Below are 205,000 nucleotides of genomic sequence, written 5' to 3' on the forward strand. Positions count from 1 at the left end.
GAGAGAGCAGAAATGAGAGGCGTCAATGTAACGATAAAAAGAAGATATTTGGATTTCCTTAGTTCTTGAGACTCAACAAAACAGCTAAAGCTAGGAATGTAGAATTTCGGCCAAAGGCCAAGCGTTGGGACCTATGAGGTCATTCAGCGCTGGAAATTGAAAGTAAAAAGGTTTGAAAGGTGTAACAGGAGGAAGACCTCGCAGTTGCACTATGAAATAACTGTTAGGAGAGGGTGGATAGCAAGATGGGAGAAAGATAATATGGATGGAGGTACAGTAAAAGGAATGAAAGGGGTTGCAACTCGGGGCCGAAGGGACGCTGCAAAGAACCTTTAGTAATGCCTACAGTGCACCCTACGGGGAACTGAATTATTAAACCTATTCTATATATAATGGCGAAAAATTGCAAAATCCTGCAATAAAAAATGGATTAATAGTCTACGAGAGAATTTTATAATGCCCAAGAATTGCAAAACCCTGCAATAAAAATGGATTAATAATTGAGAGAATTTTATAATGCCCAAGAATTGCAAAACCCTGCAATAAAAATGGATTAATAATCTACGAGAGAATTTTATAATGCCCAAGAATTGCAAAACCCTGCAATAAAAATGGATTAATAATCTACGAGAGAATTTTATAATGCCCAAGAATTGCAAAATCCTGCAATAAAAAAAAACAGGTATATAATCTGGAGAGAATTTTATAATGGCGAAGACTTGCAAAATCCTACAATAAAAAAAAAACAAGTAGCCTATATAATCTACAGAGAATTTTATAACGCCGAAGACTTGCAAAATCCTGCAATAATAAAAAACAGGTAGGCTATATAATCTAGAGAGAATTTTATAATGGCGAAGACTTGCAAAATCCTGCAATAAAAAAATATATGTATAACCTACGAGAGAATTTTATAATGAAGAAAAACTGCAAAATCCTGCAATAAAAAAAATGGATTAATAATCTACGAAAGAAAGCGTTCAAGCACTCGAAAGGCCGCTTTGAAGAAATTAACAATGAAGAAGTGATGGCACATCCCATTAAGAGATACGGTAATTTAAAAGCATTTAAATACCCATTACAAAACCCTCCTATCTCCTATTTCTCATCTGGAATGGAATGGAATACAGACCTTTGGCCAAAGGCCAAGCACTGGAACCTATGAGGTCATTCAGCGCTGGAAAGGAAACTGAGAGTAGTAGGTCTGACAGGTGTAACAGGAGGAGAACCTCGCAGTTGCACTGGGAATTGTTGGCTTTGGGTGGATAGGAAGATGGAAGAAAGATATGAACGGAGGTACAGTAAAAGGAATGAAAGGGGTTGCAGTTGGGGACCGAAGGCACGCTGCAAAAAAAAACCTTTAGCAATGCCTACAGTGCACCGGGTATTTCTGATTTTGTATGTGGAAGTAAATCTCTCTGTACCTTTGTGTGACGCTTGCAGGAGAATCTCTATCCATTCGATTCCTCTTCTCCTTTTTCTTTTTAGCTTACGAGGGAATGAAGTGGATAATGTGTTGAAGCCTGGCAAAAAATATCAACGGCAGCCCTCTCTCTCTCTCTCTCTCTCTCTCTCTCTCTCTCTCTCTCTCTCTCTCTGTGAGTGTGTGTTTTCCTTTCTTGAAGATAAGTAAGAAGAAATCTTGCGGTGAGTGTAATCACGTAGACTCGGTTGAAGAAGAAGCAGAAGAAGAAGAAGAAGAAGAAGAAGAAGCTTTTGGTGGTGGCGCTTCCCATGTCCCTCTACCACCTCCTCCTCCTCCTCCCCCTCCTCCACCACCACCACTCTGCTCCGGCACAGACAATGGTACGAGAATCTTTTGATCCTTGTACGACTCTTTGTTGCCGTTAAAGTAATATTCACTCCTGCCACCAACCTGCCCGCTGCGCGATAATTCCTCTTCATCTTGCCCGATGTTCTTACACTAATTAATCCAGGCTTGCTTCGACTTCTCTCGGCCGTTGTTGTTTGGGATCGATCCCCCTCCCCTAACTACCACCCCGACCCCCCAACCCCTATTTTCTTTGTGGCGCGTTTGTCTTGGGCGCCTCAGGATAAGGCTGGATGATGGGTTAGCAGTGTAGCAGAAGCAGAAGGCGCCCTTGCAAACGGCGGGCGACGGCGGCAGGTTATACTGAATTTCGTAAGCCGGAGTTACAGAGAGAGAGAGAGAGAGAGAGAGAGAGAGTTATTCTACCTCAACCTCACAGCTGCAGAAGAAGAAGAAGAAGAAGAAGAAGAAGAAGAAGAAGAAGAAGAAGAAGAAGAAGAAGGAGAAGAAGAAGAGCCTTCATCTGTTGATATTACGTTATACTAGCGTCATTACAGAGAGACGCATCCTGTTCGCGCGCGCGCCGGCGTATAATAGGCCTTGCGCCCTTCGGAATTAAGGGCCGTTTCGGCGGCTTCTGAAGGGCGCCGCCGACGGGCGCTTATGCCGCGGCTTTTGTTGTTGTGAATCCTAGTAATGAATTTTCCCCTTGATTTTATTTTTGTATTTCCGCCGTATATAAACTGACTCGCCGTGAGGAAACGACCCGAAGTCTCTCTCTCTCTCTCTCTCTCTCTCTCTCTCTCTCTCTCTCTCTCCGGTGCAGGTGTCAAGTGGTACTAGAGAAACACTTGAACACTTGCTTTCTGCTCTGCCATACATGCAACATGAAAGTCTTAGGCTTATAGCAACGATAAACTGCCCACTAAAAAATATTTTTGGGTATAATTGTAACCTCAGCACCACCTCTGCAATACATGCATACTTACTTAATTGCTTACTTACTTACTTACTTACTTACTTAATGCTCTGCAATACATGCAACATAAAAGCCTTAACATATATACCAATGAAATACTACCACTAAAAAAAATTTTTTTTTATAATTATAACCTCAGCACCACCTCAAAAGATGAATGGATGTTCGGTAAATGCCGTCACAGCAATTCAATAAATTTTGCAGTCGTTTGAACCAGGACCCACTGGTTCGAACCTATCTGCGTCTCTCACAGCCGTGGAAGGATCATTTGAAATCATGAGTCTTCATGGAAAGTCACGGTGCTTCCGATTTCCTTAAGAAAGTCACAATTTGATCGAGTAGCGACTAAAGTAATTCCGTTCTTCTTAATTTCAATGGGATGATTAAGTCTAAGAAACATATTATATATATATATATATATATATATATATATATATATATATATATATATATATATATATATATATATATATATTATATACATAATATATTTATAAACATTTATGCAAACATACACACACACACACACACATATATATATATATATATATATATATATATATATATATATATATATATATATATATATATATATATATATATATATATATATATTCCATTTTGCAGAAACGTCTGTTTTCTTTCCTTAACCTGAAGCTAAAACTGCAATGGTACAGACAGACATAGCTCCAAAACCACTTTGCAACACTGCACACCAACAGGCAGGACCCCTCTTCTCTGATTCCCGTCATCTACGAAACTCATCGTGCGTCTCAGTTTCGCCCTGAAATGTCCATTCTCGACTTGCCCCTACAATGAAATGGAGCATAAAACTGAGGCCAAATGACCAAGCGCTGGGACCTACGAGGTCATTCAGCGCTGAAAGGGAAGTCGCGAGGAAAGGCGGTTTGAAAGGTGTAACGGGAGGAAAACCTCGCAGCTGCACTATGCAACAATTGTTGGGAGAGGGCTGAGGATAGTAAGATGGACGAAAGAGAATATGAACGGAGGTACAGTCAAAGGAATGAAAGGGTTTGGGACGATGCAGAGTACCTGACGTAATGCCTACAGTGCACCGCGTGAGGTGCATTGACAACACTGACCCCCCTCACGGGAAACGATTTTTTTAATGATAACAAGATTCGTTCTGAAACCAATCCTCCATAAAGTCCCACATTGGTATCCAGTTTTCTCTGTAAACTTTCTCTGAATCTTTTCTTTGCACAGATTATTATTATTATTATTATTATTATTATTATTATTATTATTATTATTATTATTATTATTATTATTATTATTCAGAAGGTGGATACTCTCCATATGAAACAAACCCACCACAGGGGTCACTGCCTTGAAATTCAAGAAGCTTCCAAAGAATATTCTGGTGCTTATTTGAAAGAAATTAAAGAAGGCAACGGGAAATACAGAAAGAAGAGATCACTTACTAAAAAAGAAAAAATAATTTAACAACTTAATCAATACATAAAAATGTAAATAATTATTAAAATGCAAGGAGAACAGTATTATGGTAGTAATGAGTTGCACCCTCGCTTGAACTTCTGAAGTTCCAATTGCACGCCACCTTCTGAGAGGCTGTTCCAGAGTCCAACGGTGTCAGCAATAAAGGACCTCTGGAACCGAGGCACATTTACTCCATATCGGTGTTGCTGTTCAACAAATCTGGTTGCTCAAAAAGAGTATCAGGGATCAATTGTGAATGTGAAAGACCTCATGAAATTCTGACGATTACTGTTTCCAACACCAAACGCATTTCTGAAATGACAAAGACCTCTATATCATTCGTTCGTGATCTGTATTTTCAAATGGTTCGCGCGGGAATTGCATTTCAAAGTATTTAAAAAAAAGTCGAGAAGAAGTTTCTAATTAGTAGTCACTGCAGTTCCATAACTGTGGTGATGTAAACTAGATTTTATATGCGTGTGTATGTATGTACAGTACGTAAGTGTATGTGTGTGTTTGTGTATACATACATGCTGTACATACACAAACACACACACATATAAACATATAAATATATATTAAAATCAAGACGTAGGGAAAGAGGAAAATGTACTTTCCATGAGAGAGAGAGAGAGAGAGAGAGAGAGAGAGAGAGAGAGAGAGAGAGAGAGAGAGAGAGAGAGAGAGAGAGAGAGAGAGAGAGCTAGCTTATTGCGCTGAAGAAATATTATGGAGAAAGCCTCATATAGCTTGAAAGTACAATGCAACATCGTACGTAACAATATGAAATGACAGAACACGCGCTTCAAGAATATTGATGATTTAAAGGCTCACATATCCATTTCCCGGAAAAACGGGAGAGATTTTTAATAGGCAAATCGTTCAATCAGTTCGTCAGAAATCACTCTGGAACACTTCCTGCGAATTCTGACAATGAACTGATCAGTCAACCTACTACAGCAACTGTCGTGAAACCTCAATCTGACAATGACGGAAAGAACACTTAAACTGACACTATTTTCTGTTTTAGGAACTGGAATTGGAATATGGAATTATTCCAAAGGCCAAGCACTGGGACCTATGAGGTCATTCAGTGCTGAAATGGAAATTGAGAGTAGATTACAACGTTGTAACAGGAGGAAAACCTCGCAGCTGCACTATGAATCAATTGTTAGGAGAGGGTGGACAGTAAGATGGAAGAAAGGTAATATGAACGGAGGTACAGTAAAAGGAACGAAAGGGGTTGCAGCTAGGGGCCTAAGGAAAGGACGCTGCAAAGAACCTTAAGCTAATGCCTACAGTGCACCGCGCGAGAGATAGATGTCTACGACAGCAAAAGCTTTAATTCGTCCATAATTTCAAAGCAGATGTTTTCATTAGGTTAATGAGATGCAGGAGAGGAGGGTGATTTGCATAATATGAGCGGTTAAAGACCGTCTCTGAATCTGGGGAACATATTTCAAATGCCAACTTGGCTGGTTTTGATAAGTGCGTATTTATATATAAAATATCAAGTACTTTAACGATAGCGTGTTACAATGATGTCTCAAGTTATAACATAACAACAAGTACTTTAACAATAGCGTGTTACAATGAGCTTACAGTTATAAACAAAAGCATTTTAACAGCTGCGTATTACAATGAGTCTAAAGTTATAAACAAAGCACTTTAACAACAGCGTGTTACAATGTTGTCTAAAGTTAAAAACAAAACAACAAGTACTTTAACAATAGCGTGTTACAATGAGTCTAAAGTTACAAACGAAAGCATTTTACCAGCAGCGTGTTACATTGAGTCTAAAAGTTACAAACAAAACAAGCACTATACCAACAGCGTGTTACAAAGACGTCTAAACTTATAAACAAAACAACAGGCACTTTAACAGCAACGTGTCAGGATAATGTATAAAGTTATAAACATAATTGTACAGAAGCAGAGATACGCGAATGAAATAACTGTTTTACCTTTGCTAAAAGCAAAACAAAGCACCATTAACAACAAGCACTAATAATAAAGGAATAACAAGCAGTCACGGCATTACTAACAAGCACTAATAATGGTGATTGCTTGCGCGGGGAACAAAAACAATCGGAGGGGGTGGATTAGACAGTATAACCCCGTTTCCGACTCGGGCGGGCTTTGTGTAATTATAATAATGTTCTCTCAAGGCAAAGAAAACGTCATTTTGACAAGACGTTAAAGGGGAACTGATGAAGTGTCACAGCCCGTGACATATTCTGGCAGTTAGTGAGACAACCTTTCCGGAAAGGAGTTACTATTTTGTTTGGAGGTGTGAGAGAGAGAGAGGGAGTGAGAGGGAGAGGCACAGAGAGAGAGAGAGAGAGAACGAGAGAAGTAACCAAGGGGGTGGAAGCGTGTGAGAGAGAGAGAGAGAGAGAGAGAGAGATCTGTTCAAAGAAGACGGATGTGGAAAAACACATTTCAAATTAGTATGCGTGGTTATTTGTCATGCCTCGGATATCAAAGTCGACTCTCTTTTTTCTTTCTTTATCATTATTTTTGTTTCCGTAAGAGATAAGGCGAGCTACAACACAACTTGGTGAATTTCAAATTAGGCTTTCATCTTTTCCTCTTACCTGAAACACGTTCCTTCCGTCGTTATGGCTGAGAGAGGAGAAGTCATTCGATATACGACTAATTGTAAAATATCCAAATCTTAACCCCCAAAGAAAGTTTCTCTCGATCTCGTGAAGTTGTGATAATCAAATCCAGGTGACAAACGAGTTTCCCAAACGACTTTTCCTTTCAAGTTTCCAGCAGAAGACGGCTTTTTTTTTTTATGATGTTCGGCGACAAATGCAAATTGCGCCACGATTTTTAATTTCTTAAGAAACTTATTACCTCCGCAAAACTTTAAGTTTACCTGGAATTCATGATAGCCATTCATTTCTCGTGTGTGTACATGCGTGCACACACACACACACACAGATATATATGTATACCTCTGGAATAACTTACACACAAGGGGAATTAAAATATTAAAATTGATAAGTACTTCGTCACTGGCAGGGTTCGAACCACTGGCAGGTTTGGAAACGATGAGAGTCAGTGACTTAACCATTTAGCCATCAAGAGCGGTATAAATTGATGTCTACTATGCTGTACATATGTCTGTCAAATTCAGGTTCTCTTCTAGAATCCAAGTAATACCACCTCCACCATGATAGCTGATTGGTAAGTTTGAAACACCTACGTGACTTTTTGATACCCTTGACAAATATTAAGCAACTAATACTGTTTATATCTAATTAACTATATCTCGATGACGACGTACATCCAAGGGGAATTATAACTGATAAGCGCAATGTTACTGAAATATGGTGAATTGGATATTAAAGAATATTTGTGGCTTAATATTTGTGAATATAAAAAGTCACTTATGAATAAGTGACAAAAATTCATGATTAACCAAGGACTTTAAACTTATCAATAAGCTGCCATAGTGGAGGTAGGTAGGTTCCCATCGATTCAAAATACAGAAGCTGAATAGATATCAACTTAATTTATACCTCTCTTGATGGTTCAATGGTCAAGTCACTGGCTATCACTGTTTCTCAACCAGGCAATGGTTCGAATCCTGCCAGTGACGAAGCATTTATCAATAATAATTCCCCTCGGGTGTAAGTTATTCCAGAGGTATAGTGACTTAGGTAGTAAACAATATTTGTGGCCTCATATAAGAACAACAATGCTGCTTCGTAATCACCGTCCACTGCATTTCTTGATTGCCTTCAGCAACTCCAACGCCCCTGGGAAGGCATTACAGTCAATGTTGCGATTCTCCATAATTTTGATAAATATATCGAAGACCATCCTAAGGTGTTTATACAAAGGTGACTGTGATGCAGTTACATTTTGGTTATCACTGTCATCTTCTAGTGCTTACTCTTTCATCTCACCAGCAGTAACTGAAGCAGCTATCTCACTGTCAAGTGATGTGGTGGTTTTCAGCCAACAGCAGTTGCAAAAGCTCTCAAGAAGTCCCACTTCCCCCCCTCCCCAAAACACTTTCCTGGTTTAACACCCCTACAATAACCCTTTCTCAGCCTGTTTATGGTTGTAAGTAGCGTTACCAACGTTTTGTTCCGCTTGTGCAGTTTTGCCAACAACCTAAATGCATTGTTTTTCATTTTTATGAATTGTATATATACTTTACATATATATTGTGGTCCTGGGGACCCTCCAGATACTGTCGAGGTCCAGATAATGTGAAACCAGATAACTGAAGGACTAAGATATAAATTTTTATTTGAGAGAGAGAGGGAAACTTTAGAACAGTAGTGACTGTAAGCATAGATGTCTAGGGAACAAGAACGAAATGCAAATTTTATAAGACTGGCTACAAATATCTGGGAATCCTTGAGGTTGGCAATATCAAACACCAGAAGATGAAAGTAAACATCAGAGAGAAAAACACTCCCTCAGGATTAGGGCAATGCAAAAGTCCAAGGTCAATGGTGGAAACACTGTGGAGGAACTACATCCCACATAACTGAACAATAAAAATGGGGGAAAGAGAAATACAAAGTGTGGACAACTTTATCAGCATCAAGGAATAGATGCTTGGGAAGTATCATACGATACACACTGCAACTCCTCCTGCGTTGATATGTGCCGCTATGAAAGGGTTAACTTCCATAATCTCACTGCATTAACACTTAACCTATTCACTTTCCTCACTTTTGTAATTAGCTCCAAGCAACCCAAATATCATACACAACCATATTCATACTTCAATTACTATCTACCAGGGCACGACGAAGAAGGAAAGAACTTTACGCCATGCCATGTGTGTTTTAGGGGGCAGGGTCAAGTTCCCCTTCCTACGGGACCCCAAATCCCCCAAAACACACACACAATCTTTCACTGCCAGGCTTAATCTGCTGAATTCATTACAAGCTTCATATTTAAGAATCAGACTAAATTTATCACAACTGGCAATACAAGTACGCATTCTGTCACCTAAAGTTTTTGTATTAAGATGTACACAATGTTGGTATCATGATCATTCAAGTTCCTGGGTGTGCATTTCTACAAACTAACGTTTAGCAGACCATACGAATCCCTTAGCATTAATGATAGTTTCAAAGCATCTCGTTTTTACTAACTGAAACACTTGGTCAGTACGCAAAACCCTCCCAACTGGGCCCAAACATGTTTCCATTTCTAGAAAGCCTCGTGAGATTTCACATGGCACCAGGACAAAGGAAAACACTAACAGGCAACCTAGAAACCTGAAAGTGACTCTACTATAATATTCTGAGAGGAAATAAGTGCACAAATATACAGGAGTCACTTATAGCAGGACATAAGCATAAAAAATGTGTAACTGGATAAGATGAACATATAAATCATCATCTTTAACACTCACCAACTGCAACATCCATTCGCGAAGGTTTTTTCACCGTAGATGAAACCCTGAAGGCTATTTTGAATAGTACATAAGTGTTTGCTTTTCTGTAATTATGGATTCTAATGTTTAAATCTGTCGAATATTGTGAATGTTTTGTTCAAATATTACTTTACACAGAATTTCACAGAAGAACAAGGTCACAGGCACAGGCGTGAAGCTGTGAAAGTGCGCACAAGTTATCTTAGCAAAAATCCTGGGCTACGTAACTTTTACTACTCAAAGAACTTCAAACCATTGAACTCCCTCAGCTATCTTTGCCTTCTGTACACTAAGGGACTAACGTTATGCAAAAATAATCCTATTAATAGAGATGCTAATTCCAGTACACTGTGCCTGAGGACGGGTGGCAGTTCTGGTTAAACTGTTCTTAAAAGGCTAGTTTTTGCTGTCAAACTGAATCTGTTCATAGCTCTGAGCTATTTTACAATCAACCTCTTGCAGTTACAAAATATATCAAAGTATTAATTGAATTACCAATCATTTTTATTCTAGAAAAGCCTTCAAAGTAGCATCTATACAGTGTGCCTTGGCTAGAATGCATATTTTCTACATATAGTCCCATTTTTGACAAAATACAGTTCAAAAAAAAGCATATGATCACCAACATTAAAGAATAACCATGCACATTAAAGCATATCACAAAAACTTGGCAGAATATCAAATCATACATAAAACACAAAACAAAATTCATAACACATAAAATGCCATCAGAATATACAAATTATGCACAGTACAGGCAAGAAATAGTTGAATGGTGTGCACAAGAAAAATTTCCTGGACATTTCCAGTACCACACAAAACGCTCAAATCAACAAACAACACCTTGAACGAAGTCCCAATTGCATGAAATATGGATAACATTTGTTAGCAGTTATGATAAAGAATCCATAGATCATGGACTCACAGTTTCACCCATTCGCGGAATTTTCTGTGGAACGCATATCCACACTGTTCGCGGAAAATTCGCCTATTCGCGGAATTTTTCATAGAGAATTATTCACTAATTACTGTACAGTAAACCCCCCATATTAGCAGAGGATGCGTACCTCACCCCCACCCCCGCGAACAGCTAAACTCCGCGAATACTTAAAACCCCTCTAAAAACACTTAGAACTGTCTATTTTGATAGTTTAAACAGAAGAAAAACCCTCTAAAAATGCTTATACCTGAGTATTTTAATAGTTTTATCACAAAAAGTGCATTTAGTCATGAAAATGATATGAAAATACAGTAATTAGTGAATATTTCTCAGTGAAAAATACAGCAAATGGGTGAATTTTCTGCGAATAATGGGTAGATACATTCCACAGAGAAATCCGCAAATACACGAGTCAGTGAATCGTGAGAACACAAATACGGGAGTTTACCCTATTTTCGTATTATTTGCGTGACTAAATACATTTTTCATGATAAAACTATTAAAATCAGCAGGTACGTATAAGCGTTTATAAGGGTTTTTTGGTGTTTGAACTACAAAAATAGGCAGTTATAAGCATTTTAGAAGGGTGTCAAGCATAGTGCTCATTTTGAAGCACACCATGTTGCAAGAAACTTAAAACTAACCAACAGCATCCCTTGCAACATTATATGTTTGCCTTTACCTTTGCAGTGCTATTGCAGAATCACATTGGAAATTTAAAATCTACAAGCCAAGGCACACGTGTATAATGGTGACCCTACCGTTCTGAAGCAGATGAATCTGTAAAGGAAAACAAACACTATTAGTAAAATTCATTAAAAATTCATTAACAATATCACAGCAAACAGGTACTGATTACCTGTCTATGCAATTTACTGAACTTCAAACATGACATGTTAGTTCATAATCACAGATACAATACAATCTGGAAATTCTTACATTCCCCTGCCTTGTTTTATAGTTGCGACCCTTAAAAATAGCAAATTGTAAAAGTAATTTGTATTTTTCTTAACATACACACCTGAAGTTCTTTACATAGGATGTAGCTTGTTAGGTCGTTAACTAGCTGTGTAGCAAGAAAAGCCTCTTGCTCATAGGAGACGCTGGATAGTCTGCAGGCGTGAACTGCCATCACTTCACAGCCTGGTTACCAGAGCTAGCATGTCTAGATACCACTCAGCATGTGGCCACTTGAGGGTCACCAGAGTAGACCTGAGATTTGGGGTAATAAGGAATGTTGATTACCCAAAGAATCAAGCAAAACAGAAGGACCGCATAGGATACTAGACTGTGCTGGAAGGCGTCCTCCATAGCAGCCCATGGGTCCGGCACTATTGAACAGAATACTGGAAGCTTTCTGTTGTGTCCCTGGTGGCATACAGAGCTATATTGGAGCTCCCCATTGCTCGAAGAGTCTCTCCACAATGCTTGGGTGTAAAGACCATCTTGTCCCTATCACCTGACTCTGGCACCTGAACTTGTCTGCTACTATATTCAGAGTACCTGGAATCCTGGCCAACAGCTCTACCAAGTGAGCTACTGCCCACTCATGCACCTGCACCACCAACCTGTGTCACATCCCTGGCCCTGCTCCTCCGAATGGCTGTCTAGAAATGCCAAGAAAGATGCTAAAAACAGACTATATCTTTTGCAGGTACTCCAGAGACGGCATCATCTTAGTAACCTGAATGGCAAAATCAGATAAATATGAGAGCGAGGTAGCTACTGATGGTGCATTACTGTGTAACAAACCATCCTGCCCTGAGTGTAACATGACTAGAACCTCCCAGCACTTGAAGTGACTCACCATGCAAAGTGTGGATCCAGCATCCTAGGCTAGGTTAGGTCCCAACCGTTTTATTTCATTCAATTTACAGTGACCTAGGTTAGGTTAAGCATGGGGTCCAGGTGAAGACCTGGCGCCTTAGGTTAGATCAGGTCTGAATGCATTGTGTTTTCCCCCATCCCAAAACCCTGGTTTTCCACTGTGGTTCCTAATAATTGTACCATACAAGGGATTTGATATATGGAGGGATTAGACCAAAGGCCAAGCACTGGGACCTATGAGGTCATTCAGCGCTGAAATGGAATTAACAGCAAAAAAGTTTGAAAGGTGAAACGGGAGAAAAACCATGCAGTCGCAGCATGAATCAACTGTTAGGAGAGGGTGGAAAACAAATGAAAGACAGTAGAGTAAAAGGAATGAAAGGGGTTGCAGCTAGGGGCCTAAGGAATGGACGCTGCAAAGAACCTTAAGTAATGCCTACAGTGAACCGCATAAGGTGCACTGATGGCACTAACCCCCTAAAGGGTATGAAAGGGGGTCCACTATCTCTAAAACTACTCAACTGCTATTGCACTGATTGTCAGTTATGTTCAAAACGCGTACTATAAGAGGTTAGGCTTGAGTGGATTTGAGGGTCACTGAAACGTCCCTGTTCATGGTCGGATGTTGTGTCCGAGCGAAACTTAAATTAGGCTATGCCATGGATGAGGTTTAGGTTAAATGTAAGGCTCTTATTTCTCCCTTGTACCCCATAAATATGCCTATAGGAAATATCGCATGAGGAAAAGATTGTTTTGCCGAGACAGTGAAGGAAAATAGGCCAACTTAAAAAAAACTTTAAATTATTATTATGCATTTCAAATGCAAAGGATTTCAATTCAAATTATTTACCTTTATTTTTATATTATTAAAATTCTAAGGATTTTCATGAAAATGATTTACCTTAATGAAGGAGATGAATATAAGGAGAGTAGCCATGGCCATAGTAATGTTGACTTAGGAATAATCTACTCTCTACCAGGGACGTCTATCTATTTTCTCTTGCTCTTTAATACGATGTAAATAAAATTCGAACATGTATATGAATTACACAGCTTAAATACTACATCTGAACGTGCACTTAGATTGGTACTGTATGTATAAAACAATGTTAATAAAGGCTTTATAGAGTTCGTAGCCTTTTACTCAACACATAAACAAACAAATGTCACTCGTCTGTCGTCTCTTATTCCAGTCGGATAAGTATATTCTTAAAAAACAAGAAAAACGGCCATCTACCTTGCTTATATGACCATTTACATCAAATGAGACAGATATACTGACCATACTTTAATATAAAATTAATCAAAATCTCTCACAGAAATAAGAGTGAGGGCTGATGTTTAATTTTTGCCGTTACGAAGAAATTTAGGAACGTAACCAGACTTGATGTTGACATTTATGGCAGTTGTGGTTGAACCTTTGCATCACAGTGACTGTTTGTGACTCAGAAAATTGACGTCGTGCGGATTTGGACATTTCTCCACGGGACCTTTGTCAATAGGCATTTCTGGAAGGTAATTATTATATTTATCTGTTTGTTCCATAATGTTCTCAGTAGGAAACAGTTTCACCCCAAGGCGAGGTCCTGTGCCCTCTCAGAATCCACAATAAAACATGAGAAATTGAAAGCAAGGAAGTCTTGATTTTTCCGCTTGCTTATCTGGTATTCGTAAAGGGGACTGCCGGACGAAGATATCGTTTATTAATGTAATTTTTCGACTAAAGATATAGAAGTGTGTGTGTGTAAAACAGGACAGGTAAGATCATTTGAGAAATTTACCTAATGATAAATTTGCAGTCTCGTTAAGTTTTACGTTCATCCCAGTATGGCTTGTAGACAATGCTCCATTTACCTTCTTAATACTATGCATGGTGTGGAAAGGACCTTACTCCGGTAGTATAGGCTTATATATTAACCTAATGTTCTTTAATTCATCTTTATATAGGGCATGGGGTCCTACTTGGCAGTGGGAGGGTTTGCCTTCCCCAACCCCCCAACCCCTGCCAAGAATAAAGTAAATTAAAAAGAGAGAAAGTACAAAGAGCCCAAACTTTTGTATGTTGCTTCTGTATTTTTACTTTGGTAAAGTGTTTTCTGGTAAATTTTTACTTTAAACCGTAATTGCTTTCCAGAGTTGCAAATGTGAGTTTCCTATGTTTACCCATCCCTCTTTAGACTTAAATTTACATCCAGAAGGTTCAGTTCACTCAGATTCACTTGGTGCATTGGTTCCATTTAATGTAGCCAGGTTTTTACAGATCCCATCGAAGAGATCCCATCGATTTCACCTATAACATTTGAGGTGTTTTTGTTAGGTTAGCTTTGCATCTCCAGAAAGCGTGGTCTCTCTTCCTTGTGACACTCTAATTTGGCATAGTTTTCATATATATGAATGGAGATGTGAATGATATTATGATCAGTGAAGACTGGAAGAATAGTTTGATTTAATAATTCGGAATAAAAGCGCCCTCTAGCTCTGTTTACAATGGTAAACGGAACTTGTCAATTTTCCTGGTAACTTGGGTGGCAGAAGTGACAAGAAATTTTGTGCCTCTTGTTGTCTACCTGAATGCTTGAAGCCAGTGTTGGGGAACAGTTTGGCTGAGGAAAAATCATTGTAAAATATGATTTTCTCATTTGCCATTTCAGTGTTAGCTAAAAATCATCATAGCCTATGTCACCACATGATTGAAGCAGCAGCTTAGACTGATTAAGTTCTGGATAAGGCACAGGTGCAGGTATATTACTCAGTCAAGCACCCCTTACACAAGTAAGTGGGTCAGTAAAGCTATTATATGAACCCTTCATTTTATTATCTAGATTTTAGCTGCTTTCTGACTTGTGTCTCTCACACAGGGTCACCATTGCTCTTTCAGTCTTATGCCAAACTAAAGAGAGGTTACTTTAGTCAGTGCTCCTTTGCCCGCTAGCGTGACCAGGAACATGAACATGTGAGTTGAGGAAAAACCACCCATCTATTTACAAGTCTACAAGTCTGCATCTGTTTACAAGTCTACGGGAAAGACAATGGCTTATTTGATCCTACACAAGTACATACATGGAACAGCTGTTAAAAACATTCTGACAAGGTAGATAACTATCAGTGGGTAGGGGGAACCCCCACTTGTCGTTCTGCACTCCACTTTGCTTTCGGCCACTGTCAGATGCAGACGTCTTTTCTTAGGCTCTTTGCACCCACCTTCTTGGGTGTGGGGGACTCAGAGCATAGACCTTTTTTCCACTAGGCACAAAAGGAAGTTGCTGGTGTTTTGCTCAATAGTAATCAACCTATGAGCAGCCATGGAAGATACTCTCCAACACCCATAGGACCACTTCGACGCATACACATTGCCACTGTTTTGCCTGATTCGGAAAATCATCAGCAGAGTCCTGATAACTCTGAATCTCAGGCCAATGCTGGTAGCACTGAACTGGCCTCATGCTGAGTGGTATCTGGACCTGCTGGCTCTGCTTTCCGAGGTCCCAAGAGAGCTGCCCCTGTGGCACAACCTGTTATGCCAGCCAAATGTAGATAGGTATCACCAGGAAATGGAGTCGTTGGCCCATCACACCTAGAGACTATCCATTGCCTCCTTTGAGCGAGAGGTTTTTCACGCTGAACTGCAAAGGGGATATCTGGATACTTACGTGAATCCTCAGTGGCTGTTTATCAGGAGGAATGGGTCTACTACCATCAAATTGTCCATTATATTCCATAAAAAAAAATGACATAATTGTTACTGTATCATGCATTCTTCAATACTTTTGGATTCTAACAAACAGGTATTAATTCATTATCCATTAATCAAATATTGATTGTACCTTTGGAAATGCAAACCATTATTTTTTATGTAGCAATCCCTCGATTATCTGATTTCACGTTATCCGAAGCTTGACATTATCAGAGCATAACCTGACCCCAGCGACCAAAGATATATAGGCTATGTATATATACAGTATATAGGAAAACTGCTCTCAAATGGTTAGCAACTTTCTGCGGGTCTAAGGAAATGTTGGTAACACTTCCTACACTCATAAAAGGCTGAAAAAGTGTTTTTGGGGTGTAGGAAGCCAGGGAAAGTTTCCAGGATTGGAAGGGGGTGGCGGGGGGAGCCAGATGGCTGGGGTGATAGGATGGTATGATAGTAACACTGTTTACAGGAATAATCTCACCGAGAAAGGGTTGATAGAGAAGGTTGGTGGCCAGGGAAGGAGTTTCCTGGGATGGGAGGTGGGGGAGGTGTTGGCAGTGCAGTGTGGGATGATAGTTTAGAAGGGTAGGCAGACGTTTGACTTCATTAGAGCTTTTTATTTTTTATTTATGTTCTGTTTTGTATGTTTACGCTTTTTCCACATATTATCAAATTTAGGACATTGCAGTACTGTGCTGTAACTAGTAATGAAATAATCAAGCAGTGTATTTCCTTATTTTCATTTCTCTGTATTTAATAATAACTGTATAAATTACTCCACGTTTACTATCACAAAATCGTAAACACAAAAATGAAGAGAATTATGTGGTATTTGATTTATTGCAAATATGGTGCAGTTACCAAATATCTTGGGTATTGCTGTCATGTTTCATAGAACAGTTAGCCTACACTAGTAAGAATATGAAAATTAGAAGTGGTAATGATATATATTTGAAAAATGGAACAATAATTCACACGTACCAAGATGGCAAGTGAAGTCATTCAGTTAACAGAATCACAAACCTTACAATACAACAATCTCCATCTCCACATACAAATATAACATTCACTGAACAATGGTGCCAGATTGACAAATAGCACTGTGGTACTCGGATATAAACATTTGTATTCATAATTGATTGTAATATCATTGTGCAATTAATCTACATCCCAAAATGATTTCTACTTGGGTATAAGGTAAAATATGCTATGTTAATTTTGTAGCTTGTAAGGCTATCCATTGCTTGTTTGTGTCATAATCCAAACTCCTTTGTATCTCTTCCTTGACCATCCCCCACAGGAAGTCAGACATTCAAGGCCCAATATCAACTACAAAGCACAGTTTTCTTTTCTTAATCTGTCCATCAAAGGTATGCCTTGGAGCCATCCTTATTTCTCCAACACTAAACTATCACCTTTTAACTGTGTAATTACATTTCTAGCAACTTCTGACACGTAGAAATTATCAAAAGTACCACGGTATCCCACCCACCATTATCTTCCTTTATTGTCTAATAGTTCAACTTCGAGGTTTTCCCTACTATTACAACTATAACACGTTATTACTCAGTTTCCATTCCAGAGCTGAATGACCTCATAGACCCTAGTACATGATCTTTGGCCTAAATTTTTATATTCCATTCCATTCCACAGATCTTACGCTGTCAGACATTAGATACAGGAATAACTACATCTCACGGTAGAAATCAGCATTAGACTTAGGCTGTCTCTGAGAGCGTGAGAATAAAATTTTAAACTTTTTTTTTTTTTACCGAGGCGCATTTGCGCCGACCCTCAGGGATGCCCTTTTAGCTCGGAAAAGTTTCCTGCTAGCTGATTGGTTGCAAGTATTTTGTCCGAATAGCATCATTGTTTTCAAATAATTACCAAGTAATGTGAATCGAAACTTATTTGCTAACCTAAATTTCTCCCTCAGAGATAAGTTTTGTCGATAAATAATGTTAGCGAATAAAGAGATTATAAAGTATTGTGATGGTAAGTCTAAATTTAATAACATACCCGCCGAAGTCAACGACTGGAGCTTGTTTTCGGCTGCACGCTGCAAAATTTTTTTTATTTTCACATATTTTAACACCAACTGGGATAAATTACACTAAGCATAAGAAAAACATGTTATTATAAACTTTCTTTGAATACCAGAATCTACGAAAAACATGGAATCAATAAAACTCGCTATTAGTGAAAACTTCCGGGGAGGTAAAAGGAATAGCCTGTGGCGGCCTGGCATTTTCCCGATTTATGTAAATGTTGAAATCAGTGTTATATTATTGAGATGACTTTAATAGCTATATCTGCAATTAAATAGTTTCTATGCTTCTTTTTGTAGGTACACGCTAATAAAAATATATTTCCAAGAAATTAACAACTTACTCTTTCATGTAAGTTACAGCAGACAATGCGAGATAAGAAAACACTTTTTTCTTATTTTGCGTTCTGTTCAGGACACGTATAAGGTTAACACGAGTTTCCGCGGATATTTTGAGAAGTAGAAGAATATGTGACTGAGTAGAAAATGTACTATACACATATACGTTTTAAGGATTAGTAGGCTATTTGCATCTACTGTCAAATACCGAGGCGGGGATGGAAGAGAGGGGGGAGGGGTATTGCGGTTGTAACTCGGTGAAATCATGAATTCGTTTAATTATGATTTTTATGCCATTTATGGAACACTACAGTATCCCCAGACCGAAAATAGTGCTATTAATAGAATCTATACCTTTACGACAAAATTAGCAAATCCTTACTATACGGACTTACATCATAGCTTAACTTATATCAAGCATCAGCTACTGTTTACTGTTACTCCTTACCTTAAAGAGTTAAGCAAAATTTATTGCAATTGTCAAAAAATGGCGTAAGACACATAGACATAGGCTACCCTAGTTTGAAATGCGTGCAAGAAGTAAAGCCATAATAAGGGAAGTACATTATTATTATGTAAAAGAAAAAATAGCCTCTTCATATTTATCATATTTATCATAATGATATAACAAAAGGCTTCAGCACAAAAGCCTATGAAAGATGATACGTATCTGAAACGTTTTCTTGCCCATCAACATTTGCTGGCATGTGGATACCATATGAATAAGTAGGCCTACCTATCTAGGTAATTTTATCTCAATTTTATCAAATGCCACAGGCTGCTCCTTTTACCTCCCCGGAAGTTTTCACCAATAGCAAGTTTTATTCATTCCATCTCACGCAAGAAATCAGCATTAGACTTAGGCTGTCTTTGAGAGCGTGAGAATAAAATTTCTAGTTTCCACGCCGCGAAGGAAATCGAAAGTGCCGGGAAATTACAAAACGCGTTTATGTAATTACGAGTGTGTGGTGATTGATTAAAGAATTCGGTTTCCCCTTGAAACATATCGGAATCGCCAGGTGTTATGCGCAGGTGTGATGCGCAGGTGTGTCCGCAGTTGTTTCATAAATATTCAGCGATGTTTTTGACTGGGGAAAAGGAGTTTTATATTTAACGCAAAAACCACGAAAGTTTTACTTAAGCTTTTGACGTATTAAATACATGCGTTGAGAATTAAGGTGCTTGTAAATGATTAAAGCCTGATACTTGATTCTCTCTCTCTCTCTCTCTCTCTCTCTCTCTCTCTCTCTCTCTCTCAGGGGGATAGGGCCGTCAGTGCACCTCATGCGGTGCAATGTAGGCATTACTTAAGGGTCTTTGCAGCGTCCCTTCCTTAGGCCCCTAGCTGCAATTGCTTTCATTCCTTTTACTGTACCTCCGTTCATATTCTCTCTCTTCCATCTCACTGTCCACCCTCTCCTAACAGTTGATTCATAGCGCAACTGCGAGGTTTTCCTCCTGTTACACCTTTCAAACTTTACTGTCAATTTCCGTTTCAGCGCTGAATGGCCTTAGATCCCCCAGTGCTTGGCATGTAGGCCTAAAATTCTCTCTCTCTCTCTCTCTCTCTCTCTCTCTCTCGAATTTACGTCTTCTTAGTTTGATCGCTGTGATGTGAATGGTAGCATTCTTATCAGAACAGCGTTTTAGTCATAGGAAATGGTAACAAGAAGAGTTAATCCAGATACAGTTCCCATTTTCCAAGTCTCAAAACATCACCTACAGAAAGTATTCTTCTCCAGTGAGATTTATAAATGACCTCACAAGCATTTATCATCGTTAGGAACGAAAGATATCAAAAGAGAAGAATGTGATCATTTCATCGACCCATCTGGAAGTTGTTTGCAATAAGCAAATGACAGTTAAATGGTGTAAAGTTTTGGTTATGAAATCTTGCTGACAGAGTCATGAAAGTCAGGTAACAGGCAGTACAGAAATAAATAAAAGGCTATTGTAGTGAAGAGTTATTGATAAATTTGCCAAAGGAATTGACAGATGAATCCAAGGCATAGTGAGAAAGGGGCAGTGGAAAGAGTAGACTCATTTATTGTAGGTAAAAGGCGGGGTCTAATATAGGCGGGGACTTGTAAAGTATAATTTTTACCGAGAGACGAACAGCTGAGGATCATGTAAATCTTCACCCTCAGTACCTAGCGACAAGTGTACTGTGAGCCACAGGAACTCGGAACCTACTGTGAGTTTACTGTGAGATAGATTTTCAGAAGGAGCAGCCTGAGAGGTTTTGAAAATAACATTTTTTTTTCGCCGTTTTTTGAAAGGTGAATCATATCGCGGGTTCCAACCGTACAGAATTCGTGACGTGTCAACAGCAACGTTGTTCAGTCTAAAGTGGGTCAAAGAAATATCTGGTGTCGTGTAGTATGTTTGATAATCGAAACTCTTAAGATTACGCAGTTAGAACAGAAAGAGGTGAGGAGAACAACGGCCAGAAAAAAAAAAAAACTTCTTGAAGGTTATTTGCAATTATGCAATTTATCCTAAAGAGTTTTTGTACTCGAAGAAAGTTATACGTCTATTCCTGGACTCTTATTGCTGTTGCATTATCATCGTCGGTGCTCCGTGATCGCTGGAATGAAGAAAACCTGCAAATAATTCAAAATGACGTTGTGGAAATCGACATTAGGCCTACAGCCCGAGGCATCACTGCCGAGAGAAACCCCCTCTCGGTGGGATTTGGCGGAGGTGGTAATCCAACCGGATTAAAAAGTGGATTAGATCATCTCGACGCGTACTTCGGACATTTGAGCGATTTCATCCGGGATGGCGACGACCTGAAGATTCCTCCTCCGAATACGGAGAAGAAGATCGTCCTTTATTGGACGAACTGGTACAATCCCAAGACGTCTTGGGAGTGGAGGTTAATTTTGTTTTTCCATCTTTCGTCTTAAATGCTTTTATTGCACTTTCATCCCAGAGTTTTTACCGATTGAATTACTCTTTAGTTTCATTCATTTCTTCCAAAAGATTATTGAGATCAGTGTATACATTTCTTCTGTTATGACGTCATTCCTTATCTTTCTATAACAGAACTATTATAAAAATTTCGTGGTAAATTCAAGTTACACATTTTATGGAGGGAACAGAAGTCATTAAACCCATTAGGATAAGTTGTCTTAACCTTAGCAGTATACGTAGTGGCTACTTCAATTCTTTTATGATCATTAACATGAAGTATGATGATTCTGGCCTGATTCAAAATACATAACTTTATTCCTTAGACGTAGATGATTATTTATTCTAGGGTATATTTTGTAGCCAGTTTATATGGCATACTTGAAATTAGACATTTCACAAATTAAGTAAATTCTCCCCTAAAATGGAAGACTGCAGTATCTGCAAAAAATACAAAACTGAGAAAAATGGTAGATACTCCTTTACCTTCCTACTGATTTTGCAGATACTGCAATTTTCCATTTTAGGGCAGAGTTGTTCCATGACCTTTGCATGGTGTACAAATTCTAAGATCTGAAGCATAACCTATATCTGAAATAGATGGACTCGGTGTTTTTTGTATTTCACATTTACTCTTATTGATTAATTAAGGGAGTAACATGAAATTTAAGGTAATATGAGAGACATTGAGAAAATAGAGAATACAGACATAGCAAAGAGAAGTAAGTAGATAAAAAGTTAGGTAAAAGCAAATTAGCATCTGTACAGTGGCCACCCAACGTTAATTTTGAATATTAGGGTAGGTCTGTACTTGAGGGAGTCAACATGGTAAAATGAAGCAGTAGAACAGCATAGCATATGCACAAAGTTATGTTTAAACTCACTGTACAAAAGATACCCAATATCAGACGAAAGAGAGAGTACTGTAAATTGTTTTGATTTGGTGTAAAATAAGGTCTAAAATATAACTCCAAGGATGTTTAATATTTTTATGGGTAGGAGAAGTGAGAATAACGACAAGTGATTAAATGCAATGTTTTGGAATGAGAAAAATTGTCATGAATGGAGTGCAGAGTGACTGATGTTTGCAGATGTTGCAATGCTGATTGGAGACGGTGAAGAGAAATTGCTGACACTAGTGAAAGTGAAATAGCCTAGAAAGGTTAGAAGCCTAATATTCCGAAATCGTCTTTTATAACTGCTACGTACAACTTGCTACATAGCAGTTGCACAGTACTTGAAATGATGTAAGTACAAGGGATATTTCATGTAATATAGCCAAGGTAATGTATAATGCATGCACAATGCCATTTCAATTTCAGGTTTGGAACAGTGAGAGAATTCCAGGAAGAGGGCTGCTCAAAGTGGAAGTGTGAATTCACGTACGACAGAAGCAGATTGAGAGAAGCTCACGCCCTGCTGTTCAAATCTGATGGGTATGTTACTCTTCCTATTTCAGCTGCAAGTAATGCAAAACCTCCTCACCTCAGTACAGACGTATCGTCCCCACCTGTTCCTTCCAAGGTTTTGCTCTCGCATGTCTCCCAACCGTAGTTTACGTCCTAAAGGAAAATTTGCGTGAGCAGTCTTTTCAAGCTTTCCAACTTTTACCTACCTAGGCACTCTTCTGGTCAGCCACTTCTACAGAGCTCCTGCTCTGTATATCTCCCCACATACACCATAGTTAATCTCTTTCTCTGCTCTGCCTTTATCCAAAACATTATCAAATACATTTTATCTTTTCAACATCCAGGATAACATTCAGTAGCTCAACATCCTTTGTTCTTAGTGCCTGCACATAAAAATCTCTATATTAACAATTTAGGCTCCATATGCTTTGTATGATAGCTTCGAGGGCAACATTCAGACAATTTCGATTTTTTTCTCTGGTGAACACTCTTCATCGAGAAAACATTCTTGCTATAGTTTCTGAGGTCTCATTTGGAAGGGCTTTTACTTGCAATAACTTTATCAGCAAACCTTTTATCTTGGAAATATTGCACAGTTTACATAAAGAATTCCAACATTGTGGCTACAAAAGTGAAGAGGCAATTATATCCTTAGCAGTCCCTGGAGTAACATTTTTAAATTTCGTGATAGATTTAGTTCCAACACTTGAAAATTTATGTGCTCTGCTTTGTGTGGTCAACTTATCAGTGGAAAGGTGTAAGAACTTCCATAAAGCAAAATTAAAGTAGTAAAAATATGTTTTGATGCAAAATTTGAAAGTGAACCAAATACAGGACAATTAAGGTACCCCTGTGAGGTCAGTGCTGAACAGGGGATAGAATCTTGAAATGCAGGACATACCCTGGATATAGCCTATTGGACATTTGGTAACCCTGTCCTGAAAGTGTTTAAATGCTTCTAAAAACTTTCACTCACCTTTCTCTGAGTTGCACCCAGTCAGTTAACCACAAGCCGTCTCTGATAACAGTTATGCATTAACCAGATATTTTCCCTTCACTTATAGTTGCTTGGTTCTGTAGACCTGCCTCAAGATGACATTTTTGTTCTACCCCTTCTATTCTCAAGGATGGAAGCCAACGATCTTCCTGAAAGGTTTCCTGACCAGCGATGGGTGTGGGTGGATGTTGAGTCACCTCTGAGTGTCAGAGGAGTCAACGGCTTGATAAATACAGAGGACATAGGCAGTCATCAGTTTAACTGGACGATGAGCTACCACATTTCTTCCGACATTATGGCAATGAACGGGTATCTCCTACCGAAGAATAAAAACTTTATGTAAGACCCGCGTCTGTTTTGATCTTGTGACAACACAGGTGTTGATATGTGCATTGAAATAAGTGTCTGTTTAGTGTTTTGTAATATCGCTGCCCTGCAATTGGTATAGTCCAATCTGATGTGGACCAGTACGTTGCTTCACAAATCTGTGCTTTTTACATTACCACTAAAAATACCAACATGCCACAACCTGATACTATAGGCCCATCCGAGCAAACCTACTGGCGTACCACAAAGAGACCCTGAAATGGTACTTGCAAGCACTGGAGAAGACCCCAAGTCTGGAGGAGACTGAAGAGATGAAATGGAAGGCCTTCGTAAAGCAGCGCTGGCCAGTCGTGTGGATGTCAAGTAACTGCAACACATCTTCCAAGAGAGAGGAGTATGTCTACGAACTCTCCAAATACGTAAGGGTTGACAAGTATGGCGACTGCGGAAACTACAAGTGCGGTGCTAGGTACCAAGCCTTCAATACAAAGTGCTGGATCAAGAGGCTAAGGAAAAAATACCTTTTCTCCTTGGCTTTCGAGAACAGCCTTTGCAATCACTACATATCAGAGAAGCCTTATAATCCACTTGTGCATGGCCTGGTTCCAATAGTATGGGGAGGTAAGTGTAGCATGGTTTCTTTTCTTTTGACCTAAACTTTACAGATATGTTGCCTGTATAGAGCATTTGGCATTGAGAGAAATAGGAAATCCTTAATTTTTTTCAGAAAACTGTGCATTGCCAAGCTGTGGTCAGAAAAGCAGGGGGGACTGTTGAATACACACACACCTGGTATTCATTAACTATGTGTATCAGTGTAAATGGTACTAAAGGTTTTTTGCATCACACTTCTGCGCCATCTGCGTTGCTTTCCTCCATCAGGTTTTCCAACTTTACCTCTTGTCTGGCTCCAATCTGGTTTTGGTTCATTGCTCCAATCAAAAAGATTACTTTCTTGAACTATCAACCTGAAAGACACCTGTTTTCAGGTATCAGTTCACCTGTCCTCAAGGAAATTCCTCCAGTTCTCATGAAAAGCAAACTTTCAGTTCAAAGCCTGTGTTGAGTGACATTCTCACAGGTGTTCACCCACATTTTCACCTCATAGCAATTTGAGCTCACAGGTGAGACATCAGGTTTTTGGAGTAACTCCTGAATCTGCCGGTATCTTGCCCCAGATATCAAATGGGACAAGTGAGGTTTGGATCAACCTAAGAGATTTGTTTATTTGGGGATGGTTCTCGGTATATTCATGACATTAGTTTGACCAACCCTGGACAAAATTCTAAGTTTTTACTCCCTCCTGCAGGAATTATTTTGATATTCAGCTCCTCGTGCTCAGTTGTTACCAAAATTATTGGGTCATCTTAATTCTCTCTAAAGATTAGTATGTTACAGCCAGTTCTGTCCAAGATCCCTGTAGTTACCAAGGTTAGCATCGAGACATCTATGCAGTCTGCCAGTTCTAGTCCCGTGGGAGCAGACCTCAGTGTGGCAGGACTCAGTTATCTTAGAGTGTACTGATGTTTCGAAAGAGGGCTGGGGCATCCATCTATCAGATGTAACTTCGTCAGGAAAGTGGTCCACAGAGGAAGAAGGCTTTCATGTCAAATCTTTTGGAACTGAAAGAAGTGTTTCTGGCCATTTAAGCATCTCACCATCTGTCCAGCAAAGTCGCTGGTATGATGTAGACAACTCCACCATAGCGTCATCTAGCAGTGGACGTATTTTTGCAGGGGCAAAAGCAAAATGCAACACTTAATTCACTAACACTAAGCAGGTAGAATCAAGTCCTCCCTTGAGAGTGGGTTCTCTGTCCAGAGGAATGCAAGATGCACATTCATACAGGTGAAAAAGTCTTAAAACTAATTTTGTTTCCAAGGAACTGTACTTTATGGAATTTTGGGTGTTCAGATATAGTTCCGTTGATCACAGTGGTGTTGTGTAAAAGCTGTCAAATCTCATTCCATTCTTATGAATGACACCAGTGTCATTGCAACTCATGTAGTCCTCAAAATCATCATTGCTGCTACCTGTAACTGTACTAAAATCACTGTAACAAGTCAGTATATTACCCTTAGCAGTACATTACTTACTACATCCTATAGTTATAAAAATAAGCTTCTCTGCTGTCTGGAGCTTCTCTTGCAACATATAGAAATGCCATACTAATGTTGCCCTGAAGGGACTTAAATCAAGCGAAGAGCAGTTTTTCATTTTCAAGTTCAGACTCTTGGTAAATATCACACCTAAACCTTCTTAATGGTTATTGTCCTCCCTGTTAGTAATCGAGTCATTCCATCAGTCAAACTTATTTTTTCATGTTCATTAAGTCTGTTCTCTGTGTAATCACACATCAATTTTTATTGATGTCAAGTTTTAAGAGTTCAATTTCTCACTTTTAAAAACTGTTTAGAATTGTAAATTTACTTTCTGATAGCAGGAAGATTCTTCATACCCTCTGTCCACTAAATGGTTGCACAGGGCCTTACCTAATAGTGATTCCATGAGGTTTCTCTGGCAAAAGAATGTTCTACTCTTGAAGCATTGCTGTCTCTTCACAGAAACTTTTATTTCATACTTGGAGAGACAGAGGCGTGACTGACACCTGCCACAATGCATTTGATATAAAAATGCAGCCTCACGCCTTAGAAGTACACTTTTATTTTAACAGCAACGACTCATCTCCTTGCTGTACGTTGACCCAGCTACCAGAGGCTTTTGCTAATTGCAACTGTCAAAAATGGGTGGTGATGTTACCACATACTTATGCCAACAAGGAGCACCTGCCAACTTCAACTGAGACTCTTATACCATTTTTTTTTTTTTTTTTTCAGCAAAAATAGTACCATTTATAAAGGTACCCATATTCAGCCCCAGACAGTTTTCTTAACCACTGAGCAATCATTAGTTTGACATTCACAAAAGCTCGAGATATTTATAAGATAGCTAAGTATAAATTTAATTTTCAGAAATAAATTAATCTTGTATGACCCTTTCCCTGGGAATCATGAGCAATTTTCTTGTACCTCTTCATGCAACATTCCAGCAATACACTCGGTTGATTGGAGAATATATTAACATCATCAGGAGTGCGGATTTTTCAAATCATGAAGTTTGAGCATAAACATCCAACCTGTTGTAGAGATATTGACCTATGTGGCTTAGTAGTAGTAGATTTTCTTCATGGAAAGTGTACTTTATATCCAACAGGAGGAGGGTACGAACATTTTCTACCACCAGGGTCCTACATCAATGCTCGCATGTATCATCCAAGAGAATTAGCAGAACTGATACAGGATTTGCTGAAGAATCCTGCAGCCTACGGAAGGTAACTTATATATATGGAAATTGAAGAATGATATATTTATAAAAATGTGGAAGTAATTTGTCAGTTACCACAGATTTTTATTAATTGCCATATCATTAAGGTTTCCTGTTTGATGATTTCAGTACTTTTGTCTAGAACTTACAAATCATAATTAGAGATATAGTTTTCTTCATTTTACATGTGCATTACCTTTTTTTTTATTCAGTGAATTTGTGAGACATCAGTTTACCAGTCCTCATTATTTTCAAATAATAACCCATCAATATCATGATTGGCACAATAAAAAATGAGCCATATCTATGTGGAACACCCAAGAGAAAAAAAGTAAGAACACTTCTGAGATGCCCATGAAAATTTTATACTGAAACTTAAGATTCAAGATCTCCCGTTGCCCTGCCAGTGGTGTGTTCCACTAGCATAGAATGTGCAAGCTTTACGTACCATATGTTCCAGTAGTCTAGCTCACTCTCTCAATTTCTTCTTTGCTGCAGCTATTTTCTTTCTTACTGTTCTTTCTTACTCTTACAGCTCTCTCAACTCTTGTTCCACAGTCCATTGTGTCCCCAAGGTAACAGAAATGCTCCCCACGGGGGGGCAGTGCCATCAGTGCACTTCACGCATGGTGCACTGTAGGCATTACTTGAGGTTCTTTGCAATGTCCCTTTGGCCCCTAGCTGCAACCCCTTCCATTTCCTTTACTTCTTTTTTTCTGTGTTACTCTCCACCCTCTTCTAACAATTATTTCTTAGTGTAACTGTGAGGTTTTCCTCCTGATACACTTTTGTAAACTTTCTCTCAATTTTCCTTTCAGCGCTGAGTGACCCCGTAGGTCCCAGCACTTGGCCTTCAGCCTAACTTGTATAGAAGGAATGTTCTCCCTCTTCTAAGACCTTCCTGTCTGTCACAATAGGGCTCTCAGCGCCCTTGTAATGAAGCTCATTAAACTACTTTAATTATAAAAACCATGTTTATTAGTCATGGAAAATATGTAGGGCATTTTTCTGTTCTTATAATTCATGAAATTTTATGGGCCCTCATTTCTTGCCAAACAGGTATCACTTTTGGCGGCAGTTCTGGATAGCGAAGGTGAGAGGAAGTGTTTGCGAGTTGTGCTACCGACTCCACACAGACCCAGTGCGAGGGTATCACCGTAATATTTCGATTTGGAGGCACACTGCAGAACAGTGTCTTGTTCCAGGACCAAACATGTTTGAAAGTAATGAGTGGGAGCGTATTATTACGAAGGAACTCAAAAAAAACTGAAAATGTTGAAGATTCTAGCAGAATTTTCAAGGATTTGTTTATAATCTCTGTTGTTCTCTACCTTGACCATTCTCATTCTTAATTATCAAACTAATTGTGTTTACATTGTACATTAGTAATAGTAGTAAAAAATTAGCATATTCATGTTTAAGAAGCTGAATGGGTCATTAATTTACCAAATTACATTAGCTATCTATTCTACCATCTTATTTTATGACTAGATCAAATGCTCGTATACATGTATATGTCTTGAAAGAACAATGAATTTATTCCTTTGTGTGTACATGTGCATGTTTGATATGTATGAACTCAAGTGTCCACTCTTCATACTTTTCGTTCAAGTGGTAATGAGTAAAATTTATGGTTTACACATGAGCACTGGTTGTTTGGTAAAGAAACAGTGCAGTGAGTATTTAGTTAACAATTTTCAGTTTATTTAGTTACTACATTTTTAAAAACTTGCAGTATATTAAATAAGATCAGATGTATTCATTAAGAAAAAACAAAGCCAACCAGCCCTCTGGTTATGATGATGTTAATCAGTAATGAAAACTTACTTTATTTCATGGTCAATAATCATGTCCTTAGTAAAGGTTTTAAAACAGCTATGGTACCAGAACACTTCCCTGTGGAACAGATGTCAAGTCTAGGGTCACTAATACCTCATCAAAAGAAGCTATCATCAGTCTGTACATGTCCAGACCCTTACCTCTTTTTCAAGGTTCTTTTTGTGTGTAAGTAGTTTGACATAGAAGGGAATCGTAAATATCCAGTTGCCTCCTAAACACTTTCGGGGCTGTCAGGTTTGCGGGTAAGCAATAGATAGGTTGCTATAATTATCGGTAAAGAAGTGGCTATGTGAATCATAATGTTCAGAGCCTAATAAATGGTTTTCTCCAACTCTGCAATATTTCAGTTTCAAAACTGGGCATTCTAGATGGTTAACCTTATAAGGCAAATGTTTAGGATGTTTGAAAACTTTCATAAATGCTCTCATGGGAGGAGATGATTTGACATACACAAAGCTTGGTACCAGGGTCAAGAAAACTGGACATTAAATTCATTGTAATATGTTAACCACCACTGAGCAAGAACATCTCTTGTAGAAGGTAGTAAAAAGGCCACAGCTATAGATACGGATTCACATATCTAGAATGATTGCTGGAGATATGAACCTTTGGTCATATCCCTAACAGCTCTACTGCCAATATGAACCTATACCCAACAGTGAAGTTTTACTGGTAAGGTCAGTAGCGCAGTGGCAGATCCAGGATTTAGGAAACGAGGGGGGCTGTTTGCTGAAGTAAGGGGCAGCGAGCACCGAAGGTGCGAGGCAACAAGCTAGGGGGTCTGGGGTGAGCAGTAGCTCCCCCCCAGCAGGGTCCCATTAAACAAGTCTCAGGGAAATTTTCAGAATCCTGTACTTTCAAAACTTTGTCACTGAAGTCAGCGTGTTATTATTTAAACAAGGTACTGAACATTTTTACTTTTAAGATTACAGCCATATTTGAAACCAATAAGACTAAAGTATATTGGCCCCAAGGTCTGTTTGAAATACCTAGTATCAACGGCACTTTTAAAGGTTTGAATTACAGTAGTTTATATATGAAGAGATCCCAAATTAGGTTTGAGTCAAACATATTTTCAGGTGTGGTAGATAAAAATTTAATAATATGGTTTAATAATCAAGTGTGTGTGTGTGTGTTTCTATATTTAAGTAACTTTGTTATACAGTATTGAAATATAGTGTATGACAGGATATGCATTTGAAGTAGAACATATACACATACATTTATACACAACTTATACTTAACAGGCACAACAGGGTCATTTGAAAGCCACTTTTATACTTAACAAGCACAACAGGGTCATTTGAAAGCCACTTGTATACTTAACAGGCACAACAGGGTCATTTGAAAGCCAGGAATGTGTAGGCTTACTGTCACACTCACTCTTAATATTTAACAAAAAATATAAGGTCCATATATAGTAGTTTCTGTTTATGTATACATGAATGTCCATGGGTTTATATAAATATTTATATATGTATGTGAATAAAGTTCTAAAAATCAAAACAATATATAAAGACCAGCAAGAGGACACTATCTATTATATTATTTACAAAAGGTCTACAAATCCTTTCATCTTCTCCCTTTGCTCTTTATCTGTTTCATTTTCTTGATCTTCATCTTTTTCTCCTCCTCCTCCCTTTTCATATCTTCGAGATCCTCCTGTAATCCAATTTTAGCAGATATTCGTTCTTCCTTCTGCATCTGGCTGAACGATGCTTCCATGTCGTCGCAGTCATCATCATCGTCACTGGAAAATAATATGTAGTCAAACTAAATTCACTTTCTTAAATCAAAGGGCTAAAGTTCAATGATCACCAACATTTCTGACACCAAAATTGAAGGAAATTAACTACAGTAATCCTTCAATTATCCAGATCGCTATTACCAAGAACTTGACATTATCAGACACACCTGGACATACACTGTATAAAAAAAATTGAAAAATTGCTCTCTGATGGTTGGCAATGCTGCGCAGCCTCGTGAAAATGTCGGTAACACTGCTTTCTCTCATAAACAGACTGAGAAAGGATTTTGGAGGGTGAGTGAGGCCTGGAGAAGTTTACAAGGTGGTGGGGAGGTTGGATGGCTTGGCACTAAGGGAGACGAGCAGCAGTATGGCTGTGCAAAGGAACCCAGTCAGAGAAGGGGTTGTTCTGGAAGGTGGATGGAGCTGGGAAGCAGTTTCCCTCACTGGGAGGTGATGGGGATGCATTTTGGATTAGTGAGGAGGGCTAGGTAGACGTCTTAATTTGTTAGAGCATGTTTTGTCTCGTGTTGATACACTACTGATTTTTAAATTATATTTCATGCTATTCTCATTTATATTTTTACTGTATTTTCTGGGTGTAAAAATAAAAAATGAGAAAGATAAGTGCAATCATTTGCATAAGCTATGTACGTATTCACACATTTGCCGCCGTCAGTGAATTTGCCAAAGCTTGTTTTCTTTCGTGTCATTACACTTACTATTCCACACTCTATTAAAGGATATTTACAGTACAGTACTGTGCTGTAACAAAGCGAAAGGAGGAAAAGAAGATATGGTAGAGAGAGAGAGAGAGAGAGAAAAAACAACTGAGATGAAATGTCAACAGTGATAAAACATACTCTTTGTGTACTGGTATATGTGTAATAATCACACTCAGTCAACTGAACTTGTAATGAAATCCTGTGCAGTAAATCAAGCAAAGCAAAACAGAAAAATGGCAAACACGATACTGCGTGGAGAAACACACATGAACGCACACACTACGTGGAGCCAGTGAAGTCAACATTGATGAAATGCCAAACACACACATACAGAGGCGTACAAGTATAGCTTCCGTGGTATTATGAGGTGAAGTGAAAAAACATTTATTCCAATAGGACAGATAATGATTAACTAGTGTTCTAAAAATTAATTTGCTCTGGACAGTCGTCACTGAGAAAGATGTACACACAGGGTGTTTTACACAAACAGTTGCCATGATAGTCTTTATTTACTGAACGAATTTCATTTTCGGTAGATCATATTGTCCGAGGCTACTGCACTACGCTACGCTTTCAAACAAGAGTACCAAACATATGGCTTATGTAACATTTCATAATCATCTCTCATAATTAACAATCACGTCGCTGTTTAACAGACGTAAACAAATGAATCGGGGAAACAGCTATTTTGCAATTTTTAGGGGTTTTACTTTAACAATGTTAATTTACCTTTTAATACCCGGTTTACATTTACTTACAAAAATGAAAATTCCAGTAATACATTCGTTCCTTTTAGCAACTACAAAATTATTCTCCTAATTCTTTCACTAGGTAGGGTCAATCAGTCGATCCTGAGAACATAAACACTGTGTCAATGCAAATGACAGCTGATCACTTACTGAATGGATTCAGTAAGTAAAATATCAGTTACATTACCATTACCTTTATCCAAAATACAGCTGTAATAGCCTACTTGACTTATGCAAATAGATACTGTGAGTGTAACACCCAGCTTAGGTCAATAGTTCACACATACCCATTTTGCATCTCAAGTATAATAATACAATGTGGAAACAACTGATAAGAAAGTTGCTATAAAAAAATACATTAATGGTCATACAACTTTGGTAGGCTGTGGGTAAACACACACAAAAGCCACCTGGTTACTGAATTGTGTCATTTGTGAGATAGAGAAAATATGAGGAAAAAACGTAGGTAATTGTCTGCATAAAGTTTACAGTTAAAATTGTGAGGGTTGTTGTTTACAAGCACACTTGAGTGTACACAGTTATGTGGTATTGACAAGGTTAGGTGAGGAAAGGTACAGAGTTGCCTTTGAACACCCCTAGATTTTTTTTACAGGCCCTTATCTGGATTTTGCCATTATCAGACGAGCCCTTGGCTCTATTAATCTGGATAATTGAAGGATTACTGTATTTGAAACACTGAACTAACAAACTATTGACAGCGGCTGAACATTTCTGTTAGTTTGGGGACATACTTATCTTAACTAACTTACGTTAGTCAAGTAAGGCTTTAAGTACTCTGCACTTGAAAAATATGCACTGACAAGTTAGTTACTCAAGTAAGGCTTTAAGTACTCTGCACTTGAAAATATTCACTGACAAAGATAATTCAGGACCCTGAAACGGTGTGAATACAGAAAGTTTGATAAAAAAGACTGCCTAACGATTGAGGAACTGGTAGATGATGTGGTGCATGGTAGCAGAAAAATAAACTGAGTTCTCAAAGACTGACATGAATTGTACATGACATGAGAAGAGATGAAGAAAGTGGCAGGATTTATGCAAATAAATATGAAGTAGCACGATTTAGACAAATAGAACCTATGAAATTATGAACAAAAATATAGATGACGATCTAGATCTGTGTTCAGGCAGCAATTGCACATAAGGGAGAATGGAGAATTTCACATCTAACCCCAGAAATGGAAAACTTGTCAGATTTTGAATGAAAAATAAAAATGTGAAACAATACACATTCATCCATCCCATTATCAATTATATTTTATGTGCACACTTGGAAATTTATCACTCAACAACTGAATCACTAACAGCACCACTCCAAATAAAAGTAAATATAAACTTAAAAGGAAATTATATACTACAAATGTGATGCTTCATGGCAAAAGAAAACCACCCAATCCAGAGATCTCTAAATATGACAAATTTTTAAAATAATTTGTATTTTTCCAAAGTACACAAACCATAGCTTTTCATGTATGGAGTTGTCCTGCTGCACATGCATACAGACAACCGCGTACTGACTGAGAAACAGAATAATGCAGGTAAGCCTAGATCAGCTCAACTGAGTGTACGTTTACCTATGAGGGCAGTATACAGCGGGGCGGTAGAGGTGGGTTTCCTCCTAAAAGAAAAGCTTCAGTTCAAACACCTAGGAAAAATACAAATTATATTTAAAATATGTTACTTGTTCCTACAGGGATAAAAACTCTCCACCTCTCATATATGGAGTCTCACAAAGGACCTCACTAGTGTGGACAAAAGCACTTATGACACTCGCACACTAATTTTCTGAGATGAAGATGCCACACCAATAACGAAAGCACTATTTGAATGCACAAAGATAACCAGTACAAGCTGTATCACACCCAAAATCACGATACATCCACACTTTAGCCACGACTTAGTCACAATGGCATGGGTAGGCCAGTGAAGAATGGGCATGATGCCTTGGGCCTTCTTGTGTTATTCTTTTGTTTCCTCAGTCAGTATACAGCCATCCATGTGCATGCACAGCAGGACTCTATACACTACAAGGAAAGCGAAGAGCTTGTATTCCCATAGGAACAAATACATATAATTTTAAACCTGAAGCAAAGATGAATTCCATCACATCATCACAAACATTTTTATGGCAGCTTTTCCATTCCTGGAGTTAGCTGTGAAATGAATTATCTCCATTCTCCTATTATTTATGCTTTCTGCCTGAATTTTCACAGGTCTAAGTCTTCACCTATCCCATTTCCATAATTGCTTGGACCTTCCTGCACGTTTTTGTCCTGCCACTTATCATATGCTCAAACCATCTCATTACTAATGCTGTAATTATTTACAGCAACCTTTACCTCACCCCAAGCTGCACTACTTTATTTTTTAATTCTTCAAATTACATCTCTTCCCACCTTTAACCTAGCTTTAACTTTGCCCTGTTCCAATTTTCATCATTAAAACTGAACTCTTTGACAAACTCTAAAGTCTACAAAATGACTCTGGTCTCAAACTCTTGCATTAATAATCCTAGAGCTGTCCATGCAAGCTCTAACACAGTACAGATACTCACATATATCTACTTTTGTCGTAACCAAACATCTTCTTGATTTCGCTGGAATAATCCAACTCTTCTTCGCCGTCATCAATGAAATCATCCATTTCTGAATCGTATTCCTCCTCGGAGTCACTTTCAATGCGTCCCCTCTTGGGGGGTGGTGGGGCATGTTGCGGTCTTCGGCGATCCAGAGGAGGGAAGTCTCGAGATCTGGGCTTCTGTGGCAAGTCTCTGGGTTTAACTGGCTTCAGATCTTTGGGTGGGAAATCTCTGGGTTTTTGGAACTTTTTGTCTGAAATCTGTTCACTGGGAGGAGGAGGTGGTTTGCTTTTAACAGGAACTGAAGGATTTTTCGGTGGTGGCATGGTTGATTTCTCTGGTTTTTTCACAGGTTGCTGACGGGGAGCGCCTGGCACAGCAAAGTATTTGGCCCGATCGGCAACCTTGGGCTCTGGCTTTGGTTTTTCAAGGGCCTGTTGGAGTTTGCTTGTGTTCTCACTCTTGACTTTCACTTTATCCTCAATCTTCTTCCCTTTGTCCGTCTCTCCGTTTTTCCTAGTTTTATCGTGGGCATCTTCCTTCTTCACTTCTGGGGGTAATTTACCTAGTCTTTTCAGCTTGCGCCGTCTTTCGTCTTCGAGTTCCTCCTTTTCCTTTGCCGTTAAAGGGCGGTCGATCTCCTTTTTCTTGTCCTTTTCCTTTTCTTTTATGATATTGTCTGCCGTCAGCTTCTGAACAGGGGTGCTCTGCTTTTGTTTGGCCATCTGCATGAGCTCGACAAAACTCATTGGTGGGGGAGCTGCTGGCTTTGGCTTTTTCTTCTTTTTCTCTCTCTCTTTCTCTCTATCCTTCTCCTCTTTCCTCTTTTCCTTCTCGCCGTCGTATTTAAAGTTATTGTACTTGTCACTCTTGTAATTGGTAAGATTAATATTTACAGTTTTCTGACTCGACGGGACGCTGCTCTTTTTGTCGCTGGCAGGCTCATCGAAGTCGTCGAAAGCGTCCCCGTCGTTTATGAAGTCGTCGTCTGCAAATTTGCTTTTGCGTTTTCGTCTGCGTGGCTCCATCTCTTCCTCCTCTTCTTTCTTCAGACTGTTTATTACGCGGTTCTGAAAGAGAACCAGACGAATGACAACGTCACCATAGTTTCTGCTTTACCTTGACTTTTTTTCAACAATTTAAAAGTACTGGAGATATTACTTCAGTAATTATAACCCACTTTTTTCAAGAATTTAAAAGTACTTCAGATATTACTTAAGAAATTGTAATCCACTTTTTTCAAGAATTTAAAAGTACTGAAGATATTACTTCAGTAATTATAACCCAGGCCATATAAGAAAATGTATTTAAAAAAATATTGTATAACATACTACGTGAATCATTTCAATACAAGAAATATGAAAAACTAATATGCTTAAAACAAATAAGGTAATTTTGCACAATTTCGCTAAATCATAAAAAAAAACTGATTTTTCCTTAAGATTTTACTTGAAGGAATAGCTGAAAAATTACTAGCTTATATTTCAATGCTTTTTGCCTAATACACATATTGTAAAAATTAACTTCAAAACTGCCCTAAACATATAAATCAGGTATAATGGCAACTTTCTCTTACTTTGATATCGTCAATGCTAGCTTTTTTGCTCGACTTCACAAACTTTAGCTTGTCGTCATCAGGCATTTTTGAATATTGATCTGCTAGTTTGCTAAAAATCTGCTGACTCATTGCTGACTCGTAGCCATAGTCATCTTCATCACACTGTTCTTCTCCTCTTGCTGTTGTAAGGTCCTGTAATGCAAAAGTAAACTCTTCAAATTTTTTCAATAAAATTGTAATTACCAATTATCTATAAATAGAACACAATAAAATACAGGCAGCCCGGTTTACGACGGGGCTTCACTTCTTACGCCACGTAGTAGGCTGAAAATCGTAAGAAAACCTTGCTTTTAACCCTTTGGGTGTCTTGAAAATGCCGTAACCTGTATTTTTTTTTTTTTTTAGTTTTTCATAATTAAAAACTTCAAATTTTGACCATTCTGCCATTTTGGAGCCATATTTCTTCCTTTGGATTGGCGTCATAACCCCGGAATATGTTGTAAACCAGGAAATAATTTTTGATGAATATATTTGAAGAGCATTGTAAGCTCGGAATGTCGTAAGGTGAGCCTGTCGCAACCCAGGGACTGCCTGCATAGGATTTTGGCCAAGCGCTGGGACCTACAAGGTCATTTGGCGCTGAAACAGAAATTGACACTAAAAAGGTTTGAAAGGTGTAACAGGAGGAAAACCTCGCAGTTGCACTATGAATCAATTATTAGGAGAGGAAAATGGAAGAAAACATGAATGGAGGTAGAGTAAAAGGAATGAAAGGTGAAAGGGGTTGCAGCTAGGGGCCGCAAAGACGCTGCCAAGAACCTTAAAAAATGCCTACAGTGCACATCGTGACGGCACGAGTTCCGGTCGGTTCAGCCATAAATCACTTAGGCTGAAAGCACGTTCATGTGCAAAATGGGTGTCGTGTTTAGTACCAGCCCCTTGAGCATGTACGTAATACATACAATAATGACGGCAAATACCATAAACATAACGTCTCTCTTTGTTCTGGCTGTTACAGCCTAAATGACTTACGACTGAAATGACCAGGACCGGACAGCGCCACAGTACTACCCTATGGGGGATGACTGACAACTGTATAATACAGTAGTTACTAATAATAAAAACTGGTCAAATGTTTTCTTTCCGAGACAGAACTCACTGCATTCAATTTTACTGTTTGATCATATTAAATTTTTATCTGTGTAATAAGAAATTTAATATTCCAAACTGAAAACAACATAAATTTCACCGCACAGTTCTTAACATTTGTTGGGTCAGACTTTGCTAAGTGTGACCACAGTGGTTTGTGTTTACTGTACATCTAAGGGTTACTTGTCTCTGAAACAAGTTGTTAATAGCCTGTAGGATACACCTGTACACTGACCTTCATCTATGAAATCACCTATAAGATGCAGAATAAATTTCCTTGACCTTAAAAAAAAGTCTTACAGGCCAGCGAATACAGTACAGTATCAATCAGAACAGTGTATTTGCTTATAACATGCCGTACTACTGAAATTGTTGGAATTGGGTCCATTTGCTTATGATATACCAATAAAACTGTTCGAGTTATTTTTTTCACATTGTTTTTCATTTACTCTTAGGGAAAAATACTTCTTAATAGTGATTCATGAAACTTAATTCACTGTGGATACTGAGAGGTGACTGTAGTAATTAAGGACCTGGGAGCCTATGGAACCTCATCCACTTTCAAGCCTGCAGTTTGGAAATGAAGATCAGGATGAATTTGGTGAGGATCCATCAACAGATTCTCAACAGAAGAATATCACTGCACCCATGGCAATTTGGATTCTGATTTACAAAAAACATAAAAGGTGTTAATTCCATGTAGGAACCTCATCCTTTAATCAACTCGGACATCAAACCTGGTTTAAACATAGTAGCTGCATACAATCTACTCCCCAAGTGGTATGGTAGTTACAATCAACTGATCCATAGACTTCATACATTTAAACATCACACATAAGAAGCTAAGACAAGTCTTTTCTAAAATATATACCAAGGGAATCTGTCTGTCACACAATTATTCTCATCAATTCATGAATAAGTCTGGGTAAATGTTTCTCTTATCAAACTGAATATAGAATTTAGGCCAAAGGCCAAACACTGGGACCAGTAAGATCATTCAGCACTGAAACTGAAACTGACAGTAAAAGTTTGAAAGGTATAACAGGAGGAAAACCTCGCAGTTGCACTATGAATCAGTTGTTAGGAGAGGGTGGAAAGTAAGATGGAAGAAAGAGAATATGAAAGGAGGTGCAATAAAAGAAACAAAAGGGCTTGCAGCTAGGGGCCAAAGGCACGCTGCAAAGAACCTTAAGTAATGTTCTTATCGCTAACATAATGCTGTACATTTTAGCCCATTTTGTAATTCAGTCAACAGTGAGGTGGAGTATCCATGAGGCTACGAAGTTACAGGGACCATCAACATATAAAGAACATATTGCACAGTTTCAAGGGTAAATTTTTCATGCCATGGTTATGCAGAGAAGGTACCACTAACAACATTAACCTATAGCACTCCTTCTATGTTGTCTTACTTGACAATATTAATCCTACTTGTACCTCATATCATAAGGTGATTAAAGCTGATAAAAGACTGATATTCTACAATCAACAAAACCAACTGAATGCTAGTTAAAAGTGAGTTACTTTAGTAAACATACTCAAGTTACTTCTGCACCTCATAACATATTTACTCAAAGAACACATTTACTCAAAATTTACTTACTTTAGCATCTTCTAACACAGCTTTATTTGCTCCTTTTGTTCTGTTGATCATGGCACTGACACGTGCATTGGCTTTCCTGTCTTGAGCACGAAGGGCGAGTAGATTCTGAAAACAAAAAACTACTTGATGAGATACTTTATGACAAAATTTAATTCTAATCATCAAATTCAACAGCATATAGTACAGCATTTAAATACCATCCAAATTTAAAGGAACATTATCCTTGAAATTGACACTTTAGTGGTAAACGGTGTTCATGATCCAATGAGCAGTGACTGAAAAGAATAAGAATGGAATAGAATGTAAAATTCGCGCCAAAACGCTGAAGGGGAAACTGCGAGTAAAAAGGTTTCAAAGGAAGACCTCGCAGTTGCACTGCAAAGCAATATTGTCAGGAGAGGGAGGAAAGTAAGACGAAAGAAGGCAAATTTGAACAGAGGTACAGCAAAAGAAATAAAAGGGGTTGCAGCTGGGGGCCAAAAGGGATGCTGCAGAGAACCTTAGGTAATGCCTGATCATCCACCCTCCAGTCATCAAACATACCAAATTACAGCCCTCTAGCCTCAGTAGTTTTCAAGTTCTGAGGGCGGAAGGACAGCAAAAAAGTCATCGAAATCGTTTTCTTTTACCGAAAATTAAAGAACAAACATATCCTACTTTCTTCATTAGGCAACATTACTATTTGTATATGAGTGTTATAGTGTGATGTGCACCAATGAATGAACTCTTAAGAAGTAAAAGATGCACTTTAAACAGAACTTCAAAATGTTATTGACGTAATACAAAGAATGTTAGCAGGAACATTGAAGGTACGGAAAATGAAATGGGCTGGGACAGACTGCAAACAAAAATGGAGTGCAATCTGAGTTATGCTACAAATAATTTTGTAATTGGAGATTCTCTTTTCTTACAAAATGGCATCCAAATACACTTGGACATCTCCACACGGCAGTCAAAGAAATCAACATGGCTCTTAATCAGGAGTGAAAAAGATGGATGATGTCAGAAGCTACAGAAATGTTGGCAGTCACTGCCAACTTGTTCATATAATAAAGCTGAAATTGAAAGTACCCTATACAAAAATTAACAGAATAATTAGCTTCAATTGAATAAAGCTTCTTGAAGACGAACACCAAGAGGCCTCGTTCTGACTGAATGTCAAAGTAGGTTTGGCAGACAATAAATGAAGAATGTACAGTATATGTGATATGGGAAAACAAAACATCAGCCTTGCACACTGGATGAGACTTGGGATAAAATAAAGGACACACAAAAGCAAAAGGTACAGTGCATATAAAGTATATCAGGGAAAGCAGAATGCGCTAAGTTCTGAAATTTAGCTGTGTTAGGAGAGCCCAGAGAATTATTCCTGAAAAATCCATTAATGAAAAGAAAAAGTGGCAAATACCTATATTGGAAGCTGGAGAACACCAGAATGTACTTATGAATGAATTTACAGTTTTTGAAGTGGAATTAATAATAAAGAAACTAAGGAAACCAAAAATACCAGGCTAAGATGGAATCACTTTGGGGTTGGCTTTATCTGAAAACACATGGCATCTTTTATACCACAGTACCTAGACTGGTCTGCAGAATAAGGAATGAGAAAATAAAGCCTGATGATTGGGAATACAAAGTCACAGTAAAGGTACCCAAAACTGGTGACCTGACAATGTGGTATCTACAAAACTGGTGACCTGACAATGTGGTATCTATTGAGAATTGCACTTGTGTTGTTTGTAATAAAAATATTCTGAATGTTTATTCTCAAAAAATTGGAGAAAGAAATTGATAACACACTTAGAGGACAAGGAGCTGATTTTAGAAAAGTCATGAGTGTACAGATCAAATACTTGTGTTACGACATATTGCGCAAGTGACTAGAATTCAAAAATCCCCTTCTGATGACTTTTACTGATTCAAGATGGCATTTGACAAGTCTCCTTAGACCATATCATGGGGGATCTTGCATCAATATGGCATTCCCATTAAATATGTAAGGATAATTGAAATTATCCATGGATGAAATACTGTAGATACAAACTTAATGGGGTTTTGTCAAATGAATTTGCAGTAATTAGTGAGGAGCTACAGGCTCCATACTGAATGGGGAGGGAGGGTGAGATGTGTGGTATTTGCCAAGTTGAGAACAGTCTATTACAGTAGGATTACAAAAATATTTTTAGTACATATTTATGGTCACCCACTAACTACAAACTGAAGAGACACTGCAAGACAACAGATTGCTCTTAAAAATTTGTCGTATCACATCATTTTGATATGGCTTTGTGTAAAATCTATTAACTTAAGAGGCAGTTTCATAAAGACAAAGAGAAAAAGATAATTTGTAACGTGCCTTAAGCTATGCAAAATACACAGTAAAAAAAATGAACCATTACTTTACACATGGTGATCATTAAACGAAAAGCATCAAACATACATCAACCAAACACAAAATGAACTTACTGCTCTTTTTTTCCTAAACTCTTCCTGAGCCTTGGCCTTGTCTTCATCTTTTTGTCTAGCAGGGCTTTAATGGCATTGAGGTTAGGAGCCGACTTCTGCACCTTCTTTGCGCCTGACACTTTTGTGGAAAACTTTGGGACTGAGGCCTGTAATGGAAGAAAAACAAGATTCTCACATAGCCCTGCACGCACAAACACTCCCTTTCTTACATCTTGGCTACATTACTAAACAGTTAACGTACTTTACAACGTGATGGATGCAAATTTGGAAGTGGACATAAAAGCTTCTTTATAAGTGCACTCTGCAGATGGTCCTTTTTATCCAAGAGTATCAAGTTCCCAGCCCCTCCTTATGATAGGTCATTTTCAGGCATTTATGCCACGGGTAAGCTAACCTATGAACTACTAAAAGTTACACCTGGCTATCATTTCATATACTTCTAAAAATTACCCAATTAGCATAAAATACTAATCCCAGAAACTCTTAAATATCAGCTTTCAACTAAGCAGTTAGGGCATTTCTCCACTTCACTGGTTATTAGTCCCCAACTAACAATACTAGCCGAAGTTGGGATAATAGTTCACCCTCAATTTATTTTATCAGTTTTATAAACAAGCGACAAGGAGTTCAACCTAATACTGGCCTCATTATAACAGGGTTAAGTGACAATATTTCCCTGGCCATTCAAAATCAATAGCAAATTAATCATATAAGAACTGCAAACAAACTAGTGCATGTATTTGCAATTCATATACTGTATATATATTAGTACACCTTTATTAAAACAATATCTTTCAAAAAAATTAAATGACTTAATGAAATATAAAAGAAATTGGACAGAAAGAGGAGAAATTACCCCCCAAGCTCCTCTGCTAACTTTGGTATAATTGGCAATAAATAACCATATTTTTCATGCACACAAAAATCACAAATTCTTAACTTGAAACCGAAGGTCCTTTACAAGGACTACCTTTGGCTAAAGCTGATCTAGTCACTGAACCTTGGTGTCATGGTTTGATTTTTGGAAATTTGGGCTATCAAATCCCTCCTTCCCAGATGCCTGAGCCTGATTGCAATACAATGTAGCTCTTCAGAGACCGGGAATGTCTTCTCACAACAGACAGGCTGTGATACCTACTATATCAGATGCTCCATCACAAGGAAGAGAGGTCACCCCACCAGTCGAATCATCTCAATGACCACCTCTGCTCTGATGAATCTCTCCATCTCGGTGACTGGCTCCGTCTTGCCAAGTTTCTTCTCCTACTGCCGGACCTCCCAGCCTCTCCTCCAAAAGGAAGAAGATTCCATCTGACAGTGTCTCACTCTGCCATCTACGAAAGCTTAGATATTGCCGAGACCAAGCTCTCCTGCTCGTCTCCACTCTGAGTGACTGAATATCTCTCTCTCTCTCTCTCTCTCTCTCTCTCTCTCTCTCTCTCTCTCTCTCTCTCTCTCTCTCTCTCTCTCTCTCTCTCTCAACTTGAAATGAGGAGAGGAGGGAAGGACAGTGGGTAAGGAACCTCAACCCCTCTTTACCCTAGGTCTCTACCCGACCTAACCCCAGCACATTAATGCCAACAGTGAGGGGTTGTCCGTGGGAAACTCACGTGGGCCGCCATACTGTATTGGTTTCTAGAACCATCTCAGAGGATGGCAGGCACCTCCATCATTGTCGCCACCATGCCCCTTCCTTAGTGGGGGCAGGAGACAGTTTCTTCGACATCACTGACACTACCGAAGGAGGGCAAAACTGAAGCAGAGGGGAAGTGAATATAAAATTTAGGCCAAAGGCCAAGCACTGGGACCTGTGAGGTCATTCAGCACTGGAAAGGAAATTGAGAGCAGTTAGGTCTGAAAGGTGTAATAGGAGGAAAACCTCGCATTTGCACTATGAAATAAGCGTTATAAGAAGGTGGATAGCAAGATGGAAGAAAGATAATATGAATGAAAGGGGTTGCAGCTAGGGGACGAAGAGATGCTGCAGAGAGCCTTTAGTAATGCCTACAGTGCACCTCGTGAAGTGCACTGACAGCACTACCCCCCTACGGGGAAGCAGAGGGGAGAAGGGCTCAATGTACGAAATGGATGAAAGGTTGCAAAATCTGAGTGAGGGAAGTACTGACTTCAGTAGATTCAGAATGTGTAAACAATTAGAGGACATACAAAGCTGAACAAGTAATTTTGGATGAATGTCGGGTCAAAACTTAAGTGTTAGATAAAATGGAACTGACTAAAAGTCTGTTTTGGAATGAGAGGAATTTGACAGAATGAGAGTGTGCGTGGGTCTGTCAATTTGTTGAACACCTGAACAAAAACTTGAATGGTTACTGTGGAAGGCTATTTGACACAAGAGTAAAAATCAGACAGGATTGCGGAACATTAATATGAGACAAATTTAGCCAGAAGGAATGTGATAGTTTTTATATGCAAACCATAATGATGAGATAAAGGTGCATGATCACACAGAAATGATTCCAGCTAGTGGTGATTAAATGTTTGCCTCCAGTATTGACATTACATCTTCTGAATGACCCATGTGTAACCAATAAGATGCAGCGTATGCATTTTTAGGTTATTTTCCCCAAGGAATGTGTGAAAGTACTTTCTCCTCTGCCACTCCTAGCAATGTACATCTCACACAGTTGTGTTAAGATGCATTTTCATCAACAAAAAACATTATGCCTCCTCTGATTGGATACAGTCTTGAATTTGACAAGCCAGTACATATTCTAACTAGTGAATACACCCTATTGGTCTTAATGTTAAGAGAAGTGTCCTGACACATAAAGAAAAGTGAATACAGATTACAGTGCAATTAACATTTCCTATGTGTGATTTTTTTTATTATTAAACAGAGCAAATTCTAATTGAAAGTGGCATTTTTTCTTTTATTGAGGGTAGCATTTTTATATGCAACAGCATTTGATTCATCATTTGCCAGACTTTGGGGTTGAATTGTTGTTATTACAGTTTAGTATAACTCAGTTTTTAAGTGCGTATGCATGAATGTTGGTAATGTATACATGCACAGTATACAGTATATACATACTGTATGCTTGAAAATAAAGTTAAAGTGTGAAGTGTTTATCCTGCCTCAAAATACAACAACAATCTAGGCAAGCAGATGCACACACTACCAGTCATGTACTGGACTATGGATGTTCCAGGACAGTTTCACTCTATGAACACTGGAGTGCCCAGACTTGCAACAACCTAAGGATTGATCCCATGCACATACTAGGATGTACAGAACCAGCCTTGAGGCACCTATACAGTCTGAGAAAGCACGGGATCTTAATTTTGCACTTGCGGAGAGGTACAAACATGGGAAGTTGGGGTTGATCCTCCTCCTCTCCTGGTGAATTGAGCAACAACTTTTTTAACTTCTCCCACAAACAGTGGCAGTGATCATCGTCGCTCTTAGCAAAACTGACACCTTTGCAACTTCCTAGCACCTTGCAGAAGACTGCCTTCTCAGCCTTTTTCTTCACTTCCAGCAGTCTGGAGACCAGGAAGAATTACAAGGAAGAGGGGGTGGTCAAGTCTCTCCCAGGCCACCCACAAGCAGAACCACGGCAGGCATCCCCGAGGAGACTGGGGTTGCCAAAGCAAGAACATCGACTGGAGATGTTGCTACTGGGAGAAGGAAGAATCTACCGAGACCAAGGCAGGCATCAAGTTACTCCAAGAAGGTAACAAGGAATGGGTTCCCATTAACCTGCAAGGTCACAGAACATGAAAGGACGAAAGGTTGGTGTATGCAGCAGGAACAGCCATTACACCTTCCTACGTCCCATCCCACTATCCGATCTCAGTTCGCCCTCCTCTGACATTAAGCAAAAGGAAGAACAGACAGGTACCATCCAGCAATAGAAGCAAAGATAAACAAAAGGAACTGTAGGAGGAGGCTAGTAGGGGAGAATGGAGGTAGCATACGTCATCACTGGAAGGTGCTGACGGTGCTTTCTTCCTCTCGGACGATTATGTCCCCCAAAAGCGTGTCGACGAAGAAAGGCATTTTACGCAGCTCAAAGACGACATACACTCCTAACCTTTGCAAAAATGTAAAGAGCTCATGCAGATTAAGGAATCAGGACTACTGTCGTCAGGTAGTATAACCCAGAGGGGAATATTACCCAACCAGACTAACCTTTACCTAACCTAACCTAACTTTGGCGGCCGTATCCTAACTTGGCTGAGGGAAGGGGGTTTGGCCCTCCTGGACCCTCGAAAGTAAGCCGTGATCCCTTGCTCTTGTTAACTACCTTGTTGACAATTTCAACAACTGGACCACCTTTCACCAGAGGCGCAAGGCTATCCATAAAAAGGTTCGTATTCTTGTACACAACTCAAGATCTGGGTTAGCCTGGTGGAAAATTGGTCAAAAACAACCCAAGAATGAGTAGGCTAACCAGCAAATATATTTTGGGGGTAATTCTAAGCCAGCTGTCCGCGGTGAGCTAGACTGTGGCAATTGGCGTTTTTCTGTTATTTTACTTCCTTTACAAGAATTTAAAGTAATATTTTGTCGGGCGGTTGTAACTAAACTGTGATTGACCTTTGAAGACTGCACGACCTGAATTACCTAACACAGGGTAGGTCTAAGCCGGCATTCCGCACCAAGCCCGCCCCCCAACCTCCATAGCTAATACGGCAAAATTGTAACCAGTAAACATCTCTAGGGTACGTCATGTTAGTATTTTTAGGGGTGTTTACTGGTTACAATTTTGCCGTATTAGCTATGGAGGGGTGGGGGGGCTTGCCGCGGAATGCTGGCTTAGAACTACCCTGCGTTAGGTAATTCAAGTTGCGTGGTCTTCAAAGGTCAATTAGAGTTTAGTTACAGACGGCCGACAAAATATTACTTACCATATATACAATTAGGGCAGATCATCCAAGGGCCATTGGGCTAGCATAGGCTACGGTGATTTTCCAACAATTGCCGTAGCTGCATCAGATACTACAACCTTAACTTAGCCTCATTTACTGCCACAGGACCTACTGCAGTTCGCTGACCTGCAATGACCCCGACCTGACCTGTCATATGGTACCAAATCACCCCCAAAATAACGACCGATTTATTACGTCAATCAGGCTAACCTACTCTGAGGTGGCATCGCTAATAACCCTATACCCGAAGGGTATAGATTCATAAAAAGCTGAGCATTTCGGTGACCCGACCCGACCTGACCTGACCTGTCGTGAGGCATGAAACCCTCCCGAAATAACGAGCGACAGACCACGCCAATGAGGGTGTCCTACTCTGTGGTGGGACGACTTACAATAAAAATCCATTCCCGAAGGGCGTACCTCGTGCTTATTTTTCTTGTCGTTATCCTTGGCCAGTTCCAAAAGATAGCTGAAATCCATTTTAGCTCGGCGCCAGCGGCGTGCAAAGGCCCATCCAAAATAACCCAGGTAAACCAGTAATGAGAGGAGCAGCCTTCCCGGATGCAGCTTTCTTTCTCCGTCATCAGTTATTACTGGGGTCTGGCGAGTAGTGACGAAGTCCACCGTCCATTGGCCGACGGGCTCCGCCGCCATCGTGCGATCCCCCGAGAAAACTCTCGTACATTTGGGTATCAAATAATATATTCTATGTCATATTTAGGTCGTTTTTCGCGTTATTATCATTATTTTTATTATATTTTTATTAAGAATATGGGCCATGTTCACATGCCACAAGCCCACGTGAGCCATTAACTTGAAATTCAAGCTTCCGAAGAATGTGGTGTTCGTTTGAAAAGTAACAGAAGATAGAGGAGCAGTCTAGATTATTATTATTAATATATATAAAATATATATATTATTGGAAGATGAACCCTATTCATATGAATCAAGCCCACCACAGGAGCCATTAATATGAAATTCAAGAAGCTTCCAATGAATATGGTGTTCATTTGAGGATAGAAGGATCACGGTCTAGATTATTATTATTATTATTATTACTATTTTATTATTATTATTATTACTACTACTACAGAAAATTTTCAGACAGTTATAATGACAGTTCAACAGTCTTGATATATATATATATATATATATATATATATATATATATATATATATATATATATATATATATATATATATATATATATATATATATATATATATATATATATATATATATATATATATGATTGTCTAATCTCTAATGTAAAATGCCTTTTTGGGAAAACCAAAATCCTAATTGGATCTTTCCTAGATAGTGACCACCAATGGCTTTCAAGGGTCGTTATCTAGGACTAATATTTCTTGAGGTCATTATCTTTATGATATTTACAGTCTTTTGTTTATGTTTATATATATATATATATATATATATATATATATATATATATATATATATATATGTGTGTGTGTGTGTGTGTGTGTGTGTGTGTGTGTGTGTGTATGTAATATACTTTTCAAAGAATGTTCACCAGTGGCTTGTTGAACCCCCTATATTCACACAGCACCTTTTCACAATCTCTTCTGCTACTTCTATCCAGCCCTTATTAGGCCTTCCTTTTCTAGTCCCTCTTCATTCTTCCAAATTATTAACGTTTTTTTACTAGCCTATCACTCTACGGACAGACTAAAACCAAGATATTCTGATAAATCTATTCCAGATTTCTCAACAACACCTTTCTTCAACTGTTCTGCCTCACCTTTTTCTTCATATATCCACCTTCATTATATAGTATTTACTCCCAAAATACCTACGCGGAACCACCTTCCATCCACCCTCTATAAAAAATATTCACTATTCCACCTTTTCTTGAAGATACTTTCAAATTCTGCCATTAGTTTCTGCAGTTTTTCCTCACTATGTACCAGTAACGGTGAAGCACCTTCAAACATCAGTTTGCATTATCCATCATTATTATTCCACAACTTTGCCTTTTACTGTCCTTTCCCTGACTTCTCACGTCAGTCCGCCTATACAGATTTAAATAGTCATGGAAACAGAACATCCTCTTAAAGTACGCCCTACTGCTATCATGAAGTCCCAGATTTTCTTGTATATAACACATTGTCAACATCGGTCACATTACCCATATTATCATAAGTTATTTTTCAAGTATATACCACATTCAAACCTCTCACATAACTATTTCTCAACAAACAGCTGATCAACACACTTTCTTGCCTAAACGCACACTCTTCTTCCATTATTAATTTTTCAGTAATCTGCTCCATGTTGCTTAACCAGAACCCCACCAGACGAGTTCTATGAAATACTAGTTGATGTTACACCCCTTTAACTCATATACTTGATGTGGTTGAATATAAATGTTCATGCCTTTACTGTAAATGTCTCCTGTATAAAGATGTTCATTATATTTCACATAGAGAGAGGGGGGAGAATTCTAAGTTCACACAAAATTTGTATGAAATAGGTATTTTAAGTAAGGTTTGCATAAGCAAGATGTGTCTTATCAGATATAATAATAATAATAATAATAATAATAATAATAATAATAATAATAATAATATAATAATAATAATGTTCTAGCAAACGAACAGTGCTAGCAATAGTAGTGATGATGACATTATGAGATGTATTTTGAATATCTCTCTCTCTCTCTCTCTCTCTCTCTCTCTCTCTCTCTCTCTCTCTCTCTCTCTCTCTCTCTCTCTCTCTCTCTCTCTCTCTGACAGTCAGTGTGTCAAAATATTTACCTTTGCTATTATAAGAAACACCAGTTTACCACTGTGCCATCTATAATTCTTTAATAGTTTTGCTATATAATAATTACGATATGTCTCTGGTAGAACATTCTTTTTTTTACGTCTATATTTAACTTCGAAAATTAAATGGGTAGGTGTAGTGTACGATAATCATACAAAACGTGGCTCCTCGGTAATGTTTCTCTGACAGTGACTCTATTCCATCTTATCTTATTTTTTTCTATTTTTTCAGGGAATTGTTGTTTTCTGAATGGATGGCTGCGTAATCTAAGAAGGTATATTGATGCCTGGATATAGTTTATGGTTACAATGTTAATAACATAACCCTCCCGCTCCGTCGAGAATGTAAACAAAGGGATTAGGTAATGTCGCATCCCATGAAATATTCAACTTAACCTTTATATCATTGTGACCAAACTTGAATTCGACAGTGTCCTTTACAGAACCACGGGTCTTTCTAACACATTTTACCGGTCCTTGCTGAGCAGTTGTCACCGGAATATCCGTATTTCTGATAGAATTAATTGATAATTTTTTGTGATTTGAAAAGGCGAATTCGTGACTTATTTACTACACTACAAAGTAATCCACACTAGATCTCAAAGAAAGCCTGACATTTAATTCATTTCGTACCGTGAATCCTGTTTACGATGCATTTTGGATCATTTATCTTTTAATTTCCTATTTTGCTCAGAGAACGCTCTACGGGAACTGTGCCCATATTTCAAATTACTCCTCACAGATCTGGTTCGATGACTAGAGAAAAGTTTAGTGTCTTTACGTATGTTCCCGAGGTAAGATTTGACACTTTCCATTAAAATTCGTTGTGACACTTGAGCCTCTGTTCACCTGAGCAATTAATGATTTACCGGATAGTTAGGTGACAGTAGCAGACCACAGTAAGACCAGGAAAGGCGTGGGCCAAGTTATATCTTCCCGAAATAGTTCTCGTACGCGTGTTACCTTTTATTATTTCCATGTCACATGCAACAGACCAGGTTCTGTGCTACGTAAACACATGCACAATTTTCAGTTTTATGTAGCCATTTTATTACTTTTAGGATAGCATGTAGCCTCCTCGTTACATTCAAGCATATCCGTGTGTGCTGCTAGGCTTCATACGCAGGTTTCGGTAAAGCAGACTTTTGGCTGGGGAAGCAACCACTCTATGTTTATATTTTTCATACATCACCATTCTCATAATTTCATCTCTTATGCAATGTTGTTTTCTTCCCGACAGAGGAGTTGTTCATAATATCTAGAAATGCTTTAAGATACCCGTTGTTATATTTATTGCCTCAAAAGCACATCATTTTCAGATGAAGTCAACTAAATTCACATTCCGAAGACGCTGGCGTTTTTTGCTGGGAGCGGCTGAAAAATGACGATGTGATGCACATTTTGTTTACTGAACGTGAGCTTTAGCTTCGAGTAGTCCTAGTATCTCGTCATTAACATCTATTTGGATTGCTTCTTGTTACTTTGCTTCGATATCCAACTCCCCCTCATCCTCTTGGTGGATGGTATCATATATTGTTAGGATGTCTAAATGTTCAGTGTGTAGAGTAGTACCATGGATATCACTGCTTGAAGCTTATGCAAACCTGTCCCCAGGGAAGTCGTTTCCTTAACTTCGTCTCTAATGTGCCTCGCTGTCAAACTCAATTTATTTTATTCCTTTTTAATAAGTGAGATATCTTTTTTTTTTTGTATTTTCCTTTACCTTCTCTTACTTCCTAATGAACACCATATTCTTTGGAAGCTTGAATTTCAAGTCAGTGGCCCCTTTGGTGGTCTTCTTATACGAATAGGCTTCAGCTTCTGAATAATAATAATAATAATAATAATAATAATAATAATAATAATAATAATAATAATATACATGTTGCCGTCTTGTTATGAAGTGCAACGATCTCCCCTTGAGGCAACTTCCAATGATTCACTCTCCTAAGGTCAAATATTGACGTGACGTCACGGAGCAAATCAGCTGAGTCATCAACTGGGCCTTCTCGCCAATGTACAAGTTCAGCAATCCCGGAGTTATCCCTCGGAGCTCTCGCCTCAGTTTCATTCCTCTCAGCAATTGTTGTCTCCTGCATTTCTTTAAATTCATTCACTGTCGATATCTTTGATAATACCATCACTGATGTCATCGGGAAATAAGCATTTCTTACGGTGCTACGTAACACATTTAAATTTAATTTTTTTCTTCCTTGAGCCATTCATTATATATATATATATATATATATATATATATATATATATATATATATATATATATATATATATATAAATATAATACAATATAAATTGTTATGTAAACAACACAAGTGACATATGTGGAGGGTGATCTCACATACATTAGATTCTGAAATTAACATTACCTTCAAGTATGTATGTAGGGAAAACTCAACAAAATAAGAAACGATTACTAAAATGTATTCAACAAACACACACCAGGCATAGGTTGGGGCGGAAGGCTTGTACTTTGAAGTTACCTTCTACTTTCATGACAACTCCTGAACTCTCTTTCCTCCCTTTCCCAAGATGCGCTTACTTTGATGGGAACAACTCAACCTGCTTATCAGTTTTCTGAAAAGAAAACGATTGTGCCGGCTTTATCTGTCCGTCCGGCTTTATCTGTCCGTCCGGCTTTATCTGTCCTCACTTTTTCTGTCCACCCAGAGATCTTAAAGACTACTGAGGCTAGCAGGCTGCAAACTGGTATGTTGATCATCCACCCACCAATCATCAAACATATCATATTGCAGCCCTTTAGCCTATACTCAACTTTTAGCCTCAGCAGTTTTTATTTTATTTAAGGTTAAAATTAGCCATGATTGTGCTTCTGGTAACACAACAACACAGGCCACCACTGCCGGCTGAGAGTTTCGTGGGCCGCAGCTCATACAGCATTGTACCGAGACCACCGAAAGATAGATCTGTTTTCGGTGGCCTGGATTATAAGCTGTACAGAAAACTCGATTGCGCAGAAGAAACCTCGGCGCATTTTTTACTTGTTTTTCAATGAGATTCATACACTTAGAGATACTCGTTCTCCTACTCCCTGCTTACTCTGTCTCATTAACATTGCAGGGTAAATTATCTGTATCATTTTTCACACTACTGTACTTTCTTTACTTGAGGAACCACCATGTACTTTAAATAATATCACTGAATTTGCACTCCAAACTAGTCACTCACTCGCTCAAACACTTTCCACTTGGTTTAATAGACAGACAGTTGAATTAAGTTATGTTCACTGCAAACAATTATGAATAAAGCCGAACCAAAAAAAAGTTTAAATCACATCAAAAATAAAAAGGAGAAAATAATGAACACGAATACCACGTACAATAATCACTTCAAGAGCAAAAATGACAATAGTAAAAAGTTAAGTATACCTTAGTTTTACCAGACCACTGAGCTGATTAACAGCTCTCCTAGGGCTGTCCCAAAGGATTAGACTTAGTAGAGGTCATAAACACGATGATGCAGTGACGGCAATTAAAATTTGTAAAAATCACATTACTGCAGAATCGCCCTGAAAGAAAACGCTGAGCACTGATTTTCAACAAAAAGGAAACAACAGCCAATCACAACCACGAACATTTTACAACTCTGTCAGGCACTGCTCACAACACCTACCTTTCGTGGGAGTAGTTACATTATCAACAGCCCAGTGGCTTTTCAAACAAAAGCAAAGCACTGCTCCGTGCGTGCAAGAAAACAGTGCAGTTTTGTAATAATTTACTTCTCCAGAGGCTCGTCAGAAAACAAATGAAGGTGATCTAGTTGTGAGTTATATATTACTCCCACACGACAAGGGAGTGTCATATGAAAGCAAGATGGGGACTCAGAAACAAAGGTAAATGGAAAACAATTGTTTATTTTAATTGATTTTACACCCTGAATCACCATTCCCAGCTCAGGACGAATGCAGTCTATCCAGGTGGGGTAATCAAGCATACAACATGCACTTACTCACACAAATATAATAATAATAATAATAATAATAATAATAATAATAATAATAATAATAATAATAATAATAATAATAATAATAATAATTATTATTCCCAGAATGATAATATTTATGACAAACATATATCAGGAACTTGGGGTACAAAGTTCACAAACGATTTCAGCACAGATCACAAATGGAAAGCAGTGTAACAATAAGAGACATCCCAAGTTGTTAGACACTAAATTACACTACTAATAAGAATGGTACTGATAATTCTCCATTCTTACCTTGACATACACTGCCCTAGATTCATACTCAGTCCCCCAGAGAATTTTACAACACTAACTAAAGAACACACACAAGGAGTTTCTGAACTTTTACAACAGAATTAGCAAAATAAGTTAAACAAACAAGATGGCTGTTTGGGTGATTCACAATGCTTTTAACGGTCGTTTGACAAATCTGATATGCAGTAGGAGGACGTAACAGCTGTATCGCACAAGAGCAGAAATATCAAAATTAACGCAGTGACCCCCAAAAGAATTTATCATAATAATACATATGATAGGCGATGGTACAGCGGATTCACGAACTCTTCTCTGCAATTCTTCAGGAAATGGTGCTAAGGGGGAAGTTCCCAAATAAAAATGAAAATCTCAGAGATCGAACTTCGACAGAAAGGGTGTATCACAGATCAGGCGAAGACAAGAAAAACAGCAGGCCATGTGCAAAAGATCTGGAAGAAACTTAAAGTTTTTATAAAAGCCAAAGTGGGAATGTTAGATACAGGTGTGGTGAAATTCATGCTACTGATTGTGTTATTTTTATTTTCAATTGTATTCTTATGTAAATCCGTTTCAGTTCTGTATGATGTGGGAGTTCAGTTGTTTAAGATAAAATCCAAGATCCCTGCAGATGTTTCACAGTGCGTTGTAGGCCATCTCAAGGTAAGCCAAGCTGACAACCGTGGATATATTCCTGCATCCATGCACCCTTGACACTGACCCAGAGTCATCAACAGTACCAGATGAGTGAAATATGCAGAGTTCCAACTTCAAGGCATTTGTTAAAGCAATAGGGTTTAAATCCAGACAACTTTAAATTGCTACAGGCATGTGTCCAGCTGCATCTTCAAGCTTATCAAAGATCCGATCACTTACCAGAAGGTCACTGAAATACTCCCTGAGGATGTCGTGAATTTGGAACTCCAAAGGTTCAAGCGAAGATGCAATGCATTACTAGCCTAATACTATTCTCCTCGTATTTTATTGCATTTTTATCTATTTATTAATTTATTTTTTCTTTTTTAATAAGCGAGATCTCTTCTTTCTGTATTTCCCTCTACCTCTTCTTACTTCTTCCTAATGAACACCATTTTCTTTAGAAGCTTAAAGAATTTCAAGTCAATGGCTCTCCTGTGGTGAACTTGTTCCACATGGATAGAGTTCATCTTCTGAATAATAATAATTATGAACCCAAAGAGCGAGGTGTTTGCACAGCACTGTTTGGCTACCCACCAACAACAACAACAAGCAGGTGACACGGGAGACCAGTTCTTGGAGCAACTGAATAGTTTAGCTCAAGACCACAACTTCAAAGCTGCCATTACTGGAGAAGTTGAAGAGCTGGCTATCTGAGTTGCCTTCATAACAGGTATGACATCCATTTCCATACAACAGAGACTTCTACGGAACCTTGATGTGTCTTGGTGTCCTGAGGCCTGTTGAATCTCCAGCAGACTGGAAAGGAGTTCTGAGTTACTTTCACGTTTGGACAGATTATTATTATTATTATTATTATTATTATTATTATTATTATTATTATTATTATTATTATTATTATTATTATTATTACAGTAGATGAAACCTATTCACATGGAACAAGCACACCAAAGGGGCCACTGACCTGGAATTCAAGCTTCCAAAGAATGTTGGTTTGAACCTCCCACCACAGACCCCACAATTGCATCAGTAACTGACCTTGATGCAGAGCCAGTGATTTTTCATCGCGACATCTGAGTGGCTTGCCACGACACTAACCACTATACCTGCGGACCAGCAACACAGCTGTATAGAGCAATGGAGCCCATATATTTTTTTAATGAAGTGAAATTTTTGTCAGCATAGCTGATAGGCGAATTCCTTCTCAGTGGTTAGATTTTTTGCATTAAAGACAAAGTCTGGATCAGTGATGAGTGCAGATGTGCTTAGTTTGAAAAACAGGAGGCTAACTGCCTTTCAACTGAAAAGGAACACAGTGTCATTCAGTATCCAGAGGAAAATTCAACCCTTTTGACAGAACAATTAGATTTATTTATGCCTCAATCATGGTTTCCTGAAGCTAGACTGACCACCTTAACTTTCGGTCCCATGCAATTGAGAATATTTTACTTAAACTTGATGCTTATGGAGTTAGAGACCCAAATGTATCTATAACGCTGTATGAGTTGATTACCTAGCTCTGAAGTTGTCTGAGATATTCCGTGAACTAGTGTTTTATCTTATTTCTTGTTCTTTGATATTCATCTAATTTGTTATTCTATGTCGTCTCAAATAAATCATTCTTTTCTCTTCTGGGGTCCTTTCCCTGCTGGAATAATAATGATGAGTGTGGACGCTGAATTAGATTAAAGTAGAAGCTATTGAAAGAAACAGTTTATTGTCGTGTAGCCCCTGTGTGGCCTAAGAAGACCTGAAAAGATCAGAAATGTGGAGGAATGTAAAGGAAGTGACGAAAATATTTGCATAGGTCAGAGGACATATCTGATTGCTCTGACATGGTCTAGTCACTTGGAGAGAGGTGTTTGATTCGGTGGTGAAAATAATCTGTGGACGCTGTCAAATAACCTATTGTAATCGACAACTCGATTTAGTGATCCATTTGGTTTTATGAATCCCATCAGATATTCAAGTGTGTTGGAAAAGAGTACCTCCAACCACCTAATTGTTTGATTCTCAAAACTAATATATGGCAGCCCTTGTTTTGTTAGAAGTCTTTCCAAAGGCTTCCTTATGCGTTGTCTCATAACTTTAGCATTCATGTCACCAGCAACAAATTTCATATCTCTTTCTGACATTTCATCTATAATATTTTGCAGCTCTGTATAAATCCATCTTTAAGTTCTACTTTTGTTATGTCTTGGGAGAGTTCACCATTCCTTCGCACCGTGTTTACAAACAACTAAAGTGTCTAGTGGACGTCTCTTGAATGATTTTCTATCCGTTTGATATAATGTCCAGTCTAATGCAGGCTTCTTGCTTTCCAGTTTCCTATACTTACTTTCACCCTAATATTTCAAGACAGCACTTCTCAGTTTGCATGGCAGAGAGAGAGAGAGAGAGAGAGAGAGAGAGAGAGAGAGAGAGAGAGAGAGAGAGAGAGAGAGAGAGAGAGAGAGAGAGAGAGAGTTTTCGAAATAACTGTTCCATAACTTTTCAGTTATAAATATCTGGACTGTACAAATGTCATAGAAAATAAGTAAACCATATTTACAGGAAATAGCTAAACCAATTTTTTTTTGCATTGCCTTGAAAGTTCACATCTCTGATGATGAATACTAATTATTATGACTACAAACGAACCATTGTCTGGTCACTTCAACTAAGAGCTTGCAGAGGACAACGAAAATATATATGTTAAAGCTAGTTTGTCGCTCTGTGCCTACATTTCGACAACTCGGTAGCTTGTTTTTATCTCGGAAATCAGCCCCAAGTCGGCCTCCATACTTTAGTTGGGACCGCAGATTTCAAACCAGAAATTTTGGGCGGGCCTCCATGACCGACACGGTAACAATAGTCACGCACAATATGTTCCCATTTCATAATACACGTTGGAACTTCTTTGAAACCACCTTAAGTATCGCGTAAATATCTACAGTATATTAATCTGTATCGGAAAATGAAGTTACTCCTCCAGGATCACAATAAACGACGATAAACGATCGTTATAACAAAGAAGCTGAATGCGAAACGCCGAGCCGCAAACTCTCCGGAAGTGACTAATGTCGGCGACATGTCGATAAACGCGACACGAATAAATATCATCGGCATTTAAACTGAATGGAAACGTTGACGCCGTGCGAAAAGCGAACCGAAATAAGACGTGACGTGACTATTCTTCCATTTATCTAGTTGTCCTTTGAGGTGTCCTCACAGATGGCGCTAAGGTCTGAAGAAGAAGTCGGCGCGAAAAGGCTCCCCCATAGCAGCGTGGCTTTCATTTACCCTTCGGGAATTAACCCCAAATGAGCGCCGTGCCCGAGACGCCCAAGTTGTCATCGTTGACGCCGACTCCCAAAGTAGGTAAGAGGAAGGAGGGCGAGGCGGTGCAGGGGCGGGAGGAAGGAGCAGACGAAGGCGGAGTTGGGGAGTCGAGGTTCGGTCGTTAGGCCTAGTGAGAGATGCCCCCACGTGTTACATTCCGACCCCCGCATAGTGATCGCGATTCGCCGCCGTTATTCCGCTGCCCTTCCCCGACCGGGGCCTTTTGCCCCCCTCGGACGCTGCGGGGGAACCCGACCTTCGCGTCTGCCAAGGAAATCCGCCCTCGAAGTGCCCCGCAGGGGCGCGAAAAGCGCTTAATGGCGGGCAGGTGGTGGTGGCGGTGATGGTAACAGCTGATGATGGCGAGAGTTTAGGGCCGGCTCCGCCATGCCCCGCTCCTGTGCCCCACAACGTCTCTGCCCCGATTCGGTCACCCGGCTGCCCTCGCCGTCATTTCGCGTGCCTTTCGGCCCGTCCTCGTCCTTTGCCACCCCCGGGTTGTTAATTTGGCGGCCGGGGGGCGCGCTTATAGCGGAGGAGGAGAGCGCACCACCCTGCCAAGTGGTATCATGGAGATGGGGCAACCGTAAGTGTCGGAGGGATGCCCCTCCTCGCTGCCCTCTTGTTTCCCCTGCCTTGTTTCGCCCTTCGGTAATATCCACGTACCCTTGTTTCATACCCCGTGTGACTGACGGCCCCCCCGTGATCGCTCGGCCGGGGTACCCATGCCAGGGTATGTATAAAATTCACATACCCCATAACTTTCCATACATACAGGCATATATTCACGTGCCCCAATGCCATCCCATGCCCTAATTAGAATAATGTAACTCCCTCGATGCCCACGTCGGCATGGCAGGCTGTGCACAGGCCTACAGTACCCCCAGGGTCAATGCCTGTGGGTATTGCTTCAGGGTTAATCTAACTTAATTTAACTTGCCTTAGAAATACTTTTACATTATTAGGAATCTGTTAAATTAAGTCCTAAGAAAGGGGAACGGGGAGCTTTGACCCCAGGGTAAGTCCTGGGGGAGTAAGGGTAGGTAGGCCAACCTTTTATATATATAATATATATATACATATATAAAATGAAGTTCAGCCTTAATTATAGGCATACAGACCAATTGACCAAATTTGATTGAGGTTTGCCACTTCATTAAGGCTATTTCGACCAAAACCTAATATTCTTAAGTATATAATTCCATATAGTATTGATATTAAACTAAATATATTACTAAATTCATTGGTAATGAGGCGAAGAATACGAGGATAGGTCAAGCCGTGGCCTAATTGCGGTTTGTACGACGGCCTCTCCTTCGCAGTTTGGTTCGTGGACGCCTTTGGCTCGTTCGACCTAATTTGCTTATTTGTAGGTTATAAAATTGGCTAGTACTTTTCTTTTTATGGAATTGTGGCTGTTATAATTTGGTTAGCATTTTTTTATCCGTAACTTATTCGTAACTTCTGATATATGGCCCATCCACCATCTTGAACAGTCCCATGTGGACCAAAAGTTGCTTTAACTTTTTTAACTTCATTACCTGAACTTTGTACTGGAATTTTTTCTTAAGGCTTTATAGCCTACTTAATATGACAGGCATATTACAACTTTAAAAGGCATATTACAACTTTAAAAGGCATATTACAACTTTAAAATTCACTGTTAGCCATATACACCCTCTATTTTTAACATTCCTTACAGTGTTAGATTTGTTAGATTTAAAGTTTTTCTTAACATCCTTTCATTTGAGGTTGGTACTTAACATGGCACGCATGGGAATGGTTGTGGTATTTAAATGGAAATTGTCATTTTAGACAACTTTAGGCCCTTTTAAATTAGCTATTGTGTCATTTTAGACAGCTTTAGGCCCTTTTAAAGATTAGCTAAGGCTGTGCATGATAAACTTCATTTTATGGGATGAGTAAGTAAAATAGTTATCCCCTGGATTGCTAAGCCCTTCCTTATATTTAAGGGTGTTTGGTGAAACCATACAAGATTAATATAGTACTTACATACAGTAGGTGTGGATTGCATGTGCCAGTGTTACATAAGATATAATCTGTTTGTGCGTCATTTACACTGTCCCTGAAAATTGAAGAAACTGTTCATGAATGTGAATTGTTCATAAATATGAATTACTTTTAAGTTATGTTCGGTAATCGTAGGAGTTATATCTGTTACAGTACACAGTTCTAAATATATTTAGAAGACCAGCCTCTCTTAGATAGGCTTGTTTGGTTTGAAAAGTATTTTGAATATAAAATATCCTGTCTAGTATGTCAAATACTGTTTTCAAGGATGGCTACCCTTATGTTTTTGCCAGAGGCATGTCATTTACTTCGTTTCCACATTGCTTTCTGTACTGTCCTGTCACAATGGCAGCTTTGAGTGCAGTGGTTCTGCTTGTAGTTGGTTGGTTTAAGGTGAAGACGTTAAAGTTACTGCAGGTCTTAGAAATGCTGTATGCTGAACAGTGTTACGGAAACTGTGGGGATGTGTAAAACATAAAATAAAGACGGTAAATACCACAAACGCAACATCTTACGTTGTTTTGGACGTTACTGCCGAAATGACTAGGACCGAAATTATATGTACCTCGTCTTATGAACAAAATTTAGGTCTCCAGTAGAGATATATTAAATCTGTGGTTTTGATGCCAGTTTTAAATTCATGACTACACTTTGAAAAAACTTTCACACGAGTAGGCTTTGCTAAATCCACATCTTGTTTTAGTGAAAAAATTTTGGTTTCCTTGAAAATATATTAAGCCAAATGTTTGTCAGTTTTAAATTCATGGCTATGCTGAAAAACTGTCACTTGAGTAGGCTCTGCCAAATCCACACACTTTATCATAGGAACAGTTTGTCAGCATGGGAATTCCTGTTCACCTCACCCTAGTGATCTTGGTGTTTGACAGGCCATAGTCTAGTTTTGACAAAAGCACCTGAAAGTATCAGCATTTTCCCACAACCCACTTTGTTCATGGAATAGTTTTATCCAAAAGTTTAATTCCGTGAGCCTGATTTATTCGTGCAAACTAGCTTGTAGCGTAATGAATATTACTGTACCTCATGTCTGCATACTTTTAGTCCAGTTTTTGTTGAGATTTTGAGTTTTCTGTAAAGCAAACTGTTGTGACAGCGCTGTCTGTCTGCACTTTTTCTGTCTGCCCTCAGATATTAAAAACTACATGGGCTTGAGGGCTGCAGATTATGTTGATCGTCCATCCTCCAATCATCAAACATACCAAATTGCTGCTGTCTAGCCTCAGTAGGGTTTATTTTAAGGTTAAAGTTAGCTATAATCATACTTCTGGCATAGATATAGATACCAACTACACAGGCTACCACCAGACTATGGCTGCGTTTCATGGTCCGTGACTACAGAAAACTCATTGTGTTGAAGAAACTTCGACACACTTTTTACTTGTTTCATTTGGTTCTAACTTGTACTCCCATTAATTATGCTTAGTTTTTTCATAAATTGAGATGAAATAGAAAAATTTTGATACCCATATAGGATCTTTTGGACAAGATTTGAGTTGCAGAAAAATTAATGGGTATGTTCAAAATTATGGTGAAATTTGTTTCTGGGACGCTGCCCTATGTTTACAAAATTGGCTTGGGTTTAACCATAATGAATGTGCATAGCCTATATTGGACATTTCAGTCCTCGGTTTCTCCAGTCGACAAACTGGACCGTAGCATATGTATGTAGGTTGATTGCGTAATTTTCCGTTTGAACAGTTGGTGTGGTCTTGGCTGCATCTTCTCGAGAGTGCAGTGAAATCCTAACTATAGTCAAACAGCCTTTTTGGCCACTAAGGCGGTGGCCGCGTTAAGCCAGGAATTTCCGCACAAATGCCACAATTCTCTAAATACGCCACGACAGTGATGACGAAATGTCTCTTAATATTTTTTATACTAATTAAATATAAGGTAATTACTGTTTTATAATAAAACTTCATATGTTTAAGAATGACTAAGTTTTTGCTGGGGAAATTAAAATTATTAAAAATGTTTTCCTGAGATTTGACAACACCGCTGTGCTGGGTCAGTGCGCCATTGCCACCTCAGCCAGACAAGGTCATTCCGTGTCACTAACCCACCATGGAAACATCTACTACTCGCTGCCCCCGCCTGCACAGTCAAGAAGGAAATAAATCTACAATGTCAATCGGTACTTTTTAGATGAAAAGGCCAACGGCGCACCTTTGTTACCAACGACTCAAGCCCTTGCTCGGACAGCCAAAGCCACCAAAGTAAGCGAAAGGACAGTTAGAAGGATTTGCTCCAAAGCAAATCAAGAATGGTGGTCAGAGGCTGAACACAAGAAACCTATCTTCCATTCACCGACAAAATCTCAGCCTACAACAGTTACAAATTTTGATGACTATGATAAGTGTGTCCTGAGAAGAACTGTACTGGAATTTTCGAAAAGAAATGAAATCCCTACACTCTACAAAGTCACGAGAGAGAGAGATAGGTGTGGCGGAAGTACCTACCTGGGGAGACATGGCAACGGTGCGAAAAATCCAGGGTAAACAAAGGCCAACGCCTTAGCGGACTAAAAGGCTGAGTTTGACTATAGTTTCCAGCCCAATTCACTTGCACATACTATATGCATATAACGTATGATTTACAGATTCTCTGTTCTACAAACTTAACAGTTGTGCATGTACGTAAGTTTCAGTTCTTACATTGCCTTCCCATGGCTACTTTCATGTCATGGTAAAGGAGTGCATCCTACAATAACCTTAAACTAGGGTGCTGTCTCCTGACCAGGCCAGAACCCCCCTAAATTAAGTGAAAATATGAAAGTGGACCAATTGGGAAGTTTTCAGTCGAATATAGACTGGCATAAGTCGTCATAGTAGTTTAGTTGAAATCCAGACTTACCACAATGCTAACTTATCAATAGCAAGTGCATTCAAAGTCATCATAAATATTTTAAGGTCCAACCTATTAATTTTTGATGGCCCTGATAATTACACAGAAAAACAGTTCTGATGTTTAGAAAAACAGGTTTCGGCGGCTGCTGCTGTTTAGACAAACAGGTTTAGCTGTTTTTTTTTTAAAAAACAGGGGTTTAGCTGTTGTCTAAAAAACAGGGTTTTGCTGAGAGTATTTTGAAAAACAGGTTTTGGCTGTTGGCAAGAGGGAAAATACCCTACTTGATGCCACAGAGCCTTATTCTGGTCTTTGCTCCATTCTTGCAAATACAGTATTAAACTTGGCTTGAGGTTGGGGGGTGTGTATGCCCAGGAAGGTGTGGCTTCTCTTCTGGTTGTTCCTTGCTCTTTCAAGCAAATACCACTCCTGGGGTGGGGGGGGAGGGGGTGTTACGCACAGAAAGGCGAGTGGCTTAAATGTGCTCTTCCAGTAGTGTTGGGTGTGCGTGCTGGGCTCTTCCCGGGTGAAGATCTTTGAATGTGTATGTGCTTTGCTTCTATCTGGCCTTAAAATGTTGACTGCTTAGTTTGCTGCTTCTGTCAAGCTTACATGAGGTTCCAGTAGTAGTCATCCTTTCTGTGAGAGGTCCTGTGGCATCATTTACAGCTACTCTTCCTGAAAGAGGTGAGTAAGAGACAGACAAGGAGAAGGTGAAGGGTTTTCTTGTCTGCAAGCTCTTAATCTTCCACATCTTCTCAACACACTTCCTCTTGCAGGAGTAGCCGTCAGATATTGCATAGTTAGTCCCATAGGGCTTTGAGGAGTGCTATTTCCTCTAGGAGAGGTGACAGTGTTTGTTCACCTGTTGGTTGGGTCAACACAGTGTTACAAAACATGCTTAGCACTGAATTAGCCCTTTCCTTCTCGGATGAGAGCACTGCTCATAGCTGGCCCATCTTTCTTGTGTGGAGCACTTGGAAGTCAAGGCTACCCTCATGTTTGTTGCTTGGGCAGTACCGTACCATGAGTTCTCCTGTGATTTTCTTGGACTGAACTGCCAGTGGCACAAAAACTTTTGCTTCTTCCAAAGCATGCTTGGTAATCACTGCTGCCTAGATTGTACATTTGCTGGCACCATGTGCTTGGTATCAGAAGTCAAACACTGTTCTTGCAAAGCCTGTGAAACCTCCAGGTGGTGTCTGGTCCACCCAGATCTGAAGAACATATACATGATTCCCGTAATGTGTGCGTGCAAAGTGTTTATTTTATTGTATTACAATACTGCTTAGTATCTTGGCGAGATGTATGAAAGTGAAAAGGCAGACACTGGGTGTTATGTGCAAGCCATTGTGCATATGTTGAACACCTGCTAGTCATATTGAAGTCTACAAGATGTGGACTGTGATTTGGTTTGATAGTTATCCTTGGATTGTAATGAAACGGTCTACAAGATTGCGCATGGCAGATTTGGCAGTTGGTCTACTTTGAATCATTTGGTAATGTGTACCACTAGGTCCAACTGAGTGCTCCTAGGTTACAGGCGTGAAAGCCTCCTAATTTCAGAGAAAATCTGTAACTTGTGGTTTAGGGAACTTGTTTCAACTTTTCCCGTGGAACCTTTTTGTCAGTTGGAACAGAAATAGTGCAGCTCATTTTGAGCTTAGTGATTTCATAAGATAGTCTGTATATGGATCAGAGGGTTCCCTGCTATCCAGCACTCAGATGACCTACTTTCCTACAGTAGACAACTCGAGGAAGTTTTGATTTGCCAGAAGTTGCACAGACTACTAAAGTGCTCTTTCTTGATGAAGTTTCGGCTAAGAAATGGTAACATGCCAGTCATTGGTTTTTATAGAGTAAAGTTAGGTGGTGAAGACGAAGCATCTTGTATGTGATAAGAAAGTATTTTGATTGCCAGGATGGCTTGACTAATTGATGTGTTTAAGTGTCCTTTTGGACAACAACTGGGAACCTTAGCCAGGGTTTGGAGCTTCCCCTCCACAAAGACAAGAAACTTAGATAGGATGCTGAGGGTGGCAGTCTCCTTTTCCAGCTGTCGTGTGTAGGGAATGCCTTGTTACGTTAGGAAAGATTTTCTTTCAGTACAGTTCTAGACAATTTCCCCAGGACCAAAGCCCTCTTAACTTGTTTATTGGGAGTGTTTCTCTCTCTCTCTCTCTCTCTCTGATAGTTAAACAATTTTATTATAATTGCTGCTTCTCTCTCTCTCTCTCTCTCTCTCTCTCTCTCTCTCTCTCTCTCTCTCTCTCTCTCTCTCTCTGATAGTTAAACTCTCTCTCTCTCTCTCTCTCTCTCTCTCTCTCTCTCTCTCTCTCTCTCTCTCTCTCTGATAGTTAAACAATTTTATTATAATCTCTCTCTCTCTCTCTCTCTCTCTCTCTCTCTCTCTCTCTCTCTCTCTCTCTCTCTCTCTCTCTCTCTCTCTCTCTCTCTCTCCAGTCCTCTCTGAGTTAACAATTTTATTATAATTGCTGCAATTCAAGCACAGGCAGGTAGTCTAGTCCGTTGAATTATGTTTTTTGCTGCCCACAGAAGACTATCCTTTTCTAAAATCTGCAAGCCTGTAAACTTTGTTTTAAGTTACAATTTTTAGTTTTGTCTGGTGCCAGTTGGTATGAAATTTTGGGGCCTTGTAGAGAGGTTCTTAAACTTCACTCCAAGGACATTTGGTAAATTTAGTAATTTTTAAAAAGTGCAATAATCTTTATGTAGTTAGATTCACCCAAAGTACTTAGTTTCATTGCCCAGATGAATCGTACAGTAGGTTTTGTAGCAGACAAAAGATTACCTATATTTTAACTAAAATTTTTGAAGTTAAATGGTCCATTCAAATTATGGATTTTTACTTGATAATGAACACTTGGGTTTCATATACAACCAGTCCCTGGTTCTCAGTGGGGGTTCTGTTCCCAACAAGGCAACAATAACTGGAAATCGGCGATAATAGTGCAGATCCTTGGTTATCGGCGCTGATATCTGGTTATCGGCACTGATATCCGGTTATTGGCACTGATAACCAGGGATCAGCGTCGAAAATCTGGTAATCGTTGTCGCTAGACAAGCGCCGTAAAACCGGATCGCTGATAACCGAGGCTGCCAATAACTGGGGACTGCCTGTGCTATTTGTTGTTGGGGGGCGGGGGGGGTTCTCCTGATAAATAAAATGTGGCGTAATTACCTATTGAAGATAAGCAAACCAAACATATGAATGGAGGTGCAGGATAGCTGGGAATTTGGAGCTTATATTTTGAAAGATGAAATTATACATAGAGTAAGTGATTTAGATGCCAAATATGACTTTACAAATTTGGAATAATTTCCCTGATGCGGTAGTTACAAATCTAAAAATACTTCAAAAAGGAGATTATGAAATATTTAAAGTTGAAAGAAGCTGGCACAAGGAAAAGTTCTTACATGAAAGGAAAAGGATAATGTAAAAAGTTTATGATTTAAGACTAAAATACCAGGCTCTTGACAAGGCAAGTTTTAATAACTGCTAATATTTAAGAGGGCTGGAATTAGGAAAGTCTATATAAGACAGATTTAAGTGCCCTGAATGGAAAGTTTCAATTTAAGAAATAGGGGTTCATGACTGTTATACAATTGTTTAATTTTAGAAATGTATCCTGAAGGGCATATGTTACAAAGTAGGCTATTGAAAATACATTATTAGTAAGGGTCCTAGGATTGATATGTTGAGAAGTCAGTCTCATTAAGATTTTTCTTTGACTTGTAAACACCTTCAATTGACTGTATCTGGCAGTAAAGGTTATGGCTAGCTAATCTGATCTACATGGGTCAAACTAGCTTTATTCAAACAGTTTTGAGTGCCATTCACTTCATAGTAGTAGATCTTGGGTTTGCTAGTAAATGTGTTTGACAGTGAACTGCAGTTTTTAACTACTGTCGTTGAAATCTGTTCTCAATGGATTGGATGTTTTCATATTCCGAGTACCAGAGTACACTGTAAAGTTATTAGTAGGATATTAGAAGTGAAAAGCAATTGGTCAGTGATTTAAAAGGTAGTTGAAAACTTGACAGCACTACTGCTTCCATTTTGTGCATAAAGGCACAGAGTGGCAATGAATTGTGCTAGATTAATGCTTATCTGCTTTTGAATTTCTTTAATAATTAGAAATGTGCAGTCTGAGCGACAGATAACTTGTGCATTACTTGATGGTTGGACTGGCAAGTTGATTTTACAGTGGTAAATAATTACTAGCACAATGTTCAGAAAAGGAAGTCAGAAAATTCAGTCTGTACGTAACATGAAAACCATATTTAAATTTGTTGTATAGTTGAAATTTTAATTGAAGATTTGTTTTGAGACAGTTTACTCTTTCCTACAAAGAGACACTATATTTAATATATCAAGATGCCTTTGTTCCCTACAGTCTTTGAAGTTTGGTATCTGTGTAACCAACTGTTAGACTACTGTTACCTAATGTTACTTGCATGTTGTCTTTGGGTCTGCCTTATGACAATGACTTGATTTTGATATTGAACTGTGGCTGTTTCTTGCCCATTTCTTCCGCATACTTGGGTTCTCAGTTAGGTCTTGCTATCCCGAGCACTTGGCTGTACATCTTTTTAAACATTGTGCAGTTCGTTTATAAATCCCTTGATGTCTCTGGGAAATCCAAGTGCTATATTTAAAAAGGTCAAGTTGGAAGTTGTATTGATGTAGTTTTATTGTGATGTAGCCTAGGTGGTAATTTTTGTAGGGGTCTTTATAGATTTAATGTAGGATGAAGATGTTAAAAACTGATTGGGTTAATTGAAGTTGTATTTTAGGGATAAGGTTATTTTTAACAAGTGATCAGCTTATTGTTTTGTATGAATTGTGGATTAAGTTTTACATTGGTTGATGTATGTGATAATTTTATGAAAATGTTGCAATGTAAGTTTTTATATAAAAATATTGGCATTTAGGTGATGGGATTTTTTTGTAGCACTGTATTACAGCATATGTAATGAGCTTCAGTCTTTATGTAGCAGACTAGACAGTAAGTCCACTTTCGTTTCAGGTAATGTTTCGTGATCTTTGGTACAATCACCACCACCACCATGGCAGGGCCTGTTGTGGAGTTTGTCGTCGGGTGGAACGTGGTCCAGACTCTAGGAGAAGGTGCCTTTGGAGAGTGAGTATTATTCAAGTTGTAAAGTAGCTGTACTAAAATCAGGAAATGCTTACAATCCCCCATAGGGATGTAGTGCCACCAGTGCACCATATGTGGTCCACTGTAGGCACTGCTTAGGGTCTTTGCAGTGTCCCTTTGGCCTCTAGCTGCAACCTCTTTCATTCATTTTACTGTACTTCTGTTCATATTCTCTTCCTTCTTAATTTTCCTCAACCCTGTCTAACAGTTTTTTCATAGTGCAGCTGCAAGGTTTCCCTTCTTTTACACACCTGTTTCCCTTCCAGCGCTGAATGACCTCAGGTCCCAGCGCTTGGCCTTTGATCCTAAATTCTATACTCTTGTATTTTTATGCTTATAATCAGTGAAATACTTATATTTACTATAATTGCGACGTCAACAAACATGTTTATTTTCCAGGGTTAAATTACTAATAAACACTGATACAGGGGAGGCAGTGGCCATGAAGATGGTTGATCTTATAAAACACCCAGATGCAGACGCTGCTGTCAGGAAGGAGATTTGCATCCACAGAATGCTGAAGCATACGAACATCATCAAGTTTTATGGTGAGTTTTCGGCTCTTTCCATCGGAGATTCTCCAGGCTCAGAGATGCACCCGCCCCACTTAAGACTCTTAAAATGGTTTTTCAGGAAAAGTGCTAACTTGAAAGTAGTTTTAGACAGCTTTCCCCTATCTTTGCAAGATATATTGTGGATGGCTTTTTGACAAGTAGATCCTGTTAGCTGTATAAAGTGCGTTTTTCAGTAACGGTACATGGATGTGGCAAGTTTACAGGTAGCTACCCACAGTATGGTTGCAGTTTCTCAAGTCAGTGTTTTACCCCCTTTTTTTATCATCATCATCATTGTCGTCGTCATGGACTGGAGTATGTGCATTATAATCAAATAGTAGAATTAAGTGGGTTTAGAATTAAAATCCCACATTTTGAGTTCATAATATTGCCCTGCCTATGTTTTGAGCATTGTGTTGTGTGTTGAAGTGCTGTGACTTTGGCTGTTGCAGCATATTAATGATTATAGTTTAATTTTTATTTTAAAAATACTTCATCTTTTGAGATTCATTGATTTTTATTTTTCCTGAAGTTGACATATCAAGCTGACTGGATAATTTGTACAGGTCAAGAATTATGGTATAAACTGCCAGGTGTGTTTCATTGGGAATTCCCTTGGTCAGCAGTGGCTGTGTATTTATGGATAGGGCTAGAGGTGGTGCAGTGCTTTTAGGGTTTGATAGTATTAGATGCAGGCGCCTTGATTTTTTTTTTTTTTTTATCTTAAAAGAATATATAAAATATTAGAAATACTGAATGTTTTGTTAAAGTACGATTCATTTTTCAACATCGAAAATATTTTGCGCTGGATTACTACATGAACCCAAGCTGGACAAAATAAAAAAAAGCAAATGAAATATAAATACTGCCTGTATATAATGAAGAAAAAAAATTCAGTGCAAAGCATTTTATTTTAACATACCAGGAAACGGTGAAACTATTTTTCTCCCTCAAAAGTGACCTCACAGTAAAAGGTGGTAGTGTTTTGTGAATTCCTTCTACAAATAAAAATTTTTTGTTTTATGGTGTGATAGTTTGTTCAAAAGTGTGGAAACCAATAGTTAACTTTTCTTGGTGTTGGTTTCTGAATGCAACCTATTTCATCTAGACATCTGAAGACAACCAAAATGCTATTGTCTTGCAAGTAAAACCCCTTTCAGCATGCAGCAATTTTATTTTTATTAGCATTTCCAAGTCACTCGTTTGAGTCGAGTGAAAATAAGCTTAATGATATACACATTAATCACTATAACCTGTTGGCTTGTGCCATAATCTGGTGATGTGGAGTGAATTTTTGTGACTGCTACATGTATTTTGGTTTTATGATAACTTTTGTGTAAATGATACTTTTGTGTAAATTACACAGTTCATTCAAGGATCGTATTCAGTAGTTCTGGTTACTGTTTAGCAAGAGATAACCTTTCTCGGTTTAGGATAGGCCTTAAAAACTCCTCCTTCATTCTCTTGGACACTGTAAATTTCCAAGACATTTTGGGAAAAAGAAATAACATCTTCAATGCTGCAAAATACAATAATTTGTTTTTGCCGAAAGCTTGAACTTTGTTTGAATAGAGTTGTGAAGTTTTTAATTCAAAATATTTTTTTGGTTTTAAAGGTAGCAGGCGCGAAAATGCAATGCAGTATATGTTTCTGGAATATGCTGTGGGAGGCGAACTTTTCGATCGCATTGAGCCAGATGTTGGTATGCCTCAGCATGAAGCACAAAAGTACTTCAGGGAGCTCATAAATGGTGTGGTAAGTGTTGCTTTTAGAAACTTCAAACCTTTCGTAATGATTTAAAAATCTCTTGAATTTTTTTTTAAGGTGAAGTTGGACCAGTTGGATGACTTTGTGTTAGATGAGGTCTTTGGTATTACCAGGATGCATGTGGACAGAATCATGCACCAGGTATACCAAGGTTCCTTAACTGCACGCAGTCTGCAGATAGTGCCTTTGCAGCGGTAGAAATTTAGGTTTTTGTAAAGGAGAACTAGTAATTGGGAGCAGCAGTGCAGCTGGGACCTGCAGGCTGACTGGAAATAAATTTTTAGTACTTTCTGCAGTGTTCGTTAGCAGTACGTTCTGCAGGTGTGAACTCTGGCAGTACTGGGGATTGTAAAGTTTTTAGATTTTAGGTTCCGTACCCTGTTTTTCCTGCCATAAGACACGTGTTTTAAGACACCTATAGTTTTGCAAATATATTTGAGAAAAATAACAATCGCATTTCTAGTAAACTTTTGCCCAAGACAGTGGGTTACTTGAGTACACTCTTCCCGAATAACTTGAGAAAATATGAAGCTATACTTATTAATACTAGTAAGTCCGTGCAAGGTCACCGATGTTACAAGCAAAACCATGACTTTCTTGGTACAATTTATGGTTTTTGCTTCAGCATTAAACTTTTCTTTATTTTGACAAATTTACCAACGTTTCTGTTCACAAAATAACTGATTTCAACCGATTTAGCAAGGACTTGTTACTGCTGTACTGAAAATTCTTGCATCAACTAGGATGGAAAAGCTGTTTGTATCAAAACAGCAATGACATATCTCATATTTGCAGCATTAATAGACAATGTAGCAGATTTAGTAGATTTTACAGTAAATTTGTTTTAATATTCAACTGATGACTCGTCCATATTCGGAAGTCAAGACCTAAACGTTACAGTATCTAGATAAGCCAGTGCTGGGAAATGAGTAACTAAAGGCTATTGAAAATGTGCTGCTGAATAATGACAGTTTTTATATATTTCATGTTACAGGTTGTCTAAGAGCCATTGTGTCGAGTGGGGTTTTAGTCTCTATATATACTTCAGTATCATGTGACCTTTGAAACCACCTGATTTTAGGGGATTTGCACTATACACAAGAACGAAGAGTGAGAGAATTGGTGTCCCAGTTAGACTGTCACTGCTATATCCATTTGCAAAAGTCAGATGGTACAGTTCTAAAAAAAATATATATATATATATATATAGTAACGTGATGTACCCAATTGCATAGCATTTTTTACTTTAATCATTATAAAGTATGAACATTACGTTTACATTCTGGTAATGTGTACATTTTTAAATTTAGGAGTTTTACAAACGTCCTCATAGCAGTTGTACAGATGTCCTCATAGCCACTAGTTTTTTTTTTTTAGCTGGATTAAAAATGCATCATACTTTTTTATAAAAGCAGTAAATTGTAAATGAAGTCAAATGTGATTTTGAGTTAACAGATGTTGCTTTCATTTATTCTAAAAGATTTTGCAGCGTCCTGCAGCTGAAGTTGAGTGATAAACTTTTACAGGTTAACATCTATAATGGAACTTTAATGTGCAGGAGTTACAGTAACTAACTGGCAAACTGCCTTCGTGGTTTAGTGGTTTATTTTGGTACATGCTCATTGATGTTAGTGTGTTGCACGAAATAGTAAGTAGTTGTTAATTATAGGAAAATGTATTAGGAGTAATTGGGGACATGTAAGTTTGGTAGGTGGACTAATTGGAGACGTAAGTTTGGTAGGCCATTGAATACGTGACAGTATGGTGTGGTATGCATTTTCAGTGGAATATAGTGAAACAGGCATGCATAGTAAGATTGGCCTAGTGTAATCTACCAAAAGTAAAACTTAAGGTGTTGCTTATTAACCAAAAATGCAACAAGTCATGTTTCAAGGAATATTTTAACTCTTAAGGGATGGGCTAATTATATATGCAACCCAGACTGGGCAGACTTTAAGGGTGGCCAATTTAAGAAAAAACACATCAGTGGAAAGTGGAAGATCTGCAAATGCACATGGTGTAAGGAGAGAAAAAAAAAAATCTGATTTCCCTACCTTCCATGGGAAGTGGAATGTGACTATTTACAACCCTGTGTGGGCCTCTTTCACAAAACACTTGTAAATTTTACCAAGTTAAATGTTTTTTCTAATTTGATTTTATTTTGTAGAATAATTACAGCTCGCACAATATCATAAGATAGTAAAATCGGTAACAAAATCTGAGCATATTTGTTGTAAAATAATCGGTAACAGAATCTGAGCATATTTGTTGTAAAATATTCATGGAAATTTACTAAGATCGGGAAATGCAGTAAATTTTTTTTTTTATTTATACATGTGTTTACTAATATTTCTTTGCAAAATTACATTTATAACTGACAGCAGACAGCATATAGTAAAAGATAAGAACTAAAACTAACAGCAATCCCTGGGTATATTTATGAGCAAATAAATTAAGACGCCATGGGAGAGAGAGGAAAAAAAAGTTAATAAGTATACCTTAGTTTTACTAGACCACTGAGCTGATTAACAGCTCTCCAAAGCAAGACATTCCCCCTTCAAGGCAAGAACAACACTAAATTCCATGAGATGCCCACGACTGAGCTGAGCTGAATTCCTTAGCTGCCACAATTCATTTATGGGCCATTGGAGTATTGGAAACTTTCCTGTCGTTACAGCCAAATCATATAGCGCGTAATATTAACTCCTCGGGGGATCTATCCACCACCCAAAACCGTTTTAGATCCTCTATGGAGACAATCCGTCCATTAAGGGTTAAGGATTGCACGATACACGAAGAAATTATACGTGTGTACAGTAGCACGGGTAATCATAACCCCTAGGCCTACTCAAACCCAACCATCTGAGTATTTTATGGAAATAGTTGCCTCTTCCATGGCAGGAAATATGGTTTAAAAATGCTAAGGGCGGGCAGGAAAAGATCGTAGCAGAAAGGCGAAAGGCAGTAGACCATTGCATGTTAGCAACTTCTGGAGAAGCTGACATTGATAGTAAAAGGTTGCAACCCCTAGGTGAAGGTTGAATAGTTGACTACTGAAGAATGAGAAAATTTTTTGTATGGCTAAGTGTTTATAAGGTTGTTTTGACTTGGTCAGATTATTGAACATGTTAAGTCCCTGAAGTAATGTGGTAAGACATCATGTAACTTAAGTTTCCAAGAATTAGTGTCCAGAGGCTGTTGAATATTGTAGTTTAGGATGGTTTGAGTAGGAAGGTCCAGAATATTTAGGCCAAAGTCCTTTGAAAGAGCAGTCAATGCACAGTGAGAACAATTGGTGGAGGTAAAGTCAGTGAAGGTGGATTTTGTGTAGTTAGTGTTATGACAAAATTAAATCATTGTGCCAAGGAATTTTAAGGCATTTAACCAGTTGTACTATGATCTACAGGAATACCTGCACAGCAGAGGTGTTACTCATAGGGATTTGAAACCAGAGAACTTACTACTAGATGAAAATGACCATTTGAAGATAACTGACTTTGGCATGGCAACACTCTTCAGACATCAGGGGAAGGTTTGTATATGGAAGTTAGTAAATTTTTGAAAATTTCCTAGCCCTGTAGTGTAGTAACTTCGAAGTAAGTCTGCTTTCGGAGGTTGAAAATTGAATTTTTGCCACAGCTACAAAACTGGCTAAAATGAAGCCCTCGTTATGGGCAATGCTCGCAAAGTTTCATCACCATACTCGGTTCTTGCTATTCATTTTTAACCGTTTACGGAATTACGTACCGTCAAGTTTGTGTTTTTGATACCATGACATTGTTACACATGTATTGACTACATATGTGGATGGTAACTCATAATACGGAGCTGAATGTGAAGAACAATGGCTCAGTGCAGATATAGAAGTCAGTGTTGATATCTTTGGCTGATGTCATGCTGTTAGGTAATTCTTGAGGTTATGGTTGTTGTTTTACAAGTATTTTCTGGAACATGCCAAGAAAGGGCAAAATTGATTGGTCTGATAATTGGGAACAGAAAAATTGCGTTATTGAAGGGAAACAAAAATAGACAAATTCCTCTGTGATGTACTGTTTTTTGAGAATGCCATAGTACTTGTGAAAGCCTAATAGTATTCTGTAATAAATAACATACACTGATTAAATATCCTCCTTAACCCTTAAACGCTGAGCCTCTATTTACAAAAGTGTCTGTCGTATGCGGGCGGCGTTCAGGCGTTCACGCTTAGTTTTTTAAGCGCTTCTTTTTTTTTTTTTTTTTTTTTTTTTTGCCATTGCCTGAAGTTTACTATGCAACCATCAGAAATGAAAAAAATATCATATATAAATATTGAAATCTATGACCAAAAAAAAAAAAAAATATATAATTTTATAAAACTTTCAAAAAATCACAGTTTTTTTCTTTAGTTTTTAAGACAAAGTTCTTCTTCTTCTTCTTCTTCTTCGGATGACATTTTTTTTTTCTTCTTCTTCTTCTTCTTCTTCTTCTTCTTCTTCTTCTTCTTCTTCTTCTTCTTCTTCTTCTTCTTCTAGTTATTTTTTGTTGTTTTCTACATGAAACTGATAAAAGCTACAACTATGAGTTATTTTTTGTTGTTTTTATATATAAAAGTTTATGTTTATGTAACGACTAATATAAAACTGAGCAAACATTACAACAACGTGACAAAAGAATTTCTGAGATGTTCGGCCGAGTTACATTGTGGACGTAAGCAAAAAGTTGTTTTTCAAAAATTCACCATAAATCGAAATATTGTGCTAGAGACTTCCAATTTATTGCAAAATGAAGGAAAATGATTGAATATCGCTAGAATGTAAGAGTTTTAGCTTACAATTGCGTTTTTACCATTTCGGTCGAGTTAAAGTTGACCGAAGGTTGAAATTTTGGCACTTATCGTATTTTATATGAAAATATTTCCAAACTGATAAAAGCTACAACCATGGGTTGTTTTTTGTTGTATTTTACATGAAATTGCGCACATCTTCATATATAAAACTTTATGTAACGGCTAATATAAAACGGTGCAAAAATTACGACAAAATGACGAAAGAATTTCTGAAATTTTCGGCAGTTACTGCACCGACGTAAGGAAAAAGTTTTTTTAAAATTCACCATAAATCGAAATATCGTGCTAGAGACTTCCAATTTGTTGCCAAATGAAGGTAAATGATTAAATATTACTAGAATGTAAGAGTTTTAGCTTACAATTGCGTTTTTCGACCATTTCGGTAGAGTCAAAGTTGACCGAAGGTTGAAATTTTTTGTTGTCTACGTACGGTACGTCCACTCGGCACCCAACAGACAATTTTAGTCGACGTACGATACGTCCAGTCAGCGTTTAAGGGTTAATCAGATAGGTTTTCCTTGTAGAACTGATTGCCTACCAATATACCTGCATAACTGCATATCTTGTCTGGAATGCTTACCATTTTTCTTTGGCGAAGGTTCAAAACTTAGGTAAACTTTTAATAAGTGATTTTCACATCTTTTTGGTTAAGTAATTTTACTGTATATCCATATTAGCCTGGCAGTTCGTAACTGAATATCTCTCTCTCTCTCTCTCTCTGAGCTGTATTTCATATCTAAAGAGCTGTATTGCTCGTTAATTTACATATGCAAATTTAGTTTAACTTATTGAAAGTATTTTCAAGTTAAATTTTTCTACCCTTAGGAACGGGAGTTGGATAGAAAGTGTGGCACAAAACCCTACATGGCTCCAGAGGTATTACTTCGTTCTTACAAAGCAGAACCAGCTGATATATGGTCTTGTGGAGTGATTTTGGTAGCACTCTTAGCAGGTGGTGAGTATCTTTTCCTTCTTGTTTGCTACTGTGCCACACATCCCCTATCTTCAGTAGTATGCTTTGTATCACTGAAAGACAATTGACTATTTTTGTGGTTGGCCAAATGTATATGTGATAGTGCAAGACAGATTTGGAAACTTGTTTATACATTTATTGGTAAAATAAGTTATGAAAGGAGCATAGCCTGGCAAATAAAATGCCAGTATAGATGATTTAACTGAATCAGTAAGGGCATACATTTGGAATTTGGTTGTGAGAATTTTCTTTAAATTGTTTATTAAATCTGGGAACATTGTGATAATTTTTAAAGTAGTCTAAAAATTTATTTGCACTTAGCTCATTGGGAAGTGAAAACTTGTACCTTGTTCCATGTAATTTTAATGTAAGTGGATTTAAGCCGTTTCTGCCTCGTCTTTGGTGATCTAGCTGTGTGAGTGATGAAGGACGTCATAAAGCTAGATTACCAAAGTCAGGGCTGAAATTCAATTCTTCTGTCCTTCAAAAGGTAGGTGCGTTAATTTAGTTGCCAGGAACAAGATTGGTGTGACTTGGGAAACTTGTGATTTCACATTGAGAAAATTTGTAAGGATTTAAAGTTTCTGCAGTTAGTTGCTTAGCTTCCAGGAAGCTTGTGATTTCACATTGAGAAAATTTGAAATTACTGCAGTTGGTTGCTTAACTTCCAGAATTTTTGAAGTGATTATGATATTGTGTATTAAGAGTAATTTGTTAGAATATAGTCATGAAATAAAACTTTAGCTTTGCACAACCTTCAGATGTTTCACATGAAACTTGTAAATTTTATACCTTGGCATCGTTAAACTATTTAATATTGATGTACAAACAAGTTAATAACGTGGAACTTGTAGATTTTGTACATAGGCCTGATTAAACTATTTAATACTACAAAATAGTCAGAGATGCGGAAATAACTAAACAGTGAACTGTAAAAGATACTGTTTTATGAGGGCCATTGTTAGTGAGGTAAATACAGTAACTTTTTTTTACCAGATCAGATGTGATAAACTTTCAGAAATGTTTAAAAATTTGATTTAAAATACAGGTTGGTTAAGGTTAATGTGGAACTTGATTCTTACTTATCAAAAAATGCTGGCCACAGCACTACACTGGGGTGCACAGTTGAATAAGAAGCTTGATAAATATATAGTGGTGTAACTTTTAGGTTTGTGATATCGAACAGTTCATTATACACAAGACTTGTAGACCTAATGAAGATGGAAAATGTAACACTTTTTTTATATATATATATATATAATATATATATATATATATAATATATATATATATATATATATATAATATATATATATATATATATATATATATATATATATATATATATATATATATATATATATATATATATATATATAATATATATATATTATATATTATATATTTATATATATTTATATATATTTATATAATGCAAACCCTAAGGATGTAAGAATAGTTAGGAACAGATGTCCATTGGTAGATGGCATCTGATTCAATTTAGGAAAGTACCTAACCACAACAATCTGTCTGTGGTAGGCACTTATGTTGAAAAACTATGGTTAGGGTAATGCCAGAATATCGTGTAAACTTGATGTGTTGAGAGTTCACTCCAGAAGGGTCCTTCAGTTACCCCTCTTACATTTTAATTTGTTTGCAGGTCAGATAATGATAATTGGCTGTAAGGTTTAAGGTTTATTAGCTCTGTATATATATTGTAAACCTCTTTTCAGAGCTGCCGTGGGATGAACCAACTTTTTCATGTAAAGAGTTTATTTCTTGGAAGGACAAAGATTGCTCACTTTTCACGACTACCCCATGGACAAAAATTGATAATTTGGCACTCTCCCTCCTGCGTAAGGTATAGTTTCTCGTGGTTTTAAGTTCTTCTTCTTCTTCTTCTTCTTCTTCTTCTTCTTCTTTCTTCTTTCTTCTTTCTTCTTTCTTCTTTCTTCTTTCTTCTTCTTCTTCTTGGCTGAAAGAAGATAGTTCAATGGAAAAAAGTATTTTTGATCGATTGTGAAATAGTTTAGTTTTAAATGAACCATAGATAAGTATTCATGCATCTTGTCATTTGGCAACATTGGTAGCTTGAGGTTTTGTCTGAGATATATATACACTATATATTGATAAATTACACTTGAATGTTGAGCAATTTAACTTCAGTTCCAGTTTGGACAAAATTTGTTACATGGTTTATAAAATTTCTCTCTCTCTCTCTCTCTCTCTCTCTCTCTAAATAGGTATAGGCTTTTCAACCAAATATTCAAAACCCACTGATCCAATATCATCTTTGTCTTCTACTTTTTTTGTTTTTGTTTTTGTTTTTTGACTACTGTACCATTATACTGGACTGTCACTGCATCCACTACTATGTTTTTTTGGCTACCATTATACTGGACTGTCACTGCATCCACTTGAATGGTGATTGTTAAATGTTTATGGTGGTGTGTAATTGGATTTTGATTTTATATTGACCTTTTTTCTCTTATTCTTAGGTCCTTAATACTGTCCCACGGCATAGGGCATCAATACCTCAAGTCACAGGTCATCAGTGGTTCAACAAAAACTTCATGAAAGCTAGTGGTAAGGGATAAGTGTTTAAAATTTATTAAGTTATACTTACAAAAAGACACTTGCAGGGCTAGGACTGGTATACAATGAAAGAAACTAAAAGAAAAGATGGGATCAAGGTTTCAGGTACTATGTGACTCTGTATTGCTTGAAGGACAGGGTTTCAGAGTGCCTATAGTCTTGATTTTGACCCTACTGGTTTCAGTGCTGAATATTTTGCTTTACACTGATGTAGAAAATCAGAAGAAATAGTTTCTTTGAAATATCAAGAGTACTTTTGAGTTTTTATCAAGGAATTGTAGAACATGAATAACGCTTGATTACGTACACCTGAATGTATGGGATTACCCAAGACGGAGGCAGAGCTTTTATTTCCTGCTTTGCTTTGGTGGTTTGGCATTATGATGGCAGTTTGAAGTCCATAAAGCTAAATTACCAAAGCATAGAAGGAAATGTGGTCTTCAGATGTTCCGGTGACAAGAGATTTGTTGAAAGTTGCATTTTCTTTGGTGATCTAGCTGTATGAGAGATATCAGGTCATATAGCTGGAACACCATGGGACAATGCTTCTTTCTCAAGCAGCGGTTCTGGCGAGTGTTCGTGTGTAACAGAGGGTGAGTAATTTTATTAATTTTTTTTCACAAGGCCGAATGGCTCATTTTATGTAAATTTTGTGACATTACTGTTAGCAGCTGATATGAGATAAAATGCCAAGCAGTAACTTGAAATTGTATGCAGCAGCCTTATGCTGGGAATGGGTTGGCTTGGATAAAGTGAACTTCAGTGTTGTGGGAAGGTCCTGTTGACAAATTTGTGAAATGGAGTAGTGATAGTTCATTAATGTTTAAGAGTAACTTTTGAGTAGTTGGTGATGGTGGAATGAAGTGGTGATAGTTCATTAATGTTTAAGAGTAACTTTTGAGTAGTTGGTGATATTGGTGTATGTTGCAAATTGCTGACTTGATTTGAGCAAGGCGATATTTTTTCTACTATCCAGATTTTTCAATGTATTTTAAATGTTATAGTGTATGATTTCATTTTAAAACTACTTTTACGTAATTGAAAGTGGAAAGTAGTGAACCACCTTGAGCTCTTCATTGTCACCTGTATATGTGAAGCACAATAGAGGCATGTGATTAGCCAACAAAATTTTATAAGTCTCTCCACCTTTCCAAGTTAGTCAGTATGAATATAAAATTGACTTGGTAATAGAATTACCACCTCCTTGGATTATGCATAGGATGTGAACCCCCACACCAAAAATTTAAAAATAAACCCCAGAACAGCCATGTACAATAGAGGTTCCTGAAGTATAAGTTCACACCATGCAATATACACTTATGGTTCCAAATCTTGAACTGGAAATTGTTGAGATCCATTTTTGATTAACCCAATTATGAAAATTTTTTAAAACTGTAGATTAAAACTGAATAAATTGGTCAGGTCTGGTTGTTGAAGATTAATTCCCAAGTGCAGGAGGTTAGCAGTACGTAGTGGTGCCTAAGTGAAGCTCATAATTTCTCTAACCCTTTGTAAATTTTGTGTTGCAATATCTTGTAATCACTTGTGTAATAAGGTTTCTCTGCAAAGTTAACGGTGTCCTGGAAGTACTGTAGATCTTTTGAAATATGCAAGATTTATATATCTAGCCCCCTTAAGTTGTGTAGGCTATTGATCTCGTAATTTAAGCAAGCAGTATCTTTCATAAGTATTGATTTTGTGCTTGTTGCAATTTTGAGTGACATTATCCATTAATTGCTGTTGAATTGACTATGACAGGCGTGAAGCTATATAGATATATCCTTCAACTTTTACATATTTTATATTGTCTAAAGGTTAGTCATTTCCATATTAAAACTTTTGTTTAAAGAAAGTTTTCTTGTATCTTCCATATTAAAACTTGTTTAAAGAAAGTTTTCTTGTATCTTACAACACTAATCTCTGTAACCAGAGTATGAGCTGAGGTTCTTCCAAAGAAGAATTATACCACCTTTCTCGACATTTCAGGCATACGCACTGGAGAAAACCTTACACCAGGAACAAAACGAATGTGTAGCGAGTTGGATAGGGCCAATTCTGCAATGGATGATTTATCCACCAGAATGATCTGTTCTCAACCTGAAGCTCCATCGGTTGTTGGGAGGGATACTGGTGTAAGTTGTGCTTAAATACATGTTAACTATTGCTTACTGTATTTTGAGATACATACTATATTTTAAATAGATACGAGATCATCTAATTCGTGTTTTAATTTTAGGTTGAGGTGAATATAAATGTTGGCATGATCAGCTTCTCTCAACCAGCTCAGCCAGACCAGTTATTGCTATCCCAGATGACTCAAGGGACACAAGCTAGTCAAACTCCACTCCAAAGGCTTGTCAAGAGAATGACCAGAGTTTTGGTGAGGACTAGTTTGGCAGACACAATCACACACCTTGAAGCTCTCTTCACCAAGTTGAAGTATACTCACAGGTGTCACACAGCTAATGTTGTAAGTTTCAGGAGATTTGGCACAATCTCTCTCTCTCTCTGGTTGAATGTAGTTTTGTATGTAATAATACTGAGAGTACAGTGAGGTTAAATTTTTAAAATGTAAAAGCACTTGATTGTTAATATTGGTTGTAAAGCACAGTGAGGCTGTTTTGTTACTATACAGTCTGTAAGGAGAACATCCAGGAAATTTTTTCCTCAAATTTGGCCTTTTAAGCTCTAGTTGTTCATTTACCTCCAGATATGTGTCCTAGGGTTCTTAGCTTGGAAACTCCCAAAAGACTTGTATAAAAACAATATGGATAAGTGATCGTGAAAATCTGAAATATTGAAGATCCACTTAGAAAGAATATGTAAGCATGGACTTCCAGTCACCGGCTCACAAAATTATGAAGTTGATACAGTTTTGCAAGTTTGTTTTTAAATTTTAAACTTGTTTTTGTTGCTCTTTTGTTTTTAAATAATTTTAAACTTATTTTTGTTGGTCTTTAACAGGTAACTGTCACGACATTGGACCGCCGTGGAGCGCAATTAGTGTACAAAGCAACTGTCATTGACATGGGCCAGCATATACTGGTAGACTTCAGGTTATCCAAGGGTTGTGGTTTGGATTTCAAAAGACATTTCATTCGCATCAAAGAAGGCCTTTCTCACATAATCGTCAAAGGTCCTGTCACCTGGAATATGGCCATGGCAACAAATATGCTTCCAGCTTGATGATGTTTTTGAAGATGGTATAAAATTTGTTGGTTTTCTAGAAAGTGGTATATAAACATTTCAACACATCTGGTAACCTTTCCAAACTTTCCTTTTATTTTAGTTTTGCAAAACTTTTGTTTATTTTGTCAAGTCTTATGGGAAAATTTTTTGGTCTAAGTATTTTTAGTGGTTATTTTACAACTGTTTAATATTTTAGGTAAAGATTGTCTGTACCCCTCCCCTACCTTACAGTGTAAAGGTAATTCTTGAGGTTATTTTTAAGTTCCCTCAGTGTTAATTATTTTTGTCCCCTCACTTCTTGAAGACAAAATGATTGTGATTAGAATGAAGAGAATGGTCTTATAACTGATAGTTACAGTTTGTAGTACAAGTTTTTATAGTAATTACTTAAGTTGGATACCAGTTACCTTAAGAATTTGGCTCAGTATTTGGTAGAGGTCAAATTTTCTGAATGCTGAGTGCTGGCTCAGAAACCTTTGTATTTTTATTGGAGTAATAAAAACTTGTACACAATAGGATTTGAATTGTGATGTATTTAATGTGTAATCAAATACTGATAGTGAACAGTAAAACTGTCTCGAGGTTTTCTTACATAACTGTGGCTTTAGTAATGCCATTATTCATAATCTGAACTTTATTTTCTTGTAGGTTTTAAGGTGGTTAGTCATAGGCATGATGCCCATCATTAAGTTGTGCTGCAGTTGTAAGGGTAATCTTGTCTTAATCCAGGTCACCCTCTACTTTTGCAGGCAGTTATCTAGTCTTTCACTGATGGGTGCTGCCTTGCCAACTATCATCAGTACTTGAGTAATATGTAGTGTTCTGAACCATTCCAATTTGGAAGTTAATAGTAAATATTTTATATAAAGCTTCTTTGTATTAATCCACTCGCTGAAAAATGAGAGCATTGTTGAGTGTACGTCTAACAGTGGTATACCCTGCAAGTGAATGTTGAAAAATTTTTAAAGCAAACCTAGGACTGAAAACAGAAAAACAGTCACTAAGCATCTAATGCCAACAAAAATCTTACAGTATTGGGTACAACACAAAAAGTCCAAAATATATGCCATGGACCTCAGACCTCCATAAAAATAGCTGTTCTTAGAAATACTTTGGCTTAGTACGTAACTACTGGGAAATGAAGGTAATATTTAGTTGGACACAAAAGAACTGGGACATAATAGTAAATAATTACTTGGAAATAAAGAATATTTGGCCACTAGGACTGGGATGACATACTGTCAATAAGTACTCTAAACCTGCAAAGTTGCAGCCTATATATATTGCAAACAATTAGGCAACTCGGCCTACTGCAGTGTCGGGAATCTTCTATAGACTAGTCATATGGCACTGCAGATTGTAGACAGGACAGTGACAGCAGCTTGGCTCAATCATTCCATATTCCAGTGATAGCCAAAGAGTGGGTAGCAAATCCACCTTTTAGCAGGAGCTACAGCTGGCATAAAACCTGGTACACTAACAACTAGGATAACCCTTGATATGACTTCTTGGAGTATAAAATAAATTTACTTCAAATTTGAATGACAAAAAAAGAAATTGTATTCTGAAAGAATTTCATTACACCAGGGGAGGAATCCTAATTTTCCTAAAAACATGAAAAGGTAATAAGTATTTGCAACATAATACAACTAGTCCCTATCTTAGAAATTGCTTAACATACTATACTGATACTTTAATTATTACAGCTTGCTTGTTTCTAGTTTTACGCTGCTCGTTGTTTAAAACACTTAACACGATCAACATTATCACCATCTCTAAGGATCTTGTGTTCTCCAGAAGATTTCAAGATTGACCAACTAAAGTGGTAACATTTCTTAAATAGATCCCTAGAGGTACCTTTTAGTACTGCTGGCCCAGTGACTTCTCTAAAAGCATTAACTTGAACTCTGATAAATCATTAACCTGAACATTGAGACGGGAAATAGGAAGGCTTCTTAAAAGGCTCTCTCTAGCACTAATCCACCTACTTGTAGTGCTTTATGATTGACACATTGTATCTGTCCTGTCATTATAAGCTTAATGCATTGATTTTCATTTTTAAATTTCTTTTTTATCCTTAAAGTTTGGACTAAACCTTGAACTCTGAAACCTTCATTAAAGCAGCACTGTACCCTGTCCTGCTAAGAGTTTGACATGAACTTAGAAAAGTAGTTCCATTTCTGGCAACTTGCACAGCTTTTGGTAAACCTGAACTAGCAGATGATTGTGTTGCGTTTCAAATTAGCTTATTCAAGGCAACCATTTGATTCTCTTAACCTGGTTAATTTACTCTTGGCATTTTTATACACAGGACATTTATTTACAGGATGCCCTTTAGTTCACTACATTTAGGAGACAAAGTTCATCTTCAACCATTTTTCAATCCACTTTAAAGCTGACATTTTACCATACAGGAGTAATAATTCTACCTTAAAATCCCCAAGTTTGTTAGTCTAGTTTCTGTAAAGCGGTAAAGCTAGAGAAATTTCCAACGTAACTATAATAACTCATTATTTGTGATCTGTTATGCTTATGGCAAGCCGTCAAATACTTTATATCAAGGTAAATCGACTTATTTCAAAGACTTAATGAAAACACAATGTTTGTTCAACGTACAAAAATAATAGCTCACTGCCTTCGAAATTTACGTGTACCTGATCTCTATAGAAAGCATAATTTTCAAGCCTACCTCTGCCTTGAAACCACAAAATATGATCTCTACTCTTTAAACCTTTAATAAACTTATTGTTTCCGTAGGAAATCAAAAGTAATCTGCTACTGAGTTACCAAATCAGATTTCTGATATGTAAAACCTGCGTTTAATTTATTACAAAAATCACTGTTTGGGGTAACTTTGAATGTAGCAATTGACATACTCCTACATTGATATTTTATTAGAATGGCACTCAGCCTTTAAGTTGTTTCCTCCTAAGACAGTTACTGAGAAATCTGGACACTTGTTTACTGCTGAATCTAACTTACAGATTTCAAGAAATAATGAAAATGTGGCCCCTGGAAAACAGATACCCAACATGGAACACGATACCACAAGACACCTAGTATACAAATCTTACGAATGCCACAAAACAGCTAAATATTGACATAAAAATGCCTAAAAACAACAGCTAAATACTGACAAAAATGCTGAAAAACAACAGCTAAATGCAGACATAATGCCAAAAACAGCTAAATACAGACAGCCTTAAAACAACAGCTAAATACAGACAGCCTTAAAACAACATCTAAATGTTGACATAATGCCAAGATACAATAGCTAAATATTTGAATGAAAGATTCGCCTCTGCTCCCATCACCCATCTCCTCTAAAAGCCTGTTGATAGCCAGAAATCCTGTCATGGTTGCCACTTCAAAAAAAAATTGAATACTTGAAAATGAATTAGCCATTAATAATAAAATCAGAATACAAGAAATTAATGAGAAGGAAAATCCAACATCTAAATTTTATATTCACTTATAAATGCAAAAAATTAACAGCTATGAAAACCAAAATTTGACAGGCATTCCAGACTAATGGTAGTAAATTGTTTATATTCTCAATCAGGACGAAGGGTGTGATGAAAAAAAAAAAAAATTCCCCAAGAACGATATCGAAAGCCAACAGTTCCATGAATGTGAATACCTTCATTCAAAAGCAAGAAGCGAGATATATGAATGAACAGGCATGTGACTAAAGACAGAAGGAACCATTATGCACCTAATGATGCCAACATGTAATTACAGACTTGGTAAAAATATGAAAAATACACCTTATACCTCCATCAAAGCAATTGCAGATATCCTAACAACAATTTACCTTAGTTCTGAACAATCATAATTCTGTTAACCATTTAAAGGTAGTATATATTAACACACTAAGGGACCTGGACATCACTACACCAATAAGAAGTCACTGCACTACGAAATCACAGCCTCTGTCACCCCAAACTTTAAGGGGACTTACTATGCTAATGCAGAGTTGTTCATTAGGAATTTTTGAAGAGTGTGGTTTTGAAAGGCTTGTTGTATCATGGTGAGGAATGCCAGCTTGTTGACTGGAGTGTTGACAGGTGACTGAGAGAAGCCTGGCTAAATTAATTACTCCATGCTCAGGTGAGATCCGAAGAGACTGAAGCAAATCCACCTCTGGATAGAAATGGTAACTGATATAACTGTCTTTGATAAATGAGATACCTATTAACTGGGATAACTTCTCAGAAAATAGAAACTCTAGTTTGTTGTCTTCTTCCCCACACCAAGGAAGCAGAAGCAAAGGCTACAAAACAGAAAATACAGCTGCAAACAGCGCCATCTATTGTTTGGAGTACAACTATTTACAGAAGCAGAGCCATCTGCTGTGCCATAGTGTAAGTGTACCTTAAACTTGTTTGATATACAGTAGGTGTGGAAGTGCTGAACATTTAAATTCAAGTTGAGGAAAATGATTGATTAAATTTACTTCAAAATTGAATCACAAAATTAACATCCAAAGGAATTTAATTCTGGAGGAATTTCTTTACAGGTCATGTACCTTGTTCATGACATTGTTACTGCAAGTTGAATGTATTTCCATCAATTACTCACTGCCTGATCATTCAACCAACGAAGCTGCAGACACAGTGGTCAAATTTAAACCTTACTGCTTTACCTTTTAATTTTTCAAATGACTGTCTTTATATTCTGAAGCTGTTTGTGCCAAATAGGCTGCTGGGTTTTCAGACATAACCGATTAACAAGGGTTTAGAAGAGGATACAAAAGATCAAAATATGCATATTCCTTTTTCGACTAATGAATGTAGAACAGTGATCTCATGAGGAAACCATCAGAACTAGAAGTACATGAAAATTTAATCCAAAAAGCAGCTGGAGGGGTCTAGCAGGGGATAGAAAGAAAGGTCTAACCTAGTCAGTAAGGTAATGATGATTGGAGAGTAACAAAATTTAACTGGTTAATGAAAGGGAAATTTGGGGTGATTTGTATACCAAAATGGGTAAGAAAAGTTGCAGCTAAAACTGGTCCATTGAACATTATGCTAACCAAGTTAGCACAGCTTTCATTTCCTCACTGATCTGATACTTTTCTGACTTTGTCTCAATGACTTCTGTCATGGTTCCTTTCCTCTTAATCATGTGGTTTGCATTGCTAAATTAAAGCTTCTAATGTTATTCAGTGTAAAAATTGCTCATCTTCTTAATCCTTACAGGATGGCTTTTTTTTTTGTCAGTTATCCAGTCATGACAACATAGTTAAATTTTTTGTTATACTGATGCCCAGACAGTTAAGGATAGTCAGGACTTTGCAAAGTTTTTAGTTGATGCTTTGAGCTTTGTTACAAAACTCTTGAAAGCAAATTGATATATGCAAGTCAGTTTGCATGTGCAAAGAAGCCTGACAAGCCAGAGAAAAAGAAGCTTTCTGGCTGTTCTTCCTCTTCATCATCGTTGTCTTTTAGTTTGTTGTCCTTTTCCTCCTTGGCTCTGGACTCCCTTCACTGGCGTAAGGAAAAACTAGAAGGGCAAGTCCAAGGTCAAGCAGAAGTAATCCAGGTGGAATTCTCCTCATGGCAAGAAAGCAGAGGTGCCAGTTCACTGCTAGGTGATCATCGCATCTCAGGCAGGTCTAGCTCTACCTCTCATGCCCATTTGTACTTGACCCCTCACTCCCCACGCCCTATGTCTGCAGACTGGGTGTGGGTTGCCGCTTGTAGCAGTTTCTGCAGTAGCTCAGTTGAGTTGCAAGTGAGTGGCATGTGCAACCTGTACACTCACTGTTCCATGCAGTCCTTGGATTATGCATGGGAGAACAATAAAACAGGCTCTCCTTCTCATTCATCTCTGGGGGACATAGAAAAGTACCCCTTCTCGTTTGGTGTACTCGTGCTTTCCAGCACATTTGAAGTCTGAGCACTCTTGCTCTAGAAAGAGGTCTGTTGATCTCTTCCACCTCTCGCAGGTTTGTCTTGCAGGCATAAAGTGCGAGAGAGATGGTGCAACCTTTCACTTCTCTTGGTGTTCATATTCTGTCGTGACTAAGTTTCAGAGCCGAGGGAGCATCTAGGTCACGGGTACAAGGTCTGCAAACTTGTAGGATCACATCAGTTGTTTCCATCAAGAGGCTCATCTAGTAGTGCTGGATGGGGAGGGAGCATAAGTTTGGTGTAGCCTCCTCTCCTCTAGTTAAGGAGGTAGCTAGGACCTCTGGGGACCCCTCAGGTCCTGCGGGGCCTTCCCCTCCAGAGCCCCTTCAGGTTGAATTGGAGCGGCATTTTCAGGTTATTTCACCTGTTTCCCATCTGCCCATGATTTTGACCACATGCTCTGGAGGTGGAACAGTTAGTCAGGTTGCCTGGTCCCAGTGAGCATATGGAGTTTTGGGAGAAGTGAATGCCCTGGTCTGTGAGTTGGGGAGTTCACTTGTCTCCAGTAGATCAAGCAAACTACTCCCCCTGCTGTTTTCATGCCACTGGAGGTTTTACATACCACAGGATGCAGAGAATACATTTTTTTCTGATATACCAGGTTGGTGCAACTGGAATGGAAATATCTTATAATTAATAAGTTTGCATGAAGAACATTTTTTTGTATATAACAAAAATTTGTTTGCAACACATATTTGGCCATCCAAAAATTACTGGTAATTACAGATTGGAAAAATACATTTTTCTAGTATGTTGATTAACATGACTTATGCCAAACTATTCCCAGCTAACTGAAGGTCTTACAAACAAGATTTTAAAAATTTAAGATGGTTTTTATTTAAATGGCTATAATTCATTCATATGAAGCTTGGCGGAATGAAATGTGTATAAAGAAAACTGTAGGGTTTTCTTTCTTTCAGGTGTATATATATATATTCATGCCTACCTTTTATTAGATAAACTGAGATCTTGAAACCTTTTAGCAACTCAAAATTTTCTCCAAAACTTTATATTATGCAAATTATACACAGTAACTGATGCATAAAATTACCAGATATTTTTAAAGTTTGGTTTGCAATTTTACTTGAGCAAACTGAAAACTTGAACAGCTAAGTGATGTTCAAGTTACAACTTAAGAAGTATTGGTGAATAAAAGACACTTTGAACACTTAAATATATTTATATCACGCTTCTCATACAGTCAGCTGAGAGAAAGACAGTATTTTTTGAGGAGACAAAAATCCCATTGACATAATTGTTACAATAATCAAGAATATTATACAGACGAGCACACTGATGTTTGATGTGAGGGAGACAGTTGATTTTGGCACAGTAGTCCATGGGTAGAAGGGATTAGACCCAAAACTGAGAGAGAGAGAGAGAGAGAGAGAGAGAGAGAGAGAGAGAGAGAGAGAGAATGAGACAGAGAGAGCGAGAGAGAATGAGAATGAGAGAGAGAGAACGAGAATGAGAGAGAGAGAGAGAGAAAATAAAATGTTTTTAGGCCACCTTAATGAGGCAACACAGGCAGCACAAGGAGTCACATACATCAGAAGAAGCTGGGCACTGGCTCTATGCTCCACTTAAGAAGGGAAGATGGGAGGGAAAGGGTTGGGGGCTGAAGGGGGTTACTTTTCCCTTGCAGGTTCAGGTGGACCTTCCTGGATTTTTTACAAATCACATCCAAGTCTTTCCTCATCTCACACTCACTCAAGCTGTGTAACTTACAAAGGAAAGTCCTTTTCATACATTGTATGTGACTGGCTTTTTTTTTTTTTTTAAACTATTGAAGAACTTTTCATCATTCAAATGTGTACAATTCTTGACACTTTTAACACAATTGCCACAAAAACCAACCTGATTTTCTTCTTCTTATTTTTTCAACCCACCATAGCTCACCAGCAAAAATACCTACATAACTGTCACTCATGATTTTATTCTGGTATTTTGTCATACAACCTTTCTCACACTCTGAATCATTCAATCCACTCTTACTCTTCAAACATTTACAAATAGAATAGTTATGGGAACAATTCATTATCTATTAAAATGTCTATCAATCTACAGCTAACATCAATCTCTTTGGCTTAAGATCCAAACTAAAGTTATGAAAAAATGCAATTAAGTACAAGACCAATGACAACATGAATGATTGTATTATAGGGTGGGACTGCACGGACAAAGGGATGAAATAGTGGGCCACATTTAGAAAACAAATATTGACAATCAACAGTTCAAACTTTCACTCATAAATAATGTAATGAAAGTTTGACTTCCATGAAGCATTATTCTACTGCCACAGATTAAGTAACTACTAATGGCCAATGATTGTTCTCAGAATGCTGCCCTGTGATCCAACATAGGCTGGGTGCTCTCAAAAGGAACAGGGAACAGAATGCCTGGTGCTTTGTTCAGCCTTACACAGAGTCTGATGGAGCTAACAGACTAGTTCCTTTGGACACAGGAAAGGGTAAAGAGGGTCGAAGGACACTGCCAGATTGCACATGCATACTGGAAAATAAAATGAACACTTATCCAATGCAAATATTTGTACACAGCATTTGTCTTGTGCACCAGCCCTAGCCTAGAGCACCCAGATAATAACGAAGAAGAAAGGAAGAATACTGATGATCACAGTGAACTGGGGCGTACTAAGCGAGTCTTTCAAGTCCCACAGTAAAAAGGGCCCCACTGTGAGTTAGGCCTGATGTCATACAATCCAGTGTCTTACGCATTAACACCTCAAGCACTAATGTAACTAAGACACTGCATCTTACAACTCATACTATAATTGGGCTTCAATGTAAGGACTCCAAGGGGTGAAAAGGAATCCTAAACTTTAATGCTGTCACTCCTTACAGACCGCTGCTAATAAAAAAGTTATCACTTACAGAAGTCTCATTCTTTTAGAGTAATTTTAGTTTCCCAAACACTACCCCGCTGCCAATTCAAAAATTAAAATCACCTGGCATTTGTAATATACGTGTAGAAAGAAAACTTGCCTATTTTTAAACAGCTAATCTGAGACTCACTTCTATAAGCTTCCAGCCTACAGCAACGGAACAACTGAGCGATAAATAGGGCCCAAGTACCACTAACAGTTCATGTATGTAGGTAGCCCCCAATTGAAGATTATTTGTGCAATAATTTGCATGTGGTACTACAGCAGTTATCCTTAAATCATTTGAAGATAGTCATATCTCACATTGGGGAAAATTGAACTGACAAAATAGGATCACTATGGTCCTAGATATCATAAGAGACTTTGTCAATGAGTGTAGCACTCCTCTAAGATTGAATTCCACTCAGTGAGTGTAATAGCACTCAGTTTAAGATAGAGCTAACACCTTCGGAGTTCAATCCTCCACGTACTAAGGAATAGTCAAGTGGCGTAACCAACATTGACTGGTGGAAATTCCATCCTTGCAGTTAGACCACACTTTGCTATTAGTCATAAGAATAACTCTTATTAGTGAAAGGAAATGGAGAGATCTCATTTCCCACCAGAGAGTATTTCTACCAATTGCAATACTAGTAATGAACACCGTCTCTTCTAGAGAGCATTTACAGGTCAGTGAACTGCTTGTTTTTACTTGTAATCAAGCAGGTCTCTAACATTAGCTGGAAACTAAGCAATAAATGTTGCAAATTCATGTTTTCAGCTGTACAGCTTCAGTAGCCACTTAGTAGACTACAGCAAAAATAGCGCATCTTACTTGACCAGAATGGCATTCAGAGAACCTACAGCATACTGCTTGCTGGCTATCAGGCTCTATGACCTTCCCTGCCACACTGGTTAGCTGGGTATTGCAAACTTTCACAATGTCCAAAACAGGTTATCTTTATATTGGTATGGCATAATAGTGACTGCGAAAGGCCATCTGCCCATGAATGTCAGTTGAACTGCTAACAAGCAAGCGCTCTTGCCTTCTGCCGGATTGTAAGCAGCTCACGAGACAACTATCTACTTAACAACGCAGATTTTGACCACAACACAAACAATGAAGACAGCAAAACTGCACACTACTAATTTGATTCTTTTCTACCGGTACATTATCTACTATCTTTGGCCTTGTTGCAATACCAATGTTTTCTGGGCTATGCTGAATGATAATGAGTCAAGAAGAATGGTTGGAAACACTGCCTTGGTGGTGGGTAAGCGAGGGTGGATGCAACACAGTGCACTATACCAGTGTTGGCCTAAGGGTCAGGTGCAGCAAATGCAATACAATCTGCAAGCCATCTCTGACCCGGGGCCAAGTAACATAGCACACACAGATAGCAGGTATAGGGGTGGGATGCACAGGCACAGAATGGCCTAAGGCAGCCAGTGATCATAGCAGCTTGGAAGCCGCCTTGGGGAGACAGACCACTGCCTGCCCTCCGTCCATCACGTTACACCCACCACTCATTACAAAATTCCTTCTTTGTGCGAAAGACGATAAGGCAGATGACAAAGAATGACTAATTGGCCTGCTGGGGGCCGCACTCATGACTGGACCTGGGCCCCCAGCGGCACAGTGACACATGAGGAGCAGGGACCCTACGCCAAACCCACTACGGGAAGGCTTGAAGGAGGGTCCTTCTTGATGTAGCACTGTGGGCACACAAAGATACAGGGCAATAAAGCACCAGGCAGTGCATGGGGGAGACATGCCCTATATCTTGCTGCTCACATCACAACAATGACACCACACTACAAAAAATAAAATAAACAGGTGTAAACCACTGGAAGATTTTCTAAAAGACACAGTGGTGACGGGCCGCAGAATCATTGGCTGAAATCACTAACCTGAGACCAAAGCCAAAACTAGCTCTTTTGGGTAAGTTCACCAATTCAGAGATTTTCAGGATATCATATACCACTGTAAACAATACGTTGCTACAATATATATATCAAAGTCTCAGAACCGGTGACTTATTAAATCAGAGATCTTTAGGCAAAAAAAATATATACACCAATAATAATAATGTATTACACATTGTAATACTAATAAAACAGCACCGTAATTGACCGACTGACAGGAGTCATCATTGTCAAACCTGCAACTGGATAAAAAACTATAAAAAAAAATATCCGTAAATAGAAAAATGATTTCCCTACGCTTATCTTGGCTCAGGGGTTGCTGTACAACCTTCAAATGAACTGCGACACATACCACTGCCTGGGACTTGGTACACAGATGCGCACATGCACACAAGCATACTCACACACATACCAATACTCAAGGGAATCTGGGGAGTTCCTGGCCCCCTGCTACTACGCAATGAGTCATACACGAATGTATTTTGGTTCCCTAAAACATTTTCAAAATGTCATGTTGATCGAGATTTTTTTTTTTTTACTTTACCTACATGAGAAATGCAATACTGGTCTAAGCTCAACGACAGGCTTTGACTTGATGACATGGACATTATTCACTGGAGGCTCTGTCACTTGAAGAAAATATATGGATTTAATTAGCAGCAAAAAACCTTTTGTAAATCTGCCAAGGAAATACAGAAGACAAACAAATCACTGTATGCCTTTGAGAACTACAAAAGCTGTTACCACACCAGCTAAAATAGTACAGTTTATCGTCTATCTGCAAGTCTTCAGTAGTACAGTGTTGTGACCAGAGCAGCAAGACTGACTCCTGTGGGCACCTAATAAGCACTTTTCCTAACCACAACACAGGGCAAAAAGTCTTATTCGAATACTTCACAAGGCTCACAAAAGCTGGTCTCCTCACAAGCATGTAAAATTGTGCGTAGATAAGTCTCTAAAGTTAAGATTGCCTAAGGGCGAGGAAATGCAAGTGGCACTGGCCGTCACTGTTTTTATTCTGACCCAGCAATGCGCATTATGTTCAACTCAATGAAGCAACAAGTCAAAACTTATTAAATTCATTACCATAATTGAATATTGATTTGAAAGGCCCCATATCTTTCTTCTCTTGATGTGTCAACGACATTATCGTGAATATATTTCAGTGATGAAATAAAATCTTTGGCAACCTGATTTTTCTTTTTGAGATCTCAGAACAATACGTGCATATTTTACGTCACAACTTATATTTTCTCGCCCTTCAATGCACCCTGCTTTCTTGTCAAAGCCAAACATGAAACTAGGAATGACTAATTTCATGCACTTTTTTTTTTTACTAATTACCATAATCACTGGTACTGATTGACTGGACAAGAAACTGATGACTAGTTAATCCTCCACTTTAAAGCTCATTTTCTGTTATGAACAATTGCTGGAGTATTATCTAGAAATCAAAATTTCTTCTTTTAATATAAAGAAACAGCCAATCTTCCACGCCTCCTCACAGTTAGGAGAACTAAAGACTAGCTTTTAAACATATTAATTAATACACTTGAGTTTCAAAATGATTAAAATTCTTATCAAATCTTCCAATTTCCAACTAAATCATTTCATAAAATACAGTTAAAAGACAAAACAATACTGTAACATTAAATACTACTGTATATTCAATAAAAAAAATACATACTGAATAAATTGATAATATATATATATATATATATATATATATATATATATATATATATATATATATATATATATATATATATATATATATATATATATATACATACATACATAAACATATATATACGTATGTATATATAATATAAATATATAATTTCAGAAACACTGCAACCAAGAGGTTCTCGATCTGTAATGCAGTAAGTATAATACCTTTTCAGAATCATTTGATCCAATTGGAAGAAACAGAATCCAATCTCCTTATTTCTTGCACTTCATTAAATGTTACAGTGTAAATAACTTCAAAAATAATTCCTAATTTGATCACCTGCTTGATTATTAATCTCCATCATAATTCAAATGGATTCTCCCAAGTCCAGGGAAACTGTTATGTTTTGGGACACAATATAACTTTGTACCTGAAAAGAAAAGAGAAATCTAATTCATACTGTGTTCACATGAAAGTGTCTTCTTTGCCAATAAAATTTAGGTGTCCTTGCCAATGTTAGATGACCAAGAAGCAAGTGTATGATAAGTGATTCATTCTTACAATGCTAAAAGATTCAGAAATGAAAGTTATCAAATGGAGTTTTCTTTCTGAAAGATTCAAACTTTAAAGTAAATACTGTTCTTTACAATACCATTTAGAAATTACAAGCTTTTCTGACTTTAACATCTAACCATTAATTTGTTTCATCACAAACCTAATAAATTACACAAATGCCTTGTTGCGTATTCTGCTCACTTTTTCATGGATTTGATGATGTTCTCAAGCATGACTATCCACCTTTTCATCTCAGCTGTGGTCATCATTCTCACGACCAAAACGAGGAGAGGTTAACTGTTCACAAACGCACAATCACGAAGGTACAGGCCAACTTTCCTGCATCTTACCACTACCTCTTTGTAGCACCAAAGGAAACGGGTGAAGGAAGACCAACCATCAACCTCTGCCCTCTCAGGAGGTTCAACAAGAAGATAGCTACTATAGCTGCCACTGACAGAGGAAGCCCGTGAAGATGAAAATGACACTGGCAATGACTTGAACACACAAAGAACCCAAACCTACAAGGAGATGTAGAGGATTTCATCAAGCTGTTGGAGAACCCCAACACTGACTGCAGCTCTTTTTCCAGGGCACTGGTGTTTTTTGAAGGGCCTCAAGAAATTTGGCAGCTAGTGATTGTGAGGCAGAATCACCATTCTTTTCACCAGAGTACATTCAACAGCTTCTTCAGACCCTGGAACCCCATGCAATGAGCCCATTTCCATTCACTCCTTTGGTAACTTAGTCAATCAGCTCGGAAACACAAGCAAACTTGACATTTAGCTTCTTCATGCCAGGAATCTGATGTTTCTCTGCCACCTCCTGAGGACCCTCGACAAACATCAACACTGAGCATCACTGTGTGATTTCAGTGCACATTCTTAAGACATGATTGCAAACTAAAGGCTGCATAATGCATAGGTTTTTTTTTAACTCTTGTTCTTTGTTTAGTTATTTACTGATTTAGAGATTCTGCTTTATAAATGTCTATGCAGCTTTAGGTCACATAACTTCATATACCATATGCATGAATAAGGTAAATGTGTTCACTGCTAAAGATGCCATATGGACTGCATGGTACCACTGCCAAGTGTAACTCTCAATAATATGGCATTACAACCTGCATATGGTTCTCAAGTGGCCAAAACTGGCAAATTCACACTTTTACTTCTTTTGAATTTTACTACTTTTATAAATTAAGCAATTTACATTTTTTTAACCCAACTTTCTTAATTTACAAAAAATATTTCTCCACATTATGTTTCTTTTAGCAACTAATGGCAATGAAGATGTCAGTAATATTCAATCAGCTAAAGTTTTGAGAATAAAAACAATACCAAATGCAAATGGCACACGGTCACAATGTTTATTCTCTGTAATAATACGATAACAATATGACAATAATACATGCAACATACTGTAATTGGATACAGTAAATAAAAGAAGTTCTATTAAAGTCATCATTATAAATATCGCTGTACCGCTGGACTTGTGCAAGTGGATACCTCCCTCCACAAAAAATTTCGGTTTTTAGAGCTTTTCAGTTATTGGAATGACAGATAAGAGATCGTAAACCTGTACTACAAAAGTGGGTGGACAAATATTCATTGGAACTGTTAAAAGAAGCTGAGCAAGTTCACCTTAGGAGGTGGACATAACAATCATCATCTTTCTAATTCATACATTCATATACAGGGTCCTGAACATGTTGTCTTCTTGGGTCACTAGCTTCTAAATTTGACATACATGGTGAGCATCGTCAGTTCCTTGAATCAGCTGACACGTAAAATACATGAATTTTACTTTACACCAAAAAGGGGTTTGTCCTTATGACAACTGTTGAGCTTTACACCATAAAGAGGCTTGTCCTTATGACACCTGCCCGAGTTACAAGAGCTTTGTCTCTGGACATAACTTACTCTCTAAGTACTCTCTTGGTTCTTTTAGGTCTTAAATCAGCATTCTGGGACATTCAACACCTTCGTTCGCCCAACTAAAAGGAACTTTCGGAATATGTAAATGATAGGGTTGTGATGAAACTGACTTTTTTTTTTAAACAATTAGTTTTTTCACAAAAACCCGTTCCTCAAAAAGTAAGTCCTCTTGTTAGCACCTTTCACCTTGTGCTCATGTCCAAATCAGTGTGATCTTCTGTCAGTTCAACAAAAAAAATAGTCGTGTCTGGGAACATTCAGAAGTAAAAAGATTTAGGCATACATGAGAGATGGGTTTGTTTTAAAAGTTAATGTGATTTTATAAAATAAATAAGCACTTTTTAAGTAAAATTACAATTATCATGGATACCTTCTTCATTTTTTTTTTATAAACATGGTATTCCATTTGCACTTAAACAAATTTGAAGAGGCTTGAATTTGGAATTGTAAGAAATTTCTGCCAACATTACCACATGCCTTTGGTCTACAGATTTACTAAAAAAGATATTCAATCTTTATGATAGAAACATTCTAAAATAACCCCTTTCTTGAAACACTGGGGTATGTAATCATGAAGCCTAAGAATAAAATAACCTCCTGACCCCAAAAACCAATTTAAGCACATCAGTAAAAATGACAACCAAACTTACTGTCCTGCATTGATTTAGGCTTGAACTGGAGCAGCGACTGAGGCTTTAAAATCTCTGTTCACACATGAAAATCCTCTAAATTCTTCCTGGTTTATAGCACGTACAACCTCAGCATTAATAAATGTTAGAACAGGCTCTTCTTTTGTAAACTCAGCATCAAAATTGACAGCATCTTTGCGTCCCTTCTGCAAAGAAAAAGGAGAATACTTTTAGCACAGACAACTCAAAGTCAACAGTAATGGTATCAATCCTCATATAAGATGGCTTCATTTTAAAACACATTATTTGTGTTTTGTTATGAACACATATCAGTGCTACCACAAAGCAACTCTAACATAAAAGAAATAAAATAACTTTAATTCATTTAACTTTCAGATGTATCACACTATGGTATTTAATCAATATTAAGTGAAAAAAACTCCAACATCACTCCATTACTTACAATCTTGGGTGTAAATGGTGGTTTAACCTTTCGCTGCTCGAGGGCTTCCCAATCGATTTCTCTGAAGAACTTATGATTACGAATGGCTAATTCCCCGCCTCTCTCCATTACACATCCTAAACGTTTTGATGCATCTTTTGTCATAAACTGTAAAGAGAAACGTTGGTCTTACCAGTTTACTGAAAAACAGAATATATTCATGCATGCAAGTTAATAGCCTTTGGAGTTTGTTCCATATAAATATTTGTTCATATTGAATAATAACAATAATAATAATACAACCAAAACCATCATAAAATGGTCACACAACCTACCACCTGACCAGCACAGTTTTTATAATCTATTATTGGAAATAGGCATTTAAGGACTTTAAGAAATAGCATCATTACAGTTTTTAACTTAACTTGATAAATCTTTATTTATCACAGTTTTAAGATATGAGTAGTGATTGCTATATTTTTAAATCATGAAAGGTATACACTAGTTTGAGTCTATTTCTGTTTTATTACACAGGCTACTTGCTTTCCAACAAGAGGCCGAATGGTCAAGTGCCAACAAAATAAAAAAACATTTACAGGCAGTCGCCAGTTATCGGCGTGGTTCCATTTCTGAGGCTGTGATGGTAACCGAAAATGGCCGTTAACCGAAAATCGGCAATTTTCGGGGGTTATCGGCGCCGAAAAGTGCCAATTTTCGGTTATCGGCACCTCTGTTAGGTATGTATCGGCACCAATACCCAATTATTAGCGGCGATAAGCGGAAATCGGCGATTTTTGGCGCCGAAAATTGCCGATTTTCGTCACTAGACAAGCACCATAAAACCAGATTGCTGTTAACCAATCCCGCTATTAACCAGGAACTGCCTGTACACTAGTTTGAGACTATTTCTGTTTTATTACACGGGCTACTTGCTTTCCAACAAGAGGCCGAACAGTCAAGTGCCAACAAAATAAAAAAAGACATTCATCAGAAAGTCAACATACCCCTTTTAATATAGAAACTGCTTCCTTTGATAACCAGACGGGATACAAAACTTCTTCGTGCAGGATGGATTCAAAGAGATCATCTTCATTGTCCGCTTCAAAGGGTGGCTGTCCAGCCATCATTTCATACATGAGCACCCCCAATGCCCACCAATCTACGCTGGCTCCGTAATCTAATTCTTTGAGGATCTGAAAGACACACACACAATGAATGGTCAGTCTTATTATTTAAGTGAACTTCTCACTTTATTAACACACTGGTAAATACAAACTCTCTCTCTCTCTCTCTCTCTCTCTGTAAAGTCATTAGCAGATTACAGATGTACATGTGACGCTACAGAGTGCTTTCTTCTCTCTCTCTCTCTCTGTTACCAAATGCAAAAACAAGCACTTTCCAAACCAATTTGTGTGTTAGCTGGAAAAATGAGAAAAATAAGAGGAAAACAGCATACAATGGCAATATCCTGATGAAAGCAATTTTTTGGAAATATGATGCAGGTATATAAATATGAATACGGTGGCTTACGGGATATTGTACATGTTAAAAAAACACACTGGGCATTCTACAAGTTAAAGCATGAGAGGTCAATTATCCAACAAATATTGATCTAGTATTTAACTCCTTGACAGAAAGCTATTGAACAAGACAGTACATATTACAACTTGAATAAAAACATATCCTAGTTGTCAAAATACACTTATAAAAGTCACATACAAAGTAAAATTTTTTGATGGTGTGCAAAAATGCCAACCTGCCACATTTGACAGCTACAAGATTAACTCACAATGTCACATGAAAATTCTCCTGGCTGGTGAATATAATGGAATATCACCATCAAAGAGCAACAGAAAACTAATATAGTACTTAGAATTTATTGTTTTTAACTGGACACTTAAATCTAATACAATTTCAATGTTTCCTAAAATATACAGTAAACCGCCTTTTTGTCATGCAACAGCAGGTATGCATTGATAAGACCATCCAAATACAGTAGCGGTAACTACTGTGCAGTTACCAACAACAGTTTTGGTGTGGGTGGGTTATCGAGAAGAGGAGGTACAACTGGACTGGACTGGCATATAAAATTGAGGCCAAAGGCCACACGCTGGGACCAATGTGGTCATTCAACACAGGATATGAAGTTAAGGCTGGAATTTTCCATTAGAAGTAAGCGTGTACAGTACACGATCATACACACGCATACCAAGCTAATCCCGAACTTAAAAGATAAAAATCAATTCTTCTGACATGACAAACAAACAGGCTATGCTTACTATAGAACACACTTTTATATCTGAAATGTATTCATACAAAAAACTTAAAAAGTGAATCCTGTCTAGCCACAATTGCCCTATGAAATAGCTTTACTTATCTCTAGTATTGTGAAAAGCTTTTCATCCATGTGATACTTGGGACAATTTAGCATTTCTTATAGAATTTCCTTTTAGCAAAATCTCTTCATAACAACCCAGTCAATCAAAAAACTGCCTCCATCATGGTCCACAATGATCCCTGGACTCAAAGTCTTTTGCTCACAAAGGAAACAGAGCATCTTGCACCACCAGGCTTGTTTCTATTCAATAAGATTTGTGTTTTTCATACTCTAATCTCACTTTAGTTTCATAGAATTACCTAAACAATAGCATTCACTTCTCGTTTTTTACCACTTCAGTCCTAACAATTACTCATGCTACTGTGACTGAACCTGCTCTCATCACTGTTATTATTATAGTGTGTGGTCTTGTGGTTAGGATTAAACCTCCAGAAGAATGGTCAGAAGACTGTAACTTATATCCTGAAGACTGATCTAATACCAATGACACGTTCTGCTTCAGTGATAGCTCCTGCCTCATTAACTGATCATCACTGAGTTTGGCATGAATTAATTAAGTTTACATCATTCCTTATGGGAAAACTTTGCATTCCAAAACTAATTGGTGGTGAGTACCGAGACACTATCACCGTACAGTGGACCCCCACTTTTTCATGTTTCATTTTATTGCGGTTTTTTGTGGAACGTGTCTTTCACTTTTATGCAGGAACTTTCACCAATCTGCGAAGTTTTCTGTGGACCATACCTATAAAATTATCACTAATTCACTTTTTTTATTACATTAGGCAGTTATAAGTATTTTAGTTTAAGGGGGAACAGGGTATTTGGCAGTTATAAGTGTTTTTAGAAGGGATTTTGCATTTTTGCAGATTTTGCACTTCCACGTTGGGTTCTGGAACCTATCACCATAAAAAAGTGGGGGAGCACTGTACTTGAGTTAAATCAGTTTAAGCTTCATGCCCCAAAGCCAACTCTACTCATGAATAGTTGCCAGATCACTATTCAAGGATTCTGCAGTCACAGACCAATGGCACGGGGATGGAACAACAGCTACAAGAGTAGAATCATTGGTGTATGCATTCAGTTTGTTCTCCGGACCTTGCCACATCTCACTAGTATAAACAATAAATAGCAAAAATCCAAGAACACTACCTTAAGAAACACCTAGAATGACATTACTGAAGCTACTGTAGTGGCCATCATCACACCCCCTTTGGGTTCTGCCTATTAAAAATTCACTTAAAGCATTATGAAAAGATCCACCCATCCCCAGCCATCCAAGGCTGCAGAAAAATACTTCGTGATTTACATGGTCAAAGGCTGAGCTAAAATCTAAACTGACCATGCATACCTCTGCACCCTCATCAAGAGTACTCTGCAAGATGGTAGATATTGACAAAAGGACATCACAAGTACCAAGGCCCTTGTGACAGCCAAACTGTAATGCTGGTAACAGTGTATTATCTTTAACAAAACTAAAAAGATGCTCAAAGAGCAGCTTCTCAAAAACCTTAGATAAAACGGGTAATTGAAATCAGCCTATATCCAGAGGGTTATGAGGATGGACTTAGTCCCTTAGGTAATACAGCAATGTTCCCCTTCATCCCAACAATGGAAAATTTGCAAGTCTGCCTAACTTTTGGAAAATACTAGTAATCTTAAGAGCAATGACATGAGCAGTTTTTTTTTTTTTTTAGAAAAGATGGGAAAAATCACATTAAGGTCAGGCTGCCATGGCTGTCAAGTCCCAAAAGTAAAGTTCTGATTTCTCTAAAACTGAAGACCACTGAACACAACTTAAGACTGGAAAGCATGACTGAGGCGATATCAAGGAATTGCCACAAAGAGGCTCTTTCCAGGGGATTCTTCTTGATAGCCAGCCATGCACAAGGGAAATCTATCAGTCCTTTTTATACTCAACAACAGCTGAAGTTTGGGTGTTCTCCTTAATTCCACAGTACACTTTTCATCATTTGATGAACAGCGAGGTGCTCCAAGTATTTCTTCGAGAGGGAGACAAAGCCGTGTTCTTTTCCAGAGCTTTACACTCAACTTACTATTTGACAGCTTTTAGAGTTGTAGTCTTCGAAAATTTCTAGCTTCTACATCTCAATTTTAGTAGTTTCAATACTAAAATCAAGTATGAATGCTGCACTGTACTCTTGCATGTGTCAACTCCTTGAGCAATCCCTCTGAGCTTCCAAAACCTTGGTTCCTGAAATATCAGCTCCCAAAAGTTCTGGATGTATCACACTTGAGATGTATGGTGGCTCTACATCCCACCTAATAGCGATTGATAGGGTTCTTATAAAGAAAGTTTTTATAAAATACAAGCAAACCCATCAATCATATATAAAAAGTGCCTGCCTCCCAGCCTGGTTCATCTCGCGGCTGTATGTTTAGTCTACATAAAACAGGACGTGGTTGCTGGACATTCCTGAGGCTCCAAGTGGCACTGGTGCAGTGAGGGCACTCTCCTGCTTTTATGACTAAGGAATCAAGGCATTTAATTATGGGTTGTAATTACATTTTTTAATGCATACGTTAATTTTTAATACTAAGCTTTCCACCTGAAAATTAAATGAGCTAAATTACTTAAAATCTACTTTATCTTTTTTTATGATCAAATCAAAACCACATCAGTTTTGAAATACTAACATATATTTTAAATATTACATTTACAAAATATTCCCATGTTTTTAAATCCTCTTTTAAGAGTAGTGTCAAATTTGGATTAGATTTCAAGTTGAATAATTTCCTTACATGTACATTTACTATTTAAGCATATCATTTTTTGGATAGTATAAAACAAAACTTTAAATCTAACTGAAAAATCCAATACTGGTTCAGTGTTTTCAATTTTGTTTACTGTACAGTCCAATTTCTAAACTGAAAAACATGTTTTAAATATTCATAAAACAGAGTGACTGTATTACAGAATTATAACTTCTGTACTTGAAGAAAACCCATTTTCAAAATGCCAATGATACAGAAATTCTAATTAATAAACACTATTCAATGTCTTTTATTTAAAGTCTTGAGTGCACCTTTCCCACCTTTGCTAGTATAAGACAGATGTTTGAGATACTTGATCAAAAGATTGGATACATTAACTAGTCAACAAAGTTTAGAAGTCATCATCTAATTATTTTCCCTTCACTCAATACAATTTCCATCTGAAAACCTGTAAAATCTCTTACCTCACATCAACTTTCAGCCAGGTTATGGAAGTCTGATAGGGAGTGAATTAGTTGCTATGAACAGAATAAACAGCAGCAGGGGGTGTCACACGACAAAAGAATTAACAAGAATTCTGAAGTGGACACCCTCCTTGACAAGTACAGGTAAACATCACACAGCACTTTACATCACACATTAATAACCAGAAAGAGGAAATGACTTGTCATGAAATTATGAAGTGTGATGAATATTCCTGGAGATACGGAGAAGAGGATGAGTAACGGTGAAAAGGGGAAATGAAAGAAGTATTTTAGGATGAAGCAGTGGGGTTGAGTATGAGCAAATTTTATGCCGGCAGCAAGAACTAACACAATTAATCATATAGCAAACGGCAGACAGGAACCCTGGGGTGAATATGACAAACTAACAAGAATGGAGAAAGCCCAGCTGCCACCAAAAGAAAGGACAGCAAGGAAATGTATAGGTTTTTGAAATAGGTTTTCAATGGAGATAATCCTGTATACCACCCAACCCCAGTATGTACTGTTGTATCAAAATTGTCCCCTGCTTTCTGAGAAGATATGAATTACTCTGAAGTTCATCATACTGTCAAGACACATTAACAGAAGGGTCAAAGATTCAGCTTCAAACAGGTTACGAGCTGGTTACATTATGAGTAGGTCACATGAATCTGTAGGCTTGTAGCACTCCCATTACTGTACCTTCAAGAAGGATGAATTGGAGGGCTGGTCTCCTCAATGAAGACTAAGTTCTGTTGATTCAAAAGATAAGTGAGGGAATTCAAGGAGTCTCAGTTCATAAGATCAACCATCAAATCCTTACTGAAATATGGACCACCTAATTTGATCTGACTCTTACCTAACCAGATACATACTGTACTATGTTGTGCCTTAAGACCCATCACTTAGAATTTAGTCTTATTTCTATGGGTTGTTTTGCTGGCTATAATTCAGAACAATAATGGTACATGGTGACAAATATCTTGGAACAAATGAAGTAAAAGTTCAGTGAATAATAGTGATTTCTTTCAACAGTGAGCTACAGCAGGGAACTGCAGGCAATGGGTTTGGGGTAATCAACATCCTCTATTGTTAAGCTCCCTTCCCTAAGGGTATACTCAAGCACACCACCTTCTTTTTAATTACTTATTAATTTTCATCTATTCATCTATTTATTTTATGTAATTATTGTTACCTACTATTAATGCCACATATTAATTTCTATATACGTAGAAATAGTTCAGACCAACACCCCTTACAACACTATACTTTACTACAGTGGGCATGGATTCTTCCCTATAATGTATTGTACTGATCATTCCCAAAGTTTGAACAAGTTGTGGGCATGCTTAAAATAGAGATTTATATAAAAAATAAAAAAACAAGAATTTGCATAGTACAGTATTTAAAAGTATGTATAGTACATTAGTATAGTATGCTGCTGTGCAACAAGCAATCAAACAACAACAATAGCATCCTTTACTAAAATGTTTTATGCAGCACAATACTCCGAAAGTTATTTAAATGTTTTACTGTTCAAAACACATTGTAGGATACTTGACCCTATGCAACAGGACGTTCGTCAGTCTGCCTGTCTAATCTACCATCAATACCTCTATCTCTTTCGCACAACACAATATTGTTACTGATGTTGTAAGGTATTTCAAAATATATTCAATCATTACACGAACCAAACCAGTCATATATTTCTAGAACTTGAGTGTTTGTACTTGTCTGTTTGTGTCACCTACAACCTCTCTCTCTCCTTTACAAACACACACATACACATCATATATCACTTACACAGGAGTGTAATTTCAAGCTTGTTAAAAATATATGTAGCAATACTATTATGTGGCATGGTATACGGAAGTGAAATTTACTTAACCATTACACCATTCAAAACACACTGTTGGGTACTTGAACTTGCATCTCTCCCTCTCTCTCAAATGTACCCACACACACATATAGTAGTTTTGAGCTTATCAATGATGTTTTGTAGCAATATTTTTATATATGTGGTGCAGTAAATAAAAAATGTACCAAGATTTTGCAATGGTCCTGTTATTCAAAGCCTATTAAGGATATTTTACAAATTTGTTGCCAAAAGGTTTATATGCACCAAATCTCAGTAATCGTTAGTTGTAGTATGCTCACTTTGCACATAAAGCTTTCTATAAACCACTAGGTAGCCTCATTAAAAAAGTAAAGTTACTATAAGTATAATATTTTATACTTAACAAAAGATGCATGTTCTGAAGAAATATATAAATTAATCATATATAATATCACTAAATACTACACGCTAGTTATATTAACTTAAGTACTTTAAACTATGCAATAATAACACTTAGTATTTTCTCATCAAACTTTCTCACACTCACAAACAACCACATCCAAAAAGTAAGAACAAAATGTACCATGAAAATTACCACAAGAGGATGTGAAATGGAAAATACTTCACAGACAGCAAGGATTATGGTCTGATGCTAACTTGTTGGAAAAACCTGCTCTTAATGTTAATGCAAATTTGATTGTTACAAATATGGCATTTTTCATGTTGGTAGCAGATTTTACAACTCACTGATATTCAGCCCTGCTACAATGTTGGAAAGTCTTGCCAGTGTGGTAGGCTCCTGTCCTGTTAAGTGCTTTTTAACGGGGTGGCTACAGTGTATAATGATTATATGTTTTTAATGTGTATACTATATATTAAATTCTATTTTTTTCCCTTTATCACATACAGATATTTTACTCTATCGGAGCTTGGTATGCAAGTTCATTGTGGATTCAGATGACCATATGAGAGAGAGAGAGAGAGAGAGAGAGAGAGAGAGAGAGAGAGAGAGAGAGAGAGAGAGAGAGAGAGAGAGAGAGAGAGAGAGAGAGACCCAGTAAAAAATACATGAAAGAAGCGAGTTATGTCCCAAAACACAACTAGGCTCAAAGGATGAAATGGGAAGGTTTAGAAACAATACCAACACTTAGTAAGAGGTTCAGCCAACCTCACTGACTCCATTACCAGAAAAAACCTTGTAAGATAGAGCCTGAAGACCTTCATGTTAGGGGAAATAAGTAAAAGGTAAAACACGAGAGGAAAACAAATCTTCCACCTTTGCAGCTAGTCTAAAAATGGACGGATGGAAGCATGATATTTAAGCACTGCCCTGCCAACAGGATCAAGAAAAATAATCACTGCTGCCTTGAGAGTTAACTAAATAACAGCAAGGATGGGCAGTTTGGAATGTTATAGTATGATAAAAAGATCTGCGGCTAAGTTACAGCTGCATAAAAAACCTGAAATTTTGTTTTAAAAAAAAACACTACTGTATATCAAGATGAAACCCCCTGATCAATAAATTTAGATCTGGAGGAGCTGGAAAATTGTAAAAACCTTACAAGACTGAGGGAACTGTGAAACAAATGATCCGACACGGTAGAGGAAAAGTCATAATCTGCAAACAGTGCTTTGCTGTTACAGTTACTGAGCAGTATCAAACTGAAGGTTCTATTCAGAAGTCTATATGCATCCATTATTTTCTTTTCTGATACTCAGAAATTTACATCATAAGTAACTAATTTAACACTAAATCACATTTCTGAGTGACAGAAAGATACAACTAGAAAATTAATTATAACATTTTAAACATTTTTGAAACAAAGATATACAAATTTTCTCGAGTTGAAATTTACTGAAAGAATAAAAATCGTATATCCAACAATTCACAGGTTTTGAAATCAGAGAAGACGTGAACTGCGTACGTTAAATATCACGCATCTGTCTAGTTTGATTTGTGTTAATATAAGACAATGAATCATGGTATGGTAATGAAACTTTTCCAAGAGAATTTGTCAATTTAAGAATAATGCTTCACGAAGAATATTAGGAGTCAAACGACAGGACTGAAAGAGAAATGATACCGTAAGGGATTTCACAGATGTTCCATATATATAAATTAGATAATGATAATTGCAGTGGTGATGATGATGATGATGATGAACATTTGTGCTGACTAAACAAAATAGAATTTTCCCTATTCTTGTTAAATCAAAGACTTGCAACAAGAACGTATTCATGGAGCAAGAGTCAGCAGGGGAAATCCATTACCCAAACAGAAAATAAAATTTCTATTTTTATTGAATTTTAGTTCACTGACCTGATTGCAATGAAGCTCTTATGTACTGAATATGCATTTCACTGCTATATGACTTTTCACAACATATATATGGTAACAGGATATTAACTGAGATAAATCACTTTGAATGCTCAAATAGAAACACCACAATCACAACACAATTAATTGACACCAGTATCAGAAAAAAGAATGGTAAATATCCGTCTACCTAAAAATATATTTTCAACCTTTGGACCTGAACCTTTTACCACGTCCACAAACTCCTGCAAAAGTTTTATTTTGATTATAAATCCCTTTAACAAACTACAAGTAATTATCAAAACTCCTTGATTCATGGCACACAAATAGCCCTAGATTACACAAACAAAATTCATCTACTTGTTCACCGGAAAACAGACTCCTTACTTAACATACTTTACTTTACAATATGGACTACTCCACACTACTTCAGTCATCAAGCAATTTTCACTAATGAAAGGTCATAAGCATGCCAGTTTATGTCAAATATGTATACTTTATACGGCAACTAAGCACCAGTAAATCTAAAACCACTTACAGGACCCCACATTAATGATGCTGTTGTCTAAACACCCAACATACAACTAGTCTCTAGTTTTGGAAACCTTACCCTTACTCTGTGACTGATACGCACTACTTCATTGTCTATCTACTAAATAGTCTACTTGATAATAATGATGAACTACAACCTATAGAAGCACTGGATTACAACAGAAGCATTTTAAGGCCGCTGAGTAGCATCAACCTATAGGCACTTTTTGTAGGCCCGATTCAGTAAGGAACTGTATACTTACTCATCCACCAGAAAGTCAATTTTTTTTGCAACTAAACTTCACCCTGCATTTTTCACAGCTACTGCCACAGAGCAACTTGTGTTGAAAATATCTCAAAAGAGCCAATATATATTCAATATGTATTCCAGTACCTGTGAGCTAGATACTAAAACTGGCAGTAACGTTTACACTCATCCAGCTGCACTTAACTTTGGACACTTGAAAGAGAAGAGCATCATTTTGCCCACCATATAGATTTTCATCTTGAAATCACATAGTAACTTCAACTATAAGCTCTCTCCGTTCTGCAGGGTATTTCAACACTAAATTACTTAAATACGACAAAGAATTATATAATTTCTACACTAAGGCGTCATAATGACTTTGGCCATAAAAATTTCCAAGCTTACTGAGCAGCATTAAAGCACGAGGACTTCTGTAATCAAATATTTTCCACAGAAAACAGTAGCTACTTCCTTAACAGAAGCCATAATACACAAATGCGCAATCAGCCTCAGCTATACAATCAACTGGCAATAGATCTTCTTGCTGATTTGATGTTCTGCTATATCACTGCACATGATGTTTACTTGCATTGTGTGCTGGTGGCAAAGCTTAACTCACCTTGTCCTATTCTACCACAGTATCTCTTTTGTACCACACTGAGCAAACTTTGGATGGTAGAGTGCATTGTGAATCGTCAAGTGAATTATGACCGTCGAAAGTGTGTACTGAATAAATATACTGAGACTATGCTCAAAAATATGAAGATGAAACATGACTCCAAAGGTGAGAAGGGGAAATTGCTAATGATATTGCTTGGGTTGGACTCAATTATAGTGAATACTCAACACTACTTTTGTTAAATGTTCCTGATCAACAATCCTTTGAAGATTTGTGACATCAAAATTTATTTTTGCACATAAGTTATGGGGTGGGATATGATCACTTGTAACTCCTCCCAGCCTTCACCTGACAAATTAATTATACTTCAAGTATCCCTAATCAAATAATTCCATTGCATTTGACTCAAACCATGTTTGTATAGGGTCATAAGGTAGGTAGAACGTAATAAATTGGAACACATCCATCTTTCTCACTTTACAATTGGTCATGACTGAACACTTCATCACAGCAGAACCACGGCTGACTGGGTTTCCTTTGGTGGAAACTTTTATAGCAACTGAATCTGATAACAGAAGCAGTGAAGGTACAGGATGAAACTATATTCTAAAAGCAACAAGTCAGTGTCCTGTTGGGTGCATCTATATTGTTCACAACAGTGATTCTACGGTCACTTATAATCCAACTCTGTAGCTTTAAAAAGTATTTTGGTAATTCAATTGCTAATTAAAATACATACAACAAACTAGAATTTAGTACAAATATATGTAATATGTGTGAGAAATATATTACAATGTTGCTTGATGGCAGTAAGAACAGAAAATACAGAATTAGGTTCTAAACGATAAAAGTTTTTTTTCTGGTATGTAAATGAACAGAAAATACAGAATTAGGTTCTAAACGATAAAAGTTTTTTTTCTGGTATGAAAATGAAAAGACATCTTTCCTGTACTGAATCTGGGAACTCATACATGTCTAAGGTTCAATTCTGCTCAAACGCCACCAAATTAATGTTTGTATTATTTATCAAGCATGAAAAAATTACTATTACAAACTTTGGCCAGACTGCTAAATTCAAGTCTGTCGGCTTTCCTATGCAATTTGAAGGATTTGTAGTTACGAGACAGATAAGATCGGGGATGTGAGGTTTGCATCTTAATCAGAGACCTCATGTGGGTCTCTTGCCTAACATAAAAGCCTGCGAGGCAAAATGCTACCTACCTAACGATGCCCATAATTCAGAACAAAGACACAATATATGCCGAGAAATTTACAAGTGAACCCAGAGCAAACAAGGTCCTGGCACAGAGGATTAAAGCTGAAAAGTTTTGTATGTTGGGACTCAACTTGAAAAAGATGCCAAACAAGCCTAAGGGGGGAATTAACTTGGACAAATTATTCAAGACCAGCTCCCTTGCTATTGAGGGGAGTCCTTGCTAGTCTAACTTCTTGAACAACCGACAATGATTACTTACCATTATCATATCATCATACATAAAACTTCAACACTGGAAGAAATCAAGTTGCATCAGCAGCCTACTGAGCTGCAAAGGCAAGGCAATTAAAAAAAAATCACACGCAAAAGACTTTGGGAAAAAATGAAAAAATAGGTGAAAACCAAGGAAACTTGGGATCAGCAAAGTGATGTGAACACAGTGAGCAACAACAAAGATAAGTGAGGAATCAGGTCAGGTAGCATATCTAGAGGTGACTGCCGTGAACTGTCGCCTATCTACTGACAACAGTTCGCGACAGTAACTCATACAAGGTGACATCTGTTACTGATATCTGGGATGCATGTGGATGTGCCATTCCAACAAGATTCTAGGCTGACAACCAACACTTGTCGTTTAATACCTCCAAAACTATTCGTCAAGAGAAATTAAATTAAATTCTACTCGAGTATTTGAATCAAACTGTTTTCCTGACAGAGGGGGACTGATCAAGAGACAGAAAAGTACATTATCATCACATTCTAATTTGGTAGCTCGCTACTGCAAGATACAACAGGGCAAATTTCAGAGGTTAAAGATAAGTAGAGTACTGCCTGCTACATAATCTGAATGAATGGTTCCCTGTAAAAAATGCAAAATATTATCACGTAAGTTATTTGTCCTTTGTCAAAACCAAAGTCAAGTTAGCTACACAGGTAGATAGAAAAGTATGGCTTCTCAGAAAATAAAAAATTACTGAAGAGTAACAGAGTAGTTAAAGTTTAAATAAAATAGGGTGCTTTTAAATAAACTGTCAAAACCAGTACAGGTTATAAGTTATTGTATTAGTACATATGAATCAATGGCTTAAATTAAGTTCGAGTGCTATTTCGAAGGTCAAATTACTCAAGAGCTTGCAAGGAGTTAGTGAATAAACAAGCATAGGGTATGTCTTTAAAATGTGCGCAAGCCTCCACTGCATGCAAGCCATTGATAATTTAGAAGGAAAATCATTTCTTGAAGAGGCCATGTCGCCTATAAAAAAAAAAAAAAAAGCTAATCCATGTACAAATAACAGTGGAGATGCGTGATTTCTGGACAAACCCATAACCCAAATACTCCCAAGAGAAGCATGATACAAAATATACACGCTGGTGAAAAAATTCACGTCTATAAGGTGGCTATACTGTGACACAAAACAAAAAAAAATGACTAGGCTTACATCAATGACACTGCATCGTACCTCACCCATCAAATTCTTGCATGAGCTGTGCAGAAGACAGATAAACAAGTTAGTGAAAACATTTAGCCATGGAAACTACTGCATCAGTATTCAATTATGAAAGAGAATGATCATTCTAAATTTTTCCACTGCCCCTACACAACAACAGGTTTTCTAAGTTGACTGCCAGGAATCACCTTTTTTTTTTTTAATTCTTCTACGATAATCAAAATGGAAATTTAATTATCAAACCTGTAGAAGCCTTAAATTTCTTGGAAGTTTTAATCACTAGGGAAAAGTTTCTACAAATTTTTGGATATTATAAAATCCTACATTATGGCTGAGAAGATTTATGCAATTAGTCGTATGTTAGGAAACAGATATGCAATATTTTAGCAGTAAAAATTGTGTTCTGACTTCAAGAAGACACACATTTACATTTTTACAGATATATTAGACTATTTTTACTCCGAGTGATGGCTCTATGTTTAATCTGGTTATGAGGTACAGTGCACTGTAGAAAAGATATTGACTCTGTGTCAGAAATGCACAAACACATGACTGGACTAGTACCTACTTCCGTTCAGTTAATACTGTATATTAAAGACATTTCCACGACTAATACAATCCCTCGTTTTTTTAGTTCTTTTATGCTGTTCAATTTCCAACAGAGGTCAGTAGTGAGAAATGATACTGTGATGAAATAAATCTTCTCTTTCATGTTGCTGGATTTACAATACTGAGAATAGTGTACACCCATTTTATAATGTTATTCAGTGAATGCCCATCCAGTAAACAGGGCACTCGTGTGAGATCTAGGATCAGGAATGTCTAATGTAAGCACATATGCAAAAATCAAGTCATCTAGTTTCCATGACTACAGAACAAATACAAATTACAGTAATACTAATACTGATTACAACACAAGACAGCTATTATAATGAGTAATAATAATAATTTGCACTATTAAAGACATAAAATACTTACTGAGCAAATAAAAAAAAAATAAAATCATCATCAATCTGCTACATAAAGTTAATCAGTTAAAAGACATCTTCTAATAAAAAAGAATAACTAAGCAAATTAAGACACAGCACATCAACATTGAGCCATACAAAGATAAACTTAGTCTTGTTCTGCTTGTAGATATTAATGTAAAACACCCAAAACTACTTGTTAACGACGTTCAAGTGACAAGTCTAAATTTTTCGTCAATGCATAAATACCATGATGAGTAACCTAAAACTGCTTCTCTCTTTTAGAATCCACTACCAATCTGGCAAGACTGATATGGGAAGCTATGCAGGGTATAAGAGACCTCATATTATCTTTAATAGACTTGCCATACAGCAGTTGTGCATCTTTGATAATCATCACTGAGATTTATGTCAGGTTTTCCTTCCCGAAGGTTAGACGTGAAGAGTTTTCTCCACCATCTTGTTTTGTGCACGTTCTGTCTGAATTCAAGGTTGGTCTAGGTCTTCATCTATCTCCTCTTTCACTTGTTTTCTGGGCCTCCTTGAGGGTTTTTTGCTGCAATTTTTGAGATCTCAGCCTATTTTCCAACTTCTAAACTTGACACAAATCCCTTACTTGCGACCTTATCTTCCTACCACACCATGACAGTGCGTCACAGCATTCGGCAGTCACTTCTCTAAAACTCTTCCATTGTCTTCATCAGTGACTGCATCCACTGTATACAGTACTATAAGCCTAATGCATGAACCATAAGCTTTGGCTATGCTTATTAACAGGGACACTTTTATTTAGTAGTAGTCTAGCAACCTCTTTCTGCTTCATCCCAATGGTGGATATTTTTTCAATACTCTTTCAATATTTGTTATGAGGTCTAGTGTCCCACAGGTAACAGAAATGTTCTACCTCTTCTGAGACTTGCTTTTCCACTGCAGCTTTGAGCTCTTCCAGCCTCACTTTCCCATTTTCTCTACTTACACTTCTAAGGTACTGAAAATCTCTTACTCGATGTATATTTAGTCCTGAGCATCCCTTGCAACGCCATCTATCACATTCACTGCCACGTACTGAGCTCACCTCCACATTTTTTTTTCCTCAGCATCCTCACAGGGACTTTGTTAATTGTACATTTCTTAGAATCCTTTCTAGTCACCATAAAATTTGTTTTGTTTGTGATGATTTTCAAATCTCTCTTCTAACTTCTGAACATTTCTCCAACTCCTTCCTGATTCTGCTGTAACACTAGGCCATACAGAGAATTCTCTAGGTCCTCTATTTCTGCACTCCTCTACAGCTTCTTATATTACTGTGATAAATTGCAGCAATAATAATAATAATAATAATAATAATAATAATAATAATAATAATAATAATAATAATAATAATAATAATAAAGTAGAGATTAGCACCACAACCAGAAAGTAAGAAATCAACTGAGAGAAGTGCTGCACTGAAACCCCTGGACCTGACAGCATGCAGGATGCTGGCTGAAGAACTTCAAGTCCATGCACAGAAAAACTTCCTAGGAAATACAGGAAAATGTTGAGCAGAAGAATGCACCTCACTAAAAATTGCCTAGTATGTAACTATAGGAAAGTGTAAATCTTAAGAATGTAACTCACTGGATGCCTGTTCAGGAACGTGTAAAACAAAAGAATGCAACACACTGGATGACAACAGCCAGAACATAACTAGTAAAGAAAGATCAAGCGTACAACAGTGCAAGAACAACTTCCAACCTATCATATGCCTGCCAACAACATGAAAATTACCAACAGGAAACAACCACCACTGCTCAGGAATAGGAAGAATACCACAAGAAATGCACAAGGGCCAAGGACCACCTCCTAGGGATATGATGTTGAGCAATTGTAAGAAAAGAAAATCAAACCTACTGCAGCATGGAATGACAACATAAAGGCCTTCAATGCAGTCCCTCAATCATGGTTGACCGAGTGCTGAAAGGTATATGGGGCTGAAAACTACTTGGTAACCTTAACTCTCCAACAAGATGCAGCACCTGAAGACAACCCTATCAACATCAGGAACCATACTGACAAAGGTAAACATCAAAGGAGGAATCTTCCAAAAAGATTCACTATCTCCACTACCATTCATCTTCATCTTTTATTATCATCCATCTATCCACTCCTCCGAGAGTATATCAAAATAATACAGTAGTCATTCCATATCAAAGAGGGCTAAGAACCAGAGTCTTAGAGTTGCGGATTCAAAACTTATACGAGGTAATCTTTATTAACAATGAGCAATTGAGTCTTTTTGACAAAACAAGATTCAATTTTACTCCTAAAAGACTACTTAAACCACACTAAATGAGTTCTTTTCACTTTATCCCGTCCTGAGGACCTTCTGCAAACTGGAGATAGAATTTCCTTGTTAAAGTCTGTCACCGTCCAATACCTTACTTGCTCCTTCAAATACCATGACATAAAAGAAGCAGGAACCTAATTTGCAATTCTACCTACGGCTGAAGAAAGTTGACGTACATGTGAGAAACAGACCTAAATAAATATTTAAGTGGGGAGGTCTCTGGTCAGAAAAGTGTGAAGAATTCATGGAGTTCAGAGGGCATTGTGATTATTAAAATTTCATTTATTTTATATATATATATATATTTTCATTAATTATACTTTATAACATCTGCCTGTGTTATACATTGTTAATTAAGAATGACAGTATTACAAAATGAAAATTTATCCTTAAAGAAAAGAAACAATATTTTCATATGAATGTTTGATCAACGAATGTACCCCATCAAATCTTTGAAAATAAAACTCCCATTATAAAGCCTAATTATTAATCCTCACATAACTCTCCATGATATTCATTATAGTACAAGAACTTGGCAAGTCTGATTACAAATTCATTTAGTCAAAAGAGAAAATGTAGCAAAACAAAAAACCAAAAAAACAGTTCAACAAAAACACACCTGCACTAGACCAGCTTAGCTAGCTGCTCTGCAGAGAATTATGCCAGGCATAACAGACTGCACTGTCATATGAAGTGTGGTCTGTCTGCAAGGCACGCAAACACACACACACACACACACACACTAAATGTTCAAGTGAGTGGTAGAAAGGTACAAATCCAGGCATGACTGGTCAGGTATCTTGGAGTCAAGCAAGCCAGGATTACAGGCAAAGTATAGACTGCATTTGTTTTGGAATCCTCTGTGTTGAACGCTTATTTGTTCTGTTAAGTAGGAAAATTTTATTTTTATTTTTCCATACTTGGACATAACCGGTAAGCAACAAAATCTGATAGGCTGATGTCCGTTAAGTTGAGGTGCCAGTGCTGTGATAAAAGTGATAGCGATAGTATCTCTCAAGTTGATATAGTATCAACTACAGCAAAATCCTTGTTGTGCAACAAATATCCAGCTGACTTCTTGGCTTTAATAGATCTGAGGGGGCTGGCAAGGGGCATGTACTGTACAGATGAATCCAATTCCCTAAGTGAGCCTTCTACTTTAATGCTACTATTGATATTGATACTAACTTTAAAACTGTCCCTGAACCCACTAGATGAGGAACCTTACACAGAAAAAGATAATAAACGGGAAAACCTAAAATACTACGCACGCGCATTGCAAAATACTCTGCAGAAAGACAAATATACAAATTTACAACAATTACCATAAACTGAATACACTTCATTGGTTGAGAAAATCACACTTTCAGACCAACTTACTAAGCAAAAAAGAGAGAAAAAAGGGCTGAAATGAAGTGATGGTTCAATTCTGAAAAACTACAAAAAGCAGGAGAAATTCCTCACAGACTTCTGAACAGCATTACAGACTTACAAACCATGAAAAGGTTGGCTGGTTCTTAAATGGGGTCCAGGTGGTACCTGCATGAACTCCCCTTCTTCTGTCTGGCAGACAAAAGATGAATGAATTTAGAAACATTTGGACAACAAATGTGGCCTAATTATGATTGATGGGGTTGAGATGAAACAGCCCAAATAATATACAGAGAAGGCAAGCTAAGAAAAATAATACACGAGCACAAAGAAAAATACAATCCTGAATTAAACAGTTGCTTTGTAAAGGCCCACCAACCTAAGTTCTATGAACAAAGGAAGCAACTACTCTAGCCCTAATATGCCACAGAGACATCTAGTGATGCTACACCTGCAAACTTCATATACAGGAGTGCAAGTCCAGCAACCTAATTGTGCAGGTTGGAAAATTATGATCTTGCCTAAATTCATGAATACATTACAAGGATACTTACTGACTCAAGCATACAAATTCAACCCCACTGAAGAATCAAAATGAACTAACAACCAGCCTGAAGCTGCTAATACAAATGTAATACCATCTGTACGACAATATTTACCTGAAAATTTATATGACACAAACAGACAAGGTGCATGCAGGAGAAATACAGTTGCTTTGTAAATTCTGTAAGAAAAAGAAAGTGAAGGACTATTCAATTTACACAGTAATTCTTGGCAAAAGACCCAAATAAGAACTGTCAGTCACGAATGAGATTTTTGGAAGAGTTCCCAACCCCACCAGGTATCTCTAGACTAGCTACTAAGAATTTTTCCTTTGCACAACAGGGTCAGAGACCATAAACCATGTTGTAACTCAAAATCATTATAAATTCAGGCATTAATAGTTAAAACATGTACATTATTTAGGAATCCAGAACTATATGTAATACTATGCATGTTTAACCCAAGCCTACATCCACTATCTTTCTGCAATGTTTCATAATGCATTTATATGTGTCCTTATTTAATATATACCATAATAAATATAAACTTACTAAATGATAACTAAAATGCATGTCTTAAATGTCTAGGAAGATTGCAATCATAGCACATAAATGCAGTCAGTAAATTTCCCCTTTGTTTTTTATAACATATTAAACATTAAAGCACAATATAATATGGGTACAATAAAGTATAGAGCACTGCATTAGCAAAACATAAGACATCTAAGAAGATGACAAAGAATGGATCTACCATAGTCTAGTGTATTCATACCTAATGATTCTCTCTCTCTCTTAAAACAAGATCATAAACACGAGTTATGTAGCCTACTTTGGGTAGAAACATTTCATACAGTACTGCGAAAAGTACAACATCTATAGAAACTGATGTGAGACATGTTTACATATACAAACCATACTCGAAACATATTCTCTCTCTCTCTCTCTCTCTCTCTCAATTAACTTACTAAGAAGTTACCTTACTTGATGGCATATATAGGACCACATCCCATAATCAAAATGAAATATATTACAAAAAAATCTGTGTGTTGACATGTATTTAATATAATCAAAATATATAGCTACAGTATTGAAGAAAAAAATTTGAACATAACAAGCACTTAAGAAAGCACGAAAAATCCTTTTAAAAATAATTCTACTGCAATTCACAAGAGAAAACAGTTGTAGCTTAGGTAAAGCAAAAAACATTTTATAATATTCACCTCCTCTGCCTTAGATGATGAACTCCAACAGTGATATTGAATTGAAGAGTGCTTCAATTTAAAACTAAAATAAATCCAAAACACAAAATTGCAAGTTGAACATATGAAATTACATAACGTCTGCGTACTGAAATAACATTTTCAGCACGTTTAATTCCGTAAGTTATGTAAACTATGTTTTTGTTATGTACAGCCTGCCATATACAAACACGTATGCATTACGTTAAGCGAGTTATGCACTTATTAGAAATCTCCTTCTCTTTATGTTACATATTTACTGACATTTATCTAATGCTATGCAGTATTGTACATAATACAGTAATGTAGTGTTACATATATATGCAGTTTACTGAATACCCTGTACAGTATTTTTCACTCTGTGTGCACATGCGGTACATAAGTGTTGTGTCATGGCAAACTATTCATTTACTCTCTCTCTCTCTGGGTGATTCTTTTTAAAAAAATATATATATATATATATATATATATATATATATATATATATATATATATATATATATATATATATATATATATATATATATATATATATATATATATATATATATATATATATATATATATATATATATATATATATATATATATATATATATATATATATATATATATGTTTGTGACAGAGAAACACTATGCTCTTCATAAAAGAAAAACTTTGGACAGAAGGATGAGAACAATGAGCAAATGCTCAGTAAGTACTTTGCTCTACATAGTTTGTGAGTTTGTGTTTGTTGTCTGAAGCACCAATGTGCGTATGTGTGTCTGTGTGTGTCTGTCTGTCGTCTCCTGCACCGACGTATGGATTTCAGCACTCTCCACACCACTGCCGGAGTTGGGCAAGCACAGGATATATTTGGTTTAAGATGTTAGGAATCACCTAATATAAAACTGTGAAAAATAGGTATTGTTTACTGATAATAAATGACAAAATGTCAGTTCAGTAGATAAGTGTGATGTCTTAGAATGTTTTCTCTCACACAACTAGCATATTCCCATACCTGCAACCCTTTGGTCCCAAGGGTGCCAGTTATGAAGATTTTTACTTTAATAATTAAAATGGCAGCAATAATAATGATGATATTTGAGTAAATACCCGTAATACCAGAGTATCAAAGGGTTTGTTTAGGTACAAGCATTAGTAATCTACAGCATCTTATTAAACGTAAGCCTACCGGATGCCTAAAATTTGCTTAAAAGACCCTGGTAAACACTGAAGCATTCTTGGAAAAACAGGGGGTCCTGGATGCCATCAAGTATGGTACAGGACTATGACAGAATTGAGTCCAGTTATACAGTACTATACTGAGGGGTAGAAAGCACCAATTCATAGTGCAGTAGACAAAATTTTGAAGAAAAATTACTTAGTTTTCTCTATTTCAATAATGTAAGGATCGAGTTAATTTGCTATTTTTTTCTTTTTTTCTTTTACTTAAGTTTTGATAACATACTGTACAAAATAAATGCATACTTTATTCAAAACAAATATAAAAAGAATTTTTTTTCTGTGACCCATTTATTTTCAATCAGCTGACTTCACTGCCCCTACCTACTCCAACAATAAGCATATCTTTTGGGAAAGAACAATTATATCAAATAATAATGTATTCATGGCTATAAAACCCATTACAAATACATATCATTCCATCAAAAACTCATACTAATTTTGATGTCCATTAGTTAGCAAATACTGTACTTGTTAGTTTTATCTCAAACATTTTAACTATACTTATCCATTATTAGGTAGTTTAGCCAGACCACTGAGGAATTTATTTAGCTCTCGGAGGCCGGCCCAAAGGCTTTGTCTTATTAATACTAAAAAAATAATTTTATTTACTAAATTACAGCTTTTTAAAAATATTAAAAATGCATTAACTGAATTGGAGATTTTGAGATAATCTAATCAAATGATTTTTTTCTATAACTTGACATCCATTGAACACTAAATTTTAGGCATTTACACAAAATATGTTTACTGTTAGTGCCACTTTACTTTCTGTACATAAAACGATTGGGTAATGTGGGTCATTTATCAATCATCCATGGACAACCAGAGTGACCAATTCTAAGAAGAGTCATAATTACTTTTTTAATATCATGAATTCCGTATCCCAACACTGAGCTTCATCCGTTTTAATCTGCTACAATCATATTCATTATTCTACGTAGTCTAAAACGTCATTATAATTGTTCTTAGGTTTGATATGACCACTAATAGCTACAAGGGAAGAAAACCCACAAATTCCTACACTTTTACCATCTTTATACAATTTGTGAAGTGAATGATTATCATTATTATTATTATTATTTAGAGATGAACCCCATGCATGTGTAACAAGGCCACAGACTTAAATTCAAACTTCCCAAGAGTATGGTGTTGATTTGAAAAATGTAACAGAGAGCAATAGGATACAGAGAAAGAAGAGATCAGTTATTGAAAAGAAAAACTAAATTAACAAATTAATAAACAAATAGAAAAAATGAAAATAAACTATTTGCACTGAATGATAAAATACTTATTTCTCTAGTATTTATTTTCACTGTTAATTATTGTATTTTACTTAATATTCTTTCAATTAAAAATATATGTTATAGCCTATCATAATACTGTCTGTAAAATATAGAAAAAGCCTACATCAATAATAAACTGCTTTGATATGTGAATCAGCTTATGATGGGTAATGTAGCCTACCCTTTTCATAGCAGATTGGATAGGCCCTCCCCCTTTCACCTGCCAGCACACACAATGATATTTGACTTTGCTTTTGAAATGGCCCGCTGACACGGGGGTAAAAATAAGATTTCAAAAAATCCTAATTGTCTTCAACTTCATCTCCAAAATCTAGAGGACGGAGACGGAGGCGAGTAGAGCTGCCTGCCTGCTTGCTTGCCTACAAGCACTGGTCGATGTAAATTGTTGTTGTACTGAAGCGTTCTCTCTCTTTTGAAACCATTTGCTACAAACTCTGTTTTGATAACCTAAAATACATTTTTTTTATCTATTTCTGAATGTTAAAATAATAAATTTATTCATGAAAGTCATAACAACAAATGTTTGTCACAATGTCATTATTCAAGGAATGTACAGCATGTGAAGTAAAGCTATCTGTACAGAAAACTGTCACTAAGTTATGTCATTGCGTTTCACATCTTCCCAATGGATAGTCAGTGTATGGGAAAATTATCCTTAAAAGATGCACCAATATTCTTTTTAATGTAACCATGCTACTTTTTTTTTTCCAGGTTTTACTATACACTGTACATGAAAGTCTTCATAATTAACATGCAGTCCATAGAGGTTTAACTTGAGGTCAAGAAAAAGCCAAACCAGTCCTCCAGAAGATTTTCATCTTAAACTAAACCGCGAGACATTTTAAAATGAATGTCATAAAAGATTCTGCGAACACTTTTCCATACTAGCTGCATGGTACAACAAAAAATTTTTATTAACCTTGCAGAACACACACTCAAATTGTTACAGCGTTTTACACTTTAATGCTTGAAATCAATTACAGAGTGAAAACCATTTTTTATAGCAGCAGATATTTAAAAATTATTTTATTACTAAACACTTACTGTACTTTATGAAGCCTAGTGAGCCCCAAGGTGGTCAATTTATGCTGGAAAGCCTTTCTTTTGAATGATCTATTTTGTTTTCCCAGATTTTTCTAATTCGTTCTTCACAAGATGGCTCTGCTATTCCATTAACTTGCTTACCTTTCTTGACTACCTCATGTGCTTCTCACACATAAAAACGAAAGACAAATCTCTTACCTCAGGTGCTATATAGTCTGGTGTTCCGCAAAATGTTGTTGTTGTTGCATTGTCTGTTATGCCTTCCTTGCACATTCCAAAGTCAGCAATCTTGCAGTGACCTTCGCTATCTAAAAGAATATTGTCTAACTTCAAGTCTCTGCAATTAAGAAAAATGTAAAGTGAGTTCTCTTTTCAAGTCCTTTACTCAACTTGACTGTCATAAAGCTGTAAATCTTTATTGGCAATGAAAGCAAAAATACCAAATTCTAAAGTAATTTGTATTTTTCCTAACATATGAACCTACTGTATACATATCTTTCCTTCACACACAGTAAGTTCTTAACTATCCTATGTATGATGATATGCAGTATGGGTAGTTTTTCATAAAAAATATAGATGAACACATGTTCAGATTAAGCATAACCCAAAGAACGATAATTGGTATTACACAATTTTTTAAAGCATATTTGATCATTTAACTTTTTGGAAAATGAGTTCCTCGCTTGTATCTACCAAAATTTGAACAGTTACCGTATCACTGAATAAGGATACCGGAGGCCTCACATCTTCAAGCTGTAATGATTTGATTTGAGATTTAAAGGCCCCAGTTTGCATTCTACGTCTTTCAGCATAAACTGAAAGTTTGCAGAAGACACTTGCATCTGACTCTCATGACCTATTACTGCTACAACATTTGTTTTATTGAAAAGGATCAGAATTCATCTGTGAGCATCCCACGTTGTGTGAGATATTTAAAACAAATAAATATTTCAGATACAAGAGCTATCGTCTAAATCTTTTCATATTTAAAATCAAACCCACAAGGACCTCAAATTGATTATTTTCACTTGACTACTTTCCTAGGCTGACATTAGGTTACTCAAAATACAACCATTATTCAGATAAAAGCCACGACAGCACTTACCTATAAATAACACCATTTCTGTGGAGGAACTGTAGGGCCAAGGTGACTTCAGCCGCATAAAATCTTGCTCGTGGTTCTGTAAACTTGCGAGCCTTTTGAATTTGGAACATGAGGTCACCTCCATTAACATATTCCATTACAAAGAATAATCGATCCTGTCGACAAAAAAATGTGTCATTCACCATTCTGTCTGGCGCTGTATTTATACTAAGAAAAACTGTAATATTGTACCTGCTTTCTTTTTCCCATTTTCACTTCCATCATTCTGATATTAAGCTGACAACTCAATTGCACTGTTTCGAGTTCAGCCATTTTTGATGCTGTGGAAGTTTTGTTTTGTTAAACTTTAAAGGGGAAAAGTAAATGTTGCCTTGCGTCAGTTTATCCATTTTTACATTTCTCAGCAACAAACGTTAAAATCCCATAAAATAGAAATCAAAAAGTGCCAAGTCACATAAAAACAAATGTTAAAATATATAAAATAATAACCATATATAAACATTACATACAATCCCTTAAGAGCTTACAAATGTTAAAATATTCTCTTATTTATTTATGACATTCATCTAGAGTTTGTCCTGTACAGTTGTATATATGAAGTTCCAGAGCTCAATCAATAGTCATAAAAATAAAAAATTAAATAAAAAAGGGGCAAATCTTGTAAAAATAAATGTTAACATAAAATATATTTGTACAGTAACAAGTGTACGCAGAATAATCCATATATGCCTAAAAATAAAAAAAAAAATGTAGTACATGACATTCTAATTCCAGCCTTCGGTTGCTTGGTGGTGTTAATTCGTGGCCGTGAATTCAAACGCATTTAGTGCTTGTTATTTGCAGTTTCTTACTTGCATTGAATTTATGCTGAATAATTAGCACCATGGTTATGATAAAACACCAAAAAATCGTGAAAAGACTGCCCCCATATCCCGTTCTCTTGGCTTGAGTAGCACGACAGTATCAACAATTGTTAATGATAACACACAGCTCAAGTCACGGATAATGTTACGAGGATGAAGAGCACCACTTTTGACAAGACGAGAGGCAAGATCTACAAAGAAATGGGACAGCTTCTTTCTTTCTCCTTGGACTTATTACTGTACTGCTATTGCCATACACCAACATTTCATTCAGGAGAAGGCATTGTCTCTGTCTGAAAACCTCTAGAAGAGGTTTCCCCATGAGAAAGACACAATTCAAGGGAAGCTCAGAATGATTTATGTATCTCATGCAGTGACACAATCTTCCCAATATCAAAATCAACAGGAATCACAGATTCCCACGGAAAACTGGAACCACACGAAAAGCAGACTTCTTAGGGTGCAATGAACTGCTGCATTTTGCCAGTGCAATGATAGCACGCACCTCCACCAAAGTTGCTCCTCAGATCCATCTGGGAAAGACAACCTATTATGTAATGAGGAGAAGCAGCAATGCTGTCAACATCCTGGACTTAGGAAGGATCCAAATCCTCAGGTAAATTCTCTGGTAGGCACAAATGGCTTTGCTTTATCTCCTTTTAGATAAATTTAAATGAGGTTTTCAGCTTACCATAATTTAACACTTTCCTTGATTCTGGCACAGTAAGTCCCTTGTGTGAGGACTTTGACATAAAATTAAACAGGGTCTTTGGGGTTTTCATGCATAAGAAACACTGCCTTCGGATAACTGATCTGAGCACTTTTAATGCCTTATGGCATTACCTTTGCAGGTTTGCTAACTCTAGCAAACAAGCAGGTGCTGCATAAGAAATGCAGATCCTTCTCCAAAGAACCCAAAAAACTTATGCTGCCTACTGGGGGCAATGACATATCTCCTTTAAGCCACAGTCATCACAAATTATAATACAATAACAAAGCTTTCATGGAAAAATATATACCTAGCTGGATCAACAACGATAAAATATTAAGCTGGTTTACAATACATTATCATAATTAAACATATTTACACACTTATACATAGATCCATAAGAAATACAGACTTCTAATGATAACATCTAACTGAAATAGGTGAAGGAGACTGCTCAACTACTTAGCAAAAGTAAATAATGATTGCAGCTGTTCAAATAAACAGTCATACTAATAATCATCATCAAAATTGCTACTTAAAAACTCTAGAAAACACCATTCATTAATCTCCAGGAAAAAAAAACAGTAAGGCACAGAAAAAAGCTGACATACTGACAGAAGAATAGAAAAAAAAACATAAATGTTGATGAGTAAAAATGCCACCAAAACTGGGAGTATCAATAAAAGGTTTGATCCGACCGGGGGCACAGAGAAATAATAGTACTGTCTCTCTTGGAGTGATTAGTGAACAGACAGGCTCATATAAAATGATGGGTATTGTGTTAAAACAATTATATGTTAAGAAAATTACATTAATATAAATTTTTTCTAAAGTTATTCAGGAAAAATTACAAAAATAATTTAAGAAGAGTACAGTATGGCAGAGTGTAAATTACAGTACATACTTTAAAATAATACACTGGGGCACTCTATTACAAAATAAAGACTTGAGGAGCAAAACAATGAGTTTCAGAAGACAAGCCACTAAAGATTACAATAAAAAACTTTAAAAAATAATGAAAACATTGATATACATTTTATGTGAACATCCTAATTACAGCCCAGTTATAAACAGCACATCTCAGTTACACATGAACTTTGATCAACACTCTTTAAGTCTCATTATCTTCGACATTTTAAAAAATTATAACTTGATACAATTTCTATAAACCAATTAGGAATGACAACTTGGAGAGCCTGTTTACTTATACTGTACGAACTTTTTTAGGGCACTTTACAATGCCAATTAACTAGACAAGTATCATACCTGGGTGTGGCACTTTACAATGCTAATTATCTACACGAGTATCATACTTGGGTCTAGGACTTTACAATGCTAATTATCTATACAAGTATCGTACCTGGGTCTGGCACTTTACAAAGCTAATTATCTATACAAGTATCATACCTGGGTCAGGCACTTTCCAATGCTAATTATCTATACAAGTATCATACCTCGGTCTGGCATTTTACAATGCTGATTATCTATACAAGTATCATACCTGGGTCTGGCACTTTACAATGGTAATTATCTATACTGTGCAAGTATCGTACCTGGGTCTGGCACTTTCCAATGCTAATTATCTATACAAGTATCGTACCTGGGTCTGGAAGCAAGAATGAAGGGCAGTGAGGAAGGGGTGATGGGCCGCCAGTGTCAAAATACGTCGCTCTGTCATTGTGCATTCAACATCATCATCTTGAAGTATAACATCTTTTTTCAGCACCTGAAAAATTCCAACCACTGTGAGGATATGAACGAAAAAAAGTGACAGAAATTATCTTACACATTAGGTAAACGGTAAACTGGTGGAACTAAAACATCAGTAAGGTTCAATTACACAGCAGTTTTTGGGGATGTTTACTTCAAACAGCTGACTTTGATTAACTCTTGTAGAAGCCACTACAAGGCCTGATTATTTCTGAATAGATAAATACCAGATCTACAACCTCCTGACCTGGAATTTATCCATATCAATTCCAGAACAACAGGTTCTAATCCAGCAATAGCTTTTACTTGATAAAAGTACAATATCATTCATGTCAAAATCAATCAAAAAGGAGAATCAATTACAAAATTGACATCTTACCTTAACAGCATAAACTTCTTCAGTTCCCTTCAACTCAGCCAACATAACTTTACCGAAGCTTCCCTTCCCAAGGACTTTAATAAATGTGAAGTCATCTAGTCCTATTTTCTTTCCACCAAACACTGGATCTTGAATGTCGTATGGTTTGGCTGCAATGAAATTGACAATTTTTTAAGTGCGAATAAAATTTAGCTTTTTATTTCATTGATATCACTTCAACTTTTTCAAATATCTTAAGTACATTTGTGTAACTAAAGCAACCTAATTAAAAATTCATACACAGTAAGGTTCCATCTGTCTTTTGCCAGTATAGAACTTTTTTATGTATCTGAAATCATAGATTATTATGGGGCTGAACTGATGCCAAACCAACATCTCTTGTATTGAGCTTCCATAGGAAATGGTATACATCAAGATTCTGAATAATCAACACCTCTGACGTTCAGCTTTTTTTCTTTTCTTTTGCAGCACTTAAATATATCGCCTACTACTGTTTCGAAGCTCAGCATTGGGTATAAACCTTCCTTCAATGTTACAATGCTGTTCCATGGCCGGATGACAACACTCTAACAATTTTTCATCTTTTAGACAAAACCGCTAAAAGAGGGACCTTCCTTTTTCCCAACAATGGTGATGATTACCCTGCCCACCACTGGAATAAATCCTATTGGGCATCCTCCTTAAACTCTATTAAAAAAGGGAATCCCACTAAAGATTTAATGTGTACTGCTGCTTCTACAGCACGAACAGCCATGCTCCACTTAGATACCAGTGTTAAACCACCCATACCAGGTCTTCTTACTTTTAATGTGAGACTGTATCATAGACTTCTCGGCAATGCTGTAAGCATTGAAAATGTAAGTTTATGCACAACTGTAATACTTTCCTGAAAAACATTTCCCTCAAGTTTTATGAGACTGGTTTATTTATTCGCTTATATTGCTGATTATGCCTGTTGATAGGTTTCATCTGTTCTTATAAAGTTTCTCTTTCAACTCTTTCTCTTTTCACACTCGGGCGTTCCATTCTGTGGAAGCTTTTCTGTAAGATTCTGTGATGATTCTGAATGCTATTGTTAATACTAATAATCATCATCATCAGCGTAATACTAGTATCAAAGTCAAGTCAAATGGACTTTCATTTCACTGCTTAAGACTGTGAGTACATTAAAAATGAAATGCAGTTAGGTTTATGTTTGTGAATAATAATACTTCTGGACAACACTAATAAACAGATACAATCTGAAGTTACTGTGATAAAAACAACAAAGTTTTAATGAGGTATCCAGTAAGATGCAAAATTTTAATGGGACATCCAATAAAATGTCCATTGTAGTACAGGGACTGCAATTTCCCTTAGCAAGCTTCAAACAGTTTTCCACTGGCTAATCCTCCCATGCTAACTACACGGTTACACATCTTCCTATACAGGCAGTCCCCGGTAATCAGCAGGGTTCCGTTTCTGAGGGCGTGATGATAACCGAAAATCGGCGATTTCGGCGATTTTTGGGGGTTATCGGCGCTGCAAAGCCCCGATTTTCGGTTATCAGCGCCTCTCTTAGGTATGTATCGGCGCCAATACCCAATTATCGGCACCGATAAGCGGAAATCGGCGATTTTTGGCACTGAAATTTGCCGATTTTCGTTGCTAGACAAGCCCCATAAAACCAGATTATTGTTAACCGGGGACTGCCTGTACTGGATATCCTTCTTAATACAGTTCACCCAATACTATTTGGCATTTCATCTGTGGAGTTTCTTCATCATTGGAACAAAATAACATTTAACGGCCGAAGAGCTCTCCATACTGGCGATGACAAACAGCTCCTCATGTAACCACAATAACGTAATTTAGCAAGAGTACTCAAGTTGGAAATGTAACTTACTCTTAAACTCCAGTCCTTCCTCTGCTAGGCATCTCTCCTTCATCTTGCTATCCATAATTCTTTGGGCTTCAGCTCTGAGTCTGATCTCCTCCTCATCTACTTCGCTAATTGAACCGCTAACATTTACACTTTGAATTGATGTTGGTACCTTTGACTGTTCAGAGACCGACTGTGGGGGAGGGGGAGAGTTAAATAGTGAATCAAATATAAAAATAAAATCTTTAAATTACTTCAGCATTTCAAAATGGGTTGCAGATGCTATATAACTATAATGTCACAAAACAATATGGATGATGAATTTGTAATTATTGTTTTAGTTGTAACTGAGTGGTGTGACCTATCTTCTTAAAAGCACCATAATTTACCTTCACCTAAATTGAGATTGACTGATGAATGGTGACCAAAAGATACTGCAAAATAAGCAAAGTTTTAAGAGCTGAGATATAATGGTTCACTTTACACCAGCATCACAGTACAAGGTAAAATTCTAGGAGTTAGGGTGTCAAATGCTTGTTCAAAGTATTAATGTTTCACTGTTTTCTCTTTCCTTCCCTATTCTGACCTTCATAAGAGATTAAGATTTAAAATTCTTTTGAAATACCTCCTCTGAGCACATAATTAACTAGGAAATACATAACAAACTCTTGGAGGCATCCATGAATAAATGAACAACAGAGCAGAATGGTACTTTATCAATGTTTGACAATCTCAATCACTTTATGCCCTCTTGAAGTAAGCCCACATTCAGTAAGGACCAACTTAATCCCTTTCAAATACTTTAAACCATCCGCAATTCAAAAGAATTTCTCAATTAAAAAACAATACTAAATGTCCCCTATCCTATTTCTGAAGGAAGAGCACTAGTATAACGTGAGGGGTGCAAATACAATACTGTAACGTATAAGCAAAACCAGCTTGCTTGGACAGAAATCCTTAAAAAAATGCAAACATCTACACAATCTATGTTGGCAAGCCAGATAATTCAAGAATCACAGTTCAACTAGCAACTCATCCTTGAATACCAACCAGGCTGATTCTTGGGGATATTTTTGCCTTTGAAGTATGAATACAACCACTTATACACACATCCACAGCACAAAAATCATCAAATGGCTTTAGGTGTTAGCACCCCATATTGAGTTTTCTCATGTGTCATGACAATCAATTTGATTAAATGTGGAAATATTCACATGTATTATTGTCAAATAATAAGCCCTTCCCTTGATAAAACAGTCTTGAAAATCAGCAGTTTGCAGCAAAGAATTTTAGGATTTCCTCAAATTTCTATGCAGATGTATGTAGGCAATGCATGGGGAGATGCAGGTCTCCCAATTGCAGTATAAATTTTTGCCTACGTACAAATGGAACACGTACTGTACTCTCATTTGCCTGATGTTCAGCAATACCGTATTTTTTCATTTTATTCAAGACGACCCTACTCTTTCTTAGTGACCTCTGAATGTCAGCTACATAACTAAAGTACGTCGTCAAGGCAACAGAAACTTTCTGCCTCCTTTTTTTGAAGTTTGGCCCTCCAACATAATTATTCACTCCAATGCTTCATCATTCATCCCTTCAAACCCCGAGCGCTAGAAAGAACCTGCTCTTAAATTACATAATCCTCAAAATCTGCAACACCATCTGTTGTACTGATACATACATTAATCGTCATCATCCCTTACCCACTGCTCATGCATTAGCAAATTCTCAAACAGCACCTTCCCTCTCTTGCATCCTTTCTACCCAACATATTCCTGATGTTTATTCCATTCCACATTTCAAATATTCAAACGTTTCTAGGATATCTTCCTCTGAATCTGCTTTGAACAGGTCACCTGCATATTCTAGTTTTCATGAGTCTCCTTTTCTTTAATTGCATCTAGCTTCCTACAATAATATAAAACATAGTGGCTCAATCATTCCAGACGACAAAATTCATATCACACTCTCCTGATGTAATGTCACTTTTTCATTCTAGATTTTTGTATAGCATTTCTTCCCAAATAGCAACTGCCAATTTTTTTCACCTCCCCTTCAGTATCTCTTCCCATATCTTCAAACTGTGCCTAATAAATAGCTCTTATAAACTTTTCACACAATAACGCCTCACTTGTCCTTTCCCATAATAGCTGTATGGTATTACTCTTTTCCTGATCTTCTGTTCTTTTCTCATTTTCTTCATATGATTGGGTCTACTTTCCATAAATTGGTTTGCCATTATCGTCCTCGTCATTTTAATCTGTAATCTTCCAATTTTCTATCAATCAGACATTAACTACCTCTCATCTGCATATTCATCCTGTGTTTTTTCAGCGTCACACAGTCAACTTTGCTCTTCTACCATTCATTCGATTTACAGAACTGTGAACCAATTCTCCTACAATGTATCGTAAAATCTTTAAGCTATTTTCTGTGGCTGACACCTGAAATAGCATGTCCCTTGAAGTTTAATTTTCCATCCAAAACCATCACAAACATTACCCTTACCTTCTTCTTAGTACGTTTTGCGGCGGCTTCGTCCTGAGGACGTATTCCCATGGCGTGAAGAATTTCTGATAATTGCTTAACATCTATACCACAGTTATTGGCTACGTTCCTTTTGCATCTCTTGTGCACGTTCATGTTGCATGCTGAAAACAAAAGAAAATCTTGTGAATGCCTTCCTTACGTCTAGGAATGTACACTGCATTAGCAGCATATCCACTATAGCAGGATTATCAACACTATCACAATCATTATTATCAATATCGTTACCATTGCTTTTTGTGTGAAATGAATTACCTTCGTGAAGCTGACTGGAACACTATATATATTAAATGGTAAATATATCAAACGTAGAGACTGGGTTGTAATTTTTCATTGTTAAATAGCGGTATCAATAAAAATAATTTTCTCTTTTGCTTTCCAAACAAAAACATTTAACTTGAAATAATAACATCACTATGAATTTAACAATGAATTTACGACAACAATCCAGTTTCCTAAAAGTCTGACTTTCAAAAGACACAAAAATTCATACTAAAAATATCCACCGAAAGTACCCATACAAAGGACAAGATAGTCTCGCACCTTCACACTGAAGACCCTGACGTATAAGGCCATAGAGCAGCGATCCACAGTGGTCACAGAATGTAAATAACTTGTAAGAATGAACAGAAAACCGGTGTGGAACATTTACATTAAAACGCTGTTGGCCAGTTCCCTGGAAAAAACAAATAGCACAGGCATAAATAACTACAAACTTGTCACTAGACTCAAAACTATTTTACATTTCACGTCACACACTCTCACAGTTTTCCCATTCTACTTTTCACCAGGTATTCTCGACTTACACATGGTGTGTCAATGTGCGGCATTCAAATAACATTAATTCACTTTTTTATAAGTGACTGGTCCAAGCACGTAGCATTACTGTGCTGCAACCGTTTGCAAGTGTTGGTTGTCTACCAAGGAAAAAAATGTCTACAATAAACAAGACTGGCATTAATGCTTAATACAGGCTTTTGCCATTACCAGAATCTCCTACTGTTGCTGTCTTGTACTCAGGCTCACAGTACATAAATATACCTTTATAAAGGTAGTTATAAGTATTTTCAATCAACCTTAAAAGCAAAGCAAATCAGAAAAAGGACGAAAATCAACCTCCAAAAAGTGAATCAGAAAAAGGCTTAAAGTCCACTGCAATCAAAGCATACAATAAAGCGTTCTCTTAAGCTGCTAAAAATACCACAATATTCTTAATTACCAACTTTTGAAAAAAAAAACCCGAGGAAAACAAGCTAGGTATTATTGGACGCTTCGCTACATTGCATTACATTGCCAGACAAATTCAAATTTGGTTGGTTACCTTGACTAATGGTTCTTCTGAGACTGCTTCACGATCAGCACCAGCACCACCTTTACACCCCGGACATCTTGTGACAACAGACTGATGACATCTCTTGTGGACTACGCAAGTGCAAACTTGACATTGGTATCCCTGCTTTCCCAGACCCCAAATAAACTCTCGGCAATGAGAACAAAATGTTGGTTGCCTTAGGAATGTTGCCATGAATTTGTGACCATTGACCTGAAAGAAACAACAAACTTCAGAATCGGAGACGAGTCTTATAAAAGCATATACGGTATCGCATTCCATTGCTTTCTCCCTTCCACTTTCATCTATTCCTTTTGGTTTCTTACTAACTGGTTATCCAACATCTTTAGCTTTTAAAAATAAATGGTTTAGCAAGTTCAATAACTAGCTCAAGCTATGAATCTCATTAAACTACTTTAACAGCATTACTATTACATATTACTCCTGAGTAAGAAAATAACTTTCAATGAAAATCAATAATATGATACCGATGTTGGAATGCTGAATAAGTCCTTCGTTTTTACCACATACTCACAACAAAAACAATGGAATAATGAAGTAACATCTCAACATAACAGACTTCTGTACTTACCAGCTACATTACTACCATTATTTTTTGCAATGCTACCATTTAAGATGTAAAACAAATAAGATAAATCTCTCAAATTGGATGTTAAGTGTAAATTACAGGTTACTTTAGGTTAGGAATTATATGGGACCGCTGTTAACCATAAGGTATCTGGAAAATATAGAAGCGCAGGCTATAAAATAGGGTCTGTTACTAAACAGACTTGTCACTTATCAGTCATGGGAGATTTGTTTCAAAACCAGTGCTAGGAAAGCCTCCCTTTGCCTTAGGACCAGATTTGCCAATGTGCAACTCTGGTACATCAAAAAATCGACCATGGGATGATGTTGCCCAATCAACAAATCACAGCACCTAGGGTGAGCGGGTTGACAAAGGCAGTCTCTGAAACATAGTACTTTCTCTATCTCAGCAACAGGAAGGAGAGGAGCTTTTCCAACTGGCTAGTTGCCAGGAACCCACTAGTCTGGAGACCAGTGTTTACCTCAGCCAAGATACTGCAGGAATGCTGGGACCAAGGGAGCCTCCCTGTAAGTCTCACTTCAAGAGCAGCATCAGCTACTTGCTCCAGCCATGAAAAGGGTAGCAGAGTCAAAGCTAAGACAACCTCCCCAAAGCCATGGATCTCATAACTGAGAGCTATGACTTCCTGGAAGCCTTGCTCAAGGTGCACAGTGTCTGCCTCAGTCTGTGCCGTATCCTCCCGGGCATCTAGGCCCGATGCCCCTTAGTTGGGGTCTATACCATCCTCTGCCATCGAGGCAAACTTCGCTGTACCATCCAGTTCCAGTTTCCCCATCCTTGCTCTGACTCAAGTAGCACCTTTCATGTTGCTGGATGTTCCTGTAGCAGCATGGAAGTGGGGGCAGAAGACTGATGTGGAGAGTCTCGGCACGCTGAACACCACCCCTCTGACGGTAGAGTAACTGAACGTTGTCTCTCCCAATCCTCCCTATACCAATAGGGAGATCCCTTGCTCTGTCTATTGGACGGGACCTGTCCCAGCTCTTCGCAACTGCTAGATGACCTCCCATCCCTGTAGCTCCGCCTATAGTGTAATGAAGATGATCTCCTCCGTCACCTGTCCCGATCCTCGCTGTGTGTCGATGGAGAGTAGCCTCTAGAGAAGGAGGGGGGAGGAACAGGGGGACCGACTCACCATGCTCCTCCTGCCCAATTGTGAGACACCATACCCTGAGCGACCTCCTCCTGAGGTGCTCTCCCCCCTTCTCTCTACCCTTTGGTACTTAGTCATTGGGGGAGATGGGAAGTCAGTGACAGCCAAAGCAAGCATTGCATGAGAAACTCCATTTGTAAGGAATGCGTGACAATAGAGATGGGAAAATGACTAACAGGGGGTTAATGTCAGAACCAAAAAGGTTGGGGTATGATGATACAAGGCGAGCCAATGATTCGACAACTAAAGTACTTGCATGCAGTTCATTAACTACTGAATACTGGAATACTAAGTCTATAATCCATTTGTAAATTTGTAACTCAACCGGGTCACACACACCACTGCGATTCTCACCAGATGAGGCTAACGTGGAGGCCAGTTGAGGCAAGAGTTTTAACTCTGCTGTGTGACTTCTTCAGGGAACGAGTCGAATTTGAGACAGAAGATGGTTTCCTAGCAGAAAAGAACTGCTACGCAGGGCAGTACAGAGGGTGAGCTACAGACATACGAAAGCTCCGAAACCTTCTCTTTCTCTGGAGACACCACAAATGAGGTTGATCACTATGGGGAGAACCACAACCTTTACCAATAATATGCTTGGTCAAATGCCTGACTGACGATAGAAGTCAATCAATACTTCCTGAGTTTACCTATTCTTTTATCCTGAACCACACAGGGAGCATAAGAAGGTGAACGTGAGGAAGTCAGAGAGGAATAAAACCTATCTGGCAATCGAGGAATTAGAGGAGGAGCAACACCAGAAGGAAAAGATTGAATAGGCATACGGCCAGACCTAACGAACTGTCTACGTAACCCATCGGCCTCTTGTATCTTCTGATACTCCACAAAATTATTCATTATCATCAAACCACTTCTTACTTTCTCACAGTGAGAGGAAAAGACTAAAATCTTGCTCATTACCCATAGCAGTAACACCCAAGTGACCACCAAGCCCAACTGAATACATTTGGTTTACGCAAAACTCAATCGTACAGAACCTAACACCTCTATCTCTGCTTGCTGTAGATGACTTAATGCAAAACAGAAAACAATCACAATAAGATACAAGGGAGAAACATGCCAGATATAGTAAAAACTATTACAGCCAATCACACTGTGTGCAGAGGCTACGGCATGAAGGATTCTGACAAGAACATACACATTCAAATGTCACCTGATGGGAAACAGGTGAATACAGAAAGTTCATCCAGGTCAGTAAAGCTTTATTCTTTTATTTTGAACGTCCATTACACCTAAGGTGCAAAGATGTTGAATAACTTTAGCAGTAGGTAACATTCATCCGAAGTAAAAATAAAATGAAATTAAAAATTGTCTCCGGTTTTATTTTTCAGTTTCTTCTTGTCATGAAACTAACTCACCAGTTATTTCCAAGTAGGAATTTTTTGTCCAGTCAGCCCTTAACTTCTCTTACATAGTTTAAGAAAACTATTTCTTTGGGTTTCTATTGCTTCAAAAATAATAAAAAAATCCAAATACTTGACACAACAATGAAATCCTAATGTGAATTTTTTACCTAATTTAGGGCTTCATATCTCCAAAATGGTAATTACTAGAGACGCTTAAAAAAAAATACCACGAATAGGCGAATTTTCTGCAAATATTGTGCACTGTCTATACGTTCCACAGAAAAATCCACGAGTAGGTGAAGCTGTGAATCCAAAACCACAAATAGACAGGGGTCCAAACCCTCTTTACTTTCTTGCATGCATTCTTGCAAGCCCACAAAGAAAAATTTCATAAATTAAAAAATGTAGCTACGAGCAAATTGCAAAATTATAAACTTGTGGATTGTACTTCAGATCTCCCAGCTGGTACTTGAGATAATAGAATTAGGGTTTAAACAGTTCACCAGAACACAATCTCTTTGTACCTAAATGCTGTGTAACCTCAGTTTCAGCTCTAAAATTCTGCAAATGCATAAAAGCTTCTGTGAACAGTTACCTGATGAACGCGTCTTCTCATGGCAAATCGTCGCCGATTGAAGCCTTGCCGCTCTTGGAATTCTCGCGGCCGGACACCTCCATCTTCCAGTTGAGCCCATTTTAATTCAATTACAACGTGTAGTTTCCCCTGAGGTTCTAAGTCCACCTGTAATAAAAAACATATACATATATATAAATGTATAAATGCAGAACAGAAAACAATAGGATTGAAGTATGTCATAACATGACTGTAATTTGTGTTTGACATACACACAATACCTTGCCATCATGAACAATTATGAGTTCATTTACAGTTCAGAACACTGCATCTATCCAAATTTGTAAAACTTCAATATACTGTAAACACTTTACATGGTTGCTTACGAATCAAACATGACTTGAAAGATTTGGGCCTTTCAGAAATTACAAATCTTTCAATGTAAAATTTACTTGTCCTGTACCAACCAATTACAGAATATGGATTACCTTGAAAATTCAAGTAACATACACCACTCTTATCAGAGAGTCTAAAGATAATAAGTAAACTTCAATTCTCAAACCTGCTTTTTGTCAAACTTAATTCATTTTGTATCCCTTTCAAAAGTTTTGGCCTTTGCATGGATATGGGTCTGCAAGACACAACAAATAACAAGCCTACAGTACCATCCCTAGCTACAAGAGTAATTACAGTTAATTACAGCCAACAGTGCTCACCGAGAGACTGCGGGACCAAGTTAGCAGGTACCACAGCACTGACAAATTTTCATCTTGTACTGTTTTCTGTTACTAAATTTGGCCAGCTAATAAATCTAAATAAGGTAATTATGACTAAAAATTCAATAAAACCTACAAAATATTATTACTGTACTAAAATATTTCAGATTGAGAGAAAATTACATCCAATGGTATTTTCACACTACTGTCAATTAGCTTGGTTATGATTCTGGAGTCAGCCATGTAGGGTCAAAAAGATTCAATCAATTTCTACATAACTACAGAAAAGCAATCTGGACATACTTGAGAAATGGAAAGCATGGCCAAATTGCAACCTAATTAGCTTGTCTATGGAGGTGACGCCAAGTGAATATTAATATTAAACAAAAAGGAAAAACTACGCTATCTAAACCTGATCATAAAACGAAAAGGTAGAAACGTAAAATTGCACTACATACTGAAAACGAGAACTATCAAGCTCACTTCTTGTAAAATTGAAAAATATAGTGGTCAGAAAACTTAATAGTTCTGCAAGCATCACAGGTCCCAAGGAATATTAGCACTTGGCGACTGAGGATATGGAGAAAAAAATGGTGTGACTTCACGCTTTCAACTTAACTCCAGCATTTCTTGGTAGTATGATTGCATATCAATAATGCTGATGAGCAATAAACACCTCAAACTACTGTATTAGGCAACATAATCTCAACACCATCATTTTGTTTTACCTTCCAACTCACCATATTGTATCGTATATTTAATGTAATATCACAATACTGAACAGGTTAGAAATCCCTGTTACACAACATAAAAATAAAAAACTTCATGTTTACAGAAGAAATCAACTGAATACCTCACGATCTACCAGTCAGAGATTGACTGAACGATTTTTGTTCGGCAACTGGCATCACAAAAACAACTGTCAATAATGACAACACTGTATACAAAATTTTGGAAAGTAATTCACATTTTTCCTAGGATACAAAACTACACTTTCATAGGACGCTACCAGAGCAGAGTTACAGTGGTGCAGCTGATTCACAGAACGGAAAACCACACCAGATCAGGTCAAAAGTGACTCATAGGTCTACCTGATAGGTTTATGTTTTTCTAGTTAAATCAGTGAAAGCCACAGTGCACCTTGTGCTGGCAAACTCCATTCATGAAAGTAGAGGTTCGAATTCCCGTTGGAACAAACAATCACTGCTCAAGTCATTACTGTAATAATATTTACTTCAAAAATTCTTCTCTGCAATATATCAATCACAAACCACAAAGTTTAAACTTGGTACAAACGCTTTGTTGTCATGCAGGCTCTATTAAGTCCCATGTCGTGCCTTGTTTAATCTTGCTTGATTCTTTGTTATTCCTCTTTTATACTTTATCCTTTAATTCTTTCTTTTTCCGTACTGGGCTGCCTTCCTTATTGAGACCATTGGGATAGTGGTGTTCCCTCTTCAAATTCTGGTTGCATTTTGGCTATTAATAATACTGTAATAAGAATAACAGTACCACAGTTCTTGAACTGAATACTTTTGTCTTCCTCCTTGCCCAATCCAAATCCTAAATATCTGAATGATTTGTATAGAGTATTCTGTTTCCAACAATAGCTTTCTGAAATTGACAAGTCCTTTCACAATATTTTCATTCTGTCCACAGAATATCTAGTGCTTCAAAATCCTGGCTTTCTGATACGCAAGAAAGGTCCTACAAGATAGCTTATGCTTGAGTATTCATGATGCAGTATTCTACACCTGACAGTAATTCTACATACAGTACTGTATTATAAGTCTAAACTGGACCGTACTGTATTTTATGCTTCTCATTCAATTTAAGAGATTTATTGACAAAAAAACATCACATGAAAAGGAAGCCTAGTCAAAATCCCAATACTGTTGCTCCTAAATAAGGAAATCTAGTAAGCAGAGGCCATCTGTTGACAAGTACTGGACAGTATTAGGTTTTAATAATTACTACTTTATTTCAAACAAAGTCCTGTCAGCATCAGTAGATATATATATTGTCAATAAACCATAATAGTTTTGGAAAAAGCAGTGAAACTCTACCCTATAAACCAGCCACGTTATTACCGTAACAGCATTAAATTAAAAAATATTTCAGTGCTAGCAGTTCATTACCATTTTTTTGATGACTGGGTTTCCAAGATTGCAGTGAGTGGACACTTCCTTTGTTTGTCAATTCACTGGTTGACAATCATATTGTAAAGGGCATAATAAAGCTGCACTATGTAAATATAACAGTAGAGCGCCATCACTCTCCAAAATAAATGAATTGTCGTCATTTACTTTGGTATAGCACAATTTCAAGGTTCTGTATGCAGAATTCTTATGTTCACCTTGTTCATCTTTGTCCTCTTTGTAACTAATTATTTGGCTTCTCCTGAATGACTCTTCCTTCTTAGAGATCTTCTCTATATTTACTCATTTCTTCCACTGTCCATCACCCAACCCCTCCTTTGTTTAATGACCTTTGGGCAGCTGATAGCAGAATTTCAAAATGATGGTGTTGGTCTTTCTCTAGCAAGCTAGGCTCTCAATTACATTCTTCTTATAACTAAAGACTGCAGCTTCAGCTTTTTTTTGTCAACCCTTTGGGCCCTGGACACTGATTTCCCCTTCCTGCTCTTTGTTTTTAAATGTTTTCTGAAGGAATTTTCTAAAGGTTTGCGAATCTCCCTCTCTAAGAATGTGTCATTTAGTTGCCCTCATGCACCTGGTCGATGGGTCTATTGTGTGGATGGTTTCACATTCTTCCTGCAGTGGGCAAATTAGTCTCTTTTTGCTATCTAGGTCCTGTTCAGCAAATACTCCTCTGCCCTGCCACTTTCCATGAAGAACCTCAGGGGTTTAAAAAAGTCTAAGGTGGATATTTGCCATGTTTCATTGCCCTTGCTCTTTCCTACCTCCACGGTTTCCTGTACTGTACCCTTTGACCTATCTGTGTACTATTCTTAAGTCATCACATTCTTAAGTCATCACAAGTCCCTTGCTATCAAGCCCACAGTTTGCTGACACCTTATTCCTGCAGCATGGTTCAAGAGGGTTTTTAGTTTTCCCGTTCAGCCTGGGGAATCTTGTATGTGGCAGTTGCTTCTGCAGTCACTCTCTCCATGAAGTGTTGTCTCACACAGGGCACAATCCCTGGGACCTCAGTTTGTCAGATTCCCTCCCTCAGGCAGCATTCTTTGCGATCCTTATCAGAAGCAATTACACTGAAGTACGCAAGTAATTCCTCGACAACCAATTTCCAAAATCTTGTTCTTGGTGTTTCAGTCAGTGTTGGAATTACGGCTTCCCATCTTGTTGGTGTACAGAGTATGATTACCTGAACTAGGAGGCTGGGTTACTGGGACTTTTTAATCTAATAACAGTCTTCTCAAATTTCCTTGCGCAATTTTGCATTCATACTCATGATTAGGGACCTACTATACTGCATTATACCCAGTTTGAAGGCAAGGTCCTTCCACTTTGTTGTTTCACTTTTTGGTGAAGTTCTTTCCTTGCAGTATCGTACAAGGTCTCAGTTGTGCCTTAATTCATCCTCCTCCTTCCTAATATCAGTTCATTTCTTTAGGGTGATTCCTTCCCTCAGAAACCTGCAAGGTTTCACGGTTAGAAAGAGGCAGCCCTCGGTGGTCTTATTATAACATGTTTGAATAAAAGCTTCTTGTAAAAATACTGTACTTTCTTGCCTCCAACGATGCTTTTCTTTAGTATGCTGTGAGAGGTAATCTGTAGATAAATAACTACTCTACATGACACTAACTGTAAATGCAAGTTTCTCACCCCATGAGAAAGGAAATCATCTTAGTGGCCAATTGCATGATAATTAACTCCATAGTTCCATTATTTCTCAGAAAACAAAGTGTTGTATAACCAATGTTACATTAGGAACCTTTACAGTGTATCTGTCTGAAATGGACGTTGCTGTAAGTTGTTGAAGTGTGAATGTCAATTCATTTTTCAACATAAAGAACAGGATGTACTGATATCAGATATCACGTTCAGGATGCTAGATGTGCTTAAAAAATTTGACGCATTGTCACAGTGATAGTACAGTATCGTACATGACTTCTGTTAATTCCCCTACCTTATGAAAATGTACAACATAAACCATCTCTCAATAAGTACAGGGCAAAATAAAAAAGTTCCTCATTATTGCTAGACAAATTACTTTTATAGCACTTATACAGTACTGAGCCATTCTGATATGTTACTTAACAACAAACTTTGGATAATCTTAGCCGCCCTGTCAAGACAAATATTCAGCAAGACAAAAAAAAATTCCACTCAGAAGAGAAAACTCCTCAATTGCACTCACATGAGAAAACTACTCAATGTATTACTGACAATAAATTCATACAGTAATCAGTATTTTCACATCCTGTGTTAAACTATACTGGAAAATTATTGACCTAATTCAGTGGCCACTGAACCATAAACCCCAATTCTAAATTTGTAAGGATGTCTCAAAGCTGGCGTCATTATCTCCGTGTCAACTTATTTCAACGTGACACTGACCTCAGATCGACTGTCATGCAAAGCAAAAAATTTCAGTTAATCAATAAGCAAGTGTATGCTACCATGCATTCAGGCTGATCACATTGGCAACCTGTGGCAACTAACATTTGACTCTATTCCTTTTTCACATTCTCGTAAGTTTCCACAACAAAACACTCGTTCTTACTGCCTTCAGTATAACAGTCCTTATATTCTATAAATAAATGAAAAGGGATCAATCCAAAGTGCTGCAGGTGCACTGCAGGAAATTCTTCGTTAGTGCATCCGCGCCGATAAATTCAAACTATACATGCTAACAGCAGTTCCATCGTACAAAGATAATTTGGTTATTTTATTCATTTCAATTCTTTCCTTGTCTTACGATTCACAGCAATGATAAACAAATGTTCACAAGCTCACATTTCACATAGACGGAACTTATCTAATTTCAACTACAGCGCTTGAGATTTCCCTGGTGCCCTTACGACGTCCAGGTATGGTTCAAGGGCCCCATCAGTGACTAAAACAGCAGTAGCTTCACATCATTATAGCCACAGTATTAAATTTGAACGTGAAATGAAACGTCTTAATGCCTACCTCTCAATTTATCTGAACATTTAAGGGATTTTCTGATGCTATAAGACCACATCCTAATGTATGCTGATACTCTGACCTTAGAGTCAAAGGGATTTCTTTCAAATTTTTACCCGTCATTATTCACCAACAGCAATACCTAAAATTCTAGTGTTAGAAAATAAAAATGAAAAAAATTCTATCTCTGAGTTTATGTAATTTACATTTTAAAAAAAATTACTGAAAAGATATTCTAATTTATGTAAAATGAGATGCAACCCTAATATGTTTCCTAATGCTAAATTTAACATCAATAGTTAACACTAAAAATCCTCCAGGTTTCAGAATTTTGTGGAATCATCTCTGATAGGTAATTTTATTTCTTTATATTATACATTTTGAGAAAACAGCAAAAGAATCATTGCTTACTAAGTAATAACTTCAAAACTGTGATAAGAAGAAAGCTGGTTTTCTCAGTGAAAGTACAGTACCGTACTTCTTTATTTAAGAAATATACCCCGAGAGTTTTTATAATCAGATGACAAGAAATGTTTCTGCTTGGTCTGTATATTACTGCGCTTGAAAATAGTAGTTATATTTTCACACATAGCAAACAGACGAAGTGGTCAAGAATAAGAACAAGGGTACAGTCGGCTAAACAGAACAGAAGATAGAATTTAGGCCAAAGGCCAAGCGCTGGGACCTATGAGGTCACTCAGCGCTGAAATGGAAATTGACAGTGAGAAGGTTCGAAAGGCGTAACAGGAGGAAAAGTCTCACAGGTGCACTATGAAACGATTGTTAGGAGAGGGTGGAAAATGAAATGAAAGAGCGACAATATGAAATAAAGTACAGGAAAGGGAACGAAAGGGGTTGCAGCTGGGGGCCGAAGGAAGGGACGCTGAAACGAACCTTAAGTAATGCCTACAGTGCACCACGTGAGGTGCACTGACGGTACTACCCCCCTACGGGGACAATGGTTAAAAAACACATAGAATTTAATTAAATTAAAAGGATCCTTCTACAACAGCAACTGACCATCCAAAAACAACACTGTACACTTAGCAATAAATAGTAATTTCAATACCTGTACTGTATTTTCATTAATGCAAGAGAGAGAGAGAGAGAGAGAGAGAGAGAGAGAGAGAGAGAGAGAGAGAGAGAGAGAGAGAGAGAGAGAGAGAGAGAGAGAGCGCGCATTTACTAGGAGATTGGATTTATGACTAAGGTGGTAGTGGATTAACTGGTTGAGGCTTGCCTCTGCATGGATTGAAACACTGCATATCCCCAATGCAATATTCGCCATAATTATTGAAAGCAATGATACCAGTTCTTACTTTGGAATTAGATACAAGGAGCTAGATCAAATGATAACCAAGCCTTGTACTGGGGTCACTAAAATAATAAGAGGCATTTGAGCTTAGCTCTTGCGGATAACCAGTAACTTGTCTGATGTTGTATTACGACATCAAGTGCCAAAACACTCTCAGAATTTATGGCTCAGGGAATTTCACTGGAAACTCAACCGAAAGCTTGTAAGTATCAATGGTTTAACAGTCAGCGATCAAAAGAGAAGCCCATCTCAGACCCACTCACTCAACACAAAGATATCAGGATCACGTGTAGAACTTTCTTAGATGAGTGGCTGAGGGACTTTAAGGCTCTCTGTGAAATCTGCTAACAGGACAAACTCAACCGAAAGCTTGTATGTATAAATGGTTTAACGCTCAGCGATCAAAAGAGAAGCCCATCTCAGACCCACTCACTCAACACAAAGATATCAGGATCACGTGTAGAACTTTCTTAGACGAGTGGCTGAGGGACTTTAAGGCCCTCTGTGAAATCTGCCAATAGGAAAATCAGTGGCAAACCAAATTCTGGTAATCCTGATGCTGCTGAAAGCTCTGATGACCTTTCCACAGCTCATACTTGACCATGACTTCAACTCTGATGACATGGCCCTGTATCAGCAGCACATCCCTAAAAGAACTTTAACAGGGGCATGGGGAAAGGCTAAATTGATTCAAGCAAAACAAGGGGTGTGTGACTGTTAGGATGTATCAATGCTTTGATAAATCATAAACCGAAACCGCTTACTGTACTGTTGGAAAATTCAAGTCTCAGGATATTGAAAAATGTGCATTCGCTCCTGTGGTATTATGCTCGAGGGAATACTAGGATGAATATGCAGCAGCCTTTCCCATTAGTTCCACTACTATTCTGTGACTGAAGTATATAAAGGTACGATATCCTATTCCTGAACACCATGCCTTGCCCCTTGCAAACGAACTTGTAAATAAGAGTTTTTCTGCTGTGCAATCTACAGTGAATGTGACTTCACTGGCCCAGCCCATGGACCAACAGGTCATCCATTAATTCAAAAGCAGCTACAGTGCATCTTTTGTGCAAGAACTACTAAATTACACCTATCTGTACCAGTCTTCCAAGATGATTTCACCATCAAAAATGCCATCACAAGGTTGCAAAATGTTAACTGACAAGTCCACTTGACAAAAGGCACAGTAAAAATTATGGACTAGTGCTGTTCCAGAAAAATGAGGACAACCTTGCATATTGTTAAAGGTGCCCCAACTACTAACGTCTTGGAACAAGCTGACAGATGGAAAGTCATGGACTTAGTACAAAACGCTGATCATGTGACAGTGATCTCAACAGATGACAGTTGTGGAAAAACAAATAATAATCAGTGTGACCAATACCCAGGCACTGGAAGAGACAAAGGAAGATGACGGGAAAAGCTGAAAAATATCAAATTATAAAAAAAATTTGTATTTTTCCTAACATACAAAACTACACCTACATAAATAGGAGATTCCCGCTGTACTTTGCATGCCCCGGCTGAATGTAGATTCGTTCTACTGAAATCCACTAGCTTCCTATTTGCCCTACTCTGCCTTGGTCTGAGCCTACCATGCATGGTCAACTGCTTTCCAGTCGAGTGCATGATAAGGCATACATAGTCACTTCTGAGTCTCGTCTCTCGTTAACTTTGTGCGCTTTTTATGGGGTTTGTTCTTTTCCCCTTACATACTACTGAACTCATATTTTGTCTGTCTTGGCAAGGTGTCGTTAACTAGCTTACAGATTTGGTCTCTATCAGCGAAATAGAGAGGTACCCACAGGTGACTTGTTCACGCCATCAAGTGTTGGCCCGAGTGTTCTTCAGTCTTGGCCATCTTTTGACGAAGATTTCGTCTGTGTTTTTTTATACGGAACTTTGTGAAGTGCATTGTTGAGAAGTTTCCAACATGACCTATTTAAGAAGCTCGTCCTTCACTCCCACCTTGCTTACAAGAACCTCCTTCATGACTCATGCAGCCTGTTGGAAACAAGAGCCTAAAACCTTAGAGCTTGTTGACAGAGCCTGAGGCCTCGGAGTTGTAGATCCAGAGCCCTTAGAGATTATAACAAAGCCCTCTCTGTTGTAGTTTCAGTCTTCAAGCAACTATACTGTGTGTAAATTACGTAATGAAGATAAGTGAAGAGCTGAAGTGCTTTCTTTTACTCTGGAATGTAACAGAAGATGGAGAATTGTGGGACTGACACCAAGATATACATTATTTTTATGTGACCACTTAAACATTAAAAACTGGTAAGCATGAGAACTGTTTGGAGTGCTTATGTATTATATGTATTTTACTTGTAATGCAGTACAGCATTCTTCCCAAGAATGTTCAAGGATGTGACTGAGTTATATATTTTTGGACACTACATTAATACAGATACACTTGGATCAATAATACCAAAAGGAATGGCAGTCATGCACTGAGAGGGCAGGTGACCCAATTATTTGGAACTTTCAGTTTAGCACTGTCTCACTGTAGCACTGAAACAGTATCGAAAGTATCAATACAGGAGTTCTGAGAGCCAACAGTTAAGGATGTAGAGCACAATGTCTGAGAAGCCCAGAAAGATATTTACTGTATAAAATAAAAATGCAACTGAGATACAGGTTATTATCATAATGAGAGGAAGTACACATAACCGGTTCCCCCATTAGGGGCAGGTGATTACCTCATCAAAACCCTCCCATGTGGACTTAGGTACAATCGACACCTGGTATTCGCAGGGAATGCATACCGTAACCCCACGAAGAGCTAAAATCTGTGAATACTTGACACCCCTCTAAAAACGCTTATAATGCCTACAGTATTTTGATAGTTCAAACACACACAAAAAAAAAAAAATACTAAAAATATTTATACCTGAGCATTTTAAGTTTTATCACAAAAAATGCATTTAGTCATGAAAATTATATGAAAATACAGTAATCAGTGAATATTTCCCCATGAAAAATACTGTGAATAGGCAAATTTTCTTGAAATAATGTGTATATACGTTCCACAGACAAACATGTGAATAAATGAAGCCATGAATCCCAAACCACGAATAGTTGGGGGTCCACTGCGGTATTTATTGCAATTATTACATGCAATGATCTTGGATCCTACTACAGAGCACAATACAAGGTGCCAAATTGGTAGAACTGTAACTCTTGTTAAGGTTGCTGAAAAGGAAGGTTGGTACAGGCAGTCCCCAGTTATTGGCGATCCGGTTTTACGGAGCTTGTGTAGCGACAACGATAACTGGATTTTTGGCGCCAATATGCGCCAACCTTGGTGCCGATCCCCACTTAACAGCGGCGCTGATCCTCGCTTATCGGCACCGTTAACCGGGTATCAGCACCGATAACGGGATCGACGTATTATCGCCGATTTTCTGTTGTCAGCGATTTTCGGTTATCGTCATGGTGTCGAGAACAGAACCCCCGCTGATAACCGGGGGACTGCCTGTACTGCATCTTGGCTCATCCAATAAGATGAAACAAAGTAGGTTAAGCTAGTGAGCATCCGACACTAGTTCTAGGATTTTGGTGGAACTGAAGGGTGAAAGTTTCTGGTTTTTAAGTGCTGTGCTGGGTGATTAGGGTACGAAGCCCTCCTTAAATTTGTATACATATAGCATCAATGCCTATGATGGATGCTCGTTAGTTTCATAACCTTCAGTCTAGCACAGTGGGGAATGTTATGGAAGCTATCAGCATTTATGGTGAAATTGCATAGAATGTCCCCTAACCAATCTATATGGCCACAGTTAGTTGGGACCACAGTGGGGAGCAACAGTCTATAATCAGTCTATTCAACATACAAATGGTCTTGATATTTTTATGATAATGTTCTCGTAATAAATGCCAACTCCTTAGGACATTTTGCCATGATTCTGTCAATATCAGTATACCATGATTGGGTCTTCAGGTAGAATATACAATTTAGGCCAAAGACCAAGCACTGGGACCTATGAGGTCATTCAGCACTGATACAATTTACACCAAAGACCAAGAGCTGGGACCTATGAGGTCATTCAGCACTGAAAGGAGAATTGAGAGGTTTAAAAGGTGTAGCAGGAGGAAAACCTCGTGGTTGAACTATGAAACAATTGTTAGAAAAGGGTGGAGAGTAAGATGGAAGAAGAATATGAATGGAGGTACAGTAAAAGGAATGCAAGGGGTTGCAGCTTGGGGCCAAAGAGATGATGATTTCCAAATATTTGATTTTACTTGGTGTCAATCATTATGACATATCCATCTGGGTCAAGATAACGATCGAGATACGGCAGATTTTTAGTAAAAGTGGCACTTTTCCTAGATACAGAAACCTTTAGTTTTTTAATAGATGACATCCTTAGCACATACTGGAACCAGTAACCGAATCTTTGAAAACCAGGCTGAGAGCAATCACCATGCACAGTTCAGTGCAGCTTCAGACTTCCTTAGGCTGCACAGCTGTTGAGGTCAGATCAAAATAAAGGGACTTCATATTTGTGCACCTAGGAAAAAGGCAAATTCTCATATTATAAGCCATTAGGAGGATTCAAACTATCATCTTTTAATAGAGGTATTCCTTGGAAGGGAGGAATTACCATGAGATCACAACTGCTGTTATCTCCCACTTGAAGACATCAGTTTCCCTGTCACACACGCGAGCAGGGGAAGTGATTCCTCAGGACAAGGGCCCGAAACAGTTTGCGTTGCTGGTAACTCACTCGTGGGGGAAAAAAGGAGGACTTGGATTTTCCCTACTACGGGAAGGCCAGCCCGGAAAGTCGCATGAAACCCTGTACTATATTGCTCAACGTACCAAGATACGTTTTCTTACCAAAGTGTATGTACACAGATTTGCTCCCTATAAAAGTTACTTTGATTACTTACAATTAGGAATAGACAATACTATCAACTTCATTTTGAAATTACAGTACAGTATGTGTAGTTTTACTAGAGTCTGATAAGAACTGATAAGGGCGAACTGTCAATAAATATAGATACAGTACACTATGAATGGGAGTTCTTATCATATCACTAATTAAAACAGACACAAGAACCAAGAACGTTCCTTACAATATACTTGGTATAACATGGGCTGGTTTGGCTAATGCTCAGGTAGCCGATACCTGAAGCGTTCAATATGAGAAGATGGGCAGCCACACTCGTACAGGTGCTTTTTGTATACAGTAGTATGAAGTGATTACCTTTATCAAAACTCTTGGTGGAGTAAAGATAAATGGTCAATTTCATTTCCTGATTTTAGCATTCTGATTACTCCCTCTGTTTGGGTGGTGACCTGTGGTGCCATAGACCCACCTTGTATAAAGCCACACTGATTGGTAAGCTCATCAGTCAGATGTTTGATTATAGCATTTCCTACAACTCTCTCAAAGTTGTATATCAGGTGGGATGCTAGTGACAAAAATCAGTAAGATTTAGGGAGATAACTTTCGCTGCTTGGCTTCAGTACTTGCATGTGATTGCATGCTTGAAGATTTCTGTGGTGTCATTATTTGTTAATGACTCTTTCCATAGGTAAAATAGGTTTCCTCAGTTCTCTTCTGCAAGACTTCAATAGCGCTGCCAGGAAGTGGTCAGGCCTGGAGGACATTCATTCAAGCTCTTTCAGATGCAAGATTGAGGTACACAGGGAGAAGAGGAGTGAGATATGGGGGAGAAGGTCACGAAACAAGCAGCAAAAGTAAAAAAGAATACAGTACTTGGGAGGAATGATAAGATAACAACGTCAAAGGGGAATTAACAAAAATGTTTGAAATACTGTAACAACTTGGATGAGAAGAAATACAATTATAAATGACATAAGGTACTGTACTGCGCGTAAAGTTGAAAATGCAATAATAAAGTTGAAAAAAAAAAGGAACAATGGAATGACAGACCTGGGAAGAAACAAAAATGTTTGAAATAACAACTTGGATGAGAAGAAATGAAAATATAAATGACATACGGTACTGTGCTGTGCGTAAAGATGAAGCCAAAATAATAACGTTGACCAAAAAGGCGCAATGGAATGACAGACTTGGGAAGAAACAAAAATGTTTGAAATACTGTAACAACTTCAGTGAGAAGAAATGAAAATATAAATGACACAAGGTACTGTACTGTGCGTAAAGATGAAAATGAAATAATAAAGTTGACAAAAAAGGGGCAATGGAACGACAGACTTTGGAAATCTGTGAAGAAAATGAAGATCAACAGGAGGCTATAACAATTGAAGAAGTTAGAAGACCTGCAAAGAATGAAAAGTGAAAAGTGCAAAAAGGAGGAGGAGGAGGAGGAGGAGGAGGAGGAGGAGGAGGAGGAGGAGGAGGAGGAGGAGGAGGAGGAGGAGGAGGAGGAGGAGGAGGAGGAGGAGGAGGAGGAGGGAGGAGGAGGAGGAGGAGGAGGAGGAGGAGGAGGGAGGAGGAGGAGGAGGAGGAGGAGGAGGAGGAGGAGGAGGAGGAGGAGGAGGAGGAGGAGGAGGAGGAGGAGGAGGAGGAGGAGGAGGAGGAGGAGGAGGAGGAGGAGGAGGAGGAGGAGGAGGAGGAGGAGGAGGAGGAGGAGGAGGAGGAGGAGGAGGAGGAGGAGGAGGAGGAGGAGGAGGAGGAGGAGGAGGAGGGAGCTGATTAACAGCTCACCTAGCAGCTCACCTAGAGAGGGCTGGCCTGAAGGATTAGACTCATTTTACATGGCCAAGAACCAATTGGTTACCTAGCAACAGGACCTACAGCTTATTGTGGAATCCAAACCACATTATAGTGAGAAATGAATTTCTACCACCAGAAATAAATTCCTCTAATTCTTCATTGGCCGACCGGAGACTCGAACTCGGGCCTAGCGAGTGCTAGCAGACAACTCTGCCGACTCGCCCAACGAGGAACTAGAAATGACAATAATATCTACAGAAGTAGCAAAATGAAGACCAAAAGGAAAACCCATGAAATCTCAGAGAAAGAAAGGAAGACAAAAATCAGATGGAAATCCAACAATAAAGTGCACAGGACAGAACAGGGTAGGAAGAAGTCACCAAATGCCTGTCTACCCACACAGAGGGAAAGCTGGCACACAAATGCTGACGATCATATTGCACGACGATGTTGTACTTAATGTCATGATGACTGGTAGTTCAGTGTTGCCGATAGCCTGGGATGTTGGTTTTCCTAAGACTGGATTTTGGTGTTTTTAGTTTATCTTGCAAAAAATGTTCTCCTCTAATGTTTCTTTAATCTTTTAAGATCCAGTGATTAGAAATGTTCCAACCACTGAGACTTCAGGGATGTCAAATGACATCCTCAGTCAAAAATTCACTGAAAAACAATTTGGATGACACCTACAGGCAGAGCCAGATACCAGAAACCATTATGCTGGGGTTATCAAGTTCATGACTTGCAAAATAATGAAAATTTTGTTGGAACTTTTCCCTTACTCTTTACTATGCAACAGCTGGTATTAATCTAAAAGAATGTATGGCTACTATTGGAATGACAATAAGTTTACTTGATGTACAAGAAAGTGTATACATACTGTATCTATTATCCAAATGTTGAGATTTCTTTACAGAAAGTATGAACAAGTCTGCTTAGATTGACTCTAACTACCCTTTCGACTCCTCATGTCCATTTTGCTTTTCTACACGTACAGCGGCCTACACCACAGCTAAGAAATCTGTTCATCTTAAAAAAGGTACCATACACTAGTGTATTCTACCTTGAAAATTAACACTACAAGAGAAATAACCAGATTAATTAACTCTACAAGAGAAATAATCAGAAAAATTTGTGTGATACAGAAGTCTTGGTGTTAGAGCATTTTTGTAATTCCAAAACACTTATAGGTCAGGTAAGTGAAATGCTATTAGCAATGACAGGAGTATACAAGGTAAATTTTACCTGGACCATGGTAGATTCTAGTAGGCAAGCCAAGGCACGCATTAATGAAAATAAGTTTTCCAAGCTTTCAAAGAACACACCTAAGCAAGTCATGTTATCTAAGTTGGGCCCAAATTTCCCTGAAAACGCTCAAGTAACTGAAATCAATAAAGAAGAAAAACCATACATCCACCTCACCTAATTATACTAACAAGTTATTAATAATGTACACCATCAACTGCAAGTTAAGCAAAAGCAATGGACACCTTTGCTAATGCCACGAACGCTAAAATTCAATAAAAAAAGTATCCTACATATGCCACATGTGTACAGTATTGTATGCACACCAAATGGGGAACTTTCATAATTAGTTGGTCAAAATATGTACACTTTAGAGTATACTGTACACTGTATTATACACTTATTAGATTTGTATACCATACTTTCTCTCTCAACACCAGTATATGTCTGAAAGGGGTGCAGAAATCTGCAAAATATCATAAAGAGAATAATCCTCTGTCTATACTAGGTTACTCCATAGCCTAATTTTGAAAAGTACAAACATACCTATAAATACATTATCTATAAAGCAATAAAAATAATAATAAAAAACCTATTATGTGAGTTTCAACTACACACCTTAAATTAGCGGACGCCTGAATAAAAAGTGCAAAGCCTAGGTTTCACAATGAGGGCTACCTTACTAAGACTACCCTAGACTTTATGGTATATCTTCACTATAACAAAGTTCAGTATATTTCAGGAATGCTCAAAAAACATTTCTTACTTTTTGCAAGATTGAGTTTTTGTTCCCCGGTCATGGTAAGAGGTTTGTGAAGCAGTTGTTCCGATACTTACCACATGGTAAGTGTGAGCAGAAAGAGGGTGGGGGGGGGGTTTCCAGCTAATGAAAGGTCATGTCTCAACATCTGAAGATGTATTTTAAAGCAAAACTGAAGTACTTTACTCTAATTACTTTCAGCTATCATCGTCTATAAAGCAATAAAAACAGAAAACAATTAAATACATTTCATTTTTACTGTAAATTGGTGGATGACAGTGGGAAGAGTACGCTAGCAAATGGAACTCAATTTCACAAATCAGAAATCAGAATATACTCAAATACTCAAGCGAGGTTTATTTGTATTTATATTGTATCTTGAAAAGCAAGTTTACATAAACAAGTACACTACATTATATATATATATATATATATATATATATATATATATATATATATATATATATATATATATATATATATATATATATAATATATATATATATATATAATCATATATAATATATATACATATATGCAAAAGTAACAAAGTCAAGGCTATGCACCAACAAACAAGGTTTGTCTGTACTTCAAGCCAATACAAAATCCAAAGGATTTGATAATTAGTGAGTCAGGATAGTTATTGCACAAGTCAGAGTACTAAACACTCTTTTAAAACATTGATTAAAAGACTATTTTGTATATACAATAGTCCAAAATAATCTAGTTTAGGCCAACACTAATAAGACAAGTACCTGTGGTTAGTTACTCTCTCTGGGGTCTTGCTGCCCGTGAAAAGAAAATGATTAAACATACTAGATCCGTTTTGCTTTGCATTAAATACAGAATGCCTTTGATTGACACACAGTTCACCTTAACTGACTACAAGATTACAAATCTAAATAAACATTAATTTAGTGCTTGTACTCCAATTTGTGAAACAAATGTTGAGATTCATTGACTGAATTGGGATAGAGCTGCATAGGATGGTTTACTCTTCCAACAAACATCCTTAATTTAAGGTGAATGAATACCTTATCTGCGTAACTAGCTAGAGCACCCTATGCTATGGAATCCCATCAGACAAGAAAAAATATAAGTAGTAGTATCAGCCAAAACTTGTCAAAAAGGCCTAATCTCTTTCGAAACTCAGTGAAACTGCATGCATGTCCTGACTGCTAATATAAGAGCAATGCAGAAGCAATTACCTTTGAATATAATGTTGTACAGTATGTATAATTAATAGATATTCAAGTTGGGGCAAATCAAATGCTACATCTGGGCAACTTATCATGTTAATTTCATATCACTGTACCCAGGTGATCAGAATAAAGGTGTCCATGTTTCAAACCAACTCAATTCTGGAATAACCATGTTTCCAGAATTATAATACAGTACTGTACTACATGTATATCTACCTATCTATCTATTTTATAGATTTAAGCCATTTTCCCTAACAAGGAGTGGTTCCAGAGAACAAAAACGACAATAGATACTGCCACACTCAAACTTTAACCACTTAATAACCGCGCCAACACTAAATGCTCATGAACTGATCATTTACCCTATACAAACTGCAACATTTCCCTCATATCTTGCAAGATTCTTGTGCTTCCTAGTTGGCTTATCAAGTTCCTTCCTTTCCAAAACCTCACCTTCATTTCTCCTAATGAAACTTCCCTTCCACTTCACCTTTCCAGCACTTTTATGTCTTCCTCCTCTCCTTCCTACTAATGCCTCTCACCTTTTTATTTCCCCTTCAATCTTTCCGTATGACTAAACAAAACTCAAAATGCCCTGATCCATCCACTGACTTACACCAGACTTTTTACTACATTTCTCACAATTTCAGTTCTTGTACCATATACAGCAGGCTATATCGAACAAACAATGCCTCAACAGCATAAAACATTTTTCTTTCATTCATATTCAATATCCACACCACTTCGATCAAGGACACTTGGCTCTAAAGTCCCTTTGCACATTTAAAACTGCCAATCATTTTTCTTATTCTATCACCACCAATTATTTTTACATTCTAATACCTCAGTGAATTAACTAAAATACTTCAATTCTTCCATCATCCTTATTAACACACCACTATTCCATCACCCTGATTCCCCGCGTGCTATCACAGCCTTATTCTCGTTTGAATTTACCCTCAACTTTTCCCTCTTGTAAACACTCTTGAGCTCTTCCTTTTACTAGGCTACAAGTTCTCTTCATTACCCTTATCGGTACTGTATCATCTGCACCTTCCATTCATGATATTTTCTTATTTCACAACTTTGCACCTACATCTACTATCCTTCCTCTGACTTCTTGCTCATCTCTACGTTCACCTTACTTTCTCAATCAAAACCTACATCCCTCTTTACCAAGTAATGTCATGTGCCAATAATTCAAGCAGTGGCCTTTATCATCTCCGTCCTTATGCTACGGAACAATAATTCCCATCACCTACATATTCATCAGAACCTTATTCACCCAGAACCTTTTGCATCACCTCACGACAGCACGTGCCTTCATCTTCAACTGTCTTTCAATGCTTCCACTATTTAGTTGTCCTCTCTTACACACTAAATTCTCAATTGCATGAGCATTCTAAGTTATACTAACTCCTTCCAATCACGACTGTCATGGCTTTATAGCATCCATTTGCTCATTAACCTTCCCCTCTGCATTTGCTTCTCTGTAGCTTAGCTTCCTCCTTTCCAAAAGTACAAGATCACCTTCTCCAATTTTTATTTGTTGTCTTCTTTCCCTGTCTCACATTCCTCCTAACTACCTGGAATTTTACATATTCATCCATTCCTCCCATTACCATCTCTTTAAACTTAGCCGAAATTTCACCGACGTTCCCTTTAAATACTTTGCTTGCTATATATATTGTACTGTATATATATATAGTATATATTCATGCAATATATTTGGATTTTTCTTCTAAGCTGGTTAATTCCACAAGATTCTGTTCATCTGGTTTTCACTTCTGTCCTGGCTGCAATGCAAAGTCAGCTAACTACTAGGTAACTAATTCACTGCTCACTTCAAGAGGTCAAATGGGATTTAACGGAATATACCTAAATTTCAATCCGCTGTCAGCATGTCAAATGCTGGCTTTCTGCTAACATAGCAAAGATAATGCCATCTGACTAAGAAGCCTATATACCTTTCTTATTCTATGACATCTTTTTGTCCAGTATATGCAACATCAGAAACTTCCAATTGCTGTCATTTCCAGAACCTTGCCAAATGTTGTAAACCCACAATTATCTTTTTATTTTTACTTTTCACGCATTTTAATATCACTCCCAACAGTATTCAGGTATTAAAATGATCAGATTCCATTACACCCTGACAAGTGGGAAACCACTAGATATTCTCATCTCTTTTTCTGAGTATTTTATTCCATTAGCATTCCATTACAATTTAGGCCAAAAGGAAACCCTATTGACTTGATATCATTCACACGAAAAGAAACATCTAATTTAGGCTAAAAAAAAACTGTTGCACTAAGAATCTAAAATTTAGGACAGAAGGTATAAGCACTTGGACCGAAAGAGTTGCTGCAAAGAACCTCGCCATTCAGCGCTGAAAATGGAAACTGAGAATAAAGGTTTTAAAGGTCATCAAAACAAGTTTATGAAAAACTCATTGTTCCAGTTTTATGATGGAATAACATTAAAAAGTACAAAAATTCTGCTTGAAAATGACACCAGAATAAGTGTGGAAGTAAATTACAGCTAGAATTGAAGTATTGCTTACTGCAACTCTGGCTTTAAGAAAAACAGGTCTTGCAAAGGCCAACTGATTGAAAGGTTAATAAGTGTACAGTAGAGTACAATATTTATTTTCTTGTAGATCTTGATTCCATATACTATACATAAACGTAGATCCCTTTAGCTTCATTACTACTGTATTTAACTGTGATATTCAAGTTCATTCACTGACCCAAACCAAATACAGGCAGTTCTTGGTTATCAGTGGGGGTTCCATTCCGACGGCATGACGATAAGCAAAAATTGCCGATTTTCAGTCACCGGCACCTCTGTTGGGTATGTATCGGCGCTGATAAGTGGAAATCGGTGCATGTCAGCACCAAAAAATTGCCGATTTTCGTTGCTAGACAGGCCCCAACAAACCAGATCACCATTAACCGAGACCCCCGATGACCAGGGACTGCCTGTACTGAAATAACGACGTATCTTTTGTGGCCTATCTGTTAATTACTATTTTGAACTCATGTTTAATACTTTTTCTTTTTTCATATATAGAAACTACAAAATTTGCTCTGGCATTAAATAAGAAGTCTATATCATCCCAATTAGATCCAAGCAGTTGGTCACTTTTCAGAGGTTCACTACAGTATATGGAAATGTGAAAACAAATGAAAGTTTCTGATATATCTTCCTTATTTGTCTCTAATGCCATATGTTTATCATGGTTTTCTGACTTGCATGGTTGTTCCTCTGTAAATATTTAATCATCAGTTACCCTTTACTTGTTTATTTCTATAAACTACAATAATTATCTGTTACTCATTAAAGAGTCCAAACATCCAGGTACTGGCCTACAAGTCCGTTACACTTCTACTGAAAGACAAAGAACATCTTCCAAACTTTAAAATTTTGTATATTTCTGCAATGCCCTAATCGGGCACTAACCAGCAGCTTATCACTGTTCCTCAAGTGTTTGTTCCTCAAGTGGCTAGGTGCAGTAACAAGTGCTCTCAATGTTTTGATTCCTACACAGCAATCTATACAAAAAAATGCGAGGTACTGTACTGTAATCTGATAAGCGTTTACTTTTTTTCAGTAATTCTGCTGGCGAGGGACGATAACGATTCATCAGTCTCATTTTCTTTTGAAAACGTTTCCGATAAACATTATGGCTTGGTAACCTTTCAAACGTTTCCTAAGCGGCACCTGTCTACGAAAGAAAAATTGAAAATGTAGTCTGGTTATCATGACGAACTGACATTTCTGGCATTGCCATTACATGATTATCAATCAGTGTTGTTGTGGTCATGATACTGTATTTGTCAAAGCCAAGATGGTCTAGGTTCCATTCCCAGAGCGACTGAATTATTAGGCACTTTCCATTGGCCACAGCTGTGCTCTTGACCCAAGCGGTGAATTAGGTAAATGGTAGGTAACCAATCACGTAAGTTCAGCTCAAGTAGGGACACACATCCCTTTCATAAAACAAATGCTGACAGCCATTAGGATGGCACCCTCTGGAGCCATCCGCTCTCAAAGATGGAAAAGAATAATATAAATTTTCATGATAAAATTTATTAGGTGGATACTTACCTACTGTTAAAGTTAGCTTAGCCTATGTCTCCTTGCCTATCTGCACAGAGATATAGGTTAAGCTACCTTTAACAGTAGATAGATTCACCTCAAATAAATAAAATATAACATATATATATATATATATATATATATATATATATATATATATATATATATATATATATATATATATATATATATATATATATATATATATAAGTACATATAAATAGTGCTGCTTGGGTACAAAATACCCCAAAAATCATATTTCAAGAGGTTACTTACACAAAGGAAATATTAAAGGTTTTAATCATGTTTTCGGTTGATTCAATCTGTATTCCTGTACCTTCCCAGCAATACAGTACAGTATTGCTTGATGAGAGTTCTACAAATCCCACTGTAGTGACGTATTAAGGAACCGAACGACATAATTGTATACAATTTATTGCACGAGTCGATGTCTTGCATGTCTACTTACAAGTCGCTAATGAAAGGTATCAAATGTGTCATTAGTGGTGGGTCTATCTGATTACGGCCATGGATACCTTGACACCAAGTGAGCAAGTGTTCATGTATTTGAATAGGTGGTAAATAAATACAGATGCACCACGGGTAAGTGCTAGATCGCACAGAGCCCCCAGTTATACACGTACAGGCTACATGACATGATTCTACAGTTCTAACTCAAGTCATTCAGACAATCCGCTGAATAATTCTAAGATTATAGTATATATAATAACGTCATTTAGACAATCTGCTGAATAATCCTAAGATTACAGTACATAATAATGATTAGGTGTTTATTATGCAAAATACATAAGTACAGTACACAAGAAGTGGATTGTTACAGCATGCCAATGGCACCAATCCCATATTATGCAATACATATAGGCCACCTACACCTGTGATGCCAAAAATTATTCTTACGACACTTAAAATAATACTATACAGGCTACATAAAGGCTTGTAGATGTAGTCTCTATGGTTTGGTATAATTATACTCCAAGTTTTTCCTTATTTACTAAATGATGGTTTGGTTGACAGTTGAAATTATTCCCCAACAAAAATTTTTTAAAACTGTGCCTTCAAGACACATAAAAATATACTAGGCTACGTACTAATACACTAATACCGTGCATATTCGATTAACTACGGAATATACTGCTATAGATTTATGTACTGAGTAATGTACTGATACAATACTACTGGAAATTGTATGTTAGCCTCTATACAGAAGACACAACAATTGAAACAGAATTTAAAATAGAATAAGGTTGCAGTTCATTCATATACTTTCCAATATTTGCCTACACAAAAAATTATATGACTACGTAGGCGGCACTCAGCCCAATATAAAGATCTCTCACGCTACCTGTGACATGAACAGCCTAAAGAGGGATTTTAAACCCCCAAAATCTAGCCTACAGGCCTAAGCAGTGTCCTAGGGTCAGAGATACTAATTTTTTATGTAATAGGTCATGTAGACTACCCTAGTGATAAAAAATTGCATAGGGCCAATGGCCTCGTCTCAAAACTGATGGCGGGATTATTATGACTCTAAATAGAACCTAGGTTATTAATCTGGGATATTTATCAAGAGGTTCATATGAATAGAACATCAGTCACCTAAGCATAGCTAAATTATACCAATAAATAAGACCTATTTAAGTCCAAAAGTCTATAAAGTCTAGCCTGAATTTTCCCGACCACCTGCGCTACCGAATAAAAAAAAAAAATTAAAAAATTAAAAAAAAACATATAATTCGAGGCCTCTAAGGCCTCACTGGAACCCATTACCAGTACACTGCTATAAAGCACCGGAAGCTACCCCCCCTTTAATTACCGTGACACAAACTCGTCAGGACCCTAAAATTAGGTTATTTTTTTACGATTTCTGGCTTAAGGTGTTTTATTTCGGGGGCCGAAGGCGGCATTTTGGGCTTCGATTCCCGTGAGGCTTCATTTGAAAAGTCGGAAAATTGCCGGGGCTGGTTAACGGCAGGGAGATAAAATTCTGAAATTCAATGGCAGAGCCTCACAGACACACACGCACACACACACACACACAGACCAGAGCTTTATCAGAGACCTGACATCATCATCATCATCATCATCAGCTGTCAATTTGGGCGAATGGCAGAGAGAGAGAGAGAGAGAGAGAGAGAGAGAGAGAGAGAGAGAGAGAGAGAGAGAGAGAGAGAGAGATATCATTACCCAACACTGACCTCTTTCCTATTTCCCCCAAAATAGGTCGAGCGGCAATATTATTATTATCATTATATTACTCCGTCCAAAATAAAGAGAAGAGAGAGAGAGAGAGAGAGAGAGAGAGAGAGAGAGAGAGAGAGAGAGAGAGAGAGAGAGAGAATCTTAGATATCTACCACGGGAGGTCAAAGGGCAAAGGGGAAGAATAATGGGGGGGAGGAGGAGGGTTGCGGGGCGGGCAGGGGAAGGGCAGGGCAGGGCAGGGCAGGGCAGGGCAGGGAAACTTACCCAAAGATCGGCATGTGTCTGGTTATCGGCACAGATCTCTTCAAAGGGCACCGTTGCATCTGCAACGAAATCATCATGGCCAACGGCCGAAAAGTGGAAGATTTTCAGGCCCAAGTGCACAGCGCCCGCGACTTCGTGCTCAAACCATTCGTTCCAGACGGGCGTGAAAGTCTTCTGCTTGGGCTGAGTCTTGGTCCAGGGCACCTCGTCCACCTCGAGGGTGACATAAGGGTCGAGGGTCTTGTCTTGAGCGTACCGAGTCATACAGTCGGTAAGGCGGAGGTCGGAAGCTTCGCATATTTTCACTTTGATGTTGCCAGTAAACATTTCCTCCTGTTATTTATTCCTCTAGATCTCACAGGCGCTCGCTAAAAGCCCTGTCTCACCTCACCAGCAATAGGTCCAAGTAGTGCATAGGGGGATCGGGTCAAAATTAGGGCTTGTGCGAGCGTACTGCCACCCATTCAACACCATTCGATAAAACTGGTCGGGGCCTCATTACGTGTGTGACGTCACGAAGAAGAGCCAAAGAGTGGCTCCTGCTGCTGCTGCTCCTGCTCCTGTGTTGCGGGGACGGCTCCGGCCGGGGCCACGGAGGCCGCCGGGGGGAGGGCCAGCCCACCCTGTGGTTCCCTGGCTCGCCAGATGGCACTCGGCCCGTCGACCGCCACTTACGACCTGAGGAATCAGTCGCTGCTTCTCCTCTGTACTTTTGCCTTATTTACTCTCAATTAACTCATTCAGTTAACTCATTGCCTGCTTTAAATGATAAAGTAACAATAACAGCACGGCATCAAACCTTAATATTTCAATAATTCCTCTAAATAGAGGCATTTGTATGCAACATTAGTCATACAATTCATAATGCTGTCTTGCAAAACATGTAATACTCTATAAAAACTTCTCTTAGTTGTATAATATCACTAAAACAAGGCGTCCCTAAAGCCTACTGCAAGACCAGGCTTAGCAAATGACGAATATATACGTTCTAAATCACCATTAAGGCTGGAGACGAATAAAAAAAAGTTCGTGAGCTTTTCATGCCATACGTTCATTAAGGCCGTAGCAAATGGTTGGGGGTTGGGGAAGTACGAACACCGTCCCTCAGTTAGTCTCTCATTTTAGTTTAACAAGGATTCGCCATTTTTTAGGTTTTAGAATCATTTTCAGAACTGAATTCTCCATTTTGAACGTTGTCGTTTTCACCTTTACAGCTGCTATAACTTTGAGGGCGATCCTATCATACAAATGTGCAGTACATTATGTGCAATAATACAATGGTGAATTTTTAATAACATATATGATTAGACCATGTTTTCATTCGTTTAATATAGATCACTCACATGCTCACAGCAGCTAATACTTCCATCAGAAAAATTACAATGAAACTAAAAGGAAAATATGTTAATATGCTGATATAAAAATAACATAAAAAGAGAATACCTAAGGATAACGTTCAAATAACACCTAGGATCCTGGGGAAAGGGTATCCAACCTCCTTACCCTGGAATTCAGGGTGAAATTCCTAGTCCAATTCCTAGGAGCAGGGGATTTCAACCTGCAAATCCACCACTGTCAAAGGACCAATAGGCGTACCTTGAAAAATAAAGCTGCATCTACTCAAAGAGAGTTATGACCTAAAAGAAGCAGTCATTTAAAGAAAAGAGTAAGGTATATATGATAAATAAGAACGGGCCCATTTTAATAACAAAAGGGCTGAGCGTTTTGCCTCCATAATGAATGGGGAAGAAGAGGATGAACTGGTTTAGCTGTCTAGCAGAAGACATGTGTGTCAATCAAGTTTGACAAATGGAGTCCGTAGTTAACTGGATGAAAGCTAACTTTGTGGTCGTTTCCAACTCTTCTTCTGGTTACTACCGAACAAACTAGTTTCCTGTATTCTTCTTCTAGTCGTGAGAAATAACTGGTTTGGTGCAGCTTGCTGTGCCGAGCCAATTTGTACTTAATTGCGAACCATGCTTACTGTACAAGATGATTCTGGCAGCGTATAATGTAAGATACGGTAGCAGCTAACGGAAGCTGTAATCGCATTGCCCGTTTGATTAATTAATACAAGAGTCTAATCTTGCTGACCTGAAGCATAAACGCAGCTGTACATTCTACCCCCTGAGACCGTTCTCTACAATCTCTCAATTATGTCGTTTTTGAGCTTTAGTTGTTTAACTGGACTTTTAAGAGTTTTGTAGTTACATTTGAAGTTCTCTGCTCTGGGTGAGATTATCTTTGGGACGAATTACATTATACGAGATCAGCGCAGGAGTCAATGGGAAATAAAACACTGACGAAATCAGTGTTGTCCTCCCGAAATACCAGGTGCTTTTGCGATCGTCAGTTGAAAAAGGATAAGAATTCTTTGAACAGCTGAAGTGAAATTTACTTCTGCAATAAAAAAAAAAAAAAAAATGCTGGACGCAAATTGATTGGTCTACTATAAGTCTTTTGGTGTTCAATTATCGATTGAATGAGACTAAACTAAACAAACTTCACAGCAACAAAATACTGATGTGAAAAGGTAAGATTTGGGGGTTGAATCTATGAAAACAAACGTTTTAAAAACTTCACTGATTTTGATTGCAAAGTTTAACATAAAAAACAATAGACCATAAACACCACACAACATGTGTTACGTCCTTCGTAGATTTTAGAAATTCTATTATTATTATTATTATTATTATTATTATTATTATTATTATTATTATTATTATTATTATTATTATTATTATTATTATTATTATATAAAAATGACGGCAATATTAAAGTAAATTTGCAGTTTCGTCGTACTGATAATAAATCAAGCACGTCACGCTAATCTGCATTTTCTTGTTTCAAGATTTTGTGACAGCTAAAAGTGAAGGTTTTCGTGACCTGTTACACAGACGAAATAAATAAACAAATAAATGTCACATCTCTCTCTGCTAAATTATTTTTAGACGATTTTACATATCACTGAAAAAGTAGCTCTTTAGGCTGACCGGACGAGAATGCTTCCCTAATTTCTTTTAAAAAATACTGGAACCAAAAAACCTTACGAAGACTGTCGAAGTCATTCTTATACAGGATGTGTCCCAGATCCGTAATTCTCTGTCGTTTTTTGTAGTATTCATCAAAATATCACTTCCGATAAAGTGGCTGCAACCATTTCAAAAGATGAGATTAAAATTCGAGTCGTAATCTTGCTGTTGGATTAATTTGTCCTAATTTGTAGACTCATAATTTTACAAGTTCTCCATACATTAAAATGACTGGATTTCAGCATGTTTCGCAATCATTTGTCCATACAGCTATATCTGAGTCAGTGGACGTATCTTTGGCTGAATTTCAGCCTCCTCATTTCCATTACTTGCATAAAGAGGGATTTAGCATTTGCGTGAGGTTTATATAACTTACGGTGTAAAAAATCGTCTGGGCCTTTAATCCTTTAGAGCTTCAGTGGCAACTAGACAGTTAAAAATGTCAAATGGTACGCTTTTTATAACGACAGTTCCCCACGATATTGCAGGCCAAGGTCTAGACCTTGCTGTAGACAGTTCTACTGTGAACCTCGAGGCATTAATTAGTATAGAGAACTGGTCTGTTAGTTTCCCCTTTTCGTTTTAAACGACATGGCAGAAAATCCCACACCAGAGTGAGATTTGGGGCCATCAACAAAAATGTCAGTCTCGTACGTTGTACGAACACCATTTAGTTGCAGCTTCCCCCAGTTTTCCCTCTGAAACCCAGCTGTCAAGTGGTGCTTCCGCTGATCCTTTTTAAATCTCTCACTACAACCTCTGCTCACGCTTTCGTTTCAAAGGTAGGGTCTGCGCTTACTGTGACATCAACACTTCCACAGCCACGCTTGTGGGTCTAGAATCTCTCATGTCCGTGGTGCCATTTGGCTGAAAATTATTTTACTAACGCTGACTGTCATTCTCTGCCTTTCCGATTGTTTGCGTCATTCAATCAACTTTTGTTTCTTTCCTCGGCCAACTTGCCTCTTGACGTGAGGTTTTGTTAACTTTCTATGCACACACATAAACACACACAGGATTTCATTCTACACAACAGTGAGCGGCTCTTTCTACCCACATAGAAGTGGATTGAAATGTGACACTTGGCTTTTCTCTTATCAGCATGATGGAGCAAATGGTTTGACATCGTATTCCTGTTCCTTTCTTGACCTCAAATCCTTCTAATAGCAGCTGCTTCGATAGACTCTGTTCCTCTTGAGTCTTCAAATCACTTTCCTTGTCGTTCTCACCTAAACTTCCACCCGTTCTATACCCATTTCCTCCATATAGTATCAGCTGACATGCCACTGTTTGTGCTTTGGACTTACCCTATTATCCGTGAAGTGAAACGGGGCACAGGAACCATTTTTACCTCTGCTTCTGCTCCTACTCGTAACTCATACTTATTTTATTTTTGTTTCCTTGTACCAACAGGAAAACTAACTGGCATCGTGATCCCATGCCCAACTGGGGAAGATTCTGGTCCTTTACTAAAAAATATTGTCTTTTCCATAGCTTCTCTTAGTGAAAATGTCTCAATCTTCAGCTCATATGTTCAGCTAACCAGTCACTCCCATCCCATTAAACCTGATGCTCCTCTCTACCCATTTATCGCTCAAAGTTCTCCTCCATATTCTGTAGGATTCTTAAAAAGGATTCTCACATTTGACAAGTCTGGTCTGGGTCATATCTCTGCCCAGTTCCTAGGAGCATACAAGTAAATTGTGGTTTGCTGATTTGACGCTAATTTTTAAATCTTGTCCCTATTTTGGAAACTTTGCCTGGGACCACTCTGTTGCCTTGACTTCTACTATAATTTGATTATGGCCAATTTTACACAATTATTTTTAAATTAAAACGCTGCCTGTGTTGTTTCCTGTTTCACTGATTTTTTATTATCTTCTATGCGAGACTGCAGATAATCATAACTAATCCAACTTCCTGTTTATGGCCTTATTCCTTCCCAGTGGAAGTTTATTTCCTGCTTTTCTTTTTAATTTACTCACTTCATATCTGTTGTTGGTGATACCGTCAGATCTGCTCCTTCCCCGTCTCTAGTTGTGTTATCTATGACCGTCTCCAGTCTGTCTACTTCCCTGTCCATGTTTATGACAACAATTCACCCCTCGTCTTCTTTCATATCGAAGTCCTATTCTGCTGATTGTTTTCTCTCTCAGTGTCTCCTGATCTTTCAAGCTTATTGGAATGAGGATCTCATAACGTGGTTAACACTCACGTCCACAAGATACTTTTTTATTATTATTCCTAAGTCACCTTTTCCCGTCCAAGTTCTTACATCATAATTTCATTGAATATTTTACCGAGCCTCACTCCATGCAGTATTTTGGGTGCCCAGGCTGTTTCTACAGCGTCTTGAAGTGACCACATCGTTCAGATAACTCGATCAACGTCTCAGAAATTGCCTTAATTATATTCCAAAGGTTCTTTCCCTCATTTCAGTGATCAAATCTTTATTTCTGGCTTTTCTTTAGAAAAGAAAGTCAAGTTGTCTGTCCTGGTGGCATTTGCTCTTGAAAAATGTTCGTTGGTGCTTGCATAGTCTCCAGGCAAATAGAAAAGCTGGTGTTATGCAGGAAGGGAGGCTACTTTTAGATTTATTGATCCAATATGTTCGTCTGCAATAATCTGAACTGGTTGTGCATGATTATTTACAAAAATATCTTTTTCACGAGATATTGGTGCTTTTGTATGCGTTGATTATTCTGAATATTCTCATCATATATTTGGCTGACTTTCTGACGGCGATTTCTTCAGACATTCCATTGTTTTTACAACAAAGGCCTAGAAAGTTTCACTGCATTCCTTTGCAGTGACCAAGGTCAGCTAACCAAAATCACTTCTTGCTACGATATCGCTGCTGTAGGCCTACTTCTGGCTCCTATGCACTGCCTAAACCAACTACTACCTTGATATTTGACACGGTGTCTTTGTAAATGTCTCTCCTCTCAAACTTCTGTTACGTTGACCAAGCACCATGACACCCAGTCTACTATCTACCTAACTCAAGAGACCTCCCACACCTCTCTTGTGTTCCTAAACTTCGAGAAACTGACGGGAACTTAGACATTTCATTTGTCTGTCTGGAACACTGCTCTTGATAAGTTGATACAGCCAGCTCCTAAGAGCAGAATGTCTTCCTCGCCCTTCTCACTGGCAATGTTTGTCTGACCAATGAACGCAGAGAAAATACATGATAGGAAATGAGTGCAATAAAGATCACTAAAAGACCATCTGCTAGTTTTACCTCAGTAAGTTTTGAGTAAATATTTTGTTTTAACCCTAAATGGAATTTACAGATTGTGTAGAAACAAGAGATGATTCCCCATTTCAGTTTTATTTGACAAAGACTTGAAAGCTTCAGGAAATATTTTAAGTCCATCATTATCTGTTGAATATAAACTTGTTGAAGTTGAGTCAGGCCCCGATGAATCTACAGTACTTGTCCTTCGGAAGCACATCTGGAAAACAGTGGTGCTTTATGCAGTAACAAGATTGATCTATTAACACTTTCAGGTACGTGGAATAACTTTTTGTGCTGTTTTGTTAAAGATGTTTCGATATCTACCATTCATTTTCTACATTTATAAGTGTTAGTCTGAAAGATTAAGAGTTGACGGGACTTTCAAAAACCTGAATGAATGATATAGTGGTGATTTTCTGAGTGCTATGCAACACATTTCAGAGAATTCTATTTATTTATTTATTGGATGAAAGTAAATCTGAATAGGTTGAAGACAAAACACATGTATGGTGTGATTCAACATCGTATAACTTCATTTATTATTCTAAAATTTACAGAAACACTGGTATGTTATTTCACGTGTTTGAGCTTTCTTTTTGATGTGGGAAGCATTCACGTAGTTTTGTTTCACGTAATGGATGGGATTCTTTGCTTTTTTACTTCTTCCACCAACCCTTTACACTGGGGTGGCCTAGCCCTCTTGTTCGCGAGTATTAGATAATTACCAATTCCGAAAGCGTCCGGCGGGCTGGGTACTGCGTGATCAACAGAGTGCGGTGAGGAATGAAGGAAGCTTTTTGCTTGATGGTTGCTTGCTTCGTTTCTAGATGAAAGCACAGATGACAATGCGGATTGGACTCGTTATCTCTTCGTTGACACACTCTTCTTCAGATTGACGCCGCCCCTGAAAAGGGGCTCTCGTGGCTGGGGGTATGTCCTGCCGGTGACGAATGTTACTGAAAAATAGTGTGGTTACTACTTAGGTCTAGACACCGAATCCCCAGATCCCCAAGATCTTTTGTACTGTACATATGTCTTCAAATTGCCATTTCCCAGTTGTCCATTGATATTTCACTGCTTCATTTACCTTGATTTTATCTTAATTTCGGGCATTCGTCGATTTGCTGTGATGGTCTTAGACAATTCCTTTGGGATGAGGTTGGTAGGCCCATGCCTTTTTCCACACAGATTGCGACCCATTTTAGTTGACTAACAACCTAGTATATAATACACTGGTTAAGTCAAGAGATGAAGACAAGGGAAGGTCTGGAAAGAGTGTCTGAGAAAGTTATATATATATATATATATATATATATATATATATATATATATATATATATATATATATATATATATATATATATATATATCTCAATTTGACTGCATATATCAACTGACTGATAACGACTATCAAGGCCTACTTCAAGGAGAAAGATGGTGATCAATACCACGAATATAAATCAAAACAAAGAAATTTGCGGAAACATTATCAACGAGACTACTGTATTACAATATTCCCCCTCACGACGTACAAGGGCAAAAAGAACTGTAGCCTGCACGCCTCACTATAATGAACAAGCTAACATCATATCTGAATGTGGAAAGCAACACAATGATCAAAGAGAAATGACCAGTGCTGCTTTTACTTACATTGGCCAAGCGATGAGTATACCCTTTGACCTCAACATCCAGTATATCTCAAAAAGCAACCCAGGAAATAGTACTATCTTCTGCTTGGATCATTTTCCAGTAATCGTGTCATATCTGAAGCAATGTCCATTGGCATAAAGCACCCATCTCTTCCCCTTCAAGCAATGAACTGCATTTTACCCTCTGCCAGACACCGGCAAATTCCAACTTGCAGTGGGTGGTGATGGTAGGCCTATACAAATACAGATCTCATTTGTCTAGAAGGAACTCATTTGCGAGGCCACTTCCACAGCTAAAAAGTAGTGGACGTATGCAATAAACTTTTCACGTGTCAAAACATCTTGTTATTACTGGCTATAGTCTAGCAATAGGTCCTTAGAGCCCAAAAAACTCCCCCAAATTCTGTTGTTTTGAGAAATACAATTGGAATTTGGGAAGAATACATCAAGGAATTCCACGTGTTCCATTTCTGCATAAACCTATCTGTACCACACCACCTGGTTGGCTAGGAATTTGGAAATAATAAAAGACTCCATTGATGCGACTAGTTCTGCCTACATTGCAATAAAACGCATTTGAGCTGTTGTAAGGAGGATCTAACTCCCACATTTCTTCTTGAACCAATCAAGTCTGCTTAAAAATATTGCACATTCATTTGCATTGTTCCATGTGACGTGATGATTGATGTGAAACTATTATTTTTACATAATTTTCATGTTTTCTAGCAGTTTTTTTTAAGAATGGGGGACTGGCCAAATCACCCCAGTCCAGGCAATGTATGTTACCAGCTTTTCAGGCTGCCGCAAGATATGGGTCTCTCTCTCTCTCTCTCTCTCTCTCTCTCTCTCTCTCTCTCTCTCTCTCTCTCTCTCTCTCTCGGGCAGGACTTCATCACAGCAATGAGGGTTGCAGACAATTCCAGACAGTCAGTAACAACCATTGCAATGCCATTTTTGTTCCAGTGAGGTGTGCAAAGTTACTGAAATTTGCAAAAGGCCTTACTAGACTGCTGAGTGGCAATGGGTTACACTGAGGTCTGATCAATTGTTCTCTGACTGCATGACTCCTTCCACCCATTCGGATAACTCTTTGCAAGTGATATGGAGCTATCAGTTGCCGTTGTGGCCACTTCCTTTCCCAGAGATGAAGACTTGTCGAAATGCTGACCAATACAGGCTTTTATCATTACCTTGCAATGAGTTTAGGATGGTAAGCTAAGTATTATTTTGTTATCAAACTTACCCACCTAAAAGAAACTGGGCATTTGATCTAGTTGTGCATTATTAAGCAGCACAACTGACAAGCAACAAGATCTACAGGAGTGTTGCAGAATTTGTGAAAAATCTATGGGAACCACTCTGCATTTTTCATTCTCGATGTAACAAAATTATTGATCTTTGATATATTAAAAGGGTTCTAGTCATTTCTGGGCGAAGGCCAGACTTATGTGAGGGCAACAGCTCAATGAGAGAGCATTGTACTCGCTTCTGCAAGGTCCATGGTTCGATCCAGTCATGTAATCTACCAGTCAACCAAACTGTGAATGAGTAATGGCGTTCACTGAGGTCAAAGAAGAGAGTTAGTACGATGTTGTGAGCTGGAAGGCTCTACAGTAGTCTTCTTCTGAAAGGACGCTTGATTAAAAAGTGCATATTGAGACAACTTTAGTTGTAAAAGTTCTTGCAAACTTTTCTCCACGATTCATACAGGAAAAAAAATTTATTTTCAAATCGGCCTACGTTAAATCTACGTCAGGGCGAGACCACCGGTTTGCCTTTAATCAGCCTTGGACCAAGAAAAGAAAGAGAACAGAACTTCGAGGGGGACATTGACACTCGTCGTGACCCCGTCATCATCAATTCATGTCATCAGCGTCGCCCAGAGACTATCACTCGCTCCTTCTGAATAGGTTTCATCGCCATTTCGTAGACTCATGTAGGAGATCAGGTGACGTGGCCTGGAGGCACCGTGGGAGCCAGGACCCCGGAGGATTGGCAATGGGAAGAGGCGAATGTATTCGAGAAGGAAGAGGGGTGAGGGGCGGCTTCGGGGGCGGGGTGGGGGTGGGGAGAGGAGCTTTCAGTAAGAGCAGTAGACTAAATCGTAGACTGCTCTAGCTGTGTTGAGGGAGGGGTGGGGAGGGGGATTGTGGTGGGGATGATGAGGGGAGTCCAGGCGAAGGCCAATGCTTGCCCACCCCTTCCCCACATCCTCCCCCCAGGCCCCCAACAACCCCCTAATACATAACAATGTCATCCCTCGTCGCGGCCACTTAACCCGCCCGCATAAGTCCCTAAACCACATCATCGTTCAGCCCTCCTCAATAACTACAGCTTCGAACACTATAGATAGGATGTTTCAGTCGGCGCTGGAGTAAATTGCTGTCTATAAACTCATGAGGGCTGTGGCATTTCTCTTTAAAAACTTCACGCCGTCATCGCCGAGTCGTCGTGAACGGCATAACGAAAGGATGACGCCGGCGCGTCTTCATAACAGCTCCTCTGACTAGTACCATAGCACAAATCAGCGAGGTTTGTCGATGTTTGCCGCTATTAAACATCTAATGGCTTCGCTGTCTGTTCAGAAAGTAGAAGGGAAAGCATGAATTAAGATAACGAATCGATATAACACGCCTAGGCGTTCAAGATGTAATTTTTTTTCATTAAATAACATCAGACATGTACGTACACACACTGACTTGCCAACTCTGTGTACGTCAAACTTGCTCTCGATTCACTGAATTACGATTTGTGACTTTCTACTGATGTTGGATCCTTAAATCTCACGGTATTATTCGTATTGCATTAAACCTTCTTTTAGCAATCGTCTCATGGACAACTTTCTGTGCTAAAGATTATTTTTTCATCTTAGACACTACTAAGTGATTCCATTTTTACCAAGAATGATTTTTTCCACTTAGAACCTACCGAGGGATTTTAATTTTGGAACCTGCCAAGGATTTTTTTTTTAGTCTGTAAAAGAAAACGATTGTGCCGGTTTTGTCTGTCCGTTCGCACTTTTTCTGTCCGCCCTCAGATCTTAAAAACTACTGAGGCTAGAGGGCTGCAAATTGTGATGTCTATCATCCACCCTACAATCATCAAACATACCAAACTGCAGCCCTCTAGCCTCAGTAGTTTTTATTTGATTTAAGGTTAAGGTTAGCCATAATCGTGCATCTGGCAACGATATACGATAGGCCACCACTGGACCGTGGTTGAAGTGTCATGGGCCGCGGTTCACACAGCATTATACCGAGACCACCGAAAGAGAGATCTATTTTCGGTGGCCTTGATTATCCGTTGTACAGAAGACTCTGTATTTCTGTGCCTTGTCAAGTGACTGAAGTTACTGAAACTGACAGATTTTAAAGAACGAAAGGAGCAGGGTATTTTTTCTAAGGGAGCTGAATAGCAGATCGTGTTACTTCCGACATCAATTTTATTTCTGCAAACTTTGAAATAAGAAAATTCATAATGACTTGAATATAAATCTCTCTTATGGAGTTTTCTTTTACTTACAAGTCTGTGAAATTGAACAATAGCATCCAAATGTAATCTTATCATGAATGACGCAAAAATTTCAGAATGGGATTCTGGCTCTTGTTTATTATTATTATTATTATTATTATTATTATTATTATTATTATTATTATTATTATTATTATTATTATTTATTATTATTATTATTATTCAGGAGACGACCCTTATTCATACCAAACAAGCCCAAAGGGGGCCATTGACTTGAAATTCAAGAAGCTTCCAAAGACTATAGCATTCATTAGAAAGGAGTAACAGAAAGAAGAGATCAGTTATTAGAAAATAAAAATAATTTTTAGCAAATAAATAGAAATGTAAGTAAAATAAAGGGGAATTATTTTAGGGTAGTAATGCACTATTGCATCTTCGCTTGAACTTTTGAAAGTTCCAATTGCAATACATCCTCAGCAGGGATATTGTTCCACAGTCCGACGGTGTGAGGAATAAAGGACCTCTGGAACTGCATACCGGTGCTCTGTTCAGTAAATCTTGCTGCTCTCGGCATGAATAGTCCCCAAATAATAGTCCCATAATAAGAAAGACCAGAGGTCAGGAGGATCTAGAGGAAATTCCCAAGATTTTGGCCCTCAAGACCTGTGACCGTGAAAAGGAGGTCAAGGTCAAACATATTTTGGGAAGATAACCCCAACCGTAGAATACTTGTTTGCTGAGTTTCGTCGGAATCTGCAGCTTTGAGAAATAGGTCAGTATGAACATATTTATGAAGTGTAAGCGATAATATTCAAGGCGTCTACCTTCCAAGTTATTTGAAAATCGGAGAAAACTGGATGATAATAATAATAATAATAATAATAATAATAATAATAATAATAATAATAATAATAATAATAATCTTCGATTGGTCGAATGTAATAACATTATTTATTTATTTTGGAAAAATGAAACTATATATACATACATATATATATATATATATATATATATATATATATATATATATATATATATAGAGAGAGAGAGAGAGAGGGAGAGAGAAAGTGACTGTTGACTGGTTTGACTGATTTACTTTGTCGAGGATTCAATGGAAAAGTGATTCCGAACTGAATGAGATCGTTATAGCAGACTGTGACGTAATAATAATTACGATGAGAAGAAGAAGAAGAAGAATAAGAGGAACAGAGAGAAGAATAAGAAGAAAGAGAAGAACATCATTGATGCAAACATTTCTTGATCCGCGCGAGAAAAAATGTCTACGGAAATTCTACCCAGTTTTCAATAAACCTCCTTTCGTCACCTTCGAATATATAATAATAATAATAATAATAATAATAATAATAATAATAATAATAATAATAATAATAATAATAATAATAATGACTCTGTCGCATGGTAAGGGTCGATTGCAGTAGTTGGTTCAGGGAAAGAACGACATATATCCCAACTGCATGGTAAAAGTAAAATGTTGACACATCGGCATATCTAGAGCTCGAATCCTTGGATAAGTAGTTTGCCCGCATAAGATTACTATCAATCATTAACATGAGTCTTTGCCCTTCAGGAAGGCAGTCATGGTATACATTCGAGAGTAAAATCCTTCAAAGCTGTTCAGAAAACCATCTGAATTCCCGTTGCACCGACATATGTGATAGGTCATTTTATCCTCTCTCTCTCTCTCTCTCGTCGATGATCATTTTTAGTACGAAAGCAGTTTTTTTTCATGAGAAATCGGTCTCTCTCTCTCTCTCTTTTTCTCTCATGCGAGTTCGAAAGTGCTAGACGCACTCCTTCAGAGGGGCAGAAATCTTGTGGGACGCAGATTCTCCCCTAAAAGAATAACCTGTACTTCGTCTTCCTTCTACTTCCAAATTATGGGCCTCACCTATAAGACTTCCGTTTTCCCCATAGTCTTCCCACCTTCCATTATTAGGTAACCGGATCTGCGTGTTATTATTATTCTTGAGATCTTTATGAAATTTGTCAGGAGGGTGGCCCAATGGATTCTTGGTTATTGGCCTACTTAATAAAGACATAGGCCTACTTTCAAAGTCACGAAGTACCAAGCATGGCGGTCAAGATCATGGTACTATTTCACTTGCCTATCAGTTTCAACTTGTTGGTCACCTCGAAATCTTGAACATCTATATCCATATCTAAATGTAACTGGCAAATTCCAGTATTTTTTATCATTTTCGGTGTAACGCTCAAGCCAGAAGTGACATTATTTATACCGGTCAGCAAAGTTCTCATTTGCTCTAAGGAGTTTAAACCGATAAAAAAATACCCGAAATTGTGAAGAATTTTAACTTTGATGAAAGCAAATGTCTACGGGTTTTTATTCAAAATTTCAAATGACTGTTATCTACAGTAGTGATCTTTGAGATAAAAGGAATCCTTTCATTGGCAACTGATTAATGTCTATTTATCATTATTATCAAAAGAAGGATGAAGACAAACACAAGCGGTTGTTTATTATACATATTGCATTTCTGGGATATTTCGACGTTCAATCAAAGAACCTATTTTCTTCTTCTTCATCTAAGGACGGGAGATAACTAGACCTACTGATAGTTGGGAAGGTTAGTTGGGAATAAGCCTAAGCAACTTAGGCATTGGATGAACAAGATCATGTAGAACCACTTTTTAAGGCGCCGTAATGAGTGGCTGCATGTATCGGATCAGCTAACTTCTACTCATTTTCTATGTTACTTTCAAACTATAAAGCTGTTGATCCTCACTTCAGCTGTTGACTGGGTCGTCTATGGTGACTAACAGTTAATCAAACTGACAAAAGCTGCAGCAGTAAGTCTTTGATTTATAGACAAAATTGCTTGATATGGAAGTTTTAAGTTTCTGAACGAAGTTAATCATCGTCCACACCTCTATTTGAAGATACTCTACTTCACAATCATCCGTCGACTCTATTTTAGTAAGGAACTAATACAAGACTAACGAATTCAGTGCTTGTAACCCTGCGGTTAGTTTGTGCTACTCAATTCACTGAGCGTCTGCATTAATGCTCTGTCGAGGCTCCACGATGTCACACGTAGTACCGATAAACTGGAACAGTCCCACTGGCAACATTATGCAACTTTGCAGGCCGATGCTCGATGCACTTTGAGAGCCGGATTATGCTATTGCTCTCAGCCTCTGTGACACATTTTCTCACTTTTTTTTTTTTTTTGCATACGGGTGGTCGGTTCTGTGAAGGTTTGTTAAAAGGAAGCTGAACCCTTTCGGAGTTTTCCATACGATTGTGTGCATGATTATATTAATAAAAGGCTTACTGCATGAAGTAAAATGATAACGTAATATAAAGCAATACCTGACATTATTTACCTCACTCCTACCTCAACTGATAGCGGGAAATCTCGATACGAAAAAAGGGGGGAATTCGGAGCAAAGAAAGAAGAAAAAGGACTTGAAAAACACCCGGCTACGTTGCATTACATTCGGAAAATTGCCGAAAGCAAGAGCAAACTGGTTCAAACACAATGATTTAAAGCAAGCGCATGTTCTCTCTCGAACTGGGGGTTGTAGTCTGTGAGCTAGCGACACACCTATTCTCTTCCAAAGGGGGTCACAAAAATGAACTGTTTACAACTTAAAGTGCATATTCGTCATATCGATTGAAATTCGTTACGTGAATGCAGCAATAAGTGTGGTGAAAACTTATATTCCGACGGCAGAAAATCAGACTGATTGAGCCGGATTATTCAATTCTCTTCCGTTTATTTGTATATCAAACAATTATACAGTGCATTGGCAAATTTGAAATCTACTATGTAAGGCAATGCATTGGCCAGACCAATCGGGAGGCTGTGTAATGCTTCTCAAAAGGCATAGAAATACGCATGGGTCTTAGGGAAGCTCAAGTGTAAATTAGGGGGGCAAATAGGATCATTTTAACCCCTGACAAGCAAAATCGATTTAAGTATGAAAGTCTGTTTAAAAGTGGCGCGCGAATTTGTTGATGGGAGTGGGGGAGGGCTGCGTCGTCTGCTGGGTATAGATCGATTCTAGAGTCGATCCTGCAACACACATAAACCCTAATGTGGGAGAGAAGCCAGGCCGCCTTATAATGCAACGCTTAATACGCATCTCGGTCGTTGCTTTGCCGTTCACATTCGGCGAGGAATCTGCGTAAAAGCTTTCTTTATTCATTTTGTGGCTGCTAAGGCGTTTCGATAATGACAGCCATCACTTTAAATGCGTTCTTCGGGATTACGTATTTATAAGCATAACTGGCAATGTCACCCCGGCCTCACGGGCGATGCTAAATGTTACCACATTATCTTTAAGTTTCGGTGCCAGGACGAAGTTATCGTCCAATTCTTGATTTGATTTCGCTCATTTTAGGTCAATTTCGCGATCGGATATGAAGTTTCAGTTCAAGATGGATCACACGCGAAATAAAAAATGTAGAAAAGGTCAGATTTACGAAGGGCAATACGCTTTTTAATGCGTAATGCGAACGAAAACACGAAACACGAACGAAGGCCAGTGAAAAAACCCAATCGGTTCCCTGCGTCGTCTGAACTTGCGAATGTTATGTTGCCTCAGAAGCGAAGTGGCCATGGCAGCGTCGACTCCGGTCCGGTCGAAATTACCAAAATTCCTCATTTACCGCAACTGTAGATATTCCACGTGTTTTTCGACCGCAAGGTGAGTAAATAAAAGGTCATTGTCAATTAATAAACGAGTGTCGCAGCCGATTTGGCATTCGAATTGCTTAAATTACGTCGGGTACTTTACGTCTGACGAAGTCATGGGCGAACTGTCATGTTACGTCGTAGCTTTGTTTGTGGCTGTCGTAAATCTGTGTAGTAAGTTTAGAAATCTGTTTGAGCTTGAATGGAGGGTTGTATGAATTAGCAGCCAAGGGTTAACCCGGGCCGTTATGCTGTTACTTAATTGTCCTCGGATGTGACGTAATATAATGCCCAGGTGCGTGGGCATCAGACTCTTATGTTATTATTATTATTATTATTATTATTATTATTATTATTATTATTATTATTATTATTAACTGGACAAAGTTAGGCTTGTAAACATATTTCTAGGTCAAGCACCAGGTATAAGAACTTGCATCAGCCAACCTAACCTAACGTAGCCTAACCTAACCTAACCTGAGTACCCTGGTACTGAAGCACTGATAGGCTACCCAGTCAAAGAAGGAAGCCGAGTCATCGAGTCATCGGCCTCTATAAACTCCTCCTGGGTTTTATTGTTGCTCTTGAAATGGTAATGACATAGAGGGAATTTGATTTCAAGGAACGGGCATAGGTCAGACGGCACCTCGTCAGACATGGTAAAACTTGAGACTGCTGCTGCAGCCTTCTAGTCCAGCAACTTCCAGTTGACATGCAAAATTGGCGCCGTTTATTGTACCGACCCCTTGGGATGGACGTAAAACATAAATCAATGACTTTAACTACCATAAACATAAAAGACATTATACAAAAACAGAAACATGGACAAAAGATGGTAAATATTCTGGTCAGCGACTGCCAGGATCCAGGCTGCGGTAGTAGTCTTCAGTCAGCACTTCGTCCCCTGTCACCTGGGCTGTATCGGTGGGTATTGCCCCTGGGCAAAAGTATGCCCTTCACAGCATTACTTTGTATTTCATTGAGTGTTTATATTTATATGCTTAATTTGTTGGTTTGACCCTTTTTTTAAGTACTGTACAATGTTGTGACCTAATAATACTGGGACCAGAATCTTAAATCCGGAGGTAATAATGCCATTACTGATTACCCCCTTTCATTCAAATTACTGTACCTCTGTTCACATTGTCTTTCTTCCATCTTACTTTCCACCGTCTCTTAACAATTGTTTCCTGGTGCAACGACAAGAGATTTTCCTCCTGTTATACCTTCATAACCCTTTACTTTCAATTTCCTTCTCAGCACTGAATGACCTCATTATTCCCGGTGCATGGCCTGTGGTCCAAATTTTATATTCCAGTTCCAATTACTGTATCATCAGGTACTACTTATATTGATTTTTTTTTAGGAAGTGGAGAACATTGCAGTTCTCATTGCTTGCATTAAATTCTTTGATTCAGATTCAGGGTTTTGAATTTGTGTTTCGTTCATGGTTACAAATTTCTTGTTGAAATTGTTTGGATGCGAGTCAGAGGTTAATTGGAATCCCCCACCCTTATCAGCTTCAGTTGAGGTGTGAATAGTTGTGGTACCCTCTTTTCAAGGTCCAAGTCAATAGCATACGCTAAGTCAGCATTAATTCCCATGGTTTCTGCTGTGTGTTAGGTGTGTCTCAGCCAAAACTCTGCAGTGACTGACATCTGTGATCTGTCACTGATATATGTTTTTGGATGTGTTGACTGGAGTCGATTAAGTTGTAGTATGTAGTTAGACCCAAATTTTTGAGTTACTATGCTTTCAGGACAAGGCAAAGAACTTTCTGAAATCCCCATGTAGTACAGGTGTAAAAACCAAATATAGATTGGTCATATTTAATAACAAAAAGGTAAATTATCAACTAAAAATAAGTGCAAAAAAGAGCATATCAGCTATATGTAGCAACACTACCTAAGGCCCAGCCAAGACCCCTTAAAGATTTTGAATATAGTATACTGTTTAAATTTTTTTTATGAGTCTGTTGAGAGAGTGTTCATGCAGGACTTTGCTGTAAAACAGGCCTCATGCTCACCACCAGGTGGTTAATTGGTAGCAGGTGAGTGTGGGGTACGCACACTTGTCTGTCAGAAACCTGTCACTACTTGGGTCCCAGTTAGGTTAAGATGTGTCTGTTTTCTCTGCATTCTCTGCAGTGATGGTTCTCAGTTGGGTTGTAGAGCTTGATATAATTAATTTTTTATTGTTTTTGTTTTGGTGGTTCATTAGGCTGTGTCAGGAATATTGTACTTGCATAACGATATTAGTGTATATTGTTTTTCCTCTGGTAACTCAAATCTTTATATATACTTGCTAAGCTTTAATTATACCATTTTATAATGTCTGAGTGATTTTACATTGTATTAACTGTTGCTTTACAAAAAAACTGTTTGTATACCAGAGAAACAAATGATAATTATGAGAAGTCTCATAAATTGCTCATAAACTGTTTTATTAGGGATGAATCTTACCTACAGTTAAAGATAGCTCACATCTTTGTGTTGGTCAGGTGTGGTCAGCGTTTAAAAGGAGAATGCTAGACTGATCTAGATGGACTGTCTAGTTCACCTGTTCTCCATCAAGCATGTTTTGAATGTTATAATTCCATCAGAATTCTTCTTGCTATCATAGCAATTGGAGTGTTTTAAGGCATTCAGGATTTTGGCTGTTGCAGAGTTGTTTTTCTTTGTAGATAGGCTGTCCTCAACTGGAAGCATTAACCTTAAGAATACATATTAGGTTCTGTCAACAGGATGTATTTGACAGAAATAGGCAGTCTTGTAATGTTGGTTTTAGTTCATGAACGTGACCATAACCCCTCTGTGTGAGGAATGTAGGGTATTCTGACTCACTCAGAATAAGTAGAGCATTTCAAACCATCAGGGTTATCGTATAGCCTAAACAATTCGAAACATACTGACCTAATTGTAGCCTAAGTCTTGTACTACGACACCCAGGTTACTTCATTCTTATGATAGCTCAAATTGTGGTTATATCAATACATTGCATTGTGTACATGAACTAAACAAACGATATTAACTTACTGTTGGTGCATTCAGTGTTCCTAGCTTGAAATACAGTAGTCAGATTGGCATGAGCATAATCTCTATTTCATGACCTTCATCCAAAGCACACCTCAAGAAATTCTCCTTACATTTAGAAATGGAAATCTTTTAAAGGAAGTTTTCCCTAAATGTACTTTAAGATGAATAGGAATACTTAAGTGGATTTGTAGGCACCGACAATTATGGCTGCATTCTTGAGTCCTTATGAGCTCGAACCGCACTGTATCAAAGCTGTGAAGAGACTGACTTCATGGCCGTCTCTTTGACCTTTGACTAATCACGGACAAAAACCTTCGACTAACCACCGGACAAACAACCGATACTGGTAGTTAAGCACTATTACATATACTTACAATTAAATACACGAAACAGCTACAACACCTTTCATTACTAAATACTAATACAACAAAACATAACATCCTTCTTCTACATAATATGCATTTCCACTTCACATAGATTTAAAGAGAATACATAAAACTATACCACAACTTGCAGAAAAGTACAATCTCTCTTGTCGAAGTTTTGACATACTCCCCTGCAAGAAAATTTATGCCTAACATTATTTACATTAGTCCTGTTATTAGCAATACCTTTCTGGCTTCTGCAGTTATTTGAGCAGTCCTTCTGCTCGGGCAGGTGCTTGATTTAACGCCTTCTGTCACAGGATTAGTTTCCCTAATCTCCTGCCACAGCTCTTAAGGGGTATAACTTAATTACAAGTCTCATAAGCTGGCTATGTGCCATTCTTAAAGTAGCCACTCTTGGGACCTCGATCACTTGGCCCAACTTCCACTTGTTCCATGGCCCCTCATCATGAATGAGGACAATTTCCCCTATCTTGGGCCAAGAGCCATGCACTATTCCTACTCGATGGGTCTCTCTTAACGTTGTTAAGTACTCCCTTTCCCATCTCTTCCACAAGTCGTCACACAACTTGGATACATAGAGGAATCTTTTCTCAATGAACTCTCTCCATCCATAGGCAGGATCACTGGGGACCTTTTCCCAATTTACTACTTCTCTTGGGAAGGAATTAAGCTTTCGTCCAAGGATCAAATGATTAGAGGTTAAAATTTCCAACTGATTCAAATCCCCAGTTGTGTAACTTAATGGTCTGTCATTGATAATTCCTCCCAGCTCCACCAACACACAGGTCAGTTCCTCAAAACTGAGCAAGGATTGGCCTACGATCTTTTTTTGACATGACTTCAGAAGTGTAATTTTGTTTGTTTGGGATGAATCTTACCTACTGTTAAAGATAGCATACTGGTATATCTTTGCGCCGACTGGCGATTTGGCATTCAAACAAAAGGAAAGGACTGAATGCCTGCCCTGATGACTATTTAGTACAATTGTTCTCTACCAGTTGTGTTTCAGATGTTTTAGCTCTTGTCAGAATTCTCCTTCCTGCCGTTGTGTATAGGTTCTCAGTGGTATTTCATGGTTTTGGCTTTTTGCTGCTTTCATGGTACTGTACATTTGTTTGGAGTCCTCACACTGGAATCAAGAATAAGAACAACAGGTTGTGTAGGAATGATTACTGTGTTAGAGGGATGTTGAATTTTCAGGTAGAGACAGTGTTTGTACCAGCTGCAGGGGCATTTAGTGTGATCTTAGCAATAGATGTGAAGAATGTAGGGGTTTTCGAAGGACATTATGCATCCTAAGTCCGTTAGTATATGAAGAGAAGGGAACCATTCTTGGTCCCCCCCAAGTGTGTGGTCATTTTCACGTTCCCCTGTAAGAGGTAAGGTGTTGGTACCCACGTTTGTCTGTAGCCCGAGCTGAGAACTGCCCTTCCAGGGAACCAGGTTGGTTTGTAGGGCGATCTGGTTCTGTGCCCTCTGTCAACTGCCTCTCATTTTTCAATCTGAGTCTTTAAAAATTGAATGGCTGCCTGGATGACTTGTCTAGTACACCTGCTGTCCACTAGGTTGTTTCAAATGTTTTAGCTCTTGTTAGAATTCTTGTTGCCAGTTTTTGTAGGCTCTTGTTGGTATTTCATGGCTGTTTGCTGCTATCACGGTACTGTACATTTATTTTTCCTAGGATTCTTCCAGTGGAATCAAGGCTAAGAACATCAGGTTCTGTAGGAATGATTACTGTGTTAGAGGGTGTTGATTTTTTAGGAGTTATGCACTGCTTATGCTGGCTCCAATGGTATAAAGTGTGATCTTGGGAATAGATGTGAGGAAGTAGGGATTTTCGAAGGACTTTTTGCTTAAGTTCTTTAGTATAGGAAGAGAAGGGAAGCAGATAGGTTTGCGAAAGCAGTTACTTAGGTCAGGTTATCAGCCTGTCATTTTCCTTCTTCTCCAGGTCCTTCATCTGTAGTTATCCATGCTCAGTCTAGGCTTTTCCTTTGTTAATGCTCTAACTAATACTGAGGCTTCCTCTTTAGCTCTGCCTTCTGCTCCCCTTTTGGTTCAGGAAAAGTATATTGAGAATTTAGAACAGGATGTAAACCTTATTTTGGTTAGTACAAGGTTTGTCTGAATTGGTCAGGGAACTGGTTCAGGGTCCCCCATAGTTTGCGATCATTTTCGCATTCCCTTGTAAGAGGTAAGGTGTTGGTTCCCTCGCCTGTCTTTAGCCTGAGCCTAGGACTGCCCTGTGACAGATGGAAGAGTCTGCTGCCAGAGAACTGGGTTAGTTCTGGGGCTGATGTGGTTCTGTGCCCTGTCACTTGCCTCTCCATTTTTCACGCCCATAGTCTCGTATAATGCGTTAGCCAAAAGATCATTTTGGTAAACATTAATCTTCACTACACATGCGACTTCTGTCTTCATTCGCACTTGGTACATGTGGGGTTATTAGCACTAATTGGATATTTAATATAGGTATAGACAGTTTTATTCAAAATAATGTGCCTGTAGCGAGTTTTACTTAATCTTATGTTATGCTAACTCATTCAGTTGTTTAACCAATCTTTTCATCTTTTGTTCATTGTAATCTTAGTCTGCTAGCCTATTCCTCTTTCTCCATCCAAATGCACTTGTTCACTCTTTATGCGCATTTTCTTCGGTTTTTACATGATTTTTCTTGTTATTGGCAAATCTCTTCTCAAGTATGTTAACTTTCTTTCCAAATCTGCCGAGGTGGTAGAGTCTGTTGCAACTAGATATTATTTGCAACTCTTCCCTGACCTCCCAACATTTCCCATTTTCTTTTGGCGCCTCGTTTTCTTTCACTCAGCTGGCTCGTGTGGACTCAGCTGAGTCGCTTCAGACTGTCTCCCTTTCATCGAGTCGTGGATGGGATGCAGGTACTCAGCTGCTGGTTGCCAGGTGTTGCTTCCTGTCACCAGGTGTCTCCTCCTGTTTTCCGCTGGTGAAAGAAGAGTTTGAATTGGAGGATCTCAGGTTTGATCAGCATTTGCTGGAGTCTTGTATTTTGCTGTATCCTTATTTAGTTCAGGAAAGAGGCCACATAGAGACTAGCTCTCACTTGTCTCTGAGTATTTCAGGGCCCTTTAAGTATTTGGAGAAGAGAACCCAAGCTTTCTCCTTCAATTAGAGTGTGTTTTGTAAGATTTCCCATATTCTGGTGTACCAAGCTCCCTTTAGGTCTTCTGGTTTTTTATAAAGTCATGGAGTACCTCCTCTTGCGATACAGGTGCTTAAACAGTGCTTCAACTGTCATCAACAGAAGATTCAGTTTCTTTTCTCTTTCTTGTGAAGAGACAAACTCAAGACTGACAGGTGCTTTGGACATGCTGAAAGGAGTCTTGGTTTCATGTTGAAGATTTTATATTTTGTTGAACTTTTGCTCAATTGCCTCTTCTCTGCGTCAGCTTGGAGAGGTTGAGGCGACAGCTTAGTGTGTTTTTGGTGCCAGCTCAGGGAGTTTGTGAAGCCAACTTCAGGGCTTTTTGATGCCAGCTGGAATTTAGCGAGGAAGATTGTTAGTTTTTAACTTGTTTTGATGCTGCAGGCCAATGTTCTCATGCTTATACTAACTGGGTTTGTAAGAAGTGAGAATACTTATTCTCCTATCTTTAGTAAAGGCTTATGCTGCACTGGAGTTTTACCTCTGACTTTTCCTAGCTCAATAAGGACTGATAGATTGGTACAGTCATTGTTCTATACCTGAGGGGATAAAAGTTCAACCTTTTGGTTTTTCCAGCATGGTTTTAGTGACTTGCAAAAGAACCTGGATGTTTTGTTGGACAGGAGCAGAACATTTTTCTTGGTGGACCAGTGAAGTCTTCAGTTATGATTCCTTTAAGGTTATTTACTCTGGTTTAGCTTTTCAAGGTGCTGTTCCTTTATCTTCTAGTCATAGGGAATTTCTCATTCTTCAGTAGGTGGAGGTTGTATTTTTAGAGCAAGAATGAAATGGACCAGGTGGTAATTCACTGGGATTTTACCTCTTGACTTTCCTAGTTCCATAGGATCAACTTCAGATTGCTCAGTTGTTGCATTTTCAATTTTCAGCTGACTTCTCTAACGAATCCTCATTCTTATTTAGTGATTTGGGGATGACATTTATTCAGTAAGTGGGCTTGTCTGTCAGAAGATGAAATAGCACTTGTTTCTTGAAGCCAGTTTTAGGCCTGAAGGAAGTTTCCAGTTTAAGGGCGGGATTGCAAGGAAACATGGCTGGGATTTTGTCAGGATAATCAGGTGCTACAGTACAGTCTTAATAAGAAATGACTTGCAGCTAATGTTCATTAAATTTGTAAGTGATCCAGGACCATCATTGTCACCAGGTTCACAGGAGGGCAAATCAAGAGTTGACTATTTTATGTTAAACCTGCGACAGGTTTTGTTGTTTGTAACAGGAAAGACAAATTTTAACTACTGTGAGAGACATTTAATACAACATAGAATGATAAAACATATATCAATGGAAGGGCAATGGGAAGATTCCAAGATGCCAATTGCATGAGATTCCCTGGTCAGAAACATAATCATAATGCAGTAGCATAATTTGAGGGAAATGAGCAACATGATATTGATTTGATAATTCAGAAACATAAATACAGTGTTTTTGGCAACAGAAGATTCAGAAAGAACAAAATACCTGAGCACATGGATTAGAATGCCACAAGTTCATGGCAATGCAAGCTGTGGGATTGTATATAGATGTAGACTTATTAGACTTGGTTAGGCAGAAACAGGAACAAAATATTGTATCCTTTGAAGGCGTTCCTGAGAGCTTGAAAGTGGATGTTTCTTGTTTTTGGCCTGATTCAGATGGATAGACCTTCCCCCTCTACTCTAAGAAAGTATTGAGCAAATTTCAAATTCAAAATTGTAGTGACTCCTACAGAGGCTAGTAGCATGAGAACTCAGCTAGATGTCTTTATTTTTATTGAAGGTCAAACTATTCAGAATATCCAGAGCACTTCCACTAATTTAGTATTATGGCAGTTAACCACTTGGAGATGATTACTGTCTCCTCCCAGTAGAAGTGCATTTTCAAGGTATTTTGGGTTATATCCTTAATCAAAGAAAAATTGTGTTTCAAAACAGTAAAGCCCCTCAGGGTGCTGCTACTAGTAGCACCTGGGACTTTGTAGTCTTTTTTCTGAACCAAGAAAGAACAGTCTTTTTTTGCTGTCTCATTTGTTTTAAATCCAGGTTTTAATATTTTGGTGAGCATGAAGGTATTTAAGATGTTGAGATGTGTACTGAACCGTTTATCATTAAGGTATTTATTTTTAGTGACTGTCATTTTATCTGTAGAGGGCTTTTGAGCCTGGAGGGCAAAGTCCCCTTGACACTTTTGTTTTTCTGGTTTTTGAATTAGGAACGTTTTTTGTCAAAGAACTGTTCTCTTTGATGCACATGTTGATTAGCCTTGCTCCATGAATGGAATCCAACTTCTTTATAGAAGGTAAAGATTCAGAAAAGATTCCAGATCAGGTAAGATTATGTTTTGTTTCATGCAAGAAATGTTTAATGTGATGCAACTGGCTGTGCAATTTTGTTTTGCTGCACTACCTTAAGTATGCAGAATTCCTCTTTTAATGTGGGACCCTAGTCTTAACTTTAAAGTAAATAAGATTCATGCTGAATAATATAAATTTTCATAACAAAATTTATTTGATTACTTACCTACTATTAAAGTAGACCCCACCCAGCCTCCCCACAACTTAGTGGGTTGTCAAGGAGAATTCTGACTAGAACTAAAACATTGAAACACACCTGGTGGAGAACAGGTGTACTAGACAGTCATCTGGACAGCCATTCGATCTTTTGTTTGAATGCTAACTCGCCTCTCGGCGAGGAGATATAAGCTAACTTTAACAGTGGGCGAGTATGCAAATAATAAATGTAATTATGAAAATTTATATTTGGGAATCATTAATCTTCTCACCATATTCGGCTTCTATCGTCATCGGCATCTAGTAATGAGGTCAAAGCACTGACAGGACTAATTACAGTCAACCACTGCTTATTTGCAGCTTCACCTATCTGCGGATTTTTCTGTGGAAGATATCCAAATTATTTGTGGATATTTCCGTAGAGCAGTATTCACTCATTACTGTATTTACTGTATTTTCATAATATGTTTGTGGTTAAATATGCATTTTTTATGTATTTGGTGTTTGAACTATTACAGTAGGCAGTTATAAGTGTTTTTAGAGGGGTGGTCTTTGGTGTTTGAACTATTACAGTAGGCAGTTTTAAGTGTTTTTAGAGGGGGGGTCTTTGGTGTTTGAACTTTTAGGCAGTTATAGGGTTTTTGGATCTTTGATGTTTGAATATTACAATAGGCAGTTATAGGTGTTTTTGGAGGGGGGTCTTTGGTGTTTGAACTATTACAGTAGGCAGTTATAAGTGTTTTTAGAGGGGCCGTCAAGTATTAGCAGATTTTAGCTATTCAAGGGTGGTTGTGGTCCCTATCCCCCACAACTACTGGGGGCAGTCAACTATACATAGGTGTAGAAAGTGTTATTAATATGTAATGTGTCTGTAGTGAGTTTTACTTATGTTACGTCGACTCAGTCGATTGTTAAACCAATCTCTTCTACATCTACTTTACATTCTAAATCCTTGTCTGCTATTCTTCTTTCTCCTTGAAATGGACCTGTTCGTTCTGTATACTGTATGCTGTTTTCTTCAGCTATTGGCAAGTCTCTTCCTGCTGCCTCTATTAATGTTTCTGTTTCCAGTCCTACCATTGTTACAGTATCTTCTGTTGTTTCCAGGCTAGAGATTCTAGCTGCTTTGCCTTCTAATCATGTGTTGTCTGGGAATGCTCTTACGTTTGTTGAGTCGCTTTCGGAAGAGGCTGAAGTGTTGGTAGTCGCTGTTGCTCCTCTTTCCCCCTTCTTCTGATCTTTCCCCTTTTCTTTGGCACCTCATGGTGCTTTGTTGTCTTTTGCTGAGCCAACTTGTGTCCAGTTAAGGTAAGCTCTTCAGACTGCATTTCCCTCAGTCTTTCCTGTCATCGGGCTGCAGATTCTTTGTGGGTATCGGCTGCTGTTACCCAACTCCTCCCCTGATGGAAGAACCAGAGGAACCTCCTCAGTTTTTTAGCATTTGCTGGAGCATTGCATCTCACTTTATCCTCATTTAGTGGAGGAAAGAGGCCATGTAGAGAATGGGTCTGAGTTATCTTCAAGTATTTCAGCACTCATTAAGTATTTGAAATATTTGAAGGACCAAACTTTCTCCTTCAATTAGAGTGCACTTTGTAAGTTTTCTTGTACTCTGGTGCACAAAGCTTAAAAATCTGCCAGCTTTTGTCTTCCTGTTTTTGTTTTTAAGTTGCAGAGAGCCACCTCTTATGATACAGGCGCTTTCCTGGTGCTTAAACCGTCTTCAGTCAAGGATTTGGTTTTCTCTGTAAGTCTTGCTCCTTTGAAGAGACACTTGAGACTGACAAAACGTTTTTTGACAGACGTCTCTGTTTGAGACAGTTTACTGAACTCTTGTCCAGATTGTCTCTGTTTAGAGGTTGTTTTGACAGTTTGTAGTGCCTGTGGATTTTTTAGTCAAGGCCATTTTTGACGCTGCTGGTGAATGTTCTCATGCTTATACTAATTTGGTTTTTAAGAAGAGAAAGCAGTTATGCTCCTATCTGTTGTCAAAGGTTTCTCCTGCACAGGAGATGACAGCTGTTTTGGCGTCTCCTTTTTAGAGCAGTAAGGGAGGATACATTGTTACAAGTTGTACCTCTTTCTCACTGGTCTTTTATACCTTATGTGGATCTGTTTAGCCCTTAGGTTCCAATAGGAGGAGTTGCAGGCCTTCTGGCATGTTTGACTTTTCAGCCCTGATAGGGTTTATTCCCCTCTACAAGAGTATCTCATTCTTCAGTGAAAGGTTGCTATGTGGAATGCAGTGCAATGCAAACACCTGTTCAAGACTGAACAATGTTATGCATCTCTCCCCATTGTTCATTGGTTTTTTCCACCATGGTTTTAGTGACTTTGGAGTAGAACTTTTGGATGATTCAGTGGACATGCAGGATGCATTTTCCTCATTCCAAAGACAGTTGCAAGTTCTTCTGAGTATTTGAGGGAAGGTATTAAGCCTCTCAAGTAACGAGAATTTGTTGCTCATTGGTTCTTTAGGAGGAAGTTCACTAAGTCAGTGGGAAGTTGGCCAAATCTGTTGGCAATTTTCCTGAGGCCAAAGATCTGTTGCTTCATCTGGACTTGTGCATTATGACAAGCTCTGCCTCAGTCCCTTCTTTATCTGGTCATTACATCTGAGAGTCTTCAACATTTTGCTGTGGAAGCTTGCTGGCAGCAATGGCACTAGGAAAAATGGTGGACTTAGAATAATCAGGTGCAGATGAGTAGAAATTTGAGCAAATGTTCATTAAACTTTTAAGTTGTCATGACTCATGGTTGCCAGCCCTAAGAGCTGATGAATGTTAACAAGTTTATTTATAAATCTACATCCGGGTTTTGTTGTTTTTTCTATCAAGTTTGGCCTGGACTTAATATCCACCACAGAAAGGTCAACTCATAAACCATGCCTTTATTCCCAAGAGCTCTTGGCTTTATCAATGCAAACACCTGTTCAGAGTGGAAAGGAAAATATTGAACAAACTTTCTGAGTGAAAATTAACAACATAGTATTGGTTCTCTAGCTCATAACAAGGAAGGGTAATGTTTTTGGCAGTTGAGGACTTAGGGAGGACAAGCTCTGCCTACACACTGGTCATTACATCTGAGAGTCCAACAGTTGCTGTGGAATTGGAGGAGCAAATTGGTCTTACAGCATGCAGATTAAATGGAGTTTTCTCGGCCCTAAAGCGTGAATGGTGGATGTGTTGCTTCAAGTTTGGCCTGGTTCAGACGCCTTTATCCAGTATTGAACTGCAGTTAATGGTTAATGGCGATCCGGTTTTTACAGCACTTGTCAAGCAACGCCATTAACTGGATTTTGGCAACTATTATCAGTATCTGATTTTTTATCGCTGATTTTTGGTTAGCAGCGATTTTTGGTTTGCGGCACTCGGCTGGGAACGGAACCGCCGCCATTAACCAGGGACTGCCTTATGAGAATTACTCAATGACTCTAGTAGAGCCTTAGTTGCCTCAGAGGGAATGATTTTGGCCTTTCTGGCTCTCTCGGTAGATCTCTCGTATTCTTCCGTTAAGAAGAATTGACTCAAACACTGAATTTCATGCAGTTCCACAAACTTCTGCATCCCACACTTAACCACTTGGAGATACACAACTGCCTCCTCCCTGTAAGGAGACAGTCGAAGGTATCTCGGACTCAATCCTTAATCAAGTGGAGAAATAACTGTGACTTTGTATCAGAAGCAGTGGTCCTGCCAGGGGCTCTAGAAGACAGACCAAGCAAGATCAGAGAGTTCTCATATAGTTGGTCTTTGGCAGGATGTATGGACTCAAGGAGGGAGGGCCCTTTCCTCTGCCTACAGCATCTACCATGGTCTTTTTATGTACCCAGATGTGACAACAGTGTACAGGGAAACACATAAGTTGGTGTGTTGCTTCTCATCAGAATTATTTGTAGTGCCTTATTGATGAGATGTTGCTGCTGTCTGCTGAGGAGAGTTGAGTGCATAGTCCAAAGCCTCCGTAAAAGATTTCAGTGCCTTATTTTTCAGCATTTAGGCATAACTGTTAAATTAGCAAGCTGTGCTTCCCTAAACCCAGTGCCAATTTTCTTTTTATGATTATAAAATCATAGCCAGCCCTTGTTAAAGTAAAAACATCATATTTGTAAATGGGGACTTATCTGTACTCATAATTCATCATTTATACTCAACATGTCATGGAAGAAGTCTAAAAGGGGTTAAGCACGATCTTTATGATTATCATCATAAATGTTTTTACATCAGCTTTTTTCTTTGTAGTGTTAGACATGAGTTCTCTCCTGTCTTCTATTTTGTGCACTATCTTCTTGGACTCCCCTTAGGTCTTGGTCGTAATCTTTCAATTTTTTCGTCTTTTGTGAGCCTCTATACGGCTTTTCATCCTTTCGTTTCCATATCTACTATTTTTCTGGGAAACTGCTTCTCTTGTCCAAAAGACCTCAGTTTTAGAGACCCTAGTCTTTTTCCCAGCTTCTGGAAACGACATTTCCATCAATTCCACATTTTTAATACAATCTTCACACCTCACAAGAATTTCAAGATTCTATAGTCATTTGTTTAAAATTGCTATTTTCCCTGTCAATGACCTTGTTTCTGCAGCATAGAGTAGCTGTGGTCGTAAGTGCTTATTGTAAAGTCTTTGCTTATCTTCTCTCAGCTGCTTCACAGTCCAGTGAGTCCTCAGAGTAACATAAATTTTTATCTCTTCTAAGACCTGTCCAACTGTAACAACAACAGGTTCTCAAATCCCCTCTCTCCCCCTTGTGTTCCTTTCATAAATATCAAATATTTCTGTACTTCGGGGATATTTTGTAATCCTGGGCACATTTTGTGAAACCGTCTGTTAACTTTAGGGATAGTTGGTAATCCTGAGCACCTTTTGTGAAACTGTTTGTTAAATTCAATACACATCATAGGGTTCACCCCAAAAACCTTGCCCACATCCACCATATGGCCACTTTCCTGAATTTTCCTTTTACCTTTGCTTTCTGTTGAGTCACCATAAACTTTGTTTTGTGTATGTTTATCTTCAGTCATATTATCTTCGTTCTACTCTTCTACCTTGTAAATATTTCCTCTACCTTATAGAAGCTGAGAGAGCAACAAAATGGGGTTTTTTTAAATCCCTTCAGTTTCCCATTTTGAATAATGCACGAGGCATCCTTTTAGATCTCAGACCCTGCTGTTAACACTAGGTCATCTGCATGAAGTCCCAGGGACCTCTTTTTGGCAGTCCTTTGTGGCTTCTTTCATAAACATGGAAGGGCTAAGCACTTCTTTTATAGATGCCAACATCTATCTTAGATTCTTCTAGTACACCTGCCAGTGTCTTTACTCTCGATTTGGTGTTAGGGTAGAGCACACATCACCCGTCACTCCACGGGTAAGAGGTTTTGTATTTATGAAATATAATTTTGTAATCTTTCATATTCAAGCATTTTTAAGAAAAGCAGATAATGAAAGAGTTCTTATCCTTTGCAGGGCATCACCACTGTTGTCTTCAAAAGTTTCAGATAGTAATACATGTACTGGTCTTCAGCACACACTACAGCACCCATCATTTGCTACTGATGCCACATCAGCAAGCACTGACAAACACCCAAACGAAGGCCTCATCCTTAGTGACTCGTGCGTCACGAGGCTCAAGGAGATAATAGACGATGATTCTTCTTTTCTTAGGGTTATTGTGGAAGGCGGAGGGTGTTCGGGCTTTCAGTACAAGTTCGACATTGATACGCAATTATCCGAAGACGACAGGTAAAGTAGATGAATGTTTTTGTAGTTTTGGTTTTAGATACAAAGTTCTTTTTCGATGTCATTTGGCAAATGTAGCAGAAATTAGTACCATGTAAAATAAAAGTGAGAATGCATTGTTATAGGCAGAACGATAATACTGTACTGTTCTAGGAGGTTAAAGGGGCACGCCTACGCATTTAGGCCCCATTATAAAGTAAATGACTGTTTCTACCCTATGATTGAAGGGATTTGCTTCAAATTTTTACCATTTGTTCTATAACTAATCATAAAATTTCTCTCTTGTGGAAATTTAGTAATATAACTTCTAAGGTTTTTTTGCAGTTGAAAAAATCATGACATCACTTTTAAAAAATATAAAAAAAAAAGTTGCACTAAAAAATTATTTTCCCAATAGTAAAATAAAGATATATAGTTATACTGCACTCTGTAAAACTTTCATTGGATTTGGTTCAGTCTTCTTGGAGAAAGAAGCATTTAGTTTTGAAAAAAAGTGAGGTTTGAGTAAACATGAATGCAAAAAATTTTTGAACATTCAAGAATCCTGAGAGAATCAGGACTTCTTGAGCGAGTTATCCCTATAACATTATAACCCATTTTCTCTATGATGCCACCGCTAGAGAGGATAGGATATTTTAGCGAGTGACAGATTTTTTGTTTAAGTCTTTTTGACACTCTTTTTACGTGTATTATTACAATTTATCATTGTCAGTGCCATACAAGCGATGAACAAAATTGTCCATGAACCAGTCCAAACATTTTTTTGGCAATAATGCTTCAAGATATGTTTATTTACATAAAAACGGTCAAAAACAGTGTACAGTATAACTCACTTGTCTGATCCTATCCAGAAATAGTCATACAGACTTTCATAACTTTTTTTTACAATTTGTGGTTCACAGTGCCATACGTGCGATGAACAAAATCGTCGATAAACCAGTCTAAAAAATTTTTAGCATTAACGTTTCAGGATATGTTTATTCATACACAAGACAGTTGAAAACTGTCAATAACTAAAATTCGGCAGTTGGTGTGCTCCTTTAGCGCACATAATAAGCCTCCATTACTGATGCTGTGCCTTGCTGTACTTTGTTGCACATACTTATGTTCTGTGGGTCATCAGAATTTTATCAGTTAAACTGTGAACATTTAATTTTTCTCTATTTTGCCCTCTCTTCTTTCATATACATGGCCAAGTATCAGATCTGTATGATGGAAAAGGAAATAATCGTTGCTTTTAAAATATTTTCAGGATTACAGTATGGTATGAAATAAAAATGTTTAAATTATTTAAGAAAGACTACAAATATTTGAAAAAATAATGCTAAGTTCAAATCATTGCTGTATAATTGCCTTTCATCCTGGTTTAAAAGTTGTCATTTTTCCAGATGTCTGGATAGTAGCCAAAGGCTTGATATTTATTTATCAACTCTGAGAAGACCCTTTCTTTCCAATAGTGCTGACATCTTGCATATGAAAATTTTTGACAAAAATGGCCACTGTTAGATTAATATGGTACAGGTAGTCCCCGACTTATAGTGGGGGTTCCATTCTAGTGGTGGCTGTAAGTTGATTTCCACCATGAGTCTGTGCTTTTTAATTAACAGGTGCCGTAAGTAATGTTAATGGTGCTTGTGATGCTGTAACTAGGTACCTATTCTTGTTGGCATCAGCCCTGTTAACTGCGTTTTAATAGTGCTTACAGCACCATAACTAGGTACATACCTATTCTTGATAAATGTATTTGAAAAAGCTCTCCGTAAGATCTGAACACTGTAACTCGGGGATGCCTCTGTTTGGAAATAATGATTATCTTCTGCATCCAAGTTTGATTGTCATAGTGTTCATTTATGCATAGATGATCTGGATAATCCAGTTTATCAGGCTTTTGCATCCAAGCGACATCATATCAGTTTTCTCCGATCTAGAGAAAGCATATGGCAGTGGTTGGATGTGTAAGGTTCTTAAAATTCTACTTGAAATTGGTATGCATGATGAAAAGCACTTTTTGTTAAGTCTGTTTTAAAGGATCAATATTGTAGATTTAGTTGGGAACACTTTACCTAAGCTGAGGCAGCAGAAAGAAGAATACTTTGCCTTGCTATAAGTGGGATTGCATCTGTAACAGCAAGTGATGTTTTGACAATTACATTTGTTAGTGACTTATCAAATTTTATTTTTCGCTGCAGCAAGAATGTCTTTTGTAAAACCAAAAATACAGTTAACTGTCTGTAGGATAGAGAGCTTTCGTGCAGAGCATGATTTTCTTTGTTTGGAACCAAAACCGTAGTGATGCATGTGTTTAATCCCTTGAGTTCATCAAGCCCAGACGTTTCTGCAAATGTTCGAAAGTTCATACTTTTGGACTTGAAAAATATAGAGTTGAATGAAATTAAAGGCGATGCAAGTGAGTTTCAAAGCATAAATGATTCCTTTGCCTTGCTCAGTGGAATCTTTCTTACAGCAGGAGTCATTGCAGGCAGTTCCCGGTTATCAGAGGGGGTTCCGCTCCGACAGCATGACGATAAGCGAAAATCACCGATAACCAAAAATTGGTGATTTTCGGCGCTTATCGGCACCGATAACCGGAGATTGGCACGTCTGTTAGGTATGTATCGGCACCGATAAGCAGAACTCAGACCATGTCAGTGGCAAAATCACCGACTTTTTTCACTAGACAAGTGCCGTAAAACCGGATCACCGATAACCAAGGCCACCGATAACTGGGACTGCCTGTAATATCCCCTAACCTATTGGTCTCTTCTGACAGCAACCAGTACCTAAATGGTCATTGGCACTTATAATATTGCACAGAGGTACAAGGAGGGCTCTTAACTCAACGCTGTAGATAGCGTACATAGAATATAATTTTTGAGGAGAAACACAGAGCTCTGTCTTACAATAAAAGCAGCTAGGTGTTTGTCTTGGTCATCTTTTGTCGAAACTCCGCCATCTGCTGCTGGGAAGAAAGATGGCTGGCAAATGTATCCCAAATCCAGGAGTCCCCAGTGTGCTGGGTGTTACATTATTTCGCTGTGAGTGGAATATCCTTTTTCATCCTTATTACATTGTTTTTGAACTTTTTGTAAACATCCTTTTCTTATTATCTACTGCAACAAACATACTAAAGATTGAAAGGAAACTGCAACTTAAAATTCACAGCATTATTCACTGAGATGATCTGAACAGTGTCAAATTCCTAATGGATTATCTTCATAGACGAAGTCTGAATTTGAAGATAGATGTTTCCCAGAGGTCAACGTAGGTTCTTCATTTAAAGTTTTGAATATTGAACGCTAAGATGCATTGAAACTTGTTAATGTATGACCTACAAATCATGAGGCGCAAATCACAAATGCTATTAAGGTTATGAAAAGCCATAGTCTTTTCAAAACTGGGTCTTAGATGTGAAATGTACTCAGTAGCCACCCCATGCCAATTTAGGGTTTAGATTCTGTACATGTACTGGTATCAAATTATTGACAGGAATTTTAAGATCTTTGCTTATTTTAAGTCCTTTGTTTAATGCTGGAGCTATTACCATCAGACCTTCGCCAGGAATCACCCATTGCTCAGTATTGGTATAGGTGCAGAGGCTTTCAGGTTCAGCTTCTCAGACTTTCTGTGGTGAAAAGCACCTCAGGAACTGTGAGTCACCAGTGCCATAGGTCTAGGGTGAAGTAGCTAGAAATGTGATGCTCCCATTTAATGGAAGATATCAGCGTACCCACCACAGAGGTTCATTCTGTAAATACTTCACTGGCATCAAGAAGAATATGACATATGGATATATACGTAATTTTTATGTCACATGTTGAGGAACACACTGATTCCAGTTTTATTTTTATGACTGGCTCTAAATCCAGTGCTGGTGTTGGTTTTGTAGTGAGAGTAGCCTCTCACATTGTTAGATGCTTCATGGAGCCTTGCCTTCTGACAAAGTAACATAATCAAAATTAGGGGGTGTTCAAATTAAATCATCATTAAACCAGAAATTAATTATTAAAACAAATGCATGTTTAAGGTGAAACTTACCCTCTATCATTTAGCTTTATCTGCGACTACTGTACTGTACTTGGTGTGGGTTCAATAAGTGCTAAAATTGAAACACTCTTTAACGAACGCTCCCATTAGTTGCTCCCCCACTCTTTGTAGGGTGGGTGTAAGAGAGTGAATGTTTTTGTTGTTCATTCTACTCTTGTCAATGAACACGGCTGTTTGTGTAGACAAGTGCTCTGAAGTTTGGTTTATTTTTCTTGGTTATCGAATTGGATCGTTTAGACTGTCGTTTGTTTTGTCCACTGTGGATTCTTCTTCTCAATCTTCCTTATCAAAATCTCTTAGATTTTGCAAGGTAAGAATTTGCAAGACCAGATTGGTTTCATTGAAGTAATATACACATGAATTATGCATTAAGCATCGTGGGGTAATTTGTGATTTGGACAGCCATTGTGATCATTGCAGGGAATGGTTTTTGCATGAGATAGAGAGGATGGTAAAGTCTTGTATTAGAAGAGAGAAGGATATACTTAAAAAGTGAGTAAAGAGAACAGCTAGTCTTGAATCTGAGTCTTCCGTAGAAGTAACTTCTGATCAAGAGATAGATAAGTCTGTTGACTTTTCTTCTCTAGTAGATTCACATCCTTCCACATCCACAGTCAGCTCAGGTAGTGGGTTAGATTCAGTGCAGCCTGATATTGACTCTGTAAAACCTAGGATTAAATTTTGATGTAACAAGTTTGAATCTTTTGCATCTAATGCATCTAGTGCATTGGCCTGGACAGTGTCCCCTCGTTCCATTGGCAACTCCACGGGCACAGCCTTGCCTGTCCCATCGGTTCCACCTGACAACAGGCCTGGTAGCCCTGGGGTTCCCAAATGAGGACTAATATCCCTGGATGGTCATGGACTGTGCTCTGTCTCCTGCCTTTGCTTCTCGGTCCTCTGTGGACAAACGCAGGTTGCGCTCACCTAAAGACGTTCATGGTAGGGTGAAAAGGTTGAGGCCTTCGCTTCTGGATCTGTTGTCCCAAGGCTGTTGTAGTGATTCATCCGAGCCAGGTAACTGATCGTGTTCAGTAGTGAACAATGCCACATTGCCTGCAGCCACCTCAAGGAGTCTGGAGTCCTTAGTTAAGCATTCGCACCTAGACTCCCTTCCTGTTAACAGTAGTCCAAGACTTGATTTCATTAAGGGTGCAGGTATGTCAGCTTCCAAGGCTTTTGTAGCTTTTATGGGCTGTCTTACTGAAACAAAGACTAAGCTTGTCAGATATTCACGTTCTCCCATAAGGCCACGGGAAGCATTGAGTCTGCGTGAGCTTCCGCATGCATCTTCTTCGAGGCCTTGCTAGGTGTATTCTAGTCTGCGGAAAGCTTCAGCGAGTCTGCATGCCGCCTCAGCAAGTCTGAGGGAAGAGTCGGCAAATCGTCAAGAGACAGTATGCCATAGAGTTTCTTCAGGGCCACAGTTGGTGTCTATGATGCGTGAGTCTTTGAGTAGTAGGAGGAGTGATGAGTTAAGTGCATGTGAGTGAGTTCATAGTGGCATCAAAGGGACAGGTCGTGCTTCCACTGTTTTGGAAGGTAAAGTTCATAGAAGAGAGCAGCTTTACTCTCTGCTGGTTCCTTCGTCTCTCCCCCTTAGTAAACAGTCGTTAATTTCATGACATCCTTTTAGGAAGGTCATTGACGAAAAACTGTCTGCGTCTATGGCCCCAGAGACTGGTTTACAAACAAGTTTTGCATCCACACTATCACAGTGGCAGAAGGTATGTTTCTGAAACCACATTGAGCCAGAGATAGGTAATTGTTATACTTGAGATACCACAACAGTCAGACATTAACCATTTCAGCCTTTGTGTTACAAAGGATGTTTTACATTTAATTAATAGTTAACAATCAAACTTTCTTTTCTTAGTGTAGCAACACACAAATTTCTTGTTAATCCCAAGACAAAATTCTGTTTATGACTAAATATAAACATTTTAGTGTATTCTGGTGCATATCTGATCATGGTGCATGGATTGTCAGTAGGGCGAGGAGCGGTTTCTTGATTCAAACACTTTTTGTAAATGACAGATATAATTTTCCCCTCTGTGGTCTGAAATCTGTGACCCCCTTGTCTCTCTCTCTCTGTTGGTTGTCTGTATCAGGTTTACCATCAGACCCAGTGGTCTGGTTATACTACTTGACAGTATTACCAATAGATCTTGCTGAAACTGTAGCAAAGTGACTGGCAAAAGCATGGTGGCTTATGTTGAATATATTTACCATTTTCCTACCTTGCTTCCCTACGAAGGCAAGAGGGGTTTATTTAATTTATTGAGGGTAGGAATCTTGTCCAACATCCTATCAGTAATTTATTCATTTGATGTCTAAATTGAGCTATTTCTCCATAACATTGATCTATGTAGTGATCACACCAATGCCTTTAAAGCTCATCTCTGCTGCTGTCATTACCGTGCGCTCCACGACAATCATGTTCCACCATGTGCACTAAATTTCCTTTTTTTTTTTTAAAGCAAATGGCATCCTCTGTCAATGAAAAATTCAGCGACAGCACCTACAGAACTTTTTCCTGTAAATTAATTCCATTCAGTACTTGATTCCACTTTGGTAACCTGGACTCAGTATTGGGAATTCTAAGCAACATTGATAATAATATTGATAATAATTAGGATATGATCTCTGGTATCCCAATCGTCCGTTGTCTCCAAGTTAAAATCGGTAATTAAATCTCCCCAGAAACAGGTTAATCAGTTGCTGATATGGTATCAGTCTGGACGTGGAGACAGTTACTGTAGTACTCCGGTATTCATTCTCCTGCATTAAGTTTTGTAGTGATCCGGGAGAGGTTTTCTCTTTAGTTAGACATCTCATAGAGGGTCGGTTCATTCCTGTCAATTAACATTAAAAAGTAATGGTACGTGATTAACAAAATAAAATCATTAGCATAAGTATTGCAAGGTGGTAGATATGAAGAGAATTTTGTATAGTATTTTTGGAAATATTGGTATTGTTATTGCTCATGAATTACATTGTAAGTGAAAGGATATGTGGGTTTTCTTTTCAGACCATTAGTAATGCATTTTCCTGGCTCCCATTATATGGGTCATTGCTAAATGGCAAGAAAAATAATTATTTTGGTATGGAATATTTGAACTGGCCAACAGTTTTATATAGTGCAGTGCAGGTGGAAGTAATATTATGATCCATCATTCAAAATGACTTGCTTCTCAATTATGAATGCCATAGTTCCTATGCCAGTGGGAACGATCAAGTTGAAGAAACGGAAGAATATCTTGTCTGGCCTGTCAGATCTGTTGTATACACATGTCCTCCAACTTGCGACTTAGGTTTCAAGCACCCATTGTTTCTCAGTCATTTCCTGTCGATTACCCTGAGAAGATCGATTTTGGTTTCTGAGCTTCTGGCTGTACAGTATTTGTTCCAGTTGTTTGTGGTATTGTACATTAATTTTGATTTCCTTAGGATGCCTTCTGTTTCTCCATCTTGGACATAAAAGATTATGTAAGGGTAGAGGCTGTAATAGCAAACTATTTGCTAGTACAGTTGACGGCCATGATGTTTGTATTTCTTGTAGGGGTCAAGAGTAATTTTAAGGACTGTTGTGAACAGTGCTTAGACTGCTTCAAGGAGTTGTGATTATCTTGGCTGGAGAGGGTGTTGGTTGGGATAGTCCCTACTGGCATGTCTGTTATGATAAACCGCTTAGGTTGGATGAAGACATAGGGTCTCTCTCTCTCTCTCTCTCTCTCTCTCTCTCTCTCTCTCTCTCTCTCTCTCTCTCTCTCTCATTGATGTTTGGTGCCAGGTTACACATCAGCTGATTGCTTATATTTCCACCTTATAATATTGGGGAGAAATTTGGTTTCTTTTATTGTCTTAATGTTGGACTTTTTTTCCAGTACAGTGTATGAAGTGCTTCAAGAAGGTGTGGCCATCAGCATTGTTGTGCTTTTTATTAGCTCTTCTCTTTCAGGTCTTTTATTATGATTTTGTTCATAAAGATTGAAGATGGCCCCTTCTTGAAGGTAGGAGGAGAGACACTTAGAGAATCTGGTAATAGTCATCCCAATATATGAGTTGGCATCTTCCACTGGGCACGGAAACTCGTAGAATACGCTACCCTTCAAAGTGTCTCTTGGGGCTCCCAGTTGTTCTTGAAAAGAAGCTGAACCTTTTGTCACGGATGCTATTTTCGCCATGCTTGTGATTGTCAACTTTGTTGAGGTGAAAATATCCATGATTACAGGGGCATTCAACTCACTAATGATAAAGCGCTTTTGCTTAGGCATATGAAGCAACTAATTCTATGAATTTCTTGTTGTACAAATATGAATTCTGTCTTGGGAACAGTGACAGTTATTAAAAGTGGAGGTTTTTGCATTTGGCAGTGTGCACTTGAACTGTTCGTTTATAGATATAGTGTAAACCATGTCCAATTAATGAGACTAAAAGCATTAAAAGAATACATTCATCCACCTTGTTGGTGGCAAACCCGACAGAATACTAAGAGTCTGAGTGATATAAATTTGCAGTCATTCCCACACCAGTCATGTTGACAGCCAAACTGAACAAGATGCAAAAAGTCTCCCCAAAGAACTGGGTTGCCCCTCAGATCTATAGGCTACCCGTAAAGGAAAGTTATCCCTTCGAGATATCAATACAATTGTTCTTATTGATAGCTCATAGGCCTGAACATTGTTGGGTATTTACAGTCTCACTACAGCCCCCACTGTTGGCTTCAGCTGTGAATGCTATACAAAGCTGAGTAACTTTTTATATTCACCTGGCCAGAAAATTTAGACCATAGTGGAAAAGTTCATGACAGTCTATCCAGAGTCAAACACAGACACTACCCTACTTACAAACGAGTTACGGCAAGTGTTTGGTGAAAACTGATTGGTCCCTGAGTGTCTTGCATTTACTGGTCTAGTGTCCACGTCTTGAGCACTTAGAAGTCTTTCCCCCTTAATGTGCTAGGATGAGGAGGTTAATTAAACTCTTGAATGTTCTCAGATTTTGTACGGAATGTAAGTGGCGTTATTAGGTTTGTTGAGAAAAAAGTTTTGTGTGATACATTTTGTGCATTTTTACCGATTTCTACAATTTTTTAGTTTCATATTTTACTGTGTAAGGAACTACAGTTTTTATGTACTAAATAAGTCAGTAAAATGTGTCAGAATATTCCCCTTTGTTTACTGTAGTTCAGAATACTCAAGTAAATGTTTCGAGTGTTGGTGTCCATAGTTATGAGGTCAGTTTACAAAAATCAGTGAAACATATTCACTAGGTTAAGTATACTATTTATAGGGTGAGGAACCACTGTAGTAATGGACTGAATGAATTAGTCAGATATTTCTATTAGAATACTCCATTTTGTGTATTGTTAGTCAAATTACTTATAGCAAATATGTTTGAGTTTGTGTCCTTAGCTGACAAAAGTCATTCAGTCACCACTCCTGGGTTAAACATACTGTGAAAATGTTGGAAAAGATGTTGTCAGAAGGTTAGAAGAATGGATAAGAATTGGTAATTGCCTCTTTAGCTTGTTTATTATAAGGTCAGTTCAAGAAAACTACGTTCTAAAGATTTCATACCACATATTCGTGCATTTTGAAAGGGCATTTGATAGTGTTTGGGGTTTGAAGAGATGCCACATAGAACCTTTAGTACCATCTAGTGTGCTACACAATGCATAATGTAAGTAATTCCAGGAGGGATGTGTAGGTAATAAAACCCATGCAAGAGGTATTGATAAAAAACCAATATCTTTTCCTTCTTTTTCAAAAGTTCCTTGAGATGATTGTCTGTTATATTATCAACATCATCAACTTACAAGCGTCTTCTTTTCAGGGTTTTTGAAAGAGACGGTGTCCGTGTTGTTGTAGACGAAACGTCGATGGAGTACGTAAAAGGATCCACTATCGACTATCACACCGAACTCATTCGAGCAGCTTTCAGACTCCTAGACAACCCACAAGCAGAAGCTGGTTGCTCGTGTGGGGCGTCTTTTTCCATAAAGATATAGAAATATGTAATTATTTCATTTGGAAATTGGGCGTATGTTATTTATTGAGTGCTGGGGAAGTTATAAGGTTTCATGTGTAAAATATTATGCTAAAGGAAGGTGCTGTATATATGTACATAGTTTAATTATTTTTTTATTTATGGAGATTTATTGCTGCTTTACGAGAGATTTAACGTTACTGTTAACAGCAGAAATAGCAAGTTAGCACTATTTGGACACTAGTTTAAAGTGTATTTCATGTTTTAAGTTTATAATTATTTAAGGATATGTAAAAGGTGCTTTATTCATTTGCTTGGGTGTGTAGCTTTAAAAATAGCAAAACTTAACTTGCATCAAGATGTTAGTTATATTTAAAATTAAATTTTAAATAACACAGTATTAAAAAAAGGAAATGAAAAGTCTTGATCAGTAGACACTCAACCTCAGTAAGTCAGAAGGAAGTTGAGAAGAGATGATGTCAGGTGCAGCTAAGTCCCAAGATGTGGCACATATTTGCCTCTACAGTCAAGGTTAGGAATGAAGGAAAAATGTTAGATATTAGTTTTCATTTGTAATAGGAAAAATGTTGGATATTAGTTTTCATTTGTGATAGGCCAGAGAAATACAAAGTGAGTTATGCGTGCCTTAAAAATATAAATGGTATATGTTTTCCACACAGGATTTTATGTGAATGATAAAGCTAAGGAAGGTTTGTAATGCTCATAGATACTGCAGTACTTATTCATTTGGGTAAAAAAAAAGACTAGCAAAGGTATAAGTATAACAGAATTCCATGAAGCTGCTTGTCTGATGGAAAACATCAGGTTGATATATATTGTTATTGGTTTAAAATTTATTAAATAAAACCATCGAGTGTTATAGCTTATGATTTCTTTTGCCACAAAACTCAGGATTATAAAATGGTAAAGTTGAATACTGCATAAGTAAAGGAAACAATTAATTTGATAATCTTAAGATGTGCAATAAAATACAGATCACTTTAGGTATGAAAAAAAAAAGACTGTGTTCATCAAATGCTGGAGTATTTATTACATGTTTAAGGAACCTTTTTCCCCTACAGCTGTACCTTGAAATTCATGGATTTTCAACTCCCAGATTCAATAGCTTGTGGAATTTTATCAGTAATTAAATGGAGTATTTCTTACCTTTATGGCCATTCATGTAAACCTGCAGATGACCCATGTAGGGTAAAGATGTGAAGTTAAATGTTAAGTAGGTCATAATTGTATAAAAGAGACAAAAATATTGGTATATTTTACTATTAAAATACTGTACAGAACTGTATACTGTACACAAATCAATTGTAGTAAGTTAAAACTTAAAGTTAGTCACATACATACACTTACAAACTGCATACATTGTCTGCAGCAGAGAAAAGTGTGAAAATTGGAGTTGCAGACAATGCACATGCAGTGGAAATGCAGAAGATATTGACCCATTCATGTTATGGGCCTTGACATTGAAGCTATTAGCAGAAACAACATTTGCACCAAGTAAATTTTTAAAGAAATGAAAAGACCCAAAAAAGTCAAACAGAAATTACAAAGTATTTCCCAAAGGCCAGACCCAGACTCTCAGCCTCTGTTTCCACCCTTGCCATCACAGGAGCTCTTGAGACCAGCCTCCTTTTCATACAGAATGTCGTGACAAGGCAGGTGAGGTTCCTGACATTACACTTCCACATATATAATAAATTATGCCATGCAGTTTGTAAACAAGTCTGATAGTGTGTGTGTGTGTGTGTGTGCGTATGGCTTCACATGTAAGATTAGTAACTGCATGGCAAGCGCTGCTTCAGTGTGTTGGTGTTATTGCTTCATCATCATCATTTAATAACACCAAGTCATCATGTGAAAGACTTCGATGGAAGTGGACACTTATCAGCATATCCTTACATATGTGTACAGTGAGTTGCATTTTTATTATTACAGTAATATTTTTTCAACTTTAGCTATTTTATATTTGTAAATTTAGTAACACAGTATATGTATAAAAAATAAACTGCACTGCAGTACAATAGTACCATCCACAGGCAGTGTGTGTATGAAGTAATTACACTCTCTCTCTCTCTCTCTCTCTCTCTCTCTCTCTCTCTCTCTCTCTCTCTCTCTCTCTCTCTCTCTCTCTCTCTCTCATACCTTCCGCTTAAATTTTAACACCGTACTGATCAGCTGTACATGTTATATATGGGTAAAAATTTCTGGTCACCAATACACCGTACAGTAACAAAAAAAAGTTTGGGAGATCAGAGAGTTAACCCCAGTGAATTTCAAGGAACAATTGTACTTAGCCATAATAGAGATGCCATCTTGGTATGTAAAGGTAAACAGTCTTTGTGAACTTTGTGTATGCGCTGGTTAAATATGGAAATTAAAAGTACATATATCCGAAATCTGTGCCAATTTAAGTGATATTCAAAATACATTTACCTACCCCTTCCACCAGTAAGGATGCTATAGAACTTTGAATATTATCCTTAGTTTGAGCTCTATTGTTCATATTTCCTGCCATCTGTCTCCAATACAAAATTTTATCTTAACTCTGAGGTACCATCATAGCTGGGATTGGAATTCATGTTTCATTCTAAAAGCAGGAGTTACGACAGTAGTGGTATTAATCTTAATAGTACTCTTGTTACAGTAATCTTAGTACAGTACTGTAGTACCCTTAGAAAAACTATCTGCCTCGCCCACTTCCCCTGACTGTTGCGTAGCACTAAAACTCATAATGATAAGTAAATGACATAATTTATCGATGACCATGACAGTAACAAATTACAACAGATCAAGTTCAAGGATAGAATATGAAATTCATCATATCAAAAGGAACAACTCGAGTCATTCTGACTCACAATTGGTCACTCATTTTTAACCTTGGGTATTTGGTGAATAGCCCACATTCCCTGTAGCGGGGTTAGTGCCGTCAGTGCACCTCATGAGGTATGCTGTAGGCATTACTTGAGGTTGTTTGCAGCATGAATTCGTCCCCTAGCTGCAACCTCTTTTGTTCCTTTCACTACTTTCCAATCTCTCCCAACAATTGATTCATACTGCAACTACGAGGTTTTCCTCCTGTTACACCTTTCAAACCTTTTGCTGTCAATTTCCGTTTCAGCACTGAATGACCTCATAGGTCTCAGTGCTTGGCCTTTGGCCTAAATTCTATATTCAATTCAATCTCTAGCCCACATGATCCAATCCTTGTGTGTACAAAGTAGAATAATACATTTAAGCATTTTGAATGAATGTCCAAAATATAATTGAAAAATGTCAAGTTTTTTGGAATTAATCAGTTAAAGAAATCGTTTCAGATTCTCCATGACTTTCAATGAACTATATATATTCTAAATTTTTTAAGGAGCTGGAATTTAAAATATCAATCTAAACTTCATCATTAATAAATACAAATCCTTTGAGGCAGTCCTGTGACACCTGAATAAATGAGCTCAGTCTGGTAAAATGACTTGTTCATTGTACAAGTCCCATACTGCGAGTGCAGGTCATAAGGTCAACACAGTTCGTATGAGTCTGGAATTTTAACTCTGTGGTCTTGTGACTTTATAATATACCCCATAGGGGGCTAGTACCATCAGTGCAGCTGATGTGGAGCACTGTAGGCATTACTAAGGGTTCTTTGCACCTTTCCCTTCAGACCCAAGTTGCAACTGATTTCATTCCTTTTCTGTACCTCTGTTCATATTCTCTTTCTTACATCTTACTTTCCACCCTTGCCTAACAATTGATTAATAGTGCAACTGCTTTAAGGTTTTCCTCCTGTTACACCTTTCAAACCCTTTGACTGTCAATTGCAGTTTTAGTGCTGAATGACCTCATAGGTCCAGCATTTGGCCCTTTGTGTCAAGGAGCTTTGGCGGAAATGATGATAGAAGTAGATAACAACTGCTTGAATATATTTTCAAACATCCAGCTTTATGTAGTCGTTCTAACCCAATTAGCCACTAGGGCTCTCACCCCATTTCTTGCTTTATTCTCTCTCTCTCTCTCTCTCTGTCTCTCTCCTGATGACTAATTCTAGTTGATGAACCAAAGCTTATGACTGATTATGGCTGTGATTGCTCAAAGATTATGAAAAAAAGGGTTGAAAGTTGACAGCATGCTTCCTTGCACATAGCAATTAATGAGTAAAAGTCATGTGAAAAACTTGTTGAAATGACCCTCAGTGCTGGAGCTGATCTCGATAAATAAAAATTAAAACGTCAGTTTCTTTGTAAAACATAAAAATCTGACACCATTTACATAAGACGTTCAATAATTATATAAGCTAATGGAATGTTGTTGGTCCTATACTAGATTATATCTTTTGAACTTACAGCGCCTCTTCAAAGACTGAATCATTAGTAGTGCCATCAGTAGGCGACTAATACAAGCAACAGCGTCACAAGAAGGAAAATGCACGATAAGATTGCTTATTTTAAAATAATTTTGAATAATACCAGTTTACAATTTTCCGCAAATAAGTCGCGGACAGAAAGCATTACCTATTATGCCTACACCATTTGCAGTTTATATAAACGGCCGAATATAACTATAATTAACAAGAATTCATAATATTCTAGGGGCCCTTATTTACCGATTTTCATACATATAACCCATCAGGGATTGCAGTTGTGTATTGCCAGATCTAGCAGGAAATGTTATAAAAGAGATCATGAGCTGAAAATAACGCGTTGTCTTTGTGTCCTATAAATATTTAAAGTGAATAAAGGGGCCAACTTAG

The 205,000-nt window shown here is 37.8% G+C and overlaps 5 protein-coding genes across 9 annotated transcripts; 3 read left to right on the forward strand and 2 right to left on the reverse strand.

Annotated features, from left to right (window-relative positions):
* Positions 1-13,781: 13,781 nt before the first annotated feature.
* LOC136855899 (alpha-(1,3)-fucosyltransferase C-like) lies at positions 13,782-29,612 on the forward strand. Of its 2 annotated transcripts, XM_067133340.1 has the most exons (7): positions 13,782-13,906; positions 15,250-15,344; positions 22,707-22,820; positions 23,920-24,129; positions 24,332-24,738; positions 27,331-27,448; positions 28,501-29,612. In XM_067133340.1, exons 2-7 carry the CDS (start codon positions 15,337-15,339, stop codon positions 28,709-28,711), a joined length of 1,068 nt encoding a protein of 355 aa, XP_066989441.1. In that variant the 5' UTR covers positions 13,782-13,906; positions 15,250-15,336; the 3' UTR covers positions 28,712-29,612. The 2 variants fall into 2 exon arrangements, with proteins under 2 accessions (XP_066989441.1, XP_066989440.1); XM_067133339.1 differs by lacking the exons at positions 13,782-13,906; positions 15,250-15,344 and adding an exon at positions 20,592-21,349.
* Positions 29,613-30,352: 740 nt separating this feature from the next.
* On the reverse strand, positions 30,353-47,393 carry LOC136855901 (protein SPT2 homolog). Its single transcript, XM_067133341.1, is given in 7 exon segments — positions 30,353-31,030; positions 35,077-36,170; positions 36,677-36,850; positions 39,411-39,515; positions 41,877-41,923; positions 41,926-42,022; positions 47,190-47,393. Coding segments are annotated over 7 exon segments (1,755 nt in total). The 5' UTR covers positions 47,250-47,393; the 3' UTR covers positions 30,353-30,852.
* A 10,129-nt stretch (positions 47,394-57,522) lies between these two features.
* Positions 57,523-82,629, forward strand: grp (serine/threonine-protein kinase grp). Of its 3 annotated transcripts, none has more exons than XM_067133347.1 (11): positions 57,523-58,371; positions 67,727-67,840; positions 68,258-68,406; positions 70,028-70,167; positions 73,586-73,711; positions 75,830-75,959; positions 77,711-77,838; positions 78,476-78,563; positions 80,559-80,704; positions 80,809-81,042; positions 81,537-82,629. In XM_067133347.1, exons 2-11 carry the CDS (start codon positions 67,767-67,769, stop codon positions 81,756-81,758), a joined length of 1,437 nt encoding a protein of 478 aa, XP_066989448.1. In that variant the 5' UTR covers positions 57,523-58,371; positions 67,727-67,766; the 3' UTR covers positions 81,759-82,629. The 3 variants fall into 3 exon arrangements, with proteins under 3 accessions (XP_066989448.1, XP_066989445.1, XP_066989447.1); XM_067133344.1 differs by having other exon boundaries at positions 57,532-57,824; XM_067133346.1 differs by having other exon boundaries at positions 57,652-57,820.
* A 4,994-nt stretch (positions 82,630-87,623) lies between these two features.
* On the reverse strand, positions 87,624-159,945 carry Pkc98E (Protein kinase C). Of its 2 annotated transcripts, XM_067133343.1 has the most exons (16): positions 159,292-159,945; positions 135,728-135,874; positions 131,994-132,215; positions 131,216-131,348; positions 130,634-130,776; positions 128,147-128,315; positions 126,262-126,410; positions 125,773-125,898; positions 122,601-122,755; positions 121,694-121,832; positions 111,463-111,508; positions 98,723-98,911; positions 97,740-97,886; positions 97,298-97,482; positions 94,380-94,585; positions 87,624-88,287 (listed from the first exon to the last, which is right to left on the reverse strand). In XM_067133343.1, exons 1-11 carry the CDS (start codon positions 159,616-159,618, stop codon positions 111,485-111,487), a joined length of 1,734 nt encoding a protein of 577 aa, XP_066989444.1. In that variant the 5' UTR covers positions 159,619-159,945; the 3' UTR covers positions 87,624-88,287; positions 94,380-94,585; positions 97,298-97,482; positions 97,740-97,886; positions 98,723-98,911; positions 111,463-111,484. The 2 variants fall into 2 exon arrangements, with proteins under 2 accessions (XP_066989444.1, XP_066989443.1); XM_067133342.1 differs by lacking the exon at positions 111,463-111,508.
* Positions 159,946-174,767: 14,822 nt separating this feature from the next.
* Positions 174,768-201,123, forward strand: LOC136855904 (iron-sulfur cluster assembly 2 homolog, mitochondrial). The gene is made up of 3 exons (XM_067133348.1): positions 174,768-175,376; positions 189,934-190,209; positions 200,089-201,123. The coding sequence occupies exons 1-3, from the start codon at positions 175,258-175,260 to the stop codon at positions 200,261-200,263; spliced, it is 570 nt and encodes a 189-aa protein (XP_066989449.1). The 5' UTR covers positions 174,768-175,257; the 3' UTR covers positions 200,264-201,123.
* The last annotated feature ends 3,877 nt before the right edge of the window (positions 201,124-205,000 follow it).

The sequence above is a fragment of the Macrobrachium rosenbergii genome, chromosome 33, assembly GCF_040412425.1.
Source record: "Macrobrachium rosenbergii isolate ZJJX-2024 chromosome 33, ASM4041242v1, whole genome shotgun sequence".
Lineage (NCBI taxonomy): Eukaryota > Metazoa > Arthropoda > Malacostraca > Decapoda > Palaemonidae > Macrobrachium > Macrobrachium rosenbergii.

What these genes read in the sequence shown, in the direction of transcription:
- Pkc98E (XM_067133342.1), bottom strand. Translation starts at nt 159,618, where the DNA reads ATGTTTACTGGCAACATCAAAGTGAAAATATGCGAAGCTTCCGACCTC. An exon ending in TCAGGGTCTTCAGTGTGAAG is followed by an intron (nt 130,777 to 131,215) that starts GTGCGAGACTAT and finishes TTTTGTTTTCAG; the next exon opens with CATGCAACATGAACGTGCAC. An exon ending in AAGAAGTTTATGCTGTTAAG is followed by an intron (nt 125,899 to 126,261) that starts GTAAGATGTCAA and finishes GGAATTTTTCAG; the next exon opens with GTGCTGAAAAAAGATGTTAT.
- LOC136855904 (XM_067133348.1), top strand. Translation starts at nt 175,258, where the DNA reads ATGTTATGTTGCCTCAGAAGCGAAGTGGCCATGGCAGCGTCGACTCCG. An exon ending in ACGTGTTTTTCGACCGCAAG is followed by an intron (nt 175,377 to 189,933) that starts GTGAGTAAATAA and finishes TATCCTTTGCAG; the next exon opens with GGCATCACCACTGTTGTCTT. An exon ending in CAATTATCCGAAGACGACAG is followed by an intron (nt 190,210 to 200,088) that starts GTAAAGTAGATG and finishes TCTTCTTTTCAG; the next exon opens with GGTTTTTGAAAGAGACGGTG.
- grp (XM_067133347.1), top strand. Translation starts at nt 67,767, where the DNA reads ATGGCAGGGCCTGTTGTGGAGTTTGTCGTCGGGTGGAACGTGGTCCAG. An exon ending in AAACTTCATGAAAGCTAGTG is followed by an intron (nt 78,564 to 80,558) that starts GTAAGGGATAAG and finishes TCGACATTTCAG; the next exon opens with GCATACGCACTGGAGAAAAC. An exon ending in TTGTTGGGAGGGATACTGGT is followed by an intron (nt 80,705 to 80,808) that starts GTAAGTTGTGCT and finishes TTTTAATTTTAG; the next exon opens with GTTGAGGTGAATATAAATGT.
- LOC136855899 (XM_067133339.1), top strand. Translation starts at nt 20,958, where the DNA reads ATGCAATTTATCCTAAAGAGTTTTTGTACTCGAAGAAAGTTATACGTC. An exon ending in AAGACGTCTTGGGAGTGGAG is followed by an intron (nt 21,350 to 22,706) that starts GTTAATTTTGTT and finishes TTTCAATTTCAG; the next exon opens with GTTTGGAACAGTGAGAGAAT. An exon ending in GGTTCCAATAGTATGGGGAG is followed by an intron (nt 24,739 to 27,330) that starts GTAAGTGTAGCA and finishes TATATCCAACAG; the next exon opens with GAGGAGGGTACGAACATTTT.